General features: G+C 51.6%; 5 protein-coding genes across 15 annotated transcripts; 2 read left to right on the forward strand and 3 right to left on the reverse strand.

Moving 5' to 3' along the window:
- Positions 1–65885: 65885 nt before the first annotated feature.
- On the reverse strand, positions 65886–88563 carry MVK (mevalonate kinase). Its single transcript, XM_030336866.2, has 11 exons — positions 88476–88563; positions 87511–87606; positions 86509–86656; positions 82069–82213; positions 80127–80282; positions 76972–77075; positions 76313–76358; positions 72011–72101; positions 71503–71619; positions 67793–67946; positions 65886–66675 (listed from the first exon to the last, which is right to left on the reverse strand). The coding sequence occupies exons 2-11, from the start codon at positions 87586–87588 to the stop codon at positions 66524–66526; spliced, it is 1191 nt and encodes a 396-aa protein (XP_030192726.1). The 5' UTR covers positions 87589–87606; positions 88476–88563; the 3' UTR covers positions 65886–66523.
- A 231-nt stretch (positions 88564–88794) lies between these two features.
- On the forward strand, positions 88795–101971 carry MMAB (metabolism of cobalamin associated B). Of its 3 annotated transcripts, none has more exons than XR_003973309.1 (9): positions 88795–88943; positions 90088–90149; positions 93396–93489; positions 95318–95375; positions 97554–97663; positions 97856–97953; positions 98329–98393; positions 98516–98651; positions 100155–100214. XR_003973309.1 is itself a non-coding variant. In XM_030336817.1 (9 exons), exons 1-8 carry the CDS (start codon positions 88828–88830, stop codon positions 100179–100181), a joined length of 630 nt encoding a protein of 209 aa, XP_030192677.1. In that variant the 5' UTR covers positions 88797–88827; the 3' UTR covers positions 100182–100214; positions 101625–101682. The 3 variants fall into 3 exon arrangements, 2 of the variants coding, with proteins under 2 accessions (XP_030192677.1, XP_030192676.1); XM_030336817.1 differs by lacking the exon at positions 98516–98651 and adding an exon at positions 101625–101682 and having other exon boundaries at positions 88797–88943; XM_030336816.1 differs by lacking the exon at positions 98516–98651 and adding an exon at positions 101625–101971 and having other exon boundaries at positions 88801–88943; positions 97554–97626.
- Positions 101972–117435: 15464 nt separating this feature from the next.
- Positions 117436–170145, reverse strand: UBE3B (ubiquitin protein ligase E3B). Of its 8 annotated transcripts, none has more exons than XM_030292210.1 (28): positions 170013–170145; positions 166690–166799; positions 165296–165477; positions 165027–165147; positions 163385–163444; positions 162860–162964; positions 160818–160914; positions 159456–159541; positions 158463–158545; positions 154368–154473; positions 153947–154067; positions 152855–153032; positions 150897–151060; positions 149171–149338; positions 145734–145905; positions 144035–144153; positions 143316–143430; positions 142378–142477; positions 136564–136683; positions 131810–131986; positions 131572–131682; positions 128991–129128; positions 128650–128715; positions 126688–126746; positions 124127–124309; positions 123522–123633; positions 120583–120675; positions 117436–119645 (listed from the first exon to the last, which is right to left on the reverse strand). In XM_030292210.1, exons 3-28 carry the CDS (start codon positions 165454–165456, stop codon positions 119454–119456), a joined length of 3207 nt encoding a protein of 1068 aa, XP_030148070.1. In that variant the 5' UTR covers positions 165457–165477; positions 166690–166799; positions 170013–170145; the 3' UTR covers positions 117436–119453. The 8 variants fall into 8 exon arrangements, with proteins under 8 accessions (XP_030148070.1, XP_030148069.1, XP_030148066.1 ...); XM_030292209.1 differs by having other exon boundaries at positions 166788–166892; XM_030292206.1 differs by having other exon boundaries at positions 169998–170145.
- Positions 170146–170476: 331 nt separating this feature from the next.
- Positions 170477–197167, forward strand: KCTD10 (potassium channel tetramerization domain containing 10). 2 transcript variants are annotated; one of them, XM_030292212.1, is made up of 7 exons: positions 170477–170531; positions 176411–176624; positions 185610–185779; positions 188524–188613; positions 188922–188974; positions 190202–190397; positions 194308–197167. In XM_030292212.1, the coding sequence occupies exons 1-7, from the start codon at positions 170529–170531 to the stop codon at positions 194530–194532; spliced, it is 951 nt and encodes a 316-aa protein (XP_030148072.1). In that variant the 5' UTR covers positions 170477–170528; the 3' UTR covers positions 194533–197167. The 2 variants fall into 2 exon arrangements, with proteins under 2 accessions (XP_030148072.1, XP_030148073.1); XM_030292213.1 differs by having other exon boundaries at positions 188527–188613.
- Positions 197168–197679: 512 nt separating this feature from the next.
- MYO1H (myosin IH) lies at positions 197680–242789 on the reverse strand. The gene is made up of 31 exons (XM_030292211.1): positions 242664–242789; positions 240273–240388; positions 238741–238939; positions 237783–237863; positions 235324–235503; positions 233018–233116; positions 231682–231795; positions 231271–231342; positions 230310–230429; positions 228888–228955; positions 228002–228107; positions 227602–227682; positions 225811–225902; positions 223208–223302; positions 218843–218889; positions 216068–216148; positions 215309–215414; positions 214430–214547; positions 210439–210552; positions 207205–207281; positions 205913–205981; positions 204501–204585; positions 203498–203657; positions 202573–202656; positions 201705–201798; positions 201463–201518; positions 200757–200892; positions 200273–200343; positions 199819–199916; positions 198826–198925; positions 197680–197778 (listed from the first exon to the last, which is right to left on the reverse strand). Exons 1-31 carry the CDS (start codon positions 242787–242789, stop codon positions 197752–197754), a joined length of 3072 nt encoding a protein of 1023 aa, XP_030148071.1. The 3' UTR covers positions 197680–197751.
- Positions 242790–278935: the final 36146 nt, after the last annotated feature.

The following is a 278935-nucleotide window of genomic DNA, read 5'->3' on the forward strand; positions in this document are numbered from 1 at the left end:
CTTCCCATGGTACTTTATAACTATTATTTAGTTCTATCCTCCCCATAATCCATAAAATAATTAGTTTGCCCATTTTTAAACAGGATATTTTGTTTTTAAGTAATCTCTACACCCAACATGGGGCTGGAACTTAAAACCCTGAGATCAAGAGTCACGTGCTCTATTGACTGAGCCAGCCAGGCACCCCTATTTTGCCCATTTTTAAAAAAAAATGTGGGGGCGCCTGGGTGGCGCAGTCGGTTAAGCGTCCGACTTCAGCCAGGTCACGATCTCGCGGTCCGTGAGTTCGAGCCCCGCGTCGGGCTCTGGGCTGATGGCTCAGAGCCTGGAGCCTGCTTCCGATTCTGTGTCTCCCTCTCTCTCTGCCCCTCCCCCGTTCATGCTCTGTCTCTCTCTGTCCCAAAAATAAATAAACGTTGAAAAAAAAAATAAAAAAAAAATGTGTATTTATTTATTCTTTTTTTTTATTTTTAAAAATTTTTTTAATGTTTATTTATTTTTGAGACAGAGAGAGACAGAGAATGAACGGGGGAGGGTCAGAGAGAGAGGGAGACACAGAATCTGAAGCAGGCTCCAGGCTCCGAGCTGTCAGCACAGAGCCCGACGCCGGGCTCGAACTCACGAACTGGGAGATCATAACCTGAGCCGACACCGGGAGTCGGAGGCTCAACCCACCGAGCTACCCAGGCACCCCTGCCCATTTCTGAGAGGAGAAAACAAAGGCCCAGGGAAGTGAAGTGAGCAGTCCAGACACACAGAGCTGGAGTGAAAGGGTCAGGATTTGAATCCAAGTCAGTCTATATTTCTTACACTCGCGGGGCGCCTGGGTAGCTCAGTCGGTTGAGCGTCCGACTTCGGCTCAAGTTCATGATCTTGCAGTTTGTGATCGAGCCCCGAGTCGGGCTCTGTGCTGACAGCTTGGAGCCTGGAGCCTGCTTGGGATTCTGTGTCTCCCTCTCTCTGCCCCTCCCCCGCTCATGCTCTCTCTCTGTCTCTCAAGAATAAATAAACATAGGGGCACCTGGGTGGCTCAGTCGGTTGAGCGTCTGACTTCAGCTCAGCCCATGATCTCATGCTCTGTGAGTTCAAGCCCCACATCAGGCTCTGTGCGACAGCTCAGAGCCTGGAGCTTTTTTCGGATTCTGTGTCTCCCTCTCTCTGACCCTCCCCTGTTCATGCTCTGTCTCTCTTTGTCTCAAAAAAATAAATAAATAAACGTTAAAAAAAAAAGAATAAATAAACATTTAAACAAATTTCTTACACTTTCTACCACATGAAGAAGCCGACTTACACCCCAAGGAGACGCCGGTCCACCACCTCCATCCAAGGGCCTGGGCACCCGAGAGGCGGACCTTCAAGAGAAGCCTGCCTGGGATTGGCCTGGGCGGTCGTGACATCATGAGGGCGGAGCTCTTGCCGGGCGCGCTTGTGGGCAGCTGCGGCTGCTGGTGGAGTCTGCGCGCCCCAGGGTCCGGATTGAGATGCCAGGGGGTGAGGATGGTGACAGCCAGATCTCCAAACTGGTCCCTGGGCACAGGCCTCAGTGAACCACTGAGCACAGTGGCTTAATTATTCCATCCATAAATGATGAGCCTCGTTCATTTCCGGGCCTTCATGACAAATTTATGGCCTTATTTAATGTGCTGGCTGCTGACCTTCCCTGGGATCGCAGGGAAACCGGGGCGGGGTGCGGGAGGCTTCCTGGAGGGCGCGGTGCCCGAGCTGCTGGGCCTCACGTCCCCTCCAGTCACCCGCGGAGCAACCGAGGCCTCTGGCCTATTGCGGTTGGCGAACTCATTTTTCTCCGCCTTGCTTCTCTGGGGGAGGCGCTGGCGCGTGAGCTGAGGGTAGGGCCTCTGAAGTCAGAGGGATGCTGGTTCGAGTCCGCGTCTGCTACTTTTGAGCTACATGACTTTAAGCATGTAAGCTGCTTTGTCTCAGGCTCCTGGACGAGGTAGAACAGCTGGAAATGATCTGTGTGGTAAATACTCCATATATGGCTGCCCTGGGGGTTTCACATCGGATTTTATTTATTTATCATTTGGAGCCACTGCTTGGGGCCTGGTGACCCTGGAACAGACCACATCTTAAAGTAGAAGCACACTCAGATTTGGCCACCAGGCCCTGCTCTGAGCAGAGAAGGCCCCAGAAATCACCGGCTGCACCAGCCCAGCCCTGAGCAACCAGGAGCCTGGTTCTGGCTTTTGGTCCCGCCTCCAGCTCTGAGCTGGCCTTGGTGACTCACACCCCTCCCTCAGTTTACCACATTTGTCACAGGGCAGCCAGCATAGTATTCATACTTGCCATGGGCCAGAAGTTCCAGTATGAACTGGATTGAAGGATAGTAGAATCACCTTTTGGGGCCAATTTCTGGAACCTACACACACACGGTCCTCCGGCCTAGATGGCTGACAGGCTCTGAGTGGGGCATGGGTGCAGCTCACAGAACCACGGGACCCTTGAGCTGACCGGGAGCTCAGAGAGCACCTCCTCCAGCCTCACACTTCATAGATGAGGATGCTCATAACATGGTCGCCAGATATTAAGTGCTTACTGTATACCAGGCACCACGATCATCGCTTGCCATCTATTTGTCTCATTCGGTCCTCACCGCAACCAAATAGGGGCCAAGTATGACTTACTTCATTTACAAAGGAGGAATACAGAGGCCCAGAGAAGTACAGAACTCGGAGAAGGCCACACAGCACCACCGGCCTCCAGGTCCAGACCCTTCCCGTGTGGATGCACCGTAAGTATTCGCATGTCCTTGCACGGGCGCGCCTTCTTGTGCGTGTGTGTTTGCGCGGAGGTGCCGATATAAGGAGATGCGCACGGCACCTGTGAGCGCGTGTCGTACCTGGGCTGGTCATTCGTGGGGCGCATGTTCTGACTCCCTGTCCAGTGCTCTTTCACCCCTAGCCGGTGCCATTCAACAAAGAGCCGGTTGGAAATGGAACCTTTCAGCTGGGGCGTGCCTGGCTTCCCACAGTCTTAGGGAATGAGTTTAATTTGCATACTTATTTGCATGCCAGCGCAGTCACTCACGCGCCAGGGCCCAGCCTGGGCAGGGAAAATGTGTGTCGATTCCTACACCGCCCGTAACTCCGCCGTGAGCCAGCCATCCGAGGTGCAGTTTCTCCGAGCTCATTTCTATCATTACCCCCATTGTGTAGATCACGAAACTGAGGTTTAGAATTCCTGGGCCAAGGTCATGTCGCCAGTAAGTGGCAGAGCCGAGGTCTGATGCTTGGTTAGAAAAGCCAAATCCAGTGGTCTTTCCCCAGTCCCACCCTGCCTGCAGGCTTGAGGTAGGCATGGAGGAGTGAGCGGCTGGGAGGGGCTTCAGGGAGAAACCGTGGGGCCCTGGAAGTTTCCCTGTGTGTGTGTGTGTGTGTGTGTGTGTGTGTGTGTTACGAGCGTATGGGTATAGCGTGGTGCGTTTCATCATCTTGCAACAAAATGCCTCAGCCTCTTATGTGACAGGCACATAAATAACAACAATAATAATGGGCATAGCAAACATGGGTCTAGTGCTTATGGTGCACCAGGCAAATGAGTTCTATTAATTTATCTTTGCAACAATCCTAGGAGGTGGTAACATTATTGTTCCCATTTTTCGTTTGGGGAAACAGAAGCACAGAGAGGTGAAGTGACTTGCTCAAGGTCATACAGCTGGGAAGTGGCAGGACTGGGACTCAAACCCAGGCCGTTTGGGTCCATGGGTCACGGATCCAACCGTACCACTCTCGAGGTGTGCTGCTCCCAGCGTGACTGGACACGGGATGGTGTGCGTGTGTGTCAAAGCTTGGGCTGCCATGATAAGCTACCAAAGACTGGGTGGCTTAAACAACAGAAATTTCTTTTCTCACCGTTTAGAGTCCAGGAAGTTCAAGATCAAGGTGCTAGCTGATTCAGTTTCTGAGCAGAGCTCTCTTCCTGACTTGTAGACAACTGCCTTCTCGTTGTGGACTCACATGGTCTTTCCTTGGCTCACCTGCATGGAGAGAAGACAGAGCTCTGATTCTGGCATGTCTTCTAATAAGGGCACAGTCCCTTCATGACGGCCGCACCTTCATGACCGCATTTAGCCCTTAATACCTCTCATAGGTACGACCTCCAAATACCATCACATTTGGAGCTAGAACTTCAACATACGGATTTGGGGTGGGGAAAATACAACATTGCGTACATGCACGCACACTCGTGCACGTACACATGAAGGTGTGTGCATATCCATGTGTGCATTTCCTTGTGTGTGTTCATATGAAAGTACCTGTGGGTATATAAAGATGTAGATGTATATACACATATGAGTGCATGGCCTCACATACGTACATCCGAGTGTGTGTACGTGGGTATATTAGAGGTTGGGAAACTTCATCCCAGGTCAGCCCCTCTGCCGATGAGTCCAGTAGCCCCATGAAAACTGGGGTCACACAAAGGGAGCTAGGGTGGAGCTTTGGGTAGCTAGGGCCTAAGAGCTAGTGCTCCCTGGATCGTTGGGGGAGGGGACTCCCCAGCTCCTCACGCTCATCGCCCTGGCCTCCAGGAGACATTAATAATAGATCAGCAAATTCCAAATGTAAATAGGGCAATCAGGCCCGAAAACACAGACATTCATCACCCAGATACAAATTACGCTGCCGGCCCCTGATGTAATTACCAGAGTTCAGCTCGATGCATCGAGCCACCCCACCCTGTGCCCCAGCGAGTTGCTTTGTGCCGGTGTTCTCCCCGCTGAGGATGCTCATCCACCTGACCCCAGAGGGTCTCTCTGGCCACAGCCAAGTGTGTCTAGCTGTCCTAAGCCGGTATGAAGACAGAAAACCCCTGAGATTCTTGTGCTTTGATGACAGAGCTCCATAGGTCACGGGGCAGACACCAATGGGTCAGATGCTTGCTTCTGGCTCTCGTTTTGAAATATTGCTGTGTGACCCTGGGCAAGTCACTCACCCTTTCTGAGTCTCAGTTTCCTCTTCTATCCAAAGAAGCTAACAATACAAACGCTAACAATACAAAACAGTACAATACAGCTTAGGGCTTTGGAGTCAGAAGGACCAGCTTCAGTCCCACCCTATCGCTTTTGAGTTGAGAGACCTTGGGCAAGTTTCTTCCCTACTCTGAACCTCAATTCTTTCATCTGTAAAATGGGTGTAATAATGCCTGTCACATAGAATTATTTTGAGGAAAGAATGAAGTAAGATTTCTCTTTTAATTGGTGAATTTAACTCATTCACATTTATTGTGATTATATTATAATAGCACACATAAAATATATATCACCAATATATCAGCACATTCAAAAATCTATATGTACATAGAGTGATTATATAATTACATGTTTTATGGCGGTCCTCTTTCTTGCCACATTTGTTTGTGTTTCCTATTTATTAGTTTTCCTTATGTTTCCTTCTTTCCCACGGCTATGGTATTAGTTATCTATTACTCCAAAACTTAATTGCTTACCACAATAACCATTTAGATTTTTTTAAATGTTTATATTTGAGAGACAGACAGACAGAACGTGAGAGGGGGAGGGACAGAGAAAGACGGGGACAGAATCCAAAGTAGACTCCAGGCTCTGAGCTGTCAGCACAGAGCCTAATGTGGGGCTCAAACTCACGAGCCGTGGGATCGTGACTTGAATCGCAGTCGGACGCTCAACCAATTGAGCCAACCAGTCGCCCCCACAATAACCATTTAAGAATCTCATAGTTGTCGTGGAGTGGCTTAGGGTGGTTCAGGTTCAGGGTCTCTTCATGAGATTGTAGCCATGATGTTGGCCAAGGTTGTGGTCTCATCCACAGCCTTGACTGGACCGGAGTTTCCACTCCCCAAGGTGGCTCCTCAATTCCCCCCTGCGTGGATCTCCCTGTAGGACTGTTTGAGTGTCCTCACGACATGGCGACTGGCTTCCCCTGGAGCGAGTGAGCGAAGAGAGCAAGGCAAAGGTTGTAATGTCTTTAATGACTGAGCCTCAGAAGTCACGAGCTGTCACGTCAGCCATGCTGTTACACAGGTCATTCCCCTCGTGTGGGAGAGAACTGCACAACAGGTGGATATCAGGATGCAGGGATCACTGGGGGCCACCTTGGAGCCTGGGTATGACACCTGCCTTGTGTTGGATTGCACAATAGTGTATGCAAAGCTCTCAGCCCGGGCACTGGGAGAAATTCGTTAATCCCTACGACCCCAGTGCCCAGCACGGTTTCTGGCATGGACTAGGCATCAACAAATAATGTGATGGCAAGGAGAGGGCCGTAGCAGAATCTGGTGGTACCCCAGCAGCCACTGGAACCCACATCCTCCTGCCTTGCCATTGCCCAGGCTTTGGCTCAGGGCGTGCCTAGCCACGAAGGGCTAGGAGCTCCTGCCTTCTCTGAAGCAGGGAGGAGAGTCTAGACCAAAGGCAGTTTCCAGGCCTGTCTCGTCCCAACTCTACATTGATCAGTAATTAAACGCAGCCTCCAATTACTATAACGTTTGGCGAGGCACCAAGCTCGCGTGAAACCTTGCAATAAACATCTGCTTTATAAATTGCCTCTCAGTGCAGTGCACCAGCAGGGTTCTTGGGGGTTGGGGAGAGAGAAGAGCTGGGAGCTGGGAAAGGGAGGAGAGGTTAGGGAGGCAGAGGCTGGCCTGCCAGGTGGTAGGAAGTGAGGGCCCCGAGCATTCCTCTGTGGAAGACTCCCTCACCACCCTCCAAGGTGGGGGCCCTGAATTTGACCCAGAGCTGGGGAATCCTCGTCTCCTGAGATTGTGTCAAAAGCTGCACACATACCTAATGCAAATTACCTTTCTCTTGCCTTTTCTTTTTCCAAAACCCATAACATCCCACTCACCTGTCATTTACATTTAGAGGGAGAAGCATAGAGGTTTATTAGCTATAGTAGCAACCTCTGTCGGGGGTGAGATATTCTCTGGGCTCCAGAGGAAGAGGAGGGTCAGTGGTTTCTTACCACGGTCCTGGAGCCCCAACCCCACTATGCACACTGTCCCCTGAGCCAGAAATGGGCCGGTGGACCCCACTCTGTTTCCTTCAGGGTCTTGCTTACAGAGACGACAAGGGAGGGGGAAACCCAGGATCCGGGGTCTGATGGAACTGGGCCGAGGGCTGGCTCAGCTCACCTGAGACTTTGGGCAAGTGACTTTGCCTCTTTGGGCCTCTGTTTCTGCACCTGTGAAATGGTCATAAAACCCACGGGTGTCTGGCAGGATTAAGGGAGCCGTGGGAGCGGGGCAGCAGAGTGGGTAGGGCAGGGGCTCTGAAGCCAGGCAGGCTTGCCCCTTGGATATGACCGTTTTGTTTTCAGCCTCCTCTGAAGATGGGGAGGTAAGTGTGTCAGCTCACGGAGGTGCTGTGAGGTCTCGGCCGGGTGTGCAGCACGGCGGGCACTTAAATGCCAGCTACTGTTGTTGCCGTTGCTATCATTACGCTCGACGGACAGAGAGCCGCTTCTGTTCCAGGGAGAAAGGATCTTCCTGGGCCTCTGGGCTCCCCTCCCCTGCCTTTGCTCCCCCCTCTCTTCCTACCCCTTGGAGCCTATGCTCTGCCCCTTGCCTGATGCACAAGACCTGGGCTCTCCAGGGAAGACCATTTGGTTGATCTGCTGTCCCCGTCACTGGCACCACTGTGTGCTCTCCAGCCAGCTTGTTTGCTCATCCAGCACCGGGGGAAGTCGAGGACTTCCGGTAGGCGGGGATGGGGGATAAAGGGGAGGACTGTCTGAGGCCAAACTGCCCGCCTGGGGAAGCCTACAGCCGCCCAGCGCAGCTGAGATGAAATGAGATTTCACCTGTGCCCCACGCTTAGCTGGTCGCATTAATACCATTATGGTCTGAAACCCCACCTGGGAGGTGTGGGGTGTGTTCCTCTCCCTTACTCCGCCCACCTCATCCAGGTAAGATACGAGGCAAGGTGAGTGGGGCCACCTCCCATCTCTCCACCCAGGTGAGCTGCGAAAGCACCTGAGTCCACCTTTAGGAACCCGTTCCTTAGCATTAGCACTGATGCTTGATCTTTTTTTCTTTAAAAATTTTTTAATGTTTATTTTTGAGAGAGAGAGAGAGAGAGAGCACGAACAGGGGAGGGGCAGAGAGAGAGAGGGAGACACAGAATCGGAAGCAGGCTCCAGGCTCCCAGCTGTCAGCACAGAACCCGACGCAGGGCTTGAACTCGTGAAACACGAGATCGTGACCTGAGCTGAAGTTGGACACTTAACTGCCGGAGCCACCCAGGCGCCCCAGACACTCGGTCTCTCTTAAAAATGAAAACAGCCCCCAGAAGGCTGGCCGAAGGAGTCCCTTCTACCTTTAGCAAGAAATCATCTACGAAAAGACCTGAGAGTCAGTGGGGACGTTCGTCCCAGTGCCTGGGCCATGGTGAACGTTTGATGAACGAATGCACGAGTGAACGAAGTCTCAACTCCGCCTGGCACTGGCACCGCCCTCTGGATGCTCACGGCACCGGAGTCCAGCCTCATTGCAAACTCCTTCCCGACACGCGAAGCTCGTCGCCTAGAGGGCAGCCTGGTCCGTCTCTAGACAACTCCGGGCCCCGAGACACATTCCACATGTTGAGCTCAAACTCCCTTCCCTGAAACTTCTCTAGGGATCGCCGTGCTCTTGCAGCGTGGCTCCGAGGTCAAAATCCTAAACCACAGATGAGCAGTCGCCAATACGTTTTGTAAGAGCTTGCCGGGCCCCGTCAGGATATTTATCAATGAAACCCACGCGGCAGGCGAAGTTTTATTCCAGTGAAGCTGTCAGCCCAACACAGCATGCAGGTGCTCCTATGAGTAGGAATGTGGCAGAATTGCGACGGAGCTCACCCAAGCCAGGTGCCAGGTACTATTTAAATGCTTTCACGTGTATTGACTCATCTGCTACTCCCAGCCCTCCGGGGCGGTGGGTGCTGGGAAACCGAGACTCAGAGAGGTGAATTGACTTGCCCGAGATCCCACAGCGGTGGAGCTATCAGACAGAGTCTGGGCACCTAAGCCTCACCCTAAACTCTTGTGAGCTCTTGCGATGTCACCAAGGCTCAAGTTTCTGCCATCTCTCAGCCTTTCACAGTGTTGGCTTTCTTCTTAGACTCTGACGGTGGGTGAGCTCTGGTGGCCCTGCCCCCATCCGAGGCTCAAAACCAGAAGCAAAAGGGCCTTCTCTCCCTCTCCAGTCTGCATGGAACTCACAAGACTGGCCCACACTGGTCGCGGTCTGGTCCCCGAACCCTTCCTTGTCGCAGGGAGATGCCTTTGGCTTTGGGTCCATGCTCACCTCTGGTGTGGGGGGTAAACAATCCGTTCAAGGGAAGATTGGGCTATTGTCACCAAAAGAAGGAGACAGGACGCTGCACACATCACTGGGTGTAAATGTCACACGTTGAATGCTACTAAAATGTTCTGGTTCCTGTTTTATGCATACTGGGTTCCCGCTGAAGATTTTATTTGTCAGTGAATTTTATACCTAAAGACCGTTTGAAGGACCACTGGCCTATAACATTTTAAAGAGCTTCGTAGGGTCTTTAACAAGGACGGGCATTAATTTACCAACTGGGACGGGATGTGAGAGTTTACCACCCCTCTCTATGGGATAATAACCATTATCATGATAAAGTTACTGCACACTTACTCTGCGTATACTATTCACACCCAAAATTGCTACAGGAAGCTGACACTCAGAGAGGTTAAGTGACTTGCCTAATATCGCTCAGCTGATGAAGGGAAGATTGAAAACAAGAGTCAAGTCTGACTGACATCAAAGCCAATATTTTCTTGGTTAAAAAATGTGTATTTTTGTATGTACAGGTATAACAGTTGTTGTGAAAAAAAACCCCTCAAATAATGGGGAAGCATATAAAGGAGAAAATTTTTTTTTTTTAATTTTTTTTTCAACGTTTATTTATTTTTGGGACAGAGAGAGGCAGAGCATGAACGGGGGAGGGGCAGAGAGAGAGGGAGACACAGAATCGGAAACAGGCTCCAGGCTCTGAGCCATCAGCCCAGAGCCCGACGCGGGGCTCGAACTCACGGACCGCGAGATCGTGACCTGGCTGAAGTCGGACGCTTAACCGACTGCGCCACCCAGGCGCCCCATAAAGGAGAAAATTAAACTACTTCCTTACGCTGAACATTTTAAAAGATTTTAAACTCCGGGGCACCTGAGTGGCTCGGTCGGTTGAGTGTCCAACTTTGGCTCAGGTCATGATCTCGTGGTTCGTGGGTTCGAGCCCCACGTTGGGCTCCACAATAACTGTCCCTCCCCTGCTTATGCTCTCTCTCTCTCTCTCTCTCTCTCTCTCAAAATAAATAATCTTAAAGAAAGATTTTCAACTTTTAAAATTATAAGAGTCAGGGGCGCCTGGGTGGCTCAGTCGGTTAAGCCTCCGGCCCTTGATTTGGGCTCAGGTCATGATCTCACGGTTCATGAGTTCAAGCCCCACGTCGGGCCCTGTGCTGGCAGTGTGGAGCCTGCTTGGGACTCTCTCTCTCTCCCTCTCTCTCTCTCTCTCTCTGCCCCTCCCCTACTTGTGCTGTCTCTGTCTCTCTCAAAATAAACACTAAAAAATAAGTAAATAAATTTATAAGAGTCATACTGCACACAGTACAAAGTAAATGAAACCGGCAAGTAAATATGTGAAACGAAACCCAAAAGCCGTCTCCATATCCCGTTCTTCAGTCTCGCTTTCTAGAGAGAATCACTCTGAATAGATGCTTGTGTAGTTCTTTCCACCTTTTTCGTGCACACAAAGCACGTCTGTGCTTTCTTTTACGTAAGTGGCAGCACACTAGAAATTGTCCTGTGGTTTGCTTTTTCCACTCAGTAACAGCTCACATACTTTCCTCTTTACTGCTCCGCACCGGACTAGCCCATTCTTTTTCCCAGCTGCATGGTACTCCACTTAAATGGCCACATTATAATTTACATTTAACCAGTCCCCCGTTGATGGACACTTAGGTTGTTTCCAGCTCTATGCTTTGCTTTTGTTTTTAATTTTTAAATGTTTATTTATTTTTGAGAGAAAGAGAAAGAGAGAGAGAGTGGAGAAGGGGCAAGAGAGACAGAGACACGGAATCCGAAGCAAGATTCGAACCCACAAGCTGTGAGGTCATGACCTGAGCTGAAGTTCAACACTTAACCTACTGAGCCACCCGGGTGTCCCTTTAATTTTTCTAATGTTCATCGATTTTTTGAGAGAGAGAGAGAGGGAGCGAGAGAGAGCGAGCGAGCAAGTGGGGGAGGGGCAGAGAGAGAGACACACAGAATCCGGAGCAGATTCCAAGTTCTGAGCTGTCAGCACAGAGCCCGACACGGGCTCGAATCCACGAACCTCGGGATCAGGACCTGAGCCGAAGTCGGACGCCTGACCGACCGAGCCACCCAGGCGCCCCTGGTTTGTTTGTTCTTTTTTAAGGGTCGCCATGAACATCCCTGTATTTTCTCTTTGCCTATCTGGGTGCACAGAGTCTGCCTCTAGGCTCTAACCATCTGCTACCCCGCCCTCAGCTCCGTGGCCACACTTCCTGTGCCAGGTTTGGCTTCCCCACCAGCCTCTGCTTTGGGAAGGCCCCTGGGCCGCCTGGGGGAGCCTCTCCTCCTCACGTCCCAGCCGGTCTCTGCTCTGTCTCCTCTGAAAGCCCAGCTCAGAACCCTCAACGTCTCTCCATAATGAGATAATTTACATTTTCTGTTATTTTTCTTTTTTCTTTTTCAGCGGAAAGGGGGCACTTAAAGTGAAATATCTCTCGACACACTGTTAACAAGGATTCATAAAAGTGAACTGTTCACCTTGTCTGTTGGCGGGCGGTTATGAAAAATCAATAGCACACAGAGGAATCGTGCTCCTCGCGTCCGAGGTTGTCTGTCTAGTGGTGTGGACAGGGTGGGAGCCGCCTGGCCTCCTCAAACACGCCACCGGGGGAGGCTGGGGGGTGTGCAGGCGTGGGGGTTCCTGGACCCGAGCGACAGCTCAGGTCAGAAGTCAATGCAGAAGACGCATCGTTTGGTGCAGAGAATGCCGTCTGGCCCTGAACCCTCACTGCTTTCTTTCCCGATACCACCACGAGAGCGTGGCTCGAATGCCACATCTTCTGGAAAACTCTTCACTCATTCACTCCCCAAACACACATGGAGGCTCCCGCTATGCGGCAGGCCTGTGCTGGGCACACAGAGGTGGCTCAACATGCTCCCCGCTCTCTGCATGGTGAAGCTGGACAGGTCAACAGGACCTAGACAGGGTGACGTGTGCTTCAGCAGGGATGCTGGGGGCCCAGAGGAGACCTCTGTCCCTGCCTAAAGGGTGGGACACTCAGAGGAGGCTCCCTAGAGGGCCTATGTCAATGCCCAGGGCCCAGAGTGTGTGGGGGTGAACCGGACAGAGTACAGGAGGAAGGACTTGTTGAGCAGAAGGAACAGCATATTCAGAGGCCCAGGGGCAAGAGGGAGGGCAGGTGGGTCTCGGGGCATTAGAGGTTTGATCTGACAGCAGCATGAACGGTCAGAGTGGGGACGGGTGGGAAGGTGACCAGTGGCCTGCCACTGAGGGCCCTGCGGACCTTGCTGAGGAACGGGGACCGGATGGGGGCTGATGCCTCTGCTGGCGGTATTTGGGGGTGAGTTTTGATTTCTCTTTGAAGTTTGAAGTCTCAGACTTCTTAAATTGTCTCTAATGCACCCGGTTGCCTTTCTAACAAGATTTTAAACTAACAGTAACAATTCTGCGGAAGGAAAAAAGGGAGAAGAAAAAGTAGCACTGGGGGTGCGTGGGTGGCTGAGGTCACGATCTCCTGGTTCGTGGGTTTGAGCCCACTGATAGCGGAAATTGCAATGGCGGTGACGATAGTGGTGACAGTAGTGGGTGACAGTTCTAATAGTCCCGAGTCTAACCCGTAGGCAGAGGGGGCCACTGAAGGGAAGCGAAGGATGACAGTTTGAGTTCCAGAAGTCCTAGGAAGGTGACCGATAATGGAGGCAGGTGGGGAGTGAGCCTGTCCTAGGGCCCCTGCTCCTGACAGTCTCCTCTTAGGTGATTCACCTGAGGGAAGTGGTCCATTTCCAGGCTATCCCCCCCCCCCCTCCCCACCCCCGCCATTAGCAACTAGACTCTGCAGCCAGTCAGATTCAGTCATGGCTGCTGTGTGGATGGAGTGAGGGTCTGGAGAGATGGGTCTCTCCAATGCCACTTTTCCAGCATCTAGAACCTTAATTGCCTCTCCCTCTAACTCTTAGAACCCTCAACAGTCAGAATTGTTTTCTTCTTTTATTTTCTCCATCTACTCATCCATTACCCATCACTCTCCCATCTATCCATCCATCCAACACTCACCCATTCATCCATCCATCACCCACCCACCCATCCATCCGTCCATCTATCTATCCATCATTCACACATCCACTCATCCATCCATCACTCACCCATCCATCCATCCATCCATCTATCCATCCATCCACCCATCCACCCATACATACATCTATCCATCCATCCATCATTCACACATCCATCCATCCATCCATCAATCCACCCATCACTCACCCATCTGTCCATCTATCTATCCATCCATCCATCCATCCATCTAACACTCACCCATTCATCCATCCAACCATTCATCCATCCAACACTCACCCATTCATCCATCCAACCATTCATCCATCCAACACCCACCGATCCATCCATCCACCCATCCACGCATCCATCTATCACTCATCCATCCATCCATCCTTCACACATCCATTCATCCATCTGTCAATCCACCCATCACTACCTATCTGTCCATCCATCTATCCATCCATCCATCCATCCATTCATCCATCTAACCATCCATCCATCCATCCATCCATTCATCCATCTAACCATCCATCCATCCATCCATCTATCCATCCATTTTTCCACCCTTCTCTTTATTTTCTGTGGTAGGAAGACCGACCCATTGATTAAGGTTCACCAAATATTAATTTCTGGGTAGTGGAATTTTGAATGATTTTCTTTTTTTTAATGCTTATTTTTATTTTTGAGAGAGAGCGTGCAAGTAGGGGAGGGGCAGAGAGAGAAGGGGACAGGGGATCCTAAGCCGGCTCTGCACTGACAGCAGAGAGCCTGATGTGGGGCTCAAACTCACAAACCACGATATCATGACCTGAGCCGAAGTCAGATGCTTAACCGACTGAGTCACCCAGCTGCCCTGTGAGTGATTTTCTTCTTGAATCTTTGCACTTTCCATATCGTTTGAATTTGTACACCCCATATCCCTCATAGGTGTTTGTATAAAGACGATGTATTTGTAAAAACAAACAAGCATACATACCAAAATAAAAAAACACAAGTCAACATTTCAGAATGCTTATCCTGGTGACAGTCAGCTGCCACATAAGAAGTCTGACTACTCTGAGACCGCCATGCTGCAAACAAGTCCAAGCTAGCTAAGTGGAGAGCTGCACAGAGAGAAAGGAGACATCCCACTGGCTCCCGTAGCCCAGTCATGGAGCCCAGGCAGCAGATACATGAGTGAAAGAGTCATTTTGGATAGCTCAGCCCCAGCATATGCAACTTGGAGAAGAACAAAGAGACTCATTTGACAGCCAGACCTGGGGACCCAGACACCTACACTCATCCATCATTCAAGGACCCCAAATTAGGACTCAGTCATCGGTGAGCAAACATAAGCTGTTCTTGCTGTGTCCTGCGTTGGTCAACATACACAAAAAATCGTTGTACACACACACACACACACACACACACACACACTCACATGGTTTGAGCATGACGATGGGCGAGTCCCTTTACTTTTCTGGTCTCACGTTTTCAAAGTGTGGAACAGGGGCCAGATGGCAGTAAGTGATCACACCGGTGGTTTCCCCCAGATGTCTCACTTGCCTTATCTGGAAGGCAGTGTCACGGGAGGTATAAGTCGGGCTTGGGAGTCAGGGTCATAAGTTTAAGCCTTGGCTATGGCATTTATGAGCATGTGACCTTGATTCCCCCACACAATGCTTGGCTTTTTTTAATTTTTCTCCAGTTTTACTTTTCTATCTTGATGAAAAATATGTGATGTTAGATGTCATTGCAAACAGAGCTGTGGCTAACGCTGCGCAATTTATATTGCTGCTCCTCTTGATGGTTCAAACATGTTTCAGCAATATTTGGTGTGTGTTTATTTATTTATTTATTTATTTATTTATTTATTTATTTAGAGAGCAGGGGAGGGGCAGACAGAGAGAATCTCAAGCAGGTTCTACACCGTCAATGCAGAGCCCAAACTCACAAACTGTGAGATCGTGACCTGAGCCGAAATCCAGAGTCAGACGCCTAGACAACTGAGCCACGCATGGCCCCTTGTTTTGGCAATATTAAAAAAAAAAAAAAAACTTTCCAGGGGCGCCTGGGTGGCTCAGTCGGTTAAGTGTCCGGCTTCAGCTCAGGTCATGATCTCGTGGTTCGTGGGTTCGAGCCCCACGTCGGGGTCTGTGCTGATGGCTCGGAGCCTGGAACCTGCTTCGGATTCTCTGTTTCCCTCTCTCTCTACCCCTCCCCCGCTTGTGCTCTCTCTCTGTCTCTCAAAAATGAATAAATGTTAAAAAAAATAAAAATTTTTTTTTTCCTTCTGCAAAGTTGTCGGTGGGGAGAAAATGCTACCCTCCACGCCTTGACCCTGGATTCCCAAGCTGCCCCTTGAGAAGCATACACACAGGGTGGGCCGGTAAGGTTGGGGGCATCTTACGCCCTGACCATCAGCCCTGATCAGAATGGAATGAGGATCTTGGCAAGGGCATCCCCCTGCAGCCTGTGAGTAAGCATGTATACACACACACGCACACACACACACACACACACACACACACACACATACACATGCACAAAATGGCTCTTCATATACCCGGCCTGATTAGAGTCAAAAGGGCGAGTAAGGGCCAGATTAAATATGTGTTGATTACGTGAGCTTGCGCTCCTGTTTATTTCTCATAAATAAGACATGAGCCCTGTTTTCCACCCCCAACACACACGTACACACACACACACACACACACACACACACACACACTTCCTGGGGATGATATTTATTGTATGCAAATCAGAAACTGAACTGGGAGAAGTAATCACCTGTTTATCAGATGGTGTGCAGATCGGGTGGAAAATAATAAGCTGGGGTAATGGTGCTGTATCTGTTTGGACGGAGCTGACCTAGACCTGGGTCTGGATTTATCACACCCTGGACAAGTCAAGGGCTGGCCCTGGGGCCCGCCGATCCCCTGCCTGGTCAGGTTCGCCCAGTGGCGTTTACCAGGTAATTGTGCGTTCAGAAAATAGCAGGGTGAGGGCTAGTGGTTACCTGCTGCCTGCTGAGCTTGGACAGCTGTTTGCAGGAAAGACCTTGGACGTCAGGCTGACCCGGTGCAAACGCAGGATCTGCTGCCACTCGCTGTGTGACCTTGAGCACGCTGCTGCCCTTCTCTGGGTCTCCATTTCTTCCCCTGTTAAACGAAGGTGATCATGGCTCCAGTCTTGTAGGGTGTCGGGAACACGAGCAGGGTCAGGCGTGTCTACAGAGAGGCGCTTGGAGTCACCCTAGACCTTTCTCTCTTCCTCGCACCCCGTTTCTGCTTCCTAAGTGTTTCCTGAATGTGAGCACTGTCTGGCACCCTGGAAGTGCCTGGTAAATGCTGTCCTTGTTTTGCCCTGGTCCAGGTCTCACCATCTGTCACAGATTGACATCTAGCGAGCTTCCCTGCGTTTTCTCTGTCGCCTCCGATTCGTTCCTCACCCTCTGAAGCAGAGAGGGCTCTCTCTTCTTCTTTCTAAAAAATCTCTCTTTTATGCTCATTTATTTTTTGAGAGAGACAAGGAGAGAGGGCAGAGAGAGGAAGAGAGAGAAAGAGAATCCCAAGCAGGCTCGTGCTGTCAGCGCAGAGCCTGATGCAGGACTCAATCTCAAGACCGTGAGATCATGATCTGAGCCGAAATCAAGAGTCAGATGCTTCACCGACTGAGCCACCCAGGAGCCCCCGAGAGGGCTCTTCCTAACGTGAAAATCCCACCATCACGTGGCTCTCCTGCTCAAAAGCCTGCCGTGGCTCCTCAATGCCCTCCAGACAAAGAAATCCACATTCCTCCCCGTGCCCCACGAGGCCCCCCCAGTGCAGACCTCAGCAGCCTGGCCGTTGCCTCCTTCCCCACGCTTCAGCCTCTCAGATCTTCATTCAGATCCCTAAACACGCCAAGCTGGTTCCTGCCCCAGGGCCTTTGTCCTTGCCGTGCCCTTTGCCTGGAACCTTCTGCCCCTGGCTCCGTTTCCACGCTGCTACTGAAATGTCACGTCCCCAGGGAAACTGCTCCATCTAAATTAGGTCCCCTCTGCCAGCTATTTGCCCTCTCTCGGAACCTTGTCAGTTTCCTTCATGACACTGATCACAATTTGTCCTAATGTTATTTATTTGGGTTTACTGGATTGCGGCTGCATCTCGGGGGGACCGGGAGCTTCGGCGCGCGGGGCCCGTGTCTGTTTTGCTCGCCACGGTGGTCCCGGTGTTCGGGTGCCTCACCGGAGCAGCCGCCTCACGGATGCCCTTTGGAGGGCCGTGGATGTGACGAGACAGGCACAGGGGTGCTCTGGGCCGGCGGCCGTGTGCCCCAGAGGGGAGGGGCCCTGACACCTGGCGCCCCGCCCACTCCATGGCCCCCTAAGGGATGTTTGCCTGCCTCTCCCTAATGGCCTGACATACAGGGTCCCAGTGATAAACCTCCCTCTGATAAAAGATGCAAAACTAACATCTGGCGGTTAATTAATAAAGAGCAGCGGTGTCTGGCTGGGGCACGTGGTTGCTGATGTTGGCATTTTCTTCGCCCGCCCCAAGAGATGCTGACGCCGTGTTCGAAAACGGGGGGAAAAAAGATCGATTTGGAATAGGCCCTGCTGACGAGGCTCCCAAGGGGCAGGACACCCTCTCGCCCCCTTTCTCGGGGGCTGACGCCCCGTCCTCCACCAAAGGGTTATGGGGGGTGACTCATAACCCTCATTTATTGAAGACCTATTATGCGCCAGGCTCCGCATCTCATTCATTCTCCCCAGGAGCCTCAAGAGGTGAAGGTCTCTGTTCCCAGTTACATATAAGGAAGCCAATTTACATACAAGAAAAAGCACGGCTCAGCTGCCCGCCCCAGAACCTAGGCTCCCCCTACCTCACTAGGACTCGGGGGTGCCCGATGGACAGTCACTGGGGTGTTTGTCACAAATGCAGGCTCCAGGGCCCCAGCACCCCAGAGTGGGGCCCAGGAGTCTGTATTTGTAACAAGAGCCCCATATGATTCTGAAGTGGGTAGATCAGATATCTCTCCTCGGAAAACACTGGTCTCTGGAATAACTGTCAAACGCTTACTGAGCACCTGCTATGTTCCAGGCCCCCAGCTACTCCCAGTAACAACACTTAGGCAGGATGGACGTCTCCAGTTTACAGACATGGCCCAGGGAGAGCAAGGGACTTGATCAACGCCACACAGAGAGGCAGGCGGGCTCTAACCCAGATCCTCTGACTGCCCCAGGCCTCGGGGCTTCCCGGCTGTCCTCCGCCTGGCCCCCATGGGAAGGGAGAGGACCCTGCTCTGGGAAGGGAGAGGACCCTGCTCGCAGCTACAGGAGTCACATGCCAAGACCGGGCCGCTGAAATATTAATAAGGCTCGTGTTTCAATTACTATTCGGGACACCCCGGCAGGCCTGGTCCCCAACCTCAGCTGGACGTGCGAGTACCAGGGGGCCCTTAAACAGGCGTGTGGGGAGCCTATCTAGGAGGCCGTGGCTGGTTCGTCAGGCTTCTTGGACTGGGCAAGTCGCTGTCTGAAGTCCTACGGGGTGGGGTGGGGTGGAGGGCAGCCAGCAAGGGGGGCTGGAACACAGCTCTGAGGCTCCGGAGAGGGGAAGACAGAAGGCAAGAGATCGAAATTAGAGCGGCCTATGTCTGAATCCCGGCTCCCTCTGCAGCTCTCTGTGGGGCTAGGCAGGCTCTCACCTGGAAACCAGGCACCTCAGGGGCCTCCCACTGCCATGGTGAAGGAGACAGCAAGGCACCGGCCGTGCCCCCAGGCTTGAGTGCAGCCCAGAGTTACTCTGAGAGGCTTGGGTTTCAGGCAGACGGGTTCAAACCCCAGCTGCACAGCGTTTGGGCTGCATGAACTAGGCGCCTCACTTGGCCGGGACTCAGTCTCCCCATTGTCCCTGCTCCCAGGGTTCTTATGACCGATTAAATGCTAAAAAATGCTTAGCACAGGGCCTGTCCTTAGCACAGACACTATCGTGTTGACGGCTGTGTCGTGGTCTTAGTGTCACCGTTCCGACTGTTACATTGGGAGCTTGTGAGCACAGGTTGCTTACCTGTTTCAGGGTTTCCTGTCCCCGCTGAGCCCAGGCGGGGCTTCCTGTGGCCCTCCCTGCTCCAGGATTCTCACTTGCTTGTGTCTGAGGGGCAGCGTGGTCACCCACCCTGGGAGGGGGCGCCAGCCAGTCGGGAATCACTCAGCATAATTGAATTGTTACCGACGTGCCCTTGTGACTCTGGCCCACAGACATGATAATGCTCCCAGGCGCTGAACTGGCTCCCACCTTGGAGACCTCCTGGCACCCTGGACGGTGGCCCGAACAGGCTGGGAGTGGAGGGCCCATGGGGATCATAGGACATGTGGATACTTGGGCGTCCCTGGCTCTGCCACCGACTTACTGGGTCCCCTTGCCCCTCTCTGGGTCCCTCAAGTCAGCTCCTGGGTCTGCCTGGGGGCCGGAGGTGGGAGAGAAGAAAGGAGCCCGACTTGGGGCTCGCTTGAGGTTTCTCCCCCGTCTTCCCTAGCGCTGGTCCAATTCCCTCCCCCACTCATTCTCAGTCCTGCCTTCCAGGTTCACTGCCTGCCAAGTAAACGTTGGCATTAGCCCCATTTCTCAGCTAGGCAAACCGAGGCTGAGAGAGGGAAGGCACCATGTTCAAGGCCCACAGCCAGGAAGTTATCAGATCTTGCACCTGAACCCGGGTCTGTCTGACTTTCAGGAGCCCACGTGCCCACGCTCGCTCCCCTATCCTACCCTCCTTTCCACCCCATCTTCCCCTTAGCCTGGACCACAGGGTGGGGAGACCTCCCTAGCCACGTCCCTCCTTCCCCGCCCCCTCCCAGGCCCGCCCTGGGCAATCAGTTTCTTCAGATATGATTTGGGATTCTAATGAACGGAATGATTTGGCATTTAAATAATTATCCACTCTCTAACTGTTAGTGCTGCTGAGTCGGGAGAAATTTCCGCATCTTATTTATGAATATGGTTTTTCCCCCTCACCGGGTGGAGATTTCCCAGCCACCCCCTCCCAGCGCCTCCTCTCTTAAATGCCTTTCCAGCGCGTCTCCAGTGGAGCATCCCCCCCACGCGAGCCCCTAAGTGCCTATTAACAACGTTTCGCTTCCGCTATCGGCACCCGTTCACGCCCCTTTTTTATCTTTACATTTCAATATCATTACAAATCCTAGTGTTATTCAAATTGCATCAATTATTCAATTTCTCCACCCGGAGTGGAGGCAGCGGCTTCCCAGTGGCTGAGCAGGAAAAAGCAGGGGCCTTTCCAGGAGGGTTTGAAATTCACGGGGGATTCAGCCGGCTTCCATTAACCTGGGCTTTTTGGCTCCCACAAATCGTGGAATTGATTAACACACACACACACGCAGTTGCAATTTGGTTGGGGGAGAAAGCCTGCTGCCGAGACGCACCTGGGGAACGGTTTGGGAGCTAAAGTGCCGTCGCTGCCCTGTGATATTCATCCGCTGGGTATTTATTGAGCTCCTGCTGGAAGAAGAGCAGCCACCATTTACTGAGCACTTACTGTATACCAGACACCACTGGGTTTTTGTTTTTGTTCTTATTTTAGAGAGAGAGCAGAGAGGGAGAGAGAGAGCAGAGAGGGAGAGAGAGAGAGAGAGAGAGAGAGAGAGAGAGAGAGAGAATCCCAAGCAGGCTCCGTGCTCCCCAAGGAGCCTGGTGTGAGGCTCATCCCAGGACCTGAACAGAAATCAAGAGTGGGTTGCTCAACTGACTGAGCCACCCAGGCACCCCAGCACTAGGTCTTCAGGGAAGATTCCTCCTCTAATCTTCAGGACTAGCTGGTGAGGTAGTTATTAACCCCCCCTCCCCTCATTGTATAGATGAGAAAACTGAGGCTCAGGGAGGGAAGGTCTCTGGCCCAGGGTTGCACAGTGGTAGAGACTGGTTTTGTCTTCAGGACCTGGCCTCTTAATCATTACGCTATGAGCTGTGGTTGTAGGGTTTGGGTGATCCCAGGGAGTAGCCGGGCAAGGGCCTGCGGGAGTGGAGAGGAAAGAGAAAGAACACTTCTTCCCACAGGGCCCTTTTTTGAAGGCTCACATGAGAAATGGTGCACATCTCGTTACTCCCCAAAGCCGAATTTGTTTCCCCAACAAACAGTAGTTTCTCATGGACACTGAGTCCTATCGTGGTCACGTTTCCCTCTTTGCTTTGGCTGCCAGGAAACTCTGAGCCCACTGGTCACAACCATACAGGAACTTATCCCGTCATGTCCCCATCCTGGTCCGCTCATCTAGGCCCTTCCTGTTTGGGCATTGCGGTGTGTATTTGTAAACCATTTCTAAGCCTTTTTTGAAATGAGGCCAGCTCTAAGTACCTTTTAAAAAAGGCTTTTAAGCATCCATTATGAAGTGTGGATTTTAACCTTGGCGAGAGGTTTATTCCCACTTTGCAGATGATGCAACTGAGGCCCAGAGAGGCTAGGAGACTTGCCCAAGGACGCACAGTAAGTGGCAGAACCAGGATGGGAGCACAGTCTGCCGGCCCCCAGCACCAACTTCGTCCCATGACCCAGAAGGCCAGGTCCAGGCTCCAATGTCCCTGCCCTAGGTCTTGGTCTGGCAGGAAGGCGTGAAAAAAGAGCATTTAATCATGAGTCAGTGGACGTGGACCCCACCACCTTGCTGTGTGACTATCCCTCTGGGCCTCAGTTTCCCCACTGAGCACTGTCGGTCTGCCCTCCAAGGCCCCACGCAGCTCTGACCTCGTGTCACTCTTTCTGCCTGTTTTACCAGCACATCCATCAATATCTGAGCCACGGTCGCCACTCCCTGAGGCAGGTGCAGACCCTGGGGAACAGTGTCACCTGCTTCCCAGGGTTTCCTGACGCCACCGACAGGAGGAGGGAGCAGACGTGGTGGTGACAGGGCTGTGACACGCGCCTCCCACACCGGCCACCTGCGTGCTTCGTGCTCTCGGGACCCTGGCAGGCAGCGCCTTCCTGGCAAGACGGCAACATCCAGGGCGGGGACAGAGGTGGGGTGTGAATGGGGAGAGGCTGAGATCTGGTGGGGGGGGGTGGGGGGGTGGGTTCGTCCCTTCCTGGGCATAAGGGCTCTGGGTCTAGGGTCCCGGGCCCCAGCCTGACCTAGGAAGGTCTGGGCTCCCAGCAGGCAGTTGGCGTCCTAGATTGACAGGCGCTGGAGACTGGGGGCAGGGGGGCCGCTGCAGTGAAAGGAATGGCATTTACTGAACACCTACTAAGTGCACTCCTCTCCACCGGAGGCTGCAAACTGGCAGTCCACAGATCAAATTCGGGCCACAAGCATGGTTTCTTCAGCCCATGTGGTGCTTCCAAAAAGCTCGCCTCAGTTGTTTTCTGGCCCTTACAAATAGGGACATCCTACATAAAATCAGGATTTCGGGTTCTGTTGAGGAGTCAGAGCACCAGGCAGCGCTGAGCCGCCTCGCCCGCAGGCTGGCTGGGTGCTCAGCGGGAGCTTGCTCCTTGCGCCCCATGTCCCACTCAGCCCTCTTGTCTCCCTCTGCATCGCTGCCTGGGCCCTGCGGGCACCCGAGTGCTCACCCCTCTTATAACCACGAATGCCTTGTGGGTGGTGTTACTATTCCCATTTTATAGATGAAGAAACTGAGTGCCTCCAGCTTATATCCAGCACGCCAAACCCCCCAACAGGTAGCACTGGAGTCAGGACTTAACCCCAGCCCTTAGCCACCCCCCCCAAGCCCTTTCTGTTTCCACCGCACCCCCACCCCCCGCCCCAATGAGGCCGGAGCAGACAGCCCCAGCAGCCTCCCTGGCGCGGAGCCTCTAAATCCTCGGTGCCCCCGTGCCAAATGAATGGCCTCTGATGTCCTTTCAGGCTTTAATGAGGGGCGTGGCAAGTAGAATTTGGCCTCCCCGGGGTCGGAACCAGGAATCTAACCACTCATCACGCTGAGCCAGCGCGCAGGCTCTGTGCTGGCAACTTTGAACACCCGCTCTTTTACCCCTCACGGCTCTGCAAAAGGTTTAACAGATTAGGAGACTGAGGCTCTCCCCCACCCACCAAGGTCCCGTGCCTCTGTCTTCCTTCTAGCTGGTTGAGGAGTCCCACCCGCTTCCTACCTCAGGACCTTTGCGCATGCCGTCCCCTTTTGCTGGACTACCTTACACCCTCCGGCACACAAGCCTTCATCACCCTTCAGGCCTCCCCTGGCTCTCTGAACAAAGTCTGGCTTCCTCTGCTATTGCCTCTTAGAGCTCCCTGTACACTTTGTAGTATTAATGGGGACAGTAATGGTAGCTAAGACTTACCGCACACTTTCCACGGGCCAGGCACCGTTCTCAGCACTTCGATTACATCATCTCACCCTCTGAAGTGGCTGTGATTATTGCCCTCATTTTACAGATGAGGACATTGAGGCGCAGAGAGGTTAAGTAACTTGCCCAAGGTCACACAGCTGGTGTTGAAATTTTTACCTTAGGCTGCATGACTGACTGCGGACTGACATCTGCAGGGTCTATGCCCTGGGGGACCTTCTCTTGATAAATAAATATGCTTTATATGGATGACGGCACCAGGATTGTGGTTCCGAATTCCATGCCCACGTGACCACAAGCGTTACCTTGTCACCTCCATTTCCTTGCCGGAGTGTCTGTCTCACCCCCGGAGCGGCCCCCAGGTCCTATTTGACTTCCAGGGACACCCCAAGTTTGCCGTCTCCCCCATCCCCACCCCCAGTATCGCCAGTGAGAAAGGGGCCAGACGGGGTTCAAAACCACACATTGAGTTGCACTGCCACCGTGCCTTATAACTGTCCCCCTCCCCCCAGGCTGGGGCTGTGGACTGGCCTCCAGGAAATTCCCAAGGAGCCCCTCACTCCCGCCTTGCACCCCTCCTTCCTCACCACCCTCCCCTGCACCAGTTTACTGCCAATGACACTCAGATAAATGGTTGCTGTCAGCCAGGCCGGTCCCACGGAAAGGCGTGTCGTGTGATGTATGGCACCATCTTCTAGAACCACAGGACTCACTGCTCAGGGGCTCCGAGGGAATGCTCCCCCACTCCTGTCAGCCTCCGACCCTGGGCCACATCTGGGCTTTGGGGTCCCCCTCCTGTTCAGCCCTGGGGATGAGTCTCCCGTCAGACACAATTACTGGGGTCTTTAATCACATGCTGTTAAGAGCCTGGCCCACTCCCCTACTCTTCGGGCTGCGGTGGAACCCCAAAGGCAGCCTCCATTTCTGTCTGCTCTAGGTACGACATCCCGGATTATTCTGGGGCTTAGGGGGCTGCACGGGCAGTGGTTGTTGGTCCAACTCTCGGCTCTGGGCCCAGAGGGAGGAGACCCCGCTCAGCCCAGCCCCCAGTAGGGCAGCTAATGAAACTCTGGTTTATGATCGTGTAGCCTTCAGTCAGCTCGGCTGATGCGGGGAGATCAGGGCGAGTAACGAAGGCGCTGCCCCACGGGCCTGGCCAGCAGCCCCTGGGGAGGGCTGAGATATCGGAAGCCCCCCGTTCCTCATATTTCAGGGGGCACCCAAATGCTCTCTCCTGCCCTTGGACTTCTGCCGGCTGCAGAAAGATTGCCATCTTTCAAATGGGATTAATGACAATCATAGCTAGCACTTACTTAGTTCCGTGCGAATGCTCTATACGCAGCCAAAGGCCGGCCACAGTATTGAAAAGTGGGGCCAAAGTATTCAAGTGCATACACTACAAAGCCACGCGCGATGTTAAGCAAATGACGAGAGCCAGCCCCCAGGGAGTTTACGGGAGCCAGTCCTATTATATTCAAACTCACGCCGTGGGCTTTTACCTTTGGTCCTCTTGACAACCATCAGAGGCAGCTGTCATCACCCCATTTCCCAGACGATGTAAACTGAGGCCCAGAGCGTTTCACGCACCTGCCCAAAGACACACGGCCAGTAAATTGCAGGCCTGGGACAGCAGTCCAGGAGAGGGGGCTCCAGAGTCCCCGCAGCGGCCGCCAGCCCAGGCTGCCTCCCGGAGCTAGAGTGAAGATTCAGTGAGGACGAGCAGGTGCAGAGCTCTTACCGCACCCCCCTCCCCCGCCCCCGCCGCCCCCGCCTGGCACAAATGTCACCAACCTCCCCGAGGAGCATCAGCAGAACCTCCCGTGGCCCTCAGCGGCTAATCTAGCTTATTTTTCTCGCCCAGCCCCTCCATAGAATCGAATGGCCTTTTGTACTCCCTGGTCCTGAGCTGTGGGGGTCTGCTTCCTCGCCCCTTGGGTACACATCTGGTCACCCCCTCCTGGTGGAAGCGGAGGCAGGAAGGGCAAGCCCACGGCGTTGACCTTTGCAGGCGAAAAACGGGAGACCCTCCCAGCCATGCAGGCAAGAAAAGACAAACGCCCTCGCAGACCTTCCTTCTGTAAAATGATGGACTGTGCACCTACTGGGTGCCTGCACAGCGCTGGACGGAAGGAGGGATGCAAACGGCTTTGAAGAGCCCTCAAGGACTGGCTTCCCGTGGGTCTCGGTGCGGGCTGCCGTAACCACATGCCGTAGACCTGGGGGGCTTAAACAGCAGACCTTTATTTCTCACCGTTCTGGAGGCTACAAGTCCAAGATCAAGGTGCTACAAGTCCAAGATCAAGTCCAAGATCATGGCCGGCTTCTGGTGAGAGGCGGCTGCCTTCTCGTCGTGTGCTCACATGACAGAGAGAGAGAGAGAGAGAGAGAGAGAAAGACAGAGAGAGGGAGAGACAGAGAGAGACAGAGAGAGAGAGAAAGTTCTGGGGTCTCTTCCTGTAAGAGCACTGACCCCTCATGACGGCCCCACCCCGACGATCTCATCTAAGCCTCGTCACCTCCCAAAGAAGCCACCTCCAAATACCATCCCACTGGCAGGTGAACTTCAGCAAAGGAATTTGGGGGCAAGGAGGGGGTAGGGCACACCTCGGCCCATAGCACCACGCGCCAGAAAGACAAAACTGTCACGTGGGGAACGGACCGGCTGGATTCTGCTCTTGGACTCACGTTGACTCACCAGAAACTTGCCGAGACCCCAATATGCATGTGGCACCATGGTGGGCACTGAGGGCACAGCAGAGAACGGGACACTCGGGGTTCCCGCCTTCGGTGAAGGGAGAGGACAGCAAGAGAGGGGCCACCGCAGTGCACGGAGGAAAATAAAACAGGGGGACGTGAAAGGGAGCACTCAAGGGGTCAGGAAGGACCTCTGCATAGAGCAGGCCGGGGAGCTGAGACCTGAGGCTGGGAAGCCAGCCCCGTGGAGACCTAGGGGGATCGGCAATCCAGGTGTGGCTGTGCAAGCCGGGAGCGGGGAGCAATGGATTGTGTCCCAGCAATCCAGGAGCGGGGAGCAATGATCCTGAGGTGGAAAGGAACTGAGGAGGCTTGGGAAGTCAAGAGACAGGTTGAGGGGCTGGATCGAGGGCAGGGGACAAGCACCATCCATTGTCCCTCGGGCCGGCCTTGTGACTCTCAGCCAGAAAAGAGGGTGAACGGCCAGTGGCGAGGGAGGAGGGGCTGGCTGGCGAGGCACACTCGTGTCTGTGGCCGTCAGCTCAGTGGCCATGACAAAATACCAGACGGCAGGCTTACGTGACAGAAACGTATTCTCTCACAGTTCTGGAGGCTGGAGGCCCAAGGTCAAGGTGTCGGCGGGTCTGGTTCCTCGGAGCCTCTCTCCTTGGCTTGTAGAGACGTCCCTCTTCTCCCTGTGTCTTCACGTGGAATCCCCCGTGTGCGTCTATGTCCTAATCACTTCCCTCTTTCTTTTCTTTTTTTTTTTTTTTAACACTTATTCAATTTTGAAAGAGAGAGAGAGACAGAGCACGAATGGAGGAGGGGCAGAGGGGGGGGGGAGACACAGAATTCGAAGCAGGCTCCAGGTTCTGAGCTGTCAGCACACAGCCCGACGCGGGGCTCGAACTCGCGAGCTGTGAGATCACGACCTGAGCCGAAGTCGGACACTTAACTGACTGAGCCACCCAGGCGCCCCCCTAATCTTCGTATAAGGACCACAGTCATACTGGAGCAGGTCCAACCCACATGGCTTCACTTTACCTTAGTTCCCTATGTAAAGGAAATACAGTCACATACGGAGGTCCTGGGGGTTAGGGCTTGAACATATGAATTGGTGGCGGGGGGGGGGGGGACAAAGCTCAGCCCCTTCTCAACTGGCTGCACCTTAGTCCAGCCCCTAGCTACCAGAACCTACATTCCTCCCCCGGAAGACTTTCCCTGAAGCCTGCATCGTCACCTGTAGCCGGAAGTGCTGGGGAATCCGTGCCCCCAGGGCCACCCCGGTGATGGTGGGGGTTGATCTGTAAGCGCCCAGGCTCTCAGCTCCTGGAGCTGTGTGTGCACCTTTCACTGGCGGGCCCCTTCCCTGCCCCCCTTCCCCAGGAAGAAATCCTGGTGTCAGCCTCTGACTTGCAGTCGAACCCTTGTCTCAGGGTCCGGGGAACCAGCACTTGGAGCGGGTGGCTCGTCCCTCCCGGCCTATGGGAGCTTGGAGATAGCGAGGACTGTTAAGAGCCGTCTGCGGAAAGCGGCAGGTGCCCTGGAGGGGGCCCTGGTAATAGAGGGACAGTCAGGGCCACGTTTGTAGATCGTCTCCCCTTCCCCGGGCGTCGTGCGTCACACTTCACCCGTCTCCTCTTCTTAAACCCTCCCGACGGCTCTAGCGACGCAAGTCATTCTTAGCCCCCTTTTACAGATGGGGAAAACGAGGCTCAGAGAAGTCATCCCTGCCCTGAGGATGCAGAGCTAGGTTCTTAACCGCTACTCTATCTCCCGCCATGTAAGGTCGGGGCCTCGGACGCCCCGTGACCCAACTTCCCCGGCGTGGCAGCTGCTCAGGGCCCCCTTGGTGCTCGCCGGGCCCATGACAACTCCCCCCGCACAGCCGGGACCGTTATCTGTTTTGCGCACGGCCTGCGCCCGTCAGGGTAATGGACTGTGCTTGTCCTAGCGGAGTTGGCCTCTGGCAGGGATGATGTATGAGGCGCTATTGTTTGATATGAATGCATTAGGCGACATTCCCGATAAAGACTTTACCAGCAGAGCCGTGGGCTCCAGGAGCAGCCCCCGTGGAGGGAGGCGGGCGGAGGCAGAGAAGCCCGGGTCCCCATCGAGCTCCGGGGGCCCTGGAGGCGGGGACCGGCCGCTGTCAGGGAGGCAGAGACCCCGTCACTCCACTCTTGCTTTCAGACTTTTGGGTCCTGAGCCCCGCGTCTCACATCCTTACAAGTAGCAGAGTGTGGACAGTGGGTCTCGCCCTTCCCGAAGCGTCAGACTCGCCCTGGGAGCTGGCTACAAAGGCAGGGTCCTGGATCCCAACCCGGACCCGTTGACACAGTCTCCAGAGTGAGGCCGGGGATTCCGCCTTTTCAAAGCAGTTCCCTCCGTGAATCTAATATAGTCGGGCTGGGACCCACAGGTGGTCCAGAGAAGTGGTGTGGGATGAAGAGAATGCGGTTTGAAGTCAGAACCCCCTGGGTTTGAGTCTGGGCTCCTCTGAGAAGCGGCAGGGAAATCTCAGGCAAGTCCCTTAGGCGCTCAGTGTTGTGATCCCGTCCTTGACAAATAAGCCTCAGTTTCGCGATCTGGAATGTGGGCCTAGCGGCAATGCCCGCCGCGGTGGCCTCCCGGAGAGGGAGGGGACAAGAGCCCGCCTGTGCTCTGTCCGCACACTCACAGCTCCCGGGATCAGGCACCGTGGGTCCTCCCCATCTTCCCACGGGGCCTCCTGGGGACACCACACTTAACTGCAGGCTGACACTCCAGGGGATCCCAGGAGGGAAGGGGCGCCCTGCTGGGGCTGGAAGTTCCTCCAAAGGGTCCACTCCACTCCTCGCTTTGGGTGGATATATAGTGGTTGCCACAGGCTGGGCGGGGGGAGGACCGGATGGGGAGTGGGTGCTGATGGGGGCAGAGTTTCTCTCGGGGGTGATGAAGACGTTCTGGAATTGGACATTGGTGAGAGTTGCAGAACTTTGTGAACATACTAAAGCCACGGAACTGTAGACTTTAAGAGCATGAATTTTATGTCCGTTACAGCTCAATTTAAAAAAGTGTTTGGAGTCACAGGTTATGAAGGCACAGGACAGAATCTAAGGGAGAGTGAGCAGGGGGAGAGGGGTGGATGCGGCCAGGGCAGTGGGGCTCTGAGGGCCGCTGGATGGACTCCAGCTTCATGATCACTGAGGAAGATGGGAGCCAAGGCGGGTTTTTGAGCAGAAGAGTGGCATGTTTCCCCACGGCTCCATCTGACGATTGTGGGGGGAGGGGGGGGTGGGCACGGTGGGAGCAGGAAGGCCGGTGACCAGGCGCAAGAGGACAGGATTTACAGATGGATTGGCTGTGTGGTAGGAGACAAAGAGGGAAGTCAAGGATGACGCCAAGGTTGGGCCTCGGAGGAGGGCTGGGAGGCAGAAAACCGTGGAGGGAGCAAGGCGGGGCGGGGAGGCGTCCAGAGGTCAGTCTGGAACATGTTAAGTTTGCAACCAGCCGGACAAGGCGCCCCAGCACTTGGGGGCGAGGGGCACCCGGCACAAAGATGATGGTGAAAGCGGGAGACAGGATGAGATCCCAGGGACCCGTCAAGGCAGAGAGAGGGATGGAGAGGGCAAGAGCCCAGTCCAGGGTTTTCCATCCACAGCAGGTGGCACATCATCGCCATATCTCTAGAAAGGGGGTGCTCTGGCTCTTTTAAAAATGAAAATCTGGGGGCACCTAGGTGGCTCAGTCGTTTGGGCTTCAGCTCAATTCATGGGTTCCAGGCCCACGTCAGGCTCTGTGCTGATTCGGGTTCCGTGTCTCCCTCTCTCTCTGCCCTTCCCCTCCCTCTCTCAAAAAATAAACCTTAAAAAAATGTTTTTTTAATTTTAAAGAAAGATGAAAATGTGAGGGTGCCTGTTGCTGCTGTAATGAATGACCACCAACTTGGTGACTTGAAACGACGCGCATTTGTTATCTTGCTGGGTCCAAACTGGGTTTCCTGGGGCTAAAATCAAGGGCAGAGCTGCACCCTTCTTGACGGCTCTAGGGGGCAACCTACCATTGTGTCTTCTCCAGCTTCTAGAAGCCACCTGCTTTCCTTGGTTCATGGCCCCCCCCCCCCCGTCACTCCGACCTCTACTTCTGTTATAACATCTTCCTCTGACACTGACTCCCCTAAGTACCCTTGTGGTGACACTGGGTCCATCCAGATAATCCGGGATAATCTCCCCATCTCAAAGCCCTGAACTGAACCCCACCTGCAAAGTCCCCTTTGCCATGTAAGGTAACACACTCACAGGTTTGGAGAATTAGGACATAGACATCTTCGAGAAGTCGAGATCTAACACCACCCCCCCCATGCCATTCTTCTGCTTAAACCCCCTCCGGTGGCTTCTGTTCCTCTCAGGGTCACATCAGAACCTCTGTTTCCTGCCTCTCCCCACATCCCCATCGCGGTGATGTTCACCCAGATCCCAGGTCAGCTGTGGCCCTTCCCTCTGCCTGGAATGTTCTTCAAGTGTCAGTCAGATTTTAGCGCACAGGTCACCTCCTCCTGGAGTCTTCCCTCACTGCAACTAAAGCAGCCCTCTTCCTATACCCCATCATCATTTTTTTTAAGTTTATTTATTTATTTTGAGAGAGAGAGAGAGAGAGAGAGAGGGGCAGGGGGCGGTGTGTAAATTGGTGCAGCCGCTACGGAAAATGGTGTGGAAGCTCCTGGGCATTTAACCAAGGGAAGTGAAAACAGTACTTCAAAGAGATATATACCCTCCTATGTTCATTGCAGCGTTATTTACAACAGCCGAGATAGGGAAGCAACCTAAGTGTCCGTCGGTGGATAAAGAAGGTGTGTGTGGTACATACAGACGATGGAACATTATTCAGCCTTAAAAAGGAAGGAAATCTTGCCATTTGCAACAACAGGGACGGACCAAGAGTGTGTTGTGCTACGTGAACTAAGTCAGGCAAAGACAGATCCCGTATGAGGTCACTTACTCGTGGGATCCGAAAAACGAATCAAACAAGACACAAGTCAGAAGCAGACCCGTAAATACAGAGAACGCACTAGTGGTTGCCGGAGGGGAGGACGGAGGGGGAGAATGGGCAAAATAGGGGAGGGGGATTAAGAGGTACAAACTTCCAGTTGTAAAATAAGCCACGGAGATGAGAAGGGCCACGTGGGGAATAAAGTCCATAATATTGTAATAATTTTGTATAGTGACAGATGGTAACTGTGCTTATCGTGGCGAGCATTTCCTCATGTACATAAACATCGACTCATTATATTGTACACCTGAAACTAACAGGATATTGTGTGTCAACTGTAGTTTGACTAAAAAAAAAAATAGGCATTCAGCAAACGTGTACGGCACGACCGTGGGGGGCCTGGCACTGTGTCGGGAGGTGGGGTTCAGCGTGAACCAGACAGACGTGGTCCCTGTGCCCGAGGAGCAAATTCCCAAACGCCGCCTCCTGGAAAGCCACCTCCTGAATCTCAGGACGCCTACCACAGTCTGCCTCCAAGTTCAGCGGTTCCACGGCTGCCTCCCCCACTGGGGAGTGAGCACCTCAGCGTCAGGGACTGTGTCTCACTCATCCGGTGTCCCCAGTGACGGGTGCAGGGCCTGGCTCAGGAAATGGCTCAAGAAATGGCCTGTGAAACTGAATGAATCAGTGGGTGTGTGGCTATGAGGGTGGAGTGCTGGTCCTGTATACAGTAGGTGCTCAATACCGGGTGATGCCCACTGTTGGTGGCCCTGCCGCTTGGGTCGGGGGGGAAGAGGATGTCCTGGCTCCTACATTCTGACCTGGGGTTGCGGGGGGGAGAGGCTGACCCCACACATGGTCACACACACACACACACACACACACACATGTGCGGACGCTCTTCTAAACTTATCCACATACGTATGCTCACGCACATGTGACAGGGTCAGGTGCAGGGAGAGACAATGAGGTAGAGGAAGGGTCGAAGCGCCTGGTTCGGGTCCTGACACAGATACCTCTTAATGGGAGGGTCTCAGTTTCTTCATCCGTGAAACGGGGATGAGACAAAACGCCCCTCATAAGCACACGGTCGAGATGAGGTCAAGTGAAATGAGTTAATTTGTGTAACAGCGTGGCCCCTGGCGGCCCCTTGCTCCCCACTGTCTTGCTGGCTCTGGGCTCCCAACTTGGTGTGGGGGACACAGGAAGCAAGTGGAAGGGTGGGCCGGTGGCTCTGTGGCTTGTGCCCCTCCCCCCCAAAGCCCTCTTAGCCACGTGATCAGCCCTCACTGTCCCTCGCCCCCAGGAAGGGTCCCCTTTGTAAGGTCCCCACCTTACAAAGCCGGTCTCTTCTACGTCCACATCTGTTCATACCCTGATTCCACAACCGAGGAAAAGAATCCGGTGCCCCATGTGTCACGAGCACAAACACTTTAGCAGAAGCTTCTAAACGGTGAGGCTGACGGTGGGGGTTTCAGGCATGTATGGGACCAGCCTCTGCCCGCCAGCCCCGGGCCCACCCAGGGTTCGGCAGGAAACAGACTGCAGCGTGGAGGCTGCAGATGTGATTGTTAGAGCTAATTTATGCTCCGTTTACACAGGCTCCAGATGTCACGGGCTCCTCTGTGGGTTTATCCAAATGCCAGGGAAGGTGGGAAGGGCCGGAGACCGAGGCTGGCGCCCCTTCCCCCGCCCGCCTCCTTTTCCTAGCCTTGCTCTGAGCACAGCCAACGAGTGCCCCCATCCGCCCCCCTCCGCCACCGCCCCGGGTGTCACCTGCCCTGCTGAGCCCAGCCCCGCTCCCCAAAGCTCGTGCCACATGTTTTGGTCACGGACCGTAAGCTCCGTGAGACCAGGGGCCGTGTGCCTGGGCCCCTCTGGGGGCGATGGAGTAGTAATGGAGTGACGTCACTAGTCATGGCGTGACGGACGGTGTGCCAGCGGCTGTAGTGGGTAGAAAGATATGTTGAAGTCTTCACCCCCTGGTCCTTGTGAATGGGACCGTTTTTGGGAAAAGGATCTTTGCGGATATAATCGAGTTAAGACGAAACCATACGGGATCAGGGTGGGCCCTCAACCCAGTGACTGGCGTCCTTACAAGTTGGGGGAAATTCGGGCCCAGAGAAGAGAACGCCATGTGACAGCACAGACAGAGAACGGGGGCGACGCACCCACCAGCCAAGGGAGGCCTGGGACCACCGGCAACCCCCAGAAGCTAGGAACGGTTTTGACCCCGGTGCTTCCAGAAGGAACCACCACCCCTGCCGATACCTTGATTTCAGACCGTGGCCCCCAGGTGTGGGAGAGAACACCTTCCTGTTGTCATCAGGCACGCAGTTTGTGAGGCTCGCTGGCGACAGCCCTAGCGAGCTGACCCGGTAGGACTGGGGGCTCTTGTCTAGCTGGCCAGCCGGTCAGGGCTTCTCCCGTCAACGCTCCTGAGCCTCAGCCCTCCGTGGGACTGCCACCCACCTGGAGGACCGCACCAGCCCCAGCGCCTCCGAGTCTCCCCGCCTCAGGCTCGTCCCCCCAGCTCTTCTGCCCCCAGCAACTGGGGCGTCTTCACTCTTACTTCCTACTTCCTCCCCACTCCCCGGCCATCGGCTCTGGCCCCCGTCCCCCGAGAGTGCCCCCCTCAATCTTGGACACACACTGGGCCTCTCTGGGGCATCGGACACCGTTCTAACCCCCTCCTCGCATCTCTCCCTTCCCTTTGAGCCTGGGGTGTCTTCTCCCCATGTTTCCTCCTGTCTGCTCTGTGTTGTGCGGGTGGCCTCCTCTTTTCCTGCCCTACCTCCCGAATGCGGGTGTTCCCCAGGGCTCTGCCCTGCTCCCCCTTTTCTCCTCCTTCCACACACGGTGGTGGCGATGGTGATGATGGTCACGATGATGATAGTTTGTTTTCAAAAATTTTTAGGGGCGCCTGGGTGGCGCAGTCGGTTAAGCGTCCGACTTCAGCCAGGTCACGATCTCGCGGTCCGTGAGTTTGAGCCCCGCGTCGGGCTCTGGGCTGATGGCTCAGAGCCTGGAGCCTGTTTCCGATTCTGTGTCTCCCTCTCTCTCTGCCCCTCCCCCGTTCATGCTCTGTCTCTCTCTGTCCCAAAAATAAATAAACGTTGAAAAAAAAATTTTTTTTTAAACGTTTGTTTATTTTTGAGAGAGAGAGAGAGAGGGAGGGAGGGAGGGAGAGAGGCAGAGAGAGGGGAGACACAAAGTCTGAAGCAGGCTCTGGGCTGTGAGCTGTCAGCACAGAGCCTGATGAGGGGCTTGAACCACAAACTGAGAGATCATGGCCTGAGCCAAAGTCGGACGCTTACGTGACTGAGCCACCCAGGCGCCCCCGTGGTGCTGATGGCCATGGTGACCATGGGGACCGGTGGTGCTCCTGTTAATAGATTTCTCAACACAGAAAGTGTGCTAGATCAGGCCGTGCCGAAGCTTCAGATTTCCTGAGGCTCTACACGCACACACTGCGTCTTTGCACGTCTGCCTCTCTACTCTCTTGTCTTTCCTGTCTTTCTTACACACGCTTGTGCACACAGGCTGTACTCACGTGCTGGGGCCGCCATAACAGAGGACTACAAACGGGGTGCCTCAAACAGCAGAAACGGATTCTCATGCAGTCCCGGAGACCAGAAGTCCCAAATCAAGAGGTCAGCAGAGCTGTGCTCCCTCTGAGATGCTGGGTGGAATGAATCCTTCCTTGCCTCTTCCTGGCTTCCGGTGATGACCATCAACCACAGCATCTCTCGGCTCACAGCTACACCCCTCCGGTCTCTGCCTCTGTTGTCACATGGCATTTTCCCTGTGTGCCTCTGTGTCTTTTCTCCTCTTCTTCGAAGGACACCAGACATAATGGATTAGGGTCACCCTCACGTCCTCACCTTAACTTGATGACATTGGCAAAGGTCACGTTCACAGGAACTGGAGGTTAGGATGGCACATATCTTTTGGGGGACACACTTCAACCCACACACACACACACACACACACACGTCTTCTCCTCTGTACCTTTCTATCAGGCTTCTATCATTTCCACACCCCATCCTGTGTCCAGCATTTGCCTGTCTGGTTACCTCTCCCCTTGTCTGTTTCTCCCTCCTCCTTTCCTACTTTCGTTCTTTCTTACCTTCAAGCATTTATTGGGCTTCTCTCTCCGCCAGGCTCTGTGCTGGAGAGATGCAGACACGGGTGACAGGCAGGAGCCCTGTCTTCAAGGAGGGTGAGGCTGCACAAGCCACTGACCAAGCAGCCCCATGAGAGCGTTCACGGGGCTCCGCGCGTCTGCGGGCACATTTGATGCAGCCAACGTGGCCTGTCCTCGGTGCTCTGTGCCCTGCTCCTCCTCCCGGGCCATCCCATCTCCCGCTCACTTCCACGACCCCAGAGGCCGCTCGGATGCCCCTGCTTCCTGAGCAGCTGTCCCCACGGACCAGCGAAGGCATCTGGGGGACGTGCGCCCCCTCTGTGCACTGGTACCTTCTCCCGGTGCGCATCTCTCTTTAAAGAGGCTGAAGATTGCCCAGCCTGTCTCCGGGCTTTGCACTGAAAGGGCTAAATGATATGCTGACACCTTAATTACAGCCCATTGTCACCGAGTGCAGCGGAAATTGTCGGAGTGATCCCTGGAGAATGGGGCTAACAGGCCCGTCAGAGCCTTTGATTCCCCGTGGCAGATTGGAAGATGACACCTACCTGTGTGGCCGCCGCAGGCAAGGGGTCCAGAGGGCCAGGAGCGCAGGCCCTCCGCCCCAGCCTGCCTCACCTCCGGGGCCAGAGGTCTGCCTGCGGTTTCCTTTCTGCCAGGCCTGCTTCTGCCCACACGGCAGCTCCTCAAACACCCCTCCACCTGTCAAACCCCCCTCCCCGGGCTCCCACCTTTGTCGAGACTTGCTAGTGCTGCCAAGACTTGCTAGTGCTGCCGGGAGCCAGGCTTTGCCCTCTTAAGCCCCGCCCCCCGCCCCCAGATCTTCACCACAATGCAGGGGGTGGGAACTACTATGTTTCCATTTTACAGATGAGGAAATGGAGGCTCTGAGTTTCTAAGCCACCTGCAGGAGGTCACCTGCAGGTAGCCCGGCTCCCAGCCCGAGCCGTGGCCACTGTGCAGATGGCCACTCAAGCCCTGGGGCAGGGGGTTGGTGGTGTGGTGGGAGTTGTCGAGGTCATTCGGGCCGCCCGCAGCAGATAGGGGCCAGGACCTCACTCCCAGTCCACGACTCTCTCTCCCTGCCAGGCAGCATTTTGCGAAGCGCATCTGTGGAGGATGTTGACGGTAATAATAACGCAATAACAGCAACGACCTGTCATTGAGACTGACAAAGCAAGGGCTCTGAGCCTTTAGCCCCAGGGGATTTCAGCTCCACCTTTGACTCTGCCGCCTCTATGAAGATTCTGTGAGCTGGTGCAGGGACAGAAAGTCTGATCTAGGGGACAGCTCGCGCCCCCTCCGCTCCCCACCAGCCCGCAGCCTGCACGGGCCAGGGGCCCAATCCCCGGCAGAGCCGTGCCTTGGATGGGCGGAGCGAAGCCACGGTCCCCTCCGGGCCAGGCCTCTGACCACGCCCACTTTGTGGACCCCTCCCTCTGCTGCCGTTTCCGGGTGAGTGAGGGCTGGTGCGGGGCACCTGACAATCTGGACTTTTAAATATTTCTTTTCGGTTTATTTATTTATTTTGAGACAGAGCGAGAGAGAGAAAATGCAAGTGGGGGAGGGGCAGAGAGAGAGGGAGAGAGACTCCCAAGCAGGCCCCACGCCATCAGTTCGAGGAGCCCCACGTGGGGCTCAAACTCAGGAACCCATTTAATTTGGGCTTTTAAAATCCAGCCGTCGGGGCATCTGGCCGTCTGTCAGTAGAGCATGTGACTCTTGATCTCGGGGTTGTGAGTTTGAGCCCCACAGTGGGCATAGAGATTACTTTTAAAAAGGGCGTCTAGGTGGCTCTGTTGGTTAAATGTCTAGTTCTTAATTTTGGCTCAGGTCATGATCTCACAGTTTGTGAGCTCGAGCCCCCCATCGGGCTCAGCACTGACAGTGCAGAGCCTGCTTGGGATTCTCTCTCTCTCTCTGCCCCTCCTCTGCTCATGCATTTTTCTGTCAAAATAAATAGGTAAACTTAAAAAAAAAAAGATTACTCAGAAAAATCTGGCTGTCACAATGGAATCACAGGTGAGACCTGGTGACACAGCTAGCCCCATCGGCTGGAAAATCGGCCAAGGCATCTCTGCAGAGAGGAGCACCCACTCAGCACCCCCAGGACAGGCAGACCCCGAATAGGTGTGCGGGAGCTGACTGACAGTCCCCATGCTGGGAAGGGAGACGCGGCAGTGGGACACGGGCCCTCCCAAGCTCTGCTAGGGCAGGATGGTGACTGTCACTGTTGTCTCCTTCCAGGAGACCCGGCCTCCAAGGGGGCCGGTGTCCCATGCGTGCCCCTACGCGATCCCCATGGAGGATCAGGGAGAGGCAGAAACTCCATCTGCAAAGCTCAGGCCATGTGCCCTGTGCCTCACAAGCTCTGAGGGGTCAGATGCCATTCCCATTTCACAGAGGAGGAAACGAAGTCACTATATCATGCATCCTTTTGGAAAAATTGCCGCGTGTCTGCTCTGTGCCTGGGGCTATCCTGGGCACTGGGGCCACATCAAGGGACAAGACAGAGTCTCAGCTCTCGGGGAACTCACACCCACAAACAGGGCCTGGTTTTTGGTCGCATGTCATCCGCAGCCAGGAGGAGGCAGGGCCAGGCTGCGAGTAGGTTGAGGGAAGGGACGTAATCTGACAGATTGCAGGCCGGTTCTGTGACCTCAGCAAGTGATTTCACTTCCCAAGGCCTCAGTGTCCCCAGCTGCAAAATGGGCACCCTAGTGACACCTCCCCTACCCAGGGCAATGGAGTCAGGGCTCTTCTCGCTCCATGCCTGCTGGCAGGAGCCGCAGCATTTACAGCTGACACGGCATTTCCTGGACCCTTCCCCCACCTGGCGAAGGAGAACGGCTCCCAGTGAGGCTTCTCCCTCCGGCCTTGTCATTTCATGCGGCCTCCGCCAACTCCGGAGGTGCCGTCATGGTCCCTGTTTGGCAGGTGGGGAGGCCAAGGCTCCGAGATGGAGCGACCTGCCCAGAGGCCACAGCAGGTAGCTCAGAACTGCTCTGCTCTCCACCCCCTCACCCAGCCCTTCCACCCGGGGCGGGGGGGGGGGGGGGAGCTGCCGAAATGCCATCAGCAAACCCATGCACATGACCCAGCATTTCCGCTCCGTCATCAAGGAGTGAAAGCCCACGACCAAACCAAGACTCGACGTGAATATTCATAGCAGCATTATTCATAACAGTCCCAAAGGGGTACGACCCTCAGGGGTCCCACCTGAGGAACAGCCATACAGTGGACCATTATGCAGCCTTAACAAGGAGGGAGGCACGAACGCGTGCCGCACAGATGGACCTTGAAAACATTGTGCCGAGTAAGAGACGACTTAGTGTATGATTTACAGGCTGATGTCCAGAATAGGCAAATTCAAGAAACAGAAAGATTAGTGGCTGCCAGGGGCTGTGTGTGTGTGTGTGTGTGTGTGCTTATGAGGAGGTGTTTCCTTTTAGGAGAAATGATGAAATGTTCTAAAATCGTGGTACCGGTTCCAAAACCTGGATACCCTTCAGATGTGTGAACTATATCTCACTGAAGCTGTTGTGAGAAACAAAACCCAATATGCGCCGGTGTGTGGACCCCTGTCCAGAGTCCCTGTGATTCCCCGGCTGCATTGTCAGGGGAGAGCCCAGGCCTTCAGATTCCCCTTCCAACCTGGGCAGGGGTCCGCCTAGCACAGCCCAGGAAGTAACACAGGGACCCAATACCGGAAACCAATCCTGAACCTGGTCCTCCACGCAAAACTCATTCCATGTTCCAGGCCCTGTACTGGAGTGGGGGACTCCGTGGGGGCCAAGGGACATGCCCTCCCTCCCGGAAGCCGACAGACAGACAGAGGAGCGGTGGGAGGAGGGTGGGGCTGACCAGTAGGCAGAAGGGACATTGCTATCATCAGGGCCAGCATGGAGAGGAGGGGTCCCTAACTCAGCTCTGGCCCAGGACGGTCTCCCAAAGAACCAATGTGTAGACAGAGGCCCAAAGAAGTGAAAAAGATAGAGCAACTCAGGAGTGGAAAAGTATTCCAGGCAGAGGGAACAGCAGATGTGAAAGCCTAGAGGCTCCAGAGAGTGTGGCCTGTTCAGAAGAAAGGGAGGGATGGAGGGAGGGACACAGGGGGGGACCCCTGGATCCATAGGAAGGGAGTTGAGGGGTTGAGATGGAGAAGCCACAGGCCCACAGGGCCGACCCTGGGCTCTGGGGATCCCCATCCCAGAGGCAGAGCCCCCTCCCCTGCCCTGTTGGCCCTTCTTGGGCTGGAGTGCCTGAGGACACCCCCCCCACCACCACCGAGGGAGGGTGTCTAGGCTGGCACAGCCAGGGGCCCCTGACCTGCGTACACGCCTCTAGGTCCCCCTCCCAGCTGTCCCTCCTGTGCCCCATGAGCATTAATCACAGCAGACGGAAAAGCAAGACTAAATTTTAATGAGACATCGCTGGGATGTCTTAAGCTGCATTTAAAAGCCCCTAAGCTTCCCTCGACAGGGGGACCCGCGTTAGGCAGGGTAAATATTTACGGCTCCACCTGAAAAGCCGGGCCCATTTTTCATGCAGGATTTTAACAATATAGATCACGCTGCGAGTGAGACGTAGAGGAAAATGAAACCATAGGCGGCCGCAGCGCCAGGGCCCTGAATTATGGATCCGAACCTGTCCCTAATTTCTTGTTTTTAATTAAAAAGCCCTTTTCGGTAATTCCATTAAGAGGCGGCAGTGGTTCAAGACTCTCCACCCCCACCCCCACCCTGCCCCGACCCCTGCTCGTTCTCTTTAAATTATGAAATGTCCCAAGGGCTCCTTCCGGTTCAGGGGCTGGAGGACCAAGGTTAGGGGAGTGTCAGGATTCAGGAGGCCGAAGGTCAGGCCCAGCAGGGGCTCTGGGGCCTGAGCCCCTCCCTGCCATCTGCTTCTCCCCTGCCCCACACCTCAGCCAGACTCTTACCGTGCATCTGACTGCGTGCTGGGAGCTTCCCTCCCCATCATTTCTCTCGGTCCCCACGACGGCAGCGTGAGGTCAGGATGCGATGCCTCGTGCAGTAGAGGAAGCTGAGTCTCAGAGAGGGGAAGGGATGGGCCTAAAGTCACACAGCGAGTACGCCGTGCAGTCGGAACTCAGACCCAGAGCCACCTGCCTTGGCCCGCTGGTAGCACAGCACACATTAATTCGATAAAGGATGTCTGAACACCTGTCCTCTCTGGGGACCTAGGCCAGAGCTGGGGATTCAGAGCTGAGAGATGAACATTGCTTGCCCTTGAGGAGTATGCAGTACCCTCCCTGCTGCTTACGTGTACCTTGCCTCCTCCTGGAAGCTTTTCCTGACTACCTCGGGCATCACTCTTCCACCTGCTACCCAGACCCCAACCTCATATTCATCCACCCACCTGTCCTTCCTTCGACTCATCTATTCTCCCACCCAGCCATCCATTCATCCCGCCATCTACCCTCCACCCATTCACTCAGCTACTCACCTATTCATCTATCCATCTTTCCACTCATCTACTGTCTCATCCATCCTTCCTTCCTTCCTCCCATTCCCCTCCTTTCTTCTTTCCTTCCTTCCCTCTATTCACTCTTCCTTCCTTCCTTCCTCCCATTCCCCTCCATCCTTCCTTCCTTCCAGCCATCCTTCCACCCATCCATCCAACCATCCATCCACACTTCTATCCTTCCTTCCTTCCCTCTATTCACTCTTCCTTCCTTCCTTCCAACCATCCTTCGATCCTTCCTTCCTTCCTTCCTTCCTTCCTTCCTTCCTCCCATTCCCCCCCATCCTTCCTTCCTTCCAGCCATCCTTCCACCCATCCATCCAACCATCCATCCACACTTCTATCCTTCCTTCCTTCCTTCCCTCTATTCACTCTTCCTTCCTTCCTTCCTTCCAACCATCCTTCGACCCTTCCTTCCTTCCTTCCTTCCTTCCTTCCTTCCTTCCTTCCCTCTATTAATCCTTCCTTCCTTCCTTCCTTCCTTCCTTCCTTCCTCCCATTCCCCTCCATCCTTCCTTCCATCCATCCATCCACACTTCTATCCATCCATCCATCCATCCATCCACTCACCCACTCATTTACCCATCTACCCATCCACCCACTCATTTACCCATTCTTCCACCCACCATGTATCCAGCATCCATCCATCATGAAAAGGAACGAACACATCTCAGGCCACCACTATATATCACCCTTTGTGTCTCCTTCATCTGATTCTCATAGCACCTCTGCCAAGTAAAGTCTATCGTCTTCATTTTACAGATGGAGAAACTGAGGGTCTGGGATGTTTATGTTGCTTGTCCAAAGGCAAGGCAATGGAGAGTTATCTGCTTTTAGGTGTGGTGACAAAGTGCGGGCCAGGAAAGAGAGGTCTAGCCAAATCGCATCATGTGGGTGGGCTCCCCGTTTCCCCTCTCCCACCACCACATGTGAGCCCCCTTCCTCTCTTCCCTTGCTCCTAGGTGGGGCACTGGCTACCATGGCCATCCCTTGTCCTCAGAGTGGTGCAGGGAGAGGCAGAGCCCCCAACACAGGGCGCCTATTGTGCCCCTCCCAGGAGCACAGGCTCCCCATTGTCTGGAGGAAGCTGCAGGTGGGCTCCAGGCTGCTCCTGAAGCCCAGTGTCTATCATCTGGCTTTGATTGTCACCATTGTGCAGCCACAGCGGCCCTTTGTCTCTGACAGAGCCTCTCCCTTTGCCTGCCCTACCTTCCCCCACCCCGCTGCAGCGATTTGCACTTAGGGTGGGAGGGAGAGACGGAACAGGGGGTGGGAGAGAGCACTGGCTTGGAAGTCCAGAGACCCCAAAACATCACATCCCCTCTCCGAGAGGGACTTGGTTTCCTCCATCTGTAAAATGGATGGTAATTCCTGCCGTGCCTCATCCATATTGGAAGCAACGGCAGGGGGATGTAGGGGTAACTAACTCTGTTAATCTCTTGCCGTGTGGCCTTGGGCGAGTCATTTGCCCCCTCCCAACCTGCTTCTACCTCAGGGAAGGGAGAACAAAGAAGACCTCGGTGTGAACAGAGAGAGCCTGCTCCTAGGAGGTACAGCACGCAAATGCTGGCCCCAGGCGTGTGCTGAGCCCAAATTGTCCTCTCCTTTGCCACCGGAGGCAGCGACACTGAAGAGCTCTGTGCCCTGCCGTGCATTCTGCTGTTTCTGCTCCATTTCCAAGCCGTCAAGTCCTTTGTTAGGCCATCTCGCGTCTCAGCACAGAGAAGTTAAGCAACGTATGTGAAGTCACACAGCGAGAGGCTCACGGCTCCTGTCCCCAGCGCCTTCTCCCCCCCGGCACAGGAGGCTTCGGCCATGCTGTGGGGCGGAGGCTGCGCAGCAGGTCTGTGGCCAAGGCCGGTCTGATGGGGGCACGTACTCCTGGCCTGATCGGATGCAATCCCCTGGTGCCTGCGACAGGCTCCACTTATCAGAGCAGATCCGGAAGTGGAGGGGTGGAGGGTCCCGGAAGCCCCACAGAGGCACCAGACTTAGAAATGGCCGCGCCGGGGTCTAGCCCGGGACGAAGGGCCCCACTGCTGCTGTCCCTGAGGACAAAGGGGTGTTGCTGAGACACGTCCCCCTGTGTGGAGGGGTGACAAGGCGACCTGGAGTCAGCCCTGCCCAGCGGCAGGCACCCTGGTCTGTGTGGCCTCTGTGGCCGCTCGGAGTTTGGGCGTGGCTGGGTGGCTGGGCAGAGTGGCTGGGGCTGCAGAGGTGGGTCCATCTGTCACCGAGCTCTGCCAGCACCCAGTGCCCAGCGCGGATTCTTGAGCCTGAGGACGCATGGTCGCAGCCCCTCCCAGGGGACAGCACCGCCTGGACACAACAAGGTCACCCAACAGTGTCACAAGACACAGATGGATGGGTGTCGCACAGACACGCGCAGGTCACCCAGATGGTGTCACGAGACGCAGGTAGATGGTGCCACACAGCCACGTCCTACAGTCATGGATAAACAGTACAACTGGAACCGTGTCATCCCCGTAGATGCAGTGCCTATGGCCTCCCCCGCATGATTCCCCAGGCACAGTATCATACACAGCGGGGGACATACCCCCTTTGTCACACGGGGCACATGTGGCCACGACCACCCACGTACCTTCACATTCTCCCTCACACCGCCTGTCCGGAGCCGAGAGGCCAGGACCTCTCAGAGGAATGCAGTCCTGGGTTTGAATCCTGGCCCCAACCCTCCTTCTGTGTGTCCCCCTTCCCGGCCTGGGTCTCTGTCTCCTCCTCTGGAAAAGGGAGAGGGAACACCACCCACCAGGTTACTGTAAAGCCTGAGCGGAAAAAAAAAAAGTGCACAGGGTCCAGCAGAGGGCTGGCATACAGCAGGTGCTTAATAAAGGTGTGCAGAAAGCAGAGCCTCGGGTGAGGCACGCGAGCCTCTGGTTGTCCGTGGCAGGCTCTGGACGCGAAGTCCACTGCATAGTCTCTGGGGGCCGGAAGCCCCTCAGGATCTCAGGGACCGGCCTCAGGCCGGGAGTGGCAGGGAGGGCGGGAGGGAGAGGCTGGTCCATCCACCCACTCACCCACTTCGAGCAAGGCTGAAGTGCGCCATGCGCTCTTAGGGGCCCAACCACGCCCATTCCCACAGGGGGAGGAGTCTATGGGCCAAGGGGATGTGCCCACGGGAAGCCTGTGCCCCCCTGACCCCACGCAGGAATCCAGGACCCCGGTTCCAAGGCTTGGGGGGCCTCTTCTCACGGTTCATCTGAGGTCCGTCCTCCCAAGACAAAGCCGCCACCAATGCGGGCACCCTCAGGCCCGAGGGGCAGTCAAAGTATGGCCACTTGAGGGGGGTCGGGATGGTTCCAGGTTGCCTGAGAGGCTGGTGTCTAGATGTGTGTGAACAATGGCCTTCCAGGCCTGGACGCAGCCCGAGTTGGGAAGAGAAGCCTGGGGGGCTGGTGCTGGGGCCCCATTTACACCCTCATCTGGACCCCAGTGAGTGGCACAGGCAGGTCTGGTGGGGGCCTGGGCCCAGGACCGGACACGGCCACCCTCAAACACTCTGTCTCCCAAAGACAGCAAGAAGCTCGTCTATCAGGGGCAACCTCCCGCAGCCAACAAGTGACATTCCAGGCCTGGGACTCTGTCTAACCTCAAGTCCCGTCAGGCTGATGGCTTCCCAGTCCTGCCACGGGATCCCCCACCCCCACCCACGTGACCGGGGATATCAAGCCAGAGAGCCCTGGAGCCTGCTGGTCAACCCAAACCTGGGTGCACAGCGGATGTGAGTCCAGAGTTAGTCCAGGAGCCCTGTGCCATTGCTGGACGGAACGGACGACTCCACCCGGCCCAGGGCTCAAGCTCGTACAATCAGGGTCACCAGGAACCCTGCGACGCTCAGAAATTCCAACAGGCCTGGGTTCAAATCCCGACTCCACCTGAATGCGTGGCATCCAGAAATCTAAAATGAGCCTCTCTGAGTCTCGGTTCTATTGGAAACTGGAGATAAAACCCGCCTCCCAGGGCTGTGGTTGGGATCAAACGTAACCATGGCTTTCATTTCTGTCAGTACCCAAAGCCTACACAGACGTCCTTGGCCAGTCCCGGTGAAGCGTTTGTTGAATGAATGATTTTGAAAGACAGTCGGACAAGTGGGACGGAAGGAAGCCCTAGAGATCTGCCCAGCCCCCAGCTCCGGAACCCCTCCCTCTGCACAGCTGCAGCCCCTTCCTGGGGTGGGGTTCGGGGGGGGATCCCCTGCCCCCACTCAGAGCCCCTCCCCAAGCCACAGGAGGCCCAGACACATGTTCGGAGGGGGCATTATCTGTGCTCAGTTGACTGTAAACGTTTAAGCGGAATTGACTGTGTACTCAGCCACTTTCAAACACAACTAATCTTCATCGGGGCGACGGGAAGTGAAATATGTTATTGTCGGCAGCAGTAAATTACCCGTGCCAGAGCTGGCTCGTGAGGCATTACGGGCCGTGGCCGGCGCACTCCTTCACCCTGCCGCCACCCGCCCGCAATCCATTACCACAAACGTCCCTGGTCACCTCCTCCCCTGCCCCAGGGATGTGGGGCCAGCTGCCGGCCACCCGGGCCCGGCTCCCACCCGCCCCGGGCAGCAGGATGGAAAATGGGCAGTGGGGCTTCCCGGATGCCCGGACAGGAGCCGTGGGAAGACCCACGCCCAGCAGATTCTTGGAAGTTGGTGACCCGAATGGGAGACCTGGGCCCAGACAGGGAAAGGCATGGGGTCCCAAGGCCTCTTGGGCCTCGGTTTCTGCATCTGTGAAATGGGGATTCGTTTCCAGTTGTCCGTGTTTGCGAACCTCTTTAGAGAGTCCAGCTGAACGGAAGATTAACAGCTGGATCCTCACATCTGCCTCCTCATACTCAATCTGCCGCAGCGCGTTGTTCTGGTTGACGTAGACGAAGAACACGAGGCCTCGCGCAGACACACAGCTCAGAAAACGGCAGCGTTCCGACCTCCCTCTCAGATCATTATGAGCGTTCTTTCTTTGGTACGGAAACAAAACTCCCCGCGAGGTCGGGTGTAATGTGGTACCTGGAAAAACATCCCTTAACTTGCACACCCTGAGAAAGTAAAACCCATCGGTCTCTTCCGCACTTCGAACGGATCTTCGGCTCATCTTGTGACATGACGTATCAGCCATTGGGAAAATAGTGGTCGGCTTGAGTTACGCAGCCCTGCCAAACGTTGGCATATTTCGCCATACAGTATCAGAGAGAGAGAGAGAGAGAGAGAGAGAGAGAGAGAGAGAGAGAGAAGTCACGTTCTTTTCAGGGAAGACTTCAAGTAGGAAGCCGTCAAGCCCACGGTGGCAGATACAAGTTCTCCAAAACCCGAATTTTTGCTTGAAAGTCTAGTTTTATCCTGAGCAACAAATCGGTTGACAGGCAACTTTATTCGTGTTTGAGAAAATATCTGCCACATACCGTTTGTCCGTTGGTCATCACTCCGCGTGAAAATGGCGTTCCGTGAAGAAAGAGGCCGGTGCCGCTCGAGACTCCGACAGTCACACGGTGTTTTTCTGGAGCAACCCATGGTAGGGCGGAGGGCTTCCTGGCCATCCTTCCTTTTCTGTCATGAGGCATATTTAAAGGATGCGAATTCAGGGGGCTCCTGGGTGGCTCAGTCGGTTGAGCGTCTGACTTCAGCTCGGGTCATGATCTGGCAGTTTTTGAGTTCGAGCCCCCGCACTGGGCTCCCTGCTGTCAGCGCAGAGCCGGCTTCGGCTTCGGGTCCTCTGTCCCCCTTTCTCTCTCTGCCCTTCCCCCGCTTGCGCTTTCTCAAAAAGAAACATTAAAAAAAATGAGTAAATAAAAGATGTGCACTTGAAGGTTGAGATTTTTGTAAAAAAATAAAAATAAATTTTGCTTTTCATTAGGAGCATGCTTAACTGAAAGAGGCTTCTTAATTTTTAACCGAGAGAGTATTTGGGGTAAAGAAAGCAATGATCTCCATTATGGTTTTATGGTTTGGTGCCCGTGGCCATGACATTGAGGCCAGCAGTGTATCCACCTATTACTTTTACGGCATCAGTGCAAACACTAACACAGTGAAAGAGGCTCATAATGTCTTAGTATGATTATGAATGTGGTTTTGGTCTCAGGGGTAGCCTGAGAGGGTCTTGGGGACCCCCAGAGGTCTGTGGAGCACTTTGAGAATCACTGATTCAGGATGATCAGCCCCAGGGCTGCCAAGGGTTCTGGAAGATGCGGCTGAAAAGACCTCCGTGAAATGCCCTACCTCATCAGGTACCAGCATCCTTCGCCCATCCTCTGGGGCCTCCTCCCCATTCTGGGGGCAGGTGTCCCCGGTCCCATGCCCAGCTCCTCCCTCAACCCCAATTCCGAGATTGCTAATGGAAACCTGTTGGCTCTTTCAAAACCCTCTTCAAAGTCAAGGTCTTCCTGATGCCTTTCTGAATACAAGCCCTCGGAGATCATATGTCCCTCCTCTGACTCAGTATCTCCCTCCCAGCCTCAACTTGTTCCCTGCATGCTGCCTCAGACAGACATGGTCAGCCCCTGAAAGACCCAGGTGATGCTTGGGGTGCCTGGGTGGCTCAGTCAGGTAAGGGTCCAACTTTGGCTCAGGTCACGATCTCATGATTTGTGGGTCCGAGCCCCCGCGTCAGGCTCTGTGCTGACAGCTCAGAGCCTGGAGCCTGCTTCGGATTCTATGTCTCCCTCTCTCTGACCTTCTCTCTCTCTCAAAAATAGATAAACATTAAAAGACCCAGGTCGATCCAAAGGAATGATCTGGAAAGTGGAGCTCGGCCAATGGCTGGGGCTGATTAGTGACACTGGCTAACAGTGGTCAGCAGGCCAGAGGGCTCTGGGAGATCCTGCTACGAATCCCAGAACATTAGGCACACCCCCAGGAGCTGAGCACCAGGCAACAGCACCCTCGGCGGGGGGCGGGAGGGGGCGTGCGGGATGGGCCAGGCGTGGACAAGAGGAAAGAGTTATACGTTCTTCAAGGACCGACCTGGACAAAACTGTGACCTTAATGAATATTACATTTACGGTCCTTCTTGCTGGGTGACCTTTGACAAATCACTTAATCTCTCTGGATTAAGTTTCCTCATCTATCAAATGAAAAGTTTGGGCCAGTTCCTAAAGACTCCTTACAGCTCCCAAATTTTCCAGGTCAATGATATTCATGGGCTAAGAGCCCATGATGTTGATATTTCAGCTTTGAAGGAGAGGAGCATTCACGATTTTTGGGCCACTGACATTCGAACGTAGCATGATGTTGACATTCAAATGTTGTGTAACATCACCCAGTGCGACTGCCATCAGTTTCTAATGCTAACGTATGAAAAGGCCCATTATGCTGACATCGAACACTCTATAACATCGGGGTCGAGTGCGAGCTTTGTACCGGTCATGCCAAAGCCCTGGGGTCCATAAACTGTCCCTTCATGGAACTTTCCTCTCCAGGAGCCTGGATCCCCATGGCAGCCCCAGAGAGGGGCTTGGGGAGACTTCATCTGTCCCCATCCCCCAGAGTCTGTCCACTCTCTTACCCGAAGGACTGATGTTGCCTCAGCATAAGGCAAATGCAACTTGAACACAATCCCTGGGACTGCTCTTCTAACTGAGTTCTGCTTCCTCCCCAAATCCGTTGCTGTAGCCCCAGTTCTTTTTTTTTTTTTTTTTAACGTTTATTCATTTTTGAGAGACAGAGAGAGTGTGAGCAGGGGAGGGGCAGAGAGAGAGGGAGACACAGAATCCCAAGCAGGCTCCGGGCTCTGAGCTGTCAGCACAGAGCCCGACGTGGGGCTTGAACCCACGGACCCTGAGATCATGACCTGAGCTGAAGTCGGATGCTTAATCGACTGAGCCACCCAGGCACCTCACTGTAGCTCCAGTTCTGCACGAGTTCCCTGCTTACCACTTTCCACCTAGGGCTTTGCCGGCTAGAACTTACTGGTGGAAGGGGGGGGGCATGAAGGAGAAATCAAGGCTGGCAGCGGGGGGGGGGGGGACCCACAAGGGGCCCTGGGAGGAATGTCCCGGGACTGTGGCCCAGCCCCTTTCTCCGCCCCCTTGTCCTGAGCGGTGGAGGGCCGGGGACTTTGTCACCACGGTGATACCAGCTCCACCTGCTCAGACCTCTGAGAGACAAAGCCCCCCATTGGCTTTGCCTCCCCTGCCTTTCCTAAAGAAAGAAAGAAAGAAAGAAAGAAAGAAAGAAAGAAAAGAAAAGAAATTCCTGCAAGTTGAACAATCCTTGTGTTGGATTTGGGAGATGTTATTCCGAGTGACAGACAAGGGCAATTATCTGCAATCCGCCAGCAGTTTTAGCCTAATTTCATTACTGCTGTGCAATTCTCCCTGAGCTGCTAGTCTATCAATGTCTCGCAGAACGGATTAGCGGGCACTTTCTTCATCTTCAAATGAATTTTAGCTGTCATGCCCTTGATGAATACAGCGGGGACAGGCGGCTGACCCGGACTGGGGAGTGGCCAGGGGGCGGCAGGCAGGCGGCCTCCGGGCCTGGAAGGAGGTGAGGCAGTGGGGGACAGACCAGTGAGAGGAGGCACAGGGAGGGGAAGGCACCTGAATGAGGCATCCAGCCCGCCGGGGCCCTTCCGTGCCCAGGATTTAGGGCTGCCCGGACCCATCTCCCGGGGCTTTGCACACCGTGCCTGCCATCCGGGGACAGCCTCCCAGCTCCCGGGCTGAGAATACAAGAGGGGGCTCTTTCCTCGATGCGCACGGCTGACCCCCCATCCTGCAGCCCTCTGGGTCGCCCTGACACAGCACCCAGGCTCCAGAAACTTCTGCTTGAAGTCAGCCTCCCTGAGACACCGTGGACCTCACAAGAGCAGAGTCCAGCATGGTCTTGTCACTACTGTGTCCCCAGAGCCGAGCTCATAGGAGATGCTCTGTCAGTCTTCATTGCAGGACAAATGATTCTCAGTTTCTCCGCAGCTTGGGTCGGGGCCTGGCGTGGGCCTGGCACATGGCAGGAGCCCAGGCGCTATTAGATGAACGCGTGACACCACGGAGGCTGATTGGAAAGAGGGCGGAGAGAGGAAGGAAGGCAATGGGGGTCCAGAGCTCCTCCTATACGTCGAGCATCTCGCTCTGTGCTTTGACTTGGCTGACGTGGCCTCTCCAACATCACAGAGGTGTCAGTTGGGAACTGGTGAACCCAGGCCTGTCCGGCCATCCTCTCCAACTCCCAGGGAGCACTGTTTTGGGAGCACTAGATGTGGCGTGAGATTCTTATGGACAGGGGGAGGCCCCATGGAGAGAGGGGAGGAGCCCTGGGGAGAGGGCACGTGGGACCCTGTGTTAGCCACATGGGGTGAAGACCATGCCGGCTTAGGACTCCCTCGTCTCTACTCCCACCCAGAAGCCTTCTCCACCTCCCCTCCAAAAGCTTTCCAAATTCCCAGGACGGGGGCTATGGTGGACTCTCCCCTTTTCCACCCGTCCCCGCGTTCTTCCCCGTGCCCTCGATAGCTGACCTCCACAGGCATCACCCCCCGCCTCTGGCTTCCAGGAGGGATCATCCCCTGCGAGGCTGGGAGGGGCGGAAAAAGGGAGGTTGGGGACACTCCTGCCCTGACTCATTGGCAGAGGCTGTGTCCCTTGGAGCCCACGGCTCCCTCCCGGTGGCACTCCCTCTGTGGTTCCCCAACTACCGGGCTATTGTAGCTCCATTTCTGTCCCTTCAGATCTAAGGGTCCCTGCTGTTCCCCGGCCCTGAGGGTCTGCACCTTTCTCCTCAGAACTCCCCTTCCGGAGCTCTCCTCACCTGTGCCCTCCGAGCGGCTCGCTGGGTCCTGCCGGGATGCTCACGGACGCAGGACGAGTGGAGATCTGGTCCATGGTGACAGAGGCCTCCATTAGCCCCGCACCTGCTCCGGGCCGGGCACAGGGCTGGGCTGCGGGCGTCCACCGGCCCACGGAAAAACTCTCAACCGCTGGGTCTCAGAGGAGGGCACCGAGGCCCAGAGAGGCCAGGAGACTGTGGGGGGCACCCAGCAGGGAGTGGGGGGTGGGTCCACCTGAGCCCAATCCTGCCCTTCTGACCGCACTCAGTTCTGCCCCAACCAGAACCAGTGGACCTTCTGTGGTTCTTCACGAAGACCAGATGTCCTCGTTCACCCTGGAAAAGGCAGCCATGGCGGATCCTTTACGCTCCCTCAGCCCCCAGCAGGCTGCCACATCAGCAAAGGGAAGTGTAGCCCGAGAGAAGAGGGGTTCCCTCCACAGCGGCCGTCCCACCGGCCCCCTACACCCCCTGGGGAGCCTGCTCTCCTCTCCCCAGGGCTGCAAGATGAGGCTCAGATCTGTCAAAGCCGGGCTTCCCTCCCCATTTTCAAGTTCTGGTCCTTTCTCCAGGCACCTGGGAGACTCTCCCAAGTTTATCGATCGCCAGGGCAGCCTTGAGTCAATATAGTGCACTTTGCTAATTAATCTTTTCCAGATAATTGCGGAAAATTATTGGTTTGCGTGAAGCTGGGATAAGGGGCAGCCTCCGTCCCCGCCGCGGCCCAGAGTGGCTTCCGGCAGAGCTCAGGGTACCAGCCCAGACCCTCTGCCCTGCCTCCCGCGCCTTACTTGCCTTTCTCTACTTTGAATCGGGGGCAATGGGCCCTGCTCCCCCCACCCCCTGCCCAGCCCCCTTCCAGAATCTTCAGCCCAAGACCCCCGGGCCAGCTCTCCCAGAGCTGCTCTGGGATGCAGGGGAAAACACTAGGAGCAGGGCTGGTCCCAGGTGCAAATCCCAGCTCCGGCAGTTACTAGCTGTGCTGCCTTTGGTGGGTTATTGAACTTCTCTGAGTCTCAGCTGAAGAACAAAATAGAGTCTGTCGTCTCCGCATCACTGGGCTGCTTCTAAAGACAAAACAAAAGAAGGCGTTTTAACACTGATTTACCAGGACTTCCGCGACTAATGATACCAACACCCCCAGCGGCAGCCAGCACTGGACAGGGGATTTGCCACATTCCAGGTGCCACTCAGAATGTCTGAGGGGGGGCGATCATTAGCCCCATTTTACAGAAAGGGAACCTGAGGCCCTAACGTTGCACAGACAGTAAGAGGCCGAGACTGAAATCCTGCTCGGTAGCCGGGATGCCGATCTTCGCCTCCCACGGTGTCACCGAGCTTGGCAGAGTGCCTGGCATACAGCCGTGTCCCCGGGAACTAGTCCCCCACATGCCCCTCTCCAAGGCCAGGGAACGCTAGCTCTGGGTGGCAAGTCCCCCACCCCGACCCCGTCATCAGGCTGCGGTGGACGCAGGGCCCTCCCCGACGCCCCATGGTCATTAATCCAAACTGGACACTCCTGGGTAAAGTCCCCCGTCCCTTTAGGGCGTCTCCCTTTCTCCCAAATGTCATTTAACACACCACCTCGCGGGGCTGGAGATACCTGTTCCTAATAAACCTCTAAGACTTTAATGAACTAAATAGCAAATTACTTTTTTATTCAAGAATGAAATTTTATCATATTCATAATTCATATTTTATTTCAGACATCTGCTGCTGATTACATTACATTTAACTAAAATTAGATGATGCTCAGAATGCAATTAAGGATCTGCCAAATTCTTCGGCCCACCAATGCCGGCGGAGCTCAGCGGGGGCCGCTAGGAACCTAATATGTAATTAGGAGCTATTTTCTAGCTGTTTTTAAAGTCTGAAAATTAGCCGCCTTTATTAATCACACAGACAAATATAAAGTGGAACCAACGCTCGCTGAAATTTCTAAAAGGGATTTTTTGTTTAATTATACACCACGGAGCGCTGTGACTCGTTCTGCATGTTGATTTGTTGTGCACTGACATTTTGACAACTGGTTCTCAATTTGTCTGTCGTAGTTAGGCAACAACAAAGCCGACGGTAATACTTTAACTTTCAAAACCTTCAGTGTGCCGGGGAGAGGCAGAATGGCATTTCTCGCCGCGGGCCCCGCCGCACGGGCTCTCGAAGCCACGGGAGCCGCGACACGGGAAGGAGGGCAGGCCAGGGCCAGAAGGGGCTCAGAGGAGGAGGTGGGCCGGGCCGGGAGGTGGTAACAGCACAGGGCCAGGAGTCTGGAGGTGGAGAAGACAGCCCAACTCTGCAGCTCGGCTCCTCCGGGGAAGGTCTTCTCTCTCCCTGGGCCTCACTCTCCTCCTGGGCACCCGGAGGGGTTTGGCGTCTGAGATCTTTTTTTTTTTTTTAATTTTTTTTTTAAATCTTTGTTTATTTTTGAGAGAGAGACAGAGTGCAGGGGGTGGGGGTGGGGGTGAGGAACAGAGAGAGAGGGAGACAGAGAATCTGAAACAGGCTCCAGGCTCCAAGCTATCAGCACAGAGCCCGACGCGGGGCTCAAACTCGCGAACCGCGAGATCGTGACCTGAGCCGAAGTCGGACGCTTAACGGACTGAGCCACCCGGGCGCCCCCGTTGTGCTAATTTCTGTGCAGCGTCATTGAGGTCTTGCCTCCCTCTGGGAGGGGCACTTCTATTTCCTCACTGGACAGAGGAGGAAGCTGCGCTCCAGTGAGACTTGTCCCAGGCACAGTGGGCGCAGCAGAACTCAAACTCAGATCCAGTTGACTCGAGAACCCGTTGTTTTAACTTCACTGCTGTAGTCCCCTGCCTGGCTGGGCAGCCCCAGGCAGGGGCGGCTCTCCGGGCCTCGTTTCCCATCTGCGCAGCTTGGATGCGGCGAAGCAGCTTTGCAAGGCCTGGGGTTGCCACCCTAGCCAGCTGCCCTTGCCCGCTTGGTAACTGACCGTCCCACCTGCAGCACTGCTGGGGGCCGGGGAGGGGGGACGCAGAGGGGGTCATGGCACGGAGCGGGGTGGAACTCCTGGCTGGGTGCCCGGCCCCCGTGCAACCCCTGAGCTCGTTCCACGTCCCCTGGGCCAACACCCACCCACGAGCTCCAGGGACAGGGTGGCTGCCGAGGGGCCCATTCGACAACAACGACAACAATGACGATCAGAACAGCAGACAGCTTTTTCCTGGGTGCCAGCGCGGTGTCACGTTACTGCCTGCACTCTGCCACAAATCCTACGAGGCGGAGTCACGGGTGAGCTGGGAGGCTCACATTCTGGGTTCAAACCACTCTCGCCACCTCCCGGCTGGGGTGGCCGGCCTTGGCCCGGCCGCCTTGCCTCTCTGCACCATTAAAGTGAAGATCCTGAGGGCACCCGGCTGTCTGGATTCTGGTGAGCTGGATACCTACCGAACCAGGTAATGGGTACTCAGTCCAAAGGAGCCTCAGCCAATGGAATTTACCTGCTACTACCCCATTTAACAGATGGGGTCACTGAGGATCGGTGGGGCAAAGTACTTGCCCTAAAGTACATATCGCTGAGCTGAGAACTGCACCCACGTGGTCTGACTCTGAATGCTCTCACCCCAGCCCCCGGATGCCTCCCCAGTGCCCACTGGGGAAGGCAGGAGAAGGGCCTAAAGACCCACCAAACTGGGCAGCCCCGTTTGGCCACCGTGGCTATTTCCAGGGGCCCCCCAATCTCTCACTTCCCTCCTGCCCCCTGGACGGGGTACCCAGAAGTTTTTGGCGGGAGTCGAGGCACGGTGGAGCCCACCGTGGGGGTCTTCTGCCCGCGCTGCCCCCAGGCCGGGGAATCAGCCCCCACCACCTGCCAAAACCCGTTTTCAGGAGCCAGCCCTTCATCCCCCTCCTGCCCCCAGAATCACCTGATAAAAATGCCAACGGAGAAAAGGAGGTTTTTTTGGGTGACAATGAAACTGTCAATAAAATCTCAAACGCGGGGATAGGCAATGACTATTTCACTTACTCTGACAGTTGAGATTTTGCTGGGGAAGGAAAGTGACAGGCATCTGCTGACATCAACACCACTTCTTTCAGAGAACAACCCACGGGAAAGGCGGCCCTGGAGACCTGTGTGGCCCAGATGCCGGCTGGGCTGGGGCTGCTGCGTTGTCAGAGGAGTGGGGGTGAGCACGGAGGAGAGGCTGGACGCCTCGACTCCATCAGCTCATTGTTCGTCCCGTGACCTCCCGCTCTGAGTGCTGACACGCACCGGGCTCTGGGCGAGGGCTGGGAGCTGAAGACGTGAACCGGGAAAATGCCTGCCCTTCAGAGTGTTAGGCGTTCCGTTGTGTCCCTCACCAAAAGACGCGGCGAAGCCCTGACCCCTGGTACTTGTGAATGTGACCTTATTTGGTCACAGCAGATGTCATCGAGGTAAGATCAGGTCATCAGCGTGGGCCCTGATCCCGTGTGACTGGTGTCCTTATGAGAAGGGGAAAAGTCACGTGAGACGGAGACACGGGGAGAAGCCGCTGTGTGGCCACAGACGCAGAGAGTGGAGGGATGTAGCTGTGAGCCGGGGGATGCCCAGGATTGCCGGCCACTTCCAGAGCCGGAAGAGGCAAGGAAGGATTCCACTCAGAGTCGTGGAAGGAGCGTGGCCCTGCTGACACCCTGCTTTCAGACTTCCAGCCTCCGGAACCGTGCGAGAAAGTATTTGTGTTGTTTCCAGCCTCCCAGTCTGTGGCACTTTGTTATGACAGCCCTAGGGCACTAATAGAAAAGGCATAAAAGACACCCAGGCCAACTACGGAGTCAGCAGAGGCAGAAGACTGGTAAAAAAAGGAGTGTATCTGCTCCCTGAACAGAGGAGACAAATTGGACCCCCAAATCAGAAGGTCCCTCCAGGCACCCTGCTTATCTTCCCATCGGTCACCACCTCTCCATCCGTCCCTAATGCCACTGCTACCTTCTAGACGCTGCCGTCCCTCACTTCCCACTGCCCTTCTCCATGCATTCATGATGCCACAGCTGGGGGACTTTCCAAAGCACAGCTGTGACCTGCCCTCGGGTGCCTACTTCCCACCCTGGCTCCCCAGGGCTCTCAGGATAACCTTGCCTCATGTTGGCTCCGGGCACCACCTGAACACCAAACCACCTGGGGCTTCTCTGCGCATGGTCCAGCACTGCTCGCCTCAGTGCCTTTGCTGCCTGGAACGCCCTCCTTCACCTCCCAACTCAGCCAAAATTCTGCCCAGGCATCTCCTCCTCCAGGAAGCCTCCCCTGATCCCATCCCCACACACCAGCTGGGATGTGTCCCACCCCTTCCTGGGCTCCCGGGGTAACTCAGAACCTGTTGATCTTTACGGTCATTGTCAGTTTGCTTATCTGGCTCTTTCCTGTGAGCCCTGGAGGGCAAGGATGGGTCTCGCTCACCCCTGGGACCCCAGTGCCAGGTGGTACGTCCCCTGGGTTCCTTGACCAAGAAGCATGCTCTGGGAAGCAATGTTGGCCCAGCTATTTAGACCCGGGCCAGACAGTCGCTTGCTTGTGAGATCCTGTGAGATTGCCCAGGGTAGAGGGAGAGAAAGTGGCTTTAGGGTCAAAGGGTCTGGGCTTCAGTCCCACTTACCAGCTGGCTGGACTGGGGCACATCACCTCATCTCGCTGAGCCTCAGCATCTTTATCTGTGAAATGGGAACAGTAAGATCTATTAACTTGGGGTCTGATTACAGCGATTATTAATGGTTCCTGTCATTATAATGATGATTAATTCATTGTAATTGTAAGATACCATATGGGCTTCCATTTCCCAAATCCGTGGGTTCCTCAAGGCCAACCTCCCGACCAACTCCTCAGAAAAATGAACCATACATGCGCCCTTGTGAGAGGGTCCGCAGTTTCTATTTGTCATTTAATTCTTATAACTCTTTACATCTTAATACGTTACCCTTCCGACTGGATGACCTCTCTCTCACCAGCGAGGATCAGCCCTTGAAGGGCTCAACAGTGGCTGCATGGTCAATTTGAAGCCCTTACTGCCCACTCAGGACCTAATACAAATCCGAAACAATCTGGGCACCTGAGCTGAGGAGGAAACTGCAGGGTAGAGACTGCAAACGGGATTTGGAGTCGGGCAGACCTGTTTCCACCTGGTTCCTCCTGTAACAAGGCCGTGAGTCTGAGGACCAGCCGTTTCCCCTCTCGGAGCCTCAGTCTTCCCTTCTGCCAGATGAGCAGGTGTCTAACCTCAGTCTTGGGTTCCATCCAGCTCCCTTCCTTCCCGGTTGGGTGAGGTTGGGCATGCCCCACCACAACTCGGCCTCGGTTTCTGTTCTGGAGAATGGGGACAACGCCCGCCGCAGAGAACCGTGCTGAGAAGGAAGAGCGCTCGTGCATGTCAAGCCCGCCATGGGGAACGTGTATAGGGACCGATGGCTGTTACGTTATTGCACCACGTTTGATGAATGGCCAGACCTGCACCGCCCCACGGCCCGGGGCCCCCAAAGCCTGGTAAATGGAGCGAGGAAGGGGGCACAGACCGGTGCTGGGGGCGTTCCCTGTGCTGAGGGCGTTTCCTGTGCTGGGGGCCTTCCAGCCCAGCCCTTCAAAGGACTTTAGAAATGCTCTTTGTCTCCCTGGTGCCCTAGCTGCTGAGAGAGGGAGGGTTTGTGGAGGCCCCTCTTTCCCTTTGAGTGAAGAAAAGATAAGAAAGGAAGTGCCCCACCCCTTTCCAACCAAGACCCCAACCCCCACCCGTTCCCAAACCCAGCAAACCCCTTTGGAGGGCTGGGGCAGCCAAGTCCCCTAAGCCGAGCGGGGTAGCCTTCCCTACTGCAGGTGAGAGGGGCTGCTTTCTACCTTCCTCCTCCTCCTCATTCATTCATTCATTCATTCATTTGTTCGTTCACTCATTCATTCAGAAATCCTCAAGTTCTTAAGTGCCAGGTAGTGTGTTCGACTCGGGGGGGACAGCAGTGAGAGAGACAGCCGTGACACCTGCCCTCAGGGGGCTGGCAATTTACTGGGGTGACAGGTGATGTAACAACAGATGACTGCAGGGTTTGGAAATATGTCAAAGGGAGAGATGGGAAGGGGCGGGGGTGTTCCAGGAAGAGGAAACGGCAGATTTCTGCCATCATCGTTGTCACTGTCATCATCATCACCGTCCCTGCTGTCACCTGCCCGGCCCTCCCTATGTGGACTCATGTAGCCCCATGAATCTATTTCCTATCTCCTGTACTGGAATGTGAGCTTCTCGACGGTAGGCACGGGGTCTGGTTGGCCCCCTCCTCGGTGACTCAGACCAACGCCTGGCACAGAGTTGTTACGCATTCACATTTGTTGAGCGAATACAGAGTGAATACGCAGGCACCGCGCTCAGTGCCCTACACCTGTTACCTGACTTAATCCCCACGTATCACCTTATGGGCTGATGGGCTGACGAAGAGGCTGAGGCTCAGAGAGGTGAAGGGTCTTGCCCAAGGCCACACAGCCAGCAAGTGACAGAGCTGGGATTTGGACCCAGTTCTATCTGGGCTCTTTCCCTCTACTGCTCAGGCCTGGAGTGGAGGGGTCTGGGGAGGGGGCGGGGCTGTGCAACAGACAGCAGGGCCCCTGGCACCCCCCAAAGGAAGCAGGTCTGAGAGGGACGGTACTGTGGGCTCCATAAATAACCCGGGTCCCTGGGCCCCGCCGGAGGTTTAGCGGCCCGAGAGTGTGTGTGTAATACAAACAGCTCTAATCCCCTGTCAGTTAAACTGGATATCAGAGGAGACAAGCTTCCGAGCGGGGAGGCCTAATTGAATGGAATTGAAAAGGCGGAATGGGCAGCCGGGCCACGGAGGCGGGATGCGGGGCGAGCAGGCACGCAGGGCGGCAGCTGGCTGGGCCTCCCCTGCTCTGGTCCGGGCGGTGCTCCAGCCCCCCGCCGCAGGGAGAGGGGCTTGGGGGTGGTGGGGGGCATCACTATAGCGAGGGGGGGCACCCCAGCCAGGGCACTCCGCCCCCGCCGGCCTCCCCTTTATCTGCTGGCTCTGCCATTTTCTCTCCATTGCTGACCCTTTTTCTGTTCCCTCTGTTATCTCGAATAATGTCACTGCCTCTTTAGAATCTATTCATCAGAGCAGAAAGAAGCCAATGCTGACTCTGATAAAAAAAAAAAAAAAATACCATCTGTGCCTCCCGGGGAAGAGCTCTCAACCCAACCTCTGGCGCCCCTGCCCGCCCCCGCCACCCACCCGCCTGCCATTTCCTGGGGGTGCCGAGGGGTAATCAGATTCCGCCGGAGGCCGGGTGTCCTCCCACAGGTGGTGCCCCCACTCCCAGCTCACTCTCCAAAGCTAGGGGGAGACGGTCTCTGAAAGAGGTCTCTACCCCGGGCAGTTTTCCATCCACAGAAGAGCTTGATTTGGCCATGTGAATTTTTTTTTTTTTTTTTTAGATTGGTTTCTCTTTATTGGCTGACGATATGTATTTTATCCAAAAATCCAGATTCTGAATTCTCTTTAAAAACTAGAGAGGAAGGTTGGAGGACAGTGGGTCCACCACCCACAGAGCAACAGATGATCGGAGCTTGGAGTCAAGGCGTGACGTCCTCCCTGCAGCCTGATCCTACGGCATCACCAGTCTGGTCTCTGGCGGCTTGCCATTATGGGGACTCCGAACGCAGAGGGGCAGGCGGAAAACCTCAGGGCACTTTTCAGGGGACTGGAAACATCTTCAGGGCGACAGCAGACCCAGGCCCAGAGAGGGCAAGCCACTTATCTAAGTCACACAGCATTTCAGAAATCTCCCAACTCGCGGACCATGTGTTCCTCAACCACGTGAGGCGGATGGGGAGAGAGGGGGTCCTGACTCTGGCCCACCGTGCCTCCCTTCCCTGCTCCCTGTCAAAGCCACGAAGACTCCCGTATCTGTGCCCGCACTGTTGGGCCTCCGGGGAGTAGGCTCTGGGCGCCAGCAGGAGCTCTAGCATGTCCTAGGACGACACGTCAGCGGCCCCGGCCATTGGAATGTCCCATCTCAGCCCAGCACCTTCAGACGGTCACGAGGCCTGGGTTTGGGTCCCGACTCTGCCACAAACGCGCCGTGTCACCACGGGTCTCTGTTTCCGCATCTACACAGTGTGGGTCCTTGCAGCTCTATCAGGGAATGTTAGTATCAGGGCTCCTGTGTTGCTAACAGAGGTCAGGTGCTCAGTCCGAGGAGAGTCTCTTCTTCCAGGGTCACATCCCCAACTCCCAGACCCATGACCGTCAACCGGTCTAGGGGCCACAGTGTGCGAGACAGCTTAGCCAAACCTGCCTCCTCGCCCTGAGTCCCGCCCGTCTTCTCCCTCCGGAAGCAGGATGAGTCAGTAAAACCTAGCCTCACCTGGGGAGGAAAGTGGAGGCGGCCCGGGGCTTTGCAGCCAGATGCTGCTGGGGTCCCATCCCAGCTTGGCTGCCTCTGGGTGGGGTCACGTCACTTCTCTGAGCCTCAGTTTCCCCATCGCAGATAATAACGACGGCTCCCACTGACTGCACGCACCAGGCTCCGGGCTCTGTGTGATGTGCATTGTTGCCTGGCATTTCCACTTGGCACGTAAGGAACCTGAGGCTCAGAGAGGGCGTGTGGCCAGCCCGAGTGGCTAGAGGTGATCGGCCACGATCAAGGCCAGACCTGCCTGACCCCAAAGCCATAAAATAGTGATCACTGAGAAGGGTAGAGCCATACTCTTCTTCTTCTCAGTAGAAGAGTAAAAGGGGCATGAGGGCAAAGCTCCAGACACAGGAGGGCACTATTATTTCTATGGATAGGGAAACTGAGGCCCAGAGAGGGCGAGATACCTGCCTAAGCTCCCACAGCAAGCCGCCTTGGTTTTCTCCTCACAGCTGGGGTGTCAGAGGAAGGGCACTGTATTTGGAATCCAGAGGGACCCATCAAGGCATACCTTCCGCCTCTGTTGACTTCATGGCTCACAGCAGGGACCCCCTCACCCTGGGCCTCAGTCTCCTTAAAACGGGGCCCCCCACGCTTTCCTCAGAGGCTTTGCGGTATAGGTGGAGGGCAGCGGGATGAAGGCACACAGAGCCACAGGCCGGCATGTCCGGGAGGGCAGGGGTAGCCCTACCAAGTCACTGTCTTCCCAGAGCTTCGCCCGGCTCCTGGCACGTACTAGGTGCACATTTAGTATTTGCTGAATGAATAGCATCCAGGGGCCCAGGGCCAGCGCCTGCCTGCAACCTTGGGCAGTCGTGGGGAGGAGGGCAGCTCCTTTGTCTCCAGGCAGGCAGGATGCCCCGGAGGCCCGAGGGGTCAGGTTCATCCCAGGTGCCCCCATCAGCATTCAGGTGATTCCTTCGCCTCAGCGAGTACATTATGCAAATGCCTCGAAATGGATGTTTTCCTTATCAGATTTAAAACACTGTATGAGAACAGACTCAGTTAATCTCCTGAGCCGGGGAGGGGGTTTGGCAGAGCAGCCTGTGATAGAGGCCCGATTCCCGTCTCTTCCCCTGTGTGTGTGGTTAGGCAGCTCCCCTCTCTGGTAGCCCACGAGGGTGGTGAGGATTGCGGCATTTGGGCCCCCCCCCATCTCTCCCCGTTGCCGGGAGGGGGTTGAGGGGCAGCCCAGGAGGACAGGAAGGGCCTTTCTCTGTCCCTCGGGCTGTGGCCCCCCCTCCCCGGTTTATAGGAAGAAGCACACCCCCGAGGGCCTCCCACGGGGCCATTTCCCTGCAGCCGCATTTGTCGGCTTTACGGTGGGGAAAGAGAGTAAGACTGAACGGCTCGGGTTTGATTTACTAGCTTGAGCCGCGTACTCGGGGCCCAGCGCCCCTGGCCCTCAGTCTGCTGTGCAGGATGGCCTCTGAGCCCCCGCTGGCAGGTGCAGACCTCTCTCCCTTCAGTGAACAAAGACAGGCGGGGGCCGACCGTGCGGGGAGGGAGGTGGTGGCCAGCCTGATGGATGGCGTTCAAGGCTGGCCCCCGCCCCTCTTTGGTCCGAGGCCTTAGGCGAGTCACTGGACTTCTCTCTGGGGGAGTGTGTGTCTGCTTCTCTGCGAAACGGGAGAATTTCCCCGGGCCCGCAATCCAAGCGGCTCTAAAACCCAGAAGCTCGAATTCTTCTGGAAGCACACCCAACATGGGCGATCTTTACCCTCTCCACGCCTTTACCTCCGGATTCCCCATCCACAGAACACAGGGTCTCTGTCCCTAAAACCGCAAATTCGTCACATTTGGCCCCCCGGGGCTCAGATAAGGGACTGTGGTCCTCCTTCACCTGTGGGAATCAGTGATTGAGACGCCTGAGGGGTTTAGCATACAGCCTGGCATTTTGCATTTGAGGAAACTGAGGCCCCGAGGGAAGTAAGTCCCTGCCCCAGGCTGCAAAGTCGGCCGGTGAGACGGATCTCTGGACCCCAGGTAACGGTGCTCTTCCTGTGATGCCCCAGCGGGGAGGAGAAAACCAAAAGGTGGCCCCACCCCGTGACCCTGGGCAGGTCTGTCGCCCTCTCTGGGTCTCAGTTTCCCATCAAGAGCAAGTGAGACACTGGACTGTGTGATTTCCGAGGGTCCCCCTGACCCTGACACTTTTGGATTCTAATTACAAACACCTGGCTGACGACGGAGACTAGTGCCTTTGCTTCAGAGAAGCCTTTTGAGAAGACACAGGGTGTGGTTCTTGGTTCAACCCAGGGCCGTTTTCAGGGGACGGTGGCTCTCCTGAGACGGGAGAATCTGTAGCGCTCTTCGGCAACACGGTCACTTTGCCTGTTGGCTGTGTTGGCCGGACCACAGGGGGTCCAAGCTGTGGGCAGCAAGGACGGCCGAGGGGGCAGCGGGGGTGAGCTGAGCCGGTGCCTCCAGGGCAGAAGTGACATCTCTGTTCTGACAACTAGGCAGGGAATTGACAGGGGGCTTTGGGAAGTCCCTGGTCATCTCCTGGAGAACAGTGCACAAGAGGGGCTCTGAACTCACAAACATCTGGCTTCAAATCCCGCTCTGTCCCTTGCTTGCTGTGTGACCCAGGGCAAGTCACTTCCCTTCCCTGGGCCTCCGTTTACTCATCAACAGAATGGGGACAAGGGCGATACCTACCTCACTGACCCGAGCGGGTTCACAGGGATAAGGCAAACAGCACCAGGCACCATGCTGGGCGTATAGCAGGTGCTCAGGAAGGCCGGCTGTTAGCAATTCCGGAGCTGACGAAGCCACCGGGAGGGGCTGGACTCTGAAGGACAATGCAGACGATGGGACGTTCTGCAGGATAGCCGGCCAGGCCTCTTGAGTAAACCGTGTTATGGAGGAAAAAAAAAGGGGGGGGGGTGAGAATTTAGGGCCATAACAGCCAGATGTGTGGTCCCGGACAGGATCCTGGACATTTGGGGGACAATTAGGAGGAGATGTGACTGTGGCCTGGGAATTAGGGTACAAACATATTGTAGGCATGTTGCTTTACCCCTCTGGGCCTCCGTTTCCTCATCTAAGACAGTGACTGGGCCTGGCACACAGTAGGGTGCTAAGAGACAGCCAAGGGGCTGGACCCGACCAGCTGAAAGCCAGCAAGGGCTGGGGAAGGGGGTGCCTGCTCGGTGCTGTACCCCAAGCTAGGCGCCTTACCAAAAGCTCTTGCCAGGGAGCTGAAAGAAAAACGGAGCCCTGGAGAGGCAAAGGGGCTGGCCCAAGCACCCTGGGATGGCCAGCGGGGGCCCGACCGTGTGCCGACCCACAGCCAGCTCCCCTAACTGGACAGGCTTCTAGCCGTCCGCCAGGAGAAAATCCTCCCCAACAGAGAGCACAGGCGCAGACCACAGCAGCTACTCTGTCTGCCGTGAGTCACAATATTTGCTGCCCGACGTGAGACCTCTGCCAGACCCAGGGAATTGTGAACTTCAGGCCGTATGGGTGGGTGTTAACTCCACGGTAGGCTGCAGAGGCTGGGAGCGGCTCCAAATGCTGACTTGAGAAGCTGCTGGCAAAGAGGGAGCTGGTGTTTAGGTGACCACCTCTCCCGGGATGGGGCCCGCAGGGAGGCTGGAAAGCCAGTGGGCGTTGGCTGGATTTCTCCAGCAGCGACCCCCGGGGTCTCAATCTAGGCGGTTTGGACACACTGGGCTGGGCCCTTCTACCGGACTCTGGGCACCGTTCTGAAATGTCTGGGCTCTCTCTGAGAGACACTCCATTTTTTGGCACAGGACAGTGGTAACAACGGGAATTCACAAGCACCTACTATGTGCCAGGCACGGTACCAAGGAAGTGACGTGCACTTTCTCACTCGGTCTTCGTGAGACTTATTACGTAGGTATTACTATTATTTCCCCCTTCCAGATGCGGAGACTGTGGCCTCCAGAGGTGGCCTGGCTTGCCTGAGGCCACGCAGCAGATGGGCGGTAGAGGTGAACAGAAACCCAGGCAGAGCTGAGCTGTCCAGCACCAACACAGCGTGCTTAATCGACCTTTGGGGTCACTAGTTCAGTGTCCTCAGCCTTGGCCCTGCATTAGAAGAATTACCTGGGGGCTTTTGCAAAACACCCAAGACTGTGGAGATTAGTTATATCAGAACACTGGGGAGGAGGTGGGCATGCCAGGGGTGGGGGTGGGGTGGAGAGGCTGAGATGCAGCTGGGAGCGAGATCTACTTCTGCAGGTGAGGACAAAGGTGATGGGGTGACGCTCCCTGCGAGTGCAAACTGTCTACACACGTAATAGAAAAGACCGGTGGCCAGGAATGGGTGCCACTAGGCCCTTAGGGTGGCTTATGGTGGTGGCTGGGGTGAGGCTGTGCTGGCCAAGGCATGCAGGTGGCTGCTTCACAGAGTCATGAGTGACGGGCTGCCTTCTGCTCCAGGAGTGACACATTGTCCCCAGGGAGGGAGGAGGAGGGAGGGTCTCAAGGAAGCAGGTAGGTTCTGGGGGCCTCAGCTTCTGGACACCCACCATGGGCATCTCTGGGCGCCCCGGGGAGCTCCCAGGCTGGCCTCCTGCAGTGTGGAAATGCTGACAACCAGTATCCCCGAGAAAGCACCTTTCAGCCCGGGCTGCTTATTCAAATCGTGTGGGGAACTTTCGAAAACACGCAGGCCCTGGCTCTGCTCTGACCAAGTACATCAGAATCCAGAGGAAATAATGAGCCCAAGCATGGAAAGCAGCAAGAATTGCAACGAACCTGGGTCCACACAGTAGCATGCAGGGGCTGAAGGCAGGTGCTACAGGCAGGTCGTCTGAGTGGGAAGCCTGCCTCTGATGCGTGCGGACTAGCTGTGTGGCCTTGGCTGAGTTACTCAACCTCTCTGAGCTTCAGATTCCCAATCTGTCAGATGGGGCTGAGACCAGCAGTTATTATCCAAGACTGGGGCAGATTAAAAGAGGTGATGTCCATAGTGTTTAGAACAGTGCCTGGCACATGGTCAGTGCTCAGGATTAGTATTACTGACTTAGGCATTATTTGTGTTTTGAAGAGACACCGGTAACCCCGATCAGTGATGCCGAGGCAGGCATCCTTCATATTGCCCTCACGTCCCTGGCAGTGACCCCTGGCACAGCCCGAGAGGCCTGGCATGGTGGGGGGAGGGGAAGGGCAGAGCTCAGACCTGCTCTACAGGCCAGCTCCCACTCACCCTCCCCGTGAACACCCTGGGAAAGGCACCCGCTGCCCCCTAGTGGCCAAGGGCAGAAGCGCAGGGCCATTTTGCCCAAGTCGTGAAATCCCTGCCCAGCCCCCACCTTCTGCGTGCTCCCTGCAGGTCCCCGGCTGCTGGAGCTATACTTGGCAATGTGCTAGCTACAAGAGCTTTTTGATGGATTCTGCCATTTCAGAAGGATATCTGACTGGTAATATAAAGTTCAAATAGGGCCAGGCAGGTGCCAGGCACTAGGCTACAAACCCCTTGGGTCTTCCCCACCCAGTGAACTTTAGAAAAAAGGAAGATTCCAGGACTTACAGGTTGGTTTTTGTTTCCAGGGCTAACAAAAATCTGTGAGTTTGTGACTGCTCATGACTCTAGGTGCTACGAAGCTTAAAATCCCCCTTCTGGAAAAGCAGGTAGGTTGTTCTGAACGACCAGGGCCATCTAGGAAAACCCCACCCTGTCCCCGAGACACACAACCAAGTGACCCAAAGCCCTTCTTTCCTTCACCTTAAGAGCTCCACGGGGCAAGTGGCTGGAGAAGGGACAGGGACAGAGGAGGCAGGCATGGGTGGGCTGCAGACTGTACAAGACTGTATCCTCCTTCTTTCTGGACTCCGAGTAAAGCACTGGTTTCCTCAAGAGCTTTTTATTTCCCCTCTGCCAGTCCTGTGATGGGAGGTCACAAAGTGAAGGCCACCACCTGGACACCCCCTTGGGAGCCCACAGTCTAGCTGGAGAGCAGAGCAGGCCACACAAAGTGCCGAGTGGTTCAAACAGACTGGAGGTGCGAGGGGAGGAAGGTGGGGGTGAGGGTCACCCTGCCAGGGGTCAGGGAAGGCTTCCCGGAGGAGGTGGGAGGAGCGGGGCCCTGAGAGACAGGTGGAAGTGCAGAGGCAGAGGGAGGGGGGGGAAGGCGCACCGCTTCAGGAACCACACTCCCGCATCTGAGCGTCCAACCAAGTGGGCAGGGGGTCTGGGGAGAAGGCAGAGGCCCAAAGCGGATGGGTGTGTGGGAGCTGCAGGGAGGACAGGAGGGAAGCCCCCCACATGTCAGAGGACATGGCAGAGCCCCCCACGTGGCCCCACCGCCTGGGCAGCTCAAGGGGATGCAGGACGCAGACCGTGTCTTCTGGGCGGCCCAGTCCGCTGCAGGTTCCAGGTCGCGCCGCTGGGACTGGGGCCCACCGGCCAGCACAGAGGCCGGCTCCGGCACCCAGAATAATCCAGGAAGGGGCTTCGTGGTGGGGCTGCAGCGGCACAGGCTCCTCTCAGAGGCCATCCAGGGCTTGCCGCACGGGGGCGTCCAGGGAGGCGGCCGAGTGGACAGAGATGCCAGGAGCACCGATGCTGGTTTCCCAGCAGTCAAAGCCGCAGCTGCTCAGGGCCTGCTTCACGGCCTCGACCACCGACTGCTCCAGATCTGGGGGGACGGAAGGCAGCAGGTCACCCCACACTCGTCTGCTCCCTTCGAGGCTGTTCAGGAAAAGGCCCGGGACAGGTGTTCCCGTTGGAATGTGGAGCCTTGCACCCTCTGGGGGAGGGGGCAGCGGTGGGCACGGAGCAACAGGTAAAGTCACGGGCCCCGAGTCACATGGCTCCGGCCCCACTGCGTACCAGCCGGCTGGTACAAGCGGCTTCCCTTCTCTGAGCCTCGGTCTCCTCATTTGGGAAGGGGGCCAATAGTGATTACTACTCCCCAAGGGTTACTGAGAGGCTTCCATGAGGAAAAGCAGGGAAGGCGCTGGGTACACTGCCTGGTACACGGTACACGCCCCAGAAGTGTTCTCCCTCATCATTGTCACTGACCGTGAACGAGGAGCCAATGGTCAAAGTCGGCTGTAGGCCACAGTGACTTCCTGAGGTCTTGGGCCATGCTGAGAGCGAGGGGGGTGGTTGGGGCCACTGTGGGCTTACTACAGAGCAGTGGGCAACGGTAGGAGAAAAACAGGGAGGAGGAGAAGGTAAAGGAGGGGAAAGACCAGAAGCAGGGGGCAAAGGGAAGGCCGCACAGGCGGGAGCACTGAGTGCCAGGTCCTGAGGGCAGGTGCGGTGTGGTGACCGAGCCGGCCCCGGGTACCGTTACCCGGCCTTGCTCTTTCCCCAGACACTGGGGGGCGGGGGAAGAAAGCCCTCGGTTTTGTAGCAAGGTCAGTCCCCATCTTGGCCACATCAAGAGGTGACCGCGGGTGATGACAACGTCCTGGTTATTCCTCAAACCTGTGGGAGACTTGGCAGGTGAGGAGGTGGTGGGGACAGCCGCCATAATGGCAGCCCCTCCCCCAGCCCAGCCCTGTGCCAGGCTTTCTAAAGGCACTTTTCTCCTTGCGTCTAGACAACAATCATAAACTAGCCATCAGCGTCCTTGTTCCACCAATGCAGCAACAAAGGCCCAGAGTGGTGAATTAACTTGACTGAGGCCCCACGGCAGAGGTGAGACTGGTCTCCAGCTTCTCCCTCCTCCCAAGGGAACTGCCCAGGTAGAACCTTTGTACGAGCCCAGGCTGCCAACCCACCCTACCCAGCCTGCTCCCCGGTACCTGGCCTGAGGAGCGTAATGCCACAGCCACCGCCACCCGCGCCAGTGAGCTTGCTGTGCAGTCCATGGGCCATGGTCACCTGGCACAGCTGGTCCAGGGAGGCATGGCCCACGCCGAGGGCATTCAGATGGTGCTGGTTCATGTCGATGAGCTCCTGCAGGAGAAGGTTCAGTCTGTTCCCACTCGGCCGGCCTGAAGCCAAGGTCCTGTGTCCACCCCATGCGTGTGACAGCCGCCGGTTTGGGAGAGCAAAATGGCTTAGGCAAGCCGGCACCGTGTCCCTGTCCGCTGGTAAAAGAACGTCTCCTTCCCGCGAGACTTCCCATGGGGCTGGGGTGGAGCTGGTGGGGAACACATGTCCCAGGCCTGGCCAAAGAAGCCTCTGGCCACGGTGATTGCTCAGGGATGGACCTGTGACCCAAGCTGGGCCAACCACCGCCTTCCCAGGGTTTTTCTCTGCCTCTGCCCTCGAGCTGCGAAAACTGGTTGACTTCAGAAATAAGCCGCCAGAGTTCTCTCCGCCCTACACACGGCCAGAGAGTGCATGGAAGATGGAGAGATTTCAGACTAGGTCGTTTTGGCCCCTGGATCCAGTTATGCTTGAAGCTCTTCCTGCTGGTCTTCCCAGTTATGAGCCAATAAATTCCTTTCCTGCTAAAGCCTGCTTGAGATGGATTTCTATCATCTGCACAAGTCTGAAGTGATACGCCGTCCGACAGCTGCCGCGGGTACCAATTTTCAGAAGAACTGGTTTCTTATTCAAACAAGGTCATAAGTGGGGGAAAGAGCTAAATGTTTTTCTGGTTTCTCTGATTTGCATAAAACTCCTGCTCTTCTGAGGCTCCAACGATGCAGGTTGATGAGATAAGAAAACTGATAGCTATCGCAGCCCAGGGACCCCTACTTACATTTCATTTGCTCCATCAGCGTCTGGGCGGGCACCGTGCTAAATGCTGGGGTTCTAAGAACGAGCACCCACCTGTGGTCCCTGCCACGGGCAAGTGAAGAATGTGAGATCTGGCAGAGCACCCGGGGGGCTCAGTTCAGCCTCCGATTTCAGCTCACATCATGATCTCACAGTTGGTGGGTTCGAGCTCTGCATCGGGCTCTGCGAGGACAGCTCAGAGCCTGGAGCCTGCTTTGGATTCTGTGTCTCCTTCTTTCTCTCCCCCTCCCCCGCTCATGCTCGCTCTCTCTCAAAAATAAATAAAACATTAAAAAAAATTTTTTTTAAAGAATGTGGGATCTGGAGGTGCCTGGATGACTCAGTCTGTTAAACATCTGGCTCTTGATTTCGACTCAGGTCTTGATCGCAGGGTTTGTGAGATCAAGCCCTGCGTTGGGCTCCATCCTGACAGCACCTGCTTGGGATTCTCGCTGCCCCACCGCCCAACGCATGCATTCTCTCTCAAAATAAATAAACATTAAAAAAAAAAAAGGTTTGTGGGACCTGGAATCAAGGGGAGGGGACTGGGTTTCAGTCCCAGCTCTGCTACTTCTAGGTTCTTGGGCAAGGCCTCTCACCCTGTGCCTCAGTTTCCCCGCTTGTAAAACTGGCATCCTAAGAGGATCTGTCTCACTGCAGTGAGGAAGAAATCGGAGTTTTTCACATGACACCTGGCCTGAGATCAGGGCTCCGTGGAAGTCATCTGCTATCAGTACTTTTGCGGTCCTAGCACAGTTATCCCTGTAGTACAAAGGGGGCGCCGCTAAGGCTCAGGGCGGAAAGTGACTTGCCTAAGGTCACTGGGCTGGTAAGGTACCAAGCCAAGCACTGGAAACCGGGTCTGCCCGATGCGAAGCTCCCGTCTACCCCGCCTCCAAGAGCGAGCGCCCTCAGCATTCCTGCTGCCGCCTACTTCTCGCCGCACGGGGCTTAGAGCGCGCGGCTCTGCTCCGGGGAACCGGGAGCGCGTGTGCTGCGAGGGTTGCCAATCACGGAGTTGTCGGCCGGGCCCACCTGGCCCTCCTGCCGGGGGGGGGGGGGGGGGGCCTTCGGGCGCGGTCGGGTCGGCCCTCCCCTGCAGCCCGCCTCACACACCCCAGCACTTCTGACAAACGAGCAGACAGGCGTGATGGCCCGGTGGCGGCCCCGGGTGCCTCTCCCCAGCCCCAGGGGCTGGATGCGAGGGAGAAGTTCTGGGGGCCCGCTCTCTGCGCCTGAGCGCCAGGTGTCACGTTGCCGAGGCAGGTTTCAGACACCTGTCACATTCTGATCCAAAATCTGTCAAGGATCAGATGACAGGTTGTGACACAGGAGAACAGCTCGCTGGTTTGAGCACAAAGCTGTCCAGGAGGCGAGCTGCACATTTCAGCGGCTGCCACAGCCAAAAATACACACAATGTATAATCAACGTGCTGTTCTGTGGCATTCTCCGGGGGCTCAACAGGGTATATTTTAGGCAGTACTCTATCATTATTAATTTCCTGCTCAGGAGGACTGTGTTCCCTCCTTTCTACGTGAAAGGAATTGAAGCCGGCAAGGCAAAGGCTGGGGGACTGGAGGCAGACAGCTAAGGAAATGGGACCAAAAGCACAGAAACGAGAGCGGGTCGCTGCCCCTGGCCCATGGTGGGTGCTCATTAAAGATCTGCTGGCCAAAGAGATAAACCCATAAGTCAGTTTAACACCTGGCACGGCCACCCACGAGTTGGCGAACCTTGCAGAGAGTTGCTCTTGAGGACTCAGTATTCATACCTGTAAAACGGGGGCAATATACCCACTTCACAGGGAGGTGGTTATAGAGACCAAGTGCGAAATCATTTGTGAAGAGACCTGGTTTAGTAGCTGCTTCCATTCACTATAGGAGCTGCAGATTCAAACGCCTCCCGCGGGACAGAGAGGCACCAGGTGGGCCGCAGCAGCTGCAGGTGACGCTTAGGGAGAGGTGGGGACTATGGAGAAATGGAGACCCCAGGGCCTCCTCCCGGGGCCTCTTCTGCACTTCCAGCTGACTGTTGCTACCGAGCCTCACCCCCCCGACCTGCCGGATCCTCTGATTCTCCAAGGGAAGCCAGGTGGCTCTTTAAGGTCGATCCACATTTGCCAGGCCACACGGGCCGTGTCTGAGGATGACCCTGGGCCCTCGGGCTTACTGAGCCGGTGGCTCATCAGGCATGGTAACTGCCTGTCGCCTACCGGGCCTCGCTGCACTCTTAAGACACTCCAGTGAGACCAGCAGAGGTGAAGCTGGGATTCAGACCAGGATCTGATCAAACCCAGGGCGCGAGGCCTCCGCCTCTACACTGGAATTATGCAAAGGGTAGCAGCTTGGGTCACAGGGAAGAACCATGTTAGAATACGTGTGAGCCAAAGCACGCCCGTGATAAACAGTCACCAAAGGACACAAATGCAGCGAGCAAACATAACGGGAAAGGGATGGCCGTGCAGGAAATGGCTCCTGGACCTCTGGAAGATGGGGTCAGCAATATCCCACCGCGCCTTACGTGTGTGAACCCAAACCTGGCCCGTCGCACTTAGCACGCGCCAGGCACTGCCCTCTGTGCTTTCGACATACTCTTTCTGCAGCTCTGAATCAGCTGGGGAAAGGCGTAAGAAGAAGGCACGCTCGCTGGCCTTGGCATACACGGGACCCCAGGCCCGGGCCCAGCCCCCAGGTTTCAGTTCGGGGGACTGTAAGCGCAGAGGGGGAGCCCCTGCCTCAGGCAGTGGTGTGGGTGAGACCGGGGACCCTGCAGACGGGCTCTTACTTCCAGCACCAGGTAGTGCTCCGGGGCGGGGGCAGCCACCATCTCCCCCAGCATCCGCTCGCACTCCAGGGAGATAGCATCTATGGAGGTCAGCACGGGCGCCACGATCTCTGGGAACTGGAGGGAGAGCAAGCAAGGGCCCGTGAGGCCTGGGGCAGGGCAGACACTAGACAGCCGCCCCGGCCACGGGAGGAGGGAGGTGTCCCCACGGCCCGCTCCCACCGTCTGAGGAAACCCCTTCTCCTTCCCGCCGGGGATCTGCCTTGCCCAGGCCCCCTCACAGAAGCGGGGGGATTCTCGCCACCAAGCCAGCGTGTCTGACGCTCCCTGTGCTGCCTCCCGGCTGGGATGGACACACAGCACCTCCTGGTCTGCCCAAAACCGCCTCCCCCGGTCCCCATCACCCATCCTGCCCCTCCGCTAGCCCATGCGGCAGAGGGAGAGCTCGAGCCCCTACACCTGGCTGTCGGGGCCCTGCCAGAAACCCGCCCGAGTGAACACGAAGCACCTTAAGCAGCCTGCTCCTGACGCCGGCCACGAGAGCCTTGGTGCTGCGAGGGACCTTGGTGTTGGTCAGCAGGATCCTCAGAGCCGGCAGCCTGCGGGGTGAAGAGGGTCCATGGTGAGCTCAGGACGGAGGAGCTGCGTCAGGGCCGGGGGCACTCCCAAACGTCACCCGACCCTGACACAGGAGGAAGCGGAGGCCCAGAAAAGGGGACCTCAGTGGGCTGGAGGGGGAGAGCGAGAGGAACAGGGTGGGTGGGGGGGCTCCTGCCGCCAATCATGGCTGCATCTCCGCTCCAGGCCCTGGGCAGTCGGGACACTTTCCTTTGGCTCGTCACTCACCCACTTGACTTCAACTGGGCACCTACCATGTGCTGGGCACATGTGAGGGGGCCTGGCTTCGCCTGCAGCTGGCCAAGTACGCCGGGTTCACAGAGTTGGATGAGTTCAAAGGCACTATGGCCAACAGTACAAGAGGGGGTGAAGGTTCTGTCGTGTGGGCCACCCCAGGCTGCCGGAGTGGAAGAGATTTAGGAAGAAAAGCAACGGGACCTGGGACGGATCACGCAGAGGGGGTGCACGCAGGGTAGGAAGGCACCCAGGGGAGCTGGTATGGTGAACAGTGGGGTGAAGGGGAGGAGGGCAGGCTTGGGTGGCAGGCAGGTTACCCGCAGGCTGAGCCCATCCCTGCCCTGCCTTGATGGCTCTCAGACCAGCCGCCACGGCCCAAAGCCAGATATGGTCAGAGGGAGTCCTTCGTCCCTGCTCGGCTGTCCCAGGTGAGAGAACAGAGGCCCCAGGACGGCCACAGTGAGGTGCCCTCGCCTACCTTCTGAGCTTTAGGCTACCTCCTAAAGTCACGATCGCAACTGTCCTATGCCTAGCTGTCCCTGGGGACTTAAGGCCCCATTTCTTGTCATCCCAAGCTGCCTTTCAGAGCACCACGGGCCGGGGACTGAGTATTTGGATGAGCTCTGCCCCAAGACAGCTGGAGACAGGCAGACCCCTTGATACCTTTATTCGTTTTTCTTTTCACAACTCGAGACTGTAAAATCCAATAGGGCTGGAAAAGGCTGCCAGAAACCTGCTTGATCTCACCGCCCATAAGCCCATGAAATTAATATCGATTCCCAGCCTTGGAGGCCGGCTCTTTTTTTTTTTTTTTTTTTTAACTTTACAAAAGATGAACATTCTATTTGCCTTTTCTTTTCCCCTTAAAGACAAGCCGTTTCTCAAAAGGGCAGCGTTCTGGGAGGCTGCATCTTGATCCACTTTGCAAACAATGCATTTTTTTTTAATAGAGAAGCACCATGCGTGGTTTGGGGGGAAAGGATTCCTCTTGAAGCCACTGGCGGGATTAATGTGGAGTCTGGCCTCCCGGCTTCTCAGAGAATCAGCCATCTGCTCGCCGTGGCGCCCCGCAGCCAGCAGTGAAGGTCGGTTTGCTCTGTGTTCCCATCCGTCGGGGCGGGAGGAGTTGGAACACTGTGTCTTCATCTTCCTTAGACAAGTCCTCTGCGAACAGGCGGCTCCTAGCGCTGCCGGCCCCACTAAAACCCCAGGCTCTGCGGGCATCTAGAGACCACCCAGGCTGTGTTCCGCGAGTGCCTGTGCGTGCTAGGCACGGCTAACCCCTCAATCTTATCTCACCCCCGCCCTCCCTGGGTGCTCGCTCCTCTCAGCCATCCTGGCCCTGTAGCTGCAGCTCAGCACGCCAGGCACATTCCTGCCTCAGGGCCTTTGCACTTGCATTGCCTCCGCCAGGGACCCACCTAACTCTCGTGTTCCATTCAGGTCTCTGCTCAGAGGTCATTTCATTGGGGGCCTCCCCGGATCATCCCATCCAACGGCCTGACATGCTCTCGTGGAACCATCTGTTCATTGGTTGTCTCCTCCCAACAAAGTGTGAGTTCCGTGAAGGCGGGACTTTTTGTTCCCCACTGAGGCCCCAGCACCCAGCACATGGTAGTTGCTCGGTATCTGTGGCATTAAGTTTGATCTCAGCAGAGAGCAAAGCACTCTACAGGTGCCGTTTCTGATTCTGGGCTCAGGATCCTCGTTATATAAACGAGGAGGCGTGTGCCTCAGGAAGAGCGACTCACTCAAGAGCACCCGGCTCAGTGGGGCGCCTGGGTGGCTCAGTCGGTTGGGCGTCCGACTTCAGCTCAGGCCGTGATCTCGTGGCTGTGAGTTCGGGCCCCGCATCCGGCTCTGTGCTGACAGCTCGGAGCCCGGAGCCTGCTTTGGATTCTGTGTCTCCCTCTTGCTCCACCCCTCCCCCACTCATTCTCTCTCTCCCTCTCTCTCTCCCTTAAGAATAAACGCACATTAAAAATAAATAAAACAAAAAAAGAGCACCCAGCTTGAAAGTGGCAGAGCTGGGCCCGCAGACCCCAGAGCCTCTGTCCGTCATGCCACCACCAGCTGGCCACCGGATATGCCTCGGGCCCCCCTCCTGCCTCCTCACTCATCCCCACGTTTCCCTCCAGTAGAACGTACACGTGCCCACACCACCACGTTAGCTGGGGCCCAGTCGGTGCTTAGGATATAACTAGCCCTCAGGAAACACTGAATGAGACGTCACTGCCCCTGTGACGCCCAAATCTGTCACCCCTCGTGCCATTCGTGGCAGCTTCAGGGCATTCACATCATCCTCTGGGTATCTTCGTGCCGAGGATCACAGTCGTGCCTGCCTCCTCCGGTGGGCTGAGCGCCGCGGGCAGGCCTGCGTCCGGTACCTCAGAGTCCAGCGGGGACTCCTGATGTCGCTGCACGGGGAGTCAGTCTACGTGGCAGAGCCGGCCCCTCCTGGGCCCCAGGCCCCACTGCCCTGACTGCACAGCAGCCGGAGCAAGCTGCTTCCACTTTCCTAAATGGCCCCGCTTCCTCCTCTGTGCAGAGTGAAGGCTGTCATCCAGGGGGATTCTGCCCTCCAGGGGACACTGGCAATGTCTGGAGACATTTTTGGCTGTCGCAACTGGGAGACAGGGGAGGTGCTACCGGCATCTAGCGGGTAAAGCGCGGGGATGCCGCTAAATATCCTAACCATGCCGCACAGGGCAGCGCCCGCCCTATAAAGAATCGTCCGGTCCACTACGTCAATGGTGCCAAGGCTGAGAGACCCTAGCGCAGAACCTCAGAAAGGCAGGCGTGGCTCCTGGAAGCCAAGAGACCTGGGGCAGAAAGTTCCCAGAGGTGCAGGTGGAAGTGACGCGGCACATCATGCCAGGTCAAGGAGCCACTCCTTGGCTCAGCTGGCGAGGGCAGTGGGCCGGGACTTGCTGCCCACGGGCTGTGAGGACCGCCCTCATCACCGTGGAAAGGCCCGCCTGGGTGGCAAAGTGCCCTGGGACACCACCTGACTCCATCGAGGGCTCAAGGAACTGCCACCTGCTCACCCTGGGAGTCGCTGCCCGCACGGGACATTTCCACCCTGAGTCCAAAGAGAACACAGCATGCTCTATTTTAACATGCATGTTTGTAGTTCCGATTGCTCCCGAGGGAGGGGGTAAGGGAACCTGGGAAACGGGCTGAGAAGTTCTCAAATGTCACCCCTGCTGGAAGCCTCTCACGAGCCTGAGCCCTGGCTCCGCCTCGAGGGCCCGACTGTGGCAACCCTCATGTTTACCTGCAGTGGCTTTGTGTGCGTGTCTGCTGGCCCCCCCCACCCGCCCCCACTCTCCTCCCACCCTGCCCCGCCACCAAAATTGTGTCCCAGACTCATTTTTACATCCCTAGACCCTAGTACAGTGTCCTCGGGAACACAGGAAGATATCAATTCTCATTTGCTAAATGCATACACAATCGAATGAATGAAATGAATGATGACCCAGGGGTCTGGGGGAGCAGCCGCTCTCTGGAAGGTGAATGGCATGGCCACGCATGACTTCTCCCTAATCTCTTGGCAATTTAAGAGCTGCAGTACAGAAGGCAAGAACGGGGTGTCCTCATGGCCCACGGCCTGGGAGGGCCTCACAGGGGAGGGGAAAGAAAGCCAGGGGTGCCTGGGGTGCTCAGTCAGTTAAGTGTCTGACTTCGGTTCAGGTCACGATCTTGCAGTTCATGAGTTCGAGCCCCGCTTCGGGCTGTCTGCTGTCAGCACAGAGCCCGCTTCCGATCCTCTATCTCTCCACGATTCTCTCTTGCTCTCTGCGCCTCCCCCTTCTCAAAAATAAACAACAGCAACAACAAAAAAAAGCCAGAGATGCTGCCCCGCATGTTACCGCACAACGAGACAGAGCCCCCCGCCCCCCAACAACGCGATGAGGCAGCCATGCCGGGAGGGGCTGCCCTACCCCAGAATTACCTCTTTAGGAGCGAAATCTTTCCTTGCTGGTATCGGAGTGCTCCCCCTAAAGAGAAAAAGCAGCGGGTCAGAGCTGTGGGAAAAGCTGTGTGTGTCTGCCCCTTGGGAGAGAAGCTGGGCTTGAGTGGGTAAGAGTTCTGCCCCATCTGGGGAACAGGTTAAACCCTTGTTAACTAGTCGTGCCAGCTTCGGTCACAAAAGGTCCCGGGAGGGCACAAAGGCACTCCGCGCTCCGCCAGGGAGCTCGCCCTCCCTCCAGGCTGCCTGGCCTCGTGCCACAGGCCACATGGTGAAGGTGGGCCCAGGACCGTGGCCGGGTCCGGGAAGCCAGTATCCCACAGCAGCTCGTGTGACTGCCAGGCGCTATGGCCGTGACCCTGCAGCTGTACTGTGGCAACCCTCATGGGGAGCTCACCGCACCTGTAGCTTCCCAGGCCCTGCCATGACCCCCCCCAGGACCCCCAGAGGTCTGGGTTCAGCAGGTGTGAGGCAGGACCCTGGAATTTCTCCCCTCCCTCACCCCCAAGCAGGAAAACACTGTTTTCCTCGGAAGCCGCTGATTTCATCCATCCAACCCAACAAAGCCTGAGCATCTACAATGGTCACAGGAATTTATAAAATAATACAAACACAGAAAACTGGCCTGCGGCCACACCTACCCCAAACGCTGACAGCGTTGTCTACTCCGGAGGGGTTCCCGTGAATCACTCTCTCCCCCTGGAAGGCCCACTTGTTAATTAATTCCAAGTCCTCCACTGTCCACCTGAAGAAGACACACAAGTCCATCTGTACCTCGGTGGAGAGGGGCGGCCAGGGCCGCTGAGGCAGCAAGGGGCAGGATCCACAGGTTGGGCTTGGTGGAGACCACACGAGCCAGGAACAGGAGAACAGCCTAGAACCTCTCCAGCTGCAGAGTCATCTCCTGCAATCCCCATGAAAACCCTACAGGGACGGTACAATTACTATCCCCTCTCCTACGGAAGAGGAAACTGAGGCACAGGTGGGTCAAGTAGACCCCCGTGCTGTGCACTGCTAAATCAGAACCACATCGGTTGAGGAGCCCAGGTTCTCAACTACCGAGCTTTATGGAGCCAACAGGACATACTCGTTTGTCCGATATTTACTGAGCATCCACTGTGTGCCTGTCGCTAAGCTCACGGTAGGGAACAAACCAGACACGGCCCCCAGCCGCCTGAGGCTTGGCGTCTCGTGGAGAGGGGACGCCAAAAGCAATCGATATTTAACTACAACTCCCAGGAGGGGCAGTGCAGGCTGGATGGCGTGTACCCCATCCGGAAAGGGGGAGGGCCTGAGGGACAAGGGTGCGGTTGGCAAGGCCAGAATGTGCGGGGAGAACATTCCAGACCGGGGCTGCACAGCACCTGCAACTGTGCAAGAGCCGGACCTTTCCAGGAACCGAAAGGCGAGCGCGCGAGACAGAGAGGGGGCAGCTGGACCGCCCTCTCTGCAAAGGTGAATCTTCTTCCCACCCTGTGCACTGCTCATCCTCCGGGGGCTCAGATTTCCAACCCAGTCTTCACAGGAGACCGGATTCTGGTCTGATTCCAGCTCTGTCTGATTTAGAAACGCTGGGCAGGGGTTGGGGCCTGCTCTCACCAAAAGTCCTAGGAAGGAATGACTGGGTCTTCAGGGGTGGCGGGAGAACTGAATGTTAAGGAATCAGCGTGAGAAAGAGCACACGCACGCACGCACACACACGTATACACACACAGAGTCACCCATGCCTTTTGAAAATTAATTAAAATTTTTTTAATGTTTATTTCTGAGACAGAAAGAGACAGAGCACGAGCAGGGGAGGGGCAGAGAGAGAGGGAGACACAGAATCCGAAACGGGCTCCAGGCTCTGAGCTGTCAGCACGGAGCCCGATGCGGGGCTCGAACTCACGAACTGTGAGATCATGACTTGAGCTGAAGTCAGATGCTTAATCGACTCAGCCACCCAAGCGCCCCGAAAATTAAATTTTTTAAAAAAGTTTTAAGTAGGCTCCACACCCAATGTGGGGCTCAAACTCACGACCCTGGGATCAAAAGTCACACACTCCACTGCCTGACCCAGCCAGGGACCCTCACCCATGCCTTTTGAAAGGCAGAGCTGGTCTGTTGGCCCATGTACACGAGTCTGTTTAAGGGACCCAGGGCAAGCAGGCCTTCACTGATCTAGGTTATAATCAGTGATTAGCACATGGTAACGAGCACCATCTTATGACAGAAGCACCAAACGTCAAGGCTGGAGGGCCCCCTGAGGGACCGTCAGGTGCAGCCCCTCACTTCCAGATGAGGAAACAGAGCCCAGAGGAGAAGAGGGGGTGGCCCCGCGCCCTGCAGCAAGTTGGCAGGCACACCTCACTGAAATCCCTGAAAACCATCACCTTGTGTTACCTCCAGGTGCGCCTCTCATCACCTACCGGATTCTTCCCCTGACAAAAGCCGCCTCCACCCCACCCCTCCTACTCCTCTCCACCCACAGGAACCATCCAGAGCGCGTCTCAGGAGTGCTGACAGACACATCACATCACGAGCCCGCAGATCCACTGTGGCCACGAGGATCAAAGGGACCTTGGGGCTCAGCCTGAATCCAACCGTATTTTAACCTCCGTGTCTCAGAAGAGAAATCATTGGCCGTGACAGGGCAGCCAGGGGGGTCTGGGCTGCGGGAAAAACCACTGCCTTTCCAGGGCAGAGGGAGAAAGCCTCGATTCAAAGCCAAGCTCTGGAAGAGGACAAACGTCCGAGGCTGCAGGCTAGTGCAGTGTGTCCGCTCTGTGCCCCTGCAGCGGGCGTGGAGGGTAGAGGAGCGGTGCTCTGGGAGGAAACACGCAGCCACGCCCACCGTGCACCAGCACCGTGTAAGCAGCCTCTTCTGCCGGCTACACCGGGAGACAGACAAGGCCGGCGGTCCGCCCGACACCACATACGGTTGGGACCCCAGGCCCCCGGTGGCAGGGCTCCCCTGCGCTGTGTGGGCCCAGGACAGACTGTAGTTTCTCCAGATGCAGCCCCCAAGGGGCAGAAACGGCTGCCAGCGACACTGTCCTGATGAGCCTCGCTGACTCCGCGAGAACTGCAGAGGCAACGCTCCCTCCGTGGAACGAGGTCAAGGGCTCCTAAGAAGGGAAATGCCTTAATAATAATAGATAACTCCCCCGGGGCGCCTGGGTGGCTCAGTCGGTTGAGCGTCTGACTTCAGCTCAGGTCATGATCTCACAGTTCGTGGGTTCGAGCCCCACGTCGGGCTCTGTGCTGACAGCTCAGGGCCTGGAGCCTGCTTCCGATCCTGTGTCTCCCTCTCTCTCTGCCCCTCCCCCGCTCATACTCTGTCTCTCTCTGCCTCAAAAATATACATGAAAAAGAAAATTTTTTCAATAAGAAATAAAAAAAATACTCCTCCTGTGTTTATGTCTTGACGTGTTACACTTTTTTTTTTTGCATAACTGTCTCGTAAGACCCAGCAATAGTGTCCTTAAGGCTCTCATCAGCTTTTTACAGAGAAGGACACCGAGGCCCTGAGGGGCCGAGGTCCCGCAGTGAGACAATGGCAGAAGTGGGCCCAACGGCTCCCTACATCCGGGCTCAGGTTCTTTCTACCATATCACGGGCACTCGAACCCCAAAGAGGCAAGGTAGAGGTGAGGGGTAGGGGAAGGGCAGAGAGGTCAGGCTCTGGATTCAGACTGCCTGCATTGGCCGCAGACACCTCTCGCTTCACAGGGTGGCGGGGAGTCCTCAGGGAGAGAACCCACGCCGGGGTCGTGGTGTCCGGGAAGGACAATGACGAGGGCAAGGGCCGCGATTACCTGCTGGCAGGCTCGCCGTCCTTCAGCGGGTTTGGGATCTCCTCGCACGCGGTCAGGAGAGCGGAGGCCACACACACAGAGTAGGCGGCACTGGAGCCCAGGCCGGCCCCAGTGGGCAGCTCGGACCACACCCTCATGTCCAGGCTGGGCAGGGTCCTGAAACACAGTGGGGTGCAGGGCATGACTCTCCTGAAGGGTGGCGAGGTGCCGACGTCACCCAGGACTGGACGTGGGCAGGGCCTGACTCCGAGCCTCTGGCCAGGTTTCTGGACTCGTGGACGTTTCCCGACCCCAAAAGCAGCCCTCTGGGATTGTAGGAAGTCGTGGCGACACAGACAACTTGGAAATAAATACCAGAACCACCTCCCTCCTGAACACACCGTTCCCTCCCGAGCCACCAACCATTTCTCTAAACTCCTTCCTGTTCCCTGCACAGGCTCTTTCGTGGCCCCGCTCTCTCTGTGTCCCTGCCTGGGATAGCTCTGCACCTCTTTAGCCCCCGGGCAAACTCCTAGCCATCCTGCAAAACCCTTCTCAAATGTCACTGCCACCGTGAAGCTTCCGCTGGCCACCCACAGAACCCATTCCTAGCTCCCCTTGACGATCTCCACTACGTAGCCTTTCTCCACCACTGCCTCATGTTGGCGTGCTGTGCGTGCGCTCACGGGACCCTCCTCCTTCCTACCGGCCAGCAGTGCCCCATTGTGTGTAACACGGGCCTGTTTTCTACCACTGGAAAGTTCAGAATCACTGTATCTTCTGTGTATTTCCCCCAAGCAAGGACTGTCAAATTTCGTGTCCTGTAGTTTCCATTAAGGAATTTTCCCGTCTTCCAAATATAAAACCATAAGGCCGAAGCTGCCTTTTCAAACTACACATGCCCACCCTGCTCAGATGAGATTCTGAAATCTGCACCCCTTCCCCGAAGGGGACGTGACCCACTTAAGTTGAAAATCCCACGGCGGACAGCAAGAGTGGAGGCGTTTATGAATGGGCCCTCTGCACCGTGCCTGGCCCCCAGCGTCTGCTGTATGAGTGACGAGCTGCCCCCTGAGGCTTTCCCTTTGGGTTTGAAACAGAAAATAATTATACTGAAACTCACCGTGGGCTAGTTACCGATCTAGGCCCATTTCATATATCGTATTTTCAATCCTCCAATAGTTTTCAGAGGAAAATAGTAACAGCTAACGTTTCTCAAGCTACGTGCCAGGCTCTGAGTCAAGCGCTTTAAATAAATAAACTCATTTAACCTCACAAGAAGCCTACGAGGTAGGTATTATTACTACCCCCATTTTACAGATGAGGACACTGAGGCCCAGGAACGGTAAGAACCTCAAGTAAGCTAGTAAGTGGCCGCCGTGGGGTGCGAACCAACGCCATCTGACTCCCCATCACCACGTGACGTGGCCTCGGCGGTGAGCTGGCCTCCCTGAGGGCAAATAGCCCAAATCCTATCTTCAGGGGTGAGACGGACACAGGTGTCACTTTGCTGATCACAGAGTTTCCCTGGAGTCTGCGGGATGAGCAGCAGGGGTGCCTCTGTGGACACAGCACAGGAGAAGCCACGTGGTAGATTTGGGAGTCCGGCTTTGGGTCTGCTGAATCGAAGAGGCCAGAGGAGGCAGTGGGGGGTTGAGAACGTTAAGTGTCAGAACCCAAGTCGGCGGGGCTGATTCCCCAGCCCGGCCCTCAGTGTGTTTCTGAGTTTCATTCCTGGGCCAAATGAGGGCGCCCCTCTCAGAGCTTCTTAGGAATGTTAAAAGCAGACCATCTATCAAGGGTCCAGCCTGGCACCTGGTGCGTGCGGCGATGGCAAATGGCCATGGTCACCGGAACCCCGGAAGAAAGCCCCTGTGCTCTGAGGTAGCCAAAGCTACAGAAACCCTTGCCCGCTGCCCCAGGCGGGCTGAAGCAGGGCTCCCTCCCCGGACCACGCACGCACCTCTGCTTCCGGCAGATGCACAGGTACAAGTAAAGGAAGGCCAGCACGGCCGCACGCTCAGGGTCGGCACAGTCCTTGGGGAAGGCTGCCACCTCCTTCAGCTTCTCCACTAGCTCCGCGGTGGGTGCCGAGGCGTCACCTTGCTCTGTCGCAAACAAGCACACGTGGCTGGGTGAGAGGGCCTCAGGTGCTTTTATAGACAACAGCACGCAGAGGACCCAGCGGGTCACGAGAATCAGAATCTGACGGGCACGGATTCACGGTCCGAGCGCCAGGGCTGAGACCGCCACCGGCCTTCAGGTTTTGCGGGCAGGTGGACTTGAGTTTGGGTCCCAACTGTACCATATGCTGGCTTTAGGGCCTTGAGTGTGTGACTCAACGTCTCTGATCCTTAGTTTCCTTCCTTGGTAAACGAGATCATGACAGGACCTCCTCCAAGATAAACTTAAATAAGGTACAGGAGACCCTTAGCACAGTTCCTGGCATACAGGAAGTGTTTAATTAACAGTAGTTTTTGAAACATGCATACACACACAAGGCGAACGCTAGCTCGATCTCTCAGGGGTCTGGCTTTGACCTCCACAGAACAAAACCCAAACCACGGGCAGTATTAAATTACTCCCCAAACGTGTCCCTCTCCCGAAACATAACCTGCGAGGACAGGACGCTCAAAACCAGAGAACGTGAAGGGCCGAGGTTTGCTTGGGCAGCCGGGAGAGGCCAGATAGCAGTTTCTCTCCCGTGTGTGGGGGGGCTGTGCCACTTTCCTCCGAGAGCCTGAGCAAGCCTGACCGGCTTACCTTGACAAACCACTCCGAGTCACAGGTCAAATTTTAAAGTAAACAGAAAAAGGAGCTTGGTGTGCCTGTGTTAGGAAACTTTAGGGTGAGGCACTCATTAAAAGGGCTGTGGGCTAACTGAAATAATAATACATTAAAGGCAGCCGAGCCAACGGGCAGTGTTACTGAGGGCGCAGACATTTCAGAGCTCGGTGAAGGAAATGGAATAACTTGTTAAAGTGGTTGGAGAGTGGGGCACCTGGGTGGCTCAGTCGGTTAAGCCTCTGACTTCAGCTCAGGTCGTGATCTTGTAGTTCGCGGGTTCGGGCCCCGTGTCAGGCTCTGTGCTGACAGCTCAGAGCCCGGAGCCTGCTTCGGATTCTGTGTCTCCCTCTCTCTCTTTGCCCCTCCCCCAGTTGCACTCTTTCTCTCTCAAAAATAAACATGTAAAGAAATTAAAAAAAAAAAAAAAAAAAGAGAGTTTGGAGAGTTGAGAGAGATCCGGGTCTGAATCCTTTCTGCATCACCGACGAAGATGTGCGACCTGAGCCACTCGACCCCCGAACCTCGATTTTCTCATCCATAAGATGGGGATGGATACCGCCACCTACTTCCAGGGCAGGCTGGAGACTTCTAAGAGTGCTGATGTATGTAACACACTAGCCCAGTGCCTGGCACCCACGAAGATGCCCAGTGAAATGTTCACTGTGTTTGTAACTATCGGGAGGCAACCAAAGAACACTGAAAGACAAAGGTGGAGGAGCCCTGCAGTCTAATAGAAAACGCGCGTCGTGCACCCTGCTCCTTTTTCTCCTTGGGGAAGTAACTCACACGCCCTCACGGACTGCGCTCAGTGTTCCGGCCCTCGCCCACCTCCAGTCCTGCCGGATCCTTGCAGCAACCTTCCCAGGCAACACGACTCTGCCCACGGAGGCTCAGGGGGTTTGAGCGACCTGTTGAGGTTCACACAGGCAGGCAGGGGGGTCTGGGACGTGGGCCAGACACCTGCCTGCTTCCATCAGTGCTACTGACACCCCAAAGCAGCAGCCAGCTCCCGGGGGACATTGCGAGCCTGGTGGGGGATGGTCTTGGGCACCACGGAAGGCAAATCCCACGCTGCTCTGGACGGCTGCTTTCCGAGGCCTGCTTCAAGGTAGCAGTTGTTTTCAACTGACAGTGTCCCTAGAATCACCCAGGGAATTTCTTTCTTTCTTTCCCTTCTTTTTTTTTTTTTTTTTTTAATGTTTATTTATTTTTGAGAGAGACAGAGAGAGAGTGTGAGCACAGAAGAAGCAGAGAGAGAGCATGAGACACAGAATCCGAAGCAGGCTCCAGGCTCTGGGCTGTCAGCACAGAGCCCGACGTGGGGCTTGAATCCACGAACCGTGAGATCATGACGGTTTGAGAGAGAGAGAGGGAGAGAGAGAGACAGAGCACGAGCAGGGGAGGGCAGAGAGAGAGACAGAATCCGAAGCAGGCTCCAGGCTCTGAGCTGTCAGCACAGAGCCTGATGGCAGGGCTCGAACCCACAGCCCCTCAGGTGCCGCCCAGGGAATTTCTTTCAAAATACACACACCTGGTCCCCTACCACCTCTACCCCTTTTCAATAAGAGAGAGGCAGGGCCAGGAATCCGTCTGTATTGTTAAAAACAACAACAAAATCGTCTCCAGGGGTTCTCAAGGCAGGACTGGCTGGAAAATGGGGGTTTTCACCTGTTCCTCCACCCCCTACAGTATTCAGGAGTGGCTTGCTGTGGACTGTTACAGGGGACAGGGAGCAGGCAGGAAAAGACCATTGGGAGGACTCCCACTGGCCCCACTCTGGCTCAGAAACACTGTTCCCGACAATGGGGCAGCAGCCCAGCGAGGAGATAGCAAACTGAGAACAGAAAACATCCTCCAGGTTTGGTGCAGGGGCAACCCTGCTGATGAAAAACCTTGCCTATGAGGAGACACAACATTCACAGTATTATCGAAAATTAGCACAGGGGTCTTTATTTATTGGCATGGAAAGGTATCAGGCCTGATACCCTGAAGGGGGGGGGGTAAAACCCACACATTTCTGGAAAGTTTGTATGGCCTGATCAGATTTTGGTTAAGGACCAGATATCCTCCTACGTCTCTCAATCTAACTATCCACCTGCAGAAAACAGTCCAGAAGGATTAATACCAAAATGCTCACCGTTGTCACAGGGGCTGCTGAGAGGTCAGTATAGATTTTTTTTTTTTAACTCACAGTGGTTTAATATTGACTCTGTTTTCCAATTAATAACCATGCTTTTATTTTTAATGATTTTTTAAAAGTTTATTTACTTACCTTGAGAGAGAGAGAGAGCATGCATGTGCAAGTAGTGGAGGGGCAGAGAGAGGGAGAGAGAGCATCGAGCACTGTTAGCTCGATCCTATGAATTGTGAGATCATGACCTGAGCTGAAATCAAGAGTCAGATGCTTACCCGACTGAGCCACCCAGGTGCCCCATTATTTTCTTAAAAAAAAATTTTTTTTTAACATTTTTATTTTTGAGAGAGAGAGAGAGAGAGAGAGCGAGCATGAGCGGGGGAGGGGCAGAGAGAGAGAGAGACACAGAATCCAAAGCAGTCTCCAGGCTCTGAGCTGTCAGCACAGAGCCTGATGTGGGGCTCGAACCTACGAACCATGAAATCATGACCCAAGCTGAAGTTGGACGCTTAAACAACTGGGCCACCCAGGCACCCAGGGCACCCAAGGTGCCCTATTATTTTTAATGACTTTTTAAAAAATGTTCATTTTATTTTTGAGAGAGGAATAGAGAGAGAGCAGGGGAGGGGCAGAGAGAGAGGGAGACACAGAATCCGAAGCAGGCTCCAGGCTCTGAGCTGTCAGCACAGAGCCCAAGGCGGGGCTTGAACCCACGAACCGGGAGATCATGACCTGAGTTGAAGTCAGCACTTAAGCGACTGAGCCACCCAGGCACCCCTGATGATTTTCAATTATACAAAACGCCACTACCTTCTCTTTGTCAAAACCATCCTCCAGAAGGAAGGCTCACTTTGTCCACTCAGACCGTAGGACCCTCCCAGCGGTATGTAACCATCACCGGAAGTAAATTTTCCTAGTCTTTTTCCTATGCACTTACATACCTGCTGATACCTAATCCGGGTCGCCCCTCAGATACATCCTGTTTGCATCTTTTGTTTTTTCACCCAACAACAGGCCTTCACGATCAGTCCACCACAGCCCGCATACATCCAGTGCATCATTTTATGCTCTCGAATTTAAAAAAATAAATAAGAAGGGGCACCTGGGTGGCTCAGTCGGTTGGGTGTCCGACTTCGGCTCAGGTCATGATCTCGCGGTCCGTGAGTTCGAGCCCCGCATTGGGCTCTGCGCTGATAAGCTCGGAGCCTGGAGCCTCCTTCGGATTCTGTGTCTCCCTCTCTCTCTGCCCCTCCCCCACCCACACTCTCTGTCTCTCTCAAAAATAAATAAACATTAAAAAATTAAAAATAAAATAAAATAAATAAGTGAAGCTAATTTTATGGCTCAAGAGAAAAAACACCCCCAGAGTGGCCAGTCTCCGGGCCCCTCAGGGATAGCCTGGCATAACTACCCAGGCATGTGTTTCCCCTCTGTTCAGGACCTCGGCTCTTCCCACACCTGGTTCCTGCTCGTTGCACTTACCCAGAAAGCTCGTGTCCTGTAGCTGAAGCCTGGCCACATCCCAGACCCGCTTGATGCCAATGTTCGGTAGGTCGAGGCACACTTTCCCACTGCTGTGGGGCTGAAGCCGGAGGAATGTTCTTAAGTTCACGGCCACCGCCAGCGCTACCTGTAGGATAAAGGGCAAAAGCAATGAGCCTGAGCATGGGTGGCGAAGAGTATGGCTCCAGTCTTAGAAACAGGGCTCAGTGTCAATGTGCTGAGGAGAGATAGCAAATACTGGCACGCAGGGCACGCCCACTCATGCCCTTGGCAGACACTGCCGATCAACCTTGGCATGCTCTCCCACTAGGTGGCACCGGCACTACCTATCAATTAGGAGTTAGCATCAACTTCTGTTTGCCCTCTCCATGCAAAACTTCAGAGGTCCTCCACACCAAGGAATGGCTTCCCCATCATCACCATGTCATCCAAATAAATGTAAGTTAAGAACATGAAGAATGACGGAATGGAGAAAGCATGAGCTGTGGGTTCAGACAGACGGAGGTTCATTCCCGGTTCTACCCAGGTGTATGGGACCTTGGTCAAGCGACCAATCCTCTCCTAAGCCTCAGCTTCCACATCTGCAAAATAGGATAATAGAAGTTTAACCTCAGAGGGCAGTCCTCAGACTTAAATGAGATAATGCATGTTTCAGACTCATCTGCTGGATCCTACTCATTTTCCCCATTTCTGAATGTCGGGGTGCCCCAGGGCTCCCACTCCTTTTCTTCTCCACCGAAGCCCACTTTCCAGGTCGCCTCATTCCACCTGCACAGCTTTACCTTTCAGCTTTGTGCTACCTTACTGAGGCCAGAGGAGCCCTTCAGTGGGGGTAAGCCCTGTCTTTTCCCTGCCTCCCTGGGGAAAAACTGACCTCCTCTCTTATATACCCCTAGGCTATGCCTCAAGACTTCTTTTCAGTTTAAGATTAGGGTCAGGGAGAAGAGGTGCCCAATTCTCAAAGACTCTGGGGGCCTTTACCTTGCCGTGGACCACGGCATGCTCTCCATGAAGAATGACTTTCCCTGGAGCAGACACCAGCAGGACTTCTGACGACATAGCTAGCTCCTGGGAATCCTGAAAGAAAAAGCCAGAGAGAGGATGAGACATCCCCAGATCTCAGAGATATTAGAGAATACCCAGTTCAAACTCATCATTCTAACGAAAAAGGCAGCTACCATCCAGCACTTCCTATGTGCCCCAAAGACTGCGCAGTCCACTAGGCACATCAGAAAGACCTGGGTTCAAATCCCAGCTCTTCCGCTCCCCAGTGAGGTCAGTCTCTAACTCACTCAAACGGTTAAAAACCTTGGTTCCGTCCTATGTTATATTCGGACAAGAACTTTACTTACCTCAATGGGTTTTGGAAAGCTTAAGTTAAATAACACAAGAGGACCACTTGGCAGCGTCGGTCCCAGCTTTTATTATTACTACTATTGAGGGTAGAAATTTAAATGAAATCATGGAGTAGAAGGAAAGCTTTCCTGGACTTTTAGGCTGTTTCCAATACGTCACGACTATAAATTGTAGGCTGCAGAAAACAGATGTCAAGCCCCTTCCTGCATGCACGCTTAACCGAGGATCTCTACAACACAGAGTCCTAGAAAGTGACTTGCTGGGTCTACAGGTGTGAGCATTTTAGATTTTCTAGAAATAATAAAAAATTACCATCCATTTAAGGCCTCAATTACCTCCATATGATAAGACCTGAGCCGCACTATGAGCTAAGTGCCATCGTGATCCCCTTTCTTAGCGGGGGAAAGTGAGGCTCGGAACCGGGAGACCTACTGCTTGCCCAAAGCTCCAAATCCCTTCAGATTCGAGCTCACCAACCGCTCGGGACGGATTCTCAGAGTCGGAGAAACCAAGCCAGAGAAGCCGGGAGCCCGGCCCAAAGTCTCAGCCTCAAACCTCGCGCCCCCGGCCCCGTGAGCCCAGGCGCTCACCTGCCTCGGCGGGACCGGTGAGCGAAAGCCAGAGCTGCTCGGGGACCAAATCCCCCCGGGCTCCACCTGAACAGGGGGTCACCCTTCCGCTCAGCCAATCAGAACACGCAAACTGGGCGTTCCTTTACCGATTGGCTTGAACATTGGCCAATAGGTGTCGCAACCAAGCTGGCCGGCAGCCCCCTCCGCGAACCAATGGGAAGCAAGCCCCTGGGAGTGTCCCGCCCTGGGTCGACAGCCAAGAGCCAATGGAAAATGGGGGCTGAACGGTGATGCGGCCGGAGGTAGGTGGAGTCGCCCGCGACCTGGACGGGAGCCTGGTGGGGTCAGCCCCTGACGAGCTGCCTGGCGCATGGCTGTGTGGGGACTGGGATCCCGCCTTGGCCTGCGCGGGGGCCTCGGCGCCGGCAGGCTGCTGTGTCCCCGTTTCCAGAGCCGCGGCCCCCAGGGCGTGGAAGACGGGGACGGGTGAGTGCCTGGCTGGGGAGGGTAACTCGGACACCTGCCGTGAATTGTGGTGTCGTCGCCATGGTGACGTCACACCGCAGTGAGGTCGCCGCAGCAACAGCCAGGTGACACGTCTTAGTCCTGACGTCACCTTGGCCACGTGAGCACCGTGGCAGCCAGAGACCCAAGATTTCTTTGCACAAGTCCGAACGAAGCCCGGCTGTCGTGCGTCAGGGCAGGGCACGTCCCTGGCCCGCCACGAGGGCCATCTTGCCCCGCCTCACCGTCGGGTGGGCCTCAATTCAGATTTTGACCTATTTCCTAAGACACAGAGATACACCAACACGATCTGAAGGTGGCCGTCCTCACCGACCTTGAAACTTGCTCCCCTTCCCAGACCTCCGAACCCGCGTGGTCCCATGAATTTATCATGGATCGATATACTCTCCTAGATCCAGTAATTGAACGTTTGGATCACCTCGTGATGCCACATGTTCGTGTCAAAGCCTGCATTAAAGGTGTTATGTTGCTATTTGAAAATGCCAGAATTAGAACTCTGTTTTGCCAGGTCTTCATTCCTGAGTATACGTGAAGCTTCTTAGAAGGGAAATGGCCCAGATTACTTTCTCCAAGCAGCCCTGACTGGGTAGAGTAGAGGATAAGAGTTTGGGTGGGTCAAAGTAACGGTTTCTGTCGGGTAAAAGGTAACTGGGGTCTGGAGTAAGGTAGTCTTGGGCATGAATCCCAGCCCTGTGTCTTCCTTCCTCAGGGACCTGGAGTCTCATCTTGTGAGCTCCAATTTCCTCAACAGTAAAAGGAAGGTCACCGGTAGTGCCTATGGGATAATTCCAGGAGATAATGCCAGTAATCCACTTAGCACAGTGCAGAGACTATGGAAAGTGATCAATAAACTCTTTCAGTGAATATTTATTGAGCATGTGCATTGAGCAGTGCACTACATGAGCTACTCTGCAGATAATGGATGTGGGCAGGACACAGAGCTTGCCCACAACGGACTGAATTGGGAAGAAGGGAGGAAAATGATGCCAACACGAGATCCAAACAGAGGAGGGGAAAGTGCTGCCTCTGAGGTTACTGGGCAAGATGTGACCCACTGAAGGAGGTGTCATGCCCACTCCACTTCTTGATGTCTGTGTCTCATTAGGCCACAGCCTTCCTTGAAGACACCCAAGATCCCCAAGATATACACCAAAACAGGAGACAAAGGTAGGCGGCAGATGAAACATGCAAAAAACTCCATTTGAAAGTTCTTCCAAATTGTTTGCATACGTTAAAAATTATGTAACAGGGGCACCTGGGTGGCTCAGTTGGTTAGGCATCCGACTTCGGCTCCGGTGATCTCACAGTTCATGAGTTCGAGCCCCATGTCAGCTCTGTGCTGACAACTCAGAGCCTGGAGCCTGCTTCAGATTCTGTATCTCCCACAGGTCTCAATAAATATCATCAAATGTGATATGAAATGAAAGATGCCTAAGATATATGAAGTGATAAAAGCAAATTGCAGAGCAATTCAAATAATTGAAATCTACTTGGATAAAAGTGTGTGTTATGCATATATACATATATGTGTTCAGATATGCATAGAATATGCTGAAAGGTTACATCTTGAAGTACTACCTGGGAGAGAGATTGAGTTTAGGAGAGGGGAATGAACAGAAGGGCTTTCATTGTTTATGGCGCATACTTTTATTCTATTCTAGGACTTTTTTTTTTTTTAATTTTTTTTTCAACGTTTTTTATTTATTTTTGGGACAGAGAGAGACAGAGCATGAACGGGGGAGGGGCAGAGAGAGAGGGAGACACAGAATCGGAAACAGGCTCCAGGCTCTGAGCCATCAGCCCAGAGCCTGACGCGGGGCTCGAACTCACGGACCGCGAGATCGTGACCTGGCTGAAGTCGGACGCTCAACTGACTGCGCCACCCAGGCGCCCCTATTCTAGGACTTTTTGTAATGAGCATATATTACTTTATGTAAACAATACCTGAAAATAATGTTGTACAGAAAAAAGATGTAGACTGTATCAATGTGACATATTTTCTAAAGTTTACAACTGCAGGGGCGCCTGGCCGGCTCAGAAGTGCATGCGACTCTTGATCTTGGGGTCCTGAGTTCGAGCCCTATGTCGGGTGTAGAGATGTCTTAAGTATTTTATTTTTATTTATTTTTTTTAATGTTTATTTTTGAGAGAGACAGAGCATGAGTGGGGAGGGGCAGACACACACACACACACACACACACACACACACACACACACACACAGAATCTGAAGCAGGCTCCAGGCTCTGAGCGGTACGCACAGAGCCCCACACGGGGCTCGAACTCACAAGCCGTGAGATCATGCCCTGAGCTGAAGTCGGACACTTAACCAACTGAGCCACCCAGGTGCCCCTACTTAAATATTTTAATTTAAAAAATTGCAGGTTGGGGCACCTGGGTGGCTCAGTCGGTTAAGCATCCCACTCTTGGTTTCGACTCAGGTCATGATCTCATGGCTTTGTGGGATCAAGCCCTACATTGGGCTGTGTGCTGGCAGTGGGAGCCTGCTTGGGATTCTCTCTCCCCCTCTCTCTGCCGCTCCCCCACTCGCACTGTCTCTGTTTCTCTCAAAGTAAACGAATAAACTTAAAAAAAACTGTGCAGGTGGGGCGCCTGGGTGGCTCAGTCGGTTGAGCGTCCGACTTCGGCTCAGGTCATCATCTCACAGATTGTGAGTTTGAGCTCTGCGTCGGGCTCTGTGCCGACAGCTCAGAGCCTGGAGCCTGCTTCGGATTCTGGGTCTCTCTCTCTCTCTCTATCCCTCCTCCGTTCATGCTATGTCTCTCTCTGTCTCAAAAATAAATAAACAGCAAAAAAAAATTTTTTTTTAAACTGCGCAGGTCACTAGTTTACATATATTTTGGGGAGTATGTACTTAGGTCGTAAAAGTATAAAAGATATGCATACGATACACTTAATGCCACTGAACCATACTCTTAGAAATAATTCGAATGCTAAGTTTTATGTTATGTGTCTACTACCACAATAAATAAAAGGGAAAGAGAACGTGCACAGGCTTGCCCTCCAGCCGAGACCCACAGGGACAGTCTAGTCAAGTTGGGTCACTTAGCTCATTACATGGCACACCGTGGGCTCAGTGAGAAGATACTGGAAAGGACCCATTATAGGACTGGGCTTATGCCAGGTGATCTGGAGCAAATTCCAGGAAGTGGGGTGTTGCTCTGGATTGGATGCCGTCAGGAAGCAGGGCTAATTCTCTAGTTGGGTATCTCATTTTTTTTTTAATTTTTTTAACGTTTATTTATTTTTGAGACAGAGAGAGACAGAGCATGAACGGGGGAGGGTCAGAGAGAAGGAGACACAGAATCTGAAACAGGCTCCAGGCTCTGAGCTGTCAGCACAGAGCCCGACGCGGGGCTCGAACTCACGGACCGCGAGATCATGACCTGAGCCGAAGTCGGCCGCTTAACCGACTGAGCCACCCAGGCGCCCCTCAATCATTTTTTATCTAGAAGGTGGGTGTGACAAAGAGAGGCCAAAGCTGTCATTGATAAAGAAGCAGCAGTCCCTCGCATTAGCCAGAGAATGGGGATGTTTGGTCATTTTTACAGGTTGGACAGTGTTCTGTGCTCAGACATGATTATGGGGGGTCTTGTTTGGGGATTGCTGTGTCACAGTCAGAGTGGGGGCCACCAGACAGTGTTCCGCAGAGGTGTTTGAGTCCCAACGGAACACCACAGCCTGCCTGCGAGCACCAGGCTGGCTCCTGGCTGTCGGGAGCAGATTTGTTCTATCTCCGTGGTTAAGGGAACATGGTGGGAAATCGTGACCTAGGCAGAGATCCACAGAGGACTTCAATTTTATGTGAAATATAATTATAATATGTACCTATATGTCTTATTTCTTTTTTTAAACAATGTTTATTTATTGAAGAGAGAGAGAGAGAGAGAGCCGTCCCACGCAAGTGGGGTAGGGGCAGAGAGAGAGGAAGAGAAAGAATCCCAAGGAGGCGGCACACAGACAGCATGGAGCCCAACACGGGGCTCAGTGTCACAAACCATGACATCATGACCTGAACTGAAATTAAGAGTCGGATGCTTAGCCGACCGAGCCACCCAGATGCCCCTTTATATGTCTTATTTCTTTAGCAGAATGATTAGTACATGATTTTTAGGAATAAAATAAAAGCATGTCAGGAAAGAAGTTACCCTTAGGAATAGCAATGAAAGAGAGTACCTGGGGGCTTCAGGGGTGCCGATCATTCTCTATTTGTTGGTCTGGGTCCTGATCACAGAGGTATATTCAGGTAGGAGCAATTGATCAACTTATATACTTAGGATTTGAGCACTTTTCTGTGTATATGTTATCCTTCAGGTGGAAAGTTTTTTTAAAAAAAGAGCATGTCAGGAAAAATAAAAAATCTTAATTTGGGTGGCTAAACATTTTTTCATAGGGTTTTCTAGCACCTTCACTGGAGAAAGGAGACCTAAAGATGACCAGGTGTTTGAAGCCGTGGGAACTACAGATGAATTAAGCTCAGCCATTGGGTAAGGCAGACGGGGTTGGCCTTGAGGCGGGGTTTGAATAGGCACCAGTAACGTAGTTCACGGGAAGCTCTCGAGAGCAGCGCTGGCTGGCCCCGGGGGGCGGCCAACCCTTGGTGAACCTGCCTCGGCCTGGCACGAGGCCTCCACGAGGCTGCCGGGGACTTCCGGCCCTGCCTGCTCCTGGCTGGCATCTGTCCCACGCCATGTGGAGCTGCCATGCCCCTCCTTCCCTGGTTCCCCCACTCTTCAGGCGAGTACGGGTGTGCGGCTCCCACCTCCCAGTGATGGGCCCGACTAGGTGAGGTGTTCAGGATGGATAATGGCAGGTGCAGGTGGTCTGCCAGCGGAGCAGAGAACGCAGACCCCTTGGTGTCTGTGGGAAGGCGGGGGGTGGAGGGAGGAGGTGGAAGAGGCAGACACAAGGTGAAATGGGCAGGGGGGAAGGACGGGGAGTTCTGGCATCAGCTGTTTAGGATTAGCGAATCAGCAAGCCATCATCCCTCAGTCCGGGGCGGGGGGGCAGGAGACTGGGGACGCCTCGATTGTGGATTGTCGGAGAGCAAGCCTCTCCATGTGCCGGGCAGAGAGCCTCAGCCCACGTGCCTCGTGGAGCCCACAGTCTTGGGGGTGCTGGGGGAGCAGACAGTAGAGGGGCACCCTCCAGGTGGCGGAAGCCTGAAGGAGCAGCACCGAGGAGGGTCTGCAACTGGCTGCATCGTGGGGATGTCTTCCCGGAGGATATTCCCGGGCACCTGCCTGGTGCCAGGCCGGAGGATGTCGCTTTGCGGAGGGCAGACTGTGTCCGGCCCACAGAGTTGTTCCTTGCAGTCCAAAGCGGGAGACCCACGCTAGATGACAAATTAACACGTTTGTCTGTTTAGTTCTGACTGTGAGGCAGGCTAAGACGATACACTGGTTGTGCCCAGAAGGCAACCTCTGTTGCGTGGTGACGCTTCACCCCAGTCCCCTCCTCTGTCTTCCGGGTGGGTCCAGCCAATGGAAGGCACCAGCAGGAGATGGGACATTGGTAGAGAGAGGAGCGGGAACACTTTTGCCCCCATTCCCCAGTGACTCTCGCCCAGTCAGCTGCACGGCTCCTGGCGGTGGCCCCACCGAGAATCCAGCTCTCCCGGGTCTGGAGCACCTTTGACCCTCCCTCGCCCCTTCAGGCCCCTGCTTGTGCTAATTTTTGCCACCCACTGTCATTCCATAACTTTTCTCACACCCTGTTAATAGTCCCCTGGCCAGCCTTTCCTCCAGGAACCCTGCGAATGCACTGCCGACTCTTCCCTGCCAGGCCCCTGACTGGTAAAGAGAGTGGCAGAGTTTGGAGGGAGGCTGGAGCTGGGGTCCTGACCTGAGTCTGGGGCGCTTGGCTTTCCCCGTCCCACCTGCCTTACCAGGAACTCCTACTCAGCCTTCAAAGTCCCACTTCCAGCACTGCTTCCTCCAGGAAGCCCTCCCTGAACTCCAGCCAAGGCCAAGGTTTCCAGGACCCTGGCCCTTTCCTCCAGAGAGCTGACCTCAGTTTGCAACTTCACGTTCAGTCGTGTGATACCCGATTCACGCCTCGGCCTCCTGCCGAACAGAGCCTGTGTCCCTTGTACTCATGCTGAATTGCCTGGACCTGGCCAGAGTAGGCACTGAGAAAGGAAGTGTTGACTGGATGAGTAATAAGAAAAGGCATTTTGAGCAACAAACACCCCTAACCAAATGAAAGGTTATGATGTTCTCACTGTCAGCAAGAAAAATAACCCTGTGGTGTCAGAGCTGAATTAGGGCCCACAGACATGATGTGAGACGCAGATTCTTTTCTTTTTCCTCACAGGTTTGCTTTGGAATTAGTCGCAGAAAAAGGCCACCCGTTTGCTGAAGAGCTGCAGAAAGTGAGTAGCAGTGTCTCATCCCAAGTTGGGATTTGTATCTCTGTGGCCTGATGGCCATAACTGGATTTGCCATCTGACTGTCACTTCCTCTCTGGGTCACCTGGGGCTACTCACTGTTTCTCTGGGATCCTCTGTTTCTTCACCTGCAAAACGGGGACACAGAGATCATCCTCCCTCCCAGGCGAGTGGTGAGAACAGCACCAAGAGGGGGGAAACGTAAAGTGCAGTGGACTTGGCCCAGCGTGCTCCTGCCCTTCAGGGGACGCACGGCAATGTCTGGTATTACTCTTGGTGGTTACAGGTGGGCGGCGGGGGGGGGGGGGGGGGGCCCCTGACATCTAGTTGGTAGAGGCCAGGGATGCACATGCTAAATGTCCTACAACACCCAGGGCCTCCCCTGCCACAGAGAATGCCCCTTGCCTGAATGTCAGCAGCCCCGAGGCTGAGAAACCTGGGAAAACCAGCTTCAGGAAGCCCTAGGCCAGGGGACCTTATGGCCTTTAGTATTAGTGTTCTCCTTAGGAAGCATGGAGACTGTGACCCACAGACAGGACTTTAACAGTGGAGACAGGGACATCCCCTCGGATGCATAGGACGTGTCCAAGGTTTCAGTCTACACATTGGCCTGAGACTGTAGAAGCTGCTTCCTGAACACTCAGCCTGCTTCAGTCCTCCAGGCCAGGCTGGGGCCCGCTTAGCCTCCTGGGAGCAGGCGGAGGGCAGTGAGGGGGCCACAGAAGGATGGGAGGGCCTTAAGTGCCGGAACTCTCTGTGAATGAGGCCCTCCTATGCGCCGCCAGCGTGGTTTTCAGCCTCCCAGTGAAGAAGTTCTCACCTCAGCAGGCGTCATTTCCGCATGCTGTGCTCATCTCTGCAGGGTTTCCAGAGGGAAAAGGCTGAGGCGGGGGTGGGGGGGCGGGGGCAGTGACGTGATGAGTCCACCTATGCTTTAGGCCCCTGTCCTTTGGGTCCCAGCTCCAACGTCACGTCCCCTAGGGCCTGGTGCGGCCGCCCAGCCTCCAGCCCGGTGAGGCGCCTCCAGCTTTCCACAACCCCCGTTGTGGAGGCCCCGCCTCTAACGGCAGGTGCCACAAAGAGTGTCACACGGTCTGATCCGTCTGTCTCCTCACTGGCCTGGGCACCCCGAGGGTGCAGACTGTGACCTTCTCACCCGGGAGCCCCACCAGGTCCCCGCTCGCTGGGCCCGTGCACCGCTCTCCTCAGAAGCCTGTGACCTGCAGGTTAACGGGCACGTTATTGGGGCAAAACAAACTCCTAAAGGAAAGGGCCGCCTGCCCAAGGCGCCGGGGCTGGGAATCAGCGGAGTTGGGATCTGATTCCCAAGCTGGCTCCCGCCCCCTCCAGTGCTGGGGTGAGTGCTGCAGCTGGCCGTCCAGGGGGGCACTACCGTTACCCCGCCTCCCGCCCGAAGCCCGCAAGACGCCAGGCGGCCAAGGTCCCCACCCAGGTTCTGCCGGTCGGCGGCCCAAGGAGGGTCCCAGCTCACTGCTGGGTGGGCGGCCTCTGCTGCCTCCCGCTGCGCCCTGCTCCCGGCACGCTGTCACAGTCGCCATCTCAGCAGAGGTCACAGACCACCACCCACCTCACGGCGCCCCACCCAGCTTGAGCGGACTCTGGCCGGCCACAAAGGAGGTGGCATTCGTGGGGCTCACTGGCACGGGCGCCTGTGGGTCGTTTGTCACGCAGGGGTCGACCATGTTCTCGTACATACTTGTTCTTTATGGCTTAGTTTTAAAGCACTGTCACATTTGGTGTCTTGGCCCGGCTGTCACAGGTCAGACAACCAAAGCCGTCAGTGGAGAGGAAAGGGAAAGACTTCCCGGGGCCCAGGCCTGATGGAGACGAGAGTGGGGTGAGAAGCTACCTCTTGACTGTCACTGGGCACCTGACGCTCATCGTCTGTGTGACTCGCAGCCCCAAGGGACCCAGGGCCCCCGCTCAACAGAGCTGGTGTCCAAGGCAGATGTGCCAAAGGTTCAGACGGAGTTTGCTGATTCGCCTTTAAATGCCAGCTGATTAAAGATCCGGCCAGTCCCCAGCAGGGCAGCCCCTGCTCGCCTCCTGGTGTCACAGGGCACCCCTGCACGTGGAACCACGCGAGCCCCACCCGGCCCGCCAGGAATGGGTCTTCACTGTCACCCCCCGTTGCTTCCCCAGATCCAGTGCTCGCTGCAGGACGTCGGCTCTGCCCTGGCGACCCCACGCTCCTCGGCCAGGGAGGCTCACTTAAGTAATCTTCTCTCCCAACCTGCCGCGCGTGCTCAGAGGTGGGACCCTGTCCGGGGCGTCCCCTGGCACCCCCGTCAGCCTGGCCCGTAGACCCCGAGAAGGAAGGCCCTCCCAAGCCGGCGGAAGTGGTTTGCAGAGCCCCCCGGGGTGGAAGGGACATGGGTGCGGTTTCCTTGGTCTGGGCGGCGACGGGCCCCATGGCCGTGTCCTCCTGCTTCTCGGCTCCTCAGGATGTGCTGCATTCGAGGCGGGGCCCATCCTGGAGCTGGAGCAGTGGATCGACAGATACTCCAGCCAGCTCCCCCCTCTCACGGCGTTTATCCTGCCGGTAGGTGCCAGGCGGTGTCAACCTGGGGGTGGCCGCAGGCCAAGTGTGTTCACAGAAACACACAGGTGCGGAGTAAGCCCCCTCTTTAATTTTTGCCTGACAGAAGCTGGCCGCCGGCCTCCCAAGTCCCCTCCGGACCCTCCCCGGTCCCTCCCCAGCCCTGCCCACTTTGGAGGGGGCTTCCCAGTGGACACGCCCCTCTGCAGGGCCCCGGAAGCAGAACACTGCTGGCTGGGGGCGGGGGCAGGGTCCTATGTATCTGTCGGTCCATCTGTCCAGGGAGCTCCCTGTCTGCAGTGGGCACACCCACCCCCCCCACCCCCTTCCCCCCCCTCCCCACCCCCGCTCCAGCCAGCGCCCGCTCTCTCCTTTCAGTCGGGAGGCAAGAGCAGCTCCGCGCTGCACTTCTGTCGGGCCGTGTGCCGCCGAGCAGAGAGACGGTAAGGGGGCCAAGGGAGAGGGCGGGGGCCTGGCCAGAGCAGCAGGCAAGCCTAGGAGGGTCGGCTCCGTGCCATCCAGCCACCCATCGGCAGACCTTCACCTGCCACCTTCACCGTTCCAGGTGGACGCCAGCCAGCCCGGGTCTCTGTCCTCAGAGCCCTGCATAGCCGAGGGGAGACAGTGACCCGCGAGCGGACAAATGACAGATGATGTAACCACATCACGCTCAGAGCTTACGGAGAAACAAGAGGTTATAGGTGAACAGGGTAGGAGGAGTCCCTGATGGGGTTAGCTGGTTATTTATAATTCTGATACTCACATGCTATGAAAGTCAAAAGGATATTCGGGGAGAGGCCTCCCTGCCCTGTGCCCCGGCTCCTCATCCCTGGGGGTTAATGTAAGTGGGGTAGTTGGAGCTGGGCAGAAATGAGTGGAGAGCCCCGCACCGTGGTCAGGGCTGTGAGGGACGTGGAGTGGACACAGGGAGGGTGTCTCCCAGTCACACTGCGTGAGCCAGGGGTTGAAGGATTGGGGGGCGGGAGGAACAGCGTCCAGTGCGAGGGGACAGCAAGGGCAGAGGTGGCAGCCCGCACTGAACGGACACAAAGGAGACCCGAGTGTCTGGGTCCAGAGGGAGAGGGTGTGGGGCACAACGAGGCCAGAGACCGGGCAGGGCCTCGGAGGCACAGAGAGGTCTACCTCTATCCCGAGAGCAATAGGAAACCGTTGGTGGGCTTTAGGCCACGCGGTGACATGAAGGGACCCTGCTGGCTGCTGGGTAAAGGGCCCAGAGGGACCCACAGGGCTGGCAGCGGGGCTGGGGGGGGGGCAGGTGGAAGCTCTCAACAGACCAGCCACCCGCTGCCCCAACACCTCCGAGTCAGGAAGAGGAAGGACCCCTAAAAGCTACTGACAGCCTTTCAGAGAAACTTCAGAAGAGTTCCCTGCAAAACCTCCATTTATACCACTCGTAACGCCAGCTCACCCAGCTTCCCGGACAAATGGAAGTGAAGCCCTACCTACACTGATAGAATGGGCAGGGCCATGCATTTGCTCATCGTCACCTCATTGATGCCTCAGGATAACCTTGGCAGAGGGGTGGTGGCAGCCCCCTGTGTACAGGAGTCGGGAAACTGGAGCTCAGAGAGGCGGCCTCGTGGCCAGGGTGGTCACCTGAGCGGTCCACGGCAGAGTCCAGATTCGAGCCCGGGTCGGTCTGCTTCCAAACCCGAGCTCTGTCCACAGCCCCACATCACAAAGGTCCTATCCCTCATGAGAGGCTCGTGGGCCCAAGTGGTTCCCAAAGGGGTCCCGCGTAACAGAGCTTCAGTTTCAAAAGAAAAAATTCATCGTTTGTAGAAAACCATCCGTGTCGGCAATGCCCACAGTACCAAAACAATCGGAGAGACGCAAAGGCCCGGCAGGGGGCCTCGTCCAGCAGAGGATGCACCAGGCAGGGTGGTGGGGACGTGCATGTGGGATGATGAAACCCCTTGGGCAGGGGACACAAAGCCAGAGCCTCGGTTTCGGGGAGAGCATCTCTCAGCAAGGGTTATGTGGCGGAGGTGACCTGTGTCAAGGGCCCGCCCCGTCACCAGTGCTCAGCAGACAGCAGTCCGGAGGGATGTCTGTGCCCAGGCCGGCAAGGGCACCAGGTCAAGCCGCTGTAGGCTCTGAGGTGCCGGTGTGGGACGCAGCCCTGGGTCCCCCGGAGTGTCGATCCCGTAATATACGCGACGTGGCGTTTCCTCCTCTTCCAGGGTGGTGCCTCTTGTCCAGATGGGTGAGACGGACGCTAACGTGGCCAAGTTTTTAAACAGGTACTCTGATGGAATTTGGAGAGTCCCACTCAGTAAAACTAGGCACGTTGTGGGAAGCAACGATAAGAGAAGGGGGCCCACACGTTCATATCCACTGAGGGTCGGCGACGTGCCAGGTGCTGCGTCGGGCACAGGGATGCAGCTGAGAATGAGGCAGGTACCGTCCCTGTCCCTGGTGAGGTGAAGGTGTCGTCGGGAGAGGCTGTTGTGAAAACCAGGAGCACACAACATAAGAACAAAGGGACAGTGCAGTAGGAAGGGGCCCGCTTTCGGGTTGAGTGACCAGGGAGCTCAGGCAGGGGTCAGACCCACTGTCAGCCCCTCCCCACAAGACTCCAGGGCTGTATGAACTGAGAAGAGACAGCCGGGCAAAGCCAGCTCAGGGCCGTCAGGGCCCAGGGCCCTGACACAGGAACCAGTGAGCCGGGTTGGCCCCAGGAGGTCTTGTCTGGGTTCCGTTCCAGCCTTGCCTCATGCAGTTCCAGTGTGGGCAAGGTCAGGGCCCAGGGGCAGGCTGAGAACCAGGGGGCCCCTGGGAGCTGTCCTGGATTTCCAGAAAGCGACCTCACAGCCGGGGTCTCACCCCTCACTGAGGTCACTCCTCCCCCTGGGATGTGACCTGATCAGCTCCTTTCTTCCTGGGAGGTGGCTGGGCCTGAAGGGAGAGAGGAAGGTTCCGTTCATCGGCACAGCAGTGACCTTTGGGGAGCCTTGTCCTCCCGTAGTGTTGTGTGGGCCAAGCCAGTTCATTTCCTCAGCAAGGAGGATAGCACTAGGCAGACTGGAAACAAGCATGTCACTACCTTCCAGGGATGGGAGACACCCAGAGCAGAATCTCTTCCACTGCCCCCAAACCCTGCCCCCAGAGAGACGGCCAGGCATCAGAAGGAGGGGGGCTTGATCTCAGTGGGGGCGTGGTCAGGGAAGGTTCCAGCCTGGAAGGCTGGCAGGACCTGGCATGGAGCTGGCCACAGAGGGTAAGATTGGGGCCTGGAGAGGTGGAAGAGGGTGGTGGGCAGCGCTCGGCATGAAAACAAGGAAAAGCGGGGGACGGTTGAAAGGTGGGCGACTTCGTGAACTCACTGCAGGCTCCTTAAGGGCAGGCTGGGTGTCTCAGTCCTGGTCACGGAAGGTACACAAACCAGTCTAGGGAGTGGCCCAAAGCCACCAGCCCTCTGAGGTCCGGTGGGGGTAGCAGCCTCATCTGGCAGGAACTGCCCCAGCCCCGGCGCCAGAGTCACAGAAGCTGGCCCGGAGTGTCATCCATCAAAGCCCAAGTTGGCCGAGCACCCGCTGTCCCGCCCGATGCTCCTGGGGTGTGTGATTTATATTTCCTCCTTGAAGGCTAATATGGGAAGGACCCAGTTAGCATTGATCTCTCATTTCAGATCATTCTCTCTGTCCCTCCAGACTCAGCGACTATCTCTTCACATTAGCCAGATACGCAGCCATGAAAGAGGGGAATCAGGAAAAAATATACAAGAAAAATGACCCGTCGGACCGAGCCTGAGGCACCTGGAAATAATGCAAAGGGGGAGATCTGTAGAGCCCTCCGAGGTGAAGAGTTTGTCCTTCCTGTCCTGATTCTTGAAGATCTCGCCCAGGGGGACTGGAGGAGACCCCTGTCCTCCCCGCTAGGCTCTCCTGGGTCTTAGAGGAGGTGGTAATGAATGAATTCAGTATGGGGGAAAATAAGGCAAAGTGATCCCAGCAGTGAAAAGCCACATAGAAAAAAATTAAAAGTGGGAAAAGCTTAAGCCATTTGTGTGTGTGTGTGTGTGTGTGTGCGCGCGTGTGCGCATGTGGTGAGAGAGCCCTTCCCCTGCCGGCTCAGCTGGCATAAAGATTTGGAACGATATCAGAGACCCTGGGAAATGTAATTGGGATTTAGCTGGGCCAGAGGGGCTGTAAATGTCACGTTTATAAAGGGGAAGGCAGGCGGGATTTGGAAGTTCGGTCACCTCCGAGCCACCATCCCCACCTACGTGTGGGGGCAGGGCAGCTGCACACTGACAGGTGAGGCCTCACGACTTGCTTCGGACTCAGGGATGAGGGACCAGGGTCCAGGGACGAGGGACCGAGGAACGGCTCGGCTTGGAGAAGGACTTCTTTCTCTGCCGGTTTATGCCTCTGAGATCCATGCCATGGCTGTATTTTATCTCTCTTGTCACCGCCGCCCCCTCCCACTGCGAGATGACACTGCCAGTGCCAGCTGTGTCCTTGGGAAGGGGATATTTATGCAGGGCGAGGAGGCGGCCCTGAGAACGTGAAGATCGCGCGCTGCTAATTGCGGGAAATGACTCCGGAAGGGCAGGCTCTCGCTAACTGTCAGGGCCAAGATGCCTGGTGAACTCGGCTCAGCAATCGTTCACTCGCGGAGCCCCTGCTTCACATCGGGCACCGGCTCGCTTCAGGCAGGCTGGTCACTCTGCTGTCCTCCTTGCCAGCAAGTCAGCGAACGTTAAAATGATCGGTCACACGTATAATTTTGCTCTCATTTCTTAAGACTCTGCCTGCACATTTTGCAGGAACGGGTACGTTTCATCCCGCTGGATCCTTGGCCTCCCGGCAGGCTGCAGCAACCCTCTTAAGCCTGGGCGGGGAGGTGGCTGAGGTGCCGGTGAGCGTGGGCGAAGGTGAAATCCCTCCCGGAAGAGGCCGTGTCCGAGGCCTGCCCCGCTCCGCCCGCCCAGTGGTTAGCGCCAGGTCTGCTCCCCAGCGGGTGCTGAGCGTCTGTGCACAGAGCTGGAAACACTGAAAGCACCAGCATTTCAGGAGAGGCTAACGTGGCTAACTGCCCTGCAAGCACTCGGGCCGGGCCAGGGAGGAGCTGGCCCCAAGAGCTTGCGGTGAACCACTCGTTCCCCAGCTTCTGCCCCCTCCTCACAGTCTTCCTGGAAGGGGCAGGACACATGTACCAAAACGCTCCCAGCCATGGTCAGACACCCTGGAAAAGGACAAGAGAAGCCCTTTGAGGAAATACAGCATAAAATGATGCTTTGAAACAAAGCAGCTTGCCTCTTGCCAAATCCCGTCCCCGCCAGCCCTTGCCGGGAGAGGCTGTTGCGCGCCTGGAGTTAACCCCCGGTTCCCAGGCCCTGCCTCCGCCTCCTGTCTTTGGCCGGCACGCGTTCCCCGAGAAACGGCCCAGGCGCAGGGCAGACTTGGCATCTCGGGGGCTGCCTCCCGTGTTGCCAACCTGAGAAAAACAGAGCGAGCCTGCTCTGGGGACCCAGAGGACTGATCAGTTTGAAACGTTTGCTGTCCTGCAGGGCCTCACAAAGCCACACTGGAGCCAGAAGCAAAAGGAGAAATGCGCACCCCTGCGTGCTCCCGGCAAAATATCCTCCTGTGTCTCAAACCCAGGGGGAAAGTTCATGAAAAGCTCCACCCTCCAGACACACGACTAAGTAGGAAGCCCGCGTTGCCTGATCTGTTTGCACGCTGCCGTCGGCGCTCACAAGCCGTCGCCCCCGCCCCGCGCAGTTGTGCAGGGGTCGGGAAAGAAACAGCAGGCCGCTTTTACTTAAAACTGTGATGTCTTGGGGCGCCTGCCTGGCTCGGTCAGTGGAGCAGGCGACTCTTGATCTCGGGTCGTGAGTTCCAGCCCTGCGCTGGACACAGAGATTACTTAAAAAATGGTGATGGTTCCTCGATCATAGATCTTTTGCATCCTTTTAATCTTTTAAAATATCGCATGAAACTTTTACCTCCCTTGATTCCTGGGGTTTGGGGCACTTCCATACATTGGCACCCATTGAAGTACCTCACCTGTGTACCCCTGGGCCAGACCAGGGGCCCGGGGCACATTTAATACTCCTGCCAGAGAGGAGCTGGGGATTGACTGTGTGCCGGGCCCGGTCCAGGGGTGCCACGGACCCTCTTGTTCAAACCTCACAGTAGCCCTGAAACAGGCACTCTGCAGGGGAAGAAACCGAGGCTCAGGGGAAGCATCTTGTCTCAGGGAGTCTGCAGCCAGGTGTGGGCTCAGGACAGGGGGCCTTGTGTCTCTCCCTCCACCGCCACTTGACAGTCGTTTTAATCACGACCTGGGCCGCTGAGAACAATGTCAGACGCTAATAGATTCTGCCGTCTCATTTCTCAACCCAGTTTCCCTTAACTGATCTCTCCTGGCTATTGTTAATGTGCATTTTTCACCGAGTAATTTTCTCCGCCCGAACTTGTAACACATCCCAATGACAAACGTCCCGGTTCCGAATCCCCCGTCAGCTGCAATGTCACCCTCGCCTCCTCCCGACACCTTCCTCCGACAGCCCATCCAGTTTTATGATCGCTCTGTCCCAGTTATCACTACTGAACCTTTAAGAATCCAGACGTACTTCAAGTTTAATTGAATAAAATTCCTTGTATAATAAATTCCGCGTGAATGCTACATAAATCAGTGCCTGGACGGATTTGTGGCCCGTCCCTCCCTCCCTTCACCCAGGCCCAGGAGTCTTCCGGGCAATACTGGACCCAGTCTGGCCCAGTCGTTCTATCAAGGACTTACCTTTGCAGTCCTGATGGGGGCGCAGTTTCCTTCTCTGGGAGTCCCCCGTGGAAGACCGTGCTTGAGCCGGAGCAAAGGCAGGGGTGACAGGTCGGGGACGCCTGAGGCCTGAGGATGTCCCTCACGTTCCTCTCCCACTCCACAGAATCAGACACTTGTGACGGAGGGACCGTGCACACTTCCTAGAGACGCACGCACGTGTTCACCACGTGCATACACCGTGGAAGCCCCGGGCAAGAATCCCCTAGAATGACCAGCGTAGCCCCCCTTTTCAGGAGCCGACCGGAGTCTCAGGCTGCCTGCTGCAAAGCCTCGCCTGGAGTCCGCAGAGCTCCAGCATTGAAGCGCGAGAAGCAGCACTGGGGCTGGCCGGCGAGGCCGCCGGACGGCTTCCGATGCTTGAAACACCGCGGAGGGCAGTGAGCGCAGCTTGGCATGGGCTCAAGACCAGCTCTGGAACTTTCTAGCTTCTTGCCTCTGGGTGGGCCACTCCATCCTTCTCAGCCTTGCTTCTTCGTCTGTGAAATGGGAAGGACAACAATGTCTGCCCCATAGGTAGGGGCCACCGGGAGAGCTTAATGAGGCAGCGTGTAAAAGGGCTCGGCACGCCCCGCAGCAAGCCAGCTGTTCTTACGGTTTGTCCTTACGGTTAAATTCGAATTCAGGCTCCAGCTGTGCCGCTTCCTGGGTGAGCCACCTTGAGTGAATTGCTCACTAACCTCGCTGAGCCTCAGTCTTCACCTTTTTGAAGTTTATTTATTTATTTTGAGAGACAGAGACAGAGATGGGGAGGGGCAGAGAGAGAGAATTCCAAGCAGGCGCCGTGTTGTCAGTACAGAGCCCGACACGGGGCTCGAACCCGCACGCCGGGAGATCACGACCTGAGCCAAAATCAAGAGTCAAACGCGTAACCGACTTCACCTTTTTTTTTTTAATGTTTATTTTTGAGAGAGAGAGAGAGAGAGAGGGCGTGCACAAGCGGGGGAGGGGCACAGAGCAAGGGGAACAGAGGGCCCGAAGCAGGCTTAGCGCTGGCAGCAGAGAGACTGATGCGGGGCTTGAACTCGTGAACCACAAGATGGTGACCCGAGCCGAAGTCAGACACTTAACCGACTGAGCCACCCAGGCGGCCGCCCCTCAGTCTTCACCTTTTATGACTGGGGATGATTCAATTTCCGAGGGTTTGGGGAATAAGTCAACGGGTTCAGCACACAGCAGCGGCTATATCCAAAAAAAAAAAAAAAAAAAAAAAAGCAGCTTACTGTTGAATTGCGTCTTCTCCTTTTCTAAGCACTTTCAAGTAGCTCAGGCCTGGGTGAAGCCCAGAACACCACCAAGCAGCGCCTCCGGGTGGTTTGGACTTGCTGAGGCTGGAGGGACACAGGTGTGCTCCAGGGGGTGCTAGTCCCAGTCAGACCAAGGGCCACGGCTCCAGGGACACCATGCCCGACTGAAAGGGAGAGGTACTCAGTCACAGAGCAATGAGAGCCGAAAGGGATCAGAGAGATCACTGCTCCCATTTCACAGATGAAGAAACTGAGGTAGAGACATGCGTAAGTATTAGTAGGTCAGTATCAATAACGACCGCAAATTGAGTACTGATTGTGTCCAGGCCTCCTAACCACTTTACAGGCAACCTTTCGTTTAATTCTTTCAACAGCCCCTGCACGTGGTACTGTTAACATTACTGTCATGTCCAAATTACAGGCAGAAAAACTCAGGCGCGGAGAGGAGAAAGGGCTTTCCCAAGGTCATATGGCTCTAGGAGGTGGAGCCGGGCTCTTCATCGGGGCTCTACACCCTCTCAGCACCATGGCTACCGTTCCCTCAATGCTCGACTGCATGGACGTGTCTCATTTCTCGGAACCCCGTGAGGCGTGTACACATTCTCCCCATTTCACAGGTCTAAGGAAACTGAGGCTCAGAGAGGTGAAGTTGCCTGCTCAGAGTCACACAGCACCTGCTGCGGCAACGATGATGGTTATAATGGTATCATCACAAACAGCTGACATTTACAGAGCTCTTCTCGAGCAACAGGAGGGCTGCTCTATTGAGCGATACCAGAGCAGCTTCCGTGTGCGCTTAGCACATGCCCCCCCCCCCCACAGGTACATATTTGTATCTTTGTTTCAGATGCAGACACAGAAACCGGGGCACAGGGAGACAGCACTTTGGCCAGTGTCACACAGCAAGAAGAGGCCAAACTCGGATTTGAACTTGGGTCTGTCTACCTCCAGCACGTTCTTGAACCTCTCCACGGTGACTCATGCCACCCGAGGCCTCCCTGTGGGCAGCAGCAGAGCCAGGACAAGAACCCCAGTTTTCAGGGGCCACCTTGGGGCAGTGATTGACAGCTAAGTAGGGGAGGGGAGGAGAAGAGGGTATCATAAACCCTGGGGGAGGGGCCCCAACCACACCTGCTACAAGCTACCTCTCTGGGAAAGGGTGAGAAGCAGGCATCGGCCTGGGGGGCATAGAGGCAAAGATGGCCCGGAGAAGCGGTCGAATAAATGGTGGAAAGGCGTCCAGCTGACTCAGCACCTGGGGGTGGCTGGGTGACCTGTCCCCCACCAGATGCTCCCAAGGCACAGATCCTTCGGCCCTCATCGCCGGCCATCTGCAGCGCCCACATCCTTCCTCCAGCCAGCAGGTGCCTTTATTTACGATCACCTTGGAAGGGTCGAGCAGACATATGTTGCTAAGGGTCGTTTATTCTTGTTTATAAAATTTATGGCTTCACCTCGATTACACACTGTCAAAACGGGAAGGATTGGCCCCAAAGTCTCTTGCCGCATGACTGCCTCAGACGTGCGTACATCTGTTAACTCCGTAGGAGCTGTAGAGGGAAATAAGGTTGATGATAGCTCAAAAGCTCGCTGTCCCGTCACAAGGTGTGGGCAGCCCGCCTCGAGAAAAGGCATCTGGGCGCGTCCGTGGTGGAGAGAGGGGTGGTGTCTGTGAGTGGCCGGGCCAGGTGGCACCAGGACCCTGTCCCCTCCTGGCCACACGCTCTCTGTCGGGCGCTTGGGGTTGCCCAGTGGGAGAGGAAGAACTTGTTTCTGAGGATCCTCAGGGGTCCGGCCGCAGGACCCAGCAGCTGGAGAGAGTTCCGAGCCTGTGGCTCTCCACCTGCAGACTTCAGCGGGGAGACAGAAGCGGACTCTCCACTGCTGGGGGAATTGGAGATAGGACGACCTTTCAGGAGGGCAATTTGGCAGTGCACATGAAAGTCCTAGAAACGTACGTCCTTATGGATTCTGCGTCCGAGAATTTCTCCAAAGGAAATAGCTACGTTGGTGGAGCCATCGGGATTTTTCAGGGCAGTGCTGCCCATTACAGTGAAAAACTGGACACCGTGTCTAACAATAGGGAGCTAATTGCTAAACAGGGAAAATAGTTAACAATAAGAGGCTATAGGAAACACAAAGCTGGGTGCGTGGGTGGTCTGTGAGTTCAAGTCCTGCATCGGGTGAGCACGAGACCCACTTTAGGTGAACATGAGCCCCAGGTGAGTCCTGCTTCTCTCTCTCTCTCTCTCTCTCTCTCTCTCTCTCTCTGCCCCTTGCTCACTTGCACCCTCTCTCTCAAGAAAAAAAAAAAGGAAATACAAAACGACTGACATTGATTGTGTCTATATATTTATTACTGTGGAAAAGAGAAAACTTTTAAGTGAAAAAAAACCAAGTTGTAAAATAGTATATATAGAACGACCTAATTCCTGGAAAAGAAATGCATGTGTGTGTATACACCACAGGAAAAAATGCAAGGATCTGTCCCATGTGTTAGTAATACTTACCTCTAAGAGGCACCTGGGTGGCTCAGTCGGTTGAGTGTCTGACTTCGGCTCAGGTCATGATCTCACGGTTCGTGAGTTCGAGCCCTATGTCGGGCTCTGTGCTGACAGCTCAGAGCCTGGAGCCTGCTTCGGATTCTGTGTCTCCCTCTCTCTCTGTTCCTCCCCTGCTCACACTCTGTCTCTCTCTCTCTCTCAAAAATAAACATTAAAAACAAAATACCTCTAAATCATGGGATTATGGGTGGTTTTAACTTTAACTGTTGTTTGTCTGGATTTTCTTTTTTTTTTTTTGAACAATGAGTTTGGGTTGGATTTGACAAAGGCTTACTTGTGTAATAAACATGACTGCCAAAGAGAAAAGAAACGGACAAATGCTTTCCATGCCTGTCATAAATCATCTACCTCTCTCGGGATGCTTGGAGCCAGGGTAGGCTTCCCTCCGGTAGCCAGAGCCACGGGGCCCCTCCGAACTCTAGAAGCCTGGAGAACATGCCCCTGGTCGTTCTGCTGAAGACAGCTGGCTGTCTGGAGTGCAGTTCCTGGGCAGCCTGAATGTGGAGGGTTGGCTTCGGTTCTAGGGCAACAGAGGAGGGAAGAAAAATGATCACGGCCCCACTGAGGATTGCCCCCGGAGGTGATCACACCAGCTTTCCATAGGATGCCGAGGACGCTGGCATCCTTCTTTCTCCTCTGTCGGCTGCTGCATCTTTAACTTGCCTGGGGTTTGAGAGTAGACAAAGAACATCCGTATTTATCATCTTAGATGGATTTTCACCGTGGATTATCACCCTAACTTCATTTGGACAAACTGGCGCCCCGTCGGGTACAGCGATGAATCCAATGTGCCACAGTCAGCCAAGTGGCACAAACCAGCACTCCACCTGGGCCTTCAGTAGCAAAACCCAGCTTCCCTTCCCAATTACCTTTTGTGGAGACAGTGGAAGGGCTTATTCCAGGGGTGAGAAAGAGATGCCAATATGCCATTTGGTCGGGAGGGGCTGCCCGGAAGGCTGTGTTAAGAAGGAGCCTGAGGGGCGCCTGGGGGGCTCAGTCGATTCAGTGTCTGACTTCTGCTCAGGTCATGATCTTGCAGTTGACAAATTCGAGCCCCGCGTCGGGCTCTGTGCTGACAGCTCAGCCTGGAGCCTGCTTCCGATTCTGTCTCCCTCTCTTTCTCTCTCTCTGCCCCTCCCCACTCATACTCTGTCTCTGTCTCAAAAATAAAACATTAAAAATTTAAAAAAACAAACAAAAAAGGAGCCTGAGGCTGGGCTGGGTCCAGATTTGGCAGCTGTTAGTAATCCGTTAGCATGACTTCCGACGGAGGTAGTGGAACAAAGATGTATTTGACATTTCTGGATTCCTAGGCCAAGGCCCTCACAGATTTTAAAGAATGGGGACTTCAGAGGCAGGTATTGTCTCTGGGCTGCCCAAGCATGGACAGACTGTCCCTCCAAGCTGGCCCCAAAAGTGGCTTTCTCGACCCCACAGTTCCCTAAGAGGACGAGCTGGCGGGACAGATTTCTCAGAGCTTTGAGGTGACAACATCAGGGTCACAGATCTCCGAGAACCGAATGCGTATAAATCTAATTGATGAGTCAGCCCTGATGAGCCCCCACCGTAATTCAGAATCTGTAATTACATTTCACATCAAAGCACGCAAAGATTAAAGCCAGTGAGAAATAGTGTGACAGCTCCCATCCCCAGCCCAGCCCCAACCTCTGCCACAATCTCTGTCCCCCCTCCTCCTGCCAGCAGGCAGGTGATCCAGGGCTAGGGGCTGTCCTTCTAGAAGCCACATTCCTTTAGCTGTTTCTTCTCTCAGTTAACTCCCTGCGGTGCTAGGCACCAGGTCCGTCCCCCCTCCTCCCGTTCCCCGCAGTGCTGCATTGAGACGGGGCAAACGCTTTCTTCAGGGGGTGTTCTTGGGTTTCTGGTTTACAATGTCCTCCCACTGAAGACCGCTAGGAACACCCCTGTAGTTGAGCAATGTCACGCTGTCCTATTGCAACAACAGAGCACACACACCATTGGGAAACGCGGGGTGTTTTAGAAGGGGGATTTCTTCAGCTGGTGCCGGGTGCTTTGCAGGGTGGTTCGAGGACTCAGGGGGCAGTTCTGTAGTTAAGGTACCTTAAAAAATCCTAGCTAGAAGGGGTGCCTGGGTGGCTCAGTTGGTTGAGCATCCAACTTTGGCTCAGGTCATGATCTCGCAGTCTGTGAGTTTGAGCCCCGCATTGGGCTCTGTGCCGACAGCTCGGAGCCTGGAGCCTGCTTTGGATTCCGTCTCCCTCTCTCTCTGCTCCTCCCTTGCTTGTGCTCTATCTCTCTCTGTCTCCCAAAAATAAATAAATGTTAAAAAAAAATTTTTTTTTTTAATCTTAACTAGAAGGAGGAAGGAATGAAGGATGTTAAAGCTAACGGTGGGGCACCCAGCTGGCTCAGTCCGTTGGAGCACATGACTCTTGATCTCGGGGTTGTGAGTTTGAGCCCCATGCTGGGTGTACAGATTACCTTAAAAAGATAAATAAAATCGTTAAGCTGTAATGCAATACATTGGAGGGTCAGCAGACATAGCCCCCAATGTCAAGAGCCTGGCTTGGTGAGCCACCTTGCACACACGCATCCCCACACTCCCACACCCAGGATGCGATCAAGCACCTGGTGTGGGAAGTGAATTCAATGCTCATTATATGCCAGGCATGGGGCATGCCTGACCTCATTTGACCTCCTGGGGACCCTACGTGGGACGAATGATCATCCTCGCTTTGCAGGTGTGGAAAGATGAGGTGATTTGGCCCAGGTCCTGGGAAGGAAGTGGCTGGGACCAGATCCAAAGTCTAATTCCAGGATCCAAATCCTTGCCACTGCCCTGGGTGCCAGCGTAGGCTTTCGAAGTCCTGACAATAACAGGAAGCCCCCCGTGGATATTTGCTATGTTCGGGTCCCTCTTCTCTTGACAGCCATGCCTCAAGTCCCTTTTGGGGAGTTACTTTTCCCCCTGGGATACAATCTCCGTGGGGCTCTCTGTCCTGTTTTCAACACATCATAAGCGATCTTCTGGGTTTCCCATTAGTGTCTGTCTCTCTCAAAGTAGGCTGTATCCTAGGGCTTAGTTAGAACAGGGCTTGGCACATGGCAGGTGCCCGAGAACACTTACTGAATGAATAAATGGAAGAGTGACATCGGTGCCTTGCTGGGTCTTTTTGCTCTCCCTGAATTTTCCCTGAAGATTCTGGCATGATCGGAACAAAGATGGGTTCCTGGTCGGAGCGGAGTCGTTCCCGCCGAGTCCTGAAGACTCTGCTCGACTCAGCCTCTCTCGAAGACCCTGAACTACCCTGGCCCTTGCTCTGGCTCAACTCTGCGTCTCCCGTCCTCAAAACCTGCCGATAAATCCCTTTTCTGTCTACATGAGGCCGAGCCGGTTTCTGTCACTTGCAGCTCGAGAACCCTAGCTGATAGAAACCCCTCGTGAGGGTGGCTGGAGGTGGGCGTCTCCAACTTCCCAGCTTCACAGCACGGACCTGCTGGGACAGGCCACCCGGCTGGTTCAACAGGGGCCGCTGTTACAGGAAACCAAGAGGGAAGACCAAGGAACTCTGGCCATTGCTGTGGAAGCAGTAGCAAGTTCGCTGTCATTATTAAGATGGTTTGGGGGCTGAGAGCAAGGCCTCCATAGAGAAGACGCCACAACCCCAAATGGATCATGGTCCCAGATGCACTAAGGGGCCGTTCTGGGCCTTCACCTTGTCCCCCCTGGGTCTCTGGCTCAACTGGTGAGGAGAGGGGCTCAGCTTGCAGGGATGGGAGCGATGAGCTAAGGAAGAGGTGCCGCAATGCCCACATCCTGTCTCCACCTGGGGAGCTTTGGGGGGGAGGCGGAGGCAGGGTAACTGCAGAGCAGGTACCCTTGCTCGGGTACGCTCCCAATCCAACTCAGCCTCTTACTTCCGTAGCCGGGGACAGTGCTGTTCTGCAGACAGCCACCTCTCCTGGTCTTGCCAGGACTCAGGAGACGAGAGCTCTGGGGTCCTCAGCAAGTCCTTACAGACCTGAAGGGCCTTCACTGCAAAGCGGGTGCAATTCTGTTTCCAGCAGTCCCCTCAAGGGTAGATGGGGCACCAGATGCAGAAGGCTCTGAATAAGGGACAGAGCAGCCCCTGTGGCTTCGCTCAGTCTTGATCCCATTGTCTGGAAGGCTCCCCCACCCCTCTTCTGCCTGCTCAGACCTTGGTAAGGGCTTGGGAGTGTGGCAAATGAGGGTTCGAATCTTGGCTCTGCCGCTGACCGACTCTAGGGCCTCGGACAAGGGGCCTGCCGTCTCCAAACCTCAGTTTTCCCAGCCGTGAAGCGGGCATCCTAACAGTGTGGCACTGGAGCGGATGATCACGGTATGTGCTCAGACATCTCTTCCTTGGATCGGTTACGCCTCTTCCCCAACCGGACCGTGAGGTCTGCAAGGCAGGGTGGTGTCCACATTCCTTGTGACTGTGCCCCCCGGCACGCGGCGCAGCCTGTGTGCCTGTTTTTGGGTGAACGGAGGCAAGCCTGAACTCTCTGGCAGTCTGTCCAAGGGGGCTGCCTCCTGGCTGGGACGCCCGCCAACTGCTGGGTCCGTCTGGCATCATCGGTGATGGTGACAACGCCATCCAGGCAGACCCTCACTTGCCCCACACAGGGTGATGCTCCCCTCTCTGGGCAGAGACCCTGGGAGGGACACAAGCGGGCCGGGGAGTCAGTGGGGCCAGGCCCTGTGGGGAGAGGGTGGTGGAGCCCGGTGTGTGGTACCGGTGCCCAGAACAGGCGATATATTAAGAGGACAAAGCGTCATTTGTCACGTGCCACGCCCGCCCCCGCCCACGCCCCCATCTGTCTTTCCCTCAACTTCAGGCTCCCCTGCCTTCCCTGGGGGAGCCCTCTCCTGCAGCCCCCCGTCTCTGTTTGCACCCAGTGACTTTTTTTTTTTTTTTTTAACGTTTACTTATTTTTGAGAGAGAGAGACAGAACGCGAGTGGGCCAGGGGCAGAGAGAGAGGGAGAAGCAGAAGCAGGCTCCGGGCTCCGACCTGTCAGCACGGAGCCCGACGCGGGGCTCGAACTCATGAGCCGCGAGATCATGACCTGAGCCGAAGTCGGACGCTCAACCGACACCACACCCAATGACTTCTAACCCTTCCCGGCTCCCCCGCCACCCGTGGGATATCCAGCACAGACCGTTCCCTGTGGCGGCAAAGCCGACGCAGGTCGAAGGGGGCCCTTTGTAATCACACGGACCCGGGGCCGAATCCCACCTCTGGGGCCTTCTAGCCGCGTGGTCTCGTGCAAGGGGATGCGTCTCTTTGAACCTCATCCGCACCCGCAGAACGGACCGAGTGCCCAGGGTCCCTGGGAGGAGGAGGGGCAAGAAATCGTGCAGAAGGCTGAGCGCCGGGCCGTGCTCAGGGTGAGGGCCCGGGGGACGGGAGCTCCTGCCAACACCACCTGTGGGAGGGCGTCCCCGCTCCTGCCCTGGGTGCGATGCGGTCCGCCTCCCGCGGCTCACCAGCTCACCTTTGGTCTGGCTGCTGCCTCGGCCCCGAACGCCTCCCTTCCTGTCTCCGAGGCGCAGACCCTCTTTCCGGGGGGGAAATAAAGGACACTTCCCTGATGGCACCCTTTTCCCTAAAAACACCCGACCCCTCTTCCGACCCCGGAGCGTGACTTGTCCCATTACCACAGAGAGGCTTTGTAAGGTCCGACTCCCGTTTTGTGGACGAGAGCGAGGCCGGGAGAGGCGGGCAAAGGTCTCGCGGCCAGTGAGAAGCGGGGCTGGGCTTGGCACCCGTGTCTGGAAGACCCCGCAGCCGCGAGCTGTCCGTGAGGTAAGTGGGAGGGTTACTGTCGGGGCGATTTTCCTGCTGAGGAAGAAAAGGTTCAGGAAGTTGGAGGCCTGCCCAGAGTCACTCGGCGGACCTGAACCAGCGTTTGATGCCAAGTTCAGGGTCTCCTTCCCCCACGTGTCTGAACGCCGGGCCCCGGTGCATGGCGCACGCGCTCCAACCTTTGCTCCTGAGTGCGGTCTGCGGTGCGGCGCCAGGCGGTCAGGAACGAGGGCCCCCGGGCCCCCCAGAGCCGCTGAATCAGGCGGGTCCCCCTCGGTGACTCGTGGGCACATGGTGTTCGGGAAGCCTGGAGTCTGACTTACGCTTTCGGCTTCCTCTGCAGGCTTCTCCGGGGTCAGAGAAGCAGGTCACACCTGCGGGGCCTCTCCTGTGGTCGCCGAGCGTTCTTGCCGTCTGGCTCTCTTGGAGGAGGGTCTGTAAAATGACACAGACCCCGGTCTGCCCGAGTCTCTGAGTCTCCCCGAGGCTCAGGGGCCACCCAACTGCCGAGGGCCGGGAAAGCCACGAAGGGGATGCGGCTGCCGGGCCCGTCTGGCGGAAGGCTCAGGACACGGCGAAGGCTTGGGCAAAGGAGCCAAAAACCGGAGGCTGAGGGTGAAGCCCGGCAGAAGCCCCTCGGCACGTCCCGCTGACACCTATGGATGCCTCCTCACACGGAGTGTGAAAGACAGAACTCCAGAGAGGACGTCAACTAGGTCTCTGGAATAAAATAACGAGGACGGTTACACCAGTGGTGAATCACCGTATCACTGTCCACAGAGGGCCCGGCACAGGCTGGGGCTTTTCGGGCCACACTACGTGCGGGCTGCTGCTAGGCCCATTCTGTGGAAGAGGGAGGCGCGGCCCAGAGACGCCGAGGGTCTTGTCCCTGGCCTCAGGGCGAGTGGACAGCAGAGCCAGGATGCGAACCCGGTTCTAGAGGCTCCAAATCCCTTGCTCTGTCCAGTGCACTTGCTCAGCTCGGACTCCAGAGTCAAGTCGCGATTCAAGCACGTGCTTGCAACAAAGGTTAGTTCTCCTGACGATTACAGTGAGCGAGCGACTTCCTTGCGACTCCGAACACTGGAGAGACCCTTGGATCCTGTCTGGGCCTCCGTGAGTGCACCTGCCCCCCATTCCTGCAGAAGTTCCAGAGGGAGATTGCGGACGAGACTTCTCCATATGATTTCTCACTGCCCTGCTGTGTCGGTCGGTGGCAGCGGAAGCTCCCGGAAGTCGGGTGGGGGCCTAAGTGACAAGTCACGGGCAGTCCCGTTTCCTTCTTGTGCCAAGGTGGGCAAATGTAGGAATAGGACTAACATCTGAGTGCGGACTCGGTGCCAGGAACTGAGCGGGCTGCAGGCCCCGTGCTGCTTCATTTAAGCCCCGCGCCCCCTGAAGGGGACAGGAGACTCTGAAGAGGCGCACGCAGAGGCCGGCCTGGGATGGAGCAGGAAGTCAGGGTTGGCACGCGTCTCCGTGGTCCCGAGCCCGCGCTCTGCTTCTCGAAACGGTGCTCCAAACCGACCACTTTCCACAGTTCTGCAGCTGCTCTGATCAACCTACGAGCTTTCCAGGATATAAGTCTGGGGCCTCAGGGAGCCCTGGATCTACATGTTAACCAACCTCAGAGATAACCTGTCTGTTCGCGACCCTGTCACTTTTTGTAGTGTGACATCTGCTAAGTTAACGGGACAAAGATAGGCTCATGGCTCTGCTAGGTCAGAAATGCTGCGGAGACCAGCGTTCCATGTAAATATTCTCAGGCACTTGTAAGTTCTGGCCGTGTTATTAAAATCGTCTTCAGGGGTGCCTGGGTGGCACAGTCGGTTAAGCGTCCGACTTCAGCCAGGTCACGATCTCGCGGTCCGTGAGTTCGAGCCCCGCATCGGGCTCTGGGCTGATGGCTCAGAGCCTGGAGCCTGTTTCCAATTCTGTGTCTCCCTCTCTCTCTGCCCCTCCCCCGTTCATGCTCTGTCTCTCTCTGTCCCAAAAAATAAATAAATGTTGAAAAAAAAAAATTAAAAAAAAAAATCGTCTTCATCTAAGGGCTCCTGGGTGGCTCAGTCGGTGGAGCGGCCGACTCTCGATTTCAGCTCAAGTCGTGGTCCCAGGGTCGTGGGATCGGGCCCCACGTCAGGCTCTTTGCTGAGTATGGAGCCTGCGTGGGATTCTTTCTCTCCCTCTGCCCCTCTCTCCCGCTCCTACACTCTCAAAAAAAAAAGTCATGTTTTGGCACAGAATGAGGCTCTGGGTGTCTCACGCTGGACCCTACTGATGTTGTTTAGGGAGCTTGGCAGGATTCTTTCCCTCCCGTGGTACAAATGCTCCAGGCGAGAAAAGCCGGCACGCATGGATTTCTCTTGGGTGCCCAGGCGTTCTGACTGTTGTAAAAGAGCTGCCAGGCTTTCAAGACATCTCTCCTGAGTCCCTGGATTTCAGGGGGCCAGCCTCCCGCTCAGACCCTCCAAGGGCTCCCTGCTCCAGGCAGGGAGAACTCACAGGAGGCTGGAGGCACCACGGAAAAACGGGCAGGTTTGACATGGGTTTCCTGCGGAGTATAAATCTGGGCTGAACAGAATGGGACATGGCTGTATATCCTGCAAGGATGATCCTCAGCGTGGGGGCAAAGCTGAATGGACCCAGACGTAGCTGTAAAGTTTGCCCTCACACGCTCGTGAATTTATGTGGATTGTTTTCAACGGACATACATCTATCGCTTCTATCCATTTGTGTGTAAGACACATACTCCAGGGCGATGGCTGCCTCTGGGAGGTGGGTGAGAGGGCAAGGGCCCGGGCGGTGCTGAAGACGACCTTCGCTTTACCTGAAGTGTGCTACTTCTCAAAACAGAAGTGGAAGCAAACAGGACACTGTCAGCCGCTACTGACTCTGCTTAGTGGGTGAGACTGGGGAGTCTGTTACATTTTCCTTTGTACCTTCTTTCCGCTGCAGGAGCCCACGTGCCCTTTAAGCTCCAGGCGCCCCATCGTGAGCTATCCACACACGTGGTCGAAAAGCGCTCCTTCAGATAAAAAGCAGAACACAGCCATCATGTGCTGAAGTACAAATTTAATAAAGCCTTTGATCACGTTTTAATCTCTAGGTTATCTATGAAACAACAATGACAAAAAAATGCCACAACTTTTTAGAGCCATCAAGAGCCATCGAGGTGTCCACGAACACCAGCCATAAACGTACAGATGCAGGGTTTTAGATAGTGCAATATTTCCAGCTGTTGAAGAGAATTTAAACGAAATCACAAACTACCCCTCCTCATCAAAAGAACAAATAAAGTTGACGTTGGTGCTTGGAAACCACTCTCTCCCCAGTCCCACGCTGGCGGATTCTCAGGTAATAAAAGCTGAGGGGGAATCACACGTCTTTGTGCAGGTGGACAATCTGGGCCGCAGCATAAACGTACAAACCTGCTCAGTGCACCTGCACGCATTCCGAGGAGAGCTTTAGGAGAGTCGGGTTATTTAAAGTGGCAAATCCATAGATCTAGAGGTTACTAACAAATCTTAAATAACAAATTCCTGTCTGTCTTTAGATTCCTTGCCGTCTTTCCATCAAAGGAAAACTCTGTTCTCCAGAAGTGCAGGGGCTCTAAGAGAGCCAGGGTCGAACCCGAGCAGGACGTGGTACCCAGCTGTGACCCTCTGATGGAGGCCATGGAGACAGGTCTTGCCCGCTTTGCCACCAGCATGCCGGAAGGTGCTCTGCTGCTTGGAAGAGAGCTGTCAGCCCTCAGCCGGCTCCACAGAGCAGAGGAGGGTCCAGGCACTCCCGGCTTCTACCTTGGTGGTAGGGATGCGTAAGGAGCTTGACGGGGTGGGTGAGGGTGGATGGCTGTCAACACAGGCCACAGTCACGGCCTCCGTCTCAAGTCCCTGGATCTAGACTAAAGTTCTCAGGACAAGGGGTGGGAATGAGGGCGGGGGGAGGGGGCATAACGGGTTGGAAGAGAAAATGAAGTAAAAAAAACAAAACCCCAAACCCCAACTCAGAGTTTCCTCAGCCCTTTGAGCCTCCATCAGGGAAAGGGCTCCCGGTTCCCTGCGTTGAGGATAGATGAGCGGTAAGATCCAAGGTTTTTTTGTTTGTTTGTTTTGCAACTTTATCATCAATGGTGGAAAGTCACTGCCCGGACAGGCTGGGTAACTTGGCTAGTGCTTGTTCCTTACTAGACAACAAGTAGGGCACACCAGCGGGGAGAAGGCAGCCGCCCTCTTAGGAATCAGCAGGTTTGGGGGAACAGCCAGAGCCTTCTGGAAACAGAGTTGCTCTTAAGGGCCAAGGGTTTTTTTTCCCCCAAAGCCAGATGCCAAAGTGAGTGCACAAGATGGGGTCAAGCCAGTGGAAGCCTCCCGGCCGCTCAGCCTGCTGAGTGTGCACAGCATCTGAGGCGAGACAGGGGAAGGGGCACTGCCGCTGTGTGGAATGCGTGGTTTCGAGGTGGGGGCAGCGCCCTGAACTTCCTGGGCTCCACGGCCTCCTTGGCGGGCACCGCTGCTTCCCTGGGCAGCAGGTGAGCCTGGCGGTCTGGAGAGAGGCTGCTGTGGCCCGGAGGGGCAGAGACTTTGTCGAGTGCATAGAGGCTTGGCGAGGCCTTACCTGAGTAAAGAGTTTTCGGAAACGGAAGGAGAGCGTCTCACCTGTAGTGGGCTTTGCGCACTCGGGCCCGTGTCATGAAAAACACTCTGGACCTTGGGAGTTCTTGGGACTTGTTCATACGCAGCTCAGAGTTAGGGAAAGAAAAGACTCACCGAGAAACCAAACCATCAGAAGAAGGCCCTCTGCGTCACAGGCCCCCGGAAAGTAGGAGAAAAGGAGCAGCGCTGGCGGAACTTGGAGGTTTATTCTCAACACCCTTCCCATCAGTGTCACCTAGGGAATGCTATGGAGTTGTCACGTGCGTCCCAAGTTGTTGAGGCCACAGGGGAATCTCATGGCTATAGAGAGCGAGAGGTCACCTGGCTTGTGGTCACTTTCCCAGGGCGCCACTACCCCCGGAGCCGAAGGGCCCGGGACGCCAGGAGTCGGCCAGGGTGGGGGCGGGCGCGGGAGCTAGGAAAGCTCGAAGCCCGTGTTCATGCTGACGGCATAGCGCAGCTTCTCGCGGAGCACGCTCTTCCTGCTGTAGTTGGGCAGCTTGAGCAGGTTGAAGCAGGTGGAGGATGTGGGCAGGCGGCCGCCTGGCTCCCGCTTGCGGATGGTGAAGAAGCCCCGGAGGACACTGCCGAGGGTGTCCCCGGTGTCCTGCAAGCACACACCACAGCCTTGGGCGGGAGGCGCCCGGCGCCAGGGGTGGAGCACGACGGCGGGCCGACGAGCGCGCACGCTGCTGCCCGAGGCCAGCCCCCAATCGCGGCATGACTGGCCCCGAGCGCTGAGTGCACGGCGGCCCCCACGGCTCGGTCCTGCACAAGGACTCCTGTGTTAAGTACGCGCTCAGAGACAGGGCTTTCCGCTTAACTGCTGGCTAGCGGTTTTCAAAGAGCCAGAATACTGTAAGAATACTCGAGGTACAAAATCATGCCTAATGCGGCTGAACGATTCCTACTGCCAGAGTGGCGGCCTACGGAGGACCGTAAGTGGGGCAGCCTCCTTAAGTAAGGGGACTGAGGGTCGGCTAGTGTTTCATGAGGGACATGGAGCCCAGACCGCACCATCCTGAAGGCAGCCACGTGCAGGGGCCACTGGGTTTCGCGGGTGGTGAGGGGAGGGCTGAGACCCTTTCACTGGCGACTCTTCGAGGGCCCCTTCCACACAGCATGATGACCCGAAGGCATCCGTTCTCCCGCACAGACGAGGAGACGAAGCGACGTGCTGGATGTGCACGGCTGGCATTCGGGCTTGTGCCGCCCACTCCTCAGCCGGCGTCCCTACCCCTCTCTCCCACCGCCCCTCACACCCGGAGCCCTGGTCGGGCCGGCAGCTGCCAAAACCGCTCCCGGGTACTTTCTCCCAAGGGAGTAAGGAGAGCTCAGGCCCCAGAGCAGCCCGGATCTGAGGGTACCCTCCGGGTGCCGGACCGCTCTCCCGGCCAGAGGGCCGTGGAACCTTCTCACGGGGCTCCGAGGAGCCGTGCTGCCCGCCGTGCGGACACAGACCGGGTGGAGGCTCCAGCCGGTGGGCAGAGCCAACAACAACCAAGAGGGGCCGACTGTCCCCCCACCACCCCCGGAAGCGGTACCTGATCGTCTGACACTTCAACACAGCGGATGGAAAAAGGAGGCTTGAGGTAGGCGAATCCCAGGAGCGGGGGCCTGGAGCAGCTGGTCACAAACTGCAACACAAGGCAGGTTGGGGGACAGAGTGGGGCCCTTGCTCCCTCAAAACAGGCCCCTTACAGGCGAGCTTCCCTTTTCTGCCTTCTCCGGTCACGGTCCCATTAACTGCCGTGCAGCTGCCAGGACGGTGACAGAGAGTGCATTCGGTCCAAGGGCCGGAACACATCTCACATCTCTCTTAAGGGTGCTGCTCTCGAAGGTTAAAACCCCTGAAGACCACACCAGTGGGTGTGACTTTGTGGGCATCAACCCCATCACTGGGTGGAGAATGTGCAGCTCAAGAGTTCAGGAACAACACAAACTCCCCACACGGGACTGATCCCCAGTGGGTCTGGCACGGTGACCATCGCTCAGACAGACACCATGCAATGGGAGCACTGGGGACAGTGAGACCGTGGTGTCCACCAAGCGTGGCACAGGAGAGGGGGCCTTGCTCCCCCTGCACCTGGCTTCCTGCTCGGCTTCCTAGCCACGCAGGCAAGGGTATGTGGGTGTGCTCACCCGAGCTCCCGGCCTGCTGGTTTACAGAGCAGTCTCTGTGAGTGGTCTCTGACAGATGAATCTGCTCTCAGCATGTGGACAAAAACCAGGCCTCAAGGGCCAGCAAGGCTGAGGGGCAGACCAAGACCTGAGATGGGGCCTACGGGCAATCAGCCCTGCTCCCTTGCCAGACTCTCGGGATTCCTTGCATCTTCCACGTGGCCGCACCCCTGTTATTTCCCCCAACGGGCTAGCTCATGTCTGGACAGAGGAATCGGAGTGACCCGGAAATCCAAGGGATAAACCTGATCAGGGAAGTCCTAAGAAACGATTTGCTTTCTAAAGTTCAACATCAGCTAAAAATGCTCTCCCTTGTCCAGGGCAGGTACGGACCTGCTACTTAGAACACCAGGCTGTGCTTCCAAATGCCACGGCAAGCCGATGTCTGAGGGCTCTGGGAGCCCGGTCTTGTCTAATCACTCCACGGAAGCTTGTGGGATTTGCTCTGCGTTAAGGAGGAGGAGACAGACCCAGGAGAGTCTGTGCATATTCCAATTCGGGCTGCTCAGACCTGCTGCAGGCCAGGGCTGCTCAATGGAGGGAGTGGTGCCTTCACCCCCTGGGGCAGGAGGAGGAGGAAGGGGGTGGGGGCGGGGAGGTGGCCCAGGGAGCTGCCATCTGCTGGCGTGACGTCTAGAGAAGGCAGAGTCATGTCCACTCCTGTGCTACGACGCTTGTGTAGTACAGTACCACCCAGCTCTGGGGCCCGTGTGCAGAAAAGGGAGGGCACAGGAGCAGGAACGGCAGGTCTGGCGACAGGCTATCCAGAGACACACAGGCCCGCCATGTGGGACAGTGGCTGCACACGGTTATGAGACACTGGCCCTCTTCCTTTCCGGGAGAGGCAGGGCGAGTGGTTTTATGGGTCGGCAGAGTGTTTTGCCTACCGGAGGCGCTGTCGGAAAAACTGAATTGATTCTCTTGAGAATCAACTTCTGGAATTAGGTCCACCTGCCTACCCCAAGTCCCTCAAAACCTGCAGGGATGACCAGGGCATTTCTGCATCTGTGAGAAGGGCCTCCTTGATGGGAATGAACTCTCCTCACAACGACAAACCAAGGAGGAAGAAAACCCGCTGCCATTTCAATTGGTGGTGATACTGTTCATGCTGCTTCAATGACTGGGGTCACTTGAGACCATTCGAGAAACCCAAACGTCCGAAGGAAAATATTTTAAGGCACTTAAATTTATCCCCAGAATATGGCAAAATGTTCGTGACAAAACATCAAATAGAAGACCAGATAACAAAGTGACGATTCCATTTTTATAAGATACACAGGTACACAACACATACACAGACAAGTGTAAATACCATCCAGTGTCCTATAACACACTTTGCCGACGTCAGTAACAGGAAACACAGTGGCCCTGAGGGAACGCTTTGAACATTTACAACTTCAGAGACACCAATATAAGGGAACTGGTTAATGTCAGCCACTCTGCAAAAATATATGTCACTACCAGCCTACTCAACCATATGTGTTTCTTAAAAAATGTTTTTTTTTATTTTGAGAGAGAGGGCATGTGCGAACCGGGGAGAGGGGCAGAGAGAGAGGGAGGGAGCGCATCCCAAGCAGGCTCCGCGCTCAGTACCGAGCCCAGTGCGGGGCTCGATACCACGAACTGTGAGATCATGACCTGAGCCGACATCAAGAGTCAGATGCCCAACTGACTGAGTCACCCGAGCGCCCCTCAGTCACATGTGTTTTATCAGGACATTGTGTGTGTGACACTGTATGTTTCACACTACTGAGAAAAAGGGTACACAGAGGCAGTCCCTGGAGAGCAGGGATGGAGACTGTTAAAAAGTCTGCTCATCTGGTGGGTGCCTGGCTGGCTCAGTCAGTGGAGCGTGTGACTCTTGATCTTGGGGTTATAAGTTTGAGCCCCACACTGGGTGTAGAGGTTACTTTTAAAAAAAAAAACTTAAAAGAAAAAAGTTTGCTTGTCTGTATCTTAAGGTAATCAACACCGTTTGCTTCTATAAGAAAGAAGATACGGGCAAGGCCAGCGCCAATGAAGGGGAAGACGGAGTGCTGAGCCCAGCCAGCTCAGGCCCAGGCAGGCCTGTTTCTGCAGAGGAGTAGGCAGCGGGTCCCGGGCCCACCCAACTCAGCCTCGCCTTGGGCCTGTCTTGTTACTGCTTGACTTACCAAGGAGGCCAGCCTCCGGGAGAGGATATGCCGATAAAATGAGGTCCTCTTGGTAATTTTATTTTTTTCCAGTGTAAATTACTGTATCAAGTGGCCTCTAGGTTTAGGAGAGTATCTACGAATGTGCGTAAAGGCAACATATAAAATACCTTCAGAAACATGGCTCTCTCGTCAGGTGTGAAGTCAGAGGCCAGAATATCCCAGAGCCAGATGATGACCCTGTGACTTCCGTGAAACCCACCGTAGTACACCGTGTGCTTCCTGAAAACAACGCAGACAATGGGCTCAGACACACACTCCCACGGGTGCTCACAGACACAGGCAGGGATGGGATTTAGCCAAATGACACAGCAAACCCGGGTAGGCCCGGGCGACTACTGACTTCTTGGAAGGCTGGAAGCTCATGCCTTCGTAACCCATGTCCCTGGAAGCTAAGTGGGCAGGGAGCTTAAGAGCCAGGCCTGCGGCTCCGGAGCAGGAGCCGACAGGAGATCCTGCAATCCCATTTTCTGAGCCCTGGAGAGCCCAGCGGGCGGTCCCTGAGACTTGCTCAGTCTCCACTTCGACTTCTTGGGTCCCCAGACAGACAAGTGGCTGAGCTTTTATTCCAGGGCGATTCACCCTTAATCAGGGAGCAGTACACTTGGAGGTGGGCTGCAGAAACAGCTCTCCGATGGGAGCCCAGCAAGGGAGCAGAGCTTGCTTTCCGGGAGGCCTAAGATTTCACCTCTCCCCCCTCTTTCTCGCTCCTTACTTTAAATCTTCCAGGTCAATCTCAGCATTGTCACCGGAGATGAGACGCTGTAGCTCGGGGGTCGAGAACATCCGGATCCACTCGGGCTTGATAATGGAACGGAACCCGCTAATGAGGGCAGCTGTCTGGTTTTTGATCTGAGTGTGCATTCGAAAGTGGGCCATCAGATGGATGTAGCTAATCCTGTTGCAAACAAGAGAAAACGACGGGAATGAAAAGGCCAGGGCGGGCTGTTACCAACGGAACGAAAGAGGAGTCCAGTCATTTCTGGACCATTTCGCAAAAACACAAACGGCACCAGGGCGTCTCACCAGAGCGATCATGAGGACGATGATGGTGGTGGTGCCACTGTGTATGCACCGTGCGTTCAAGGGCATGATCTCACTCATTCCTCCCCCAAACCCAGTGGGTGACGATCGGGCGACACCCCACTCTACCGAGAATAGAAGTGAGACATTCTCCAGGTGAGGAGAGGACCCTTCTCAGTACAAAGGTTGCTTTTCGGGCTTCTATTTAATTTCACTGATATAAGATATAATTCAGTCCTCCAATAAGCTTTAAAGCAGAGGAAACGTGGTTTCATGATGGAACCTCGGTCAAAGCCTTGCTAATCCAGACCAAGGCTCTCAGCCATGAAGAGGTAAGCCTGCAGATAGTTGTAACTAAATGCGGCTGGCTGACGGGTTCGATGGGGAAGCCAGAGCACTAACACCGGTTCCGAGCAGATGGTCTTCGGGGTCTGTTTTCATGAGCACGGTGACCTCATCTGCAATACCATATACCGTGCAACTCTTTCGAACAGGTTAAATCCGGGCTTGCTACCATCGCGGATTTCTTAGCAAACCATTTCCTCAGAGATGAAAGAACCTGAGGCCAGCCCAGGTGCAACTCTCAAAAGCCCAAATTAGCACAGTCCCAATAAAAATTTTACCCCACGACGCTCAGATTTGAGTTACTGACCTTGAAAATAGGACTATTTAAACCAGTAGCAGACCCACACATCAGTATACTCACGTATGACTTTTCCCATTATCGCCACTCATGGACTCTCTGAAGCTGGTTGCTGACGTTCCATTTTACCAAAAGGGAGGGACTGTGGGGGACTTTCCCATTTTACCTCCCCGGTGCCCAGAAAGTGCAAGATCAAACATCACCCCTGAGGAGGGCAGCATTGGCATTTCCAGACCTCTTAAGACCGTCCGTAGGACCGAACCCCCAGCCCTTATACTGAGCTTGGATGCTAAGAACGTGTAAGCGTTTGTGAAGCGGCATCCCACACGGGTCTCCAGGCAGGACAGGGACCTCACTCCAACACAGGCCGCACCAACCCACTGCCCCCGGCTGTGCTACATGCCGCTCCCACCCTCACCTCTGTGCCGCGATGCCTGGCCAAACACGGCCGATCTGAGGGTGGCGGGCTCTGTGTGACACGTCACACATCTGACAGTGGTGATGCTCACTGCTCCCACTGATCAAAGCTTCCCTTTGAGCCACACATCCTCAAAGGTCTGTTGCGTGGCATTGCTTCATGCAAAGCCCTCAGAAGGGGCGGTTACAGGCCCACGGCAGGCAGGCACACGACCCGCCCCTGCTCTCGGACACCCTCAGGCAGTGCCTCCCAGCCTCAGCTCCCTGTTCTTTGCTCAGCTGTCCAACTGATGCCCCGTGGCCAGGAGTCAAAACTGGGGTCTTTCGATCATGATGGTATCAGGTCTGCTCTTCTAAATAAAAGCTCGCCAAGCATGCGGAATGACCCAACCACCTGACCCAGGAGGGCCACACTGCTCGGAACACTGGGCTGTGATGTGCATCTGATCCAAATGACTCACCAGGTGGGACTGAGCTCTCACTTGTCAGTAGGAGAGTGATGCTCAGATTAACAGTTCAGAGGCTCCACTGAGCCTGGCGGCAGAAGATTGATAGATTGACAAAAGGGCCGATATCTACTCCTCACGCCAGGTTCTACTGTTTTAATTAGGGGAGAATAGTGCGGGTGGAGACAGTGCATTGAGGAGTTTTGCTTCCAGGGACCAAGGAGGTTGACATTTATGATAGATTTCTAAAAGCCTGTTATCTGTGACAATAGCTGCCGGGCCTCAGAGTCTCCCCGCGTCTAAGGACCTGTCTGTGGCATTTGAATTCATCACCGTGTCTTCTCAAGAACAGCGTTTTATACAACTGCCACATGCTATCATTCCAAAATGATCTGCCCCTCCAAGGTGTCTTTCCGCCTCCATGCCCTCTGGGTTCAAGACTACGTGCCTGAGTGGCTCAGAATCCATTTGTCTGCATCTCGAGCCGTCATTAAATTCCTAGGAACACCGTGGCCGGGGTGCCTCTGACCTTAGATGTGCTACTGCAAAAAATAAATTGTCAATTCTTATTTTGCAAATCGAATTTAATGCAATTTTGGCCTCTGAACTGTAACCAGTAAATTCCATGATGATATTTATGGCCTCTTTCTACTTCGATTTATCTTAATAAATTCTCCAAGTGAGCCCAGAAAGCCAGAATGAAGTCTTTTCAAGTGGTGACTTTAAAAATCTAATTGCTATACTCACTTATTTGCATTCGTAACTGGCGTGGTCTTCCCTCCAGGAGTCAGTTCATGGCAAACGAGCTGGGGGAGAAGACGGGGAGCAATGACTCGAGAGAATTCTAACGGGGAAATAAAGCTCTCTGAAGACGAAAGGGCCCGACGTCAATATCCCTAATAATGACAGACTCGAGGTGGAGCATGTCTGGGGGCAATCATCTTCGCAAAAAGCCAGGGCTTCAGTCTCAACAAGCGGACCCTACATGATCAATATGGAAAGTGTCTTCTCATCCAATCCTCGTTCAAACATTTGTAGTAAGGCTTCAAGATGTCGTGGAGGGGACCGTGTTAGCATTTATGAGCACAGAGGATGGTTAAATATATGTTGGTACAGCCATACCCCGGAATGTCATGCAGCTATTAAAAAATATGAGGAAAACGTGTATTTGTTGAGAAGGGAGGAAAAAAGGTTATATGACAACACACATGGTGTGGTGTCATTTCTACAAAAAAAAAAAAATTATAGAGGTGCCTGGCTGGCTCCATCGGAAGACCATGCGACTCTTGATCTCAGGGTTGTGAGTTCGAGTCACGTTGGGTGTAGAGATTACTTAATGAAACTTTAAAAATTACATACGGGCTCAGGGAGAAAAGTCTAGAAAAGCACAGACCACACATTAACAGTGGTGCTCTCCTGGCACTGGCATCAGAGGTGGTTTCGTTTCCATTTTTGTGCTTGTATTATAGCTGAATTTGTGGTTTGCAGTTTGCATTATTTTTACCATCAGGAGAAAAACTGTCAGGAGGAATGTTCAAAATCTGATTACAGATTTGGAATCCATAGAATCAATTGTTTTCCTCAACCTCAAGAACTTCTGGGGTCACTTAAAAATCAAAGAACGCATGATTTGAAAGCTGATTTTAACAAATTCTATTAGCATAATACCCTAGGTCTCTAATGATGAAGAAAGGAACAACCGTGGACCCCTAGTCCCACTGCTGCCAACACCTCGGGGCAACCAGAGGATTTTAAAGCTGAAGGGCCTCTGGCAATCACTCAGCCTGGTGTTTCCCAGAAGGGGCTCCATGGAACACCACGTCTGTGGGCTACCACTTGGAGAATGGCTCTCTCTCCCCCTGGAAGAGTTCTGAGACCCAGCGAGCTGGGGAGGGCAGAGGTCAGCACAGCTCACTAGGTTTCTCCCTCACAGGCCAGTGTGCTGGGGGTGGTGGTGGGGGAGGCTCTTCGGAGGGTGGGGCCTGCAGGTGTTTACCGAGTGACGCTGGTCCCAGCCAGGACTCACGTTCAAGAACGCACTTTTGTGAGATAAGGGAAGTGGGGCTTGGGGAGACTGAGTGACCTTCCTGAGGTGATGCAGGTATGGCTCCAAGAAGCCAGCTCAGCACCACGAAGCTCCTGGTCTAGGCTCACGCAGGTGTCCACTGGGATGTAACTAGAGGGCGCTGAAGGCGCTGAGGGGAAAAGCCAAAAGGAAAACTCTGGGAGCAAACTCCTCTGCTGGTGCAGTTTCAAGGGTCTTTTCTTCCTGCCCTGCTCTTTATGACGAGCACGAGCAAGGACTGGATTCTGTCCGAGGCACTTCCTCTCGGGTGGCTTCTTCCCCTCTTCAAGTCACAAGACTGTGTGTGACAGCTAATCCTCACCATGGTAACAAAAAGCAATGTTACCAACGGGGAATTAGAGCTTCCATCAGGAAAGGCCCAGAGTGCGAGCTAAGCAAAGCAGGGTCTCCATGGGGAGCTCTCCGAGGGCCAGGCAGGCAAAGGCCAGGTCAACTGGGATCGGAAAAGGGAGAGCCCTCCTTGCTGGCTAGGAGGGAGAAGGGGGATGGGGAGGGAGCCGGGGACGAGGACAGACAGCTGTGGTTTGTGGACCTCCTCCTGGGGGAAACACTAAGTGTTGGAAAGGTCTCAGGAAGCCGGTGGAGGGTGGCGAAGAATTGCTCAGCCCTAGAGGCCGACCTACCTGACCCATGACGTCCTCATCGTACGACAGAGTCAGGCCCAGGTCAGCGATGTCCCCTTCGTAACGCTAATGCAACAGAGAAGGGGCAAGTGTTGGGATCCAGGAGGGCTAGGTCCTCGAAGGTCTTAATACTTCCCCTCCTACTGAAGCAAAGGGAAAGGCTCCTCACCGCGAGGAAGGGGGTAGAAGCGCCAGAAGGGGACGCGGGGGCCTGTGGTGGCCGCAGAAAAGCCCCTGTCCCACAGTAGGAAACTGCCTTCCACCACCCGAGAGCCCCGAGGCCTTCACTTCACTGCGTTTGCACTGGCCTGCAGCCAGGCCTTCTGCCGTGCCACACTGACCTTAATAGAAGTGAGGTTTTTGTAGAACTCTGAGTCCAGTGAAGGAAGCTCGTCCACGGAGCTATAGAAGACACTGTGGTGGTGCCCGAGCAGCTGGCTCAGGAAGAAGGAGGCGAAGGGCACGTCCACCACAATTCCCTGTGAGAGGAAAGACAGAAGCTTGCCTGTCTGCCCCGCAGGATTCCATCTCGGTGATCTCGTCGGGCTGGCCTGGGCTGCAGAGGGGCTCCAAGGGCACCAGTGAGATCTCTAGACGCTGCCTAAACTTCCCCGGTGGAGACCAGTACCTCCCGCCACCTGGATCAAGTGCCTCTGGGGGACGTCACAGCACAGCAGGTAAGGGCACAGGCTTTGGAGCTGCAGAGCCTCGGGATCAAATCCCAGCTGCCCAGCTGCCTGGCCGTGAGGACATCAGCTCTCTCATCTGTAAACGGGGCCCAGCATAGCCTCGCCATTTTAAGGATTAAATGAGCAGGCTGGAAAGGAACGGGGAGCACAGGCTCTCACCTGGAGGCAGGGCAGGGGAAGCCTCCAGGAGAAAGACCTATCTAAGCTAGACCTAAGGAGCACAAGGCCCACAGGTGTGTTCTAGGAAGGGGACACAGAGCTCTCTGGCCACAGCACAGTGTTCGGGGGAGGAAAGGTGAGGGGTGAGGCCAGAGAGGAGGCAGGGCCAGATCAGGAGAGGTCTCTGGAGCTTCCTGGAGTCTGGACTCTATCCCGAGGGCAGCAGGGAGCCCCAGGAGGGCTCTAAGCAGGTTTGCGCTTGAAATGGGGAAGGCACCGGAGGAGGAAAATAGGAGGTGGGGATACAGCAAGGAAACATGCATTACGCTGAGGAAAACGGACAGATTATTCTAGGTGGAGAGAAGACGCTGGATCACAGAGATTTAAAAGGGGCAGGGCTCAGAGTCAATGATGGCCTGACTCAGAGGGCCGAGTGAGTTAACGTGAGTTAACACACTGCCCCTCACACAGACCCAGCATGTCCTAATTTCCCCCTGTGCTGTTACTGCTGGGGGAGGAGACAGACACTGGGTCCAGGGAACAGGGAGCACATTCCCAGGATGACGAAGGCACGCTTCTCAGCGGGCCCAACTCTTCCGGCACCTCGTGTTTAGAGGAGAAACATGGCATGTGGCCAAGTACATCCTCATGGGATTTCTTCTTTACATGGGAATCACCTGAGAAATGGTGGAAACAGAAGCACAGAAAAGGAGCCCAGGACCCCCAACCAGCCCAGGGCAGGAGGCAGCCCGAGGGAGCTTGGGCAGGGACGCACACAGAGCACCTAACCGCACCACGGCCAGGGAGCGAGGCCGTGGACGGAGGCCATTTACGCAGAGAATAAGTATGCTCGGCCACAGGGCCTCTCTCCCTCCATCTGCCCCAGCCCCCGGCTCTGCTTCGGAGGGCAGCCTGGCTTCCCTGGGGTCTGTGACGGGGTGAGAGGGGAGAGCTGCTCAGGCATCTCTGGAGCCCACCGTGAAGGCCACAAGAGCGGCAGCCCACGAGCTCCCACGGCAGCTTTACTTCCTGCCTGGGGAGCAGGACCCTAAGGGCGGGACCCAAGTGCCACCTGGCTTGGCTCATGGCAGACAGGGACCAGGAGCTGCGTGGGCCTCACCTGGAGTCTGCACAAGTCCACACCACCCTGACCCCATGAGACCGAGGAGCCAGGCACCACAGGTGTTCTACCTGTATTAGCTCATTTACCATCTACAGCAAGCCGATAACGTAGCTTTTGTCATCCCTACTTTTTCTGACGCGAACAAGGGCCTAGAGAAATAAAAGCAGGGGCACCTGGGTGGCTCAGTCGGTTGAGCGTTTGACTCTTGATATCGGCTCAAGTCATGATCCCAGGGTCATGGGGTTGAGCCCTGAATCGAGCGTGGAGCCTAAGATATTCTCTCTCTCTCTCCCTCTCTCTCTCTCTTTTCCCCTCTCCCCTGCTCCTACTCCCTCTCTAAAAAAAAAAAAAGAAAAAAGAAAAAAAAAGGGAAATAACAGCAACTTGCAAGTGCAGTCACACAGCTGGCCAGGGAAGACCGGTCTCAACCAGGAGCTGAGGCTCTGGAAGGCCCTGCCTTCCATGCCTTCTGTTGGCAACACCCGGACCCCTGCGGCTGGCTCTGACCCCGTGGCTGGCTCTGAAGCACTCACTCCAATAACAAAAGATTTAAATTTAAAAAGAGCCGTTAACAACTATCACACCCCACAAAATGCTGCCCTCCTGGGGACCAGGAGGGACCAGGCCAACCTGGGTTTGAAGTTGGATTCTACGGATTAACTACCACTGAGACTCTGGCCAAGCATCTCAAAGCCTCAGTTCTGTCACCTGCAGGTAAATGGGACAGCAGCAGCCACACCGCAGCACTGGCGAGAGGATGAAATGACATGACGTGCAGAAAGCACCAAGTGTTTCTGTCCAGTAATCTCGGGTCCTGTCCTCTTTCCTGGACTCCATCCTAACGACAGGTCCTTTACGTGGCCGGGCCCGGTCACCAAAACGCGCACGAAGTCCACGGGGCTTCTAACGTCTCATTTTCCCTTCCGGGGTGATGCTCCTGAACATGCCTACCTCATACACAGCCTTCCCCAGCATCTTGCCCACAAACTCGAAGAGCTGTAGATAGTTCTCATGAATGTAGGACGTGGGTGAAGGGTACAGCCTCTCGTCCCCGCTGGTTGTCTGTGAGGAAGAACGGAGAGAGGAAGGGAGGTTAAATGCCTTGTAAAGAGCAAGCCCAGCCCTTCGCTTCTCATTTGTCACCGAGAACCTGACTGCTGTCAGCCCCGCTCCCGCTCCCCTTAAATACCTTGAACAGATTGAGTGCCGGGTCGAACACCCTCTTGATGATTTCCTCCAGGAACTCCTTGAAAACACCGTCCTGGTCAATGCCGGCCTCGTCCACCCCGAGGTCATTGACGAACTTCACACGGATCACGCCCTTCATGGCGTGCTGGGACAGCTGCCGGAGCTGCTCGTAGCCATCCTGCCGAGAGCAGAATTGCAGCCCGTCAGGAGCGGGAGGACTTCTGCGTAACTCAGGGCTGCCTCCCCAAGGCTCCTGCTCCCGTGTGAATCCTTCCCGGCATAATTCCTAAACAGTTAGGACGCAGGGTGCGGGGCAGGGGGATGAGCAGTTCTCACCTGCTTGTACAAGAGCCTGTTAAAAGGAAAACTCATTTTGGGGATGTGACGCCACTGCTGTGTGGCAAGGGGAGGCTGCCTCTGGGACGATGCAGAGCACCAAGACAGGGAAACCAGGCAAGGTGAGTCGACAAGCTCTCGGCCATCCCATCTCATCCGCACAAAGGATGGAAGAAACTGGGACAAGATCCTACCCTCTATTTTAATGCAAAGAGTAGCTTATTTAGCTCACGGTAAAAATCAGTCAGTGAGACTCATAGATCACCAGAAGGTGAGAAAAGTAAGTACCCCCCACTGCTCAACTCCTGGAATCTTGCCCCAGATCAGGAAAGGCCTGGTGAGTCAGTCTGAGGAATTTAGTGCCTGAGGGCACTAGGGAGCCAGAGAAGAGTCCAGGCGAGGGGAGACATGACTGGCTTTCTCAGAAATATCGTTGTTGATGGCACAGCAGCTGGAAGGAGGGGACAAGGGTGCAGGAGTGAGTCAAGGGTGCAGGAATGAGTGATGCTGGGCCCACAGGCAGGGGCAGGGGGGAGGAGAAGCCTGCAGCCAGCCCTCGAGGCATGCAGCCATCTAGTACCCGAGGACACGACTTTATAGAGTTCTTGTAATCATCTTGTTTAGTCTGTCTCTTGATTCTAATCGGTCAAGGTCTCCTAGGTTCCTCGCACGTGGGTGCTGATAAGCCGGCCGCTCAGGTGTTCGTTTCAGAGCAGTGACTGTCAGAAATAGTGCTGAACAGGACAGCGGCCAGGGAGGAGTCTTCTGATCCAACATGAGCCGCCCCGTCATGAGGGAGAAGCCGTCATAGGGGAGAAAGTGAGCTCTTCAGATCCTGTCGCAGAAGGTGCAAATCAACTGCAATATCCCTATGGAGGCCGCCCCACGGGTCTCCCTCTCAGTCATGACTGCAGTGCCGTGAGACATTCTGCTAACACGAGACAGATCATCTCTATGGCATCCACCTGTCTGCCAGTCTGGTCCCTTGTCACAAAGCACACGAGGCCAGAACAGTAAGACCTGCTTTGGGAAACTCTTGCCACCTTCCTGCTGATCACGTTCCTCTCGTGATGCAAAGGACTGTCCCATGGTGGCTCCCGATCTTATTCTGGGGTGAGGGTCCCAAGTTAGTGAGCCAGTAATAACTACCTCTGAGGGTCTTTGGAAGGCAGAGGACCACGGTTTCGGGTGCATAGGCCCGTGAAGTATCCTGTATGCATGTGGAAGTCTGAAAACCATGAAGTTAGATGGAAAGAAGCGGGAAACAGAAGTCACTGTGCAGCGCCAGCGGCAGCCTTTAAACCACGTGTCTCCATTTGAGATCACCATCTTGGCACAGAGTCAGGGATGGGTGGAGAATTCCAACATCTTCTTGCTTGCTTGCAGGATTTCCTCCATCCTGCTTTGAAATGATGCCTCCTAGCTTTACTTCCCATTAGGAGGGGTGTCGGTATCATGCAGATTAAACGAGATGGTGTCCTGGGCAAGCACTTAGCACATGGCTGAACACAGGGCAAGTACTTAAGGAATGCTCGCTGGAGTCAAATCTTATTTATTTTTCATTTTTCATTTATTATTGATTGAATGATTGAAAGGGGTGGGGTGCGAGGGGCAGAGAGAGAGAGGGAGAGAATCCCAAGCAGGCTCTGTGCTGTCAGCTGACTCGGGGCTCGATCTCACAAACCATGAGATCATGAACTGGCTGAAATCAAGAGTCGGACACTTAACCGACTGAGCCACCCAGGCGCCCCTCAGTTTTTCTTCACCAGCCCCACGTTGGCCTTTTCTCTGAAGGGCTACAGGGAGGAATTTGCCAGCTGCCTCCTAACTGCCTGCTGCACCCCACATCCTCCGGGCACTGGCGGCATCACACGAGGATTCAACCTGCGTCTGTCCTTCCTTCCGGGAGGTGGGTCGGAGGAGGGCGTTCCTCTTCTCTACTGCATCTCAAAGACCCTGACCTGGGACGAGAGCTGGCTCCCAGGCACGGCTCTCCCACTGACACCTGAATGGAGCTGACTGTGAATCGTAACTTCTCTGGCCTCACTTCTGCCTTTGACAGAGTGAGGGGACGGGGCTGGGCAGAGTATGGCTAAGGTTCCTCCTGGTTCTCAGACGCTAGGGTCCCGGCCCCCGTTCACCCTCTGTGAGGGGACACCTTCCTGCAAAACTTCAGGCTAACACCTGGAAGCGGGGTACTAAGGCAGCGCCTTCAGTACAAACCACAGAAGAGGGAACCGAATAAAAGCCCGGGATATCCCAGGAGCGGCTAATATCGGCTTCGTGATGCCCCCTTGTGTCCAAATCCAGCAAATGCCACTGCACGCTCCTGTTCTAACCACCAAACCACCACAGGAGAATGACTACAGTGACTGAATATATGACCCTCTCCCCTTCCCAATTCGATATGAACAACAGTAATCAGGTTCATGACGAGATAGACTCTAATGGAATATGGAAAGGAAAGCGGACTTGGCCTAAAACCTAAGAAAGACATCCCTCCTCGGACATCCCTGGAGGCTGTGTTGGAGCAAGCAGGCCCAGGGTAACGGGGACATCAGGGGACTCTCCCATACGCAAGGACGCTTGAGGGAGTTGGGGATTCCGTCATTCTCAGGGCGCACCAGTCCCTAGCACCCCAGACTTCCCGACTGTCAGGAAGTGACACGTCAGGGCTGGCCGCGTCTGAGTGGGACTGAAGATGTGAAGGGACGGGGGAGGAGCGTGCAGGTCCGACCGAAGAAAGTGCTGCAGGAGGGAGTTTCTAAACCCACTCGGTCTTTCTCTTCTTGGAGTCAAAGCAAAGCTTGCAAACTGGTGGCCCACAGGTTGAATTTGCCGGGAAGACAGGTGTTATCTAACCTTCCAGGCACATTACCAAATTCCATTAGCGCCCAACATAAAAGCTCTGGGGATCTCACACAAAACCCCGCATTTTGGCCTTCTAAAAACCCAGAGCATAGCGAAGCCTAAGTCCCCACACAGAAGTAGTCAGGTGGAACTGGGTGGAGGCGGTCTCCTTTAGGGGGCACGTGCTCCCCACCTGCCCACCCCTCCTTACTGCTCGGGAACAATGAGGCTGGACGCCAGGTGTCATTTATCCACTCGCTCGTGGGGTCCTTTTTCTTAAGTAGTGACCTAAACTGCGGGCTGTGTTTCAGAGAGCGCAGGGTGGGGGGAGCCAGGGAAGTGAAGAAGATTCCTGTCGTTCAGCATGCAAACAAGATGCTCCTGCGTGGACACACTCGGCCGGCTTCACCCATTCCCACGACCAGCAGGGTCCCTGTAGGCACTTACATTTCTTACCTCTACTTTCAAGAATGTCAAAACCGTCACCTGGTTACCACATGGTGCCTTTACCCAGCAGACCCCAGTGTCAGTCACCAGTGGCCGGGAGGGAACTGAAAGCAGCTCTCCAGGAAGGAGCGTGAATCCCCCAAGGGAGAAAATGAAAATGTGTCGGGAGGAAGGGCTGCTGCCGTGGCCGCTGGCTGGCTACGTGGCCACGCGCTGTCCTGAGATCCCACGACTGCCCTCCGCTGCAGAACAGGCTAATGAGGAAACGTGGCTGAAGCGAGATAAAAGGTCTGAAGAGCAAGCATGGGCAAATAAACCCAGCACAGCCTCTTCCAGGAATGTGGGCTTGGGACTCAGTCACCAATTCTACCACCGCTGGTGGGATCCGCACGTTTGGGCAGGTTCCGCACTGCACAACCCTGGGGGAGGGTATGGCACACACAACGCAGACCTCGCAGTTACATATGTTTATTGTAACAACGTTCCAGCAGACGGTAGTTGGTGTCTTGTTCCAACAGAATCAATATATTACAATTTTCTGACATATAGAGGTGACATGTTCTGAGGACAGGCACCAATTTCTGGCACACGTGAAGCTGCCACATAGCAGCAACCGTGGACACTGGGTTGGCTGAGGTGAGCCACTTCACTTGTTCCTCCCAAGTTCATGTCTACCAAGAACTCCTAGCTCTAGAATACATGCACTTCCCAGTATGGCTCAGTAAACTTACTACCTACGCTCCAGCCTCCACATTCACAGTTGGGAGTCTGGGCAAAGTGCCTGCCAGGACGAATGGAGTTTGCACAGACACGAGAATGCCTGCACGTGGCACTTCCTGCGCAAAGAGGCACAGTGCTCAATGTTCCAGCCCGGGGGACCCGCATGGGGAACAGGAAGGGAAACACTGCACTGCGGGTTCCCGACACTGAGGACATGTTTAATCAAGCGGCTCTTCAGAGCAGATCCCAGGACACATGGCCCCATTCCGCTCCCTAAGTCTCGATTTCGGGGTCATCAGACCAGGAGGTGACAAGGACAGTTCACAGGCAATAGATCATCCATTAAAACCCCCCCCCCCGCCCCGTCTCACAGAGTACACCTTTTTGTGACGGGCTTCTCACCTCCAACATGCGAGACCGTCGGATTGTGATGTGGGTGACGTGGGGAGAGGCTGAGCTGGTTTCCACGAGCCCCAGTTTCTCCTTCTCCTTGGTAACCATGTTTCGGAACAGGAGAACTCTCTGAAATCAGCAAAGGTGAGACCAGGAACTGGGTCAACAACGGATGATTCCCTAAGACACGCTGTACGGGACTAACGAAACAAGTCACGCGAGAGGCCACCACAACGGGACGCTCTGACAGATGCTACAGGTCAGAAGTGTCTGGGGAGAACAGCAGACGTTCCCCAAAACAACCTTGGGAATTAGAAATCTAGCTGAGTACATGCCAAGGAAGAAAGGCCCCAGAAAGAGTGGTCTGGCTGCAGCCACAGTCCGGTTAAAAATAGTCTGGAAGCCGGGACGCCTGGGTGGCTCATTCAGTTAAGCATCCGACTTCGGCTTGGGTCATGATCTCACAGTTCATGGGTTTGAGCCACACAATGGGCTCTGCACAGTGTGGAGTGTTCTTGGGATTCTCTCTCTCTCTCTGCCTCTCCACCACTCGTGCTTTCTCTCTCTCAAAAATAAATAAGCTTTAAAAAAAATGGGGTGCCTGGGTGGCTCAGTCGGTTGGGCGTCTGACTTCAGCTCAGGTCATGATCTCGTGGTCCATGAGCTCGAGCCCTGTATCAGGCTCTGTGCTGACAGCTCAGAGCCTGGAGCTTGCTTCCGATTCTGTGACTCCCTCTCTCTGACCCTCCCCTGCTCACACTCTGTCTCACTCTCTCTCTCAAAAATAAACATTAAAAAAAAAAAATTAAAAAAAAAAAAAAAAAGAATGGTCTGAGAGAAAATCATTCTCATTCAGTCAATAAGCCACCATAAAAACCTGGTGGTAGAACAGGTTACAGAGGCTGCTTTATACACCTATGCCTGCTTTAAAGGGAATCAATGTTAGGAGTTAAAAAAGAGAAACATTTCAAAGATAATTTTTTTCATTGTCAGAAATTTCAAAAAATGATCCCACAGAATAAAGGTCCCTGACCTTTTATCAGCCTCCTCTGTGCCTTCAAGCACACCATAGGCCCCCCCCCCCCCCGTAATATTTCTCAGTTACTGTTAGAGAAGAACCCTCTCTCCCATCGTCAAGATTCTGATAAGCCCCTTTCAGGAGAGCACGACCCTTGGCCCCATCCTGGGGTTGAGAATCACTGCTGTAAAAGCACTCTGATGATGTCTGCTGAATGAAGAAATAAATCCAATCGCTGCTGATTTTGTTTAAAAATGGGAATCCCCTCAAATGTCAAAGGATTTGTTAAATACAATAAGAACAGTCAGAATGGTAACAGCAACAACGGTAACAAGAGCTAACTATATACAGGAGAGGCTCGTGTGTTTACGTTTGATCATTTCATTGACTACGAAGTTAACACACGGCTGCAGCAGGAAAAGTGATTGCCCACGGCTTCCCGAGGAGGAGGAGGAACGTATCTGGCAGAGGGGTTACTTCTCAGGGGAGCTGCTTGAGGTGGCTGGTTCACCAGCCTAGAAACAAGGACTGAAGTGCTCTGGATAGTATCAGGGTTCCAGGACAACATGGAAAGGAAGGATAGACGGAGCCACAGTGAGGGAGGCTGTGACGGGGACGAAGGGCACTGGCATGTCTCTTGTCTGTGCAGGGGGAATTGAGACTTCCAGAACAGGTCTTTAACTTGTGTGGGGCCGTGAGGCACGACTGTTTGCTCTCACCCCAAATCTTTAGCATGACTTGAACACGAGGCAGAAGAAAAGCTTCCCAGGGCACCTGGGTGGCTCGGTCGGTTAAGCGTCTGACTCTTGACTTGACCTCAGGTCGTGACCTTGTGGTCGGGCCCTGAGCTGACAGTGTGGAGCCTGCGCGGGATTTTCTCTTTCCGTCTCCATCTGCCCCTCCCTCCACTCGTTTGTGTGTGCCTCTCTCTCGCTCGAAATGAACAAATAATCATTTAAAAAAATGTTAAAAGAAGAGTTTCCCACCTGGGTTAATCCCATATGGGGTGGAGACTGCCCACACAGAACTAAAAGTGCAGAGGTGGCCGTGAGAATGGCAGGAGTCAAGGAAAGACTGTGTGGGGCTCTGGTCTCCACGGGGCGTGAAGGGGGTTTGGGACAACGGAACGCAGCTCTCAATGGTATGAGAGGCCTCACGACGGCAGCAGACATCTGAGAAAGGGTCCTTGTCTCCATATTGCAGATGAAGACACTGACTTGCCCAAGGTCACACAGCTGGTGGACACAGGGACCACAGTCAAACCCGGGACTCACACACGGGCCACCACACCACAGAGCCACTGCCCACCCCGTGTGGCACCAGGCCTTCCAGGCCAGAACAAAAGAGAAGGTCTCAAGTCCCAGTCCGGGGATGCACTGCACATAAAAGCGTAAAAGCAATGTAAGAGAGTGCAGAGAAGAAAGTGCTGTGTGTGTGAACGAGGCGGAGCCGAGGCCTTGAAAAACTTTGAGGGAAGCAGGAACAGCTTTGTGGGCCGCCCACGTGAATGAGATCAAGAACAGGGAGAGTTCTGGTGTTTAGGGCAGATGCCATAATGACAGGCGCAAGATTGCGGGCAGGCCTGGAGAGACTATAACCCCCCTGTGCGCTCTGGCAAGAGCATGCCAGCGAGAGAGGGCAGTACGTGCCCCCCCAGGAGGGGACAGTGCCTCGCTGCTATGACATACTGAGCCTCAGATGCCCTCCTGTACCTGCTGAGGCCATAAAAGGGTCAGGACAGGTGCCAGGGGATTGGGAAGGGTCCCCACGAGAGGAGAAAAAGTTCCTGAACCAAGGACAAAAAGCCTGGATGGCAATCTTAAGCACAATTCCCCAATTCCCCAAAGAAAAAACACACAGTGAGGATTAGATTATAGCCTGGTCCCCAAGACATGCCAACTAATCTCAGAGGTTCTCAGGCTTCTTGTTCTCAGTACCCCCACAGACTCAGTAATGACTTTCACGGCACTCCTAGGTCAAAAGAAATACTTACAGTGCCATCTACGAGGTAGCGAGGGTCCTAGCCACTTGGTAAGTATTTATGTGCTAAGAGCTTCGTATTTTAAAAATACATGCATGTTGAGGGGCGCCTGGGTGGCGCAGTCGGTTAAGCGTCCGACTTCAGCCAGGTCACGATCTCGTGGTCCGGGAGTTCGAGCCCCGCGTCAGGCTCTGGGCTGATGGCTCAGAGCCTGGAGCCTGTTTCCGATTCTGTGTCTCCCTCTCTCTCTGCCCCTCCCCCGTTCATGCTCTGTCTCTCTCTGTCCCAAAAATAAATAAACGTTGAAAAAAATAAATAAATAAAAATACATGCATGTTGAAACAAAAACTGAGTTTTGTTTTTAAAACCCAGCGTAGTGGCATCCTCAAAAGGAGCGTTGAAATCGTGAGCTCGAGCTGGTGCTCCACATGGTGTCCAAAGGATCTCACTGTGCTCTTCTCAAAAATTTAAAATGCCCTGTGACAACCCAGGGTCACCCCACCAGAGCGCCTGTGACCTGCAGACACATGGAGCGGCAATCCCAGACTACAAGGGATGGGAGTGCTATGGTCCAGGGCTGACCTCACGGACACGCAGGGCCAGGGCAGGGTGCTGCGTTTTCAGTTAGATTGCCCCAAACTGGACGAGGCCCAGGGGATGGGGGGCCGGAAGCCACTTCCCCAAGGAGTAGCTGGGGGGAGGGGAAGGATGCTACCTGTGGCACAGAGAAGACCAGAAAGCAAACGAGAGTTGTCCGCACATCTCAGAAGATTTGGAGATTCCACTTAGAGTGGCTGTTCAAGGACCAGAGAGTAGAAGTTACACAGAAGTAAATCAGGTTAAGGTGAGGAAGAACGTCCCATCACTGGGAAGAGTAAAGCAATACAATGGCTGGCTTTGCAAGGCTCCGGGCCTTCTACCTGAGGCAAGGTCAGGTGTATTGTCGGGGGCCTCCCACCCCAGATGGAGGCGTTTAGCTAAGTAATCCCCACAAGTTCCCTTCATTTCTACATTTTTTTTTTTTTAACGTTTATTTGTTTTTGAGACAGAGAGAGACAGAGCATGAATGGGGGAGGGTCAGAGAGAGGGAGACACAGAATCTGAAACAGGCTCCAGGCTCTGAGCCATCAGCACAGAGCCCGACGCGGGGCTCGAACCCATGGACAGTGAGATCGTGACCTGAGCCAAAGTCGGACGCTCAGCCGACTGAGCCACCCAGGCGCCCCATGTTCCCTTCATTTCTAAGAGGCTCTGCTATCAAGTGCAATAAGAATTTAAACAGCCACATCCGTTTGCAAATCACTACTTGAGGGTAAAGAACGGCAACTGCGAGTATTAACATCAAGGTCAAAACAATATCAAACAGCAGCGAGGAATATGTATCTCTGAAAACTAAGGTTCGATGTACAAAAAATGTGACTTAGGCTTTTTTCTAAAAATGTCTTTTGTCCAAAAAGAAAAAAAAAAGGGAGGGGCGCCTGGGTGGCTCCATCTGTTGAGCGTCTGACTCTCTCGTCTCAAGTCATGGTCTTGCAGTTCATGGGTTCGAGCCCTGGGTTGGGCTCTGCGCTGACAGCGTGGGGCCTGCTTGGGATCCTCTCTCTCCCTCTCTCTCTGCTCCTCTCCTACTTGTGCTCTCTCTCAAAATAAATAAACTTTAAAAAAAAAAGAAAGAGAAAAAGAAAAAGGAAAAGAAAGAGAGGCACACAAAGACCGTAAGAGTCTCTTCTGAAGGAGCACAGTATCATTGTGGGTTCCAGCAGACATTTCTGGAGTGTTCACTACAGACCAGGGACATGGGCAGCACCTTCCCTCATTTCCTGACACTCTGGCCACCGTACCTGACCCTTTCTGAGACTCTCATGTCTCTCGGGTCCGGGACACCACACTGATGGTTTCCCTCCTCTGATGAGTCCTCTCCTCATGCTGGCCCTCTTAACAACAGGCCCCTTGGTTGTCTGACTCCGCCCAGTTCCCTGACCACCCTGTCCGTGGCCATGGATGCAGTCAGATTTGGGCGCTGTCCACGTGCAGTGTCTCTCTCCAGCCCCACTGTCCGATGGCCTCCAGGAGTGGCGGACACCGCACGCCTGTGCCGCCTGTTCAAAGCTGACCTCCTCTAGCCCGCGCCCCTACCCCAGGGAATGACTCCCCCAAGCGCCCAGGAGCCCAAGCCAGAAGCCCGCCCACCACCTGAATCCCTCCTTTCCTTCTCTGAATGTCTTTGTTCTGATCCTATCGTCTCTCCACTCCCATAACACCTCTGCCTCTAGCTGGTCTTCCGTCCCATGGCCAGAAGGAACCTTCTAAAGCGTAGCTCTGACCAGGGGCCCCCGAAGCTGATAACGCTCCAACGGCTCTGGCCAAAACCCAAGCTCCTGCCCTTGGTCTGCAGGGTCCTTCCAGCTCCAACCCCTACAAACCCGCTCAGCTTCCTGGCTCTCCTTCATATCCTCCGCAGCCAGACCGTACGTCGGGCCCTCCATTAGCACCATATTCTCAACCCCCCGGGCCTTTAACCACTGGAAGCTTCTCCTGACTCCCTTCCCCCTGTTGCCAGCTGGGCCTGGCCCCCTTGTCTGGGCTCCCCCAGCATCCATCCCTGTGACATGCCCCCCACCTGCTAGAACTGCCAGTGCATACTTTCTTCAGTTTCTGTACTCGGCTTAATACCTGGTGTAGATGGAAACCCACTGTCCGTGCACATTTGCGGAGTGAACGAGCTCGTTTCTTTCTCTCCAACTGCTACAGCAAAGGGGGCGAGTCGGGTGCCATGCGGAGGGGCACAAAGACGCACAGGGGCCCGGCTCTGAGAGCAACTCACGTTTTTGTGGGGAACGACATGAGGGACGTACTGCAGGATCAGCTGCGCCCGTCTTCTGTCCTTGTCCAGTTCTTGGAAGAGCACGCTAGGTTTGAGGTCCCTTCGGAAGAAAGGCATGGGTTTGGGGTTATCATAGGACAGCAGCTCTCTAGCGCAGGGGCGGCCAGCTCCAGCTTGCTGCCGTTTTTGTAAGCAAGGTTTCGGCGGAACACGGCCACATCCGTCCACCGCGTACCGTCACTGGCCGCTTCCCGCCACAACGGCAGACTGGGGCTCTTGCAAAGGAGAGCCTCTGGCTGCAAAGCCTAAAATACCTACTCTCTGCTCTGCCAAACCCCACTCTAGTGCCACAACATAAGGGCCGACATGTCATTTATAAAAAATGGCAGACATCTTGGGACAGACACCTGGGTAGCTTCGTCGGTTAAGCTCGATCTCGGCTCAGGTCACGATCTCACGGTTCATGAGTCCGAACCTTGAGACTTGGGAGGCTTGGGATCCTGCCTCGCCCTCTCTTTGCCCCTCCCCTGCTTGCTCTCTCTCTTAAAATACACAAACTAAAAAAAAAAACCAAAACAAAACAAAACTGCAGACATCTTACACTTAGTTGTTGTAAGTGGATCTCCCCACCCTACCCCCAAAAGGCCAGCTGTAGTTTTCATCCTGCTCATTCTGTTGATAAAAACCACCACTGAACTCTCATAACCTGCTGCTCAGTTCAGCTACAAGAAGTTTCTTCCCATTTGCTAACTATGCCCTGGCTTTGTCACCATTACTGAGCCCTGACCACCCTCAGGGTGAGCACATCCTCACAGGCACCAACCGCTGGGCGGTCTGTCCTCCCAGGGGGACAGAGGATGAGGGAGAGATGAAGACCCCTTGGCCCCAGAGCGCGAGCCTGGCCCCCACAAACCCGCTCGCCCGGCCCCGCTCCTCACTTTCGCAGCCAGTGGTCCTCGGGGGCAAAGCGCCGCCGGCAGTCCCTCTCGTACAGCACCATCAGCCAGCCGTGGACAGAATGGAACAGCTCCAAGGTGTCCCCCTTGGCGTTCTCTGTGGGTCAAAGAAATGGGAGAGCTGCAAACACAGAGCTGGTCAGGGCTGGCGAGGAGCCAGGAGGATGGCGTCTTGTCTCTGCCGGTCACCAGCCCCCACCAAGGTCTCTAGAGTCCACGTGGAATCGACAGAATAAAAGGCGCCCTGGGTACGTTCTGTTTGCAGGACCCTAGCGTCTCAGACACAATCACCACTGTCTGCCTCCCACTAGCAGCTGATCCAAAGGACCTTTTTAATCTAAGGAGCTTTGTACCAAGCAAACTGGAAGCACTTTAGGAGGTGAGCTCTGATTTGGAGCGTGCCCTGACACATGTTCTCTTTTCACAGAAATCAACTCAAAGAAGCAAGGGGAGATCCAGGGCAAAATCATCACCGTTAATAATCCTTCACACCTACACGTACTTCCTGAAGGGAGATGTAAAACTTCCATATCTGCACCTACTATCTTAAGAGGCCGCAGACAGGAGAAGTACAACTTCCAATTACGTGAATAAACGTGCCTGTGCAATTGGTTGTGATGGGCGATAAAGCTAAGCATCAGTTGATGTTCCAGACCGTGGCCTCCCCGCGTGCAGCACGACGGCTGGCATCTTCGCCTTACCTACGATCCCATCCCAGATCATCTTAAACACAAAGGAGTTCAGGAAAGAGGAGATGGTGACCAGCTCTTCCAGTTTGAATGAAATTTGTTCTTCGTAAACTTCGATGTCGTCAAGGATCCTAAATCAGATGGAAAATTATTCACAACTTCCCACGGAGGAAAGGGGGGGGAATGACGAGATGTGTACCTCTTACTAGACGAATAGAAGCTCACGAAGTAAGCTCTGATGGGTAGGATGTGCTTCAGGAGAACCCGGAGGGGAGAGCAGCTGGGGGCAGAGGTGAAGCAAAAGCGACCACATGCAGATGAGTGTGGAAGCTGGTAATGGGCATTTGAGGGATCCTTCTACTCTTCTCTCCGCTTTCTATTAACTTGAAACTGTCCATAGTGAAAAATTTAAAACCACAACGGAGAGAGGAAAACAACAATAGGCTTCCCTCTGTATTCTCCTTATTCATAAGGATCTGACTGTGACACCTTCTCCATCCATGCCTATCCATGCCTATCAAGAAATCTTGACAGAGTGTGTGTGCCCACTGAGAAAAGCTGTAGAATCTTTCCCTGCATCTGCAGCAGCCACTAGTGACCGTTAGTAGGTACCTGAGAAGTGTTTATGAGGGAATGAATGAACTAATGTTTGAAAGAATGTGTGAATAAATGAACTGCTTAAGATACAGCTCTACCTGAAAATCTCCTAAGTCTGCTCCGTTCACCTTAGGGCATGACTCGTTCTTGGGTCGTCCTAGACCCGGCCCTTCAGGGTGTCTTACCCTTGCCCTGGCCTCCAACTGCTCACGGAGCACCTCTCTCTGTGGTTCTTACCCAATCTGTCACCTTGTGTCCCTGATCCCCTCCCACCCAGTGTCTTCTACCATGAACATAACTGCCTGACGGGGCCCATTCTCATAATTCTTTACCAACCTTTGGAAAAAGTGGAATTAAAAGAATACCAAACACTCAAGTAGACACATAGACTGAAAAAAAAAAGCACTGACTGGGACTCACATCTATTAATTCCCCACTCTGAGCCAGGCACTGCACTGAGAACTTGACTTTCCTTTTCTCATGTACTCCCTATCAGATGGCTGATAACCATTTCTACTCTTTGAAGAAGGAAGCTCAGAGTGGTTAAGCAACTCGCCTAGGGTTAGTCGATAATCATGACAAGAACTGCAGCCCGCAGCCCTTCCTAAGTGTCCGGGACTGTGCTAAGCACTTTGTGTGCTTTATCTCCTGCAATCCTTACCACAGAGCCCAGAGACACGTGCTACTGTTGTTCCCGTTCGTAGGTGGGGAAGCAAAGGCTCAGAAAGGTGGAGCCCCCTTGCCCGGGGTGTCTCAGGAAGTGGCCCACCCAGGATTTGCATCCTGGCACTCTGGCTATGGAACTTTCCAGGTAACTACTAACCTAGCGAGGAAATGGTAAAGCAGTGATTTGAACCCAGCTCTGGGAGAATCCCAGAGCCCACACTCAGTGGGACTGAACCAGCTCCCCTGGAAGGATGGAACTAAGAACTGCTGAACCCCAACTATGTGCCACCTACTTTGAAAATGTTTTCTCATCTAATTTTCCTAATGACCCTGCCACACGGGTCCAGAGGATGGCGGCAATCACATCAGCAACTGCTTCCTTCCTGACGCTGTCATTGGGCTTCTCCACATTCTGGAGAGGAACTCGGCCCCACAGCAGTCAACCTACGTGACGAGGTGCCGGGAGCAGTCACAGAACAGCGTCAGCATGGCCAAGAGCTGCTTGGACTCTTCGGTGTCATTGTTGAGGCACTCCGAGAAGAGCTTTAACCCTCCGTGGGGCCCCAGCTCACAGATAAACGCCCACAGTTTGGGGAGCAGGTCATCAAGGTAAGTGAGTCCTGGAAAAGGACAGAGAAACCCAAGCTTCAGGTGGGGGCACCATCTGGGTCACGGTTTCTCCTATCTGCTGGGGGAACAAAACACTCCTATTAGTGGACACTTAATGGGTGTGAAAAAAAGGTGCAATTACTAAGAAAATCATTATCACCACCGAGAGTGACGATGGCAATAACAGCTACCGTTTAGTGGGTGCTTTCTATGTTCCAGATGTCATTCTAAGTACTCTGAATGCATTATCACCTTTCTACCTTGTGAAACCTAACGTTACCTCCATCTTATAAGGGAGGAAACTGAAGCCTGGAGAGGTTGAGTAATTAGCTCCAAATCACTCAGTCCAATAAGGAGCAGAGCCAAGAAGAGGAACCCAGGTCTGTCTGACTCAGTGTTTATATTTTAAATCAGGGGTCAGCAAGTTTTTTCTGGAAAGGCCTAGAGAGTCAGTACTTTCGGGCTTTGTGGGCCTGGCCTAACACCCTGTCACACTACTGAATGCTACCAGCATAGCACAAAAGCAGCCACAGATAAGATGTAAATGAACGGATGGGGCTGTGTTCCAATAAAACTTTATTTACAAAACCAAGTGGTGGGCCGCATTTGGCCCCTTTGCTGACCCCTGCTTTAAACCATCTTTCTGGCTCACCTACAATTTAGCAAAGCTTTCCTCTTTTCTACTATTCTACCTTTGTTAAAAATGGGAAAGCAATGAACGACCGTAGCAGAGATCCCGTGAAGTGTCACACAAACATTTAACCCTGGGTGGAGAAGACATTTTAGGAACGCTTCCCGATGGCATTTTAGGAATGCTTCCCAATGGCTACAAGGCCTCGGACACACAGGCTACGTCACTGTCACATTTTAAGTCTATTAGTACAGCTACTGACTCAGAGAGTCTGGCTCTGAAAGTCCATGTGTCCCTGAATCTACAGTAGGGCGTGTACCTCAAATTATTCCTCATTTTTCACTTTCTGCTGGAGTCCCTATAACCCCCCTCATTTTACAGGGCACTCTGAATTACTCGGTTCTGGACAAAGAACTGCTTCGGGAAGGTATATCCGCCTGGAGGAGGAGGATGACAGACTCAATCAGTGCTGCTCTGTGCTTAGACCAGGGTGGCCTGAAGGAACCAGAGAGGAGTGGCCACTTACTACTCCTGAAGGCTGGAGCTCACATTTTCCAAGGGGCAGGACGAGATTACGGAACGCAGACCCCTCAGAATTTAAGAGGAGGTGGAGACAGAGACGGAGTGAGCAGCCGCACTGCGGAGACCACAAATACACTCCTATGGGACGAGAAGGGAAGAGCAACTGCTCTCACATCATGTGAATGGCCCTCACGGCGGGGACGAACATGCTCGTTCCCGGCCTCAGACGCGGCTTCAACAAGGGCTGCGTCCGGCGCGACTCCGACGGCAACGAAGACGCAGGGCCCTGGGGAGCCGGGCCACAGGGCAGCACGTGGCACGCGAGGAGCGGGAGCAAAGCCCGTGGTCTCCCACACTCTGCTTTGTGTGTTGCTAAACAAACAGACCCGATACTCTACCGACGCTTCATGCTAGTTTATCTCCTTCTTAAAAGGATACGTTTTCAAGTCAGCCAAGAGAACTTCTGGGTTCTCTCACTGGGACGAGGAGGGATGCCGGAATTTGTGGTCGCCTCAAAAAGCTGAACGCGGGCCCATCACCTCAAAATCCTGTCACTCGATACGCTTCTCAAGCCCTCACACTGGGTGCTGGGGCCCTGGGCTCGGTCCGGGCCCCTTTTCGTCTGCTTTTACCCTCCCCCGAGGGAACCTGCTCTGGGCCCAGGGCTTTACACAGCAAGCCTCTGCTCACGCCCCCGCGCGGTCCACTCGCGTGCCTGCCTGGCACCTCGCTCTCCTCACGGCCAGGCAGGACTCTGTTCCCCCAGCCTCCCTCCCAGCGGGCTTCTCCAGCTCTGCAAATGCACCACCATCCACAGGCTGCGGGGGCCAACAACCCGGCCTCATCTTGGAAGCCTCTAGCCTTCACTCCCCCAAATCCAACTGTACCGTAGGACCTGCAGACACGACTTCTAAAACATGCCCAGGTGCCCCTGCTTTCAACCCCACCACCATGCCAGGCCTGTGCTGTCCAAGCGGGAACCGCGCTGCCCCCGAGGAGGCCTCTGAGAGTGTCTGGAGACGGGCAGCGTTGGCACGAACGGGGAGGGGAAGCGCCACGGGCATCTGTGATGGCTGGGCCGTTCAACATCCTACAAAGGACAAGACGGCTTCCACCGCCAAGAACTGTCAGGCCCAAAACACCAGCAGTGCTGCGGCCGGGAAACCCTGCTCCAGTCCAAGCCCACGCTGTCTCATGACGTCCGTGGTCACAGTGCCCATCATGACGGGCACTACATCCTTCCCGTGCCTACAGCTCATCTCCTCATTCTTAGAATCCCTCGGGGAAGAGACCCCGGCTGTCTTAGTCACCTCTTTATCCTCAGCCTGGCACACATAGGTGCTCTATCAATACGTGAAGATGAGTAAGTGTGAAGGAGACAGGCAGTGGCAATTTATGATGTAAAAAAAGGTACAATGAAACAGAAAAGTTCCATATCCTTTACGTAGTCAACGGCTTTACTGCTCACAGACTTCCTGTCCTCGTAAGACCAATTCCTACGAGCAAGTCCTGCGAGGCAGTGGAAAGCCCCCAGTACCCACACTCTTGTGTTCACAGGGGCGGGGTGAGGGGGGCGGGGCGCAGAACTTTCTTCCTTGCTCAGCTAAGAAGGAAAATGCTGGGCAGAGACCCATGTGATGAAGATATTATGCGGCCGATAAAAATGACACTTTGGAAGAACCGCTGACCAAGATAAAATGCTTCTAAAATGATTAACGGAAAGGGCACAACTACGTATTTCAGTCTAAATATATACATACGTGTAGCACACTCAGGCACAGGTGGTTATCTTTGGAAAATGGGATTAAACATGGTCTAGGTTTTCTTTCTTTTCCTTTTTTTTCTTCTAGTTTTCTATTCAGAAAAACAGTAACTTTTGAAAGCAAATGGCACTCCGTAATGAAAACAAGAGCCAGGTCACAGGAGCAAGCTGGCCGCGTCAGGACGGAGGTTAGTGTGAGCCATTTAGCTGAGGTGTATCAACCTCGAAGGGGACTAGCTCAGAAACAACCTCCTCCAAAATATATTTTCTGAGCTAAGGAAGCCAGAAGAAAATCAGCTTTTTCTAAGAAAAGTCATCCCCCAATGTTGGAGACGGAAGAAGACGCCTCAGGCCTCCCAACCTGTGAGTATCTGCAGCCGGATCTGGGTCAGAGTCGTCAGCGAGGTCTGGTAGAGGACGCAGATGTTGCAGACCTTCTGGACCTCCGCAGAGTCCACACGCTTACCCCCAACAGGCCTGAGAATATTCCGAACTGATGCGGACTTCTGAAACGCGCGCTTCAGGAGGTCTGGCATGGAGAGGAGAAGGAACGTGTGAGCAGACGCTCAGCCATCTGCCCAGTTTCACTCTGTAAAGAGCATTTCGATAACGTGCCTCCTTTATAGCCAGGGCCAGACAGTGGGGCCACTGCTCTGACTCAAGTTATCTCTCTGGGATAAATTAGAAAAGCATTAACCACAGGCTTTTAGGTGGAACCCAAAGACCTCTTCAGAACATCAGAAGATGTTCCAGAACAAGCCAGGCACATTCGACTCCTACAGGGGATTCCTTTACTTTGCCACCGGACTTCAGAACCCACAAGGGTAAAAATTCGACCGTATTAGGGGATGATGGGTGAAGGCGGGTGGTCTGGTTGATTCCCAGTTCTCTGTACTTTCAGAGGGGAGCAGCATCAACCTCGAGCACTGATACTTGCTTTGGGTTGTACTCGAAGGTTAGTTTTAAACCTTCTCCCTTACATTTACATCCTGCTGAAGCGACACTGAGCCCTGCTCCCGGGCAGCTGTGACATGGGGCTCTGCACCACACTGGCTGGCAGAAGAAAAGTCACCCGGAACCTGGACATTTGCCACAGGCAGGTGGCGCCACAGAACTCGGTGTCACTGGCATTTCCCGAACTTTTCTCAGAGTGGGCAAGAAACCTTTCCATGGACCCTATGACTGATTCCGCAGTAGGAGCAATGCCAAGGTGGCCTGGCCAGTGACCCAGTGTCCTCTGCATAAGGACCCCCACGTGGGAGACTTTTTCTATGATTAGGAACTCAGAAAGGCTCTACTTCCCTTAAGAAATGAACCTTCTGAGGCATGTGGGTGGCTCAGTCAGTTAAGCGTCTGACTCTTAGTTTGGGCTCAGGTCATCATCTCGCAGTTCATGAGATGGAGCCCCACATCGGGCTCTGCGCTGACAGCACGAAGCCTGCTTGGGATTCTCTCTCTCTTAAATAAATAAACTTAAAAAAACTGGGGGCACCTGGGTGGCTCAGTTGGATAAGTGTCTAACTCTTGGTATTGACTCAGGTTGTGATCTCACAGTCGGTGGGATCAAGTCCCGTGTTGGGCTCTGCACTGACAGGGCAGAGACTGCTTGGGATCCCCTCTCTCCCTCTCTCTCTGCCCCTCCCTCGCTGATGCTTTTTCTCTTTCTTTCAGAATAAATAAACTTAAAAAAAATTTAAAATTTAAGAAACGGGCCTTCTTTCTTCCTGCTAGAGAAGAGTAAGAAATGATCCCCACCCCCCTTTTCATTTTAGCTACTAGAAATTCAGAGCCAAATGGAAGTCCAGAGACAACCACCATGGCCCTTGTGGCACACCCATCTGTGGACACTCTTCTCTATATACGACCTCGGTTTTGTTCACCTACTGCTACTTCCCTAGTCCTTGTTTTCTATTCCTGAAGATTTTCTATTGCTATTTTGCTGAATGTGAACTTGGCTTAGTGGTCTTAAAACCCTTGTGGGAGAAGTCCGAGCGTCACAGAAACAGAGGGGAGAAGGCACACAGGGACAGCAGGAGCGGCCCCCGAGCCAGGCAGAGCCACAGGGTCGGCCCCTCCGAGCCACTTACTCTTCACGGGAAGCACGTTCTGGGGGGATGCCGGCTGCGCGTGGGCTGGCTCCTGGTTCTCCAGAAGCTTCTTGTTCAGGATGTCACTGAAGAAGATCCGGATCAGAGGCACCCCCCACAGGAACTGCAGCTGTTTGGTGATCAAGGGCATGGACTCGTTAAGGCTACGAGAGAGCAGGAGACCGGTGCTGTCAGCTCCGCCTGACGGATGGCCGGGGAGAGCCCGCTCAGCTCCCCAGCGGGCCTTCCACTTGGAGGGGTGGCTACAACCTGCCACTCGACATGGCGAGTAAGAGGATACGAAAAAGGGGGCCTAGATGCATAAGGCGCTGGCCTCTTTGCCTTCTCTGCCACCCCACCCAGGCCTCCCGTGTCGCCAACAGCATCCCTGCTCGCCCTAGGGCCGCAGGCTCCACCTGCCATAGTCATGCCCTCTCTCTGTTCTGACCCCACCCCATTTACCATCCAGTCGACAAAAGCCATCTGCCGTCTGCTGCACTGGCCTCTTCTTCACATCCAGCCCGCAGGCCTGGCCCGCGAGTCTCCACGACCCCCTACCTCCTGAAAGTCTCCCCGCTCCACGCCGCAGCCCTAGCGTCAGACTCACACTCCTGAAATCCGCCTTCATCACCTCCCGGCTTAAGATCCTATGAGGGCTCCCTTGGCTCCCGGCACCACAGTGGAAACAGCCACCACCCATGAGCACGAGCCAGGCCTAGAGGCAGGCCCTTCACGTACCTTATCTCCTTCAATCCTCTGAAACAACACACTCCGAGAGACTGTGAAAATCATCCCCGGGTTTCGGGCAAGGAGAGCAGGGTAAAGGGGCTTGTCCAAGTCCACTCAGAGCAGACCAGGTTGCCCACTGCTGCCCCCCCACCCCCCGCCCCTCCTGCCTCCCAGAACATCCTTCCTGAGGCCACAACACACCTGCCCCATTCTCCTCAGGCTGGGCTATCACACTGGGGCCCGTCACGGGCTGGCCATTTGTCTTTTCAACCGGATGGCACTCTGGTAGGAGGAAAAGGGAGACTATCCTGGGATTTCCTCCCCTGGCCCTCACTCTTTGTTTCAAGGACATCTGCCAGGGATCCAGGCAGCTATCTGAACAGGAAAAGAGCCGGAAGCTCTAGCCACCTTCACTCCCGAGACCTGCCTCATCTCAGCCCAGGAGGCTTGTTCTGCTTTCAAATCTGTGATGCCGTTTACTTAATCTCTCTCTTTGAGCCTAGCGCTTTTAATGTTTTTGAGTCCTTTAGTTACAAAATTTTAAATTTATATTCCACCTCTTGAAAAGGATCTGAGGTGACCTCTACCCCCTTTCAGTCACGGGGCTTATTTTAATCACCTCCAAAATATGGCAGTCTAGGGAGTCAGGAAAAGTGATACTGAAAAAGAATAAATAGGGTTGACAGATAAGGTTCACAATTTACTAAAGAATGAAATACAAAATAAATGATCTCAAAAAAAACCAACAACAAAAAACTATTGAGTGGCGCCTGGGTGGCTCAGTCAGTTGAGCGTCCGACTCTTGATCTCAGCTCAGGTCACGATCTCACAGGCTGTGGGTTCAAGCCCCACATCGGGCTCTGCACTGATGGTGTCAAGTCTGCTCAGGATTCTCTCTCTCTCCTCCTCTCTCTCTCTGTCCCTCCCCCACGCATGTGCATGCTCTCTCTCAAAATAAATAAACTTAAAAAAAAAAAAAACAACCTGTTGGTATTTACAGGTTAAAAAAAAGAAACTGAAGGGACATTCACACGGTTGTCTCTGGGTAGTAGCACAATGGGATGGTTTTTTTTCTTTTGGTCTTATCTAGATTTTATCCAGTGAATATATATTACTTTTGCAACCAGAAACAAAACAACAGAAGCTGGAAGAAAGATGGAAGGAAGAAGGGGGAGGTGGTGAGAGACAGGCAGGAGACAAGAAAGGCAGTGATTTGCCCTGGGACTTACCCATAGTCCACAGATTGGGAGAACCAGCCGAGGACGGGGTGCCAGTGCGTCAGGTTGGATTTCTTCTGGGACACGTACTTCTGACAGTAGCACAGCATCTGGGTGAGCAAACTCACGAACCCATCCGTCTCTTCCTCTAACACCTTGGGGCTGAGGGAGCCCAACTGCAGAAGGTTGCCTGCAAAGAGAGAAGGCTGAGTGCAAGGAGCCCGGGCAGACCCGCTTCGTCACCTGGCAGCCCCGCTCTCCGCCTGGGGCTCCCGCAGTCACGTCCATGTGCAGGAAGAAATCCCACGTGGAGAGGCACCTGGCAGCTGGCAGTGCCGGGGCTGCTCCGTGTTGCGCCTGGCTTCAAACCCTGGCCCTGCCACAGAGGAGCTGTGCGACCCTCAACCCACCTCTCGAATCTGTCTCCTCATCTAGAAGACTGGAATAATGATCCCCACTCTTGCCGTGAGGATGACAGGCAGACTCATACGCAGACGTGTGTGAACTTTAGTTAGCATATGACACTTCGATACGACACTAAAACTTGAGAATCGAGAGTCAATATAAGAAATGACCTTTGGAAGGACACCTGAATGTCCTAGGAAGTCACTCTTGTTCAGCGTTCACCGAAGTTACTCACCACGAACTCCCTTAAAATTTAGCCCCAAGGACCTTTTTCTCCATTAAAAAAAACCTCTTCTAAGTGATGAGAATTACGCTCTACCCATTCGCTTCTGTCCTTTCTCTACTTACAAGGAAAACGTAAAATAGATGATGAGGCTCTGCTCCGATCTAAACACCACCCAGCTGTGCCCTCCCTTCTCTTTTGAGATGAGAATTACCCAGGTGACTCATCCCATTTTCATTCTTCTCTTGGATGCCAGGAAGCTGAGGGCCAAAATTTAACATTTTTCACTCAGCCAGGTTGCCAGGTTGCTACATTTTCCATCAGTTTTCAATTCTACGTGTCTATTTTATGTATCTAACTACATGTCTTTTATCGTTAGGTACTTCCAAGCGTTACTAAAAACAACTCATGATCCCCAGAACAGTAAAAAGCAAACACACTTGGGCTTCTCCTGATGCCCAGCCACAGATACTCACCCATTAGACAAAGCGTATGGCATCCTTCTAAGCTTTCACATACGTCACGGCATCGATCTTCGTTTCTTAAAAATGCGATGAATTTACGAAGCATGTCATGAGATTCTAAAACAGTGAGGCGCTGCAAACAATTGCAGACTGTTAGAGCGGGAGCCGACAGGAAGAATTTCCCACTGGAGCATGAACTTGGTCGCTTGCACATCAACACCTAGATGCCAAACATGCTCTCAATGGCCAGGAAGAAAATGAACAAAGATGAGGACCTGGCTCTCTCGGCTGCTAACAAGGCCGCTAACAGCTCCTGCCTTAGTAGAAGTGTCAGGAGAAGAGGTGGAAATGAAGGGAGAAAACATTTTACTCTCTAATTTCTAAGAAGAATGGCAAAAATGGACTGGGGGTGGGGAACCAGAGAGCCACTTACCTCAGGGGTCACTGTGCTGAGGTGAGTCACGAGAGCAGGCACAGACATGATGTGGATGAGGAATGGCCGAAGCAGACTGTCTGAAAATTGTGCAGCAATCACAGGGCTAGACACAGACAGATCGCCTTATTCACACGGGTTTGCATGTTGCCCCGGAACCAAAGAACCACTCTGCCAATGCCCCCAACTCCCTTGAAATTATGCCTCACAGGACGTCTAGGAAAACTCAAGGCTGAAAATGGGGACATCCAGTCTCAAAAGATCACACATATGTACTAGATGCTCGGTTTCCCTTGGTGCCCTGTTACGTACACCTCTGCATGAGGTCATCAAAAACCTCCCTTAGGGGCGCCTGGGGGGCTCAGTCAGTTAAGCATCTGACTCTCGGTTTCAGCTCAGGTCATGACCTCATGGTTCGTGAATTCGAGCCCTGTGTCGGGCTCCATGCCGACAGCACACAGCCTGCTTGGGATTCTCTCTCCCCCTCCTTTTCTCTGTCCCTCCCCCACTCTTTCTCTCTCAAAATAAATAAACTCTAAAAAACAAAACACTTCCTTTAGCCTCTCAGTTGTTGCACCTGAGCCCCCTTGGGGGACAAATTCTGCAGACGTCCTGCTAGGTCTCAGGATGTGGCCTTATGTGTGGCCTCAGTGTTTGGCATGGCAGGGGAGGATGGTAAAGGAGACGTTCGCTGCACAGTCCCCACCAGTACAGAGCTCACGCTGCAACCAGGGAGCTGGACAGGCACAAGGGAAAAAAACAGAAACCGAGTCTGGGCAAAACGGGGGCCTGGGGAATGAACGGAACAAGGCAAGTTTGAGAAGGTTCCATGTGCCATGGATTCAATATATGTTGCTCTTGGAATACAAAATTGTGCCCAATATGTGAGACAAGAATAAAGAATGAGGAGTAGAGAGTATGGGCTCTGAGGTCAGGATAGCCTGGGTTCAACTCCTGGCCCTGTCACTCCCTGCTGTGTGACCAGGGCCCTGCTCATGCCTTAACCTCTCTGGGCCTTAACTTCCTCATTTATAAAACTAAGATTAGAGAATGTGGTGAGGAGTCAGTTAATGTGGGTATAAATCTTAAAACAATTGTGTGGCCCATGAATGTTGGCTATTTGCATCATAGGATTTAGTGATCACGTCTGAACATAACGTTTATAATTTTACAGACTTTCAATAGTATATCCTACTGTGACAAAAGCACTAGGTATTTTGTTTTAAAAGGTCCTGGCCATGTTCAATTACATTCAAATACTCAGAGGGGGAAAAGGACACTACTTAAGGAAAAGGCTTCAGAGCCGCCTGGCCTTCAGAGTGAGCCAACAGACTCTAACGACTCTAACGTACAGAGTGAAAAAATCTAAATGATGGAGGCTACCACATTCTTAAAGGAGAAGGAACATGACGGAATGGCTGGATGTGACCCTCTCGGTGAATCACTCTTGAATTACAACACTCTGGGTGGGGGAGGGACGTTGGAACGGAAGGGAAGACTTCTGTTCTCAGGAGACGGAGGAGGGCGGCAGAGCGGCCCTGTGTCCTGGAGCTCAGGCACCTGCGTGTCAACGCTTCCCTGCCTCTGACAAGAGGGGAGAGTGGGCGAGGCTGGAACGAACTGCTCCAGAAAGTGACTCAGAGAGAGCAGATGCAGGACACCTGCCACTGGAAAACCTGTTTGCACCTATGTCTTAGGACTCATTAAATACGACTCCTCTCAGAGTCTGAAAGGAAGGTGTGTTTGTTTACTAGATGATCTGGTCTACTTCTGTAACTAATTACAGCATCACTGGCAGACCCCTGCTCCTCTCGTAAGGATCTGGCTTCTAGAAATGGGCTGTCCAACGCAGTAGCCAGTAGCCACGTGTGGCTCCCGACCACTTAAAATGTGGTTAATTCAGATGCAGGTAGGCTTTAAGGGTAAAATACACACCAGGCTTTGAAGACTCAGTATGAAAAGAAATAAATTATTAATTTTTTTAAATGTTTATTATTTCTTTTTGAGAGACAGAGTGCAAGCGGGGGAGGGGCAGAGAGAGGGAGACCCAGAATCTGAAGCAGCTCCAGGCTCCGAGCTGTTAGCACAGAGCCCGATGCGGGGCTCAAACCCACCAACGGTGAGTTCGTGACCTGAGCCGAAGTCAGACACTTAACTGACTGAGCCACCCAGGCGCCCCAAATTAATTTTAACTAAAATAAAGAATTTAAAAGACTGACTACATGTAGAAATGATTATATTTTGGATATATCGATTTAAATAATTTCCCCTTATTTCTGGTCTTTTTAAATGTGGTTCTCATTACAGAGAAGGCTGCTCTAGACCAGCCTTGTCCAACAGAACTTTCCGTGATGGTGGAAATGTTTCTTCTTTGTGTGGTCCAATAAGGCTGTCACTGCTCAGTCTCACGTGGTCCCGAAGCACCTGAAACGTGGCTAATGCAACTGAGGAACGGAATTCTTTTTTTGTTTTTTATTTTAATTTTAGTTTCAGTTTTAAAGAGAGGGAGAGAGAGAGAATGCGAGCAGGGGGCAGGGGCAGAGGGAGGGAGAGAGAGAACCTTAAGCAGGCTCCACACCTAGCATGGAGCCAGATGCAGAGCTCGATCCCATGACTCTGGGATCATGACCTGAGCAGAAATCAAGAGTCAGATGCTCAACCAACTGAGCCACCCAGACGCTGCAAGGAACTGAATTCTTAATTTTAATATATGTCTATTTAAACCCCAGGTGGCTAATGGTTAGTGGAAAGTACAGTCTAGACCAGGAGTGGCAAAAATGGCTCACAGGCAAAATTCTGCCCCTTGCCTATTTTTGCAAATACAGTTTTGTTCAAACATGGCCATTCTCCTCTGTGTACGTATCATCTATAGGTGCTTTGTGCCACACCAGCAGGGTGGTTGTGACGGACACTGCATGGATCACAGAACCGAAAATACGTATTAGCGGGCCCCTTGCAGAAAAGTTTACCAACCAATCTCTAGACCATCGTTTGCTAACTGGTATTCCACAGGAAAGGAGTCCATGGGACACCAATAGACACGTTCCACCAGTGAAAACTTAGGTGGGGGTATTCCATGTTCAGATATGTTTGGGCTGGCACCAGATTAAACAGGCCCAAAGGTTCTTAGACCTCAGGACTTGTCAAGAGCTCTCTGCAGTAAAGTGCCCTGTGGATTAGCAAAGGGGGGCAGGGCAGGGAGCTTTATGTCACTGGTTTGACCATAACACTCCCCCTGCCCAAAGTTATTATTATCTTGGGAATTAAGATGATCAAGTTATCATATTAACATCTCCCCCAAGTCTGTGCTCCTCTCAACAGTTTAAGAATGTTCTGGACCCAGTCACAGACACAGCTTTGTGCACTTGGTAATTCTCAGAATTGCAGGCATAATTTCTATATGGCAGTACTTAGCTTATGTATTTTGTATCTCCAATCTAAGTGAAGGCAAACAGCACAACCTCTCTGAGCCTCCAGATTCTAACATTTTATTGTATTTTATTTATTTATTTTAAGTTTATTTATTTATTTTTGAGAGAGACAAAGACAATGTGAGTGGGGGAGGGGCAGAGAGAGAGAGAGAAAGACAGACAGACAGACACTGAGAGAATCCCAAGCAGGCTTTGCACCATCAGCACAGAGCCCAATGTGGGGTTTGAACTCACTAACCTGTGAGATCACGACCTGAGCTGGAACCATTAGTTGGATGCTTAACTGACTGAGCCACCCAGGCGGCCCAGATTTTAACATTTTAAACCTGGGCTCACAACACTACTCCCTTCACCCTCTACTCTGCCTTTCGCCGGGCCTCTTCCAGCTCAAGGGGTTCTCTTTATCTTATCAACTAAAAAGCTCAAAAGGAAAAATGCTTGGGTCTTGGGTCCTTGGCACAATGAAAGCAATTCGCTTTGAAAAGCTTCCTTCAAATCGCGATGCAAAAAATTCAGGGGCACAGACAGAAGAGCTGCCACAGATGCACCCTGTCTGTGAACAGAACAGGCAAGCCCCGACACGTAACATGAGGAACAGGAGGAAGGGAAAGCGAGAGGAGGAAGTTTCCGGAAGCACGCCAGCCCCTCAGCTGGAGTTACTTACCGCAGTGCGAGAGAAAAGGTCGCAGTTAAAGTGCTTTTGGACAGACAAGGCCGGGGTCTTGCCAGGCCACGGGTCAACAGCATCTGAAAAAGAACATTTTAACTGGTCAGGGGCCGATGCCAACCTACAGTCACTTGTACGTAAAAAAGCAGCACAGAAGTAAAATGAATGCTTCAGATTAAAAAAAAAAAAACAAACAAAAAAACCTATATTTAGAATGTTTTCCAAAAATGAAGGGAAAGCAAAGTAAAGGGTATCTCCTTCATTATACCACTGTCTCTCTAAATATTGTGTTTAAATTTTTAAAATAAGAAACAGCCAAAAAAGTTTACAGCCAATAAAAAGACTACCACCCTTAAAATTTCATATGTATGCTACTCCTACATTCTGGCATCCAGTAGAAGATTCCTCACAGAGACGTGCTGCTGACGGCACCACCTTCGGCCATCACACCGCCTCCCAGGGTTCATGTGAGAAGAGGAAACCCGATCAGGAAGGAGCCCATCTCAGCGCCGGGCAGGAGGAAGGGTTCAATCAATGCTACTTCTAAACCCGAGAATTCCAAACCACTTTTAAACAGCGATTAGAGTTCCGGCATTTATTTCCCCGGGTGTGTGAGCCGGCACAACAGGGGTGGTGTGGACAGAAGGGTGTTTGAGGACACAGCAAGAAAGCTAACTCCAGACTTCACCCAAGAAGGAACCCAAGGGAATCAAATCCTGAGGCCTCCCCTCTCGACTTTAAGTGTCAGCGGCTGGGTCATTTCTGCAGCCAGAGATGTAGCACAACGAAGGGACCCCAGTGCCACTGTCCTCCCTCGACACAGACCACAAGCGACTCAAGGTGGGGGAAGGGACAGGACGCTGAGCATTAAACTCCTCCTGCAAAAAGGCTTCTGTGAAGAGGGCACCAGGTAATGCCAAAATCAGCTGTGAAAATTCAAGTTCAGGTACTGAAGAGAGAGGTCACGTGTTCGGGGACGCACTCACAAACCTGCAGCACAGGATAGAATCCATGCTGGTTGAGATGTCCCATTATATTCGCACAGATGTGGTTCATGGCTGGCCGAAGATTCTCCCCTGAATGAAGAAAGACGTGTGAGAGAAAAGGCACTGGCCTGACCGTGAACTGTTTATAGCACACCCCAGGCCCGAGGCCATCATTTCGGTGGCTTGTCTTCCTACTCCCCTTCAGCCTGGTATCAGGCACAGGGAGAGGATGAACTCCTGAATCCACTCTCCTGGAAGGTCCAGCTCAAGTGTCACCTCTTAGGATGGGTCCTATGATCTCCCTCAGCCAGAAGTAATGTCCCCAGCCTCTGAGCACCTGTTGCACCTTTCCTAATTCCCTCCGAGGGCCTAGCACCGTTTGCTCTCTGTGGCCACCGCCTCTCCCCGCTGGGAGACAGACACCCTGGAACTCAAGGCCAGAACTCCCCAAGATTTAAATGCCCCCCCCCCACAGCCCACGCCTTAAAATAACCCCTCTTTTCTGGCCAGGAGCCTTTACACATAGTTGCCTCTGTTCTCAAAGTCCTCCCCCTTGGCTCTGCGAACCCCAACTCTCCCTCCAGCTGTTCACTCAGACATCACTTCAGCGGGAGAGCCTGAGTCCCAGACACAGGGAGGCAGGGCCTCCCGGATCCGCTCAACGTTCTTGTTTCTCCGTAGTCTTCCTTCTGAGCGCTACGTTTCACACGGTCGTCATGACATGTGTGTGTTCACATGTAAGTCCTTCCTATATTCGCATATAGTCACAGATATGGGACTTCCCTTTAGCGTCTATCTCTCTCACCAGACTCTCCAGTTCTGTGAAGGGCGGGCGGGCACATGGCAGTTTTGGCACCTGAAGCCCGAGGGCAGCAGCCTTCTCTGTATCTCCAGTGCCCGCACAGAATGTGGCACGGAGAAGGCCATTTGCAGAGCGGATGGACAAAATGAACGGACAAAACATGGAAGGCTCAGTACGGCATCTGAGGGAGGAGGCAGCTTCATGATGCAAATCTTATGGACAAAATAGAATTATTTGCTGCCCAATGATTGTGACACGAATGACAAGGCTTGAGTGAATATCATCACTTGGAGGCTGAGGTGCTATGGGAGTTTTAAAAAATGAGCTCAGGGGGACCGTGCCTTTAAACAAATTCAAAGGAGAGATTAGAACACACAATCCTGAATGTATTCTGCATATTACAATGCTATCTGATGGAAACGTCAAGGGCATCTTCATTGGTATGCTTTCAGGGCCCCCCCTGAGGCTTATGGCAGTGAAAATGCTTCTTAAAAAGGAGAAAAGGTCCCCAAGGTCTCTATGCAAATGCTACTTGGGAAAGATTTTGAAGCCAGTCCCACAGACCTTTTCCGCGGAGGATTTTCCATGTTGAAGTGTCTGTGAAGGTGACAAGCATTGTGAGGTACAGCGTGATGAGTCTGGAGTCCTGTAAGATTTCAGGCTGGAAAACAACAAAGAGACTGAGATGAAGTCATACGTCCGACAGCGGAGCAGCCACTCACAACTTGTCTGGATGCACTCTGCCACCAATCGGCGAGTCAGGACCGTCCGAGTTTATTCTTTTACTCTTGGGGAATGACCACTTTGGGAGTTCAGGGACAGGGATTGTGGCACACGAATCCTCGAGCACGGAATCTGAAATACTCTCCGGAATGGAGAATGAGAATTCTTGGGAAGCAAGCTGACTGGAGCTGGCCTGCTGTGTACATGGATGGATGGATGTACGGACATACGTTCACTGGAGCAGCAGAGTAGAAATGCAATTGAACGTGACGGGGACTCTGGGCTCGGACTCCCTGCTTGACCACTGGCTAGATGTGTGAGTTAGGGCAAGCTGCTTACCCTCTCTGTCCCCCAGTTCCTCAGCTGTTGACTATGGGTGGTAACATTGCTTTCTTCATAGGGTTGTGTTAAAAATGAACGGATTAATGTAAACAAAGCACCAAGAACAGGGCCTGACACACAGGTAACTCTATGTAATACCGATTATCATAATCATAATTCATGCTTGCTGCCAGGTCAAGGCCAGGAGAGTCAATCACAAGTGCCCTGAGAGAGATGGCTAGAGATATGGGGGCTCTGGGGACATCTGCTCCATCGCTCAGCTCCCACCTGAGTCAAGCCTCTGCCCCTGAAACCTCTCTCCCAATGTGCGAGGTGAAAATGTCCACTGTTTGCAACCACTCACACCCCTGCCCACCTTCTCTTAACACAAGGGTGGGCATAGGACCAGAAGGGCCAGTGGCAATACCTTCCCCCCTCTTGCCACTGTGACCAGTTTGAGGTTGAGACCAGGACAACACTGGGCCTTTACTGTCCTCTCTGATTCCTAAACTAGTGGGAGAGGCCTCCCTTTTCTCTTTGGTCAAGATAAGAGTGAGGATATGAGGCCAGAACTACTGTGATTACAACAGGAGAGAATAAAGCGATTCCAAAAGGGAGCAGAGAGGAGAGAAAGGGATGAGGGAGAATCCTAGAAGCTCCTGGCTCTGGTCATCCCTGGCTGCCACATTACAGAGAATATTCTATAAAAAATATTCTCGGGGCACCTGGATGGCTTGGTCGGTTGAGCATCCAACTTCGGCTCAGGTCACAATCTCATGGTTCAGTTTGTGAGTTCAAGCCCCATGCCGGTGTCTCTGCTGTCAGCACAGAACACATCTTAGATCCTCTGTCCCCCCAAAATAAATAAACATTTAAAAAAATATTCTCCTTCTTGCTTAGCTTGTATGTATTAGGAGCTGCACATGTTGGATTTCTGCACTTGTTTAGTTAAAAAATTTTTTTTAATGTTTGTTTATTTTTGAGAGAAAGAGAGAGAGAGAGAGAGAGAGAGAGAGAGAGAGAGAGGCAGGGGAAGTAGGGGAAGTAGCAGAGAGAGAGAGAGAGGGAGACATAGAATCCGAAGCAGGCTCTAGGCTCTGAGCTGTCAGCACAGAGCCTGATGCGGGGCATGAAGTTATGAACCGCAAGATCATGACCTGAGCTGAAGTCAGACGCTTAACTGACGGAGCCACCCAGGTGCCCTGGGTTTCTGCACTTGTAACAAGAAGCCTGACTAGTATAATGTAAACGATAAGTTATCCATTATTTCAAAAGAATAAAAAGAAAGGCAACAGATTTCTGGGTGTCAAGACTGTGGTGAGCATAGGCCAATGTTCAGAATGTTATACGTGAAAAGGACTCATACTGATAACGGTATCTAGCTTGCTCTCTCCTAGAACAGGGGTGCTAATAATTCTTTACTAGACTCTGATAAACTTCCAAAGAAATAACCTATGATGGAATCTTGAGGACTCTCAAGATACACTCTAAAGGCCTCCAATGAGAGGGAATATATTTACAATGAAAAGGATACATTTACAGGTGTCTTGTTCTGTTTTTACCTTGAGCTGCTCAAGAAACTCACAGCAACACCAAAGAATGTGTTTGATCTGTTTAATCCACAGGAGGGTGAGATCCTTGGAAAGAGCCAAGGACACATACCACACCTACAAGCAGGAGAAAAAGAAATGTAATGGGCAGAAACAGGGACCAAATTACATATGTTCTAGCTACTGGGACAGGACAAGTTCACTAGGTCCAGCGCTGGGGAAGGCAGTGGGAATGAACAGGTGAATAAACAGGGAGTAGGACTTATCTGAACACTAAACCCATAGATAAAATAGCCTAGTGAGGGAATTTACCATCCTAAGAGGTCAGAGGAGAACGCAGTCCTTGGATAATGAAAAGACTAAGAAAACCAGTTGCACTGCGGTAATGTTTTCAATTCATTACTTATTAGGCAGGTGTGTGTGTCCACGTATGCAAAGACTGACCTAACAAAATCATAACACTTAGCAGGAACTTTCAGAACCAAAGAGATCGGCCTGAGAGCTTGTGGGAGACTTCCCAGCCCCCGTTTTGCTTACCTTGGGTTCGTTCTCAGCATCCATGCTGCTCAGGATGCAGCGACACAACTTCTCAAATCTCTGCAAAGAGGAAGGATGGGGGTTACACGTTTCTGCAAGCCACACTGAAATGGGAAAGCAGCAAGCGTTCTGTGGGTACCTGGCACGTGCAGGACTCACACGACGCCAGATGACTCACGGACGTGATCATATCGAATTCCCCCTTATAGATGTGGAAACTGGGGATCAGAAAGGCCAACGTAAGGTTCTCAAATTGGTGGCCCACAGGCTGGAGGAGCCCTACACGTGGTTTCAGCCAGGGGTGCCTTTGGAAAAAACACAATCAACCCGGCAATCTGGGCCTGTGCTCCTGCGGGCTAGCAGCTGTTCCCGGGGTCGCGCTCTCCCGGTGGCCACTCTGTTAAGCACCACAGACACGAACTTTTTCCCCACAACCTGTCACGCCATCATTTTTAACTCGAAATGCAAAAGGAAGGAAAGTGGAAACTGGAAACCACGTTACGCTGTCTATACCGGCCCTGGATCCACCCTTAAAAGTGCTATGGCCCCGGGCAGCCACCTCAGCATTCTGGACTAGTTTCCTCCGTCAACAGGGGTCACCTCACGGCACCTGCCTGTCCTCATCTTCCTGCCTGTGTAGTCCTGCCTCTCTCTGGGCTACATGTTCCGCAGGGTTAGAGACCCCACCCATCTCATTTCCTTCTGGGGCCCCACTGCCTAGAAGAAGGTCTGGCACAATGGGATGCTTAGCAGTAATGAACGTCTAACCCCTGGGAGCACAGAGGCCCTCCTCGATGGGACCGTCAGTACTATTACAGACAACTCGCTACTTCCTGGAATCGTTTCTAGGCTGATCATTCCAATCCCCAAAGTGCAACCAGCACGTTTCATTTGGTTTACAGGATTTAAAAGAAATTTCAAATTAGCTACCAATTTTTACAAATGAGAAAAACGAGTACAAGGATCACCAGCATCTCTCTTCAAAATTCACAGCAGTCCACCACTGGCTGGAGCCCAGGACTGGCCGCCCCCCTTCAGTGGCCATGCCACATACCCCATCAACTCCCTCTGATGTCATCATTCCCCATCACCACCACCTCCTGCCAGTTACTGATTATTTCTTTTTTGTTAATGTTTATTTATTTTTGAGAGAGCGAGCGAGCGAGCATGAGCAGGGGAGGGGCAGAGAGAGAGGGAAACACAGAACCCGAAGCAGGCTCCAGGCTCTGAGCTGTCAGCACAGCTCCCGATGCGGGGCTCGAACCCACGAACTGTGTGACCATGACCAGAGCCAAAGTTGGATATTCAACCAACTGAGCCACCCTGGTGCCCCTACTTATTATAATTTGTTGTTTTCTCCTGTAAATGGCTTCTTCCACTCAGTTGCCCAACCTGCCTCACTCCTGTATGCATCTGAGTCGGAGTGCTTGTCATGGTCAATGTAAAAGAATTGTGACGATTCTCAGAAGCACTGGGTGTAATCCCCACAAAACACGTCCCAAGAAAATAAAAAGGGCAGGATGTGGTGGTAACAGAATCTATCTTGTAGCGTCACTATAAGGATTAAATGAATTATATTTGCAAAATACTTTCAAAAGACCTGGCAGATGGGTGAGCACAGTGTTCACTACTATTATTTTACCTCATTATCCTCTTTAATTCTGAACAAGAACAGCAGTTTCCTGGCAATCTTAAAAATACAAAGTGCGCTTCTTTTACTGGACTCCACGTCATCAGCTTTAAAAAACTCATCGATCTCTCTCCTAGGAGGGGAAGGAGGCGGAAAGACATTTTAAATTAGGAGCTCACAGCAGCTGGAAGGCTTTTCAAGAACTGTAGGAGAAAACACCATTTTTTCTTGCTATTAACTGGGGACAGGGGACAACGTGCTGAGGATTTCCCAGCACCCACCGGATCTCTCTCTGCAGTCGCCTCCGACATAGGAAACTGCGAACATGGGCCTGGATCTCGACGGCCGCCCGCTCCCGCTCCTTCTGCACCAGCCTTTCCTCCCGAGCCTGACGGGCTCTATCGATGAACCACGCTCTCGAGGTCTGAGAAACGGTGAACATGTTTGCAAGTTTGCACGAACCCTGCAAGGAAAACGGCGAGTGGCTGACGTAGATCATTGAGGAAGAACACACACAGGAAGGGGCTCGCGAGCCAAGGGCGGGCGGGCACGCACTCGGGCAGCAGCAGAGCTACTCAGGACCCTTCAGTTCCCTCCACAGCGGCTAATAGCTCTCCTGGCACAAGTCCCAACTTCCTATCGGCTCTTTTCATGCACCTCATCTAGACCAGCGGTGCTTTTTCCTGCATTAAATAATCACATCTTCTTAAGAGGACAGCATCTGCCACAGGGTGTGGGCTCTGTAATTGTTTAATAGATGAACAAAGCATGAACCGGTTCCATCCATAAAGCTCTAATTCAAACCAGGCATCCTCTAGGTCAAAGGTTCCTAGGTATTTGAATTTTCTGGAGCAGTCTAAAGCTGATCAGTCAAATTTATTTTGCAAAGTACAGGCTTGAAGGGAAAAAAAATCGAACATAATTATTTACCGTCACCATTATTTCATTTCTCTGTTCACTCGACAAATATTTACTGGTATCTACTTTGTGCCCAGCACAAAATAAGCCCTTATTTTTTATTTTATTTTACTTTATTTTTTTGGAAAAAGAGCCATTTTAACGCTAAAAAACCAAACGTGTGAGTCCAAAATGCAAGACAATCTGTTAGGTTGAATACATTCGGTTTTATGTATAACTTACCCGGCTGTCCTTACTGTTCCCATTCTGCCAAGGGCTGATAAGGACTTCGGAGCAGAATCTGTCCATCCACTGACTGGCAGTCCATCCACTGACTGGTTTTGGACAGAGGGTCTAAACTGTCCATTACATTTTTATCTAAATCACCAATCACTATCTTTTCCCAAAGATGTGGCTTTGGCTATGCCTAGAGCACACAACATGGGTCCGTGGAGCCTCCCACGCTGAAATGATTTCTTTGGATGCTTGAAAACTTTGTCATTCTATCCCAACTATATAAGCAGTCAAGCCGACAAAATTATTCAAAGGGATTACTCAGAAATCCAGACTTCTGGAAAACAATCCCTTTACCATGTTACCTCCCTCAAAGCAGCGCCCACATGAAAAGATCATCAGGAATAAAAAGCTCATTCAAGGCTCTTTCCATGTCAACATACCGAGAGGCTTCTGTGGTCCCTTTTTCAACACAGATTCGCATCTGTTAAACAACATGTGGGTCTCTCATCGGTAATTGTCAAAACAAATGAACAGAGCCCACCTGGTCATAGGAAGGCAGGAAAGAAGGCAGGGGAGAAAAAGGTAGCAGTCTTCTGAATCACTTGTTCTCTCTGCCCAGCAGCAGTCTGAATAGCTCACCTGAGGACCTGCCTGTGACACAGAAACGCCAGGTAATCATTAGTGATGTTGCACAGGACTCACTATGCCGAGGGCAGCTTCTCACTTCAGAGGAGCTTGTCCTTCCTGGCAGAAGCAGAAGGAAAAATCCAGATTCGGGGTTAAGTTTTACAGGCAGGGTATCATATATCTTCCGCATTGAATAAAAGTAATAAAAAGTGCCTCTGGTTTAAAACCCTAGTATTCTCATTTTTACTTAATGTCTGATTTAATTTTTTAAACATTTATCCATTTTTGAGAAACAGAGCATGAGCAGGGGAGGGACAGAGAGAGAGGGAGACACAGAATCCGAAGCAGGCTCCAGGTTCTGAGCTGTCAGCACAGGGCCTAACGCGGGGCTCGAACCCACGAACCGTGAGATCATGACCTGAGCTGAAGTGGGATGCTCAACCGACTGAGCCACCCAGGCATCCCTTCATGTTTAAATGTTATAGTGTACCTCCCCAGTCCTTCAGCTGAAAGGGAACAGATTGAAAATAACCCCAAAGAAGCTAATTGAAGCCGCACACACTTCATGGCACTAAGCACGAACAGAGGGGAATGGCATGTTAAGAAGCCATTGAAAGTTATGTGTGGCATTTTTTTAATGAAAAACATTTATGCCTAAGAAATGAAAAACAACATGTAGACAGTGGTTGTTTGGAGGTGGAGGAATGATGGGAAGTTCTGCTTCCTGAACTAGTCCGTTTTCCAAATTCTCTGCAGAAAGCATGCAGTGAGGCAGCACAGCACTGTGAGAGGCACACAGCCTTTCGAGTCACAGCTGGAGCCCGTCTCTAGCTCTGCCATGCAGCCCCCACAGGGAGAGGTCTCAGACCCTTTCTGCCTTAATGAGACAATTTATGTCAAATACCTATCAAGGTGGCTGACAGATTACACAGTAAGTCTAATTGACGTATTCTTTGTACAGATTCGAGAATTTTTTTCTTAACTCTGCGGTACGGGCTCTCATCTGTCTAGTCACTAAGGGCCCTTATGTTCCTCCCCCATTAAATTTTGTCCTATCCCTGGGTGCACTAAGATTCACCAGTCCTGTCACTTGGGCTATGGCCCTGTTTAGATTGGTTAACAGCTTCAAGCTCCAGAGAGCTGCAGAAGACAGGGCCCAAGCCCTGAGCACAATGGTATGACTCTTCCTTAACAGGCAGCGAGTCCCTCATTTGGGAGGGGGGGGGAGGATGGGGGGGGGGAAAGGGGTGATGAAAAGAAGGAGCCTCTTCTCAATGGAAAAACAGGAGATTGCATATGCAAACTGACAAAGTACCTGAAAGGCTATCTCAAAACTTTCACTTCTCCCAAGCAGCCTCGTAGGATAAGATCTCTTCCTTGAGATTAGCATCCCCTCAGCAATGTCATATGCTGGTTTTGTTTACACCGTATAATAGTCTGTACTTGGCAGTTTTTCTAATTCCTTCTTATTCTCCTCTTCTATCTAAAATCTACCAGTTTATTAATCAAAACACATTACGAAGTCTTTTAAGTGTGTATTCGAAGTAACTGTAATGAAAGATTACACAAACTTTGACTTAATCAAAGAAAGAAAAGGCTGTGTATAGTAGAAAAAAACCTTGGATCATATCGAGTACCCTTGGTTCTTTTTAGTTCTCAGTCTACCTCATTTGGCCAAATTATTTATCCTCTCTAGGCCTCAGATTCCTTATCTGTAAATTGAGGATCATAGTGCCTACCTCCTAGGGGTGCTACAAGAATTAACTGAAATATTTACACTTCCTTGTATCCCAATTTAGTCGTCAGGATGCTGTGATTAGGATTAAGTGGGAAAATACTAACAAGGAGTATCTGAAAGCAGATAGCATGTAACTGGGCTTTACTGTAGCATCCAGACTTAAAACCAAAAAACCCCCCAAAAACAAACTTACAATCCAGTTAGGGGAAACAATGATATAGGTGGAAAAATTAGAAACCCAAGAGGTTGGGTTAACCAAGATTACTTAAAAAGCAAAAAGGAAAGTAAGTTGATTAAAGTACCCACTATGTGTCATGTCCCTTCTACATAAGAACAGCAACCCTGTGAGATCACTTAGTATCTCCCATAGTCCATGTTAGACTGCCAGTGATGGGCAGAGCCAAGATTTTAATACTAAGAGACAGGACTCAGACTCTACGTCTGTATTCCCATGATATCTGCTCAACATCAGTCTTCCCTGGATGAGGTCAATTTCCTGGAGAATTATGAAAGAGGCCAGAGAGTATCATCCAAAGGTGAAAGGCCAGAAATATCAACTGCTGAGCCCGACAGGATTTTCCCCCTATGATGCGAACAGCTGGACAGGCAGGTGTGGTGACCATCACCATTTAAGGGCGGATCATGTATCAGGCAGTGTACAGATATTTACCCAGTCTTTTCAACAGCTCTATAAGGTCTCAAATGGTCCAATTTTGAAAGAACAGGCAATAGCACTTAGGCTATTAATAACAGCTATTATTTATTGAAGGCTATTGCCTATCTAGGTGTGTGTTATCATCAATCCCACCTTCACACAGAGCAAATGAAACGTAGAGGGAACGTGACTTGTGCGAAGTCACTAGACTCCTGAATCTGAAGCCACGTCCAACTCCAAAGCAATTATTTAAAGTGAAACCGACAAGACCTGGAGACTGCCCCACTCATGGAACAGCAAAAACAAACAGCTGCACGTGCAAGGCTGTCCACAGGGCTAAGTTAGGGTCAAATTGCGACCAAGTTTTTCTTTATTGAAATCATTAACACCAGCTGCCTCTACGGAGAGAGCTGAATGCCAGGTACCAAAACTTGTATTACACAGCTCCCTCTGTGAAACGAGCTAATGACTCCGTTCTACAGAGGAAGAAACCGAGGCTCGGAGAGGTGAGGGAACTCACCCAAGGTCACACAGCGAGTATAGGATTTGAACTCCGGTTTGGGGGAGGGACTCCTGAGGCCCAGCATCTTTCCTCGGCATCAACAACAATAACAAACCTTTTTCACCCAGCATTAGCCTGTCTATAAAGGCCTATCGCCCCAGAGCTGAAAAGGGTTGGAAACGGCTACGGAGAAACCCCCCTGAACACGAAAGTCAGCCCCCGGCACCCGCCCTCCGACTTGGGGAGGCAGGGACCCGGCCAAAGGGCCACCTCCTTCAAAGTCCCCCCACCACTCGGAAAACACACAACCCTGTTCCCACTCGCTACCCGTAGGCCGTAGACCTTTATCCGCTCGAGGCCCCCGCGCTCCGGGTCGGGGCCGAAGCTACCGCCGCCTCAGCTCAGTGCCCTCGAGCTCTGCCGGACCCGGGGCAGCGTCCGAGGCCCGACCGCCATCTTGCCCCGGGGTGTCCTAGCTCAGAGCTCCGCTGGGATGCAACGATCCAGCTCCAGGAAACGACAGTTCCGCAGAGCTTCTTTACCCGGGAAGAACAACCTCCCTGCATCTTGCCCTCCTTTCTGGAAGCTGAAAAAAAGCAGACCGTTCAAGGGCGGGATAATTTCCTGACCCAGCCGAGGGGAGATGCAACCCATCCCAGAGAGGGAGGTTGGAAGGAACGCGAACAATGTCTAGGCTTACGACGGACCCTTTGAGAAGTTGCCCTCTGCGGGGCGGAAGCGGGCTGCGGCAGCGGAAGTCCCCGCCCCCGCCCCGCCTCTGCCCCCGGCTTGCGCGAGCTGGGTGTTTCCTGCCTCTTTCAGTCCGGGTTTGGAGACTCCGGCGTCCTCCGACTTTTCATGGTAGGGAGGGCGGTGCCCACTACCTGCGGGCTCTGGGCGGCCGAGAGAGCTCGGCCGAGGCTGAGTAGAGGGGGAAGGGGCCGAGGGGGGCGGTTGCGTTGTGGGCAGTCGCGAAAGGGGAGAGGCGGTTGGGGGATTGGAGGGGGGCGAGGCCGGGGGTGGGGGAAGGGCTCTGGTGGATAATTGTATGTGTGTGTTTGGGGGTGGGAGGGTCCCTGGCTGTTGGGGATCGGGAACGAGCATTTGGACTTGGGAGAGTAGATATGTGTGTGGGTGAGTTCGGTTGTCTGAGTCCTGAGTGCTCATTGGAAGTGGGATTGGTTATCGTGAAGAGAACAAAGAGGGGTCGTCGAAGATGGACGTTGGAGTGGAAAACGAGGACGGGAGGGTGTTGCGAAAGAGAATGGTTAGGTTATGAGAGAGCGACGTGGGCTTCCTTGGGGGCGGAGCGTTTGGGGTTTTTGGAAATTGTGGCTGGAGCACCTGGGTGTCGGGGAAGGGGCGAAGGGGCTTCCAGGTGCTTCTGAACACAAGGGTTGGTGAAGCGGGTGAAAGAAGTCGAGGGAGCTGGAGGGGAGGGCAGATGTGCATCCAGCGCCTGAAGGAATGCCAGGGGCCTGAGGTCAGGGTGCCTTCGCCACGGAGTCCAGCGCCTTTAACTGGCGCCTTGGTACCTATCTAGTCACTTCCGTTGGGACCCGAAGTGGCCACACCTAAGGAGCCGGGAATGGATGTCAGTCACCCAGCTGTGCGAAAGTTTCTGTTTGCATGTGATCTTTCAAGGGTCTGTTCCTCAAATAGCTCTTTGGCCTTGGCTGGGAATGACTAAAGTCCAGCTAGCTTTTACTTCTTTGCTAGGTCTTTAACTGGAAAATGCAGTCTTTAGAGAAGATAAGTTTCAAGGACCCTGCTGAAGAAGACTTAGCCATTCTGTATCTAACTTTACTCCATTTTACGCAAAATAAGGACTACCTGAAGGGGGAAAGGCATTAATTAAACCAGTGGTTCTCAAACTGGTCTCTAGACCAGCAGCAGCAGCAGCAGCACCTGGGAACTTGCTAGGAATGGCCAAAATTTCAAGCCCTACCACTGACTACTGAATCAGTGTGGGGGGTTGGGCCCACCAATCTGTTTTAACAAGCCCTACCGGAGATTAGTGATTTCTTGATTTGGACTATGTAACGAAAGGGGCCTGAGTCAGAGGACACGTATAGTTCTGATTATTAATCTTCTCCCCCCAGAACTGGGGTTGGCGATCATCTCTTCCTCACTAGATCCTTGAGAGAAATCGGCCAATAGTTTGCGTGACACACAAAGGAGGAGAATGTAATTCGGCACAACGCTTGGAAATAGCAGCTGCCCTGTAAGCAAGTTTTGGATGCAAAATAATGCTACCGTTATCGGGCCACCTTAATTTAGTTTGGTGGAAATGGAACAGCAGACTTTCTTGAGTTGTAGCAATGCCTTTAGTTTGGGGGAAATTTTATAATTAGCTTCAAGACAGTGACTTGAGATCAAGCTGGTTAAAGGAACCCCTTAGCCCTGTGGCTCTTAGCTCGGGCCGCACGTTAGAATTACCTGAAGAGCTTCTTAAATACTGCTGAGCTGCCCTTCCTCTACTCTGATTAATTGGCCTGGGGTGAAGCCCAGGCACGGTGCACCCAGGTGACTGTAGTACAGCCAGGGGCTGGGACCTCTTAAGGAAGCTTGAAGGGACAGAAGGGAAACAATGCCAAGGACCAGGTGCCAAGTACTTTAACATTACCTGAAGGTTATTATGAAGATTATGCCCTTCACTTCATTTTACAACTTAGGAAACTGAGAGTCAAAAGGCTTGTCTCAACCTCACACCGGAAGTGGTGGAACAGAGCCTGTAGCCTAGGTTCCTCAGACTTTTGATCAAACTTTCCACGTGCCTGTTTCCCCCAGCATACACACACAGGGGACACAGTTCCACAGAGAACTGCGGGGAAAACATCCAAGGGTCAGGGAGTTGGTGCCTTTTTTCCTATTGTACTTGTCTGGGGGGGCCTCTTTTCAAGCCAACACTTTTCCCCCTTGGGCTAATTTTTATTTTCTAAGCACATATACAGTTACTTCCTGTCTTTGGCTCCGAAGCTGTGAGATTGGGGCCGGCTTTTGCTTATGATGCTTTGGTTTATTTTTACATGTGGTCAGAATTCACTGGGCCAATAGAACAGGAGGTTGGGGAGCTTCTCCAAGGTGATGAGGTTAATACAGACTAGTTAAGGCATACAGAACTATTTCAAGCAGTGGGTTGTAGTCTTAGCTGCACATTAGGGGAGTTAAAAAAAAAAAAATTCTGTTGCCCAGGCCACACCCCAGATCAGTTACATCAGAATTTACAGGGATAGGACCCTGCTGGGTTGTTTTTTTTTTTTTTTTTTTTTTTTTTTGAGTGGAGAGCCACTGTTCAGAATCCGCTACAGGAGACTTAGAGGAGGTGGGAAAGAGAGAAGCCTTGACTTCCCTAATTGGGTTCAACTTTTCTGATGGAATACAATTGGTAACCAGTACCTCAAGTATGAATTCCATCTTTGTTTCTCACAACCAGTTTTGCTGTCTCCTGCCCCACCCTCCCCAACCTCATTAATGATGGAATCAAATCTTTGAAACAAGGGAAAAAGCAGGATCCCAGGAGCAATGGCTGGGGAGTCTTCGGTAGAGAGGTTTGCTGTGAGATGCTTTTTGTCTGCTGCTTTGTGTCCTTAGCTCGGTGCAGTGTGGGCTCAGGGACGAGAACACAGAACCATTTAGCCAAGGGCCTTTCCTAGTACTGAGGTGACTGACCTTTGGAAGGGTGGGCTCCAGGAAGGTTTGGAGCTTTTTTTCCCGTCTATTCTGGAGTCTCAAGGCTAGATCAGGATGGTTTCTGCCTTTATCTCTTAGTGATTCAGGTGGGTGTCCTTAAAAATGGGCATTGTCTTCAGAGAAGATCATTTGAGACTTTGAGAGCATTTTGAAATAATCATAGTGTGAGTCTTTGACGTTTGAGTGTTTGCTCTGAGCCAGAGACCGTGCTGAGTGCTCTCTGGCATCCCTCACAGCAATCCTGGAGGGAGACACTGCCGTTGTCCCTGTTTCATAGATGGAACTAGACTCCAGTGACTCACCCACAACTGATCAATGGCAGGGCTGGGTGCTCAAATTCAGGCGTGATGTCCAAACCCAAGCCCTTAGCCACACATTGCCTCCCATCTATTTTCAAAGCTTTCTTTTTTAATTCGTAAAGAAGTGGGGGGGGGGGGGTCCTCAATTTACATGTTGTAGCTGTATATATTTCAAGCATGAATGTTGATAAAATCATGGGCTCAAGGCCAGACAGGACTTGCCCATGTCGTTTACTTGCTCTGTCACTGACCCACCGCCAGTACCAACGCATTTTGGGAAGTGACTGAACTTCTCTGGGATGTGGTATCCAAATCTACAAGGTGGAAATAACGATAGTTGTCTTCCAGCATTGTTTAGATTTTAAATGGTTGTATGTGGTGGTAGAGATGAAAACTGGTATCTTCTGGGAGGGAGGAGTGGGAAAAGGCATGGAGGGGCTTTCTGGAACCATGAAAATGTTGTCTGTCTGGATCCGAGTAGTGGCTGTACAGACGCATATACTGGCCCAAACGCATCAAACTGTGCACTTCAAATATGCTTTATGGTGTGAAAATTATCTTTGAAAAGGTATCGGAAGTAAAAGTACACTGCAGTCTGCAGTATACTTAGACTTTTTTTGTCTGTTTCACAGTAGGTGCCTTACAGAATGCCAGATCATTTCCCAAAACACTTATTTTTGTGTAAATTACATCTAAAAAGGTACTTTAAAAAGTATTTCAATTTTGGGCAATTTTCCCTAACTGCCCCCCAGCCTTGCCCCCAAACCCCACAACTATAAGCCTTCATTCCCCCCACTCCTCGCCCTAGGTCTTTAAAGTTTTTAGAAACTCTTTATTCTCATCAGCTACTTCTATCATCCCATGGACAAGAGTTTTTCTGGGAAGAATGGTTGGTGATAACCATTAGTGTCAGGTTTCTGGGGACTGATTTCAAAGGAAAGCTGGAGGGGAGGGGTCCCACAGAGACCCCAGGTGAGTTAAGCTTGAGGTTCTGAAAACGTGCCTCCTCATGATATATTCACCTGATGATGCAGGAATGCTTCTGGAGAAAACACTTTTCTCTCCAGAAGCCCGTTCTTCCTGTCATTCTGCAGGGCCCTGACATGAGTCCTCCAGTGGGTGATTTCCAGGCCACTCTTCTGGGGGGGGTGGGGGTCGAGAGGGTTGGTCATTGCCTGTGCTATTACCGATTGATGGACAGTGGGTTGCCCCTCATTAGCCCCTTCTCCTGTTGAAAAATAACATTTGTATTTTACCCATCATACCTGTAATCCATGTTAATTGTGGGAGATCCAGAAAAGATAGAAAGGCATAAAGAATTTTAAGAAATCCTTTTTCAGGATCAGGGTATAGTTTTTTAAAGTTTTGTGCTGTCAAAACCCCCAGGAGTTTTGACTATATGCCAGTAGTCAAAATTGGCTTTCTCTCCTTATTGGTATGAGGGAGAACCACAGAGCATCTCGGAAAGAGGATTGGGGCTTGCCTTGGGTGATTTGGGGGAGGATTCAGGGAAGTAGGGCTTTGCTCGATATTGAATGCTGTCAGGAGGGAGGGTTAATTCTGTGACTGGGTCTCAGTAATTCCTGTTTTGAAGGTGGGAAGAATGGAGTGGGGCTGAAGCTCTAACTGGTAAGAAGCAGCGGTGAGTTGCCTCAGTCAGGATATGGGGATGTTTGGTCATTTTTGTGTTTGGGGCGACGTTCTTGTTTTTGTCTGCGTTCACGCATAATTATGGGGTAGTCTTGTTTGTGCCTCGATCCATCAGCCACCGAGTGGCCTCGTCAGATGGTGACGTGCTATGAATTGTTCACGTTCAGTGCGAACCTCACGGCCCAGATAGGAGTGCCAGGCCAGGTTCTGGCCGTCAGGCTGCCTCCCCTTTGCTGTGCCCCAGATCGATCAAAGAAGATTCAGCCCACTCTTGGACACCTCCTGCCATAGGCCTTTACCTGTCGAAGAGATGTTTTCTTTGAGTACACGGGTGCCAGGTCCCAGTCTCCTTCCTAGGCCTGCTTAAATCAGCGCAGCCGTTGCTTTGAGATGGACACAAGAACTGGCAGTGCCATTAAGGAGACTGTCATCAGATCTGGCTGTTTTGGGAGGTGCTGGTACAGGAAGTCTCTATTTTGCAATAACTTTATTTCCAAGGGTTTTCAAATACCTGTTTCATCCCCAGAAACACTTCCCCCTCTCCCCCCAGCAGAAGGTGTCAGGAGTGGTAGTTGGGACCCCACTGAATTCATAAAGGCTAATGTCACTTGCAGTTCAGCTGAAAGATAGCACTTTCTGCCATCCAGTGGCGCATGGCAATAAGGAGACCGAGAGAGACCCGGGCAGTGCTTCAAGCTGCTGTCGGATGTGCCCCGGGTGTTCGCTTATATGAGGGACAGGCGGAAAGGAAGTCCGCCCACCTCAACAGTTAGTGGTAAACTCCTGCTCACGGGTCAGCAGGTGAGGTCAGTATACGAGCTCTCTGGGTGGGGTTTGGGGCAACCAGTACCCCACCTCCCACCAGTTGTTGCCCTGCTGACCTGTTCGGCCTCTAATTTTAAGAGAAGCCAGGAATCCGGGTTTTTCTGTGAACTCGCCTGTGTCGTCAACTTTCAGAGCAATCTTGAAGTTTTAAATGCAGTCTATAATTGGGCCAAGCAAAACACACCTGGAGGCCAGTTTCAGCCCACAGGCTGAAAGAGGTAAACCGGGCCGGGTGCTGTGACCCTGGTGACCGTTTGTCTTCTCCACTGGCAGGAAGAGATGTCAGGAGAAAGTGTGGTGAGCTCAGCGGTGCCAGCGGCTGCTACCCGCACCACTTCCTTCAAGGGCACGAGCCCCAGCTCCAAGTACGTAAAGCTGAACGTGGGCGGAGCCCTCTACTACACCACCATGCAGACACTGACCAAGCAGGACACCATGCTGAAAGCCATGTTCAGCGGGCGCATGGAAGTACTCACTGACAGCGAAGGTAAGCCTGCCCCCCAGGTGCTGGGGACGTGCTTGTGGTTGAGGGGTCATTCGAGTTCAGAAGGCCAAAGTTAAATGGCGGTTGTGCTCGGTGTTCTCTCAGTGTGCAGGGGGCCTTGGGAGCGTGTAACCGGGAGAGCAGATGTAGTCCGGGTGGGGCGGGGGGTGTGGTGAAGGAGGGTTTCCCCAAGGAAGTGACATGTAAGTCGAGATGTGAAGGTGGGCTGGGGTCACCTGGGTGGGGACTCACAGTCTTGACTTCGTTGTTGATTGCCTGTGTGACTTTGAGAAAGTCACTTCCCTCCTCCAGGCCACAGCTCTGTGGCTGGACTAGCAGCCCTAGTCGGTCCCCTGCCGGTTCTCAAGCGATGATTCTGTGACTTCAGAGTGAAACTCCAGTGTGGGAGAGGCATGAATGTGTTCTGTGGACCCTTGTCTTCCTGGGATGGGGGCCTGACAAAGACAGACCTGGATTTAGGATCTCGTGATCCTAACGCGTGGTTTAACCTGTTCTCGTTTCCCCATTAGTGATACCCACCTCATGGGGCTGTTGGTGCATGGTATTCAATAGATATATATCCCGTGCGTGTTTCTTCTTCTTTTTACCTTTTTCTCATGGAAAGTCACGTTGGTAAAAGGGAAAGAATTCTTTTTTTTTCTTAATTTTTTTTTAATGTTTGTTTATTTTAGAGAGAGAGAGAGAGAGAGACAGAGCATGGGCAGGGGAGGGGCAGAGAGAGAGAGGGAGACACAGAATCCAAAGCAGGCTCCAGGCTCTGAGCTGTCAGCACAGAGCCCGATGCCGGGCTCGAACCCACAAACCGTGAGATCATGACCTGAGCCGAAGTCGGATGCGACTGAGCCACCCAGGCTCCCCGAGACAAAGAATTCTTTAAAGCGACCTCACCGTAACTGTTTCCTACCCACCTGGAACAATCCAAGGGCACTTGGCAAGGGGGGACATTCTTCCCTTGGCTGGGTTCACGGGGCAGGTCACATGAGGCTCACTTTTGTGGCTTGAGATTGCTTAGGACCTGGCTGGACCCTCCCTTACCTGTTTCTGAGGTTGGCTGCTGTGCCCATGCCCCTGCCTTGCGGGGGCGTTGGTTCCTGGGAAGGTGGGCTGGTTTTGCTACAAGTAGGTGGGATTGGGGACTCTAAGCCTGGTGCCCAGAGTGCATCCTCTGATCCTAGGAGGGAGGAAGCTTGAGCTGGTCGCTAGGGACGGTGATTCCCCCTGTGTCCTGGAGAAGGCCCAGCTGCAGGGCTGGAGGTTCTGTTTCGCTGAGTTTCCTGTGAGTTTGGGTTTCTGGCCAGGCATCAGGTGAATGAGGTTGGAACCTCAGAGCTTTCTTCTGTGTCTCACCCAGAAAGCTTGGAGCTTTTTATGAGTGGGAGGATCCCCTTTGCTGTGCCGCACCCAGCACTGCCCCGGGAGTATTTGTGGAGACTGAGACAATAGCGCCCCAGCCGCTGAAGGAAACAGACCTTATCTAAGAACCCAGGATTGTTGTAGTTTTTCTTCCGCCCTACCCAGTCTTGGGGGGGGGGGGGGGGCTCAGGAAAAGCAGCTGAGTCGCTTTGGAAGTGAAGTTGGAGCCTCATCTCCTTTGAAAGCCCTCGCCTTGCTGGCCTCATGCCACGCCGTGGAAGAGCCGGTCCTCCAGCTCTTCGATCGCCCAGCTGGGAGAGATGCAGGGACAGCACCGGGGGGGGGGGGGGGGGTCCCGCTTCCAAACAGCTGCTAGAGGACGTCCTGTCCCCAGTGCTTCCTGGAAAATCCAGCATGTTCAGGGAAGCAGGGCTGTCTTTGATACTCTGATCTTGGCCGTTTTCACAGAGCTCCACTGGCTCTCCAGCCCCCTGCCTATCACGAAAAGCTCTAGCACTGCATTTTAAAAGCTATGGGACTTAAAAAAAAAAAAAAAAAAAAAAAAAAAAAAAAGGCTACTGAGTTCAGGGCATGCTGGCTCTTACCCTGGGCTGTCCTTGGTTTGCTGCGGGCCCAGCCCCCTGGCCAGGGCACCTGAGCAGAGCAACCTTTATAGGTCACCTGCCAACTTTGCGTCTGGTCTTCCAGCCCGCGCTGTGCCGGGCAAGGCGAGTCCGTTGGCCCCTGGTGAGTACACGGCACAGCCTGACCGGGGGCCTCAGTGTTGCCCTCAGATACACCATTGGGTCTACAAACTGGGATAAATGTCCTGCATCTCCCAGCTTCACCCTGGGCTTCAGTGAGGTTTGCCACAAACGGGCCAAAACATCAAGTGCAGCTCGGTGAGAGCAGCGGATCCAGCATTGTGTCCTGCTGGCTGAGGAACAGGGACTCCAAAGGCACAGAGCAGCAATGTATTGAGCTGCTAGAAATCTCTGAAGGGTGCTTGAGAAACTGGTTGCTCTTGGAGAGGACCTGGGGCCCAGGATGGGTGGTGGACTCTCTCCCGCTTCTGCCTGTTGGAGTTTTGTACCGCTCAGTTCCTAAACGGGGAGGCTTGGAGTGAGTGGATTTGGGTGTTGGAGTGAGACAGATCAGGTTTGAGTCCGGTAGCAGTCACAGCTAACGTTGATGGAGCCGTTTCTGTGTGTATCGGGCACTGGGCTAATTTAGGCTCGTTTATCATTTACTGGCAATGGGACGTTGGGCGGGTGACTTTCTCTGAGCCTGTTTCCTCAGTTGTGAATGGCAGTGCTTTTCAGGATTGCAACGGGAGTGAGAGAGGACATTAACATTAGAAATTTCTTGGTGGAGTGCCTGACAGTTGGAAGACTCTCTAAATGGGCGCTGTTCACTCTCGCTTCATCCCGCCTGGGTGGGGTGTCCAGGTGCGGGGAGGAGCCCTGTAAGGGGCTGTGGAGAAGCAGGTCTTAGCGGTGCCTTGGGGAGAAGTGGCCTGCCTCGGCCTTGGGGATGAGTGTTCTGCACCTTACGCCCAAAGGGTGGCTTTTCTAAGACGGCCAAGACTATGGCAATGAGCAGGCCTCTCCCACACTCCTCCCCAGAAAAGCACAGTTCTTACAGTGCCGGGATTTTTACCTGATTCCTTGTCAACGTGGATTTATTTGGGACCTTGCCTTAGTAAGAGTTCTGCCTTAGAACTCGCCTGTAGTTAGTTGCCTATTTGGTCCCTGTTGCTTGGTACTGTGCTTCCCCCCCCCCCCCCCCCCACCGCCTTCCCCCGTGGTTTCTGGTCTCTTGCTAATATTCTTGGAATGAGGGAGTGTGTGAACCAGATTAAAGAACGGAGTCATTAATCTTATTATCAGCACACGTTTCCTTGAAAACCAGTGGGGAAGTCAGGTGTAATATGTGGGAAGACCGTAGTACCTCGTGGTTTCCCTGCGATCTCCATGCTTCCTGCCTTAAATTAGAGTTCTGAAATACGGTGAGAGCTTGTAAATTGTGATTAATAAAACAAACTCCCTCATGCCCCTGATGAGAAGTATTAGGGTCTGGGAGCGAACGGTCAAAAAAGAATTATTGAGACGTCTTTGGCGCGAAAAAGGAAGTTTTATTAAAGCACAGGGACAGGACCCGTGGGGAGCTGCGCTGGGATTGTGAGGAGTGACCGATGATATACTTCTAAGTTGGGAGTGGGTTGGGAATAGGGTAGGTCTCTAAGGAATTTGGAAGGAAGGCTTCCAGGACCTTGAGGGGCCAGCTGGTGTTAAAATAAGGTCATTGACTACTATCTAGCAAAACCTTAGTTATGAGACCCTTCAGATGTATGTGCATCAGTGGGCCATATGCTTGGAGACTGATTATTAACATATATTTGGGGGGCAGAGATAAAGGAAGTTTCCAAATGGATTTTTTTTAAGTGTATTTATTTATTTTGAAAGAGAGAGAGAGAGTGTGCCCTCGCACACAGGTGGGGGAGGGTCAGAGAGAGAGGATCCCAAGCAGCCTGTGCACTGTCAGCACAGAGCCCCACGCGGGGCTCCAACCCACGAACCCATGAGATCGTGACCTGAGCCGAAACCAAGAGTCAGATGCTTGACTGACTGAGCCACCCAGGCGCCCCCCAAATGGGTTTTTACATGTTAACAAAGACTTACACAGGATCCAGGAGGTTGGGCTGAGGTCAACCTAAGGTTGCCATTTGCCCCTAGGCAGCTGAGCTCCTGAGGGAAGGTCACCCTGTCTCCAGTACGTGTCAATGGGCTGCAAGTTGTAAGGAGATTTAAGTTTTTTCTACGTTTCTTTTGCCTTTGTTCTCCACATCACCCCCACTCAGACAGGAAAGAAAACATTGCCTGGGCCGATGTGGCCTCTGTACCTTTCTGTTTGCCTCTCTCCCTTCCAGAGGTAACCACTGGCCTGACTTTGGGGTCAGTAGGTGAATTTCAACCTTGGCCGCGTAGTGAGTCACCTGGGAGCTAAATCCTGCTGCCTGGGTCCCCACCCACCCAGAGAGCCAGATGTACTTGGGCAGCTGTGTGGTTGGGGCGTAAGGGCTTGGAGGGGCTCCGCAGGGGAATCTACTGTGCGTCTGGTGGTGAAAGCCACCGATGTGAATGTGTAGTGAATGCCTCTTGCTCTGCAGTTTCTGTCCCCAAACAAGGCAGAGTTGGTGTGTTTTCCAACATTATATAAGTGGTGTTACGTCGTTTGTAGCCTCTTTGCCTTCTTAGCATTATGCTTGTGAAATCTAGCCATGAACGATACGTAGCTCTAGTTCAAATATTGGTAGTTGTGTTCCATTTGGGAAATATACTGTCGTTTATGGACCCGAATTCTGGCCATAGCTGTTCAGACTGCTGCCAGTGTTCACTGTCAGGAATATTGCCCTTCTCAAACACTCTCTGGCATGTGTGAGCTTCTCCAGGGCAGTGCTTCCCAGCCTTTGCCACATCATGGCACACAGAGAAAGTCATATTCTTACTGTGGTAAATAAAAAGGCTCTAGACCCAGGGCTACAGCATTTAAGATCTTACCCGCCCCTGGGAGCTCTCTCCTGGAGCTTATTCGCAGAAGGGGAATCCGGGAGAGCATCCTTGGCTTGATTAGGTATTAGCTGTTGTGCCGATTTACACTCCCCACAGTGGTCTGAATTTTTGCCAACACCGGGCACGGTCGGACCTCCTAATTATTGCCGATCTGACGGTTATGAGCTGGTGCTCTGTCATTTTATTTAACGTTTCCTAATTTCTAGTCCGTTGAGCATCTTCTTATGTGTATTGGTCATTTGTGTTTCATCGTTTAGCTGCCTGATTGCATCTTATTTACACATTTTTCTGTTTGCCTTTTTTTTCTTACTGCTTTGTGAAAGTCTATATTCTGGATCTCATTCCTTTGTGATTTTATGTTGTAAATATCTTCTCCAGTCTGACTTGTGATAGCATTTTTACATTGTTTTTTTTACATTTAGGTCTTTGATCTACCTCATTGGTGCTCAACCAGGGATGATTTTGACCTCCAAGTGACATCTGGCAATGTCCAGAGACCTTTCTGATTGTCACAATTTGAGGGTGGGAGCTGCTGGCATCTGGTGGGTAGCGGCCAGCGATGCTGCGAAATACCCAGTGATGCACAGGACAGTCCCTCTGTAACATAGGATTATCCGCTCCAAAATGTCGCTAGTACTGAGACTGAGAAACCCTGCCCCAGAGATTCTGGTTCAGGAATGGGACAGCTTCCCGGAATCTGAATATGTAATGAGTGCCTCAGGTGATTTATGAACAGGCAAGTTTGGGAACCCCCGAAATAGTATAAATACCTTAGGATGCTAAGAAGAGGTTGGTGAAGCCCCAGAGGTGGGGGGCAGGGAAAGGAGCAAGAAGCACTCGGTGTGCTGGTGGCCAGCACAAGGAGGCAGACCTTGTCACCCAGTCCCCTGTCCCTGAGAGAAGCCTTCCCCGGCTCACCCTGAAAGCCACGCAGACTCCCACGGGCTGGACTGTGCCCCCTCCGGACATTGCTACTGCTCTGTCCTCCAGCAGTGATGAAGAGACGCTTAAAGGGCTCATTGTCAGAGACCTCATTTGAGTGCTGCCAATAGACCCAGCATTGTGCTATGTGTCTCCAGTACATTCTCTCATTGTGCCTTTACACCAGCCCTGTGGGGTGCCAGTTTTAGGAGAGGACCTGGAGGACAGAGAGGTTCGGTGAAACACCTTTGTCATCCAGCAGGTAGGCGGCGGAACTGGGTTTCCGACACAGGCCCTTGCTGTTAGCCTTCGGGTCGTGCGGCATCTCCCAGACCATTCCAGAGCCTTCCGGTCTGCGCCTACCTGTTCTGCTCTTCAGCCTTGCCGAAGGGCCCCCCGACCCCAGGCCGCCCTGACTGGTGCAGCCTTCCGCGACAGCCTGTGTGCTCCGGGGCGTCAGCAAAGACGCCCCACAAGCCAGGAGCTGCTTGACTTCCATTGGCTTTTCTACACGCCAGGCAATTGAGCTGTTTCAAAGGGGGTGGATTCTGGCTTTGAAAGCAACTAAAATATTTTAAAATCAAAATGCTAATTGAAACCTCATGGCGAGCGCGCCTCGCTCCTTTGCCCTTATTTGTCCAAAGTATGATTCCTTCACCACAAGCATTTCCTGACAGCATTCTTGAGCTGGCGCCCAATGTCACGGTCTGTCTCTTCGTTTATGGAAACTCCGGACTGTCACTTGGATAATTGATTTCAGGGGCCCCTGCTCTTGCTGAGCAGGCTAAGTTGTCCATGCGTCAAAGGCAGAACGTGGACGTTTTCTTCCCAGAATCGCCAAGTTAAACTGGTTGCCGTTTCCCTGAAGACTGAGATCCTGCGCGTCTTCTCAATTGGTGAAAAGGAGCTTTCCTGTGAATTTCTTACTTGTTTTTTGTGATCAAGTCCTGCATCCCCAACTTGGGAATGTCCCTGAACCCCTCCGAGTCTCTGCTGTCATCTATGGACAATGCAGGGGACTGAGCCTCCCTCTGAAAGATCTGTTGGGAAGATAAAATGATCTTTCCACACCTTCTCTGCTCCCTGGAGGGAAAGCACTTGATCCAGGGTAGCAGGTCGTAAGCCGATGGCCTGCAGATAGGTCTTATTTGCCCTAGCGTGGATTAGTGACCTTTTGCTTCACTATTATTTACAAATCAGGAGGTTTCCCAGAGAAACCTGCATTCTGGCTTCTCTTGGAATATCAGAGGCTCCTATGGCCCTGGGCCCACGTTCCTGCCTGGCCATCTCTGCCGGAGTGAGGAAGAGCCTCCCCGTGCTCTGTCCCCAGGGGCAGGGCACGTGCTCTCCGGTCAGCCTCCGGCCCGGCCCACCTACACTCACTCGTGCTGCTTGCTCCAGGCCCCCGGAGGCGGCCGAGCTGCATGGCAGATACCACATCCGTGCTTTATCGTCTCAAATGTAGGAGGAAGCGGTGGGATGATGTCCAGCGGTCACTGTCAGGGTGCTGTGATTTACCATGCCTGCGAACGCCTCTTCCTTCCTCGAGGCCAGGGTTTGACTCCGGGCCACACGCTTGCACTGTGTTTGCCACCCTGGGAAGGGCTCTTCCCGCTGCACTCCGGAAACCGCAGCTGTGTGGAAGTGTCAAGTGCAAGCGTCTGGAGGGCAAGACCGGACCTTTGACCGAAGGGTCGGACTGAGGAGTTTGTAGGACGGGAATATGGAAATGGCCTTCTTCCCAAACTCGCCTAGCGACTGTGGCGAATACCACCAAGTGGCGCCCTGAAACCCTGAGAGCGCACTTGGCACGGCCAGGTTAGGGAAGGGGTGGTGGACAGACCTGTGACTCTGGATATGAAAGAGGTGTCTTTGCTGCTCTGGGCTTTTGTCTGGGGGCCAGAGGGGGACTTGGGCCGGGATGCCATGGTGTTAGGAGTGAAAGTGTGTGCGCCTCTCCCAGACTGAGCGACAGACCCGGAGGAGGGGGGCATAAAACTGCTGGTTCCCGCCTGAACCCACCTGCCCCGTGCTTTGGCGTCCTCGCACCTGTAATGTGGGACAGGAGACCGAGGGAGACCCCTTGCTGGGGCTGCCCTGCTGGCCTGGGGGAGGGGGCGCTCCTCTACTGGCTTCTTTCTAGATGCCCTGGCTTCTGTCGAGCCGTACGAGTCGTACCACATCTTTGCTTCATCCCAGCCTCTCCTTTCAGTCGCTCCACTCCCAGGCTCCGGTCTTGTTTCCTGCTGCAGTTTCCACCCCACCCCACCCTGCTCCGGGGTATTGGTGTTTCTGAAGATGAGTTGTGGAAGCCTGGGGGTTCCTAGTGAAGGTATAGCAGGCCGGTGCCCGGACTCGAGAGGCCATCGAGAAGCCAAAGAAAGGCTTGCCCGGCTGGCCCCAACCCCCAAGGGCGTCTCACCGTGCCTGGTTCTGGTCAGCAGTCGGCACGTTTTGCCATAGTTAATGAAAGCGAGTTCCGTCTCCCCATGTTACACTCGGCTGCCTGGGGCAGGGTCTGTCGGGTTCACCATCTCCTCTGCAGTCGCTGTCACTAGCCAGTAAGGGCCTGTTTGGGGAGTCGAGGGTGGAATGTCCCGTGGTGGTGCCGGGGGGGCGTTGGGGATCCCTCTGGGGAGTCAGACGTTGCCGTCTTTTGCTTCCTTATTTGACAACTTGAAAGCATTGTAGAAAGAGGGAGTAGGTATTTTTACCTCACGCTTTTCCCCAGTCATTGGGGTGTGGTCATTTGGACCCATTTTATCCAGGTGTTGTGCACTCTTGGGATGTCCAAGGCACTGTCTAAGGGGTTTTTGAGGGTACTTTAGAAACCCACTTTTAGGCCCAGGGGTCCTGGCATCCAAAAGAGCCCAAGAGCAGGTGAGTCCGTGGTTGGGGTGGTCTCCAGCCAGCAGGGCCTGGAGACCATTGCAGTGCTTCCCAGGCAGGGCTCGGTCAGCCCTTCGCTGACCGCTGGGCAGGTGGGGCTACAGCCCCCTCTGCGGTCCTGCTCTTCCCTGGGAGGCCGAGGGAGCCAAGAGACACCCAGTTCTCCTCAGCACCTTCCAAGAGACGAGTGTCCATATAACTAGGCCCTCCCTTCATCCTCGTGCCGCCGCAGGCTGGATCCTCATCGACCGGTGTGGGAAACACTTTGGTACGATACTCAACTACCTTCGTGACGGGGCGGTCCCCTTGCCCGAGAGCCGCCGGGAGATCGAGGAGCTGCTGGCAGAAGCCAAGTACTACCTGGTCCAGGGCCTGGTGGAAGAATGCCAGGCAGCCTTACAAGTAGGTATCCCCCTTTCTCCCCATAGGGGTGGGGAGGTGCTGGGCCCACCTGCCTTTTTCATTTTCCTCCTCTACAAAATGGGGGCAGTTCCTCCCTCACTGAGACGTGTGGGTTCACAAGTATCCCTGGAGCTCCTCTCTCCTTGGGTCAGGGACCCCTTAGAGGCTTCCCTGTGATGCTCAGGCCACCTAACTGTGCTCAGTCGCCATGGTGCTGGGTCATCTCGTGTACATTGAAACCCGTCAGTACTGAGCTTTGGGCTGTAAAACTTGATCAGTTTTTTGGACCCATCTCGGGACTTATTCTCACCCCACCAGTCACTGTTGGGAGCCTCATATAATCTCTGCAGACTCAGACACCCCTCACTCCTCAGCTGCACCTGGGTTAGGATCATTGGGGTCAACTCTGGTGATAGCAAAATCCCTGTAAAACCAAAATGCTTCTAGACATAGCCGGCGGCCATTTATTTCAGGCAAAATTCCAACATGGTCGAGGATCAGAAGAGTTCCTTCATAATGCCACAGGAATTGGATTTGTATGCACGAGGCTCTTGTTTGTGCCTCCCTCGGGCCACATGTCTTCTGGCCCTCCGCTGGAGCCGTTCCCATACGGCCTGGCTCCTTGGCGATCTGTTGTTTCCACGTACCCCCTCGACCTGCGAGTCTGTGAACTCACCGTAAATCTGACTGAATGCTGTAGCCTTCACTTTTCGTATTTTTATTTCATTTTTATGCCGGTTTAATGTTGGTTTATTTTGCGAGAGAGCACACGTGCATATGTGCGTGAGAGAGGAAGGGGCCGAGAGAGGGAGAGAGAATCCCAAGCGGGCTCCGAGCTGTCAGTGCAGAGCCTGACTCGGGGCTCAACCTCACAAACCGTGACGTCATGACCTGAGCCGAAGTCAGGAGTCGGATGCTTAACCGACTGAGCCACCCAGGCACCCCTCGTTTTTAGGTTTGTTAAAGTAATGTGTGTACATCGTATCTTTCTCCTCTGTTAATTCTTTCAACAGTTCTATTTACTTTCTTACGCTATCTATTGACATCTCAGTTTTCAATGTCATCTGCTGTTGCGAGACAAAAATTAAATTTTTGCTCATGCGGTACCACCAACCACTACCAAACTTAGGTACCCATATTCCTTCTCCAGTTTTCCAATATAGTGTTTATCACAGCTTTGGTTAAATCAGTATTCAGAGTTTACGTTGTGATGTCTAAATATTGTTAACAGTTGAGCCACAGAGTATACAGTGAACATTTTTATTGTGCAACTTTTCGGTTTGCCAGAGTTAGTGACTGCCTCATTGTTTTGTCTGCTTGGTTTTCTAAGTACATCTCTAGTTGATCCCTAAATGGTCAGAAAGGTCGGTCTCCTATTGGCGTGTTTAGACACACCAGCGAATCGGTTTCATCTTTGTCTTAGAGACACGCCCTCCAGGTTCCCTTTCTGTGGTTTCTGTTAGTCTGAAGTTAAACCTCTAGGACTGACCTCCTCCCAGTTTCTGTCGCTTTTATCTTTCTGTCCCACTTTCTCAGAGGTTTTCTTCAGTTTTATCTTTTCAACCCTTCTGTTGAACTTTTCATTTCTACTATCATATTTCTAATTTCCCAGAGCCTTTTCATGTTCTCTGAGTGCTCTTTCTTCTCTAGAACGCTGATCTTATTTCATAGGATTCCGTATGTGCTCTCCTTCATCTGATAATACTATTTGTAGTTTTCTTTCTGCTGCATTCATCATTGGGCTCCTTCCCTTACTTTTTCTCTTTGTTTTGGTTTCAGTCTCACGGTTGAGAGGCTTTCCACATATAATCTGATGATCTTGGGTCTGTTAAAATTCAAGAGTAGAGTTCTGAAAAGCTGTGTGTGCGGTGCATGGGTGGGCCTCGTCCAGTGGGCTTCGTCGGCGGATGAAAAGGCTTTTTCCATGGGAATCCCCAGTGTCCGAGTCTGTAAGCCTTTTCCTGGACGGATCAGCTCCCCGTGGAGGAATCCTCCACTCTCCTACCTGGTGGCTAGAAGCCTGACTGGCGGCCTTCTGCCATCTGAGTAGGGGAAGGAGCTGGGAGCTGGGGCTCACCGTTTAGTGTGTCGACCGCTCACTCAATCCCCTTGTTTTTAGAAGAGTGGCTCAGCCCTGTCCTCACCCATACAAACCACTCCACGAAGATAGACCTTTCTTCTGCCAGGGGAAGGGGATGTACTTGGGGCGTCTCACCGGTGTTTCTGCTGACTGGTTAGCAGTCCTCTGCTCTGGCCCTTTGCCCACCAGCCTTCACGGGTGTTCTTTGAGAACCTCTAGGATTCTTTCTCCTCGGTTATTCCTCATTTGCTTCCCAGGCTCAGATTTTTGACGGCTGACCTCCCCTCTCCCATCCTTCTCCGTAGGCTTATACTTTCTAAGTTCTTCCACGGTTGTTGCAGTGGGGTTTTAGGTGTTTCTACACAATCATATTCCATCCGCTGTGTTTAGAGTTTATTTTCAAGTGGCTCCCTGGGTGGCGGAAACATGTCCTCGTTGTTAGGGTTTACTGAGTGCCCTGACCAAAGAGCAGACTTCCTAGAGAACTCGACCCTTGGCCGTCCCCCTCCCCTTCCCCCTGATTCACTGGTGGTAAGAATCCTCCTCTCTTCCCGGCACTGGTGGCCCCACCTTCCCTCGCCAGCACCTGTCTTTACCCAGCAGGCCAGCTTAAACAATCCACTGCTGGGCAGGCCTCCCAGGCTGAAAGCGTGTTTTGTTCCAGCAGAACAAAGATACTTATGAGCCTTTCTGCAAAGTTCCTGTCATCACTTCGTCCAAGGAAGAGCAGAAACTTATAGCAACGTCAAATAAGGTATGTTGGAAGCACCCTTGTGGCGTGTCTTTGGCTACCGAAATCATGAGTAAGTTTTGAAATTGAAACCTGTAGAAGTCCCTGAGCAAGGCCTGAGAAGGGGTGAAGAATGGGAACCTGTTCCCCTAGAATGGGCTCCTGCAGTCTCCCTCCCCACGCACCCACCCCCGCCGCCCCCCGCCAGCCTGCAAGCTGTGCTCAGCTGCCTTCTGGGCCTGGTGGCAGGGCCCAGCCCCGCGGGAAGCCCACGGTCCTCTGTACCTCCGCTCCAAGTGACTCTCTTCTTTCTTTTTTAAAACAACCTGCAGCCAGCCGTGAAGCTGCTCTACAACAGAAGTAACAACAAATACTCGTATACCAGGTAAGGTGTCAGCGATAAAGGCCACCCACCCTCGCCAGGAAAGCTTCTCACACGGGCCAGGCCCGGCTCCTCTTTTACCTTCCAGTGAGGGTGGCTGTCTGTACTGGGAGGGTGCCCAGGGTAACAGACGACGGGAGACTGAATTCACATACACCGTGGCCTTTTGAAGTATATAATTCAGTGATTTTTAGTGTATTTACAGACTTGTTTAGCTATCACCACGTACCCACATGGTGAACATTTTCGTCACCTCAGAAAGAAGCCCATTGTCAGTCACTCTTCACTCCCCGCCACCCCCGACCCTTGGCAGCCGCTGGCCTCCGCTTGTGTGGCTTTGCTCACTCTGGACACTTCATGTAAACGGGATCATACAACACATTACCTTTTGTGACTGGCTTCTCTCCCTTAGCACGTTTTCAAGGTTCATCCTCGTGGCGTGTGTCAATACCTCCTTCCTTTTTATGGCTGAATAATATCCCATCATTTGGATATCTCCTGCATCTTGTTGATCCATTCACCAGTTGATGGGTGATCAGGGTCGTTTCCGCTTTGGGGGGGCCATCGCGAACGCTGCCGTGAGCATTCGTACCACATTCGTAACACACGTGTTCTGTGTGGTCAGAGGTCTTCGTCTCTCTTGGGTGTACCTAGGAGCCGAATTGCTGGGCCCTTTGGTAACCCTAGCTCTAGTCATTTGGGGACCTGCCAAACTGTTTTTCCAAAGCAGCTGCACCATTTCACATTTCCACCAGCAATACATACAGGTTTCTAGAATGCCTTCTGGCTCTTGGGACCATGTGTTCTCAGTTGAGGGGGTATAATGAGGTTACTCAAGACCCAGAAATTGACCCAAGATGAAGAGTCTCCTTTGGACAGCTCTGTCCTGCCACTCGTGGGGCTCCCTCCACATTCCCCACCTGGTGCCTGTGCACCCACAGGCGCCAAGTTTTTCACGTTTTTTCATCTCCAGCAGAGCCCAGCTAAGCGGCCGTCCTGGCAGGCTGATTGAGAGCGCAGGCTTAGGGGCTAGAGCCGTCTCTTTGGAGGCCTGGCTCTGGCATTCTTGGCCTTGGGCAGTTACCTGTTTTCTCTGGCCCTCCCTTTCCTTGGTGGAGCAGGGGGCCTGCGGGGCCCTTCTCCTGGGCTCCTTGGGAGGTTGAAAAGGGATGTGGAAACAACTGCAGTTAGTACCAGTCTGCGGTCACCTAATCAAATGCTCTTTTGCAGCAATTCTGATGACAATATGTTGAAAAACATTGAGCTCTTTGATAAGCTCTCTCTGCGCTTTAATGGAAGGGTCCTGTTCATAAAGGACGTCATCGGGGATGAAATCTGCTGCTGGTCCTTTTACGGGCAGGGCCGCAAGATCGCTGAGGTTTGCTGTACTTCCATTGTCTATGCCACGGAGAAGAAACAGACCAAGGTAAGCCCTTCGGGGAACGGCTCTGGGTGACTGGTCAGAATACGTACCACTTCCCTTTCCCCTTGAGCAAAATAAACCTAAAGAGGGAAAAGCTTTGAAAATGCTTCCCTTGATGCACGACTGCTCATTGTGAAAACATTCATTATCTTTTGGGCCCCGGAGAGTCGCTTGTAGGTCTTGCAGAAACAGAATGGCCTCTCCTTTCTGACGGTGAGCAAATAGGGACAGTCATACTGCACCTAAGTCCCTTGGCTGTAAAGGTCAATTCAGATGTATCCTCACGCCGCTGTGCCCTCGCCACCTGCATCGTCTCCTGTCGGTGACGGGACAGGGCCTGTGTTGTTCCACAGCACCACCATCTCCCACCAGCGTGGCCCCGTCCCATCTCAGTCATCAGAGGAACAGTGCTCCCTTCAAGAGCTTGACCTTGGCTTTCTAGTCACAACCTATGACTTCTGCCGTCTGTCTGCCCTCTGACCCACTGACCTGGAGTGGCCCTCCACCCTCGCAGGGCCTGCGTGGCATTCCTTAGCTCCCGTGCTTGTTGGCTTCCTTCTGAGCACACGACTTCCTGACTGATCTGGACTCTGTGGATCTACTTCCGTATCATCCGCTCCAAACCAGTAATGCCGCAAGGCGCTGTTGGAGGTGCGGTGCTCTGTTCGTTGAACTTCGCTCCCTGGAGGTCTTATGCTTACTCTTCTTGGGCTCTGCAACTCGGTTTTCTTCCTCTTTTCAAAACAGAAATCCCCCAGTACACTCTGTCACTTCCCTCGGATCCTTGCTAAGGGAACCCCGATCACCAGGGACCTGCAGGGTCTGCCAGGCAGGTTTTCATGCACAAGACTGTGCATCACCCACTTGGGGTACAGTCCTCACTAAGGCCCCGGGAGCGCACAGTTGCGTGTGATTCTAGAGCTAGCCTGGGCAGAAAAGGCAGAGAGAACGTGAGACCACACAGTAGAAACCAGAGTTGTAAACATTTTTTTTTTTTAACTTTTAAACCATTTTGTCATTGGTATTTGGAATATATCCTGAAAGATACATACTAGTTAAAGATAGCCAAGGAGGGAAAACCCCTAAGGTTCCTTTTTTTTCAAAGAGGGCAGGGAGACCAGATTCGCTCGCTTCTCTTTACCACATCAGCAAGACACATGCCTCTTTTCTCCTGTGAACTTTTTTTTAGGGCTGTGAATTCCATCTGTCATTGGCTTCCCCGCCTTGTCAGTTTGGTTTTGTTATATACACGGGTTGCCTTTGTCCTTGGATAATAACAGGACGATCATCATATTAATCTGATTAAGCTTTAAAATACTGACTTTACGTTTTTAGAGTTTAACAGGGAACAAGGGATTCAGAGGCCTCATGATCTGATCCCAACTATTTATAGATTAGCCAACAGGTTCTGGAGTGAGCTTGTGCTTGTGTTTTTGAAATAGGGTAGAGGTGGGGCTCAGGGTGATGGGCCCGGGCCCCTAGCCACAGCTCCCTTTGCTCTGCTGTCGTGTCCCCAGGGCTCTTTCCTTTCTCCAGGAGAAGCACACGCCTGGCTTCGCAGGGGGTCATGTGGGGGCACGGCTGCCCCTACAGGCGCAGGTTCCTTCTTCTGGCCCACGCCTTCGGGACTATGCTTTGGGGCTGACGCTCGTATTTTGTTGTTCCAAGTAACTGTACAGATGTTCCTTTTGGGGGTTTTTGTAGAATCGCGATCCCTCTTGGTACAGCATGCCAAGTGCTTTACTAATTCCTTTAATCATTTAACTGTCTTTTGTGGTTAAGCCGGAAAGGGTTTGGCTTGCTGAAATTAAAGTTTAAGCAGGTAGTTAATACGTATGTTGTCCATTTGGTTCTTGATTCCGACTCACTAGGGACTTGGTGTTAATAAAGCACAGAGCTGTGCCCTTTATTGGTCTCCTTTGTTCTGTTGTCCAGATTGACACTTCTATTGCTCTGTCTTCAATTTCACGGACTCTTTTCTCTGTCCTCCCCATTCTGTTACTGAGCCCTTCCAGTAAGTGTGTGTGTGTGTGTGTGTGTGTGTGTGTGTGTGTGTGTGTGTGTGTGTCTTGGGTGTTGTATTTTTCAGTAACAATTTTCGTTTGGGTCTTCTATCTTATGTCTCTTTGCTGAGACCTCCTGTGTTTGCATTCGCCTTAACAGAGTTCACCCTTCCTTGTGGAGATGTTTTTATAATAGCTGCTTGCACGTCTTCATCAGGTAATTCCAGCATCTTGTGGCCTCCTGGACTTGGCATCTGTTGATTCTGTTTTCCCTCAGGAGTTGAGATTTTTCTGGTTCTTCATTGATGACACAAACTTTCGAATTGTATCCTGGATATCCCGAATGTTAGAGGGCTTTTAGATCTTGTTAAATCGTAAAGAGAACGTTGTTTTGTTTTGTTTTGTTTTGTTTTGTTTTGTTTTGTTTTTAATTGTTTTAGTAGGCAGTTGACCCACTTGGGTTCAGGTCACAAGTGCCAGCCAGCTGTGGGTTGCCGTTCCAATGACAATCCAGTTTTCAAAGCCTCCAAATCCGTGCTGCACTGAGGGCCAGTCTGTGCCTGTGGCACCGGTCTGGCCCATTGCTTCGTTCTGTGCGTGCTGTTGAGGGACGGATCGGCAGCCAGGCTCAGGCCCAGGAGTTCCTGCACAACCCCAAGCAGCTGCTCTCCTGAGCGCCCTTCTTTCACAATCTTCTGGTGCTGTTTCCCTGGGGCTCCCCTTTTTCAGCCCTCTGACCAGAGACTGGGGCTTCAGTTCCCTGCTCTCCCACACACCGCCTGTGACTGTATCCTTACCTGCAGCCTAACGGCATAAAGAAGCTAGAGGAAAATAGTAGCCCAGATTCACTCCATCCTGATGAGACCACAGTTCTCATTAGAAAGGAAGGTTCCCCTTCAGAGTTTTGACTCCCACAGTCTCCAGCCATTGCTGCCACAGGATTTGGGCAGGGAGGGTTGGGGTGCAAGAGAATGGGGGAAAAAAGGAGAACCGAGAACTTTCCTTCAGTCTCTGGGTATCGGGTGGCCCCTCTGGAGCTCTCTGAGCTGATGCCAGTTTCAGGGTCACAGGCTGCATTGACCTCCCTCTGGATAGTACTGGTGGGGGAGAAGGCATAACCTCACTACTGGTTAGAGGCTACTCCGAACTGGTCCCTCCCCCCAATCCGGCCGCCACTATTTCTGTGTCACAGCCCTCAGCCACTGCGTGCTCTCTCTCCTGGTTGTGTGGCCTCCGTGGGAAATAGAGTAGAATGCACTCTCCCCATTTCTCTCAGAACCTCCGAATCCTGCCCTTGAAAGCCAAGTCTCTGTGAGTCAAGTGCCCGGGACCCACTTGTGCAGCCCCACTCTGGTTCACGGCGCCGTAGCCCCGAAGGGTACCAGGCAGTCACAGAGCTTCGCCACGCAGGAGGGGTCATGTCCTTTCCAGCTGGTCCCTGCTCACAAAGAGTACTGCTGCCCTAAAGGCTGCTCCGAGGTGTGGAACAGCTCCACGGGAACAGGTCTGTTGTTAGTAGAAACATGCTGGAAACGACCTAATCGGTTAATTGCGTCGTTACAGTCTTACAGCCCCCTGATGGGGAAGGATCGCCTGTGTTAGGGGAAAGCAAAAGGTGAAGTGTGTGTGGTGAGTCACCCTTTGTGTGTTCTAAAGCGTGTGAGTGTGTGTGTGTGCAGACGTACCTTTATCTGCACCGCGTCCCTTTTGTGTCCTGTGTGTCGAGCACTGTGTGTAAGTATTGCCTATTGAAAATCAAAACTACTTTGAAAATAGTAAGGACAGCCTTAAACAGCATCCTAGGGGCCTGAAGGGGCCAGCGGCCCTGCTGGCAACCCCAGGAGGCAGCGGAGGTGGTGGGGTGTGTGTGTGATGCTAACCTACCTGCCTTGTGTTTTGTGGGGGTGCAGGTGGAGTTCCCAGAGGCCCGGATTTATGAGGAGACCCTCAATATTTTGTTGTACGAGGCCCAGGACGGCCGAGGACCCGACAATGCGCTCCTGGAGGCCACGGGCGGGGCGGCTGGACGTTCCCACCACTTGGATGAGGACGAGGAGCGGGAGCGGGAGCGCATCGAGCGCGTGCGGCGGATCCACATCAAGCGCCCCGACGACCGGGCGCACCTCCACCAGTGAGCGAGCGAGCGAGCCGCCTCCCTCCTCCCTCCTCCCTCCTCCCCTGCTCTTCACTCCGATTCCTGCAGGCTCCGGGCGCCTTCCACTTCCCCCGGAGTCTGGAGATACTTTTGTAATAAGCCAGATGATGATTTTGATATTTTTCGACCAGGTGACTGTCTTTCCCCAGGTGAATGCACCCTTGTTCTTAAGTGGAGTCCAAGGTCTCCCCCTTCCGTGGGAAACGGGGAATCCTTGGAGCCAGGCTTTCTTGGTTCTCGGAGAAAAGTATGAATGGGTGTGAAGCGGACGTGAGAGATGTTGTCTGCAGTATTTATTTTTGTGGGTGTGGACTACCTATTTGAGCTTCGGGGCGGCATTCCCTCGGGGTTCAGTTGGACGGCTCTGAGGGGGATCCTGCCAGTTAGTTGGTGGCCACCAGACGTTCTTGTGAGCATCCTGTGTCGTCGTCCTCCAGCCCAGCACACTGGCTGCCGGTTCCTGTGTGCTATAGACTGGGCGGCCCTCCGGGGTTTTGCTGGAAGCACCCGCGGCGGCAGGATTTTTGCGCCTATGGCTTATTGGTAAATGACTGCAGTTTGTGGCGTGGAAGATAGGACCTATGAGCTTCGTGCCTCTAACTTGTCCTGGCGTAACTCTGGGTCAGGAGCAGGCCTGTTGCCCCCTAGGCTGACGTGTGGTCCGTGCTCATTGGGACCCCGCATGCCTGGCCGAGGGCAGAGCCGTCCCCGGCAGGGAGTGCTGGGGTCCTGGCCCTCTCCCTGATTCCTGCCCCTTCTACCTGGCCTCCTTGTTGAGCAACCCCGTTCTGGGAAGGCCATCTGGCCTGGTTACAGGTGGAGCTCACACCGCTGCTTCCTGGGATCCATTCCTCCTCCTTCGCCCTTCTTCTCTGTTAAGCTGGGCTGTCTCGGGTAGAAGCCCTGCCTTTTGCTTAGAAAGTGGACGTGGCCCGGACTCTTTCCCCTCCCCGAGCCTGGCATCCAGGCAGGAAGACCACCCCCACCAACAGTCTCAGGGCACCCATCACCTGGAGATCCCCTTTTTGTCTTTGCCTCTGATTTTTACAGTATGGAGTGGCCACAGGGAGCAAGAGTTTGAGGCTGTGCACATCCTTTGTGGTCCAGTTAAGTGTGCGTGTTCATGTTTAAGGGACGTGTGCGACTGTGGACGGGGACGTGTGCTTGTGGGGCGCAGGGGGCCCGCGCTGGAGCCCGGCTGTCTGCACGGTTGCTTGTGCAAGACGGACGTTCTCGGTGACCTACCTCCCAGTCTCCTCTGCGCCCACGAAGGGACAGAAGTGCGTTGTGGCTGATGTGGCTGCGACTAGATTAGGTAGAGTAGTTAAGGGAAATGTGAACGTGTGTGACGGAATGGATGGAATTTGTCTGTTTTTCAAGGGAAATGTTACTGTTTTATACCAAAGGTGTTAACGTGGGCAGCCTTTGACACCATGTATTCCAAAAAAAAAAAAAAAAAAAACGAGTTTATATTTTGAAATGGTTTTTACAGCTTAGGCTTTGCACATACTGCCTTTCTTGAGACATAGGCCTTTATTTTGTATCCAGCAGCAAAGCCTCCAATAAAACTAAAACAATCTTGATTGAACCTAAAAATCATGTACGGGGTCGATGCTTTTTAAACTGTTGTGTGGGAGACTTTCCTACTAAGCCATTTGGATTTTATGAAGTGCACAGGAAAGGGGGCTTAAACACGGTTTCGTAAATATTTTATATACCGTTTAAGTTTTAAACACCAACCCTGGCATTTGGGTTGAACTTTTTTAGAACGTTAAAGCGAATGTCAGTTCTGATGTTTTCTGTAGGAATGGAAAAGCCATCCTATGAATTGTGTCTTTAAATCTTTCTGTGAAGAGTACGTCTGTGGAACAGTCGGATTTGTTTGGGCTTCTACACCGTCTGAGCTCATGTTTCTGGCAGTCTTTACACTTTTCCTACACTTTGCACTTGTTCATTTGGAGTCTTTGCTTTCTCGGGAACGGAACAGGTTCCCGAAACATTCCATGGTGAGGGAGGCCGTTAGCTGCGGAGCCAGGAGCTGACAGGAAGCGTTGGCTGGTCCAAGCTCTGTCGGCAAACGTATTCTACAAGGAACTGATTTTTATGCGAGCACGAAGGGCAAACCAAGGTCAGTATTTATACTGAAGAACCATCTAAGTAAAAACACTGGCCTAAGATTTGGTAAAGTGTTTTATTACAGTGTAAGAGCTTACAGTTAATGTAGAACAGCTTTGGGTCCCTTGTCCAGAGGTCCTTGTTGGTGGGGACCGGGGGCCTGTGCCCAAGACAATCCTGGAGTAGCCTCTTCTGTCCCCCTCCCCCACCCCCAGGGTAGCAGGTAAGCAGCCTGGCTGAGGGGCAGGTACCCCCCCCTCCCCTCGGCTTATGCGTGCTGGCTTGCACCTCACAGCAGCTGCTCGGGACCCAAGTGTCAGCACCGCTCCTCCGCCCTCCCTTAGGGCTCCACCCAGCGTCACCGTAGCGCGCCTGTGTGTCACTAACCTTTCTCTCTGTGCTATGAGAAGAAATGCTATAAACGTTAGAAGTAGTCACTGTATGTTGTACGAGCATTTGTGGACGTGTAAAATAAAAGTTACGTAATGCTTCTGTTGAAATGTTTCCTGCGTTCGTTCTGTAGTGTTTGAATTTAAACACTGCGAGGAAGTCTTGGGGAGAAAGTGAATCAGCTGGGGTTGCTACCCCTTTGATTTTAATACTAGGGAGGGGAGGGACAGGCACTTCGGCCTCCAGCTGGGGAGCTGCGTCAGAAACGTTAAGGCATCGGGTGTGGTGAGTTCCACTGAGTTAAAGCAAAATTCAAATTCTGCAGCTTTATGAAATTTTCCTCTCAGATCATACATGCTCCTGTGTTCCTCGGGACCACTGCGGCCTTGACAAAGGCAGAGCATCTGTCGCCCACCGTATAATGACATGTTCACATACCCATCTAGGGAAGGTCCAGGTAGGGACACGGAACACCATCCCCGTAGGCGACTTGAGGTTGGGCCCCTGAAGAGTTGACTTCGGCTCCCCAGGGCAGCAGAGAGCCGGGAGGGGGACAGGTGCCCCTCAGTCTCTTCAGATGGGATCTCCTTTTGCTAGAGCTGCTGTCCCCTTTCCCGGAAGGTGTAGCCACCTGGACAGCCCCCCACTTCCTGGGCACTTTCCTCAGCCGGAGCACAACCAGCCACCGGAGAGGTCAGGAGGAAGTCGTGTGGACCGACACCTTGGGAGAGAGGACGCACTTAGGTCAGAGCCCTCTTCTCACCCGGTGGTCCGCAGCGGGGCAGTGGGTGTGGACCAGCCTGGAGAAGCCAGCCCTACCGGACTCGAGGCAGAGGGCATTTAGAAAAGGAAATGGGATTTAGAAAAGGCATCTTCAGCCCGAGCCAGTCAGGCCGTGTGACTCAGGACAGAATTACTCCTGAAGGTCATGCCCCTAAGACAGCACGTAGACTGAAAACTCTGATGCTTTAAATCCAAAATAGTACTTAAAGATTTCAACTTCTCCCTGAAGGCGTTTAGGGGCAATTGGATCACAAAAGCCTTTTGGGTGCCGTTTACATCCACAGTCACAGTTTCATAGTTAAGGGGATATAAATTAAAATAGGTACAAGACATTCCATATGTCGACAGACCGTTTCCTCGTTCGTTTGTATCAACTAAGGATACCGGGTGCATATATACAAAAGACATCTTAAAACACTCAGCCCGCTCAGGTTGTAATGGGCTATTTCCTAGCAAAATCGGATCAAACTAAGCTCTGTGTACTCCTGGTACAGTGAGGAATGTTGAGATGCCGGGTCCAGCATGGTCGGACCCGGGAGGGAGGGCACAGCATGGAGCACTCCAGCTGGACTTGATCCGACCAGAGTGCTCACATTCCAAAGCCCCGGCCACGCCCCCGCCAAGCCAATTACATCACCGTGTCTGAGACTCAGGCACTGGTACTTTTGGAAACTCACAGGAGACTCCAACGTTGGAAACACGAATGAGAACCACTGTGATAAGGCGTAAGGCCCTTACGAGGCAGTGAAAAGGTGGCTTCGACCTTTAAAACCGAGAAGGACTGAACGTCAACTTCCTGTTTACTAACAACCAAAACTGGGAGGTGAACTTGCTTTTTTTCCCCCTTTTCATTCATTGTGTGAATCTGTACCCCTGGTATCCATACCTTCCTGTTTTGATACAGAATCGAGAACAGAGGGAGAAATGAACAGTCTATATTCTCATGTCAAACTGCTCACGCCTCCCTCCCCTGCCAGCCACTCACCACGGTTAACTGTCCATTTTTATCTTTATAGATTTGCTCTTCTGGTCCCGTATCGAAAACGATCGTGCCTTCTTTTCCAGGACTGATACAAAACCGTAAACTGAAAATACACAAAATCATCAATTACTGACCTTTTCTTTTTTGCCTCTTGTCTACAAAAGAAATTCGCTTATGCAGCTTTATGGGTTTCAAGATCAAATTCCTGTTTTATTAGAGTTTTATTTTACTTGAGTTCCCAAAAGACCACCAGTTCCGTAACGGAGAAAACTCACCACGTTCCTGTGGTTATTCTCAAATCACTTTAGCACGTTCAGTCCTTCAAGGGGCCAATTTGATGTCTGAAGAGCCACCTACATATGGTCCTGCTGAAACTCTCATGGCTGGGGGGGGCGGGTCTCCCTGTGAGGTCCAGCAAAACCAACCCTGCTCTGTGCCCCCCTCTTGTACATAATGGATTTGCTCATGACATTAGGGTGGCTTCAGACCTAATAGGGGCAGCAGGAAGACCTGCTTTCCCAGGGGCTGGGGGGGGGGGGGCACAGCGCCTCCTGATTCCATCTGCGAACGAGAATCCAGCATGGCCTCAGGAACCCCCACACCGTCCCCAACCAGCCAGGTGACACTGGGCCTGCTGCTTAGCCGCTTTGTGCCCCTGACATGGAAAACGTGGCCATCCTTCAGAGCTGAGAGAATCGAGTAAGAGCACCCCATCTACGTGTCAGATGGTTTTCTTTTCCGTCCTAAAGTAATGTTGCCACTCTGCCCTCATCAGTTGTAGGCAGCCTGCAAAGCTCCGGGCCCACTGTGCTCGGCCAACTGTCCCGAACAACAACTATCAACAGGAAGGGTGTGGACGTCACCTGCTCTGGCCCAGAGGTCCACCTTTCACTCAGTGACAGCTTCCCTCAGGAACATAAGGCCCTCCTTGGAGAACTGGGATGTGAGACCACGGTTCCCTATGTGAGTGAGCGATCGCTGGGCAAAACCACCTACCTCCCCTGGACGACATTGACAATGTTCCCCCGCTTCACCAGCATGACGAGCTTAGTAATGGCTTCAAAGATATGTTCACACTGTAAGACGGCATCCCCCTGAGAAGGAGACATGGCTGTTCCAGAAGCAGTGGCTTAAAAGGTTTTTTTAATTTTTATTTTTGAGAGAGACAGAGCGTGAGCAGGGAAGGGACAGAGAGACAGAGGGAGACACAGAATCCGAAGCAGGCTCCAGGCCCTGAGCTGTCAGCACAGAGCCCGATGCGGGGCTCGAACTCACGAACCGTGAGATCATGACCTGAGCCGAAGTCAGACGCTCAACCGACTGAGCCACCCAGGCACCCCGGGAGCAGTGGCTCAAAAGGAAAACACCCTCCAACACCAAGGCTCTGCGGCAGGCAACTGAATATCGTGGCAGTGGTCTCCGTCAGCAGAGACGGGTGGCCGGCAATTACCTTTTGTTTGCTGTCCTCCGGCGACACGTGAATGACCAAGATTCCATCACTGAGGCTGCTGGTGGAGACCCCTTAAGACAGATCCAGAGTTAGGGACCGGGAACCGGACAACGTGACATCAATACAGGAAAAAAGAGGAGGCATACCTGGGGGTGCCCCAACCCCACGCTCTTTCCCTCCCAGCTGGGCCCAGCAGGAAGAAGGGCACACTCCAGCAACGAGCATGCCGTGAGGCTGTGAAGGGCTGTGCTCGGGATACAGCACAGGTCATCGGAGAAGGGGACGGTTATCCAAGCTGGATGCTGGAGCGAAGGGGTGGCCGTTGATATTTATGCCAGAAAGAGAAGCACAGGCCAGGCCCCGGCAGCCCCAGGCTTTAAGGGCACCCTCCACTTCGGTCTTCCACTGGAGGGTGTCTTCTTAACTGGTGAGCCCAGAAGCTAAGTCGACCCCGTGAACAGCCATACGGTCGCTGGCTTCTTACCTTTGAGTGCCGAGTACGCTATTTTCTGCTTGATTTTGGCAAGTTCCACCACGTAAGCCGCTTTCTGAGTGAGGAGGAACTGCCGCTCCCTCGCCCTGAAGCCCTTCCTGTCGTATTTAATGACCGGGACACCGTACTGCGAAGAGGTGACCGTCACCATGAAGGGAAGGGAACTCCGCGGGCGGAGGGGGCGGAGTACTGAGCTCCTTACTTCCAGCACTCACCTGCTTATCTGTGAGCAGGTATTACCACACAGCGCTTCCTGCCATGGAACCCCGGGGCCTCTCCGTAACCCTGCCACCCCCACACACACAGGGACAAAGGCAGCAAGAGCTGAAGTAACCTGCCCAGATGGCGCATGGCTACTAAGTTGTGCCATGTTGGCACCCCGCCACATGGCTGCTGCTAATAGGGGGTGTTTAACGATGAATTTCATGGCTGTGTTTCACTCAATTTCATAGGAAAACCCAACCCGGTTCCTGGGGTGACAGATAAGGACCGTAAGAACAGCAAATAGGTACCTAGGGATCATGCGGGCCCCGCAGTCTTTGTTAATACCCAGAGCATCGCGGTTGTGAACGCTGTCCGTCCCCACACACCCCTGCAGTTCAACAGCACTTCCGGACACCCCTCGTACAGAAGACGGACCTGTTCTCACGCTTCGTAAGGGAATCCTGACTGACGCCAGGACACAACACTTCCCTACCTGGATTTTCTCACTGCTGATGAGTTGAAGTACTTTGGGATTAATGTCTCCTTCATCTGGGGAGGGAATCGGAGCACAGTGAATCGTCAACTAAACGCCATCATGGTGCAAAAGCCACTGGTACCTGCTGGGTTTACGTCTCTCTGTGACCAAGACCTCAACTATGGGCCAGGAGACTCTCCGGAGTCAGGCGTCATCTTCTGACCCTCTAAGCGAGTGCACAAACAGAAGAACGCGCTTACCGATCCGACTGTTGGCGAAGGGCTGGTTTAAGGCTTCTGCATAACCTTCTTTCTTCCCCCTGAAGAGCTCACTTGTAACCACCTTTTGCTGCATCTGGTAACAGAGAGAGGGAAATACAAAAGTGGGAGCCGTGGGGCTCCTTGGGACGGAGGTCCGCGGCACAGCTCACTCTCCGTGATCAGCTGTAGAGGCCTCGTCATACCTCTGCCCGGAAATCACAGCACATTCCAGGCTTTGGCCAAAGTGCCCCTAAAAATTACGCTGGCAGAGACTGGAGCTGACATTTCGTGCTGGTCTCTTGCACTCCCTTCCCAGCAGGGGAATTTTCAGAATTTCAGACAGCAGTTTCCTCCTTCTGGGTCAGAGGTCTGCCTGCCAACTCCAGCCCCGGGGGCCAGATCCAGCCTGCTGCCGGTTGTTTCTAAGTTTTTGTTTGTTTTGCAGCCTGGCTACGCCATTCATTCATGTGTGCTGTCCGGCAGCTTCCGTGCTCTGCTCGCAGAGTTGAGTGACTGCAACAGAGATCGTGCGGCCCGCAGACCCTGAGAGAGGACTCTCTAGCGCTTTACGGACCTGCAGACAAGCAGACACAAAACCCTCCAGCAGAGAAGGGGCCCGGCCTTCCGTGCAGCACAGGGGCCATCTGGGCTGTGTTCCCGTGGCAACAGCGTGAGCAGAAGCACTTGCAACATCTGTCCTTGAACAAGGGGCTCTGACCTAAGTGGCCTTCTTGTGTTCCACCCCCAACACATGCAGGAGGCATGAGCCTGGTGTGACCCCTGGGCTCCCAGGTGAGATGGTGGGTGAGCGCCGCCCACCCCGGACCTTCCAGCACCTTCGCTGCCCACCCGGGCTCCCCGTCCTTACCAGCGCCTTCCTCTCGGCCGTGATCCCGCGACAGTACTTCCGAACCAGGTTCCTGGTGCACATCTTCCTGAGCAGGTCCGAGGCCTGTGTGGAGAACACACGCACGTCTGATCTACCCGCCTCACTCAGACCCAGTCTTGGGCTGTGGCCACAAGACAGAGGCTCTGAAAGCAAGTCGAATTCAGTCCGATTTCAAGTACAGCATTAGTATTTTTTTTTTTAAGTTTATTTACTTTGAGAGCAAGCGAGCATGAGTGGTGGGGAGGGGCGGGGTGAGGGGAGGGAGGGAGGGAGGGAGGGAGAATCCCAAGCAGGCTCCTTGCTGTCAGTGCAGAGCCTGACGTGGGGTTTAATCCCATGAACCTCGAGATCATGATTTGAGCTGAAACCAAGACTTGGACACTTAACTGACTGAGCCACGCAGGCGCCCCAGTACAGCATTAGTATTTTAAAGTCCGAGAAAGCAACTAATCTTCCAATCTTGCGTTATCTTTTCACCGTTGCTAAGCTACTGCTTCTCGAACTTGAATGTGTTTGAGTCACCCGAGGACCCGGCTAAAAAAAAGACTCTAAGAACTGCTCAGTGGACCTGGGCTGGGGCCCGGTTTCTTACAGAGGCCCCCACTGTGCTCCAGACACAGGATCCTTGGACCTTTTTTTGAGAAACGCTGTTCTAGGTGACAGTCATTATAAGCCATCAGGAAGGCCACACCAAGGGTAGCGCTATTCGCAAATGCTCCATGCTAACCAACCTCCATTGGCTTGAGAGTACGAATTGAGAGGAGCGACATTTCTCATAGGACAGCCTTGCAAAGAAGTGCTTCGCTAAAGCCTTTCGAGCCAAGGGAGGTGGCACAAAGATACACCAGCTGAGCCCCGTCGCTGCCCGAGTCACTTGCAACAACAATCTGCGTGTCATCCTCACATTTTCTAAAATGCCAGGAGGCCTCAGCCAGCTCTTGTCCAAGACGTTCTTTGGGACATGATACCGGAGGTTCAAGATGTAATTCTTCCGCACGAACACGATAAACTCCTCATTGTCCGGGCAGAGAGGCTTGTTGCGGTTGATGAATCCCTTTATGAACCTGAAGCAGCAAGTGGTTTCTGTTAATTTTCTGGCCCATTTCTTCACAGAGCCTCGGGCTCTCTCCCCACCTGTTTGCAAAGGAGGCCGAAATGGTGCAGGTTGTTTGGGTCGCCAGGTGGGACTACCGTTACATGGCCCACAGGTCAGGTCTGCCCCGAAAATGTGCTCTATTTCACCCATGCTATCTTTGGTTTTGTTTTGAGTGGTTTGAATTAGTTGCTAACAACAATATTGGGAAATAGTACACGAAAGCCAGATTTCCACCCAAACTTGGGCGGGCGGAGGGGGAGGTGGGGCTGGTTATCAAGAATCTGTGGCAACACTAAGCTGGCATTTCTCCAAGGCAGCAGTCAGCTGGAGTAGTGACTGCCCCTCTGAGGTGGACTGAGGTTTCCAAAGTTAGCTGCAGTTCCCACCATGCCTTTTCATCTTATCCCAGCTCGTGAAATTCACTTTTACCTGCCTGGCATTGGAGGGCAGCTGACCTTGTGACTTTTGAACTAGGAGAAACTGACAGGCGTATTGAATTGTGATCACTGTCCAATTAGGGAGCTCAGAAGAAAGCAATGGACTTAGCCGCAGTCCCCACCATGCCTTATCGTCTTATCCCAGCTCGTGAAACTCGCTTTTTTACCTGCCTGGCATTGGAGGGCAGCTGACCTTGCGACTTTTGAACTAAGAGAAACTGACAAGCGTACTAAATTGTGGTCACCGTCAAATTAGGGAGCTCAGAGGAAAGCCACAGAGCTGAATTCTTAGGGGCTGACACCCTGAAGGGAACTTTCGGCACAAAGCCAAAGAACTCAGCCAAGTCCGCGACCACCTTCTACAGAGAACTCACTTTCTTACGGTCCACACAGCCCACTTTCTCCTTTTGGCCAGCTTCCGAGCCAGGGCCCCGCGCCAGTGGGCTTCAAGTGTGATGGCTGAAAGAGTTCACTGCCAGCATTAGAAGGTGAGCACGATCACATTTAAATACAATGGCTTTTTTCCAGAAACATCCCCCACTCCACAAACATCCGGATACCCACCCGCACTCTGCCCGAGAGATGGAAAAGTGGTGAGTGTTACCAGTTCTTACGGGGAGTGTGGGGGGCGGTTCAGACAACTGAACCAGGGCAACAGAGGAACCCCAGGGGTGCCGCAGAAAGCTTCAAGGAAAACCCCACAATGACGTGAGGGGATCAGAGTTTCCCCAGGCCTTCCTGAGGGACCCGTTAGTTTTGTTGCTGCCTGCGGCTGGTCTCAACTGGTGTGTGCTTTAAGTTGCCTACACTTAAGAACTGAGATACGTAAATTGGGACACATAGATTTCTGACATGCTTCCCAGTTTTTAAGTGCTTTACAGATTTTGTTCAGTTATTCGGATTAGAAAAAATACTTTCTTGTGTATTCCTCATAGCAGCACTGTTTTCTGTTATGAAAGCAAACAACTGAAACAACCCATGCGTCTATCCAGCGAATGGCTGAATTATGAAGCACTCATACGGCACGGGGGGGGGGGTGGCAAACTGTGGCCCGCAGGCCATCTGTTTTTGTAAATAAAGGTTTACTGCCACACGACTATGCCCGTTTATTTACATATAGCCTAAAGTACCTTCCTGATACAATGTCAGAGCTGAGTAGCCGTGACCGAGGCCGGGTGACCCCCAAGCCTACAGTACCATCTGGTCTTTAGGAAAGTTTGCCAACGTGTGATACGGTGCAATCCTACGCAGCCGTGACAGTAAATGACCAAACCTGCGCACGTCGACTGGTTGCATTTCGGAAACAAACACGTCCCTAAAAATATAAACAGTATAATCTTACGGAGTTCCAAATGTGTCAGCCAATAAAACTGTTGTTTAGAGACGTATCCATAGATGGTAAAGCTATAGAGGAAAACAAGGCAATGAGAAATGCAGAATTCCAAAGAGAGATGGGGGCGGGGAGGGGGCAGGGTTGAGAAGGGACAGGAGAGCGACAGGAGACGGGTTCCCAAGGTACTCCTGGTGTTGGCATTCTTTTAAAAGAGTTATTCTGTAAACAGGCACACGCGGTGGGATCCAATAAACCACGTCCGTGGGAGGAATACGGGCCACTCCGTTGCAATCTCGGGTCAACAGAATAAAGACGAGACACACGCAAGGTTTCAAGGCCGAGCAAGGGGAGAGAAGCCACCAAAGGGGCCTGAGCTCCAGGTACAGCAGGGATGAGAGAGACCGCAGAGGTCTGGCTCACTGCAGACGGGCACGTTTCTGTTTTAATTCTTACCTGCGTGTCTCTTTCTCACGTACGCTCTCCTCTCTAGGCAGGCTTTGTATGTGGCTTGGATTCTTGCAACTTCAAATGAAACAAAAGTTTTGGTGAGATGGCTTTCAGTTGTGCACCTGCGTGGTAGCGCTTTTCCAAGGGCAGGTCAGAAGCAGCCCTCGAGGTGTGCCGTGCGGAGCTGACTGGGAAGAGATGGGAAGGGGTGGGCCCATCCTCCCTCCCTCCCTCCCCCCCTCCCCCCCTCCTTCCTCCCTCCTTCCTCCCTCCAGGGTAAAGAACAGACTCGGTGGTTAGAGCTCCCCACCCCCGTCTATCTACGGGGGGCCTGCTGGTCCTTGGTTCCGTGGCCCTCGGACCACATGCTTGCTCGCCCTCGAGCTGCCCCGTCCACCTCCCTCCACCTGGGGACTGAATTCCCAACACAAGCCAGGCGCACTGAGGGCCCCACAACCAGTGGCATCCCATTCCCTGGGGGCTGGTTAGAAATGCTGGGGTCCCCCCTGCAGCCAGCACCCACCCAGAAACCAGGTCCCGGGATTGGTGCCCACTGCTGTCAGGGTCCAAAAAAAAGGACGGTGGTCACAAGCCCGGCTCCTGAAGGCGGGCAGCCCCATGTTCCAACCCAAGCTCTGCCGCTTACTAGCTGTGCAGCCTTCAGCAAGTTACCAACACCTTGGGCCTCAGTTTCCCTGACTGCAAAGTGGAGATAATACAGCTGCGCAGGTTAGTTTTAAAGAGCACAACGAGGTCCTGAGGGCAGAGGACTTAATACGTACCTGGCACACAGAAAGCACTCAGGTACACGCAGCAGGGTCTGTCTCGACAGACCAGTTGAGATTTCGAGGGAGAAGCCCCACTGCCCTCCAGGAGTTTTTACATTTTTTTGCACCCCCAACCTCCACCCCAGAACTTTCCTCATTTGCCATTCACTGCACTCCCTGCACGCCACACCCCCCCCCCCGCCCCCGTGCCTGCAGGCTGCGAGGCGACACCTTCCGGCATCAGATACTGGTATGAACGAAGTGTTCAAAGCTTCATTTGAGGTTCGGGTCCTAACAAGTGGGATGGCAATCCGGCATGTAAGTTTCCGTGTGCATCCATGACTACCCTCCAAACACGCATTAAGGCATATAAACCCATGTGTTCTCATTCTGGGTTTCCAAAGCGAGTGCTTCTTACATTAGATCAGACACCATGTGTACGATGTAACCCAAGCTAAGCCGGTTCATTTCGCAGTCTACGGAAATCAGGACAGGAAAAAAAAAAAAAAGAAAAGAAAAAGAAAATCATACCTAATTGATGTTTACTAAATTCAAAGGCATCTTCAGTAGCAAACAGAGTTCTGGGGAAACGAATGAATATCTTGGTTCTAGAAGTGAAAGAAAAGATTGTTGTCATGAGTAATTGGCTGGCTTGAATAGTGTCCCCTCGCCAGAACCTCAGAATGTGATCTTATCTGGAAATAGGGTCTTTGCAGACGTCATCAAGGTAGGGATTGAGAAGAGATCATCCAGAATTAGGGTTCACCTAAATCCGGCATGCGTGTGCATCTAAGAGACAGAAAAGGACACACAGGCACAGGGAGGTTCATGTGAAGACAGAAGCAGAGACTGGAGGGAAGTGGCCACAAGCCAAGGAAGGTCAGGAGCCACCAGAAGCTGGAAGAGGCAAGGAAGGACCCTCCCACAGAGCCCGCCGACTCCTTGAGAACACTCTTCTGTTGTTTAAAGCCAGCCAGTCTGTGGTCATTTGTTACCAGCTCAGGAAACTACTACATTGATTTGACCTGAAGTTAATTCCTTAGGTTTTGAAGATTGATGACAAGGAATATGAGTCTCGGGTTTTTTTTGTTTTGTTTTTTAGGTTTTATCTTTTTAAAAAATGTTAGAGAGAGAGCGTGCACGCACAAGCGGGGGAGGGGCCGAGAGGGACAGAGAGGATCCCAAGTAGGTTCCACACTGTCAGTGCAGAGCCTGATATGGGGCTCGATCCCAAGAACCGTGAGATCATGGCCTGAGCCGAAATCAAGAATCGGATGCTTAACCAACTGAGCCACCTAGGTGCCCCCAGTCTCAGCTTAAAAGAAGATCCCGTTGGGGCGCCTGGGTGGCTCAATTTGTTAAGCATCTGACTTCAGCGCAGGTCATGATCTCATAGTTCATGAGTTCAAGCCCCGTGTCAGGCTCTGTGCTGACAGCTCCGAGCCTGGAGTGTGCTTCGGATTCTGTGTCTCCCTCTCTCTCTCTCTGTGTCCCTCCCCTGCTCACGCTCTGTCTCTCAAAAAATAAATGTTAAAAAAAAAAAAAATTAAAAAAAAAAAAAAAAAAGGAAATCCCCTCCACCAGCAAAGATAAATTATCAATATGCATCACTTTCTACCTGCCCTACGCACCCTGTGAGGGCAACTTACCACCCATGACCTCTTTCGTCCGCCTCCCTTGGGCTGTGTGAAGCTCCATTCCCCTCAGGGATCAGGCTTAGAAATGTGGTTAATACTTGAAGCAGGTCCCAGGACAGAAGTGTAAGGATAGAGAGGGACCAGGTGGCCAGACGGCTGTCTATATGTGAGTGGGAGTTAGGAGTTGACAGGCAAAGCCCCTGATAGATTCGAAGGCAGAGATCCCTGGAGCTGGATTCTCTGTGGCCTGGGAATGCCCGTCTATACCCTTGGGCACCGCTCCCTACCACCAAATTCACCCTGACCAAAAGGACTTATAGGACAAACTAAAATCTTCGCGGTTCGCCCCACGGAGTTCTGCCTCAAACGCTTCCAATGTGTACAAAAGTTCTCCTGCTCACGGACAACTACAGCGATAGTAATGTACTCGGAGTTCTAGAACACCACCTTCTGGGATGCCTGAGGAGCTTTGGCATCACAGAAGTCCTAATATCCCCTCTGAGAGGTCCTGCGTGCATGTGATCAATAACAAGACCAAACAAACTCATCTTGCAGGCAAAGACGTTCAACCCAGCCCTGAGTGAGGTAGAGAACACGGGGTTCCTTTCTAACTTCATCTCCTCCCGTAGGCAGTGCTAGAGCCCTTCCAACCACTTGGAGCTTGTGATGTTGTGACTCTTAATAATAAATACCTATTTGGGGATGCGTGGCGGGCTCAGCCAGTTAAGCATCGGTTGAGTGTCCGACTCTTAACCACAGTTCCTGAGATCGAGCCCCGTGTTGCTCTCTGCACTGGCAGGGCAGAGCCTGCTTGGGATTCTCTCTCCCCCTCCCTGCCCCTCCCCTGTGCGTACTCTCTCAAAATAAACAAACATTAAAAAAATATATATATATCTGGTCTTTGTCCTGTTCCAGTATCACGGCTCCCAAAATCCTTGTAATTAGAGCAACAGGGGCATCTTTTTGTTATATTTGGACTCTGTTCCTGAAATGGTTTCCAAGGGATAAGAGTGAAATGGGTGTCTTACTAGTCATTAACAGATCCCTTTCGACCACACCACACCCGAGTTTCTGCTAAGGAAGTGATGTGTGCAAAGCCCCCTTGGATAACCTAAGGATGGGAGCCGGCTGCCAGGGAAACCAATCTTGAGATGAGAGGCTGAGAACTTTCAGCCCCGCCTCGAGGTAGGGGAGAGGGGCTGGGGGTTGAACTGATGACCAGTGACTTTGTCAATCGTGCCCATGTAATGAAGCCTCCATAACCGCTCCCACCTGCCCCCCGCCAAAAAAAGACGTGGCTTGATGTTCTGAGTGTACCTGGAGAGGGCGTGGAAGTTCCAGGCTTCTTCCCCAGACCCCGCCCTATGTATCTCTTCCATCTGGCTGTTCTGGAGTTCTATTTTTTTGTAATAAGCCGGCAATGCAGTAAGAAAAATGTTTTACTTTTTCTTTAATTTTTATTTTTGAGAGAGAGAGAGAGAGAGAGAGAGAGAGAGAGAGAGAGAGAGAGTCTGTGCAAGCAGAGGAGGGGCAGAGTGAGGGGAACAGAAGTTCTGAAGCAGGTTCTTCACTGACAGCAGCGAGCCTGATGCGGGGCTCGAACTCCTGAACCGCGAGACCATGTCCTGAGCTGATGGCTCCACCGACCGAGCCACTCAGGGACCCAAGTAAAATTTTTTTTTCTGAGTTTCCTGAGCCACTCTGGCCAATCGATTGAACCCAAAGAGGGGGTCCTGGGAACCTCCAATAGCTAGCCAGTCAGTGGTCAGAAGCACAGGTGACCAGTGGGACTTGTAACTGGCATCTGAAGTGGGGGGCGGGTGTAGACAGTCTGGCGAGGCTGAGTCCTTAACTTGGGTCTTGGACACTACCTAGGTAGACAGTGTCAGAACGGAGCTCAACTGTGGACACTCAGCTGCTTTCAGAAACGTTGTGCAATATTCTGTGTGAGCAAAGCAAGGTGAGCAGGTACACGCAGTGTTTTCTTCACAGAGCTGCATTTAACTTGAGTGGATGGAGGTATCCGCTTGTCAATCTATGTAAATTCCTTTACAAATTCATCTCCAGGCTCTAGACGCATACAGGTCAATGCACGAAGCTTTTCAACGGGGATTTCTTGGCCACTTACCTCCCTAACTTGTACTCCTCGGGCGTGTAGCCGATGTACTGGATCAGCCGTTCTACGCCCTCTGCTGGAGGCCCGTGCCAGTGTGGCCAGGTGTCTGGGCACAAGGACTTGTACCTGGGGAGAGGAGAGGCCCTTCCAGAAAGCCTTCGGACCTTCCACTCACCTCCCCCACCCCCACTCCCCTCCAGAGCTCAGGATGTGCTCCGCTGTGGTATGTCAGCTACTCAATACCAACTTCCTTGAATTCAGTAACGCACACTTGGCAAGAAACATAAAAGGGAGAAACGGTCTCAACGGGGAGGGTTTGGTCTGTCTTCATAGAACAATGACATCGTCAGACACCCCACCCAAGAAACTCCATTCCACTCCTAAGTACACACGCAGAGGCATGAAAACATACGTCCACACACAAGCTCATACGTGAACGTTCACGGCGTCATCACTCATCATAGACAAAAGGTAGACACAACCCAAGTGTCCGTCTGCCGATGAACGAATAGATAAATGAACGTGGGCCAGCACAGGAAGAAGAGGTACCGTGCTTGGTAAGTGACGAGGGATTTTTCAAGGGTAATTGTGGACGTAATGCTGATTTAAGGACCTGATTTCAGCACACAATACAACTCCCTTCTATATGTGGTCACCATAGACAGAACCATGGTTGTCTGTAACATAATGAAATAAGAGAATGCAGAATTCCAAGTGCCCGTGGACCAAGGGTAGAAACTATATCCGGGACCGCCCTGGCTGGGTTTGAGTCCAGCTCAGGAGCCGGGCAAGTCACTTCACCTCCTCACCCTGTGCAACACGAACAATAACAAGCCCTTCTCGTGGGACCGTCACAAGGCTGAAGGGAGATAATCTGTGGAGAGCACTGGACACAGTCTGAGACTTCAAAAAAATGTTAGCTACGTTACTCCTACTATGCTTCTCGCCCTTAATAATGTTATATGGTTCCTACTATTTCAAAATCACATTTTACACTGTTTTTTAAAATTAGTTAATGTTTATATTTGAGAGAGACACAGCGTGTGATCAGGCGAGGGAGAGAGAGAGGGGGAGACCCAGAATCCGAAACAGGATCCAGGTTCTGAGCTGTCAGCACAGAGCCCGACGCGGGGCTCGAACCCACGGACTGCAAGATCATGACCTGAGTCGAAGTCGGATGCTTAACCAACTGAGCCTCCCAGGACCCCACATTTTAGTCTGTTAAAAATGGGTTTATTTTCTAGGAACTATACTTTATGAGCAAGTCCATGAAGGGCAATGGATTGAATGTTTGTGTCGTCTCCTTACTCCTAAATTCACATGCTGAAATCCTAACCCACGATGTGATGGCTTTAGGAGGTGGGGTCTTTGGGAGGTGATGAGGTCATGAGGGAGCCTCCATGAAAGGGATGAGTGTCCCTGTAACAGAGGCCTCCAGAGATCTCCCTCACCCTCCTTCCCCCACGCGAGGATATGAGAGAATGGCGGACTTCATGCAACCCAGAAGACAGTCCTCACCGGAACATGACCACGAGCTCAGATTTCCAGCCTCCCAAACTGTGAGAAATAAATTTCTGTTGTTTGTAAACCACCCAGTCCCCGGTACTTTGTTTTAGCCGCCTGAATTAAGACAGGCACTGAGTGTCATGTGTTCTTCCCTGGTTACCTTTCCCGGTGTAGCCACGTACGCACAAAGGCACAGGGGCACGCCAACCCCAGGGAACACAGTACAGCCCCAGGCCCTGCTCCCTGCTGTCCAGGCCACGCCCATCACTAGCACACGTCATCAAAGTTGTCCAAACATGGGCTAGACAGACACGGCGGGGAATGAGGAGATGCCTTAAACACTGGCAGGGAGAGAGACTAGTATGTTCCATCTGTGTAAGTTCCACTAGTAAATTTCAAATGTGAGATACAATAGCTTCCTGATCAAGGGAAGTAAGGCCAGGCAGGGTGCACACATATGATCATCTTTAGCCCCTCCCTGAGCCCACTGACCTGAAGCCATGCCAGCCTCCTGGCTGGTCCTCCAGCCCACCCAGTTCCCACCTCCAGGCTCTCCTCCCTGGATCACTGTCCCCAAATACCTTCATGGCTCCCTCCCTCCACTTGGAAAGGCTCTCCCAGACTACCTTACCTAAAGAGGTAAAGCCTTCCACCTTTCAACCCTGCTCCTCCCCCCCCCCCCCCCAGATTCATTTCCCTTCAAAGACATATCCCCACTTGACCGCCTATATCCTCATTATAGCTAGTGGGCTCCTCCACTGGGAAGTAAACCCCATGCTGCAGTGGGGTCTGTGCGGTCCTGCAGTTACCCAGCACCAAGGACAGCGCTGGTACACAGCAGGTGCTCAGTAGTATTTACAGAAAGAGAGAAGGAGCCTCAAGCAATAACAAAATAGAAAAGAAGATTTGTGAAGTGCAAAAAAAAAAAAAATGGGAACATCAAATGCGCATGTGTTTGGGGGGTAGGGTGGGCGGCGGCTGCTGATTCTGGCCATCTCTACCCCAAGTTAGACTCAGAAAAAAATGGATATGTGAAAATGGTGACTGAAATACAAGTAGCTGATGAGCAAACACAAGGCAAACAGTCTGGTAGTTCCTCAAACAAATAAACATTGAATTATCATACAACCTAGTAATCTACTCATAGGTATACCCCCTCCCAAATAAAAACACATGTCCACATAAAAACCTATGCATATGCATAACAGTATTATTATATGTTATATGCATATTATATGTTATATGCAGAACAGTATTATTCATCATAGCCCCGAGCAGAAACAATCCAAATGCCCATCAACTGATAATGCATAAATAGAATGTGGCCTATCCACACAATGGAGCATGATTCAGCCCTCAAAAGGAATGAAAATATACACTACAACAGGGATGAACCTTGAAAACACTATGCCAAGTGACAGAAACCAGTCACAAAAGGCCACATACTGTATGATTTCGCGCATATGAAATGTTCAGAATGGGGAAATCTAGAGAGACAAGCAGTAGGTTAGTGACTGCTTCGGGCTGGAGTGGGGGTGGTAAGGAGATAAGGGGGTTACGGCTAAAGGGTGTCAGCAGGTATATAAATCATTAACAGAACAGTAAGGAAAGAGATTATTACTTAATAAATGCATATAAGCAGATATTACTTATCAAGGCATGAGGCTCACGGGAGAAAAACAAACATGATCCTTGGTAGAGAAAGATCTGAGCACTAAATCAGGGGCTACAAATTAGAGCTGCTAGAAAACGCTCAAGTTTCAAAGGGCAGGATCTGGATGTAAGTTGCAAAATGCAAGAAATCTGATGAAAAATGTAAGCTCGTGCGCAAGGCTTTTATACAGTTGAAGCTCAAAAGCAGCTTAGTATTAGGTTAAAATATAAAATTGCCAATATTCAACCATGGCGACCCACAAAAATAACAATTTTATTCTGCTTCCCTTCAGTGTGTGAGAATGTTTTTTTTGTTTTTTGTTTTTTTTTTTTTGGTAGGACAAATTCACACATAGCCCCCCACCAATGAAGTACTGGTGCACAAGCCATTTGAGTGGCGGTGGTGGTGGGATTATATCATTAAATCCTTATGAACTTACGTTCACACCACTCCACCTGCTTCTCTTGATAGCCCATGAGGCCGGGAGGATCGCTTCCAGACTGAAGGCTAAACTAGCACCTACAATCACCATGGGAAGGGTCTTCCCCAACTAAATACAGACTCAAGTGGTGCACTGCCCACTCTGCCCCCTGGGTGGCAGGTCTGTGCGTTAACCTGTGTTTCCTGGACTCCAAGAAGTTACAGGCTTAACGTCAGGAAGGGAAGGAGGTACAGCGAATCAGTTTCCTATTCTGCAAAATGTTAGTGCTCATCACAGTCAAGTCTACAGCAATTAACCAAATGGAGTTGCCTGGGGCCTGGCCTTTTATTCAGCAACGCACCCTGAGAGTCCTCACACAGTAGGTATTTGTACCAGCTTCAACTCAACAAAACCAACTTTACCTTTGCAAGAAATGCTCATATTTCCGCCGGTGTGCAAAGCCAGCCCGTCTCACCCGCAGGTGCTCCATCAGCCCCAGGTACTTGATCTGATGCCTTATGAGCAAGTCATCAAACTTGCCTTTGGAAACACAGAAGGGAGAGTGACAGTAAAGGATTCCATGGCTCCGTTTCAACCAAGACAGACCACAGGCTGCAAGCTGACCATCTGTGGGCTGGGTCTGGCCACGGACATATTTTGTCAGGTCCTAACTCTGTTGTTTTATTTTAATGGGGGGAATTTACAGCAAAAATTGGATTTCTGGCTTCTCTTAAAAAAAAAAAAAAAGATATCTGGCCATGCTGGGCTAGAGTCCCACGTGGCAATAACTAGGTGGAAGGTAACAGGGCTGCTCCTTTAGACAGCATGTGCCCTTTGGAGTTCGCCACAGTCCCCTCCACTCCCTATTGCCTTACATCCTGCTTCACTCATGTGCTCTTCCTGCCTGCCTTCTGTAAGCCTCTGACTATACAACTGTGTTACCGACCATGGCATGAGCGTGGAAGATACCCAAGTCCCAGACCATTTGGAAAACTGTTCACTGGCTGGAGAGAAGCAACACTGCTTCCCCCCACCTCTGACACCTGCCTGGCTCAGCTGTGCTGCTCCTGAAACTGGCCAGGCTCTGAGCAATGGTCACTCAGGACCACCAAAAAAACTCCTCTCCCTCCCTATTCATTTACCTTCTATTATTTAAAAATGAAAATAAATCATGTATGGAGAGCAAGGAGCAAGCCTGTGGGGTTTTTGTTTTTTTGTTAGGATTTTAACCCACTGCCACCTTGGCTTTCCTCCCAGCCTTATTTCCCTGAGTTCAGTGTTCAGAACGATTCATGACTCACTGGGTTCTTTCCTCTCATTGGGCTTGATGCAACGGATGTATGAAGGTTCCTTAGAGATGAGGATTTCCAGAAGGCTGCTCAGGCTGTTTTTAAACTGAGTCCCCACCTTGAGAAAGAGAGAGAGAGAATGAACTAAGTAGAGATTGCAGCTCCAAGTAAATACAGAGAAGATTGGCTAGCCCTTTAGGTCCCAACTCCTGACATATTATCCTACCCATTACCATTCTGCCCACTAGGAGAAGGTTCTGAATGTCCTGGCCTGAGAAGTACAGGCGCAGACTGGTCAAGCGGAAGCCGGACAAGCACCTGTCCAGAGTTCTTCCTTCACTTAGCAAATATGTGATGAGCGCCTTGTAAGAGCCAGTATCGCCATTGAGACCATCACCCCCATGCTCTCTTACTTCCTTGTTACCAAGCTTCCTTTATGACACACTGTTTTAAGTTCTTTCTTTCTTTGATGGTATTTTCCCATATTTTCTTTCACTAGATTATAAGCCCCATGAGAAGAGAGATCTTGTCCATTTTGTTAACGTTAAATCCTGTGCCCCCTCTACACAGTAGGCACTCAGTGAGTGCAAATAAGCACACTGGTTGCTACGCTTGGAAAGTATATATTTAGTAGAACGTGTTAGCAACATTTCCAGAAAAAGGAAGGACAGCTTAAAATGTATAGGTAACTGGGGGTAACTGTGCCCTCTGGCTGATTTTTGCTACCTTTCTAATTCTGCATGAGCATTTTTTCCCCACCCCCCCACTCACCGTTGGTGGCCTTCTTCGGTTTTCTAACTCAGCCACCAGGAAGCATTCCTTCAGGATGCGATTTTTGGAACTGCAGAGCACCTGCAAGTAAAAGGAGTTCCACGTTCAGTGTTTCGGAAATCACTAAGGGGCCTTCAGGAGAGCTTGCATAAGTGTGCACAAGGTCCCAGAGCCACTTACTTCCGGAGCACTTGAAGAAGTGGGGAAAAGACATAGTCAAACACGGAAGGAAATGTTTAAAGCTTCATTTTATGGTATTTTTAAAGTTTATTTATTGATTTTTGAGAGAAAGAGAGAGAGAGACAGACAGAGAGTGGAGGGGGTTGGGGGCAGAGAGAGAAGGAGACACAGAATCTGAAGGAGGCTCCAGGCTCTGAGCTGTCAGCACAGAGTCGAATGCGGGGCTTGAACCCACGAACGTCAAGGTCATGACCTGAGCCGAAGTCAGACGCTTAACCGATGGAGCCCCCTGCGCCCCCCAACGTTTCTTTAAATTAAAAAAAAATTGTTTAATCCACTCTAATTCTGCATTTACAACGGCAGGAAACAGCAATTTGCATACAGGAGAGAGCAAATTGAAATGACCCATTTTGAAGCCAAAACAAAGTGCAAGGAGCTTCAGCCCTGGCTGGTCAAATAAGAGACTTGGAGATTTTTCCATGGGAAGCCCCCTCCATGGGTGGGTTTGTGAGGGGCAGGGGCATGGCACACAGAGGCCAGTGTGTCAAATCGTCAGGAGACGATTATTACGTTCCCTGTGTCGGCCCGGCCCTTCCACTCCTGTGTCATTCACCGCGACTCTGAGAGGGAGGCCCCACCAGACCCACCTCACCAGATGGGGAGGTCTGCCTGAGACCCCCAGTTGGGAAGGGGTGGGGCTGACAATGACCGAGGGAGCACCTGCCTGGAGCAGAGATCCAAAGTTAGGAATTGCTTCTCTATCCTGAACCCCAGAGGTAGGGACAAGAGGACCTAGAAGGGACAGAGAAAGACCAGGGAGGGCAGAAGACATCCTGAAATGACTGGTTTGTGCGTCCACTCTGAAAATGCCTCCCTAATGTTTAAGCTTTTTGTAGACCAAGCTACTTAAATAAAATCCCATTTTTATAAAACAGTTGACTGTTTCAATGCAAAGCAAGGCTCTACAACACCCAAGGTTTTTCTGATCAGTGAGGTAATGGAGGGAGACTGGGACTTGCAGCAGCAGCCCTAGGGGCTAATCTCAGCCCCACCTCACCGTGTGACCTTGAACAAGTTGAGATTTCTCTGGGTCCGTCTCCTCATCCTCTGTTTGTGCTACCCTGCTATATTCCCGCTGCACCAGAACAAAAATCTCTACTCCTCCTTGGGGACTTCATCCTGATGGGCTCAGTCCCCGCTCCTAACATTATACTCGTCACTGAACACACACTGAACTCATCTGGGCCTCAGGGCCTTTGCACATGCTGGTCCCCCACCCTGGAGAAACCCCATTTTTCCAGTCAACAGCTCAAAGTCACCTCCAGAGGGGTGCTTTCTTTGATCTCTTAAACTAAATTTAAAATGTCCCTCTCAGGGCACCTGGGTGGCTCGATCAGTTAAGCATCTGACTCTTGATTTCGGCTCAGGTCATGATCTCACAGTTTGTGAATTCAAGCCCCTGTGTCAGGCTCTGCATCAGTGCTGAGCCTGCTTGGGATTCTCCCTCTCCCTCTCTCTGCTCATCCCCCATTCATGCTCTGTCTCTCTCAAAATAAACAAACTTTAAAAAAGAAAATGTCCCTCTCAATCATATTTCCTTATTTTCTTCATAGCACTTCTCACTGATGGGTAACTTATCGTGTGCAGTTGACCTTTGAATACGGATTTGAACCACGTGGATCCACTTACGTGTAGTTTTTTTTTTTTTAACAGCAACATTACTATAAATGTATTTTAAGATTTTCTTTTTTTCTTAATACGATTTATTGTTAAGTTGGCTGACATACAGAGTATTCAGTGTGCTCTTGGTTTGGGGGCCTCAAGTTTGTTCTCTGTATTTAAGAGTCTCTGTAAGATTTTCTTACTAACATTTTCTTTTCTCTAGCTTACCTCCTTTTAAGAATGCAGCATATATGATACATGTAACAGACAAAATATGTGTGAATCGGCTGTTTATGCATCAGTAAGTTTTCCGGTCAACGGCAGGCTGTTAGCAGTTAAGTTGTGGGAAGTCAAAAGTCTTACGTGGATTTTTAAAATCATTTATTTTTGAGAAACAGAGAGAGCATGGCAGGGGCAGAGAGAGAGGAAGAAAGAGAGAGAGGAAGAAAGAGAGAGAGAGAATCCCAAGCAGACTCCGCACAGGCAGCGCGGAGCCCAATGCAAGGCTCGAGCTCATGAACTATGAGGTCATGACCTGGGCCGAAGTCAGATGCTTAGCCAACTGAGCCACCCAGGTGCCCAGTTATAGGTGGATGTTTGCACGGAGGATTGGCGGGATCTTGTTGTTCAGGGCTCAATGTATATATTTATCCTCGGCCACTCCCCACCCCCATGGTAAGCCTCGTGAGAGCAAGGACCGCCCAGAGCGGGTACAGAGTTCTGGCACACAGCAGGGGCAACATACACACTTGAATAGGCACGTTGGATCAAGGGCACATCGTACAGATGACCTCAAATATCCGTTCCGGCCATGAAGGTCTATCGTAAAGGACTGCAGAGAAAAATCCAGGAGGCCCAATCTAGCCCCAAATCCGGGTCATGGGTGATATCTAATAACCATCAGAAACACACATGGTTAAACTTCACACTTACTTCTTTCAGATGTCTGTAGAGGAGATCATTGTTCTTTTCCAAGAAGCCTGTAAAACGTTGAAACGTTTTTTGAGTCAATGGCTTTGCCTAAAAATGCATTTCCATCCCAAGTGATCGCAAAAGGAAACCCTGCAAATAATCTCCTAGGATCAGGTCGGAGCTTCCCAGCCTTGGCACTGCTCACATTTGGGGCTGAAAAGACTTTGTTGTGGGGTCCATCTTGTGAATCACAGAATGTTTAACAGCATCCCTGACCTCTACCCATGCGATGTCAGTGTCACCTTCTCTAGCTGCAAGTATCAAATTGTCTCTAGACGTGGCCAGATGTTCCTGGAGGAGTTAGCTCGCCCTTGGTTGAGAATGAGGTCCTCAGAGTTGAATCTATGGCATACATACCGTACTCTAAACTCCCACTTAGCTATCACAAGAAGGCGAAGCACTGTAGATTTTACGCGAAGCACTGTAGATATGTCCTAGTCACGTAGCATAGAACTACGTATAAACGGAATGACGTCAGAACAAGGAAGGGGGTACTGAATTTCAAGAGGGGCCAGGCGAAGCCAGGTGAGAAAATCATCCCACCACTTAGCAAAGCCAAGCTGAAGCCCCAGGACTCGAGGCACCCAACAGTGTCTTCATACAAAGGAAAACTCGCCATTTCCAATGTTAAAACTCGGTTTATTCAGTGCTCGCTTAAAACCTTATCAGTTACTAATAATTATGTTCGTAATTAAATGACGTTATACAATCAAAACCAACTAAAAAAAGGCGTCTGAGACCTAACCTTTTCAGAAGACTATTTGGAGTCACCAAGACTGGCATCCTTATTGTGGCAAAACAGACATAACATAAAATTTAGCATTTTAGCTATTTTTACATGTTCAGCGGTATTAAGCACGGCCACACTGCTGTGTAACCGGCACCACCAGTCGTCTCCAAAATGCTTCACCTTCTCGAACTGAAACTCTGACCCCGTTAAATGCTAACTCCCCCTCCTCCTCCCCCAGCCCCTGGTGACCACCACTTTCTGCCTCTAGGAATTTGGCTACTCTTCTAATTTGACTACGCCTTATAATGGGAATGATGCAGGGTTTTGTCCTTTTGTAACTGGCTTATTTCACTTGGCATAAGGTTTTCTTCTTTTTTTTTTTTTAATTTTTTTAACATTTATTTATTTTTGAGACAGAGAGAGACAGAGCATGAAGGGGGGAGGGTCAGAGAGAGGGAGACACAGAATCCGAAACAGGCTCCAGGCTCTGAGCTGTCAGCACAGAGCCCGACGCGGGGCTCGAACTCACGGACCGTGAGGTCATGACCTGAGCCGAAGTCGGACGCTTAACCGACTGAGCCACCCAGGCGCCCCCATAAGGTTTTCTTCTTAGAAACACTTTTTAAATGTTTATTGTTGAGAGAGAGAGAGAGAACAAGCAGGGGAGGCACAGAGAGAGAAGGAGACAGAGGATTTGAAGTGGACTGTGCAGTGACAGCGGAGAGCCCGACTCGGGGGCTCGAACCCACGAACCATGAGGTCATGACCTGAGCCAAAGTTGGACCCTCAACCCACTGAGCCGCCCAGGCACCCCCAAACTAATTTCTGATAGAACTTTTAACTTAGCAATGCCACTTTTGGGAATTTATGCTACGTATATAACATGCCCAGATTGGCCAAGTGAAATATGCAAGGGGGTCAACGACAGCAGGGTTTACAAGAAACAAAACTGGAAACAAGCTGTGTCCATCAAACAGGTCAAAGGACACGGCCCTAGAGGGAGTCCTTGCAGCCTCTCAAAAGAAACGTGGTGCAATCTGTTGGCTGCTATGGAGAATAGATGTGAGTGCGGAGGCAAAAGGTGTGGGTCTGAACCCCAGCTCTGTCACTTACTATCTGAGCGACCTTGGGCAAGTTACTTGACTTCTCTGAGCTCAGTTGCCTTCGAGATTAAAAGAAGGATAATAAAACGGTTCTGTGAGGTGAAGCACTGGGACAGTGTCTGGCCTACAGTAAGTATTGAGCGTTAGTTGGAATCCAAATGATCTTGGGCTCCTGGGCGGCTCAGTCGGTTGAGCGTCTGACTTTGGCTCAGATCATGGTCTTGAGGTTAGTGCGTTTAACCCCACACTGGGCTCTCTGCTGTCAGGACCAAGTCTGCTTCGGATCCTCTGTCTCCCTCCCCCTCTCTCTCTCTCTCTGCCCCTCCCCTGTTCACGCTCTTTCGCTCAAAAATAAACAAACATTTAGGGCACCTGGGTGCATCTGACTTCGGCTCAGGTCATGATCCCATGAGTTCGAATCCCACACTGGGTGAGCCTGAGCCCCAGTTCGGGTGAATATGAGCCCTGCTTCTATCTCTCTCTCTCTCTCTGTGCCCCTAGCTCACTTGGGCACACGCTTTTTCTCCCTCTCTCTCTCTCAAAAATAAATAAACATTTAAAACAGAAACAAGAGGGGCGCCTGGGTGGCGCAGTCGGTTAAGCGTCCGACTTCAGCCAGGTCACGATCTCGCGGTCCGGGAGTTCGAGCCCCGCATCGGGCTCTGGGCTGATGGCTCAGAGCCTGGAGCCTGCTTCCGATTCTGTGTCTCCCTCTCTCTCTGCCCCTCCCCCCGTTCATGCTCTGTCTCTCTCTGTCCCAAAAATAAATAAACGTTGAAAAAAATAATAATAATAATAAAAAAATAAAACAGAAACAGGAAACAATTTTTCTCGTTTTCATGAAATGAAAAAAAATGCAAAATAGAGAACACAGAATAACAATCTGTGTTACTTAAATGCGTGTGCATATATGTGTTATTTGAATATGTATATGTGTCCCCACACATTTAAGTAGATGCAGAAGATATTTCTATTTTCCTGAAAGAAATTACAAGAAACTGTTGGTTCCTGTGGGAGAAACTAGGAGTAAAGGGGACTTTTAGTTTCCTTTTTTGGACTTTTCTGTACCTTTAGGAATTTCTTGCGTTACGTGTATATTATTGATGATGACAATCAATCAATTATCCACAAAGAGAGATTCATTCCATTTGAAAATGTTTTCTGTTTTTATACCACTCTGAATTCAAGAGAAAAAATACTTATTGCTTTTTAAATATTCTTAGAGAAACTTATTTAAAAGTGAAAATAGGGGCGCCTGGGTGGCTCAGTCGGTTGAGCGTCCAACTTCAGCCCAGGTCATGATCTTGCGGTCTGTGGGTTCGAGCCCCACATCGGGCTCTGTGCTGACAGCTCAGGGCCTGGAGCCTGTTTCAGATTCTGTGTCTCCCTCTCTCTCTGACCCTCCCCTGTTCATGCTCTGTCTCTCTCTGTCTCAAAAATAAATAGACATTAAAAAAAATTTTATAAATAAAAAAGTGAAAATAATTTAGGGGCGCCTGACTTGCTCAGTCAATGGAGCATGTGACTCCTGATCTTGGGGTTGTGAGTTCAAGCCCCACGTTGGGTGTGGAGCCTACCTTAAAAAAGAACTGTAAAAAGAAAAAAAAAGTGAAAATAATTTAGAACCTAAAGCAGAAATGACAAAAGAAAATATTTTTTAAAGGTTTTGAAAGACAGTGTTCATAGGAACCTTACTTATTAGTAAGAGCTCAAAAGCAAACAACCCAAATGCCTGTCAACTGATGAATGGATAAACAAAACAGGGTATATCCATAGATGGAATATTATTTAGCAATAAAAATGGTAACACAGATGAACCTTGAAAACAAGATGCTGAGGGAAAGAAGCCAGACACAGAAGACCACACATTGTGTGATTCCATTTAGATGAAATACCCAGAACAGGCAAATTTGCAGAGACAGAAAACAGATTAGTTCACAGCTGTGGGGGATGGGGCTGGGGAAAATAGGGAATAGTTGCTAATGGAAACAGGGTTTCTTTTTGGGATGAAGTGTTCTTTTTTTGTTAAATATTTATTTATTTTGAGAGAGAGAGAGAGAGAGAGAGAGAGAGAGAGAGAGAGCACGGTAGCAGGAGAGGGGCAGAGAGAAAGAGGGAGAATCCCAAGCAGGCTCTATGCCATCAGTGCAGAGCCTGACCTGGGACTCGAACCCACAAACCGCGAGATCACGACCAGAGCCGAGGCCAAGAGTTGCCTGCTTCATTGACTGAGCCACGCCAGGTGCCCCTGGGGCGAAGCGTTCTAAAATGCACAGCGGTGACGGGTGCATAACTATAAAGTGAACAGAGTAAAACTTACCGGAGGGTACACTTTAAATGGGTGAAATGAAGTGGTTCGACAAAAAAGCAATAAAGACAAAACTTCAAACGGCTTGCTTGCAAGCAGAGCTAGGGAATGTAGACGTGCAGCCGTTTCTTCGGCGGACACGGGGACACCTGCGTGACCGTGACCTACGCCCCACGCACACTCACCTTTGGTGCAGTACGTGACCTCTCCTGCGTAGTGAGAGAGCCGAAACTCCATCCAGCCAATCCTCTTTCGGCCCTTTGGTCCCGCCAGCTTCCGGCTGCAGCAAGAGAGAACGAGACACGAACTGAACCTTCCTAGTTTGCTGTAACAACACGCACCAACATAGAAAGCAAAGAGCGAAAGAGAAGCCTGGAGAAAGGGTAACCCACTTGCACAGCTGGTGGGACGCAAAGTGGTGCGGCCACTGTGGGAAGGACCAGGGAGGTTCCTCCAAAAGTTGAAACAGAGCTACCCTACAATCCAGCAACTGTACTACGAGGTATTTACCCAAAGAATACAAAAACACTAATTCAAAGGGATACATGCAGCCCTGTGTTTATAGCAGCATTATTTACAACAGTCAAATTATGGAAGCAGCCCAAGTGACCACCGATCGGTGAATGGATAAAGAAGATATGGCATATAAACACAATGGAATATTACCCAGCCACAAAACAGAATGAAATCTTGCCATTTGCAACGACATGGATGGACCTGGAGAATATAATGGCTAAGTAAAAGTCAGTCAGAGAAAGACAAATACCGTGTGATCTCATTCATATGTGGAATTTGAGAAACAAATGAACAAAGGCTGGGCGGGGGGGGGCGGGGGGGAGAGACAAAGCAAGAACCAAACTCTTAACTGTAGAGAACTGATGGTTACCAGAACAGACCAGGGTGGGGACATGGGGGAAATAGGCGATGGGGACTGAGGACTTCACTTGTGATGAGCACGGGGTGAGGAATGGAAGTGTTGAATCACTATACTGTACCCCTGAAACTAACATAACACTGTATGTTAACTAACTGGAATTGAAATGAAGACTTAAAAATAAAATGTGATCCTTCCCCTGAGAACTGAGGAATTAAAAAACACACGTGAGCCACAGAAGACACACTGATTTGTACAATGAAAAAACTTCTACTTTTTCCAGATGATAACTAAGAACCAGTTTACTACATTTTTATGATGGCAAGTGACTAAAATGCTCATAAAACATCATTTTTCAGATTCTGGTGATGGCTAATTTTTTTGTAACCTTTCTTGAAATGTACATAACATATATATTGACAACGCAGATACCCTAAGTGTATGGTTCAGTGCACTTTGGCACAACGAACACCCAGGTAACCGGCAACCAGATCAAGAAACAGAACGTTACTGGTTCCCTGAGAACCACCTACCCCCGCCTTGAGCCCTTTCCAGTTCTGACCTGACACCTAACACAACACGCTGGTTTTTATCTGGTTTTATACTTTATAGAAACCTAATTGTATCGTATGTACCTTTTGTGTCTGATTCCTCTTTTAAAAAAAAAAATTGCTTAAATGTTTATTTTTGAGAGAGAGAGAGACACAGCATGAATGGAGGAGGAGCAGACAGAGAGAGGGACAGGGGATCCGAAGCGGGCTCTGTGCTGACAGATGCTTAACTGACTGAGCCACCCGGGTGCCCCTGTGGGTCTGATTCCTCCTGCTTATATGTTCTGTGATTTATCCACATCACTGCATGTAGTTATGGATTGTTCATTCTCGTGGCTATGTATTATGCCATTTGTGAATATGCTGCAATTCAATTTTCCATTTTTTTAAAGATTTTAAAAAGTTTATTTTGAGAGAGAGAGAGAGAGAGAGAGAGAGAGAATGCAAGTGGGGGAGGGGCAGAGAGAGAGAGAGGAAGAGAGAGAATTCCCAAGCCTGATGTGGGGCTTTAACTCATGAACCATGAGATCGTGACCTGAGCTGAAGTCAGACATTTAACTGACTGAGCCACCCAGGTGCCCTTCAGTTTTCCATTTTTGATTCATTTCCTTATCCTTTCAATATTCTACAAAAGCTCTGATAAAGCCACTACCATTTACCCGATCTTTGCTACGGCCAGAAATTACACTAGGTGACTTACGGGAGCCACTTACAATGCTCCGCACCAGGTATATTAATAGGTCACGTGTCTTATAAGTGGCCGAGCTGCGATTCTAGTCAATTTTCTTGGATGCTGTAAACCCTCATTCTCTGGATCTACGTGGCAGTGATGTGAGTACACACGAATGTGAAGATTCATTGGGTCGTACACTTCAGATCCACACATAGCTCTGTGTGTACTTTATATTTGATACGTAACTTAAAAAAAAAAAGACTATTTCTGGGGTTCCTGGGTGGCTCAGTCCATTAAGTGTCTGACTTCGGCTCAGGTCATGATCTCACGGTTCATGAGTTTGGGCCCCACATCGGGCTCTGTGCTGACGGCTTGGACCCTGGAGCCTGCTTCAGACTCTGTGTCTCCCTCTCTCTCTGCCCCTCCTCCACTGTGCTCTCTCTCACTCTCAAAAATAAACGTTAAAAAAAAAAAAAAGATACAAAATCTTAGAACATTCTACCTGGAATTCGGGTTTGATTTCTACTAACAAAAGGTACACATATATAGGAGTCGGTATATCATCATGGTGCATCACGTTTCTGTGCACGAAGAAGCACCTTTACTCTTGGGGTCCACTGCCCACATACCCAAGAAAGTGGGTAAGTGACGAGCTTCCCCAAGCAACAGCTTGTCGAGCGAGATACATACGTCTGGAAGTGCGCATGCTGGCCTACTTTCTCTTCCAATTTCTCCAGGAAACTCAAGTCCGTAGCGGGACCGGGACGGATACATTCTTCATCCTTCCAGAGAAAAAAGAGAAGCCTCGATCCGTAGCATCCTACGCCATCGATTCCAAGTTGAAACGCCTTCGCCAGCTGTGGCTGAAGGTAGTGGACTAAAACGCTGTCACCTCAACCCAAGTTCAGGTGAACTTTGGGGGCGCGAGGGCAGTGACCCCTCACGCGTGCTTAGCTTCTCAGAGGGATCTGAAATTCTGTGAAAAGTCACCTCGCCCACCCACCCGACCACCATATTTCCAAAGTCTTCTTGAACACCACCTCAGTTTCTCTTAACCAGCCACTGCTGGCCAAGACCACATCCCCTTTTACCAGGAGCCAAAACCTCATGGAGAGAAAGCTATAAAGCCCCGGGCATCTAACTTCTCACGTCTCTCCGGCTGTGTCTTTCTACTTCCTGTTTTGGGCCCTTAACACTGGCAACATGCGAGTGACCATCTTTAAAATCAACCCTGCAGCTTTTGTTAAAACGACAAGAGAACACCGGGCTTCAGGTGAGTGAGACAACTCTTTCGAAGTGACATGTCTATGCTGGTCTAGCCATCAATATGAGCATTGAGAGCCCAGAGAAGAGCTTATGTCAGCCTGTGCCTCCCGGAACTTGCCTCCCCGGATGTCCACACGGCCCTTCCCAGACCACCTCGCCTGAAACTGAGTCATCCTTCCCGGCACATCTCATCTTTTGAGCTTTTTTCATTGTAAAACCTACTTATGTTGCCCACGAAACTGTCTGTTGTCAGTCTCTCCGCGCTAGAATTGAAAGCTTCATGAATGTAGTGGTTTTGATCTGTTTTGTCCACTGCTTGTGTCCCATAGCACGGGGCACAGTCACGGCACCAAGGAAGCATTCGGTAAGCATTTGTTGAACGAAGAGAGTCTGAATGCTTACCACACCCCGGCATAATTCTAAGCCCTGTGCATGTACAATCTCAGCCTGTCCTTACAATTCCTCGAGATAAGTGCTGCTATCACTGCATCCATTTAAGACAAGGAGATGGGAGCTCAGAGAGGGTAAGACAACCACCCAAGGTTACATAGCTAGCAAGCAATGGGGCGGGCATCTGAATCCAGGGGGTGCCCATGTTCCTGGCAACGACAGGCACCATCTGTAGTCACGGCTGTGCTTTAGAATCTTGTTCACCCAACAGTTAGGTGGGGGAGGGCGGCAGGCAGGAGAGAGGAGACCAATTATTTTCGTTATAAGGGAGAAGATCCCAAATGAAAAGGCAAAGAAATACTTTCTCATTGGCTTTAGATTTTAAAAAGTGATGTTTGGGGGCGTCTTGGGCGACTTTGGCTCAGGTCATGATATCGCGGTTCGTGGGTTATGGGTTCGAGCCTGCGTCGGGGTGATGGCTGGGAGCCTGAAGCTTGCTTCAGGTTCTGTGTCTCCCTCTCTCCCTGCCCCTCCCTCGCTCCCACTCTGTTTCTCTCAAAAATAAATAAACGTGTTGAAAAAAGCGATGTTTGAACTGGAACAATTGGGCATGGATGTTCTTAGAAGTTCCAACAGGTCAAGATAAAGCCATGGGTGCATCCCAAGGAGTCTCAACTCTGGATCAGTGCACATTCTTTGTAAAACTTCCTTTATGTTTTCTGGCTTTCTGCTTGGGCTAAGCAACCCTTTTCGAGCCTGGGGGAAAACTTCCGCGTGTTGGCGACACCGTATGAATGGACTCTAAGTCAACATTCATTTTCTCACCAGAATGGAAATGATCCCTTTGTGTCTCTCGTCCACCAAATCACAGATGATCTTGTTGTTGAAATACTGAATGGGCTCCCACTGAAATGACAAAGAGAAAAGAATTCTCCGAGGGGGATTTAGGTGAACATAAAATAGATCTCTTTTTAAAATGATTTTCCAACGTTATTTTTCCAAAATCTGATTTTTTTTTATCTCTAACATTAAAAAGAAAAGAAAAGAAAAGAAAAGAAACTACCCGAATGTCAAAGTAATTTCCCAGAAAATAAGCAGAGCAGGAGAGAAAAAAATAATTCTTAGTACTAGGGAGGCCAAAATCTCCAGGGAAATATCCTTTCTCAAGCAAATCTCTTTCGCTAGATTAAGAAATCAAGTGAGAAGAAAACATTAAGACGTTTACCTCTATACCTTCCATTTCGTATTCTGCCTGTTCCGCCTTAAGGGTTCTCTCAATTAACAGTTGCTGGAGTTTCTCATTGCAGTAATTGATGCAGAACTGTTCGAAACTAGAGAGGCCCAAAATTTAAAGAGCTAAAGCTACACGAGTAGACCAATTAAAAAACTGTATTTGCTTATTTTTATTTTTTTTTTAACGCTTATTTTGAGAGAGAGAGAGAGAGAGAGAGTGCGGAAGTGGGGGAGGGGCAGAGAGAGAGGGAGAGAGAGAATCCCAAGCAGGCTCTGCACTGTCAGCACGGAGCCCGATGCGGGGCTCAAACTCACGAAATTGTGAGATCATGACCCGAGCCGAAATCAATAGTCAACGCTTCACTGACTGAGCCACCCAGGCACCCCTGTATTTACTTACTTTTTAAAGATGCTTTTTAATACAGAAAAAGCAAAGTCCTTATTAATTACACAATTTACTAAATAGATCCCAAGAATCAAGTTAAAAGATGTTTGCGTTTTTGTTTTACATTTATTTACTTTTGAGAGACGGAGAGAGACAGAGCAAAAGTGGGGGGGGGGGGACAGAGAAAGAATGAGACACAGAATCCGAAGCAGGCTCTGGGCTCTGAGCTGTCCGCACAGACCCCAATGTGGGGCTCCAACTCACAAACTGTGAGATCGTGACCTGAGCCCAAGTCGAACACTTGACCGACTGAGCCACCCAGGCGCCCCAAGACGTTTGCCTTTTTTAATGGTCATTTCAACTCTGGAACAGTCTATGAGTTAGCGGCTATGGAAATCCCGAGAATTTCTAAAGATGGGAAACCCAGTTCCAGCAACATTAGAGATGCCTCAGACCAGACGGACAGAGGACCAGGAGGTAATGACAAACTTACCCATTCTTGTCGAAGACCTCAAACCCATAGATATCCAGCAATCCAATCACAGTCTTCTTGGTGAAATCCTAGTCAAAGTAACACACACTATTCATTGTGAGGTCTTTTACTTAATGACTCTTCAAACCTGGTAGCTGCCCCCAAAGCTAGGACTTGGTTATAAAGCTCACACCTTCTCTCTCTCCAACATTGGCTCACAGAGAAATTATAGGGTGGAAACAAATTTCCCAGCCTGCTCCTCTGGCCGGCAGCCCGCCGGGATCCCGCCACCACCCGAGAAGTGAGACCTTCCCCTTCTGGTTCACTCCCTTCCTTCAGCCCTTCTCAGCCTCCCAAGCCCACATCAATCCCAAAGAAACCAAGAGACCTCTATAGACAGCAGCAAAGGAGATGTCTATCCAGGAGAGAGGACAGGTGATACAAATGTCATTTTAAACAGAGGATGGGGACACTTGGGTGGCTCAGTCAGTTAAGCATTTGACTTCGGCTCAGGTCATGATCTCACAATTCACGAGTTCGAGCCCCACGTCGGGCTCCGTGCGGACGGCTCCAAGCCTGGAGGCTGCTTCCAATTCTGTGTCCTCCCTCTCTCTGCCTCTCCCGCACTCATGCTCTGTTTCTCTCTCTCAAAAATAAACATTAAAAAAATTAAAAAAAAAAAAAGAAAGGACCAGGTGCAAAGATGGATATTTATATTTTTTTTTAAACGTTTATTTATTTTTGAGACAGAGAGAGACAGAGCACGAACGGGGGAGGGGCAGAGAGAGAGGGAGACACAGAATCGGAAGCAGGCTCCAGGCTCCGAGCCATCAGCCCAGAGCCCGATGCGGGGCTCGAACTCACGGACGGCGAGATCGTGACCTGAGCTGAAGTCGGACGCCCAAACGACTGAGCCACCCAGGCGCCCCAAAGATGGATATTTAAAGAGAAAATGCCTATTTTTTTCCAAAGGGCCACAATTTAGCATTCCGTATGGTGTCCTGAGCTGATGCCTTCCAAATCTGTCCTTTACGTACTATCTCCTTGAATTTTACGTCTACGTACTCTGTGCCTCAGGATCATTTCCTTAATTTCTAGCTTGGAGGAAACTCCCAGGGTGAATCTGAAGGACTTGTTATGCATATTTTTTCTTATGCACATTAAAAGATGCTCACTGTCAAAGCTAAATTCCGTGGACACTGAAGGCCATCTGGCGTACTTCAAATACTGTGCATCCCACACTTTGGGACACACTCCAAAAATCATTCAGCGGGCATTTTTTTGTGAGCCTACTGTGTGCCGGGAATGGAGACGCGGAACGATATCGCCCCTGGGCACCAGGGGCCAACAGTCAATGCTCACAAATTCTTCAGAGTGACGAGGTTGGTTATAAAACATTACCATGTTAGCGAGAGTGAGTCAGCCAAACATGTTTGGACTAACCTTGTTCACTAAGGAGGAATTGATTTTGTTGACTAGCCAAGTAAATGTTCGTCCATAAATGGCCTTTGCCATTGCGTCTCTAGCGTAGACAGAGAGTTCCAGAGTCAGTGGGCATATTACCTGAGGACAACAACAGGTGCATCATTACAGAAGTTAAAAAAAAAAAAAAAAAGCCATGGGGCACCTGGATGGCTCAGTTGGTTAAGCGTCCGGGGCTTGGTTCCAGTTCAGGTCATGGTCTCATGGTGGTGAGACTGAGCCCCATGTCGAGCTCTGCACTGAACAGGGAACGTGCTTGGGGTTCTCCGTCTCCCTCTTTCTCTGCAACTTTCTTTCTCTCTCTTAAAAAAAAAAAAAAAGCCCACTTCCTCCCGAGTTTCCAAATTAGCCTTTAATAACAGCCAGCGAGGGATATGTGCTGGGGGAAGACACTGCCCCCACCCGTACACGTTCAGGCAGTAGCTATTTCTTGAGTGCTTACGACGTGTTGGGCACTGCGTGGAGCTGCTGAGGTACAGCCATGACTGAGACAAATTCTGTGGGTTCACAGTTGGAGGACGGGACATTCACGCCCCACACACCGTCATGTTGCAAGCTGAGAGCAGTATGAGGAGATACCGATGGTGCATAAGGATAGGGGTGGGATGGTCAGGGAGACCCTTTGAGGGTGTGACCCCAGGAACTGAAGGATGAGAAGGCATTAATTAGAGAAGCACAGGGAACAGTGTTCCAGTAGAGGGAACAGCATGTGCAAAGACCTCACGGGGGAAAGGCATGGCAAGAGGGGAGGCATGGAAAGCTAGTGATGGTGCAGTGGTGGGGACGGGGAGGGTGAGGCAGGAGTCTCCTGCAGGAGCTGGAAGGCGGGACCCCGGCCTCCTCTAGGACCATCGTCCTGCTCTCCCATGAGGCAGGCAAGAGCGGGGAGGGCAGGCACATTTCCATCTAGTGTCATTTTTACCTCTTCAGTTTTGGCTTCAATCTTTCTATGGGTGAGAGCTTCCAGAAGGATGGATGGGTGGACCCCCAGGAGCTGAAAACATGGAAACCAAAATGCCATTCAGCAATCAGATTTGCTTTTTGCCAATTTGCAAGGAGTTGGTGCCATTTCCAGGCCCAGGATTATACACCCTGATGGATAATCCCACCGAAATGCGAGAGAGACCACATCCCGATTTTACACTCAGCTGGCTTTTACCCACTCCCTCACCTGCCCCCCTCGCTCTTTAAATCTCCTAGCCAGTATCAGCCGGAAGGCCACGGTGTTGGCCGTGTGGGACCTGGGCCTCCAGCTGCCTTCAGCTCCCCTCTCCTGCCCTCGGCCTCCGAAAGGGCCGGGCCCTCCCCGTGCTTTTCAGAAGCCGAACGTCACCTTGGCGATCCATTTGATCTCGTGGGTGTCTGGGATCGTGGCACAGCCTTGGTGGTTCTCTTCAAAACAAACGTTCCCCAGGTGTAGGACGCTGGCAAGAATTCCAAAGAGATTCTAGGAATGTGGGAAAGGGTGAGGAGAACAGGGAGAGAAGGGCGGCCGCCCAGCTGATGAACATCATCACGGGAGACAGCCAAGGAAAACCGCCCCTTCCCAATTCCAGCCCGAGCTCACGGAGCCAAGTTTCCCCCGCCCCAGGAATCAGCTTCTTACCCACCTCAGATGTTACGGGAAGGAGGATAAAAGAACCTCAGCAGAGGATGGGGGAAGATACCTCCTTCCATCTCCAGCACAGGACGCTTCTATTTCTGGATCCTCCCCATCCCCTTCCCGCCAACAGACCATTTCATATGCAAATAGCATGATCCCAGATACATATAGGTATATATTATATCAATGCATAATATTTTATTTTGTAATGTATTATTTATTTTTGAGAGGGTGCAACCAGGCGAGGGGCAGAGAGAGAGGGAGACAGCGGATCCAAAGCCGGCTCCGGGCCGACAGCAGCGAGCCCCATGTGGGGCTTGAACCCACGAACTGTGAAATCACGACCTGAGCCAAAGTCGGACCCTCAACTGACTGAGCCACCCAGGTGCCCCTAAATATATTTTAAAGTATAATTCTAGTCCTTGAAAGAGCAAGAGTTTTAACCATCAAAAAGAAAAACAGAAAAAGATGTAAAAACAGAATGTTCATATATCCTACAATCTTCTCCAGTTTGTTCAAAAATAGAAGTGTAAATAAACAGTAATCCTGTAGATCCGGAGCATGTAAATATCTGAGATTTGATTTGGGGGCACCTGGGTGGCTTAAGTGGTTGAGGGTCTGACTTCGGCTCAGGTCATGATCTCACAGTTCAGAGTCTGAGCTGGGCTATCCACTGTCAGCACAGATCCTGCTTCGGATCCTCTGTCCATCCCCCACCCCCCCACCCCCGTCTCTCAAAAATAAATAAAAATTATTAAGAATATATTTGAGATTGGATGTGAGAGGAAGAAGAAACAAAATCTCCTCCTTGCTCACCGCATTGGGAAATCTTAGGTCTGATGAAATGCAGAACGCCCAGGTAACATTTCAATCCCAGATAAGCAAGGACTAAGTTTTTCGTAGAAGTTTATCTCATTGGGACAAGCTTATCTGAAATTCACATGTAACTAAGCATCCTGTATTTTTATTTGCTGAGTCTGGCAACCCTACTGGGCGATCACCAAGATACCAGGATTGTTTCGTCAATCCCAGACCATACCGGCAGTTGTGACCACAGGGTTCATACCTCGAGGTCATCTTCAGTAAAATCGATGACAGAAAAGGCACTGGAAACAGTTTTCCAGTCGTTCTTGTCATTAATAGACGACTCTTTGGCACAATGACCCTGTTAACACAGAATCGGGTTGCTTCGCGTCATTTCCACAAGGACAGTTAGGCACGCCCACACCTGTTCTTGAATCAAAGTGGTTTTCTCTCCAAACACGCAAGAGCTAGTTCTAGAATGTTCTGATTAGAAAAAGCCAGGTTTTATCTCATCGTCTAGCACAGCATGATTTGCCGGCTGTTGCCTTTTTCAAATTTATTTGGAATCTCTGTCCTGGGAAAACTTTCAAAGGTACACATTAGTGGTATATCTCTTCAAATATTTTTTTTTATTGTTTTCCTTGTCATATTTGTCAAGTAAACTGAAGATGTTTGTCTCAGTAAACACCTGCTAAAAAATGCAGGGAGAGGACAAGCCCTGAAATTCAGATAACAATCTTGACGCAATCACAACCTCCAGCAGAAACTGCCGTGAGGGACGAGGTAGGAGACACCCACTCAAGAAGGGTTTGGCATTTAGAGAAATGAAGGTGATACGGATTCAATCACCAGCAGAGAGGTGATGAGACTTCCCACTGACTCTAGAAGTTGTCTTCTAAAGAAGACACACACCACCGAATGTCACAATTTAAAGGGAAGAGATTCTGGATGAAGTTTCTGCTTTGTTTTGTTTATGTTTGTCTCTTTTGCTTTTGTAGTACAAGGTGTTCCTAGATTCCTGGCTATCTGAAGATTCATCACGTTAAACAGATTTCCTTGTTGCCTGGGGAAACCAGAGGTGCTGGGTCATGAAAAGATCCACCCGTGAACTGGCCAGTGTTAAATCTGCAACCTCCCAAATATCCCTCCCGGTTCGACCAATGGCATCTGCTCCTGCCCCACCAAGGGCGGGGCCAGCTTAAGTCAGTCCTTCCAGGGCACCTAGAGGTTTGGAAGCAGCGCGGATATACTGCGAGTAAAGCCACTACGTCTGTCCAAGTTACGGGGCAACACAAAATTGAACAAAATAACACTGGCGAATGGTCTGAAGATCTGGCCAGAAAAAAAAAATCTGCAAAGATAAAAGACAAGCTACATTCCAGAAGGGAATGATTTGAATTATCAAAGGGTTAGGAGAAGCCCTTGGGAAAAGGATTCAAGGTCTGAAATATTTTTATAAATTGACCCTCTCTGTTCATGCCGTGAGAAGCCAAATGTGAGGCTACCATACAGCTTTATGGGGAGAATTCGGTTCTCAAAAAGGAAAAAATATATATATATATTTATTACATCCGAATTAGTCTTCATTCTCACAATTAGTACGAAATTTGCAAAAGGAGATTGGGATTCTTTTATTTTCATCATTTAGCCTCATTTTTCAAGATGCATTTCGGTCATGTCTACTCTTTCACCAGGGCTATGAAATGCTGGTCTTTCTTTTACAAGATTCACTTCCTAAGACCTCGTTCTCTTTCTCAAATGATGGCCCCACGTGCACTCTGCCAAGTGGCCTCCATTCAAAGCCAGACCCAGCAAAGAAGAGAAGAATCCGAAAATCTTGGGGCATAAAAGGTGCCAGTGACATCAAATAGTGATAGATCCTATACAATCTGGACCTTCTAGAACCCTAGTCCTGGCTGCAGAAAAACTAATGGTGGGAGTCAAATTCTCCAAGTCCATCTTTCAACACTGGGTCCCAGGGTTGCTTACGGGAATGGCCCAAACTCTCTCTGTAAGGAAGTCCATTCATTTTGCAATTAACAACCCTCAGACTGGGAGGCAAGAGGGGGGAGTCTTTTCCAAACTAGTTCTGGAAAGCAGAAGGGAGCAGCACAAGTTGTGGACACGGACGGGCAGCGAGTTACTATCACACCCAGACCGGTAGTTCTCACTTCTGCTGTGTATTAGAATCACCGGGGATTCACTTAATTATCCAGAATCACAGGGGAGTGTTTAACACAGCCTTGATATCCAGACCAATTAGATTGGAATCTTTAGATTTTGTGTGTGTGTGTGTGTGTGTGTGTGTGTGTGTGTGTGTTGACAAATCCCCTCAGGTGATTCTAATTTCAGCCAGGGCTGAGAACCACTCACCTAGAGATTGGTTACTTTACCAAGATGATCTGTCAGGCATAGACAAAGGGGTTATGATAAGTGGCAAGAAACCAGTCCATAGGATATCTCCAGAATGGTAACGAGAAAGTTCTTGGCTGTCCCATAGAAGCCCCCAGTAACGCCCTTCATCCCTGCCACCAAAGGGCGCCCCAGCCAGGTACTGGTCCTTCTGACCTGTGAGAGGTATTTATACAGCTGGGGGTCCCGCTCAAGTCCAAGGTAAGCAAGGAGTTCCTCTTCGCCTCCCTCCAGCAGCTGGTAGAAGATGTGGAAGTTCCTCTCGCCCTGGTTTTGATAGACGACTCGAGACTTTTCTATCAGGTAACTGATGATATGCCCGCCTACGGGAATGCCCTTCAGAACAGAACAAAAAATGCCCAATGACGAGAACTGAGCCGCCTTCTTACTGGTGTCTTCTGAGGAACAGAAATTCTGAATTCAAATGATTCTTCTTCTATGCTTAGTGTTTTCTGGGCTCTGTTTACAAGTATTTTTGCCTACCCTGAGGTCATGAGAAGGATTTTCTATGCTTCTGTCTAGAAGCGTGAGCATTTTACCAGTCGCATTTAGGACTGTGGTTGATCACTACTGAATTCTTGGGTATGGAGTGAGGTAGAGGGTCAAAGGTCTCTTTAGTCACATGGATTTCAGATTGATCAGCACCATTTATTGGAAAGGCAATCGTTTCCCTATTGGATCACAGTGGTGCTTTGGTCATAAGCCAGGCAATCATATCACCTGTGGAGGCCTTTGTAGACTCCACTCCAGTCTACTGGCCTGTTTACATATCTTTATGTATCACACTGTTTTGTTTTTAAGAATATATCCAGTAAGGGATTTGGGTTCCAGAACATATAGAGAACTCCTGCAAATCAACATGAGAAAAACAGCCTAATTAAAAGTGGGCAAAAGGCTTTAACACAAACTTTTTAATTGGCCAGTTATCAAGACTTCACTAATCATCAGGGAGATACAAACATAAATCACACTGGGAAACCACTCTACCCCACCAGAATGTCTCAAACCTAAAAGGACTGACGATACCAGATGCTTTCAAGGGTGCAGAGAACCCTGCTGGTAACTGGACCCATCGTTAATTATCATAACATTCCTGGTAAGAACCCAACAATGCCACCTCTGGGTATGTGCCCAACATAAGTGGATGCTAATATCTACTCAAAGACATGTTGCAAGGATGTTCAGAGTGCTATCTGCAACAGCCCCAAACTGGAAACCCAACCGTCCATCGATAGGAGAACAGAAAATTATGATGAGGTCACATAAGCAAAAAATGACCAACTGCCACATGGAGCGACATTAATGAATCTGACAGAGTGTTGATTAAAGGGAGCCAGACAAAAAAGAGGACATATAATTCCTAGACATGAGGCCCAAGAACCCACAAAATTAATCTGATTATAGAGGGAAGAACAGTTGGTAACAGTTGGGAGGGCAGATACTGTCAGAGAAGGGTAGGACAATCTTCTAGGTGCTAGCAATTGTTACATCTTGATCTGAGTGCCAGTTGTCACAGGCAGATAGGTAAAAATTCATTAAACTGGACTCATGCCTTGCTTCCTTTTCAGTAGATGTGTTGAATTTCAATAAGGAGTTTAAAAACAGACACAACTATTCAATTTTTTTTTTTTTTCCAAGGTCTGGGCGCACTTCACCAGAAGTCCATGTACCAGCTTCTGGAAAACCCTGAGCCAGTCTGTTATCACTACACTCAACCCTCAAGCAACAACTGTCCTCCAGTCCAAGGGATAGTTTGTCCCCCGGAGTTCTACGTCCTTGAGAACTCTGTCAACCCTTCCCACTTGCACGGGCCCCATTTAAATTCTGTGAACATACAACAATACTCATCATACACTGTCTCCGGTTGCCTCCATGCCACAGCAGCAGAGCTGAGTGGTTGTGGCGGAAACCCTATGGTCCACCGAGTCTGAAATATTGACTATCTGGCCCCATCCAAAAAACATTTGCCAACCCATGCCATATAATTATGCGCGCCCACACAGTACATCGTTTCCATGTGGTTACTCTCAAGCTTTATAAGAAATGGCTGACACGTCAGACTTTCCTAAGACTTGACCATGTTACGTGTAGCTTCATTCACTTGCTCTTGCTGTTACGTGACAGTTCATTGGGTGAACATCCCACCATTTAACCATTCTCCTGTCGATGGACACTCAGCCCTCTCCAGATGTGTTGACTGTTTCCAGACCTTTTAACCATCATGAGCAGGGCTCTTGGGGGCAGGCTTGCCAATCTCCAAGAGCGGAATGGCTCCACCTTAGATGATGTGATTTCAACTTCACAAGATAATAATGTTGTTTTCCAAGTGGGTCGCGCCAGTGTGAGCCCCACCGGCAAGGTGGAAAAGTTCCTAATTATCCACATCTTCACCAATAGCTGGTGTGATCAGACTTCTTAATTTTTGCTCACCCAGAAAGTATACAATGGTATCTCATTGCGGTCTTTGTTTGCATTTCCCAAAATGGCGCTAATCCTGGAGTTGTTAATTATTTGAGCCAATAGAGCCCTTTCTCCCTTAAGGGACCTCGGGTCGGGTTTCTGTCACTGGCAGGCTAAGGGGTCCCCATGAACCAGTAATAGGAACTTCAGTGTACCTTATAGTCAAACTGGATGTCCATGTATTTTCCAAATCTGCTGGAGTTGTCATTCCGGAGTGTTTTGGCATTTCCAAAAGCCTTGCAATACAAAGCGAGGGAGACAGGGACAGGCTGAACCAAACTGTCATGCCTGGTCTTTTAAGCTCACCAAGCTCATCAGACGCCATGATTATGAAAATGGGGGGGGGGGAGGGAGGGGGAGCCAGGGATTAAAGCCATACTTTATCTTCTAAGTAGGAACCACGAAGGACAGAGAATTTGATGCCAAATACTGAGGATAGAGCGAGAGGAAAGGACAAAAAGATCTCTCTAGCATCCAATCTAGGACTGACGAGGGAGAGCTATAGAGGCCCCTAGGCCCCTGCTGTTCTAGAAGACAGAGTTCATGGCCCCCATTACCAGACCTTCTTTTCTATCAAAGAGGTAAATTGTTCAGCCCATAGGTCTATGGGGAAAATTCCTTCAACCACAAATACCTTTAACATGAAGGGCGACAAAAACACAGAATTGCTTGTTCAAAATCAAACAGCAAGTCAGTGAATTGCAATAATCATCCAAATAATTTCAATTAAATAAGAAAGATATTAATAAGAGAGCACGACTTTAGTGCTTACTAATTCTGCTGTGTGCTTTTTATGCATTCATCTGGTTTTATCCTCAGAAACTCCTAGGAGGTGGGAACTATGAGTAGACCCATTCCACAGATAGGGAAACAGAATCTGGGATATGCAGTGGTTTGCTAAAGCTTGCTGAGGCGTGGCTGCCCTGGGATTAGCGTCCATGCTTGCCGGACTTCAAGGTTATGCCCTTAAGCACGATATTTCCCTTGAGACCTTTCTGCTTAACTCCCAGACGGCGATCTGCCCATTTTGACTGTCCTGCACAGGCAGAAGATTCTTCTTACTTAATTGACCTCCCGAGAACTCCCCTCCACAGGTCCTCAAAGATCACTTACCTCCAGCACTGGATTGGAGAGCAGCAGTCTGTCACGGGCTATTTGTAGTGACTCGGTCATTGGGCAGGTCACGGCAAAATACTGGAGAATCTTCTTGGAGGCCTCCGTTTTCCCTGCCCCGCTCTCTCCAGAAATGAGGATGAAGTGATTAGTTAGCTCAGAGCACATCATGCGGTAAGCGTTGTCAGCTATGGCGTAGCTGGAGAAGGAGCGGGAAGGGGCTGTGTGTAATGCCCACCACAGCAGAAGGACCCAGAACCCCGCCTCCGGGAAACCACATCCAGACTGTGGTACAAGGACACTGAGCTCAGATATCAAACGCTCACCAGGACCCATTGACTGATCGGAGATAAAATGTACCAGAAATCAAAACTCAGATAACAGAGTTAAAATGGACAAGTTGAGCAACAATGGACATTTTTAAAAGTTTATTTTGAGAGAGAGAGCGTGCGCCCGCGAGTGAGCAAGGGAGGGGCAGAGAGAGAGGGAGAGAATCCCAAGCAGGCCCCAGCCTGTCATTGCAAAGCCTGACATGGGGGCTTGAACCCGTGAACGTGAGATCGCGACCTGAGCCAAAATCATGAGCCAGATACTCAACCGACTGAGCTGCCAAGGCGCCCCCATCAACATTTCATATGAGAATAAGCCAGATACTAAATTATATATATCCCCAAGAGACATTCTATTAACTGCAGGTAGAAATAACATCTTGTCTAAATATTTTAAACACTTAATAGCTATAATGAGATCCCAAGTTTCCTCTTTCCTTCAAGATGTAGCGTAGTAAGAGTACCGAGACAGGAAAGCAAAAATATCTTAAGAGCTCTGTGATATCTATAGGACAAGAGGCGAGACTGGTACAAGGGTTTTACCGTCAAGATCAGAAACCAAAGCGTGAAAGTCTCCCAAGAGTATAAGCTTCCCACGTGGCCGAGTTTGAAAGCCGGCTAATTTGGATCCCCCTAGTGGTAGTGATTCAGAAAGGTTTATAAAGGCCTTACAGGAGGTGAATAGGTAAGTCCTCAAGAAAAATGGAGAGACAGCCCACATACTAGCCCAGAAGTCAACCAGGGAGAACTGAGAAATTCAGTAGCGCCATAGTGACATACAGATCAGACAGGAAATTGCTTGAACTACGGATCTGCGGGACCGCTACTAATGGGAGGCTCCTTTTGCCGCCATGATACTCAGACACCAGTAGATGGCGCTACAGCAAACCTCTTCCCAGAAAAGACCCCTCTCCAGTCACGCTCTTAGAGCTCTTAACAGTTAACAAAAGATTCCACCTCTCGGGATATTTAAACTGAGACTTGACAAGGATCTGATGCTTTCTATTGTGTTGAAAGACATTTATCAAGAAGGCAGGAGTTTAAGTGAGGTACAGAACCTAATGAGGATGCATCAAAGATATGGATGGATGGATGGATGGATGGGGTGAATGGATGGATGGATAGGAAAGAGGGAGAGAGGGAAAAGGAAAAAGGAGGAAGAGAGAAAAATACTACTGATGACCCCCCATATGTACTACTTACACATGTGGTGGCAGTTCAAAGAAATTGACCCCTTGATAAAGTTCCATCTGGCTCATAGTGTAGATTCCAAGCTCCTGGTATGGATTCACAGATACAAGGAGAGTCCCAATATAGGTCTAGAAGAATGGACCAAAGCACTAGTGAGGAATTGTGGGGTGCAAAGGGCTACAGTGAGAGACCATCACATGCTATGATCCCCATGTGTTCATTTCATGGGATATAAAACAATAAATAAGACAGGTGGTGTCCCTGCTGTCCTGGAGCTTACACGCGTGTGCACATGTCTGGGGGAAGGGGCAGACAACCAACCCAAGGGTTCCAGAATGCTTCAGTTAGAATGGTAAGAAAGGTACACATAGGGTAATGAGAGAGGGAGTGACCAAGGAAGGCCACCTTAGCTCGTGGGCTTGGGGAAGTCTTCTTTAAGGAGGTGACTCCAAGCTGAAACTTGAATGATGAAAAAAAAGTAGGCAGGAAAGGGCAGGTCAGGCTGAGGGGTCCAGCGTCGGCAGGCTGGCTGCCCTGGAGGTCAGCGAGGGAGTGGGGAACGGAAGACGCTAAGACACGGAGTCCGAGATGGAACAAGTTCGGATCCCCCAGGGCATGAAGAACCGGGGGTTTATTCCAAATGCAGCGTGTGGTGGAGACACCGCTCTCCCTACTGATAAGTAATACTTGCCTTACACTGTAAACGTAAAATGGAGAGCTTTACGAAGAGAGCACCACAATCTGACCCACGTTGATGTTTCAGAGAGGTCTCTCCGGCCATTGGGTGAAAGCAGGGAAGATAGGCATCCCGGCTGTCTCCAGCTGGGCCAACATTCCCACCTGCTGGCACGGATTTCCCTGGGTTGCAATGTTGCGTTCTATTACTGGTCAAGTTCCTCACATACTCGTGATTGTAACAGAACCACTAACGTAAACGCTTCTTAGAATACACTTAGGAATGACCAAAGCTCTCACCCTCTTAAACAGAAAACAAAGACATGCCTGGTCTCCTCTGGAAATACATCTGGAGTTTTCAAATTCTGGGTTTGTTACCGGGTTTCATTCCAGAGCCTCGATATTGGAGGTTCTCAAGTTTATGCCTAGGCTAAAATCATTCTAACGGATGTTTCTAACCTCTAGAACAAAGTCGAAAAGAGAACTAGAACAGATGAGAGTACCATATTTTGTCTAAAATTGTGCACGGCTTCCACCAGTAGAAGAAATCTTCCAGGGTAGAACGTAGTTTCTGAAATCTGTTCAAACCGGAAATGATTTATTCATGATGATCCTATCATCCCACTTATACTTCTCCATACTGCACTCTTTCTCCTTGGCTTATACATAAAATCGACTTCAATCAAAAATATATACTCTAAGAATTCCCATTGCTTATTTCTCCCAGTAACCTTGGTTTCGACATACGGATTAAGTCATGGCACCATTAAAAACAAAACAGCTACAAGGCAAATATCGTTAGATCGCTTTTCATGGTCTAATTTACTCTTAGCAACAGCTAATAAAATCTCAATAAAGTTAATTAAGTTTAAAAACACACAGAGACGCTGTGGAGTTTGCCCTACAACAATCTACCTGAAATTTGACCAATCAAATCAAGGTGCGGTGAGAAATGGGGAACTTAATAAAAACTGACCACCACTAGAAGCAACCGGACAAACCTAAGAACAGGTCCGGCCGTGTGTGGCAACCTTGACCCTTGGAGACTCATGGGATGCGGTGGACATCTCTTATATTTGCCAGTCTGGCATCTCGATCCCCTTCTTCCGGCAGATTCCTTTGAGGAACCTTCTCCGGCTGGCAGCCCGCATCAAACGGTAAGGTGCACACTGGCCTAAATCCTCACCTCCTGGGCTGGGCCTGGGTAAATAGCCTGGCCAATCAGAATATTCCTCACTTCAGCTGTGGGGATTGGTTCAGAGGTAAGCAATGACCCGAGATGGGCCAATCAGAGCCAACCAATGTCTGTGTCTCCGGGAGGAATTGCTCTCTTGTCTACCAACATCAGCCTGGTCCGGCTGTCGGCTACCCAGCCCCCTTGCCCCCTTGCATAGAGTCCGCCCCAGAAAGAGACCTTTGCAAAATCGAGCAGAGAGGTGGGAAAGAGCCCTCGAGGCTCTTCAAGACTCATCACCCTAGACCCTAGATCTATTTCTGGACCCTACAGTGACATGGGTCAATAGATTCTGTCTTATGGCTTACGCCCGTTTAAGCTGGGTCTTTGTCACTGGAAGCCAGGATTGGGGTGCATCTGGCAGTGGTCCCTTCACCCCTCTCTTTAAAGGCTGATCTAATGGAGAGATAGTGCTCACTATCCTCAAGGCTGTGAAGACAGGCAGGAGGGGAACCACCAGTCTAGGGAAACAGCTGAGGAACAGGTGACATTACATAGATGAGGTTCTCGCTGAAACGCTTTCGAAGATTGTCCAGAAAAGCAGATTCGCTGGTGTAGGCATCCAACAGCACAAAATCCTGCACCCCGACCTTGTCCCGGGCGGTCAGCGTGCTTTCCATGTGCAGACGAATGTGCTTCCTCCTCACTTCTTCTTTCTGCGGCAAACAGAACATTCGTCAGCAGCTCGCTTATTCTGCAGCCCCTATTGCTCGTCGAAGACGGAAACAGCGAGATCCCCTGGGGACAGTGGAGCGCTGAGATCACATTAGGCTCTCTTTGTTAAGGGTTTACGATCTGGTTAGGGATACAAGGGGATGGTAATAAAAGCAGTAACGGTAACGGCAGCAGCTGACGGCAACCGAGCAGTGACTGCTAGGTACTACGCTAAATACTTGGCCTCTATTTTCTTTGGCCCTAGTGCTGAGGCTAGGAGGTAAATGCTATTGCCGTGCCTATTTAACAGATGAGGAAACTGAGGACAGAGACACTATAAAGCACGTCCAAGTTCTGCCAAAAGGCACGGCCAGGATATGAACCTAGACAGCCCGGCCCCAGAGTCTTTCTTGACCATCCCTTACTAAGCATCAGTTACCTCAGCTTGCTGTGTAATTCTGAGATGAGTGAGGAATTTGGCTGCAATGGGAATTTCTTGCTACAGAGGAACACTCAAGGCAGGACACCCCGGAAGGGTCCTCTCTCCAAGGCTGGGCTTCAGACCTCCCTGGAAAAGGAGTCGTCGCAGCTCACTGGAAGGTGGAGAATCTCGGCGGGATACCAGGGGGCAGAGCTGGTCCACTGTCCCTAGACGGTGTCCATGAGGGACACAGGTGGGCAAAGGGAGTCCGATCGGCGCTCGGCAGCGGGCCTGGTGCAGCACTGCCTGAGTCAGGAGGGCTGTGGGAAACAGCTCTCCAGGTCTGGGGCAAGCTGAGGCTGGAGACTGGAGGGTACAGAGAGAGAGGTGGGGGGGGGGGGGGGCACCGCCACAGGAGGTGGCCTGGAGCGTGTGAGCTCTGCGTTGGGAGGATCGCCACAAGGTGATCGGCAGGCCCAGGCTACTGGGGGGCTGACGGACCATGCTCTGGGCACATGGTTAGTGCATGGGTCACCATGTACCACTGCGCAGGCGACTGCCGCTGAAAAGCAGCAGCAAAACCTAGCAAAGGGAGCCAGGAAGAGAAACCTCTGGCTAGTGCAGCGTCCCTCCAGCGCCCTCTAGTGACCAGGATGCAAGGAGCAACGCTCAAGGAGGTCGGTTATCACAGGGCAGGTCCTGAAGGATGAATCTGGGCATGGGACAGGAAATTGACAACGGACACCTTTGGATACACAGAGGATCCGGAATAGCTGAAACAGTCTCGACAAAGGAAAACAAAGCTAGAGGACTCACGCATCTTCGCCGGGAGTAATCAAGCCCACTGTGTCAACTGATTTTTAACAAAGGTACCAAAACAAGTCAGTGCAAAAAGGGAAAATCTTTTCAACTGATAGCACAGGAATAGCTAGGTATCGTAATGAGGTAAATCCATTTCAACCCTACTTCATGATACATATACTTATATATTATAAAATATATGTTCATATTTTAATACATTTCTATTAAACTTTTATATGTGTAAAACTATATGTAAAACTTCCACATATCTATATATTATATAAACTTGTATGTATAAAACTATATGTAAAACTTCTATATATCTATATATTATACAGTATACGTTTATATATAAAACTATATATAAGACACATATCTATATAACATATAAACATATATACAAAACTCCATATAAAACTTTTTTTATGTATCAGGACACCTGGGTGGCTCAGTCGGTTGAGCGCCCACTGCTTGATTTTGGCTCAGGTCGGGATCCCAGGTTCATGGGATGAAGCCCTGTGTAGGGCTCTGTGCTGACAGTGCAGTCTACTTGAGATTCTCTCTCTCCCCCTCTGCCTGTCTCCCCTGCTTGCATGCTCTCTCTCAACATTAAACACAAAACTTTTTAATTCATCTATATATTATATAAACTTACATATGGAACTATATAAAGAAAACTTTTCTTATATATGAACTTTATATATAAACAATTCCTATCTCATAATATATAAAGGTATAAACTTATAAAAACATGTTGGACATATTATTTTATAACATTTTATTTATATATATAAAAGCTTGAGATGAATCTGAGACCTAACTGTAAATGCATAATCTATAAAGCTAACAGGAGAAAACAGAAAGGGAATATCTCTGCAACCAGAGGAAGGTAACATTTCCTTATGACAAAGGAAGAAAGAACTATAAAAAATAAGGCATTTGACTTCATCAAAAACTTCTCCCAGAAGACACCATTAAGAAAACGAATAGGCAAGCCACAGACTGGCCAAAAGTGTTCACAAAATATATACCTGCGAAGGATTTGCATCCAGGATAAAAGATTCTTATGACTCAGTAACAAAAAATCAAACCCCGTAAAAATTGCGCAGAAGACTTGAACGGACATTTCACAAAGGCAGTCAAAACGAATGGTCAATGAGCGCATAGGAAAGTGCTCAACGTCATTAGTCATCAGGGAAATGCAAGTCAGAACTGCATCGAGATGGCCCCAGAGCAGCTCGAATGAAAAAGACTGACAGCACCAACTATGAGCGAGACGCAGAACAGATGGACCGCTCCCGCATCGCTGGCAGGAATGTGAAGTGATAGAATCACTTTGGGAAAAGGTCTGGCAGTTTCTAATAAAGTTAGCCTCCGCCCTTTGATCCAGCAGTCCCCTTCCAAGTATTTACATAGGAGAAGTGTAAACACACAGCCACAAAAAGACTCCAACATAAAGGTTTACAGCAACTTTATTCATAATGGCCCCAAACTGGAAACAATCCAAATTTCCATCAACCGGAGAGCGGACGTGGAATCTATACAATAGAAAGGGTACAGCGATAAAAGACAGAACTGGTACGCAAGACACAGAGGACTCTCACCGGCATTGTGCTGAGTGAAAGAACTCAGACACAAAAGAGTGCATGCCCTATGATTCCATTTATCTGAAATTCTAGAAGCAAAACTAATCTGCAGTGAAAAATCAGAACAATTGTTGCCTGGTTAGGGGGGTTGTCTGGCAAAGGGCATTTTTGGAGTGATGGAAACATTCTCTGCCTTGATAGGGCTGTGTGTTACATGGCTGTGTCTGTTTGCCAAGATACCTTGTTAAGATTTGGTAGATTTCCACATATGTAAATTTTATTCTAAAAAAGGACCACAGGGGGGCCTGGGTGGCTCGGTCGGTTGGGCGTCCGACTTCGGCTCAGGTCATGAACTCGTGGTTTGTGAGTTCGAGCCCCGCATCAGGCTCTGGGCTGACAGCTTGGAGCCTGCTTCGGATTCTGTGTCTCCCTCTCTCTCTGCCCTTCCCCTGCTCATGCTCTGTCTCTCTCTGTCTCTCAAAAATAAATAAATGTTTAAAAAAAAAATTTTTTTTTAAAAAAGAACCACAAAAAAAGTGTGCAGGGGATGGAGAGTGGGTGAAGGCCTACATGGAAACAGAAAAGCAGAATGGTAATAATTGTTGAAGCTGGGTGATGGGAATAAGGCGGGTTCATTATTCTGATCTGTTTGTACACGTTCGAAATTTTGCATAATAGAAAGTTGTAAAAACCAGAATGGCCACCAGGTGTCTCTCTACCCTAGTCAAACGGAGCTAGAACACTGCTCTCCAAGGATGAAAACAATGCATTTAGATTTTAAAAGAATCGTGAAAGAATATCCTGGTGATTCCAAATATCCCCATTTTAAAGCATTTGTGGGACGCCTCGGTGGCTCAGTCGAGTAAGCATCTACTCTTGATTTCAGCTCAGGTCGTGATCTCACAGTTTGTGGGTTCGAGCCCCGCATCGGGCTCTGCGCTGACAGCTTGGAGTGCTTGAGATTCTGTCTCTCTCCCTTTCTCTGCCGCTCCCCTGCTCTCTCTCCTCTCTCCCTCTCAAAGTAAACACTTTTTTAAAAAAAGTGTGTGTGTCTGTGTGTTTAAGAGAGGCAGTAAAGGACCCTGGAACACAAGCCTTCCCCGGGGTTTAAATCCAGTCTCTGGAGGGGCGCCTGGGTGGCTCAGTCGGTTGGGCGTCCGACTTCAGCTCAGGTCACAATCTCGCGGCCCATGAGTTCGAGCCCCGCGTCGGGCTCTGGGCTGATGGCTCAGAGCCTGGAGTCTGCTTCCGATTCTGTGTCTCCCTCTCTCTCTGCCCCTCCCCCCGTTCATGCTCTGTGTCTCTCTGTCTCAAAAATAAATAAACGTTAAAAAAAAAATTAAAAAAAAAAATCCAGTCTCTGTCACTTCCGGGGAAAGTCTCTTTCACTCTGCAAGGACCTCTGTTTCAGGTCTGTAAAATGGAAACATAACTGTACCTACTTGGTAAGGTTGTTGGTTTGAACAGACCATGGAAAGGACTTGGCATGGTGCCAGACACAATGTCAGCTCTGGGAGCATGTCCTTCGAGCCCCATTAGTATTACTGTATTAGTAATTATCAGAAACGAGAAAACAAAGTGAAAAGTGCGCCGGTTAGTGGTCAGCGAGCCCCTGTTGAATTGGGAGTGGGCTGGAGTCTGAAATGTCTGGGGCCGCGCCCACAAATAGCGCTGCCGTCAGATCCCCACACTGGAGGGTGCAGAAATCACAAAGCTCTCTTATCCACCTTCGATCGATGTGTGCTTACAAGAGTGAGCCCTGCAGTCAGTACCCCGGGCTTTCTGTGACTCGCAGCCCGAACCGATTTTGCATAAACCTCGAAGATTAAGGAATGGGACAGTGATTTTAACTCGCCAAGGGCCACTTCAGACTGGAGTTTTGTTTGCTGCAATATTTCAATTCCCATGGCTGGGTTCTTTTTACCTAGCTCATTTCCAAATCTCTTTAAAGGGCAAGAGGAAATGAGAGTGTCCTGGTGAGACTGACTGACGGGAACAGTCAAAGGGATGAAAATCGGGGCAGAGGGGATGGGGGAATAAAGCAATTCAAGTAGTTCCGCTTTGGCCCAAAAGAAAAGGATCAAAAGATTTTATCAGGAAGAGAATATCAAATCCGGAAAGGAGCAAATAAGAGGGAAGAAATTCAAGAGAGAGGTTTTTAGGAGACCTAAGACTGAACATCTTTGGGGCGATAAAACTTTTGTAGAGGATGCTGTTGTGCAAACCCACAGGTTAGGGATCACAAACTGTGCTGCTTGCAGGCACCCGGGCAGGTGCTAGGGTTCAGTCAAGCTGGTGGATGATAGGGACTCGCTTAGATTAGGGAACGAATGGCCATCGAAACCGGGCCACCCCCGCTTGTCTCCGCTGACTCCAGGTGTGAATGTTTGCCTCGTGTTGCCAGACCTTCCGATCATTCAAGAAAAGTCAGAAATTTGGAATTTTATGTGAAGTCTGTTGCACATGCATAGCCTGGTGGGGCACCAGTCGAAAGAAAGCTAGTCACCCTTTGTCTTGGGTGGTTCAGATAATTCACTTGTCTGCAGGCGGGAGACTCAGGAGATGCTCCCACCAGGACCATTATTTTGGAAGCGTCATATCATCAGTGATGGCCTGACCATACCACCTTCTATGTAACCTAGCACTTGACCCAGTGTGTGTCTGGGTGAGTGGGAGGAGAGGGGGAAGGGAGGGAGGAGGGAGGCACAGCGTATATCAAGATGGCTAAATGCTGTGACAGAGACCAAAATGCCTGACACACATTCCATGCATGTCCCGACCTTTCCCCCTGCAGTTAAGTCACATGACTATTTTGGACCAACAGACTGTGGCTAGAAGTGACCTCTGTGCCAGCTCCTCCATTGGGCTATCCGGACTCCTTCAAGGCTGCAGTGACTGGGAATTTCTTGTGGAATGGACGAGCCACAAAATCGATACGGCCCGGATCCCGGAGTCATCACGTGGAGAGAGAGGCTCTAATGAATCATCCAGACGCACAGTAGGCTTTGCGTAGGCAAGAAATAACCTCCTGCTGTGGCCAAGTGCGGAGAATTGGGGGCTGTTTGTTGCTGTAGCTGAGGGCTGCTTATCCTGACTCATATACCTGCAGAAAAGGGCTTTTTCCATGGGGAGAACAACACTTGGAAAGTGAGTCACAGCTTTTGCACGTTAAACTCAGCCAACTGTCCTGGCTACAACTCTAAGGTTTGGAAGATGAGAAGAGGGAATTTTTTTTTTTAATGTTTATTTCTTTTTGAGAGTGAGAGAGGCGGGGGTGGGGGGAGGGAGAGAAAGGCAGAGAGAAAGAGAGAGGGAGACAAAAGATCTGAGGCGGGCTCCACACTGACAGCAGAGAGCCCAATGTGGGGCTCGAACTCAAACCATGAGATCATGATCTAAGCCAAAGTCATCAGATGCTTAACCGACTGAGCCACCCAGGCACCCCAAGAGGGAAATTTTTTTCTTGATGTTTATTTATGTTTGGGGGGGGGGTGGGGACACAGTGCGCGCAGGGGAGGGGCAGAGAGAGAGAGGGAGACACAGAATCGGAAGCAGGCTCCAGGCTCCGAGCTGTCCGCACAGAGCTCGATGTGGGGCTCGAACTCACAGGCCGTGAGATCATGACCTGAGCCGAAGTCAGATGCTTAACTGACTGAGCCACGCAGGTGCCCCAAGGGGGAATTTTTTTTAAGGGGAGAAGATAAGCCCTTGAGTTGTAGCTTTTGAAAGTCTATGCTTCAGGACACTTTTTTCAAGGGAAGTCCTAAAAAACCTCCGTATGTAAAATTAAGGAAAACAAAGCCTTTCTGTTCAGGGGGAAAGTCTCACCAGGTTATCCATGGACGTGTGGGAGAGAGTCTGGGAACCCCTAGGGCAAGAGGAGAGTAAAACCCTGTTTATCCCCTAGAATCCTGTTCGCCAGGCTTCCATATTTAAGTGCTTCCTTCAAATTCATAGTTGTACCTGGGTACCAACCCGTACTATTCCTTTACTTCATAATTTCTTTAGGGTTTTTTTTTTTTCCTGTAAATATACGTAGTTACAGCTTTTATTACGAAAAGGGTTCACACACAGGGGCGCCTGGGTGGCTCAGTTGGCTGAGAGTCTGACTTTGGCTCAGGTCATGATCTTGCAGTTCATGAGTTTGGGCCCCACATCGGGCTCTGCTGCCAGCACAGAGCCTGAAGCAGGGCTCGAACTCATGACCCAGGAGATCGTGACCTGAGCCGAAACCAAGAGTTGGACGCTTAACAGACTGAGCCACCCGGGTGCTCCGAGCAAGTATTCTTTATGGGATTGCTCTATTTCCCTTCCAGAGAATTCACTGATAACGTACAGAAATGCTACTGGTTTCTGTAGGGCAATTTTGTGTCCTGACACTTTATAGGATTCACTGATTAGATCGAACAGTTTTTTGGTGGAGTCTTAGGATTTTCTTTCCTTTTTTTTTTTTTCGATGTTTGTTTATTTTTGAGAGAGAGACACACGGAGTGTGAGCAGGGAAGGAGCAGAGAGAGAGGAAGACACAGAATCCGAAGCAGGCTCCAGGCTTCGAGCTGTCAGCACAGAGCCCGACGCGGGGCTCGAACCCACGAACCGTGAGATCATGACCTGAGCTGAAGTCGGACGCCCAACCGACTGAGCCACCCAGGAGCCCCCAGGATTTTCTATAGGTAAAATCATGCCACCTGCAAATAGAGCCCATTTTACTTCTGCCTTTCCAACTCTGATGGCTTTTATTTCTTTTTCTTGCCCAACTGCTCTGGCTAGAACAGTATTATGGTGAATATGAGTGGTGACAGTGGACACCAGATCTTGTGTCCCATCCGAAAGGAAGCAAGAAAGTGTTTCTCAAAATGCATGAGGAGTTTATTATTTCAATTCAAATACATAACTAAGGGGTTTGTATGGAATCTAACCTTTCTTATATTATTTCCCCTTTCTTTTATCCAAAATCCTCGTTCAGTGACACAATTATTCATGGGATTTTTTTCCATAATACATAGTTCCAAAGTAAGAACGCCAACACTATCCCCAATGTGATTAGTGGAAAAGGTCTGAAAGTTTTTCAGTTATTTGTCTTGGGAGCGTACTTTGCTGGGGTTGTATAGGCACATCACTGTGTTTTTAAGTCCCCTTGAAATGGTTGATCTCAAAAAAAAAAAAAAAAAGAAAAATAGTTGATCTCTATGTGGCTCTACCAGCAATTAAATACACCCTTAGGTTTATCTCCTTTATTTTATTCCTTACTTGGAGATTAATTTTTCAATGTTATTTTACTCTATAATTCTGTAAACATTTTAATGGTTCCAGAGAACAAAATAAGGCATATTCAGAGAACTAGCTCCTACCCCTGTCTCTTGAGCCCTATTCCTTTCTATTTCTGTAAATGACCATTTAAAAATTATTAGGGATGCCTGGGTGACTCAGTCAGTTAAGCGTCCAACTTCGGCTCAGGTTATGATCTCACAGCTCGTGGGTTTGAGCCCCACGTCAGGCTCTGTGCTGACAGCTCGGAGCCTGGAGCCTGCTTCGGATTCTGTGTATCCCTCCTTCTCTCTTTCCCCCTACCGCACTGTCTCTCTCTCTCTCTCAAAAATAAATAAACATTTGGGGTGCGTGGGTGGCTCAGCCGGCTTAGCATCCAACTTCGGCTCAGATCATGATCTCACAGTTCGTGGGTTCGAGCCCCACATCGGGCTCTGTGATGACAGTTCGGAGCCTGGAGCCTGCTTCAGATTCTGTGTCTCCCTGTCTCTCTGCCCCTCCCTTGTGTGCTCTCTCTCTCAAAAATAAAACAAACATGAAAAACATTTAAAAGTTATTACAATGCTAAAATTGTTTCTTAAATATTAGCAAAGGCCTGTCGGTTGTTTCCCTCCTTTCTTAGGCATGTATTTGCAAATTCTATATTCTGTTTTTCCAACTTGTCTTTCACCGGGACATGTCTCCTGGTGATCGCTTCAGAGCTGTTAATAACAACATTCCTCATTCCTTTTTTTAGAGTTGCCAAGTACCCCACTGTGCGTATGTACCTACTACGGTTTATTCAAATGGTCGCACAGATAAAGATCTCAACTAACCCTTCTCAGAAACTGACAGAAAACAATGGCAAAAAAATCAGTAGGACACAGAAAAGCTAAACAGAATTAACTAGCACAAGTAGAATATTGCACCCCACCATTGAAGAATATCCATTTTGTTTCAAAAGCACATAGAGTAGTTACAGTAAGTTGACCACAGCCCCGGCCATAAAGCAAATCTCAAGGGATTTATGTCATGCAAAGCCGAGTCCGGCCAAGCATCTAGGTCAACACTCCAGTAGAACCTTCTGAGACGATAATGTTCTAGAACTTCATTGTCTCTTACGGCAGCTGATAGCCACACACGGCCCGTCAGCGTTTGAAATAAGATGAGTGAGACTGAGGGACTGAAATTTTAATTTCAATTAACCTCAACAGGCAGCACAGGCCTAGACCTAACTTCCCATTTGAAGGATAACAAAGAACGAGAAACACTTTTTTTTTTTTTAAGTTTATTTTGAGAGAGAGAGAAAGAGCGTGAGTCAGGGAGGGCAGAGAGAGAGAGAGAGAGAGAGAGAGAGAGAGTAAGAGTCTCTGCCCAGGAGGGGTAGGGGGGGAGAGAGAGAGAGAGGAGAGAGACCAGAAGTGGGGCTCATGGTTACTCTAAGTGGGGCTCCTGCTCATGGACCAGGAGATCATGACCTGAGCCAAAGTCAGATGCTTAACGACTGAGCCAGCCAGGCGCCCGATAAAAAAAATACTTTATTTATTTATTTATTTATTTATTTATTTATTTAATTTTTTTTTTTTAACGTTTATTTATTTTTGAGACAGAGAGAGACAGAGCATGAACGGGGGAGGGTCAGAGAGAGAGGGAGACACAGAATCAGAAGCAGGCTCCAGGCTCTGAGCTGTCAGCACAGAGCCCGACGCGGGGCTCGAACTCACGGAGTGTGAGATCGTGACCTGAGCCGAAGTCGGCCGCTTAACCGACTGAGCCACCCAGGCGCCCCTAAAAATACTTTAAATAAAAGGTGAAAGAGGAAAGTGCAAGTCAAAACTGCAATGAGATGGTACTTCATGCCCACCAGGATGGCCACAATCCGTCTGGTAATAACAAGGGTTGGCGAGGAAGTAGAAACGTTGGAACCCTTGCCCCTGGTTAGGTGCCTGTCAGCATCTAGACCATCCTCAGTTGAACAGAAAACATTTACTGCAGGGGTGCCTGGCCGGCTCAGTCGGGAGGGCATGGACTCTTGATCTTGGGGTTGTGAGTTCAATCTCCACGTTGGGTGTAGCACTTACTTTAAAAAAAAAATAGAAAAGAGGCGCCATGGTAGCTCAATGGGTTAAGCATCCAACTCTTTTTTTTTTTTTTTAACGTTTATTTATTTTTGAGACAGAGAGAGACAAAGCACGAACGGGGGAGGGTCAGAGAGAGAGGGAGACACAGAATCTGAAACAGGCTCCAGGCTCCGAGCGGTCAGCACAGAGCCCGACGCGGGGCTTGAACTCACGGACCACGAGATCATGACCTGAGCCAAAGTCGGCCACTCAACCGACTGAACCACCCAGGCGCCCCGCATCCAACTCTTGATTTCAGCTCAGGTCACTGTGATCTCACAGTTTGTGAGTTGGAGCCCCACCTTGGGCTCCATGCTGACAGCATGGAACCTGCTTGGGATTCTCTCTCCCTCTCTCTCTCTCTCTGCCTCTCTCCTGCTCATGTATGTGCACTCTCACCTTTAAAATAAATAAATAAGCATTAAAAAAAAAAATAGAATACATTACTATTGCTATTACACAGCGGGGGTGGCCAGACCACGAACAGTTACACAGAGTTACATTTTGCACCAGGCATTGGATTTGTATTTTCATATACAAATTCACTTGAAAGCTCTCAACGAACTTAGGAGGTAACAGGCATTTTGGCTCTCATTTTATTTATTTATTTATTTATTTATTCATTCATTCATTTATTTTTTTAACATTTATTTATTTTTGAGACAGAGAGAGACAGAGCATGAACGGGGGAGGGGCAGAGAGAGAGGGAGACACAGAATCGGAAGCAGGCTCCAGGCTCTGAGCCATCAGCCCAGAGCCTGACGCAGGGCTCGAACTCACGGACCGCGAGGTCGTGACCTGAGCTGAAGTCGGACGCTCAACCGACTGAGCCACCCAGGCGCCCCTCGGCTCTCATTTTATAGGTGGAGAAGCTGCGTGAGACACAGAGAGATTCCATAACTTGCCAGATAACTAGTATAGGTCAACCAAGATTCAAACCTAAAGAGTCCAACTCCAGAATCCATGCTGTTTTTAGCACACTCCAGAAGGACGCAGAAGAACCCTTAGAGAAACAGAAATACATGCCAAATCCTGGGTAGGAAGATTCAACAAAGATGTGTAATGCAACCACTATGCTGTGCATAGCTGGGAAAGCGAACGAATCACCATGATGTTCGCCAACATGGTTTAATCTCAAAACAAGCCTTGTTCAGAGAAAGCAAGTCATATAAGAATATATATACGGTTTGATTCTCTTTTAACAAATGTCCCAAACAAGCACAATTGAGCACTATATGGTTTGAGGATACATGCACCGATGGTAAAACTATCAGGAAAACCAAGGATTGTGCTTCATATCTTACCCTGGGTGGCGGCATACAGGTGTTTAATATTCTTTAACTTATACCTATGTCGTATATACCTTGTCTATTTCTAATGAAAATGTAAAAGAAACTAGACCAACCTCACTTAGGTACATCAATACTAAATTCCTCAATGACTAGCAAACAAAATCTAATCAAATAATAAAGGAACGGTAAAACACGACCCAGTGGGATGTATTCCCGAAAGTCAGTATTGATTTAGTAATAAAATCAATTATAAGAATTCAATATTAGAAAATCTACGAATAAAGAAGGTAAAAGATTAATAAAAGATTATAGAGAAGATGAAAAGATACATAATAGATTGACCCCATCAGTCGATCAAGACTGAAACGTTACAGGTAACCAAAAGGAATGAAATCTTGCCATTTGCAACAACGTGGATGGAACTAGAGGATATTATACGGAGCGAAATTAGAGAAAGACAAATGTCATATGACTTCACTCATAAAAACAGGAAGGGGGACAAAACACAGGAGACTCTTAAATACAGAGAACAAACTGAGGGTTGCTGGAGGGGAGGTAGGTGGGAGGATGGTCTAAATGGGTGACGGGCACTAAGGAGGACATTTGTTGGGATGAGCACTGGGTAGGGGATGAATCCCTGGATTCTACTCCTTTTGAAACCATTATTGCACTATATGCCAACTAACTTAGATGTAAATTTAAAAAATAAATTAATTGGGGCACCTGGGTGGTTCAGTCCGTTAAGCGTCTGACTTCAGCTCAGGTCATGATCTCACGGTTCGTGGGTTCAAGCCCCACATCGGGCTCTGTGCGGACAGCTCAGAGCCTGGAGCCTGCTTCAGATTCTGTCTCCCTCTCTCTCTGCCCCTCCCTGACTCACACTCTGTCTCTCTCTCTCTCTCAAAAATAAATACACATTTAAAAATAATCAAATAAATAAAAAATAAAAAATATAATATTAATTAACTTAAAAAAGGAATGAGCAATGACACCTATCTAAAGATTCTGAAAAGGCACCTGATAAAATTCAACTTTCATTCTTGGTAATTACATTTATCACAAACAATACATGGAACTTAAATAAAAACTTGGAAGAAAAATATAGATACTTAACATTAAAAAAAAAAAAAAGAAGCTAGCACCATACTTGATAGTAAATGCAGAAACATACCTAATAGTAAGTATGGAAGCACACTTATCAAAATAAGGAACAAGGGGCACCTGGGTGGCTCAGCTGGTTGGGTGTCTTGACTCTTGATTTAAGTTCAGGTCATGATCCCAGGGTCGTAGGATCGAGCCCTGCATCGGGCCCCACACGGAGCATGGAGCCTGTTTAAGATTCTCTCTCTCCCTCTGCCACTCTCCCCCACTCATGCACTCTCTTTCTCTCTCAGATAATAAATAAGTAAGTAAGTAGACATGGATGTCCTTTATCATCCTATTTAACATTGTTCTGGAGGTACCAGCCAGTGCAATTAGACAAGAGAAGTAAATAAGGAACAGAAATACTAGAGAAAAAGAGATAAAAGTATGTGCAGATTGTCTGAGTGCTTCTATGGAAAATCCAAGCAAATCAACCAAACATTATACACGATATAGAAATGCAGGCCCAATACAAAGTTAATCATCAGAAATAAACAGCTTTCAGGGCGCTTGGGTGGCTCAGTCGGTTGAGCGTCCGACTTCGGCTCAGGTCATGATCTCACGGTTTGTGAGTTCGAGCCCTGCGTCGGGCTCTGTGCTGACAGTTCAGAGCCTGGAGCCTGCTTCGGATTCTGTGTCTCCCTCTCTCTCTGGCCCTTCCTCCCCCTCCCTCCTTCCCTCTCTCTCTCTCCTCTCTCTCAAAAATAAAATAAACATTACAAAAAATTTTTAAAAAGAAAGAAATAGCTTTAGCGTAACCAGCTAATTATTAGTTAAAAGTTGTAACTGAAGAAGGAACTCTACTTAACATAAAATGCCTTAACATATCGCCAGAGTTGAAATATAAAAATAATCTTACCAAAAAACGTGTCAAGTTTATATAAAAATAATTTTAACACCCTCCTAAGGACCACAAAGGAAAAGCTAAACAAATAGAAAAACACACTATGTCTTTGTTTAGGAAGATTCAACATCACAAAGGTATCAGTTCCACTAAGTTCATCTATAAAGTAAATAAATCCCATTTATTTATTAAAAAAATGTTTTAATATTTATTTTAGAGAGAGAGAGTGAGCGAGCGAGCATGAGTAGGAGAGGGGCAGAGACAGAGGAAGACACAGAATCTGAAACAGGCTCCAGGCTCCGAGCTGTCAGCACAGAGCCCATGGAGCTCGAACCCACGAACCCCGAGATCATGACCTGAGCCAAAGTCAGATGCTTAACCGACTGAGCCACTCAGGCGCCCCTAAATAAATCCCATTTAAATTACTGCGGGGGGACCCCTGGCTGGCTCAATCCATAGAACATGAGACTCTTGTTCTCAGGCTCAGGAGTTCAAGTCCTACGTTGGGCAGAGAGATTACTTAAAAACTACTGCCACGATTTTTCGGGCACTAAATTTGAGTCTAAAGTTCATCTTGAAAAAGTGAGACTATCCAGGAAATTTCTGAAATAAACAAAAAGATCAATGGGAAGATACAAGCCTAAACAGATATTAAAACATAAAGCTACATTAATCCAACAGCGTATGATTGCACACGAATGCACAACCAATTCAGTTTCACTGAATAGAGAAGGGGGAGCTTGTCTCAAACTTATAGGTGATTTTATTAAATGATTAAGGTAGCATTAAATTTGCGGTGAGAAAATGCCTTATTCAGTAAACGGCATTATACAATTGTAAAAACTCAGAGAGCTACTGGTCTAAGGAGGATGAATTTTTCTGTACGTAAATTATACCTTTATTAGCCTAACTTTCAAAATTAGCATTAGGACACTGGATAGCTCTATTTAAAACAAAAACAGAAACAAAGTTTGGATATCTACCTCGTACTTTATGCCAAAACAAATTCCAGATGAGTCAAAGATTCAAACATTAAACAATACAGTTGAAAAATAAAGGTACTAGAAGAAAATATAGGTAAGGTAAGAAATGTTCTTCTAAGTATGATTTTAAAAAACTCAGGAAGCAGTCAGAATGGCTAACATGAGCAACTCAAGCAACAACAGATGTTGGCGAGGATGCGGAGAAAGAGGATGTCTTTTGCATTGTTGGTGGGAATGCAAGTTGGTGCAGCCACTCTGGAAAACAGTATGGGGGTTCCTCAAAAAAACTAAAAATAGAACTACCCTATGACCCAGCAATTGCACTAGTAGGTATTTATCCAAGGGATACAGGTGTGCTGTTTCGAAGGGACACGTGCACCCCCATGTTTCTAGCAGCACTATCAACAATAGCCAAAGTATGCAAAGAGCCCAAATGTCCATCGATGGATGAATGGATAAAGAAGATGTGGTATATATATGCAATGGAGTATTACTCGGCAATCAAAAAGAATGAAATCTTGCCATTTGCAACTACGTGGATGGAACTGGAGGGTATTACGCTAAGTGAAATTAGTCAGAGAAAGACAAATTATCATAGGACTTCACTTATCTGAAGAACTTAAGATACAAAATAGATGAACATAAGGGAAGGGAAGCAAAAATGTAAGAACAAGGAGGGGGACAAAACTTAAGAGACTCTTAAATACAGAGAACAAACTGAGGGTTGCTGGGGGGTTGTGGATGGAGGGTTGGGATAAATGCAAGATGGGCATTAAGGAAGACACTTGTTGGGATGAGCACTGGGTGTTATACAAGGGGATGGATCCCTGGAATCTACTCCCAAAATCATTATTGCACTATATGCTAATTTGGATGTAAATTTAAAGATAAATCGAGGGGCGCCTGGGTGGCTCAGTCAGTTAAGCACCCGACTTGGGATCAGGTCATGATCTCACAGTTCGTGGGTTCAAGCCCCACATCGGGCTCTATGCCAACAGCTCAGAGCCTGAAGCCTGCCTCAGATTCTATGTCTCCCTCTCTCTCTGCCTCTCCACTGCTCATGCTCTGTCTCTCTCTCTCTCCCCAAAATGAATAAATATTTTAAAAAATTAAAAATAAATTTAAAAAATAATAAAGAAAAGCTTTCTGAGGAAAAAAATTCGGGAAGGTACACACACACGCGCGCGCGCGCACGCACACACACACACACACACACACACACACACACACGCCAGTTCAACGACAGAAAAATGATTGCCAAAAAAAAAAATTGTAAGCAAAGTCAAAGGACAAAAAGAATCTTGGAAAAAAATACTTGGGGGGCACCTGGGTGGCGCAGTCGGTTAAACGTCCGACTTCAGCCAGGTCACGCTCTCGCGGTCCGTGAGTTCGAGCCCCGCGTCAGGCTCTGGGCTGATGGCTCAGAGCCTGGAGCCTGTTTCCGATTCTGTGTCTCCCTCTCTCTGCCCCTCCCCGTTCATGCTCTGTCTCTCTCTGTCCCAAAAATAAATAAACGTTGAAAAAAAAAAAATACTTGCAACTCACATTCTAGGCAAATGACTAGATTCCTTAATATATAAAGAGCTTCTATAAATCAATAAGAAAAGTCCAACACCCTTACATACATACACACCAAAACTAGACAAAGCTTAAAAAACAATTCACAGCAAAGAAAATGAAGACTTGTCCTTCAAACACAAGAAAAAAACCCACTCCGCTTTGAAGAAAAATGTTACTAGAGTACACTGAGCTACTGTTTTTCGTTTTTGGCAGTCTGACAAATAAAAATTTGAGAACATACTTGGTGAGAGTATGGCAAAGAAATACTGGCATTTATTCTAAGTGAGAGGTTATATACCTTGTTGAAACTCTATGAAATATAATTTGATAAGATATTTTTAAAACTATTCTTTGAGACAATAATTTCATTTCTGGATATTTATCCTCTAGATAAGCCCTCTAACCTTTTCATTAGTCAAAATATAAATATCCACTAATAAGGAACAAGTAAATTAAATTATGGTCCAGGCGATACAATGGAATACTATAGAGGTAAAGAATCTTCTGAATGGCTTGTTACCACTTTTAGGAAATATACACGCACATACGTGTACATTCATGAAATCTCCCTGGAAGAGGCCCAAGAAATTGGCAACAGTGGCTGCTTCTGGAAAAGGAGGCTTCAGTCTGGCTGTAAACCTGTTTGTGCTTGTTGACTTTTGTATGTGTATTTGTATCATCTATTCAAAATCAGAGATAGGTAAATGTCTCCAATACTCAATATCCCTGCACCCCATTTTTTATAGGACTGTCTACAGCTTGCAGTTAATCAGATGATTTCTTCATCTTAGGCTGATTCCTTCTAGAAGACTCTCAAGAGTAAATCTTGCTCATTGTTGTGTCCCCAGCTTCTAGTTCAGTTCTTGCCTCAGTAAGTGTGCTGAGTGAACTAGAATTTCATGCTAGTTCTGTGCCTTGGAGAGGCTGGAAACAGTCTAGAGAACTCAGAGAGGAGGGACAGCAGCTAAAGTCATGGGTCTCGGAGAAATCACAGTTTAAAGAAAGATAATCAACACCGGTTTACCCAAATGTATTCCACCTGCTGATAAGAGGGACTCCTGATGTGGGTAATAGCCCTTTCTAGTTCACTGGATATCTACCATGCGCAGTGACAGGGCAGCTTGCAGGTATCTGTCTCATGGAATATCCATGACAACTCATCCCATAGATGGTATTTTCCTCCCTTGGTGAAAGTAGAAACAGAAGTTAAGTGACAGGAAGGCTACAGAAAGGATTCGGATCAGTCTAAAGGTTAGTCCCACGGCTGTGTAGTTACGTGACTTTGACTATGTCATTGCCCCCTTTGAACCTCGTCATGGTACAGGTGACAGGAATTGCCTCCACTCCCTTCCAAGGGAATCTGCTCCCTTCCCACTCCTGCCGAAGAGGTGAGTTGAACTGGTCACCGGTGGCCCAGAGCATGGCTCTGCCCTGGGAAGGGGAACAGACCTAGACAAGACCACAGAATCCAGCCCGGGGAATCTAAGAGGCTCCACTCTTTTTGCCATGGGGATGTAAAAATAACAAGGTTATGGACACGGTGATGTTGGCCATGCACGTAGATGCAAGGACATAGACGTTGGAGGGGACACCTGGGTGGCTCAGTTGGTTAAGTCTCCGAGACTTGATCTCGGCTCAGGTCACGATGTCACGTTTTGTGGCATCGAGCCCAGCATGGGGCTCTGTGCTGACGGTGCGAAGCCTGCTTGGGATTCTCTCTGCCCCTCCCCTGCTTGCTCGTGCTCTCTCTCTTGCTCTCAAAGATAAACAAACAAACAAACAAACAAAAAGACATGTATCGGGCAGTCCTAGAGACAGACAGACGCTAATTGTCCCATAACTTCTCGGTTCCATTTTAGATCTGGCCATACTTCCTGCCACATGGTATGCATGTGCACGGGGGGGGTCGGGGAAACCCTCATAAATACATCCGCACAATTTTTAAATGCCACGCGGTCCCCCCCCCCCCCCAAATAAACAAGGCTTTCTCATCTTTCTAAACCTCAGTCCCTCTCCCCATCCAAAGGTTTAGGGCTGTCCTTCCTGAATATTTACACACCCGTAACATTTCCCTATTTATACAGACAGAACCGTGTCCCATGTGGCGAACTGCATGTCGCTTTTCTCTCACTTAATAAGCTCTAGATAGCTTTCAGGATCAGCAGGAACCACCTCATTCTTTCTAGGACGGCGTACTCATTGTTTACTACCTTCACTCATCCACCAACATGCAAGGAACTCGGTTTTTCCTGTGTCAGGTCCCGTCCTAGGCACCTCACTCGTGATGCATCAGTGGACAAGTTGGAAAAATAGCCTTGTCCTTGAGGAGCTGACATTCCTACAGATGGACCTCGGGTTATTTTTAGTTTGTGGTGCCACGGACCACTTGTAATGGGCATCCTGCCGGTTACGGCTCGGCGTGTTTTGTTTTGTTTTGTTTTGTTTTGTTTTGTTTGTTTTTTGTGAGAGAACCAGTAGGAAGGAACTCCCGGACCACAAGACAACTTGGAGCCCCAACTTAGCCAACGTGCACCGGAAACATCACTCCAACTTCCGCTCCAACAAAGCAGGTGTGAAAATGCAGTTTTTCCCCTAACTCTCTCCAATACTGCTATTATGGGTCCTTTTCTTGGTCACCACATAGGTGGAGACGGGAGCATTTTGTGAATCGCAAGCAGGCGGGAGCATCATTTTGCAGGTTTATTGGGTTCTTTTTTTTATACTTGCATGTTTCTTGGACTTTTGTATTTCTTTTTTCTATCATCTGCCCGCTTATATTCTTCCTTAGGTTCTAATAAGGAACTTAGTTTTGTCTTTTACTTGAATGGCCTCTTTGCAGAGTTAGGAAATCAGCCCTTTGCTATGGGCTGGGAATATTTTTCCCAGTTTGTCATTTGTCTTTTGATTTTGCTCATGGAGGTTTTCCTGCAGAGAAATACCTGATGAACTTTATTATATAAAAATGGCTTTTTCCTTTATGGGGTCTAGAACTCCAACACTATGTACTTCTTTTTCCACCCTTTGGAGTTTGTGATCTATAACAAAATAAACTCTCAAGTTCATCCGCCTGGGCTTTTCTTGCTTGAAACTAGTCAAATCATTTTTCATTTTTTAAAAATGTGTATTTAGGGGCGCCTGGGTGGCTCAGTCGGTTGAGCGTCCGGCTTCGGCTCAGGTCATGATCTCGCAGTTGTGGGTTCGAGCCCCACGTCGGGCTCTGTGCTGACAGCTCAGAGCCTGGAGCCTGTTTCGGATTCTGTGTCTCCCTCTCTCTCTGCCCCTCCCCCACTCGTGCTCTGTCTCTCTCTGTCTCAGAAATAAACATTTAAAAAAAATTTTTTTTAAATGTGTATTTATTTTGAGACAGAACAGAGGAGGGGCAGAGAGAGCGAGCGAGAACAAGAGCAAGAGTGAGAGCGAGAATCCCAAACAGGCTCCATGCTGTCAGCACAGAGCCCAATGCGGGGCTCGATCCCATGAACTGTGAGATCATGACCTGAGCTGAAATCAAGAATCAGATGCCTAACCAACTGAGGCACCCAGCTGCCCCATTTTTCATTTCTAAGTGGGGTCATAAGATTTCTTTCATGGATTTGTCGTAAGGATAGGAGCGACTACAGATAAGTCACTGAATAAAACCTAGCCCCTCTGCCGGGGTTAGTAGATAATAAAATACAGATAGATGTAATGATAATGAGGAATGACTTTCTATAGCCAGTAAGAGGCAGAGCTGGGATTCAACCCACATCTGTCACTTCAGTCTCAGTTTGGGCTCTTATGGAGCAAATCCAAGTGTTTTTCTCTGTTTCAATGCTCTCTTTGAATTTATAATTAGGTCAATCTGCATTTGAGTGAAAACCATTCATTCGTCTTGCATCCAGAGCTATGGCAAGGAGATAGTTCTGAAACCTTGAGTAGGTTTGCTCATTCTACTTAAACCACAAAATAAAACTTCCAGCTACGATGGTCTCGAGCCGGTTCTAGAGCTGTTTCAAGTATTCCTACGTGGTTCCACTTGTGGGGTATGGAAAAGAGATACTGTCCCCCCCCCACAACTTCTCTAAACCTTTCCCCAGCTAGGATAAGCTTTAGCGCTGGCTAAAAATTCACCTCTGGGTTCCTTTGCTTTGAGCTAAATGGTAGTGCTTAAATGAAGGCTGACAGGACACAGTTTTAAGAAGTTTTGGCAAAAGAAGCGAACTGAAAGAAAAAGCATGAGGAGTCCTGGGGAAGGCACGTCTGGGTGATGGGGGCTCACAGAAGCAGCTCACCCTTTTACTATCGTGGCTGATGGGCCACTAATGCACCCCATGTGTTGGTGCTGGGCCCATAGCCTCAATTATTATGTCTCATCTCATTTAATCCTCATTAAATCCTTAGAAAGCCCCTCTGAGGTAACTGCTATTACCTTAATTTTTCAAAAGGAAAACTTGTGCTAAACTCTCCAAGATGCAGGGGAGGTAAGTGAGGGAGGCAGGAGTCATACCAAAGGCTGGACTCCGGACCCCCTGCACCCAGCTCTAAGCTCACCATCTCCGGGGAGGCTCCGGGTGCCCCCGGGACAGAAGATTTGGGAATAAAGGACTCAGAAGAAAATTCCAAAGCCACTTTCCTAGATAGGAGCTGGATCTACTTTGGTTTTGCCTAGATACCACCCCCAGCCCTGAGGAACAGTTCCAGGTTTGCAGTAACATTAGAGTAAGGAAGCATGCCCCCTGTTGAGCTGTATTATTAATGCTGGCAAGGCTGAGGTGAAATTGCAACCAAATGTACAAGGAGCGTTGTACATTTCGGCCACCCCTTAGAGAGGCAGCACTGTCATGTGTTAAAATAATGCCTCTGAAGGTCATATAACCAATGCTTTCTCCCTTTTAAGTGAGGCCAACAGAACACAGATGTACCTGTGCCTTACGATTACAAACTATGTATGCCTATGGGTGCTCATGGACCCAGACTGGACCGGGACATGGCCCAGATGCAGTTATAGGAGGTGGCAGGTGCAGGTGGCCATTTCTCGTGTCTACTTTCCCCGCTGACCGGTCAGACACCAAGCCCAAGAATTCTTATTTCTTTTCCCCCCCGCTGTGGTGCCCTCCCAGGACCTGTGCCTCCTCCTTGGACTTCCCCTGGAGGTACGTCCTCTTCCCGACTTGGAAGGCCTCAGGCGGGACAGTCCAACAACACGTTCCCATCTCTAGCCAGGAGGAGGTGGAAGAAAGCTCAGACTTCCCGTTTCTGCGCTCCAGGCACTTAGATCTTGATCACAGGCGTGTCAAGGAGCAAAAGAGCCATTGCTGACCTCTTGGTTCGGAAGCAACTTCAGTATCTACCACTAGGGACTGGGCAGGAGAGGAGCACCCTGGGGAACAGTCTCACGGCATCGTGGAAAGAGATTAGATAGATGCATTATGAAGAAAAAAAGAAATGTGCCGTTTAACTCGCATGCAGGTAATTCCCACGCAAAACAAAGCTGCACGTTGCACATGGATGTAGCCATAGTTAAGGACGCATACGAAATGCGCTGGGACTGGGGAATCTCTAAAAAAAAAAAAAAAAAGGTAATTCCTTTTCGGAACTGGTGAGGGTCGTTTCTATCGTTTGCAACCAATGAAATCAAACACAACATAGTGGATACAGGTTTTTTGTTTTTTTTTTTAAATAATAAGATTTAAATTCAGAAGGAAAAAAAAGAGGATGTTTTGGCTTACACTGGAGCCCAGATTGTAAAACCATATACTGAATACAGGGATAGGTCGGTTCGGTAAACCTCGGATAATGGAGCCCCGCCCTCCCTCCACCAAATAACCAAGGACACACAGCTTACCCTGATATTCCCCCAACGATTACTTCGTGACTTGCAGTTTGTGGGCAAAAGCTCTCGGGTTTGCTGACGGAATGACAAAGTCTTTGGTAGCTGCGCGATAAACGCCACGGGATGACTGCTTTCTCTTTTCAAACTCAAATGGAAAGTGATCCAACACCCTCCCCCCCCCCAAAAAAAAACCCCACAACTGTTAGTGAATCTTGTGTGTTTCAGTAGTGATGTTTGCTGCGTCTAAGTCTCACCTTTCCTATTTTCGTTCCAGTTTGGATTTTTGCTTGTGTGTATGCACTGAGGCAGGATTAAGAACAGTCTACTTAAGTGACTGTTAAGAACAGTCTACTTAAGTCACGTCCTAAGTGATTGTATCTAAACAGTGATGCACTGGGTTTGCTGGTTGTTTTTCGTAATACACATGAAGACATAACGACACTCATCTCTGTGTAGCCAGGCTAGACTCATCTAGAAGCTTCCACCTTGTGAAACAAGCTGTTGTTGTTTCTAAGTGCTCAGCAAATGATTCCAAAACAAATCAGGAAAATCCCAGGAGTGCTTCTCTTTAGTGGATATGAAGGAAATTGAGTGAAAGAGGCACGTGAAGCGTTTCTGGAGTGCTAGGTCTTGACCCAGACGGTGGTTTCCTAGGTGTGGCCCTGATAACACTTAAGCTGCACACTTATGCTTCGCACGTTTCGGTATGTGGGTTATATCCCACAAGAAAAAGCCTTTCTAAAACCTCACATGTCCTAATTCTGCTGTGTTTCCTCTCAAGGAAAACAATATGACACAGGAGTGTCTACGATGAACTCCATGGAGGCTTTCATTATGTTCACTTAGTCTTTACAAATTTGTAGGTGGGGAAACCAAATTGCTGCGAGGTCTTGTTTCCTACGGAAATTCCTAGGAGTTTAGGGTCCTTGTTCCTTAAATTCATTTAAGCTGGTGGAGATGGCAAATAGGAGAAGTCAAAAGAGGACAGACGGGAGTTAACATTTCGTGTGTTGGAAAGGAGAATCTATCCGCTCTCCGTGGTACTTTCCAGAAGCTTTGGCTTTTGTTTCTATTTCTCCAACACGGAGCCCCGGGGTAGTCCCATGTCTAAAGCTTAAAGATCCACAAGGATGTGAGGCAGAGTCTTGCCATTAAGACCTTCTTCTGTTGACGTCTGTAATTCACAGAAGCGGAATGTTTGTTTCTTTCCTCCGAGGATGTTTCATTATGATCATTCCCACGGAGGAAAGCTACATGGTGGATGTTTCTGGCTACACTTCACACCTCCTCCATGGGAGCCAAGGAGACATCTTCTGGCGAACAAACACATCGGCCCTCTCTCCTACGAAGGCAGATAACCAAAGAGTTGGAAAACTCCACCTTTCACAGAGCTTGGCATCAGCAAACCACAGCTCCCTCACTATTAGTAAAGTCCCAGAGACAGAGACAGGGAAAGAGAAGACCCTGGCCACGGTGGTTGGCTAACTGGCAATCTAAGAGCAGTGAAACTCTGAAGCCGACATCACCCGGATTCAAGAAGCACAGAAACTCCCATTCGTTTTGTTATCGACCCATCAGAGCCGGCCCACTAACCCAGGTGTCTCTGTACTGAGCCACTGCAGAGCCACTGAAATCCCAATCGTTTTCCCAGTGAAAACCACTGGGAACTTAAGTTCACAACAAGGCGTCATTTGAAATTCCCCTGCAATCTCCTATTTATCCACACCCATCCAGAAGAAGGAGGAGGAGGCAAACACGTACGAAGTTTAGCCACAGAGAAAGCGCCCACCACCCATTCCTGGGACCTCTTGCTTGTTTCCAAGAAATAGGTTCCACGAATCTTGTCAAGGGTGACCATTCGGCCGCCAGAACAGGACAGAGGTCGGGGGGAGCCGCTTCACTTTCTCAAATCAAAAGGGGGGAAAGTAAGTGAGAAAATCTCCCGAGTTCAAACATTCCTTTAAAACCCGCAACTTTAAATACTAAATGTGTTTCATGGCTGCCATCTTGAAAAACATTAGTTTGCCAAAGGCGGCCTTTGATTCCCATTTGGGATGGAAACGCTTGCAGATAATCCATTGAAACAGGTCCGTCACAAAGGCCTTTTTGCAACGATCGTGGTGCTTGTGAAGGACAACATTTTTGTGCGCCGAACAAAACATTTTAATGCGCTACAATCCATTACACATATAGTCCTCCATTTTCTTTCAGGAATTATTCATTAGAAAACATTTAACGTCACTGTGGATTTCACACTGGGCAGTCTGGACACAAAGAACAAGAGATGGCCCATTTATAAGGGGCTGGGGCCTTCTTTTCTAATCTGAGAAACTCCAAGGAGGTGGGGCCCGCAGGACACAACGGGCCCGGCTAAATTGTGCGGTTAACGGTCAAAGCCCCCCTGCCTACTTTGACACTCATTTAAAGATGACAGGGAACAAAAGAGATTTGTTCTGTGCGACCCTTTCTTGTGACACAGTCTACATCAGCTCCACACATGAAACCACCCGATATTTTATTCCACCTGCCATCCCCCACCCGCCTTCACCGACCCTCTAACTCTGCTCCTTCGCTCGTTCCCACTTTAACACAAGGAGACAGGTAAAGAATATCGTTAAAAGCGGGCCATTCAGCACGTCAGCTTTCATAATACAATTGCCTGTCAGGTTCCCTATGAGGCCCTCAAACGTCTGGGTTCAGGCCAGAAATCCGGCCTGCAGTTCGGTTAGTGAGCAGGGCAGCTCCCGTAGTGAAGGGCCATCTCCCAGGCGGACACCAAAAAAAAAAAAGCCGTCTTTAATAACCTCAGTTTGAAACATTTCCCTCCATCGTTGAGGGATCACCTGCCAAGCCCCGAAGGGCTATGTGTATATTCCTGTAACGTCTACATTTACAACCGTAACTACAAACTCAGGCCGAGAGACCTAGAAGCCTGTTAGTAGAGAAGGTTGGGAGAGAAAGATCTTACAGCATTGTTTAAGATGTTCTCGATGGGGCAAAACAGTTTAACACCAGAGGATCCTTCCCTAAAACTACGGGGCGAAATTCTAGCTCTCTGGAAATTCTCGTCAGATTAACGGATGTAGCTGATTGGAGAGGGACATGTACAGACCTAAACACGGCTCGTATGGTTTCTACGCTGCATACTGCAGGGTATACACCACCTAGGGATGTTTCCAGAAGGTGGGGGGGGGGTCCCCCACCCGTTCCTGTTCTTATGGTGGGTTTCCAGAACAAACCAGCAGGCACAGATAGTCACGGGTTTTCATAGATCGCCTAAAACGACCCGTGTCACTGTATCATTCTTTTGCCTATCAAACAGTCCTGATGTTTGAACACACACTTGCTTCTGGTCGTCATGATGTGCTATAATAGAAGCTGCCTCTGGTCACAGTCCAACAGCAAGAACGTGATGGATATTGTCAGTGGGGACTTAGGGAGAAAGCAAAATTCATAATGAAGCTGCTTGTGGAGGCTTGGCCAGTGGTCGATGAAATTCTAACAACAACACAGTTTTGATGTTCCATGTCAGACAATAGCAAACTATGTCCTGTGGGCCAAATTCGGCCAGCTGCCTGTTTTTGTCACACGCTACGGAGGGGTTTGTACATTTTTAAATGATGGGGGGGGGGATGGGGAATCAAGAGAATAATATTTCATGACATGAGAAAATTCTACGAAATGCAAATCTCAGTGTCACTGATTGGAATATGGCCACGCTTATGGTTTATGGGGGTCTGCGGCTGCTTTTCCATCACAACAGGAATGAATAGTTGCTACGGAGGCTGTGTGGTCCGGGAAACCTAAAATATTTACCATCTGGACTTTACAGAAGAAGCTTGGGGATCCCTGCTCTGCATCTTGGTTAGCCCACATCCCTCTTTTCCTTAGGAACCAGACTTCCGAATCAATGGTAGTTTAAAAAAGTGGAAAAGTCTGAAAAAGACAAGCCAAGTGGAATTTCAAAAATAACCCTTTCCAAAAAAGGGTCCAATGGTTTTCTGATACCTCCCTCAAATTTGGAGGTGTGATACTTCTTAATTAAGCTTTTCTGTATTCCCAGCGCCTAACAATCTTGGCAAATTAAGGTCATTTAGGACCCGGAAGGGGAGACGTTACCTGTTCCCCAACCCATTGTTTCCTGGCTTGCCCAAACGCAAACCAGAAATTAACTGCAAACAGCAGGTAGCAATTTCAAGCACAGAACTCAACAGAGTGTCGGCTCCACCAACAGAAACTGACCTCTAGCTCTCAAAGAAACCCTTCTGAAGGTGCTGTCCCCACTTCTGAATGACCGTCCTCGGTGGCAGCTAAAATTTAAATCAAATGCACGTTGAGAAAGCGTGGTCCGATATTTTGATTCAAAGGGTCTTAGCTGTGGAACTGACAAGGATCGAACCTGAGTGATAAAAGCATTGTAAGACCGCCAGTTTTTATGTATCTGATTTGCTCAACAGTGACAGCTCAGCAGTTGAAATGAGGGACTATCTTTTCATCTCACGACAAGAGGACTGTTGGTGTTTTATTATCCAACTACAGCCTCTTAATCACTACTGAATGAGTATAATTATGAATATCAGCAAACAGAATAACGCTCCTAAATTACCTTAGGGATTAGATGGTCCCCTTGTAAAAAAAAAAAAAAAAAAAAAATAGAGCAGTTCATGGGTTCTTAATTGTCCCATGGGAGTTGCAGGTGGAGGAAACATTTGCAGTTACAGTATAGGACCATGTTTTTCAGCCTAAGCAGGAAATAAAAACATATCAAAGGCAAGACCTAAATGTAACTCACTAACTCCCACCCATAGATTAAATACATGTTAGAAAAAAAGATCTTGGAAAATTCGTCGTAGCCTTTTTCCTTTGCACACATTTCTTAATTGAGATGTAATGGACATGTAACATTATAGTATACTCAGACGTAGTTCAACATTTGTAAACCCTATGAAAGGATCACAAAAAGTCTAGTCCATCACCACAGTTACAAAGTGGTTTTTTTTTGTGTGTGTGCTGACAACTTTTAAAGATTTACTCTCTAGGGGCGCCTGGGTGGCGCAGTCGGTTAAGCGTCCGACTTCAGCCAGGTCACGATCTCGCGGTCCGGGAGTTCGAGCCCCGCGTCAGGCTCTGGGCTGATGGCTCAGAGCCTGGAGCCTGCTTCCGATTCTGTGTCTCCCTCTCTCTCTGCCCCTTCCCCGTTCATGCTCTGTCTCTCTCTGTCCCAAAATAAATAAACGTTGAAAAAAAAAAAAATTAAAAAAAAAAATAAAGATTTACTCTCTTAGCAACTTTCAAATATACAGTACAAGATTATTAACCATAGTCAGCATGCTTGTATATGACATCTGCAGCATTTATTTATTTTACCACTGGAAGTTTGTACCTGCTGACCCCATTCACTCATTTTACCTACCCTCCACCTCTGGCAAGCAACAATCTGTTATCTGTATCTACATGCGGGTTTTTTTTGTTTTTGTTTTTGCGGTTGTTGTAGGAGTCTACATATGAATAACATCATACAGTATTTGTCATTCTCTGACTTGTTTCACTTAGCATAATGCCATCAGTGTTGCCATAAATGGTAAAACCTTCGTACGGTTGAATAATTACACACACACACACACACACACACACACACACACACTCTTTATCCATTTATGCATCGATCAACACTTAGGTTGCTTCCGCATTTTGGCTATTGTTAATAATGCTGCAATAAACACAGGGGTTCAATATAGCAGTTTTAAGTGGAGGATATTTTTCTGAGTTACTTTTTGCCTTTCCTGAAGTCCATTAAAGTTCCCAGAAATCCTGTTTCCTTGAGTTTATAGATGAAGTTGTCCAAGAGGCATTTTCTTGCCGTAAGGAGAATCTTCCTGGCATTCTCAACTAGCTTTCCCTGGAACAGAAGCTATATCATGGTCTGGGAGCCTTATAAACACTCAGCAGAATTGGATATTGACCATGGATTACACTAAAACCTATCTGGATCAACAAATATGAAAGTGTGGCTTGGAATTTTCCCAGGATTCTGCACCCCCCTCAGTTCATATCCCTCTGGGGACAACGGAGAAATTAACAGATGCCCCCACAGTACACAACTTTCTACACGGCTTTTTAACTATTCCCCATTCTGACATCTGTGCTTAAACAACACTGGTGAAAACAGCTAACACTTCCGGCAGGTTGAGAAATCTCCGGAGCCTGTGGTTCTCAAACTTGAATATGGCAGAGGATCGCCTGGAAAAGTCTGGGAAATGGCAGAGTAGGGCCCAGGAATCTGGATGTGTAACAGGTACCCCAGGCCATTCCAACGAATAGGTCCGGGTAGCCCAGGACCATGGTTAGAACCCCATTCCTCAAAGCTGGGTCCACAGACCTACAGTATCGACATCCCCTGAGAAGTTTAGCACAGTTTATGCAAATTTCAAGTTCAACGGTCTTTCTTTTGCTACGTCTGGAATTCATTAGGGATTTTCCAACCCTTTTTCCTCCATGTCCAAAGCCAGTCAGTTCATTTTCTTTTTGTGACACTGCCAGGACTTGCCAGGCAGGACAGACCGCCCCCCACCCCTTATTTTCTTCTGGAGAGGGAGGCCCAAAAGGTCTCATCTCAAATTTCTAAAAGGGTAGGTAGACACCAAACCAAAGAGATACCGCTAGTCTCTCAGATTCCTCTTTCTGAAGAAACATACCTTTTCTGTCCCCAAAATTTATTGTTTTTAATATTCATTTTGAGAGACACAGAGCATGCAGAGGAGGAGGACACGGACACACACACACACACACACACACACACACACAGAATCCGAAGCAGGCTGCCGGCTCTGAGCTTGTCAGCACAGAGCCCGACGCGAGGCTCGAACCCATGAACCACGAGATCATGACCTCAGCCAAAGTCGGACACTTAACCAACTGAGCCATCCAGGTGCCCCTGCCCCCAATTTTATAAAAAAAAAAAAAATGTACAAGGTCTTTAGCCACGGGCTGGATCAACTTCCTGGAAATGTTCATTCCGCAAAGGGTAGAATTCTTGCGCACATACCCCAAAAATGGAATAAAGATCAATGTGTACAGTTTTTAAAAATTTACTTTCCTGGGGAGATACGGGCTTCCACGTATGGAGTAAATCAATCACAGGAAGAAAAGGCACAGCATAAGGAACACAGTCAATGATATTGCAATAGGGATATATGGGACAGATGGTTGTGGCATCTGTGGTGAGCAAAGCGTAACGTATCTACTTGTCCAACCACTACGTCCTACACGTGAAACTAACACAACACTGTGTGTGAACTATACTAAAAACAAAAACAAAACTGACTTTTCTGGATTTTGCTGTTAACCCTGGTTTATGATGAGCCTGAGCGGGGAAAGGAGAAGGAAAAGTATGTTAAATAAACATCTGCTAAAGCCCCTCACGGAAATCGCTTCTCAGCCTCTTGGCTCAGATCTAGCGTAAAAGCCCCCCATGGATATTGGCTTTTGAAAATGGTATCTTTTCTCTGCCTGATTGTAAAAGAAGGACATTTTCGTTTCAGACGCTCGGGAAAGACACAATAGAGAGAATACAAATCATCACCACTTCGGGGCGCCTGGGCGGCCAAGTCAGTTAAGCATCCCAATCTTGATTTGGGCTCAGGTCATGATCTCATGGTCCTGAGATGGAGCCCCACGTGAGGCTGCATGATGGGCGTGCAATCTGCTTGGGGTTCTCTTCCTCCCTCTTCCCTCTGCCCCTACCCCACTAGTATGCTCTCCCTCTTTCTCTCTCTCTCTCAAAATAAATAGATAGATAGATAGATAGATAGATAGATAGATAGATAGATAAATTCACCATTCAGAAATTACCACTGTTTTCATTTGGGAATATTCCTTTCTAGTCTTCCTCACCCCAGGCATATATGTATGTAAAAATATTGGGATAATGTTTTATTTTCATGTTTATTTATTTTGAGAGAGAGAGCGAGAGCGCATACATGCACATAAGTGGGGGAGGGGCAGAGAGAGAGAGAGAGAGGGAGAGAGAGAGAGAATCCCAAGCAGGCTCCATGCTGTCAGCACAGAGCCTGACACAGGGCTCGATCTCGTGAACTCTGAGGTCATGACCGGAGCTGAAATCAAGAGTCGGTCACTTGACCCACTGAGCCACCCAGGCGCCCCCACTGGGATGATGTTTTATATATGGTTTTGTATCTTTTAAGAATAACACGATTGATCCTTACACATTAAGAATGGTGCTTTGAAACACCACATGGTGTGAAACGGTCTGGATTTGAAGCCGTCAGAATGACAACATTAGAATAAAAAATCGGGCAACAGCTAATTTCCCAATTGTGCTCCATAGAATTTATGGTATTATTTATGAGTCTTCTGGCCAAGTACCCCTGATTAAAGTATTAGTGCTAATAACTAGAATTATTCTCATCCATAAATGTCTTTTAAAGAGTCAAAGTGGAATTATGAACAGAGCCAGGCTTCTGTAACAAGAGATCTACCCCTGGAAAGATGAAAAAAGAACCCTTCATTTTCTGTGTCATATTGACAGCACCTTCTTGTTCCCTCAGTCGTAAAACAAATTCTGAACCAAAGAAAGAGAGCAAAGCTCGTCTGACACAATCTTAAGTATCTAGGAAACTGTAGGAGACGGAAATGGAGTTTCACCTTCTCTGACAGTGATGAAAAACATCACAATTAGACCTAGCTTCTCGGACCACCGTGGGATCCTCTGGGTTAGATGATGCTTGACTCAAGCAGAGACAAAATGAAGTAACTTTCTTGAACCAGCTGAAGCTACTGGAGATGTTGCACATAGAATCTGTATTGTCAACTTAAGAAGTCAATGATCAGATTAGAAAGTTGAGTGGTTTACTTTTTAAGGTTTTTAGTTTTAAGTAATCTCTACATCCAACGTGGGGCTCGAACTTACAACCCCGAGATCAAGAGTCACAGGCTTTACTGACCAAACCAGCCAGGCACGCTGAAAGTTGAGGGATTCTAATAAATAGGAACCAGGAGCGCAATCAAAATCCTAACTATGTGAACACGGCACCTGATCAACCACTTTCTGAGCATCTAATGTGTGCAAGGCATCATGGGAGGTACTTGGTCCCCAGGAACTTACAATCACTTTAGAAATAAAAGCACAGTTATAGGAACAGTGAAGACAACAACCCTGGGGGCACCTGGGTGGCTCAGTGGGTTCAGCAAACCCACTTTGGCTCAGGTCATGATCTCACATTCCTGAGTTCGAGCCCCGTGCCAGGCTCTGTGCTGACAGCTCAGAACCTGGAGCCTGCTTCAGATTCTGTGTCTCCTTCTCTCTCTGCCCCTCCCCTGCTGTGTTCTCTCTCTCTCTCTCAAAAGAAAAAAAAATAGTAATAAATTTGTATTTAAAAAAAAGACAACCCAGGGGCGCCTGGGTGGCTCAGTCGGTTGAGCATCGGATTTCACCTCAGGTCATGATCTCACAGTCCGTGAGTTCAAGCCCCACGTCGGGCTCTGTGCTGACAGCTAGGAGCCTGGAGCCTGCTTCGGATTCTGTGTCTCCCTCTCTCTCTGCCCCTCCCCTGCTCATGCTCTGTCTCTGTCTCAAAAATAAATAAAAACATTAAAATAAATAAAATAAAATAAATAAAGACAACCCTAGACTAAATGCCTCTCTCTCAAAAAAATAATAAATATACGTTAAACAAAAAAAAGACATCAACCCTAGACTGAATGCCTATTCTTTTAAATGGCTTTTACTCAGATCCCCCCCTGAAAATGATTAATTAGGAGTACTTAAATAGTAGAAGTTCCTGCTGTCAAACTGTGTGTGAATTTGCTTTTCTTCGAGATTTCAATATAAGATGCTTGCTCTTCGTTAATCAAAAGATAAGATAGTGGGGGTGATGGGAGGCAAGTGTTCAAAAGAGTTTTTAAAGTAGTAATACACACATACACACACCATGGTTTAGATGAATCTTTGCTTTAAAAATAAGGCATACCAAAATGAGTTGCAAAATCGTAAAGGAAAGCCATCAGGAGTAAGGGGAAGGAGCTCACTGGACCCAATTACTCTCTGAATTCAACATATTACTTGCGTGCCGCTTCTCCTGCCTCCTAGTGACACCGCCTCCTAGCCGGACAGGAAAATGAGTCTACCAGAGGTGTAAGGGGCGTAGCGAATTAGGACTTAAGACAACCAGGGTCAAAGTCCTCACTGCAGTAGGTGTCCCACAAATCTACAGATGTGTTAAAACGGCATAGCACTCCCCACACACCTCGCGCCAACGTCACCTGTCCTGGTTTAAAAATCGTATGGTAGTTACGTACGACATCATCAAGGGACACGGGGTCAAGTGTACATGGGACCTCTGTGTGGCTATTTTTGCAACTTGGGGAGTCTGCTATTATTTTAAAATAAAGTTTTTTTTTTTTTAACTTACCTGTGTATTTGACTCTGATGGGGTTACAGAGTCCTAAAAATACATAGTCACCGAAATATATTTGGACAGCAGCAAAGTACTTATCTGAAACATAGTGTGTCAAAAGACACCAAAAAAAGGGCATTATATAATCACCGAGGAAGACAATCCAAAAGAAGATATAACAATTTTAAGAACGTACCCAACATGAGAGCACTCAAATATATAAATAACAAACATAAAGGAGGAAGAAATAATGCAATAATAGTAGGGGGTTTTAAGACCCCATTTGCATCAATGGACTGGTCATTTAAGTAGGAAATCAACAAGGAAACAATGCTTTGAACGACACGCGGACCAGGTGGACTCAAGAGATATATAGAGAACATTCCATTCTACAACGCAGAGGAGAGACCCAAAGGGACAAAGACAAGAAAGGATCGGAGAAAATCTCCAGAAACAATGACAAAAAAAGTGCAGAATGGCAAGACATACAGATCAATAATCACTTTCAATGTAAGTGGACTAAATGCTCCAATCAAACGACAAAGGGTGTGAGAATGGATCTTAAAAAAAACACACAGATAAAACAAAAACAAAAAACAACAAGGCCCATCTATCTGCTGCCTTACAAGGAGACTCATTTTTAGACGTAAAGACACCTGCAGATTGAAAGTGAGGGGATGGAGAAATATTTATCACACAAATGGAGGTCTAAAGAAAGCCAGAGTAGCCATACTACATCAGATAAGCTAGGTTTTAATTTTTTTTATATTTATTTTTGAGAGAGAGAGAGAGAGAATGAGCGGGAGAGGGGCAGAGAGAAAGGGAGACACAGAATCTGAAGGAGGCTCCAGGCTCTGAGCTGTCTGCCCAGAGCCCCACATGGTGCTCGAACTTGTGAATTAAGAGATCATAATCAGAGCCAAAGTTGGATGCTCAAACCGAGTGAGCCACCCAGGCACCCCAGACAAGCTGGACTTTAAAAAACGGAAGACTATGGGGGCATCCGGGTGGCTCAGGTCGGTAGGCGTCCGAATCTTGATTTTGGCTCAGGTCACGATCTCACGGTTCATGGGGTTGAACCCCACGTCAGGGCTCTGCACTGACAGTGTGGACCCTGCTTGGGATTTCTTCTCTCTCCCCCCACGCTCCTCTCTCTGCCCCTCCCCTGCTCAAACTCTCTGTCTCTCCCAAAATAAATACACTAAAAAAAAAAAACACAAGACTGTAAACAAAAGAAAGAAAAGTAGCATGGAGGCAGCCATTCCGTATGAACATTGAACATGGATTTCAATCATGAGTTGCTTCCTCATTATCTGGCAAAGGAGCGTATACAGATTTCCGACTAAACAACAAGTTCCCACAATTCTACTAGCTTGGAGGAAAGAGGCCAGCTGTGCAGATGACTTTGAGAAAGTGAGCTTTTGAATAAATTACCCATGAACTAAAAAAGGCCATCATGTGGATGGTGCCCAGTTGAGTGGCATGAACCCAGTGCTCAGTAAAGAGTAGCATCATTATTCATTTTGTTCTGCTCCTCAAGCCCAGCTCCTTCTCAGGTCATTTCCACTGGCTTCGTTGCCAATATTTCCAAATAAGGCTTTTATTATTTTTTTTAAGTTACTTCTGGGGTGCCTGGGTGGCTCAGTCAGTTAAGTGTCTGACTTTTTGTGCTCAGGTCATAATCTCACGGTTTGTGAGTTCAAGCCCCACATCGGGCTCCACGCGACAGCTCAGAGCCTGGAGCCTGTTCGGATCTGTGTCCCCCACCCCCCTCTCTCTGCCCCTCCCCTGCTTGCTCATGCTCTGCTCTCTCTCTGCTCGCTCTCTCAAAAATAATAAACATTAAAAAATCTTTTCATAAAGTTTATTTCTTCTGAGAGACAGACAGAAACAGGGCAGAGAGGGGAGGACAGAGAGAGGGAGAGAGTATGAATCCCAAGCGGGCTCCACACTCTCAACACAGAGCCCGATGCGGGGCCCGACCTCATGAACCATGAGATCATGATGTGAGCCGAAATCCAGAGTCAGACGCATAACTGACTGAGCCACCCAGGTGCCCCAAGGCTTGAAACAAACAAACAAACAAACAAAAAACTATTTATTTTGAAATAATTATAGATTCACAAGAAGTTGCTAAACCAGTACAGAGAGGTCCCACGTACCTTCCTCTAGCCTCCCCCAAAGGTAACAATAACTATCGTACCAGGAAATCAACACTAGGACATTCTTCACACTTGATTCAGATTTCACTTTTCTCTTTTGAAGAGAGAGTGAGTGCGCATGTGCACCCATGTGCACAACCGGGGGAGGGGCGGGGGAGACAGAATCCCAAACACTCTCCACACCCAGCACCAAGCCCAACAGGGAGGGGAGTGAGGATGGGGCGGGGGGAGTTCGATCTCACGATCTGAGCCGAAATCAGGAATCAGACATTTAACCGACTGAGCCACCAAGGACCAAGGTGCCCTCACATTACTAGTTCTTATATGCACTCATGTCATGTGCTTCTATATAATTTTATCCCATGTGCACCATGACCAACAAGACACAAATGCTCTGTCATTTCCTAAAGTCATACGAACAATTTTTCTGTAACTCCTGGCAACCAGTATTCTGTTCATCAGCTCTATAATGATGTTATTTTGAGAATGATCTATAAACGGAGTCACAGAATATAGAAGCTTTTGAGGCTTTTTCCACTCAGCATAACGCCTTTGAGATCCGTCCAAGATATCAGGTGTATCAATAGTTTGCTTGTTTTTATTATGACGTAGGATGTCCAAACGTTTACCAAAGCGATCCGGGAATTAATTCACAAGTGGGGGAAGGATAGCTTTCCTTCATTTTTTATACAGTATAACCACATAGGGGGCACCTGGGTGGCTCAGTTGGTTAAGTGACTTCAGCTCAGGTCATGATCTCACGGTCCGTGGGTTCGAGCCCCGCGTCGGACTCTGTGCTGACAGCTCCGAGCCTGGAGCCTGCTGCGGATTCTGTGTGTGCGTCTCTCTCTGCCCCTCTGCCTGCCTCCCTCCCTCCCTCTCTCAAAAATAAATAAAACAGTAAAAAATAAAAAATAGGGGTGCCTGGTGGCTCAGTTAAGTGTCTGACTCTTGGTTTTTGGCTCAGGTCATGATCTCCGTTTCGGGAGTTCGAGCTCCACGTCTACTCGGCGCAGAGCCTCTCTGGGATTCTCTCTCTCCCTTTCTTTCTGCCCCTCCCTGCTCATGCTGTCTCCGTCTCTCTCAGAATAAATAAATACACTTTAATAAACAAAAAATTTAAAAAACAAAGAAAGTATAACCACATATAGATAAATCTGCACGTATATTACATCTACGTGGATTTCAATACAGCCATGACAATTAGAAAATGACACATGACACTTTGCTTGAGGACAGGCCCACCTGTCACATTTCCTCGGCAAGACCCGCTCCACAGGAAATACTCCTCTCCAATGAACCAAATCATTCTTCCCCATGAATCATGCTCCCTCGGGTTCCTGTTTTGAGACCTGATGCGGGAATGACAAGGAAAGCCGGGACCTCTGGGAGCTCAAGCACACTTTCAGTCAAGGACAGTGCCATTTGGAGTTACCAGTTGCCAAGGCGACGGTATTAGGTGCCATAGAAATGGATCATTGACGGAATGGATGGATCGATGACAGGTTGGAGCTAGAGTTTCTTCATCGGGCATGAGGATTGTGTGGCTGGCTACTAAATTATTCTCACCACATATACAAATGCTTCTGTCACCTTTTTGGCTGTCTAGAGGAGGAGAAATTGTCCACCAACGGGTAATGTTTTCTAAACAGACATGGTTATGCAAAAGAAAAGAAAAAGGCCAGAAAAGAGAACTGTCCTTCTAAATCTTTAGGCTTTTTAATGA

This window comes from Lynx canadensis, chromosome D3, assembly GCF_007474595.2.
Source record: "Lynx canadensis isolate LIC74 chromosome D3, mLynCan4.pri.v2, whole genome shotgun sequence".
Lineage (NCBI taxonomy): Eukaryota > Metazoa > Chordata > Mammalia > Carnivora > Felidae > Lynx > Lynx canadensis.

Bases quoted from the DNA above. Each gene is read 5' to 3' on its own strand.
- MVK (XM_030336866.2), bottom strand. From the start codon at position 87,588: ATGTCGTCAGAAGTCCTGCTGGTGTCTGCTCCAGGGAAAGTCATTCTT. The intron at 86,657-87,510 runs GTAAAGGCCCCC...TTTATCCTACAG, and splicing joins ATGCCGTGGTCCACGGCAAG to GTAGCGCTGGCGGTGGCCGT. The intron at 66,676-67,792 runs GTACCGGGGAGC...CCGTCCCCCCAG, and splicing joins CATTACGCTCCTCAGGCCAG to ATCTGGAGCAGTCGGTGGTC.
- UBE3B (XM_030292202.2), bottom strand. From the start codon at position 166,220: ATGGACAGATTCTGCTCCGAAGTCCTTATCAGCCCTTGGCAGAATGGG. The intron at 143,431-144,034 runs GTAAGGCGAAGA...TTTGACCCACAG, and splicing joins GATCTGGGATGGGATCGTAG to AGAACGCCAAGGGGGACACC. The intron at 124,310-126,687 runs GTGAGTATAGCA...TGTTTGCAACAG, and splicing joins CCAGTTACGAATGCAAATAA to GATTAGCTACATCCATCTGA.
- MYO1H (XM_030292211.1), bottom strand. From the start codon at position 242,789: ATGGAAAGCACGCTGACCGCCCGGGACAAGGTCGGGGTGCAGGATTTT. The intron at 228,956-230,309 runs GTTAGTCCAAAC...TACTTTGACTAG, and splicing joins ATTCCTCCTTAGTGAACAAG to GATTTCACCAAGAAGACTGT. The intron at 218,890-223,207 runs GTGAGTGTGCGT...AACGTTTTACAG, and splicing joins GGTCACGTACTGCACCAAAG to GCTTCTTGGAAAAGAACAAT.
- KCTD10 (XM_030292212.1), top strand. The intron at 185,780-188,523 runs GTAGGTATCCCC...GTTTTGTTCCAG, and splicing joins AATGCCAGGCAGCCTTACAA to CAGAACAAAGATACTTATGA. The intron at 188,975-190,201 runs GTAAGGTGTCAG...GCTCTTTTGCAG, and splicing joins AACAAATACTCGTATACCAG to CAATTCTGATGACAATATGT.
- MMAB (XM_030336816.1), top strand. From the start codon at position 88,828: ATGGCTGTGTGGGGACTGGGATCCCGCCTTGGCCTGCGCGGGGGCCTC. The intron at 93,490-95,317 runs GTAAGGCAGACG...TTTTCCTCACAG, and splicing joins GAATTAAGCTCAGCCATTGG to GTTTGCTTTGGAATTAGTCG. The intron at 100,215-101,624 runs GTACTCTGATGG...CTGTCCCTCCAG, and splicing joins GTGGCCAAGTTTTTAAACAG to ACTCAGCGACTATCTCTTCA.